The sequence below is a fragment of the Eleutherodactylus coqui genome, chromosome 10, assembly GCF_035609145.1.
Source record: "Eleutherodactylus coqui strain aEleCoq1 chromosome 10, aEleCoq1.hap1, whole genome shotgun sequence".
NCBI classification, from domain to species: domain Eukaryota; kingdom Metazoa; phylum Chordata; class Amphibia; order Anura; family Eleutherodactylidae; genus Eleutherodactylus; species Eleutherodactylus coqui.
This window is the reverse complement of record NC_089846.1, coordinates 37,123,076-37,411,433: the sequence shown is the minus strand read 5'-3', so window position 1 is coordinate 37,411,433 and position 288,358 is coordinate 37,123,076. Positions and strand designations below refer to the sequence as shown.

At 43.1% G+C, this 288,358-nt stretch overlaps 5 protein-coding genes across 5 annotated transcripts; 2 read left to right on the top strand and 3 right to left on the bottom strand.

Moving 5' to 3' along the window:
- Positions 1-17,035: 17,035 nt before the first annotated feature.
- On the bottom strand, positions 17,036-26,820 carry NDUFA8 (NADH:ubiquinone oxidoreductase subunit A8). The gene is made up of 4 exons (XM_066580824.1): positions 26,693-26,820; positions 22,084-22,247; positions 21,033-21,198; positions 17,036-17,260 (listed from the first exon to the last, which is right to left on the bottom strand). The coding sequence occupies exons 1-4, from the start codon at positions 26,741-26,743 to the stop codon at positions 17,123-17,125; spliced, it is 519 nt and encodes a 172-aa protein (XP_066436921.1). The 5' UTR covers positions 26,744-26,820; the 3' UTR covers positions 17,036-17,122.
- A 47-nt stretch (positions 26,821-26,867) lies between these two features.
- MORN5 (MORN repeat containing 5) lies at positions 26,868-60,727 on the top strand. The gene is made up of 5 exons (XM_066580825.1): positions 26,868-27,118; positions 30,917-31,064; positions 31,931-32,042; positions 33,861-33,992; positions 60,463-60,727. Exons 1-5 carry the CDS (start codon positions 27,072-27,074, stop codon positions 60,540-60,542), a joined length of 519 nt encoding a protein of 172 aa, XP_066436922.1. The 5' UTR covers positions 26,868-27,071; the 3' UTR covers positions 60,543-60,727.
- Positions 60,728-83,621: 22,894 nt separating this feature from the next.
- Positions 83,622-219,207, bottom strand: LHX6 (LIM homeobox 6). Its single transcript, XM_066579781.1, has 10 exons — positions 219,035-219,207; positions 218,330-218,401; positions 170,319-170,501; positions 155,860-155,981; positions 104,122-104,342; positions 101,531-101,631; positions 101,357-101,452; positions 97,232-97,406; positions 95,795-95,898; positions 83,622-83,997 (listed from the first exon to the last, which is right to left on the bottom strand). Exons 1-10 carry the CDS (start codon positions 219,110-219,112, stop codon positions 83,977-83,979), a joined length of 1,173 nt encoding a protein of 390 aa, XP_066435878.1. The 5' UTR covers positions 219,113-219,207; the 3' UTR covers positions 83,622-83,976.
- Positions 219,208-238,997: 19,790 nt separating this feature from the next.
- On the bottom strand, positions 238,998-265,987 carry RBM18 (RNA binding motif protein 18). The gene is made up of 6 exons (XM_066580823.1): positions 265,884-265,987; positions 252,318-252,451; positions 251,884-252,010; positions 250,333-250,419; positions 248,197-248,282; positions 238,998-242,368 (listed from the first exon to the last, which is right to left on the bottom strand). Exons 2-6 carry the CDS (start codon positions 252,428-252,430, stop codon positions 242,209-242,211), a joined length of 573 nt encoding a protein of 190 aa, XP_066436920.1. The 5' UTR covers positions 252,431-252,451; positions 265,884-265,987; the 3' UTR covers positions 238,998-242,208.
- On the top strand, positions 265,976-279,871 carry MRRF (mitochondrial ribosome recycling factor). Its single transcript, XM_066580822.1, has 7 exons — positions 265,976-266,025; positions 270,019-270,191; positions 271,405-271,554; positions 274,618-274,736; positions 276,767-276,858; positions 277,118-277,277; positions 279,320-279,871. Exons 2-7 carry the CDS (start codon positions 270,038-270,040, stop codon positions 279,416-279,418), a joined length of 774 nt encoding a protein of 257 aa, XP_066436919.1. The 5' UTR covers positions 265,976-266,025; positions 270,019-270,037; the 3' UTR covers positions 279,419-279,871.
- The last annotated feature ends 8,487 nt before the right edge of the window (positions 279,872-288,358 follow it).

Here is a 288,358-nt window from a genome sequence, read left to right as displayed (position 1 = left end):
TTATAAAATCGCCGGACGCATGCGCATGCGCAAATCGCGCGAAAAAACGCCCGTCTGACTGAGCCCTTATAACCGAGAAACAAAATTCGTGTTACAAAATCATGTATATCCAGAGTGTGCACAAACATCTATGAGCAGGAAATAAAGATCAGCTGGTCAGTTCTGTGTAATAAATAAAATAATAAATATCTCAGAATAAATAAATACATTTATCAATGAGCAAAAAATAAAATATATATACACTGCTATGAATTTTTTCAAGGGCGGAACCAGATGGATGGGTTGTAATTCGTGCCCAGGGACAATTCTGTATTACCAGATCTGTAAGGCACTTACAGGGTGTGAAATAAATAAATCAATTGCTAAATAAATTCATTGATTGATAAATGAATGTCTGAGGTGTTTTTTGTATAATGCATGCATAAGTAAATACATAAATGATGTTTTCCGTTTTAAACGGCTTCTAGTGCCTCATTTTTTTAAGCGCATTTAGCAGAAAGTTTTGAGTTTGTCTTTTTGAGTCTATCTGAGATATCAGCTGGGATTTCATCAAATCATAGATTGTTAGAGTTGGAAGGGACCTCCAGGGTCATCGGGTCCAACCCCTGCTCAATGCATGATTCACTAAATCATCCCAGGCAGATGTCTGTCCAGCCTTTGTTTGAAGACTTCAATTGAAAGAGAACACATCACCTCCAGTGGTAACCTGTTCCACTCTGAGATCACCCTCACTGTCAGGAAGTTTTTTCTAATATCTAATTTGTGTCTCCTCTCTTTCAGTTTCATCCCATTGCTTCTAGTCTTTCCTTGTGCAGATGAGAATAGGGCTGATCCCTCTGCACTGTGACAGCCCTTCAGATGTTTGTAGACAGCTATTAAGTCTCCTCTCAGCCACCCCTTTTGCAAGCTAAACATTCCCAGATCCTTTAACCGTTCCTCATAGGACATGATTTGCAGACCGCTCACCATCCTGGTAACTCTTCTCTGAACTTGCTCCAGTTTGTCTATGTCTTTTTTTTAAAGGTGAAGATGAGGTCTAAGGAAGAGTAAAGGGGGATAATTACCACACGTGATCTAGACTCTATGCTTCTCTTAATACATCCCAGAATTGTGTTTGCCTTTTTTGCTGCTGCATCACACTGTTGACTCATGTTCAGTCTATGATATATCAGTATACCCAAGTCTTTTTCACATGTGCTGCTGCTTAGCTCAATTCCTCCCATTCTGTATCTGCTTTTTTCATTTTTCTTGCTCAGACGTAGCACTTTACTTTTCTCCTTGTTTAATACCATTCTGTGAGTCGCTCCCCACTGTTCAAGCTTTTCTAGATCTTTTTGAATCCTCTCTCTCTTCTCTAGTGTTAGCTATCCCATCTATCTTTGTGTCATTTGCAAATTTGATCAGTTTCCACTCAATTTGTTGCAGTGCCAATACAGAGAAAGGATCAAAGTTGCAATTGTGTTTCAGTGACAAATTTCAAAGAAACCCTGTTTGCAGACGCTGTGGATGGTGTTTAATCTGTGTTCATTGATTCTACACCTTAAGTTTTGTGCAGTGCATCCTATATATTGAACTTGACAGGAGCATTGTAGCATATAAATCACAAAATCAGAAGATCGATTAATGAAAGACTTTACCTTGAACTTTTCATTTGTGGTGTAGCTACCGTGTTTCCCCGAAAATAAGACAGTGTCTTATATTAATTTTTGTTCAAAAAGGTTTAACTTTTTTTACATGTATAGCTGCCTGGACACTATTTAAATTGATTTTTTAAATTAACTGTTAGCAGGGTTTAATTTTGGAGTGGGGCATATATTTCAAGCATCCTCAAAAAGCCTGAAAAATCATTTTGCATCCTCAAAACTTTTGGAAAATCATGCTATGTCTTATTTTCAGGGGATGTCTTATTTTCAGGGAAACAGGGTATTAAAGTATTAGTGGATCTATTTGCAATACTTGAAGAACGCTTGCAATTCTTTCTATTACATTTAAAACAACCCCCTATATTCATGAACAGTTACTTAGAGAATCCTATTGGGTGTCCTTTTTTACTTTAATAAATACTGGTCAAATGAGGCTGTGTGGATATTTTTTTTGTTTAAGTCTTACTTTAATGATATTACTTTTAAAAGACAATTTCTTGTGCAGTTTTGCCAAAGTCTTTTAAACTTCTGTTATCTGTAGATTTGAAGAATGTTTTAGTACTGATTTTACTGCCTTCGTGGTCTAGCACAAGATGCAAGTATTTAATACTTTCAGTGAAGCTCTTTCCAGGGAAATATAAATTAAAATTATTCTGGTTTAGGTATATAGTAAAAGCCTTAAAATTTTCACTGGAACCCTTCCATATAAAAATCAGATCATCAATATAGCGTTTATATAGCTTAACCTTCTTCCGCCATTTGTGATTCAACATAATATACTTTTTCTTGAATTTATCAACACAAGTTGGTGAAGATTAGGGTGAACCTCACTCCCTTTGCGGTCCCCCTGGTTTCTTTAAAAAGTGTAGACTTAAAAGCAAAATAATTATTTTAAATACAATAGATGCCATCTAAAGTTTCTTCTGTGCGACTGCTATTGAAAAATCTAATTCTAAAATTGACACGATACTGCTTATTTCTAGATCTCGTGAAATGTTAGAGTAGAGGGAAGTAATATCTAGTGTGGCCCAACTATATGTGGGTAGCCAATATCATCTGTCAGGATATTGAGTAATGATGGAGTGTCTTTTAGATAGGATACATAATTAATCACATACCTTACAAGGAGAATATCGATATATTGGGATAGATTGCTGGGTATTGAGTTAATTAAAAATATAATAGGTCTCTTGGTTGGATTATTGAGATGTTTTTGGATTTTTGGCAGGTGATAAAAAAAATTGGTAGTCATGGATGGTCAACAATTATGAAATCTCTCTCTTTTATGTTGATAACTTGGTTGTTGAATGCATCTTGAACCAGATAAATAAGATCTGTGTTTGTCTCTTCTGTTGTGTCTGTGGAAATAGGAATATAATATGCAGTATCTGAGAGGATTCTCATTGCTTCTTTTACATAAGTAGAGCGGTCCTTTATCAGCTTTATGAATGACTATATTATCATTTTTCATTAGAGCCTTCAGAGCCTAATATCTCTGTCTTTTAAGATTTTACTTCTGTTGTTGGTCTGTTAATTTCTCTGCCCTCTGTGGTAACTAGTGTAGAGAAAGCCTCAATGAAATATGGTGGATGGAGTAGAATGAGGATTTTGGTCTTAGTCTTGTATGAAAAGGAAGTGTGGAACATGATTGGTTCTAGTGATCCCCCTTCTCAGTTGTTCACAAGATGGTTGGTGGGTTTAATCTTTCTATATTCTCTTCAATAGTGAAAGACCTTTTTAATGTTAATTTTCTAATAAAATTAATATTGTCAAAAACAATTCAAATGTATTAAAATTTTCATTTGGGCAAAACAAGGGGCCTTTACTTAGCAGGTTGTGTTCTGCTTCTGAAAAAGTGTGATCCGCTAAATTAAAAAATGTTATTTTGTTGTCTTATTTCTTTTTGGGATCACTTTCTTCTCTCTCTTTTTGTCTTTCTTTTACATGTAACTGCCTATTTTGTCCTATGGGGTTGAAAAACTTTGTGATTGGAGTAGTTTTGGGGCATGCTTTTGTTTGCTGTGTTGAATTGGGGGTGAATGATGTGGGAACTTCTATGAGAGAATGGTTGGACGTGGACAGATAAGATGGGAGTATTACAGAAGTTTCTTGTCTGCCCAAGTTATTTGGGCTATATTTTTGGCTGTATTATGGACTGAGAAGTGAGTCCTTCAACGTGGATGTTCTTCAGTGAGTGGATACGTTTAGTATTGATTCTCCTAATCTTGGTATATGTAAATACTGCGCATAGTGGTTGGAGTTGATCCCACGAACTGAAGGAAAAACAGTAGGAAGTAATAATAAAGAGGGTGCTGTGGATGCTTTCTCAAGCAGTAGCTCAAACAAAATCTCACCGCCATTTTTCTGTGAGCCAGACAGTAGTTGTAGCTAAATATCAGGAGTGGTCATCAAGGTTAAGGAAGGTTCCAAGATATCTGTGGTTTGAGGGGTGAGGGAATTCTTGGGATCTTTCTCCTTAGAGTTAGAATCTTTATCATAGTTTATGTATTTGGGGGGGGGGGGGGGGAGGTTGCAGCATCTGTCTGAGACTAAAAGATTGAGGTTTCGGTCTGGCCCCTAATCTGGAGAAGAGGCAGGGAGAATCTTCTTGCGTATAAGATAAGGAAATGGGAAAGAGAACTAATGTAGTTGTCGGGGGTTGTTTGTTGGACTAGTAGAGAAAATGGTCGGTGGTGCATAGGGTCTTAGGATTTCATTTGTTCCCTGGGCAGGGTCAGTTTTAGGTTAATTTCAGTTGCCTTTAGAGGCAGACAATGATTTTGCCAATTTTAAAGTCATTGCTATCTCTCTGTAGTTTATATAGCTTTTTTAAATGAAGGGTCTCTTTCTTAATGTTGAGTATCCTATACAGCAGGATTCTATCGCATCTGACGAATATGGTGGGTACTAAATGTAAAAATGTTTCCAGGCAATACAAATACAATGGCTTAGAGTAGTTTTGAATTCTTTACATTTGACATTGAAAAGTGATGACAAGTCTTTACTACATTTATGGAGTATATCATCGCACTGTTCAATAAAAGAGTCATCATTAAATCTTGGGGTAAACTGTAATCGCAAACCTCCTGGTACAATATTTTCGTCCAGTGAAAAATATTGGTCCAGGTCCTATTCAATTTCTTCAATCAGTGGGTATTCTAATTCAAAGAAAAGTTTGCAGAACGCTTGATCTTCTATGTGTTCCGTATCCTGTTGTTGTGGAGTCTACAGGAGATCTCTTGGTGAAATATTAAAAGGCGCTCTCTTTCTTGTAGTCTGTTAACACAATAGTCCATCTCTGGTCCTTGAGAATGTTTTCGTGGTGGTAGGCGGTTGCTCTAACACTGAAGCTCAGACCTTCCAGAGGAGGTGATCCAAGATTATCGGATCTTAAAAGTAGGTTTCGCAGAAGAAATAGTAAAAAGTGGAATTGGTGGTTAAAAGTTGGGTGTAAGGCGAAACCTTTTAGAGAAGCACAAACACATGCAAGTATTAGATAAACTTCTCTGTTTTATTATATCCAGGATACATAGACGCATTTCGGGGCTGAACTGTTTCTTCTACAGTATTTGCTGAGGACATACTTTATAAAGAATTGTGGCAAGAGCACAAATGGGAGTTTTTTTCTTTTTTACAAATATAAGAAATTGAGTGCGGTTTTCATAAATTACATGAAAATTGAATAAATAGAGAGGAAATTTTATAAGAAAGAATAAAGAACACAAAACAAGTCCTCTAGGGTAACATTGCACAGTAATGGAACACTTGTGCTAGGTTTCACCACAGTTTATAGCCAATCACTGGGGGTACCTGCAGCTGGAGGCCCTGTGATCAGGTTATCTTCAGGGGACACTTTTAACAAAAAGGGATTTACACAAATATTGAGATAGCACTGGGAACATAGTTTGCACAGATAGATGTTGATTTAAAGTGACCCTCCAATCTCAGGGCAAAATTTTTTCCAAGGACCAGAGGGTGAGTTATATTACCTGGTGCCAACCCTTTAGCTGTTCCAATGCCAGTCTGCCTGTTCCTGGGTCCCCTACGTCCTACTAAGTTACAGCGCTGCTGTTACTACTCAATGCACACAGTGTATCTAGAGTTGACACTCAGCCAGTAATTACATTTAGAGGCTGTTACTGTGAGGTGGCAGCTCTACTGCTCTTTCTGTAGAACATCTGGTTATTAGGACAGTATCTCTGTATCTGGACAATGCGCTCTCTCTGCAAAGCATCAGCTCCTTCCCCGCTCAACTCTGGCAGACTGTTCTTTGAGAGCAAGAGCGGGAGGGATTAGGAGTAAATGTTCTGGTAGAAAGTGACAGTATTGATTTCAACAAAAAAGATGGGTGTCAATACATGGTGGAAGTGCTGGTGATTTTCTATGCCAAAAACTGTTGACGGGTCCTCTTTAATGGTTGTCATAGGAGCTGTATACACAAAACGGTAGGTTATTTTTCATTACTACCAGTGGTGGGCTGATTAGTGGGCAGAAAGGCATGAGCACCCTGGGCCAAGCCTCCAGCCAGTGTTTAGGGCTGCCCAGCCCCCCGACTTCTACAATTCCAGCTACTAGAACAGCCTTACAGCATCTTCATTACACAATCACACATACAAGAATAACCTATCTCCCACAACATAACCTTGCTTCTCCATTCCTCCGAGTACAGGACATTCCTTTGTAAAATGCGCTATTAATATGTTTGTCTGAAGAAATATAGTTCCTGGTTCGGGTGCTGTATTTATGTACTGAGCTTAATTCTGGTTCTGCATTGACGTAATTAGCTTGATTCTAGTGCTGTATTTATGTTATGAGATTGGCTCTGGTGCTGTATCTATGTTATGAGCTTCGTTCTGGTTTTGTATATATCAGCTTGATTCTGGTGTATATTTGTACTGTTCTTGGTTGTGGTACTGTATTTATGTACTGAGATTAGTACTAGTACTCTGCTTATGTCCTGAGCTTGGTTCTGGTGCTGTATTTATGGTAACAACATAGTTCTGTGACTGTATTTATGTTAAATAGATGTTAAGGATGGAAGAACATTGTGTACCTGGCTGTGCACAGCCAGACCTCATCCATCCATGGCAGCCAATGCCTGAACAGCTTCACCAGTCATTTGTATGGGCATGGTATGGCTGGGTGTGGCCAGCTGCGGCATGTGTTTCCACCTATACAGTGGGCCACTACTCATGGACCAGTACTGTGTAGTTGCTTCCCCTCTCAGGCTAAAGTATGCCAGCAAGTCCCTGAGCACTGCTGCTTGGAAAATTGTTTTATTGTTTAACTTAGTTGCATTGGAGCAAAAAAGTCAACATACCCTTAAAAGAGAGGTAAATGTGTTCTGACTTTCTAATGTCTGCTCTATTAAAATGTTGGACAGATAGTAAGTGTGAGATCCCTAATAAGAATGTGAAGCATCTTGGAGTTTATCATGTCATCTGTCCTCAGTGTGTTCTACACATCTAATAAATACAGACTTCCCAGGAATGTATAATGTGTTTCTCTTCTGCTAATCTGATCACCAAAGCTGCCAGATCTTTATTACTTCTATCTCTCTGAACAATGAGCCTCCTCTCGTTTCACTTTAAACTTCTAACAATCTATTGTATTTCTTTCCTGCGTCCAAACGTGCTTCCTGCATGGAGCGTTCAACAGGTGATGACCCCAATTTCCTCTGTTTAGCCTCATGTGCGGCTGCCACGAGCCCCGACACCACACCCGGGCATACTCTGAGAGCTATTGACCTGTAGCCTGTCTCTTGTGGCTTACGTATGGATACTATTGCAGTTCAAGACTCCTATGAACAGATGAACTTTTACTTGTACTCCTTGTACATTTACATGGAGATAGAAGACATCAAAGCACAAATGAATATAAAACATATACATACTAAGGGTGCAAAATAATAAAAAACAATCTGTACATACACTAATAAAACACAGATCGTAAAGGCAGATTATTCCGAGCTGTAATCAGAACCAGAAGTGTCCCAAATAGTCTAACTAATGGCTAATAAATGAACTCATATAATGGAGCACATATAGCTGAAGACTCAGGCTAGCCCGGAGTCAATGGCAAAAAATCCAACAAAGAGATGCCGGCTCCATAAAAAAAGGAATCTTCTTTATTGCAAATGTATTAAGGTATTAGTGTATCTTGATGCCACCGAAAGCTAAGGGTTTGACAGGAGGAACGCCCCTCTCACACCCCTAGCTCCCGATTGGGTCAAGACGTCAAGGACCTGCAAGGAGGTAAACTGCAGTAAAGCGGGAAACGGCGTTGGAAGGGAACAGCCATCTGTGTATGTTAGCCGGCAGTCTGCTGCAGCACTGCTAACGCAGGTCACCGTCTTTTCCGCCGCCCTCCTCGTGATGGTGGCTGGGGACGGTTCCCCCGCCGATGCCGCTCTACTCATCAGCATCAGCAGCTAATCATTTTCAGGGGGCGTTACCCCCTGTCAATCTGGACTCCATGAGGACTTCCTGGTGGCGACAAGATACACTAATACCATGTATTAAAACCACATATAGTGTAAAAAGTAGCATCCAAGACTATGTCCATGCTACGCGTTTCAAAGCCCACAGCTGTGATCAAGAAGCCAGAGGGCTTTGAAATGCGTTGCATTGACATAGTCTTTCACGGTACTGTTTACTCTACGTGGTTTTAATACATTTGCAATATAGAGGATTCTTTTTTTTTTTTTACAGAGCAGCCATCTCTTTACTGTGTTAAATAATGGTTAACCAGGCCCAGTGGTATAAATATCAGAGTCTCATATCCTTCCCCAAATGCATTTTGCTTTCTTGAATAGGTCTTTGATTTGAAGTGGTTGTAAACTTTTACCAAGTAGCCATTATGTTGCTGAGCACTCCGAATGCGAAGAATTTAAAATGCAATTTAGCTACTTTGTCTGTGAGCAGATATTTCAGGGACCACCGTAGACCAAGCGTGTCTGTTTACATATGCTCATCATTGCGGCGGGTCTACGGACATACGTAACGCATACAACTCTATTCCTGTGATAGTTCAAGGTTAGCTTTGAGCAGATAAGTGAAATGATAAGTTTTGCGATGGCAGCAGTTGCATGTATATTTGGGTCCGAAGTATTTAAACAGTGACACACTTTTTTTTAATTTAGCCTCTGTACACGACTACAATCAAAGCCATCAATATGTAATTGAAGTGTAGACCCGCAGCTTTAATACAAGGGAGTTATCAAAAATATTTTATTAACCATTTATAAATTACAGATATTTTTTATCTTGTCCCTCTATTTTCACAGTCACAAAAGTAGTTGGACAAACTAAAGTAAACATAGGGATTATTTTTTAATATCTGGATGTAAATACTGTGTATTCAGGGACCGCCTGAAAGGGACCTCCAGGGTCATTGGGTTCAACCCCCTGCTCAATGCAAGATCACTAAATCATCCCAGAGAGATATTTGTCCAGCCTTTGTTTGAATACTTCCATTGAAGAAGAACTCACCACCTTCCATGGTAACCTGTTCCACCCATTGATCACCCTCACTGTCTAATATATAATCTATGTCTCCTCCCTTTCAGTTTCATCCCATTGCTTCTAGTTTTTTCTTGTACAAATGAGAATAGGGCTGATCCCTCTGCACTGTGACAGCCCCTCAGATATTTGTATACAGCTATTTAAGGCCCATTTACACGCAACGATTATTGCTCATATGAATTTTGAGCATAATCATTGTGTGTAAATGCCACGATTGTGCACTTTTCATCCGAACAATGATTTTTAGGTGAGTTTAAAATCCATACTGTTGTCTCCATGGAAGCTGAAGATTACATTGTAATTTTTTCAGCAGCCTGATTTGCAGTGTCCACCTGCTGGTCACTGCAAACAGCTCCAGGAGGCTCATTTACACGTAAATAAAGCTAACAAAGTGTTAATGGACATTAGTTCAATATCACAGTATTCTGCGACAATGAGTGTGGACATTAAATGTTTTGTTACTTATTTAGCATATTATAACAGGCCCCCTGCGCGGGGAATTTGTTAAAGCTTTTTAGTCTGTGAAAAAATGCAAACAGTTCAATTAAATATTTTGAAACAAAAAGCCATCAGATTGTTTTTGTGCATGTTTTATGTCATTATCCACCCATACGATGTAGTGCCATCTTCATTTTTGCAACATTTGACTGAATCTGAGCCGAAAGTTTCTCTTCAGAACTCATCCTGCTCCATTAGCACCATACGTGCCATAATATAACCTCCACCATGAGTGACAGATGAGGTGGTCAGCTTCCAATCACAAGGCCTTCCTTTCATGCTTTTACTGTTCTCTTGCCATCATTCTTGGTTTTATCTGTTCCTAGAATCTTGCTCCAGAACTGAGGGGTTTTTACATGTTTTCTAGTAAAGTTTTATAAGCCTTTTTATGGTTGCGTTACCAGTGGCTCGCTTCTTGAGATAAACCCTCAGTATTTACATTTGTGAAGGTGTCTCTTGATTGGAGACTATTACAGTGATATATCTACCTCCCCGGTTTGGCTAAATGTTGTGAAGGGATTTTTAGCGATTTTTGGGGAGGCTTGATATATAAGCCCTACCCCAAAAATAAGCCCTAGATAGACTTCATGGAGGAAAAAAAAAAGGAATACATTACCTAGCAGGTGTGGTCCGGGTCCCTCCCGCTGCTCTCTGAAGTTCCGCCATGCTTCTTGCACTTCTCGGCCGCTGACAGATCACTTCCTAGTTCCGGGATTCAATCAGAGACATCGCTTCCTGGAGGCGAGATTTATGTATGCCGTAACCAGGAAGTGATCGGTCTGCGGCCGAGGAGTGCAAGAAGTGTAGCAGAGCTATAGAGAGCAGCGAGAGGGACCCGAACCACGCCTGCTAGGTAAGTAAAATAAGACATTCTACGAAAATAAGACCTAGTGCCTATTTAGGGGGAAAATATAAGAAAGGGTCTTATTTTTGGGGAAACACAGTAGATACAGATTTTCAGAAATTTCATATACTGACTGTAAAATGCACAGAAAAAGTAGTCTCTGCGCTCTGTCCGGAAGGGCAACACAAAAATTCCAAGAATAGGTATATTAAAATACCATATTTTATTGCAGCGCATTTCGGCGTACTACCACTACAGTCATATACTGACTGTGCAATCCGTGGGCTAAATAGAAATACAATATATACCTTTATACTAATAGGACTGCATGCTCGTTGTTGAAAAAATACCTCATCTATATTATACATTTACAGTTTATGCGATTCTAACGAAGGTAGCGCCGTCACTGCTTGTCGGTCTCAACGGCATCATGGCATGGTGGCCACGATGCAGGACACTGATTAACACACATTGTGCGGGGACTGCTATCGACCTGGATGCTGCATACTGGTATGCTACCTGACAGTCATACCTGTGAGAGAGGGTTTGGGGTGTGGTTCCTTATCTGTGCCATCAGCAGGGTTGGAGGGCTTTATATTCCTACCTCTCTTTCTCCCTTGCTGTTTATTTCAGTTCAGTTGGAGGAGGTTGCAACATCTATCCAGTGTGTAAACGTTCCGCATTCAGTTAAGTGCTGGTTTTCTTTCCTTTTGTTAGTCTTTATAGTTTCTTTGTAGTTTTTAGTTCATCTCTCCAGATGCCTTAACAGCGATAGTTAGGTCCTAGGTGAAAACCATGGGGCCGTCCTTACCAGGACGCCTACCCCGTGTAAGGGACTGGTTTCTCCATCTAATTTTGCCTGGAGTGGTGTAGTCTGTTTCAGCATAGTATTGTGTGTGCTTTTTGCATTTCAGTGTGAACGTCGCCCTGTGTCCATGCTGGGCGTGGTGCCCCTGTGTTTTGCAGCATGTAAATGTGCTTGTCACATCCGCACGTGCCCTGCAGTAATTTCCGTGTGGTTATTTTGCTGCCATAGGAGGTTTAGATTTTATTAAACTATTTTAACCCTTTATTATTAATGGAGTAATAATTTATCAAGACACTTAAGAGATCCAGCCTCTTGTCTTGTAAAAAAAAATCATACAATTTAGTTGACTTTTGCACTCTCCCAGGCCTTTTGGTGTTGCTGAGCTCTCCAGTGCTTTTCTTGTTTTTAAGAATGTACCAAATTGCTAATTTGCCCACTGCTAAAGTTTCTTCTATCTCTCTGATAGATTTGTATTTTTCAATCCTAATGAGTGGCTGCCTTCACTTGTACCTCTTTGGACCACATACAGTCTTGAGAGTTCCCTGAACAGCTACCAAATAGAAATGTAATACTTGGAATCAACTCCAGACCTTTCATCTCCTTAATTTATGAAATGAGAGAACAGACCATGCTGGACCATGAGACTGCTTATCATCAGACCCAGAGAATTATCACCTATCTTATGGATAGGCAAGTTAATTTCATAGGACAACCCCTTTAAAGGGGTTGTCCCGCGCCGAAACGGGTTTGTTTTTTTTTCAATAGCCCCCCCATTCGGCACGAGACAAACCCGATGCAGGGGTTAAAAAAGAAAACCGGATAGTGCTTACCTGAATCCCCGCGCTCCGGTGACTTCTTACTTACCTGGTGAAGATGGCCGCCGGGATCTTCACCCTCGGTGGACTGCAGGTCTTCTGTGCGGTCCATTGCCGATTCCAGCCTCCTGATTGGCTGGAATCGGCACGTGACGGGGCGGAGCTACGAGGAGCCGCTCTCCGGCACGAGCGGCCCCATTCAGAAAAGAAGAAGACCGGACTGCGCAAGCGCGTCTAATCCGGCGATTAGACGCTGAAAATTAGACGGCATCATGGAGACGAGGACGCTAGCAACGGAGCAGGTAAGTGAATAACTTCTGTATGGCTCATAATTAATGCACAATGTACATTACAAAGTGCATTAATATGGCCATACAGAAGTGTATACCCCCACTTTGTTTCGCGGGACAACCCCTTTAAGTGCTCCGATGTGCACTGTTACCTATGGGACCTTATATAGACACGTGTGCCTTTCCAAATCATATCCAATCAACTGAATTTACCACAAGTGATCTCAGGTTGTAGAAACATCTGAAAGATGATCAGTGGAAACAGGAAGCACTTGAGCTCAACTTCAAGCATTGTGCCAAAAGTCTAAATATGTATGTAAATGGGACACTTGCTTTTTCTACAAATTTTATCAACACACCAAAACTCATCTGAGAGTCTCGCCTGTGTAAATAAGCCCTAAGGCAGACTAAAAAAAGACACATGCCCATCCAATTCAGCCTATTATCCTGTAGTGTTGATCCAATGATGAGCCGCACGAGGTAGAAGCCATGAGGCGAAAAAAAAAAAAAATTCCAGACCCCGAATTTGGCAGTCAGATTAAATCCCCAGATCACCAACCTTTGATGCCCCCGTGAGTTACTTGGTAACTAGTTATGCAGAGCAGTGGATAACATAGTTTAGTGATAATACGGACGGGGAAAATTCTATATGCAAGACATTTAGATGCCATTCGTAGTGGACGGTGCAGCACATGTGCAGCTGAAAAAGTTAAAGGAAACAAAAAAAGTATAGAACTTTTACAGTAGACCCCATGGGAAGGGCTTAGATTTTTCTCCCATATCATGCGAATGGCCATATGAAATAGCCCATGCACAAGTGTAGTCATTGATCCTTTTATCATCCTGTGCTCTAGTCAACTGAAGCGTTCTGTCAGAGTGATGTTGGAAGGTAACCTAATACACGTGACCGGCTCCCTGCGGTCCACTCTACCATTTTTTTTAAAATATCTACATATAGATTAAAAGCCTACTAAATTTATCATGCAAATCCAAATGACATCATGTTTAAGATGATGACAACAAGTTTCCCTGCGAGCAGAGCTGGGGAGTCGGTACAAAGAGCATCTGAAAGCACTTACTTTCTATAACCCAGATGTGTAACTGTTCCCGCTGTCAGCGGGTTTATTGATGCATGAGGTTGGTCTACAAGAGCAGGGAACACCAAGTCAGACCAATCCTTCTCTAATTGCAGCTCCCAGACTGTTTGACAATGATTCTCTGTCCGTAGGATATGTGTTAGTGTTATTCTCATTAATTCTCTGCCTGAAAAGTCCTGTTTTTTATTATGTTTTTACAATCTACAATTTCATTCACAATCAATCTTGATTACCAAAACTAATTTGCCAGTAACTCAATAGTTAACAGAAAGGAATGGTTAATTAAAGCTGCTGTTAATTATCTCTCTGCCACATAAGGGCACGGCCACACGTAGTGATGCAGCCGACAACCCCATTGATGATGGGGGTTCGTGCGGATAAGTCTTTTAGGCAAAGCCATTAACAGCTAGTGAAGACTTAAGCCATCAGCTGGATGGACCCACATCACTGGCAAGGGTTGTCGGCCGCATCACTGCCACAATCTAGCTGCATGGCATGGTAGCCGTGCAGCAACCGCCAAGTGGAATTATACCCAAAGGGTGGACAATATTGCTAGACTTCAAATTAGTTAGACAGTTTAAACAAGTCCCTAAGCACCATTGAAAGGGGGTTTTGCAGGCAGCACGGCTATCGGTGCTGGGCTACACAGGGGTTGGAGTGGAAGCGCTGCTCCAACCACTTAGCAGTGGCCAGCGCTCCTAATTGCAGATGCAGGTCTCAGTGAGTCCTACAGTATATTAAAGGGGTTGCTGGTTAACGGACAACATTGTCCCTTTACGAACTGTGTTAAAACAAAAAGACCAGTACCGTGTTTCCCCGAAAAGACGACCAGGTCTGGAATTTTTGCCCCAGAAGTGGCGCCAAGGCTTATTTTCGGGGAAAGTCTTATTTAACTCATGCAGCATGGTCCGTACAGGTGCTTCACGCTGCTTTCTAGAGCTTTAGAGGCCGTTCCTGCAATCCTTGGCCGCCAATACAAGTTCACTTCCTGGTTACAGGATTCATAAATCCCACCTCCACAAAGCGATAGTTGTGATTGGTTCTTTGAGTGCTACATTGATTGGCTGAGCCGGCCAATTGCAAACAATGGGTGATGCGAGGACACGCCACGATTTCTTTCCCGCATAGTGGCATGATGCAGGGAGAGGGAGGAGAGAAAGAAATCAAATAAATCGCTCATGGGTTCAAATTAGTGCGAGATATGTGTGTCTTGCAATGTACAAATCTCACACAATGTGTGAAGACATCCTCAGGGTATTGTTCAGATGGGAGAATTCACCATGTAATTTTCTTTGCGAATTCCGCCTCTAAAATCCACGTCGTCATCTCCGGTTTGAGGAGTGGATCCACACACGGATTTAGCCCTGTCAATGGGATTCTACACATGGATTTTGACCACTGACTGAGCTAAATCCGCACCAAAAACCCTGGCAGAAAACTGCAAATTTTGACAAGTTTTATAGTGACAGTATACATGAAAAAAATTCTGCAACAAATTCCACCATCTGAACTTACCCTTAGAAAGCTTGTGACAGTCATACTGACATGTCAGAAGTTTTGACCAATGCCGGGGTTCAAGTGCTAAGACCCCTACCGATTGCTGAAACAAAGAGCCAGAAGTGTTCAGCTGTGCACGGTGACTGGTAAATGGTGTATAAACTCATAGGACTTTCTATTGGGCTATGCAATTGTCCGAGCAAAGCTGAAACCAACACAACAGGCACTTCACTCAGATGAGCACTTCTGTCCCTTTGTTTTATCAATTGGTAGGAGTCTCAACACCTAGCCCCCCACCCCCAAATAAAAGCTTCCAACATATCACAATGGCATGTATTGAAGTTATCAAAAGTTTAGGGTCTTTTTCGTTAGCAGAGTAATGGGTCATTGTCTCAGTATATCTAAGACCCCATTTACACTGACAGATGATCGCTCAAACGACAGTTGGAGTGACAGTTTTGAGTGATCATCTTTGCATACCTTATAGAAGCTAAGTAGCTACTATATAGCTATGCAGGAAGAGCGGGACACTGCCACAGACGCTAATAGAGCAATACAGCTGTTTTGCATAAGCAAACAGCTGTATTGTTCTGCTCGCTTACAGCCGTGCCCTGCTGTGAATTCACAGCAGGACATAGGCACAGAGACTCTTATCAGCGCAGTCGGCTGTGATAACAGCAGCCTGCGCTGATAACAGCTGATCGCTCAATTCAAGAAAACTTGAAGTGAGCTAGGAACGACTCGTGCATTTAGACACAACAAGAATCGCTCAAAAATCGCTCAAAGCCGTCTTTTGAGCAATTGACATGTCTAAATGGGCCTTTAGATACCATGGGGCACATTTATTAAATGTGTTACACCAAGTTACTGCCGTAGAAAAGTTGCACATTTTGTCGCACATCATCTTTTATGCAAAATTTGTTGGTTTTTTTGCAATTTGACACTGGTCGGGCCATTTTTCTTGTTAAAAAGTAGGCAGGGCATTGTGTTAGGGGGCATGGCTACTTAGGTCTCAGCAGATTTATACTAGAAACTGGCATTAATTGTAGCTGATATCTAGTTAGCTCATAGGCCCCCCTCCAGCAGCAAGATATTTAACACATTACAGCTAAAATTTTAGGTTATGTTCACATTACATTCTTATATTTAGAGTGTACGCCAGGAAAGCTCCCAAGGTTGGCACCAAACATGTTCATAAAGGTCCATTAGTCAGATGGAGGCTAGAAGTGCCCTTTGGCCTCCGTCTGGCCAGTATATTTTAGTGTACTAATGTTGGTATATTATATGGCATCCGTCCCTGACCTATGGTAAACGTATGAGTCTTCAAGCTCATAGGTCGAGAGGAAACAGGGAATGCACCGGCTGCTGGCAAGAAGACCGGGAAGGCCAGGTGTGATGCACAGACATATACCAGGAAATGCACAGTGACTGGAGACACCAATGCCCACAGACAAGCCCTGTCCCCAGAGACTCTTCAGTCTAGCATCTTGACCCCAGTGATAGAGAGGTGTCTTCTCTACCGGTTTCCATTCAATGACCAGCCCCTTCCACTATATGTCCTTGCTTTTGACTTCTCTCATCTACCTTTAATGCCACAGTTTGGAAGTTCTGATGTCCCCAAACAGAGCAGAGGGACAGCTCCCCCACCCACCAATTAATCTTGATGCCCTGTTTATCACTGCCCAGAAAATCTGTAGTACGCCCATATTTAGCTAGCCACACCAGAGGCAGGGTGTAATAGGAAAATGCTGATGGCACACTGCACTGCAATTGCAGTGCATTATACAAGCGATCACATAGTAAAGTCCCCTAGTGGGACTAAAAGAAAAACGAGAAAAAAAAAAAAGTGTGTTATTATACAATTTGAAAGCTGTAAAAATAAACCATTGTCCATTTAGATACAGAAGTTTGGATCCAAGTAGCGAGGTAGAAGACGAGTCTAAAAAAAAAGCTGCAGAGGGCATTTTCTTTTCTTCCTGCCAGACCTGAGTACAGCAATACAAACAGCAGCACAAAAAAATAGGTTTCATTATTTTATTCTGTTCCCAAATAGATACTAAAACATGGACATAAGACCGGGACTGGATAGACATTAGGAGGGGCACATCTACCAGTTCCAAAAGAAGAGCTTGCTGCCATATTTGGATGGTTTTAATTCTCCATCAATGGGAGGGTTTGGTTCCGGTCTTGGCCTTGAGTGAAAGACATTTTCTGGGAGAGGTCGGTCAGTTTTCACTTTTGTCACCTGAAGTGGAAGAGAATAGAAGTGAGAAATAGAGTTTAAACACCCAACATGGACATTCGATGAAAGGTTAAAGAAAACTCATCATGGGAAGAATATCAGTGGTGCTGGCTGCATGGCTCAGAAGCTGTGGCCCCGCTGACTGGGGGAGGAGAAGGGAAGCCATCTTGCCAGTGGGGAAGCAGTTGCAAAGCCATGCCGATTCAATTCCATCCCATGGCAAGTCCTCGTTAATATGTTTGACTACTACAGAATAGAATTTTATTAAAATGAGAAAATAATGAGGAGTAGTAGAAATAAACTGCAAATAAGGAATCTAAAACCAAAGAACATTACCAGATTATCAATAAAGTAGAGGTTAAACAGCAAACTAAAGGTCAGTCAATACTTGACCAGGACATCATCAATATACAATAGCTGGCGGCGAGGGCTGCAGGCTGCTCCCAAACATTGCTGCGGTATGTTTCTGCATGCACTTGCAGCTTAACAAAGCACCGCAGTCGCCCTGGATGGACGGATACTAGAAACCTTAAGAGCCAATTAGACTTTCTCGGTGGCTGGGCAATAAGACCTTCATACACCGCTATAGAAAATACCACAAGTTTAGGTGCCAATTACAAATTTCTGCTCTTGCAGTGTAAATATGACAGGAGGTCCACATCTAAAGAGGTTCTGGATGAGTTTCTTAGCACAGCTTCAGTTTTAGGGCTCTTTCACCAGGGAGTATGGATATTTAAGTCCAATAATACGCTGCATATTCAGACCGAAATATGCCGATTCCTTGCGCATTTCTGCCCATCGGCAGTTTTTTTGTTTTTGGGAGTGTAGAAAAAAAAACAACAAAAAACACAAAATCCCATTGATTTTGTGCATTAATATGCAGTGAGAACACAGGTTTCCTGTGCATTTATACACTATTTTGGTGCAATCGATTGCTGAGCTGTTATTGGCTGCAGCCCCTGTGAGGTCACGAAAAAAACTGGGCGGGACTGCAGCTGCCAGAGATCGGATCATCGCAGGACGCAGTGGGGAAAGGCGGGTATATGACAGTTTGTTACACGAGTGCATGGAGAAGAGGTTTCCAGATATGGTACAACTTGAGCAACCCCTTTAATACACCTTCCCTATATACCCAGAACTAGTTATTAGTATTATTTATAGTGCTAGTGTTTCTGGTGGCACAATGGCCACTTATAATATAGTAAAGGACTTCATCAAATGTAGCTCACTGAAGGGTCCTATGATGACTGCTGGAGTTGGTCAAAATATTGAAGGACCTGCGATGACATCACCGTCATGTGATCAGGGGGCAGAGCATGTAACTCACTCACTCACTCACGGACGGACAAGTGGTCATTAGTACTTTGATGGCGGGACAGTGCCCCACTTCTGCTGAGGAGACACCAGGGCCAGAAGAGACAATGGCAGTCGCTGACTATCTAGTGAACAAGAGCCACAGTAAAGGAAACAAGTCTCAGCCTCTAAATACATTTGGAAAGACCACTGAACCGATGTCCACACTGACTAAGTGGCTACTAATCTGCCTGGAAATACTTGTCGGTCTCCTTTTTCCTGTCCGTGGGCTTCACAGGGCTAAAATGACACACACAAAAAAAAATTGTAGATGTGTATGCCAAGCATAAGGAGCAGGAAAATAAGATTATCCACCCGCCATAGAACATCCCGATGAAGCCGGACCAGATGAGATGTAATGAGCTTTATATGGCATCATTAGCTTTATCTACTCAATAAATGTTCAATGTTTAAGCTTCGGATGTCATTTATTATAAATTTGATATTTACTGACTTCTTTCTTTTAGTCCTGTGAAATGTATGTAACTGCACTGAGCTACATATTGAGATGATGACACTAAAGGAGTTGCCCAGCTGTAAACTATTGATGGTCTAGCATCAGTCAGTAGACTGTCGGGGGTCCGTCGCCCAGAACCCTAACAGATCAGCTGTTGTCTGATTCAATGCGCTCGTGTACTGAGACGATTTTTGCAGGAAGCAGACAGCTCCGTTTCCACGGCAGTGGCCAGGGTTGGTATTGCAGGCCAATTCTCATTCATTTTAATGCATTGATTCCTTTTTTATGCATGAATACATTGATGGTACCATTCCCAAATACAAAAAGTTTGATACTTTTAAAAAAGAATATCGTATAGTAGCTATTGTGACCTGCCGCCAGATATTTAATTATAAATAAACAGTGGCAAGCTGGGGTGCGGGTTTTTGCAAAGCACGAGCGGAGTGTGTACTAATACTGAATTTTCATAGTAGCATACAACCCACAGGGAAGTATTAAAATTTCATGACTTGCTTTAATTACTAACACTGGCACTCAATAGAATGCCAGTTTCCATGCGTTCTGTAGACAACTCAGTATTAGTGCATATCTTCTGCTGACTGCTACCAGTACACAGGGTGCAGGGAAATGGGACCATGCTAAGCAACAGTACTCAAATAGTCACAGCCAAATCAGCAAGTGTGTGCCTACCACTGACTAGCTGTGACGTGCAGTACATGGCCACGCTGTACATATACGTATATAGCATTGCCTTTGCCATCACCAGCTATTAAAAAAAAAGAAAAAAACTGTCCAGGTGCACCCTTGTAGTGTATATGTATACACAAATGCGTAATTATACAGGGTGTACATGGAGCCTGAGTAATTAGCTCCTCTTTATGACCTTACAGTAATTTGGTACCCATTTGCTGGCTAAACATCATAAAGTAAAAAATGTATTCCAGTCGCGGTCGCATCAGTCTCAGCCGGCCTCCTGGCAGCTGATCATCCTGTGGCCAATCCCTGGCGTTGGCATTTGTACTGCTGAGGTCAGTGATTGGCTGCAGTGGTCAAATGCTTAGATCATGTGATTGTGCTTCCAGAAAGTGAACAAAGACCCACGTGATGGTGACAGGAGCGGCCAAGGGGAGTCAGAGAGGTGGGGAAAGTAAATCAGCGGAAGTAATAATGGAAGCAAATGCTTGCTTCGGTCTCTCAATGACTTAAATGTAAAGGAAAAAATAGAAACTCTGTTAGGTTATGTTATTTTTACTGTAAAAATAGCACTGCAGACCGCGCTACTAATGGAACTGATGCAAATGAAAGACAAAAGTGAAATTTAAAAAAAAAACAGAAAAAAAATAAATAAAAATCAACAGGAATGCCAGAGGCAGATGTGACTGGGCCTTAGGTCCACAGCTGAGGCGGAATATCGCTATTTAAATCCCGTGAGCGGAGAGTCGCTGTGATTCTCCGCTCGTGGATGCCGACGCTGTGCTTTGCATAGTAATCCTATGAAAAGCTTTACAGAGCGTAATCCGTGGGCGCAGCCTTAAGCTGTAGCGGTCCTGCAGGAGAGAATACAAGAATGGGGAGGAAGGCAAACACAGAGCAGGCTCTCTGTGAAGCCCATACAGTAGACAGTTAGGAACTATCGACACTTGTATCAGAAGCAACAGCACAGCCAGCCATGTAAAGGAATTGCACAGAGTTTGCATCAACCCAGTAGTAGGAAATTATTTTTGAAGATCATTTGCAAAATTGATTAATTTTGCACTTTTAAAGGAATGGTAAAATGAATATTTTAAAGTTCTACACAACTATTAATTCAGACGCACTGATACATGTCCTGTCTACAGTAACAATAGTTCTTCAGCACCGTTTCTATAACTAAAACCTGAAGGAATGATGAACACTGACCAGCACACGATTTATTCTATGAGCGGAGATGTACCTTACTCTTCAGACAGACTCACAAGTTCTCACCTTAGACAATTCTCCTAGGTCTGGCCTCGTCCAACCAAGCTGGTCAAGGACACAATTGTCAAATGCCTGCTGCTTTTCGCGACAGTGACGGAGTTCCAATAAGCCAGTGTAGTCAAGACAAGTCCAATATTCAGTAAAAGATTCGGCACAATGACCTTTAATTTTCCTGGGAAAAAAGGAAGTACATTATTAAAGGCCCCTTCAGACGGTATATTTGGGTCATGCGCTCTCCATGTATTCCATGGAAAGCACACAGACCCATTACAGCCAATTAGGCTATTCCCACAGCCGTTCTTTCTGTCCTGTGCAAACTCCACTTTGTTTCTCAGGCACAACTCGCATACAGCTCTCTGAATACAACCCAAGCACGAGATCAAAAAACATTTTAATTCTACCCAAACAAATATACAGAAACTTCCCCTAATATTCAAGGTTATTGAGTCTTTTGAAGCTCACTTTTAATTCAGCTTTGCTGTGTAGACTGGGAGCTGAGGGTCAGGGATTAAACGGCAACTGCACATGCATGACCAACTTTTCAAGCTGCCAGTCTCCATATATTTCTGAGCACAGCAGATCACATACCACCTAGGCTCGTGACTGTTGTGGCCATCACTTGCTTCAGCAGTCACAAATCTAGACGGCATGTGATCAGCTGGGCCTAAAAATATGCAGGAATCGGCGTGGCAAGTTGGAAGCCTGAAAAACTTTGGGGTGACTAGTAGGAATACAGAAGAAATTAGCTAAAAATAAGTAAAAACAGAAAATAAAAAAATTCACCATATCAAAGACACATCAGTTGGTGACGTAGCCCCTCTCAATGGCTGACAAGCAGCAGAACAGACACCGGTGAGAGTGGCGGAGGAGACGGGACGTGCTCCCCTCATGAATGAACCAAAGACAAAAGTCTGCTGTATTCTTTATTAGTCAAACATCATATATCATGCATACATTTGTTGTCCCATCCGAGTTACAGTAGCGTGAAGCTCTCCGGTGGTGTCCTTGTATACAACGATAGATCTGCAGTAACATCCCACTTCTGCCAGAGCCTTACCTGAAGAAGTCCAGGGCGCACTCATTCACTTTTTTGCCTTCGTTCAGACATTTTCTTGGGTCTTTCTCTTCCCAGCGACACAACATGAATTCTTTGTTCGGCTTGTCACATTGGGACCCATAGTGGTGGGCTGCAGCCTTCAGCACCGCGGAGCTTACCTTCACCTAGATGGATTTAGCACAGAGAGAGCACATTAAATTCTGTTCTTGGTGAGACAATACCGACATACATAATAAAAATAATAATCTTTATACAGCGCCAGAAAATTCCACAACATGGGAAGTAATCACAATTGCTCTTGAGATGAAGATCTATGGCAGCCATGTGCTCGCTCCATCTACAACAGAGGCTGGCGAATCCCAGCAGAATGACGCAAATTAAATGGAGTCGGTTGATGCTCCAGTATTTATGACCACAAGAAGAGAATTGCAGACGACTGCACAAATAAAATATAAATACACACGCACGCACGCACGCACACACGCACACAAAGCAAGCACCTACAAGTTGTCCTTTAGCTACCAAACTCAGCATGCAGTTCCATCTCAGGCAGATATACAAATGATTAGAGTTGTGTAGTGATTAGATGAACGGTCTTGTTACTTGAGGCCCTAAAAGTGGTTCCACCCCATAGCCTATTAAAGGGCTCTCAGAGGCTACCTGGGCCGTTCTGCCCAGACTGTTAGGAGGTGTTGGGGCCAGTGGATGTGTGAGGGCACACAAGGTGACCGGGCTCAGGATGCCCCTTACAAACCACCACCTACGAGCAGCTCCAACTGTTTCATTGTCCACCATCCAGTGACCGGTGGCGCCATCATTACAGCTTCATGTGTCTAACTGAAACATTTCCAGGCACTTAGTTAAAGGACACTTGGTTTCATGACGCCCATTACATGTACTGCCTTTGACACCCATCGTCGGCCCCCTTTGCAGTGGTGTCGTCAGTGACAAGTCCAGGTTTAATTTGGGCACAGATGACGGGTGTGTTCGTGTGTAGAGACCTCAATCCTGTCTTCGCTGGGGGGCCATCACATACAACAGTCGGTCCCCCCTAGTAGCGGTATGAGGGACAATGACAGCTCAGCGAAATGTTCAGGACATCCTGCAGCCACATGTGTTCCCCTCATGAAACAACAGGGTACTAGAGCCTCCATGCCCCCATATCACATCTTGTATCTAAGCTAGAGGCGATACAACAGGGTACTAGAGCCTCTATGATCATCTGTATCACATCTTGTATCTAAGCTAGAGGCAGTACAACAGGGTACTAGAGCCTCCATGCCCACCCGTATCACATCTTGTATCTAAGCTAGAGGCGATACAACAGGGTACTAGAGCCTCCATGCCCACTAGTATCACATCTTGTATCCAAGCTAGAGGCAGTACAACAGGGTACTAGAGCCTCCATGATCATCTGTATCACATCTTGTATCTAAGCTAGAGGCAGTACAACAGGGTACTAGAGCCTCCATGCCCGCCCGTATCACATCTTGTATCTAAGCTAGAGGGGGTACAACAGGGTACTAGAACCTCCATGATCAACTGTATCACATCTTGTATCTAAGCTAGAGGCGGTACAACAGGGTACTAGAGCCTCCATGCCCGCCCGTATCACATCTTGTATCTAAGCTAGAGGCGGTACAACAGGGTACTAGAACCTCCATGATCATCTGTATCACATCTTGTATCTAAGCTAGAGGCAGTACAACAGGGTACTAGAGCCTCCATGCCCGCCCGTATCACATCTTGTATCTAAGCTAGAGGCGGTACAACAGGATACTAGAACCTCCATGATCATCTGTATCACATCTTGTATCTAAGCTAGAGGCGGTACAACAGGGTACTGGAGCCTCCATGCCCGCCCGTATCACATCTTGTATCTAAGCTAGAGGCGGTAGAACAGGGTACTGGAGCCTCCATGCCCGCCCGTATCACATCTTGTATCTAAGCTGGAGGCAGTACAACAGGGTACTAGAGCCTCCATGCCCACCCGTATCACATCTTGTATCTAAGCTAGAGGCGGTACAACAGGGTACTGGAGCCTCCATGCCCACCCGTATCACATCTTGTATCTAAGCTAGAGGCGGTACAACAGGGTACTAGAGCCTCCCTTCAAGGTGTTCAGCTTCCCACAATGAATTCTCCTCTTGCTCTGATATGTAATCCCTTATACCAACATTACAATCACACAGAGAGTTTCATTGGATTCCGACGTCTAGGGGAGGGATTGTTTCTGACAAGGAGTGTATATGTATTTAACAGAAACCCCAACAGACCTCATTAAACGTCATTCATATCAGAGTTCAGAAATACCATGGCCAATTTCCATCAAAATCATGTCTAATGTAGCACGGCACGGAGGACTACTTTGTGACCTCGCTATATACTTGCTGCTCTTTGCCTTCTACGCCAAGACGCCAGTGTGAACGAGCCCTGACACGGGTGGGAACAAGTGGGAAAGCAAGGAACATTCTGAAGCCCTGTAGCTCCACGGATGACAACTGGGAGGAGCTGGTCTAATGTGGTCTACTATCCTTTAGGGTACATTCACACACAGCAGAACACCGCGGAAAATCTGCATCAAAATCCATGCCATCGGTGCGACCTGCCATGTAGATCCGCAGCCCATATCTCCCCATCAATTGAAGGGATGACGTCTGCTGAGAATTTGCATCCAAATCCACAACAACTGATGCACAATTTGATGCAGATTTTCCACTGCTGAAAATCCGCACCTCTTCTGCTGCGTGTAAACGGACCCCCAAGGTTTCCCTTGGATACTGCTGTCGGGCCTTTGTAATAACATGGCATCCATAGGACGCCCCAGCAGGCCATTATCGGCCAACCCACCCACATACAGCGTTGTCATTAAACAGAGCTCTACTATATTAATGAGTTTATTAAATTAATGTTTAGAGCTCATTTGGAACCGCATCCATCTCCACTACACCTTAAAGGGGTTTTCCATGCAGATACCATTTATGACCTACCTTCAGCATAGCTCATCAATAGTTGATCGGCCGGGATCCCAAGTCGCGGACCCCAGCCAATCAGCTAATCAGGCGTCCACACACTATGGAGCAGAATCAGTTGGCTCGGACCCCTGTGTAGTGGCCGGTGCTGGTAACTGTAGGCGCAACCATTATTGATTTTAATGAGAGCTGCACCTGCAATTACCAGCGCCAGCCACTACACAGGGGTTCGAACCAACTGATTCCGCTCCAACCGATCAGCTGGGGTCCCAAGGATAGGTCATAATAGTATTGGTATGGAAAACCCCTTTAATGGGAATGAGTTGTAATGCCAGACGCACACAGTCCACTGCAATGATTGGCGCAGTTTCTGGAAACCCTTTAAAAAGGTTGTACCAAAATCATGTTTTATCGCCTATCCATGGGAGCAGCCGAGAGTGCTCTGTGCAGCTCCATTCATTTACAAGCACCCGGCTCCATTCAAGCTCCTCCTTGCTGTGGAGTCACTGTGAGGAGGGAGAGAAATGGGAACCCCGTTCTTGGGATCAGTGGGGGTCTTAGTGCCGAGATTCCTCTGATTACTAATTTACCACCTATCCACAGCATAGAACATGATTCCGGGAATGCCCCGACTTGGGCGCCTGCACACGGGCGGGACGGACCCTGCAAGCGGAATCCCGCAGTGGAGATCGACCTGGTACCCGTCCGGTGATCCCTGCGTATCTGTCCGGCGTCGTCTTCTCTGTACTGCGGATGTGCCGACCTGCGCTTCGTCACGCATGCGCAGTGCAGAGGATGCTTCGCCATCACTATGGCGATGATGCGGCTCCCGCGGCAATTCTGCAATGATTGCAGAATGGCCGTGGGATGGGCGACTTCCACTGACGTCAGTGGAAGCCGTCTGTGCGAGAGCCCGCACAAATAAATACTCCTCTCCATCAGAGCCGGGGGTCAGCCTGCCTGGTGCCACGGAGAAAAGCTCTTTTACTAAAATCTGACTCTTTTCGCCTAATTTTAATACAGCGCAGGAAAACTTCATAAAGGATTGTAAAGGTACCGGGGGGGCCAGATAACAGTATACACACACGATATGGCAATCTCATCACAAACAGTATGAGGCCGGTCTCACACAACCGGATTCTAATTTCAGATTCCGTGCGCATATGATCCGCGGATCAATCTAATGCGCTGAATTACACGGCTCCGCTCACATTAGCGTGTTGGAATTGCGTAACCCGCTTGCAGAAAATAGAACGCAAAATGATCTAGTTTACAGCGGATGTTCGCAAGACAGAGCCCATTGTTCTCTATGGTCTGGATATACCTGCAGCCCATGAGAAATTACATGGTCATCTCCAAAAAAAAAAGCATACTGCACATGTCCGCCTGCGTGAAAACTGCCTTACTTGCCCCTAGAAACCAATCACAGCTCAGCTCTCATTTTGTATCCTGCTCTGGTACAATGAAAGCTGCGCTGTGATTGGTTGCTATTGATAGTATCCTAAATCTGCCACTGTGTCTGCAGGACAAGGCTTGAAACAGGTGGGATATCAGTAAATGTCCCAGCTGCAGACATAGTAAGCAGGAGCCCTAAACACCCCCGCACTGCACAGACCTCACATACACAGTCTATCTACCTCCTTCACTGACAGCTCCTCCGCCGTGGGCAGCTCCACGGTCCCCGGCATGGCTGCTTCTGTCCCCGGAAGGTCAGCCTACTGCGCATGCGCGGTACCTTTCCCTCACGGTCGCATGCAGAATGACGTCATCGCGTCTTACGGTTCTTTTAGAACGGAAGCGTGACGCCGGTACACCCCGGTGATATTCCGACTCAGTAATGTCTTGCTCACATGAACGTGTTGCAGCCGTACGAGCTCGGCCAGTGAGCCGCATGTTGTGAATGAAAGGTTCTCGTGTAAACCCGTTTCTAATTGGGCTGCTGCAGTCACGTGATGAGCGGTCGTCATGGCGATGCTTCATATACTGTTGTCATAGGAACTGCCGACTAGTGGAGTAATGGAGTACACAGGCAGCCGATATAATGGGGAGCACCAGAATGGAAGGTATGGGCATACGGGGAGAAAATGAGGAATATGCAGTAAGGCAGAGTTAGGAAACTGAAAGAAAAACGGTGTTGCTCATGGCAACCAATCAGAGAGCAGCTTGCATTCCTCAAGAGTATTAGAAGAAATGAAAGCTGCTCTGTGATTGGTTGCTATGGAGCGCGCCATGGACTCCCTATCTGCAGCAGATAAGTGCCTTAGTGTATATCGTGCAGATTTTTAAGGCTGGACACTATGCGCACGCAAAATTTGTGCGCACGATATGCAGTGAATAGAACCCATTGATTTCAGTTTAATGTGTTTGCATGAGTATATTTTGTGCACGTATCTCGGTTGCGCAAAAAAAAAAAAGCAGCATGTCCTATTGTTGTGCAATTTGCGCAAGAGCATAGCACATATTAAACTAATGTAACGTAATTGACCCTTGAAATCAATGGGACCATGCTGAGGGTTTTTTGCGTGTACAAATATGTACATGTGCGCGCAAAAAACACAGTAAGATATGCACGCAAGTGCGCGAAAATGCAACGGCCGTTGCACAAATACGCGTGTAAATGCTCTTATGCCGTGTGAAGCCAGCATTACACGTGCAGATTAGAAATCCACATGGAGGGGTAGGGGGGTGACACATTCCTAGGTGATGCACAATCCATATGGGGTTTTCTGCACGCGAATTAGCGCCATTGAATGAAGCGGTTCTACAACTACAGAAACAAAAATCCACATAAACGTGTAGATTTTTACCGCTGTTTTCTATGAAATTCACATTGCATGGCATAATATAGTATGTAAGACTGAAAAAAAGACATATGTCCGTCCAGTTCAGCCTATTATCCCCCAGTGTTGATCCAGAGGAAGGCAAAAAACCCCAATGAGGTAGAAGCCAATTTTCCCCATGTAAAGGGAAAAATTCCTTCCTGACTCCAATCTGGAATCAGAATAATCCCCGGATCACCGACCATTCTCAAGTTATCAGTGACTATAACATGAAATATTGTATCGCTCAAATAAGACATGCAGGCCCCTCTTATCGAATTTGCCATCACCACGTCCTCAAGCAAAGAGCTCAACAGTCTCACTGCTCTTACAGTAAAGAACCCCCTTTTGTGTCGGTGTAGAAACCTTCTCTCCTCTAGACGTAGACGCACCCCCTTGTTAGGCCTCCAGTCCACGGGGAAAATCAGCCCCACTACGGATTCTCCATGGAGAATCCACAGCGGGTCCCCCCTGCCCCGCGGACATGAGGGCTGAAAATAAGAATATACTCACCTGCTGCGGGCCGTGCGTGTCTTCCCTTCTTCGCGGCCGAATCCTCTTTCATCCGCCGGGCTGAAGAAAGAAGTTTCCAGCCGCGAAGGAAGGAAGACCCGCATCGCCCGGAGCAGGTGAGTTTAATTCAGGCGCGGGTCTCCTGCGGATCCGGATGGCTTCCATAGGGTTCAATAGAAGCCTGCGGGAGACCCGCACCTAAATGGAGCATGGTCCGGATTTTTTCCTGCACGCGGGACCCGCGCCTGACGGGATAAATGACATCCGCAGGTATTTAACTACCTGCGGGTGTCTAATGCATCCCTATGGGGCGCGGATCCGCGTGCAGGAAAAACGTTGCGGATTTAAAATGTTAATTGTACCGTGGACATGAGGCCTAAGGGCTCCTGTACACAGGCAGATATTTGCCGTGGAATCCGCAGTCGGCGTCTACACCATGAATCCGCAGCAAATACCGCCCGTTACTTCCTATTGAGATCCGCTGCTTCCTGCACACGAGTGGAAATCAATTGCAATTTCCGCTCGTGGAGGAAAAATCGCAGCATGTTCCATTCTGATGTTTTTCTCTGCAGATTCCATGCCATCGCCTAGGGGGGGGGGGGGGGGGGGGATCTGTATTGCGCATGTGCAGGAGCCCTTAGAGCCCTTACAGTCCTTCGATTTTTGCAACGTGGATCTTAACCGTTTCCCTTGTAGCCGTTCTTTTTTTTGTTTTCAGTTTTTTTCTCACTTTCAAAACATCGTAATTTGAGGGCTTGTTTTTTGTAGGACCAGTTGTATTTTTAAATATTTCTAAGTGGGGTGAAATGGAAAAAAAAACACAACTTCGCCATGTTTGTTGTTTGGGTTTGGTTGTTTTTGTGGCATTCAAGGCGCACTAAAAATGATTATCTTCAGGGCTTCTACCCACTAGCGGTTTTTTAACGTTGCGGTATCAACGCTTTTTTTAATGCAAACGTCACTTGGGACTTTCTAATGTTAAAATCGCATCGCACAAAAATCGCTGGAGAACAAACTTGCGATTTTTGTGGGATGCGATTTTAACATTAGAAAGTCCCAGTGACGCTTGGATAAAAAAAACGCAGCAATATCGCATCGTTAAAAAAAATCGCCAGCGTGTAGGAGCCCTCAGGCAGTACAATTACGGTTATACAGCTTTTTATGTTGTGCTGCTCTAAAAAATTAAATTCTGCTTAAAATTGCTTTCTGTCACAATTTTTAGACAGGGGTGTCAAACTCCTTTAGGCCGCTTTCACACGGGCAACAAAATCGCACAATTTTCTCGCAATGCGACAGCGCTACAAATCGCATGTATGTGAAGCCCATGTTCTCCAATGGGTTTATTTACAGTATCGATGTTTTGTAGGCTGCTACATTGTAAAAGAAAAAAAAAAAATCGCACCATCCTCTATACAACCGCGATTTGCGATGTTTTGTAGCCCATGTTTCCCTATGGAGCCTTACTTTGTGTTGTATTGCACAAAAACGCGGTTTTCTGCGGTGCAATGCAATTTCTACAGTAGGAAGTCGTACTGTTTGAGCCCCTACCTGCAGCCAGGGCTTATTTTTGGGGTACGGCTTATATTTCAACCCCCTCCCCCCCAAATCCCGGCACAAGAGCGCTACAAAGTCATGCAACTTGGTACTTTGAGAAAACGCAGCGATATCACATAGAACACAGATGCGATAACATTGCGATTTTCTTGCAGCGATATCGCTGTTGCCCGTGTGCAAGAGGCCTTAAACTGAGGGCCACATCAGTCTAAGGTGTATTTGTGCCATACCCATAGAATAGAACCCACTGATTTCGATGGGCTCATTCACTTGTGCGTATGTTGCGTGCACAGGTTGTGCAAAAAAATACACAGCATGCTCTATTTTCCTGTGCAGGAGAAGAACTCATGTAAGTCAGCGTATGCGCACGTAAATACGCTCGAGTGACACGGGCCCTAAGGTTGTCTTCAAAGGGATGATTGTAATTCTATAGTATATGCTCATTCACATGAGCATATTTGCGCAACATACTCTTTTTGGCCACCTCTAGCTTGGATACAAGATGTGATACAGGCAGGCATGGAGGCTCTAGTACCCTGTTGTACCACCTCTAGCTTGGATACAAGATGTGATACGGACAGGCATCACACAAGTGGAAGAAGAGGCCACTACACACAAGGAGCCTCTAAGAGCCTTTTATAGGCCAAGGGGGGAACCACTTTAAGGGCCTCCGGTAAGAATAACCGTTCATCTAATCACCACAACTCTCATCATCTGCATATCTGCCTGAGATGTTTTCCAGTAAAACAACTTTTTTTCGGCAAAGAGTGTATTTAAATATTGATATTTAGATAGAGAATTTCCCATCCGTCCCGTAAGACATCTGAACTGTTTGATAAATTTGGCGCGCGTCACTTGCGAGTTTTCCCGAGCCTCTTCTTCCAGTTATGAATCCCTATGACACATGTTCTGCATAGTGTTTGTTATAGTGGGACGTGGGAAGGGAGAAGAGATCATATTTGTTGTGTCTTGTAGGCTGGAGGGTAAAGGAGAATACATCCTGCCCACAGAAACCTGTTACCAGGGAGAGATGAAGGACGGCATGTTTCACGGACAAGGAACCCTCTTCTTTCCAAACGGGAGTAAATATGAAGCTCGGTGGGATTCTGGCATTGCTCTTGAGGTAAAACAAAAAAATGGGTCTATTTTCTGTATATGATAAAGTTGGGCTTGTTTACACGGGGAGATGTGCAGGTGACAATGAGGATATTTGGTGCCAGATGAAAGATGCGATTACCTGGCGATCGAGTATTTTCATTGGTCATTGAGTAATTTGTGGCACATTCTGAAACCAAAAACTGCCTATTAATAGAAAAAGCCCAATATATAATATCCCTAACTACAGTATAAACTTTATTGAACTTCATTAAAATCACATCTCCCTCTCCAGTCAACGTGTCCTACCACAGGGGGCGCTGTGTTTGTTTTAAGTGCAGTAACCCTCTGTAGTTAGTTATCGGTATCTGTCTGCAGCAGGGCTTCATAAATCACCAATACACATATTGTCCATTACTAGTGTGGTGCAGGGCGTTAGGGTGGTTTCACATCTGCGTCAGAACCTCCATTCACGGATTCCATTGCAAATCCGGCACAAAATACCGGAAGAAATTGCGCTGCATCCAGCACTTTTTCTTCTGGTAAGATGCCGGGCAGCAGAGCAGAAAGTGAACGAACCCCATTATAGTCAATGGCGTCTATTTGGCGCTGTTCGCTTCTGTCATAAGATGTAACCTTTCAGCCACGGGGATTCCCCTTTCCTGCTCCCTGAACGGAGCAGAAAAGCGGAAACCCCGCCGTAGATGTGAAACCACCCATCCAAAATCTAGGTACTATGACCACTATTAGTCCTATGGTGTGACACTTTTCATGGACCTGATATTTGGGGCAGACGGACATTCCTATGAGCGTTCTTGCTTTATTATCCTGCCATGTGAAGCCTCTTCACAAATACTTTCTGGTAATTCTTTCTATCCGTTTGATATTTCATAGGGAAAATATACCTTTGCAGATGGACTTCAGTATGAAAAGGAGAAATGGCGCTACTGCGACGGCTACGACAGAAGATTTTACACTGAGATTTGTAATGGTCTGAAGCCTGCAGGTACCGATCTCACTGCTTCTAAATCCTTAGGCGGTGTTACACACAGGGGCGTAACTATAGAGGATGCAGGGGATGCGGTTGCACCCGGGCCCAGGAGCCTTAGGGGGCCCATAAGGCCTCTCTTCTCCATATAGAGAACCCAGTACTATGAGTAAAGCATTATAGTTGGGGGCCCTGTTACAGGTTTTGCATTGGGGCCCCGAATCTTCAAGTTACGCCTCTGGGTACGCGGGAGTGTGGGGTGGAGGCCTGAGGCGGAGGGGGGCCCGAGCTGAACCTTTGCACCCGGGCCCCTGAGCCTTTAGGTATGCCCCTGGTTACACGGGCGTATTTGCGCGCACAATGCGCAGAGAATAGAAGCCATTGGTTTCAATGGGTTTGTTCACTCGCATAGATTTTTCCTGTGCATTTCGGTTGCAAAAAAAAGCAAAACTCCAGCATGCTCTATTTTCCTGCGCATTTGCACAGAAACTGTCCCCATAGAAGTCAATGGGGATGCGCAAATACACACAAAACACACTAGGAGATACATGAAACACTGCGTAATTGCGCAGGAAAAAGAACACATCCAGAGATCATTAAACTAATTAGCTTTTTTTTTTTTACTTGCGCGCAAATGCCCTTGTGCTCGGAAAATGTACAGTAAAATACGCCGATGCACATGCAAAAAAGTATAGTTCATTCCACAAGTAAGCTGCGCTCATGCATGCGCGCAAATATGTATATGCTTGTGTGACGCTGGGCTTATGCCGGGCTCACATGGGCGGAATCCGCAATTTGCGTCTGCATAGAGGATCCGCTGCAAAACACGGGCATTGAAAAGCATGTACTTACGCTTTTTCGCTCACACTTGCGGATACGAATTGCGTATTCTGCGAGCAGAGCAAAAATCGCAGCATGTTCTTTATTGCTGCGGATTTTGTGCAGACAGCCTCCATTTAAGTCAATAGAGGCCGCCCAACACGCAGTGATTGGTTTGGTAGTGGCATCGTCTTTCCCCCAGAAAGAGCACCCAAAAGGGTTGTGGAGACACCTAGAAGGTGAGTGAGGAAACTTATAAGGCCATGCAAGCTACTTTGGGTAATTTATGCAAATAAGGGAGATGGAACTAATACCACTGCAGCGCCACCTACTGGATGGCAACATTCCTTTAAATCAAAAGGAATTTTTACCATAACTAGTCTTAACAATGACTGGGAAGAGAAAACCAAGTCAGAAAACCATACAAACTGTTATTTTGGGGTGTTGGCCCCTCATCAGTGTGCAGTAGGTTTCTGGTTTAGCTGGTGAGAGTCCTGTGACGTGGGGCAGGAAGGGTGTCGTTTCTCCTTAAGGAGAGCATCCAGAAGTTGTGTGGAGACTCCTAGGAGTTGAGTGGGTTGGGAGGGGGCATCGTCTCTCCCCAAGGAGAGCACCCAGGAGGGGTGTGTGGACACCTAGAAGGTAAGTGAGGAGATTTATAAGGCCATGCAGGCTCCTCTGCTCACGACATCCCTTTTGACACTGTAGGCAGTAATGCCATAGGCAGCGACTGACTGTCTTGGTCACGTGGAGCTGAACAACAAGGCATAGTGCTGCGATAACATTATGAAGTAGTTGTGGATCTCACTGACCGGCGACACAAGTGCTGAGGTTAAAATAACTATTAACTGCTATTTAGCAATGAAAACCCCAAAACGTTAATCCATAGTGCTGTTCTTACTGTTACCAGTTGTGCAGCCATGACAGAAACCTTATAGAACCCACTGTAAGCCCAGGAGTCCATTGTGAGTCTACAATAAAGCTAAAGATGATTTGTCTTTATGTGTTTATCTTTAGGTCGCTCACAACTTACAAACTTAGATCCCCCTCGAGAAATCCCAGAAGGCTGTTATGATTGTGGGGATGGATTCTACGACCCAGTCAGCAGAGTTGTGAATGACTACCAGAACCGATTCCTGAGAAATGCCGGTAAATAATTAACATTTTCTTTATAGCCATTTGTGTACTTTTCTTATTATAAGGTCCCCTGCACACGGGCGGAAATTCCGCGGCGGGATTTCCCGCAGAATTTACGCCCGTGGAAGTTGCCATAGGATTGCGTTCGAAAACGCAATCCTAGGCAGACGCGTGGAAAACAAATCGCGGCATGCTCTATTTCTGTGCTGGGTTCGCACAGAAATGTCACTCGCCGGCTCCGATCTGCGCATGCGCTGGCTGGCCGGCAGCCGGCACATCAAAGAGCCGGACCCACGGAAGAGGGAAGTACAGCGCTGGTCCCTGCAGGTGCTCGGGTCCCGCTGTGAGAATTCTCACAGCGGAATCCAACCCGGCCGTCTGCAGGCGGCCTAAGGGTGAGTTCATACATTGCAGAATGTTGGCTATATAACGCGAGCCCAAATTCCACAGCCATGTACAGTACAATGTATCTCACAAACCCCATTCAGTTATAATCCACAGCGAAACATAGTCTTGCTGTGCATTTTCAAATTCGCAAGATGGTCTGTTTTTTTGTGGAAGTGCCACGGATCTTTACTGCAGAATTCATTCATTGCAATGCAGTGAGTGAGTTCCACGGTGAAAATCCGCACCAAAATCTGTATCAAAATCCACATGTGGATTTTGGAGTGTATTTAGGATGGTTTCACACTTGCACTGGGGATTCCACTCTGCAAGAAAGGGGAATCCTCGAGGCTGAATGGGTCCGTCTTTGCTCGAAACCGAACGGCATCTGGTGGATGCCATTGACTATAATGCGGTCCGCCCATGCATGCAGCACTTTTTCTTCCGGTATTTGCAGCCGGATCTGCTGATTGGTTCGCAGATGTGAAACCACCCTTACTTCACAATGCGTGATCGTACAGTAAGTGTTCTCCAGCATGCCCTCAAGAGGACAGATTTCAGGGCCCAAGCAACTTTATGCAAGAATATGTAAAGTAAAAATGTCCCTCCTGTATGGTTGAAAATGTTTCCAGACTTCTAAGATGACAATTCTAATTTATGTATCAATTTATAGTAAAAAACAGCAACTTTTTATGGCCATTTGTTGCTGAAATTAAATAGCTAACGCCTTGATGCCCAACCTTTGGCCAAGAGTCCTTATGTGGGATGGCAAGTTCATTTAATACAGCTTCCTTTCCCATGTAATGATCAGAGATGAGCGTTATGTACAAGTATCTATACATAGATTATTTTATATTTCTTTGTTCTGTGCTCTCGTTATGTGGATGTTGCTAAAATATAAGAACATATCTTGGAAGGTCCATTTTGGAAAGTTTAGTTTTGCCCGTTGAGTCCAAAACCCACATCACTTGATCACAGCAGCCAATCACTTCTGCACGATGTGATTTCATTACGGATGGGACATCCCACCTGCAGACCAATGTTGGCTGTCATGCTCATGTGATCACATGAACGTCATGTTATCTCCTATAGCAGTTAAACAAGAAGAATGTGGATCAGCGGGTCTGAACGACCTAGGACTGTCATTGAGGTAAGTGCCTTTTAGTCTTTCCTTCCGCAGTGACGCTCCTGGCCAATTGTTGTGCTAGGATTGTCCTTGCAGATTGTGTTGCCAGTAGCGCCACTGTGCAGGAGGAATCATGAACGGACCTTGGTCCCTTCATTTTGTGAATAGCAGGGGGTTACAGATATCGGACCACCCAAGTGATCAGAATGTTATACAATATCTTAGCAATATGTTAAGAAAAAATTCAGTTGCGTGAAGATACACGGTACAAACATAACTCAATATATTCCAATTTTACAAAAAAAGGAAAACAAAAAAATGGAACAGGTAACCTGCATGAACTGAATAGATATGAAGCCCAAACTCTCAGAAACAAAATGGTCATTGAAAAGAAAGTTAGCATTGCAGAGTGGAGCGGTAATGCTTGGATGTTGTCCATTTTCCTTTTCGATACATGTGAAGAATAGTTCCCCTGATTGGAGGTAAGGGCAGTGATGGTAGCACTGAACAGTTTTATCTAGAAGGTCAATCTGCTGATGACTTTTCTGGCAAAGTGACACATGTAACAGAAAAAACAAAAACTCCACATAGCTTCGGCCGAATGTTTCATCAGTCATAGTATTAATGGTTGAGAGGAGAAGGAGAAACTTTAGAAAATGTTACATGATATCTTGGCTAAGGTTTGTGAAAGGTTATTGATAAGACTGATAAATTGAAAAAGCTTCTATAATCTGATGAGAAAATTTTCGATTTTGGCTATAATGGTGGTTTCACACAGAGTAATTTTTGGAAAAACACCACTGCAATTTTTAATGCAGTTGCTGAGCCAAAAGCAGAAGTGGATTCAGCAAAAGGAGCGGTAAATATGTTCCTTTAGGTTTTGCTACATTCTTGTTAATACACTTCGGCTTTCACTAAAAAAAACTACCTAAAAAATTACGCTGCTTTTTAAAAAAACGTTGTTCGTGCGTGTGTGAAACCTTTCTAGGAAACCCTGAAGAAAAATATCTCATCAAGCATCTTGCTGTATGCATTCTTCAGTGTAGCATGACCTGTTAGACTTGTAGAAGGCTGAATAAATGCAGCAAAAAAGACTTGGAAAAATATGTATTTCTCTCAAGGGCCATAAAGCTTACAGGGGTTTTACCTCGATAAGGACCAAGCTTTAATCCTGATCAACAGTAAATATATGGTGTGGGATTAAAGCTCCTGCCACTGCAATGTAGCAGAAGCAGGTCTGGTCCTCGGCTTTTAGCCATAGCTGAGGCCCCGGAGGAGAAGGCAAAAGCAGTTTCTAACCACTTCTGCCTTCTCTCTTGCTGACTACATAGCGCTCAATGAGCGTTATGTAGTGAATACAGAAAGTAGAGCCGCAGATCACATGATCACCTGGTGCTTCATACCGCAGCAGAGCTGCAGCTTCATAGTAGACCCTGATCAGCACTGCCAGTGACTACTATTACAAAAGGGGATGTTTTCCCTGTAGCTGGGGTTGTTATGAATACCCCAGCTACAGTTGAATAGTCTGAACTAAAAAACCCCCAATGTGAATAGGGGTGTAACTAAAGGCTCAGGGACCTGGGTGCAAAAGTTCAGCTGGCACCTCTTCACCCACCATCTGTACCCATACCCAGAGGTGTAACGTGAAGATCCAGGGCCCCAATGCAAAATCTGTAACAGGGCCCCCCAACTATAATGCTTTATTCATACTACTAGGCTCCTTATATGGAGAAGATAGGCCTTGTGGGCCCCCTCAGGGTCCTGGGCCCAGGGTGCAACCAGATCCCTTGCATCCCTATAGTTACACCCCTAAATGTGAAGGACCCCCAGAGATCTTTTATGATGTCATGCCTACATGAAGCATATGCACGACTCCCCCAAGATGATTGTATTTTGTAGGAAAGTCTACAGCCCCTTCCTGTTTCATGTGGAAACAATCCCGAGGATTTCGTACCCAGACATGCTACTTGTATGGCTTCTGCCACAGCTGGAACAGGAAATCCCAGGTTTCACCTTCTAACATGATGGAGCACCCCCCTTCGTTTTCATAATAGAGTCAGACGTGAACTCAATAGGCGACTACCAAACAGATGGATTGGCCATGCAAGTGGTGACGGTAGTAAACTTCTTCCTTGGCTTCCGCGTTCCCCCAGACCTTGTGATTTATTTCTCTGGGGAGTGTTAGAGTCTACATGCCCCCCTTACCACCCATCATGCATGATCTGCAGCATCCCAGAAGTTGTTACATCCGTCAGTCATGATACTCTATAATGTGTACGGCAGGAACTTGACTGCAGGCTGGATGTGTGTCAAGTGACAAAGGGGGCTCATATTGGTTACCTCTGATGTGGAAACATTTTTGATGTCGTACAACAAAACCTTTTGAGTTTTTGTTTCCATTGATATCATATTTCTTTATCTGAGTGTCATTAAACATGAGTTATGAGTGTTTCAAATCAGGAAGATCATTTGTAATAACCCAGTGTATACCTAGGGGACAGTTACATCATGAATAATAAAAAGAATTCACAGGAGCAGCCCTTTAAAAAGGACCTGTCACTAGATGGAATCTGCATGGCTCTGCAGCAGCAGCCCCATGGACTCTACTTCCATTTTTTTCTTCATTACTCCCCTTCCTTCGCCCAGATGACTGGAGCGGTTAAGTGGGTGAGTCCCACCACTCACTCTCAATGGGTGATGTCAGACTGTCAATCAAGGCCGACGCCTCCCATTCCAAGTGAGTAGTGGGGAACGCCCACTTGACACATTCACAGCACCAGGAGTCAACCTGGAAAGATCCTATCTGGGCAAAGGGTGAGTATGAAAAAAAAAGACTCATGTGATCTGTAGGGCTGCGGCTGTAGAGCCTTATAGCCAGCCCGCTGGCAGTTGTATCCATATGGCTATGGGGACATTCCTATATATAGTGATCTCTACATGAGCAGGTTCTTCCTTACTTCTGCTAGCACAAGGAAACATTACCCAATTCAGTCACACTCAAGGGTTCTATTGCTATCAGAATTCCTGTAATAAGTACTGGGGGTAAATAGTTATACATGTAATGAACGCTGATCAGTTTGTAGAGATTTGTTTCCACTTTGGCACTAAAAAGTCTTTTACTTCTCTCTTGATCACTGTCAAAAACACCTAATAAAATCCACTGTGACTCAATGTTGTTACACAATAAAGAATGAAAAAAGTTCAAGGGGAAAGGGGGGGGGGTTAATACTTTTTATAGTCACCGTATATGCTAAAACACAAGACTGTCTTAAGAGGGTAGTTCAGACTGAATGTAATTGCAGGCCGACTTGCCATAATTATTAAAGTGAACCTGGTTTCTGCTGGAAACCTTCTTTAGACCCTCTCCTGATACTGTTCTCATCTTAGCTGGAAAATGTTTCTGCGAACAGTCACTGCACCGCAGGCAGCACTTACCGATCTCTAAGGACTGATTCAAGAGCGTGTTATATATAACTTGTCAAAGCCAAGACAAATTCGCGGTGATGGGGAGCAAACATTAACCCAACAGCTTTCTTGTGTTGCGTAGCAGAAAGTCCTCTCTTTCTGGATTCCCCTGTTAACATGCCATACAAGTCACTTAAAGTATCCACTAGGCCACTTAATTATCCATATTGTTATATATTGCTTCTTATGGTCTATATTACACTGAACATATGTTTCCATTTTAAGCAAATTAATGACTGCCATTTATATTTTTACTAACCGATCTTTAGTATTATGACTAAAAATGGACGTATGTGAACATAAAGATTGGCTGTTGGTCAGTCAGAAAGATATTCAGTAAAGGAAACATCATCCAACAATCATACATCTAAGTTATTGTGCTATGAAATATATACTAGTGATCCCCCAAGTTACAATGGCCTCAGGATACAATGGGGCAGATTTACTAATACAGTCTAATAGACAGTGCAAACTTAGACTAGACAATCTTGAAATGCACCAGATTTATCCCAGTGGCTCTGCTAAATGATAAATCTGGTTTAGGCCGTATTTACATGGGTGAGTTTTATGCACGAGCTTCGCCTTCAATGTGTTTATTAACATGAACGATTTTTTTGGGACGGACTAATGGTCCAAGATAGAAAGGTCATAGCATGTCTTATTTTAGGATGTATCTGTTCAGGAATCGCCCATTAGTTGCTGTGGGAGGCAAAAAAATTGCAACTCACTCGCAATTTTTTTTCTCTCATAGCAACTAATGATCATGTTTGCCAACGACACAAAGCTGGGAGGGATGGCTAACACTGCAGAAGAGAGAAAGGATTCAAAAAGATCTGGACAAACTTGAACAGTTGGCGGCAATTAACAGAATGGTTTGTAACAAGGAGAAATGCAAAGTACTATATCTGGGCAAGAAAAATGCAAAAAGCACATACAGAATGGGAGGAATTGGGCTACACAGCAGCACATGTGAGAAAGACTTGGGTATACTAATAGATCATAGACTGAACATGAGTCAACAGTGTGATGCAGCAGCAAATAAGGCAAACACAATTCTGGGATGTATTAAGAGAAGCATAGAGTCTAGATCACGTGAGGTAATTAACCACTGCTCTTCCTTAGTCAGATCTCATCTGGAATACTGTGTCCAGTTCTGGGCACCTCAATTTAAAACAGACATAGACAAACTGGAGCAAGTTCAGAAAAGAGTTACCAAGATGGTGAGCGGTCTGCAAATCATGTCCTATGAGGAACGGTTAAAGGATCTGGGAATGTTTAGCTTGCAAGAAAGAAGGCTGAGCGGAGACTTAATAGCTGTCTACAAATATCCAAAGGCTGTCACAGTGCAGAGGGATCAGCCCTATTCTCATTTGTGCAAGGAAAGACTAGAAGCAATGGGATGAAACTGTTAAGGCCCATTTACACATAATGATTATCGCTCAAACGACCAAAAATGAGCAATAATTGTTACATGTATACGTGGGCATCGTACACTTTTCGTTTGAACAATGATTTTAAGGTGAACTTAAAATCTATATTTCAGCTACTGGGAGATAAAGCATGCTGTTATCTTCATGAGAGCTGGCAGATAACATTGTAATCTGCCATCACCCAGGAGCAAAACAATGCAGCTGTGTGCACAGCTCAGCGTGTGATTAATCACATGCTTGGATCTGCAAACAGCTCCTGGAGGTCCTTTTCCATGCAAATGAAGATGTCCACTAGGTAATTCTAATTTCAAAATTCACGCCCACAGGAATGCATTGGACACCCGCTGGTAAGTAAATACCTAGGGATGTCATTTTTCCCTGCCGCGCGGATCGCACATGCGGGAAATCACCCGCAGCATGCTCCATTTTCTGCGGGTTTCCCGCATGGACGGCTCCCACAGTCTTCCATTGAAGCCTATGGAAGCCGTCCGTATCCGCGGCACACCTGCAGCTAAATTTCTGCTCTCCAGCGTGGGAGAGCAGGAGTTAAAAACAAAAAAGAGTGCATGGCGCATGCGCGCGGTGCGCTGCCGGCGAGCCGAGCATATCCGCTGGGCCGAAGAAAGAGATCCGGGCATGCCGGAGGGCAGATCCGCAGTGTCCAGACAGGTAAGTAAATTTTATTTTTCAGGCGTCATGTCTGCGGGAAAGGAGGGACCCACTGCGGGATTCTGCATGGAGAATCCACGCGGGCACGAATTTCCCAGTGGACATGAGGCCTAGATCTTCCAGGGCCTTAAGGGAGGAGTCACAGATTAGATATTAGAAAAAACTTTCTGACAATGAAAGTGATCAATGAGTGAAACAGGTTGTCACAGAAGGTGGTGAGTTTTCATGAAAATCGTGCATTCACTGGAGCAGTGTGTTGCTTAAAAATGCAACGTCGGCCCTATTGAAAACATTAGGAGAAGATCGCGATCTCCTGTGACAGCCGTGGCGGGGATGAAGGAAACCACTGCAGGGATGCGAGGCTGTTTCCATGTGAAAACACCTGACATCCAGGGGTTTTCAGAAGGATGGCGAGGGCGATATCGATCAGTGAATCACGGCCCGATATCACTCTCGCCAATGTGAAGGACCCCAAATAAATGTCCAGTGGGGCTTCAGGATTTCCCTATAGCAAGGAGAGAATAGGGCGGGGCTATGGGAGATTAACCCATAACCCCGCTCTCTTTCTCCTTTCTATGGGTTAATCTCCCATAGCCCCGCTCTCTCTCTCCCTGCTATGGGAATCACCACAGGATTTCCCTATAGCAGAGAAAGAGGGGGCGGGGCGAGGCTACAGGGCATTCCTGGGGGATATCCCCATAGTGCAGAGAGAGGGCAGGGCTATGAGTGAGTGTGGGACTAAAGGGTGGATCCTTCTAGCCCCACCCCTCTCCTTGCTATAGAGAAATCCCTTGGGGAACTCCATGCTGGGGAGAGGTGGAGGGAGTCCCTACTGCCCCCCTGCTGCTGGCGAATTGCCAGGCAGCAGGGTTGGAGGAATTCCCCGCTGCTTACAGCGAGTCATTTAAAAACTTGCTGCCCAGAAGCGCATTTTAAATGTCCTGCTGTAAACTCCTGTTAGTCCCTGCAGGGATTAATAGAACCCCCGGGAAGATGAACTGAACCCTCCAGGCTTTCCCTCATCCCCGTGGGGACTAACAGGCGTTTACAGCGGGACATTTAAAATGTACTTCTGGGTAAAGGGGCGCCGCTGTTGTTCGGCAGAAATCCTCCTAATGACTTCTAATCTTCTTTTCGGATCTAAACTCCTGCTCCTATAGAAGTCTAATGGAAACTCCTGTGCAGCACGCACCATAGATAGGTCAGCTCCTATCTTTTCACGCAGCACGGACCTTAGATGCAGTCATTGTAGCCACACATGTCCTATCTTTTAAAGGTGCAAGTTTTTGGCGCATCTAAAGTTCCTCCATCTGAACACGTCTATATGAAACCATAGATGCGATTTTTTTTTTTTTTTTTTTTTTCTGTGCTAAAACTACGCTCGTGTGAACATGGGCTTAAGGCTAGCGTATGAAACATCAGTCTTCTAGTAAATTTGCCACTTTGTGAGATTTTTGAGCTTGCAGGATAGATCATCGCTAGTGCTGAAAATAAAAACTGACAGTGTCAGTACACCGTACAGGCTATCCTTCTGCCCTGCCTGACACCCCGTCCTATAACTTTGTCTCAATCGTTTTAGTTGGCGAACATCCCAAAAAGTTTGGTATGCAGAAAATATTATATCAACAGAGATAAGCTGTATGCTTTCCAAAAACACAGGAACCTGTAATGATTAACAATATGGTGGGAACACCCACCCATCCCATGTTCTCGCATAGGCTTTGAACTTGTTGTTATAACTTTTGTTTAGAAGATATCCTGTCTGTGACAGAATCACTGCTTAACTAAACACTAGTCATATGACAGCGTCATTGTAAACAGGGATCAATGCTTCCTCGATGCGAAAAATGGTTTCACAGATTATAATTAACATCAGAGTTTTAAAAAAATCACATAATGTCATGTAAGGCAGCCGGCGTGGACCTTCTATGCCACTAACTGATACTCCTGAGGACTTCTCTAAGGTCCTTGGTCTTTACCCTTTAACCCCCCCCCTTTTTTTTAGAAGGATCTGACCTTCACTGCAAGGAACCTTCAGGTTACTTCCCCATGAGTAGTCTCAGTTCAGTGGCAGCTGACCGAACGGATCAAATGTACTGAAGCGTGGCACCGAAGAAACAGCCAAGGACGTAGTCAGTATAACAGGATGAGGTCAGGACAGTCAAAGTTCATGCAATGCAATTATTATTCTGACTATAGAAAAGAATAAGGCCGAGGTCAGGAAGGGCAGAGTTTAGGAAAGCTGGGTACACCGGCAAGGGTCAGAATTGAGCATCAAGAAGAATACCGGTACATCTTTACAGAATCATTAGGAACCCTTAAAGGGGTTTTTCCGATAATTACATACATTGATGGCAGTGGGGTGATGAGGCACACATAAAACAACAACACTAATACTCACTTCCTCGCTGCTTACAGCTTTCCAGCCACCAGCTCTAGTCCTTCGAGCTTCTATTTAAACCAGCTGCAGCGGTGACATGAGTTGTTGACTCACATGACTATTGCAGCCAATAGAAGGCCAGACGGGGCAGTCAGTGACGTCTCGTAAACCTGCCTGGGGCTTCTGCATTAGAAGCCAACATGAGAGGCTTATGGGACGTCACCAGGCCTTTTGACCAGGTGACCACCTATCAGATGGTGTGTGGTTGGCCCGCCAAATCGGTGAGTATATTTCTTTTATATGGTTGTGGGCAGGGGAAGCCCAGCTCGGAAAATCCCTTTTAATAACCCAGGAAGTATCTGGATTGGCTGGGGACAGAAAGCTGGGTTGAGCGTATGTGCACCCTACGGGTTCGTGCAGGGGCGGGAGGGATGATGAGCCGCAGAACAGATGGGGACACTGGTGACAGCCGATGAAGAGGGTAAGTTAGAGTAAAGCTGGCCACGGCCGGCGGTATTACATATAAGACACAGTAAAGGGAGAGATTCTGCTGTAAGTCTTATTTATACTAACAATTAAATTCAGGAAATGACTATATTGTCTTGGGGACAATTTTAACCGTTTTTATAAATGTGTAGGAAAGATATTGACACCTCCCACACTCTCTGTACTACAAGATGCAGAATCTCTGACTGTGCACCATAAAATACAATGTCTCCACTTTCCATCATGAAATGCACCCCCTTAAAGGGATCTCCCACTACCCAAAAGTGCTTCACAGCAACTCTGTACTTCCTGGTTGTTGCTGACCAGGACATGTGATTGCTGCAGCCAATCACTGGCCACAAGAGTGAGCTTCTTTGCTAGTGATTGGCTGCAGCAGTCACATGTCCCTGTTAGTGCATTTTTTATGGATAACAAAAATGAAGAAAAACAATATTTTTTTTATGCAAAGAAAACAAAATAGACCATAAAGATACTAAGCAATACCTGTCTACAGTTCACAATACAATTATCCTAAACACATTTAAGACGTTGTACCACATTAAATATTTATCACCTATCCATAGGGTGTACTGATCTTGCAGTGAGGAGGAGAGGGGGATATGCGACCCTTGTTCTCAAGATCAGTGGGGTCTCAGTGATGCGACCCCTGTCAATCAGACTTTTAAAGTCAATTACAGGACAACCCGTTTAACAGTACTTACTGTTCACTATGAGGGCATTTTCACATATAGCAAACCTACTCCGTATTTTCTACTGTGGATTTGCTTGCGGAATATATGCTGCATGTTGCAGTATCAGCAAAACGGATAGGATTTATAGAAGTCTCGTTCACGTGCTGCATGAAAATCTGCAGGGCAAATTGACCAGCAGTGCAAATTTCAAATATGCGGCATATCAGTTTATGCTGCAGAGAGGTTGCAGGTTTGTTGAGGATTTTCCCCATTAAGTTCAATAGGGAAGTTAAAGAGCCTTTGTCACCTACTGTTAGCCCTATAAGCTAAGCTTATGGGCTGAAAGTAGGTGACCCGCTAAGTCCGAAGATGATTAACCTTCCCCATTGTTTCCCCGTGTGAGCGCTAAAAGCCGCCGCTCAATGAATTGAGAGGAACTAAGTAGTCCGACCATTATAAAATTACAACAGGTGGACTTTCAGCACTTACACGGGGGAACAGCAGAGGAGGTAAGTATGACCCATCCTTGGACTCAGCGGGTCACCTACTTTGCACCCATAAACTTAGATTATAGGTAGAGATGAGCGAGTATACTCGCTAAAGGCAATTGCTCGATCGAGCATTGCCTTTAGCGAGTACCTGTTCGCTCAAGACGAAAGGTTCGGGTGCCGGAGCGGGGGAGCGGTGAGTAGCGGCAGTCAGCAGGAGGGAGCGCGGGGGAGAGAGAGATCTCCCCTCCGTTTCGCCTGCTCTCCCCCGCAGCTCCCTGCCCGCCGCCGGCACCCGAACCTTTTGTTTCAAGCGGGCAGGTACTCGCTAAAGGCAATGCTCGATCGAGCAATTGCCTTTAGCGAGTATACTCGCTCATCTCTAATTATAGGCCTAAACATAGGTGACAGATTTCCTTTAAAATCTATAACAAATCTAAATTGTTGCAGATTTTGCTTCTGATTGCGCAAAAACACATAACAAAACTTGTAAAATGGTAAAAAAAAATCACACATTGCGCCATATTTACCATTGTTTCATATGCCAGATTCGCTAAAGTATGCGTCAGTGTCAGGTGCTACGTTCGGGGTCTCTGGACAGAACTGAACAGCGCCAGACGGACCTATTGACTATAATGGGGTCCACCCGCTTTACGCCCAGCTGCCAATATGTTGGATGGAAGAAAAAGCGCTGCATGCAGTCCTTTTTCCTCCAGGATTTTCAGCCAGATCGGTTACAGAACCGCCGGGCATAAGTTTCAGCTGTAGTTTATGACAGTTTGTGGTATTAATTATAGTAAATCTGATGGAGCGCATGCCTCCACACCCCCTAATATTAGGCCCTGCCCACTCTTTGAAAAACAGGCGAGATCGGAATAAACAATCTGAAAGTTGAAATTTTTGTCCACTTGCAACAAAATTGTAACTGGTGTAAGATATTTAATACATACTGTATGTCCCATGATAATTACCCTCTGGATCTGCTCCCCAATTCCCTGAAGATACTTGCCTGCTCCCCTGCCGGTCTCTGCAACCTGGCCTGGCACATTGTGTTAAACCAGCTCTTGTACAAAATCCCAAAGCTCTCTTACTATCATCTTGCATTGTAGGAGTGCTTCACTTGTGAGTACACTGCATGTAATTGCTCTCATGTACTGGAGAGTTCTTCAGCCAGAACTATGACTCTTAGACACATTCGATGCTTTCTCTGAGCCTTTCCTTTACTTCTCTTTATATGAAGACTTTGTATCCTGGACAATGCTGCATATGGAGCCTGTACTTAGCGCTACAGTTGACTATTAATTAGAAAGGGAGTATCCTATTAATTTGCTGTAACATATTCAATGCATTCATTTCTACAAGGAAAGACTAGAAGCAATGGGATGAACCTGTATAGGAGGAGACACAGATTAGATATTAGCAAAAAACTTTCTAACAGTGAGGGTGATCAATGAGTGGAACAGGTTACAACGTGAGGTGGTGAGTTCTCCTTCAATGGAAGTATTCAAACAAAGGCTGGACAGACATCTGTCTGGGATGATTTAGTGATCCTGCACTGAGCAGGGGGTTGGACCCGATGACCCTGGAGGTCCCTTCCAACTCTACCATTCTATGATTCACTCTTGAAATACTATAAGTACGAAAGAAAATCGTTAAAGTCCTTGTCACACAGCAGGTCTGCCACTGACAGATTTGACTTTAGGCTACTCCTGAAGGTTGAACTTCTCCCAGGTAGGAGGTCCACCCAGGCTAGAAATTGTTTGAGTTTAGTGTCCTATGGAATTCTATAACAGACCCAAAACTAGGCAAGACCCAGGAACATGAAAATGGCCATCAAGGGAGTGTTGTTGGGAGTGGGTGTTAATTATATCTATCCTTGAATGAGTTTTGCACGGAATCAAACACTTTGTTGTCAGATGAAAACACACCATAAAGTAACAATACTACTAAGCATTTGGTACATTGATCAAATTAGGATAAGTAGAGTAGTAATAAAACTGAGGGTCCCTGGAGAGGGATGGCACAAGGCCATGAAGTTACGGAAGAGTAAAAAGAAAAAAAACATGCCGTAGGCAAAGAGAAATAAGGAAAGGGTCTGGAATGACAGGGAACCCATCCAGAAGGACTTGTGTAGGGTGGGCAGGAAGGAGCAGGAAAGCTCCAAGGCTGCAGGCCAGCCCACTAAGGCATCTAAAGCAGATGGTAGGAAACATTCAGGAAGTCCTCTGTCGCAGTGTCTTAACAAGACAGGTTTAGCAGAAGTTGTGTGGGGGTCTGGGAGTGTCGCTTTAGGATGTCTATCACAGCAGAGTTCACATGCAGCTTGTTTTTACAGAACAGTTTAAATGGTGGGTGGTGTCAAAGATCACATCGAAGACAATTCAGTCTGAAAACAAACAATATTCTTCTTTCCTACTACCTGTGCCCAAACCCCAGTCCCTAGATGTAGATTAACTTTTATAGGATTTTGTTAATTGAGCCAAATGATGTCAATGCAAGCAATGCTATCAGCACCTCCTGTATTATGTATGGAGGACGTATTCAAAAAAAGCAGACTAAGTACAATGCCAGGTGTAATATTAATACCATGTGGCTCCATCTCATCCGTGAAATGGGAATGTCGCCATTTGAGTCACCCTTGACAAGATACCGCCCCAAAAATAGTTTGATCCTGAAGTAGCCTCTCATTGATGATTCTGCTTTATCATTTATCTTATTTACCACAGTATTTTTTTGTCATTTTGTGTATAAATATGTTACTTCTCTGATTTTATGTTAAGCAGGACCTGTTATGCCAGCAGGGCTGGCTGCATAGCTTAATCTGCTGATTTTAACAATGTTTGCCATTTGTTTATACTCGCCACCGTTCTACCACAGTGGCTCTACTTAGAATCGTCTCCTGATGCTGTGAATGTGTCAAGTGGGCGGTCCCTACCACTCACTGTCAATGAGTGACATCAGACTTAAAGGGGTTGTCTGACTGCCCAAAGTGAATTTTTTTCCCAATAATGCCCTGTAGAGTTAAAAGCATCATACACTACAGCTTTACACATAAAAATCGATATTCTGCTAACCTTTTTATCCCTTATCTTCTCCTTGTAAAGCTGACCTGAAGAATTTTTCAAAGATGGCGCTGCCTGGGTAGTTCCCATGATCCACTGCTTCTTCCTCCTCAGTGTGCGCCTACCGATGACGCCGGTCACATGACTGGAAGACTGGCATCATTATGGAAGACGTAGGCTGTGACAGCCCGATATAGCTCTCTCCGTTCCATGTTTCACTGCTTTCAATGGAGCTGGCAGCCGCCCAGCCCCATTCAAAGCAATGGGAGAGCAGTGCGATCTCCTGCTACTGCTCTGACAGCTGTAGCAGGAGATTCCTTCATCTCCCCGGCATGTCCCCTCATCACTGGACACTGGGGCAATGATGTGATAGTGCTGTCACAGTATCCAGTGATGAGGGGACATGCTGGGGAGATGAAGGAATTTCCTGCTACAGCTGTCAAAGCAGAAGCAGGAGATTGCGATCTCTAGCATTACTTTCAATGGCAGAGGATCGCGATCCTCTGCCATTGAAAGTAATTAAAAGTGAAAGTAACACAAAACATGCTCCCACACACATGCCCCCCCACTGTGCCCTCCCACAGTGCTCCTGCCACAGTGCCCCTCCACAATGCTCACCCCACAGTGCACTCCCAACAGTGCCCCCCAGAGTGCTCCCCCTCCAGTGCCCCTCCACAGTGCCCACACACAGTGCCCCCCCCCCACAGTGCTCCCCCTCAAGTGCCCCTCCACAGTGCTCTGCCTTCACATTGCCCAAACACAGTGCCCCCCCATAGTGCCCCTCCACAGTGCTCCCCCCCATAGTGCTCCTCCACAGTGTTCCCACCCACAGTGCCCTCCTCCCACAGTGCTCCCCCCCACAGTACCCCTCCACAACTACACTGACAGCACCCCCCCATGCCTCCCCCTCACAAGTACAGTGACACCTATATATAGATAACACAGGACCCACCATTCACTATAGACACAGCCCACCTCCTCCCCTCCCTGCACAGACAGGATTACACTGTGTGTAATAAATTACTGTGACAGCCCCCGCCCACCCCCCAGCGTGACAAATTACTGTCACAGCCCCCCTCCCACGCCACGTGACAAATTACTGTGACAACACCCCCCCCCCCCCCATCCTCTTTCCCTGGCGACAAGTCTACGCCCAGCACCCAACGGTAACAAGTCTATGTGACAGCACCCCACAGCGACAAGTCTATATGATAGCACCCCACAGCGACAAGTCTATCTGACAGCAATCCACAGCGACAAGTCTATGTGACAGCACCGCACAGTGACAAGTCTATTTGACAGCACCCCAACCCCTGTCGACAAGTCTATGTGTCAGCACGCGCAACCCCGGCAACAAGTCTATGTGATAGCACCCCTACCCCTGCTTTCACACCAGTCCGCACCAGTGACCACATATGTAAATAATGTAGGAAAAATTGTAGAGAACGATGAGGGTTCTAAGGGAATTAAGTAATGTGATACACAGATCTTTCATATATTTAAGGGCTCTTTAGTGACAGGGTCGGTTCCACTGGATTGGCACAGAGCCAATATGGTGCCAATATTCAAAAGGGGGTTAAAAGCGAACCTGGAAACTACAGGTCAGTAAGGGAGGTGCAGCCAGCAGTAGAAAAACAATACTCCCCTCCTGCTGCTGTGATGCTTCCTCGCCATGTACTCCCAATTCTCCAGTCAAACCAATAGAAGGCCTGACAGGGACGCACTGCTTACGTCCCGTAAACCTGCCAGGGGCTTCTACTTTAGGACTCACATGACAGGTTTACAGGATGTCACTGGGCCTTCTGGCGTCATGACATCACGACATCCAGAAATGCTGCAGAAAAGTTCTGTGCCGCAGTGAGTATATTTATTTTATGTAGTTTGGGGACAAAAATATATAAAATAAATAACTTTGAAAAAACCTTTAACCCCTTAAGAAAATGGCCTATTTTGGCCATAAGGACGCATTGATTTTTGGGGGATTTTCATCTCCACTTTTGAAAAGCCATAACTTTTTTATTTTTCTATCGACATGGACATATATTTTATTTTTTTGCAGCGTCAATCATATAGCATAGATGAAACAGGAATTTTTTCTCTGCGGGTCAGTACAAATATGACAATACCAAAAATATAATTTTTTGGGTTTTTTCCACTTTTGCACAATAAAAACCCCTTTTTTAAAATTTTAATATTTTTTACATTGCTACATTCAAAGTCCCATAACTTTTTTTTTTATTTCATGGTCGGAGCTCTGTAAGGGCTTGTTTTTTGCATGACGAGCTGGGTATTAGTGTACCTTGACGCCACCAGAAGCTAGGGGTTTGACAGGGGGAAGGCCCCTTACACCCCCAGCTCCCGATAGGGTCAAGGCACAAAGGTCTTTGAAGGTCCTAAAGTCGGTGAATGTGAGCTGTATGATGTGGAATGTCAGTGAACAGACCTGCATAGCTACAGCCCTGTGTCCCTGTTCCGCCGCTGTGGTGTCCCAGCTGTCTTTCTCGTGCACATGAAGGGGTCAGCAGGCTGTAACCAACATTCCCCCAGCACAGTTGGGTCCCTGATGTGGGCTGGCAGCTCTTCTGCCGCTGCTGCAGTATGGCTGCGAACGCTGTAAGATAGTGTCCCCCGTTGCTCTACGCTCCCTGCTGTCCTGATCCAGTGTTCTGGGGAAGCATGGAGTGTATGGCACCGCCGCTGCCACCTCCGTGCTGCTGTATGTGTGCAGTGCCAGTGTGAGTTACGGGCGGGCCAGCGGTGTGTCCTCCCTGCTGCCCTGCAAACGGTCACACATACCTGGGGGAGGGGAATGGAGCTGAATGTGCGCCGCTGCCTGCAAACTGCCTTCACAACACAGTCTCTTCAGTGACTATTGGTGAAGGCACTCACCGCTGCAGAAGTCAGTGGGGTGCCGCCTTCGGCTCCGGCGCGGGGGAAAGGCTGCCCGGCAACCAGCACAGGTGCTGGCCGCCGTCCTCTACTACACCACTTCGTGTTCCACCATTACATTAGTGGCCTTCCAGGACCTTCAAGCAACACAGATCTGCAGCCAATCGGGTTGAGGGGGCGTAACCTCCTGTCAATTTTGACTCCACCAGGATTTCCTGGTGGCATCAAGATATACTAATACCGACAAGCTGTAGTTTTTATTTGTACCATTTTAGGGTACATGCGCTTTTTTTTATCAATTTTATTGCGCTTTTTGTGCGGTAAAACGAGCAAAATAAGCATTTGGCCTCCGTTGTTTTTACGTTTTTTGCTATGTAGGATAAATAGTGTGTTCACTGTATAGTACAGGCCATTATTGACACAATGATACAAAATATGTTGGGTTTTTCTTAAATTGTTATTTTTCTTTATACAAATAGGAAAAAAAGCAAAAAAGGAGTTTTTTAGTTATTTTTTTTTAATGTTTTTTTACACCATTTGTTTTTGTTTTTTTACACTCTTTATGTGCCTGAAGGGGACCTGATCCATAGCAGCTCTGATCACTGTGATTAAGCATTGCAGGACTTATGTACTGCAAAGCCTTATTGCTTGCAATAGCGATCACTCGCAAAGGCAAGCCAGGATGCTTGTAACCGGCATCCTAATGCCATGGCAACCCATCACCTATCTGTGATTACATCGCAGGGGTCCGATGACAGCACATAGGGAGCTCCCTCCCTCTGTGAACCCTTTACATGCCGTGATCTACATAGATCACGGCATGTAAGAGATTAACAGCGGAAGTCGCTGTCCTTATGCACCCCCACTGTTGCAGTGGGAGGCTGGCTATCAGTAACAGCCAGCTCTTGCTGCCGGATGGTGCGGGGTCTCTCCTGATCTCACGCTCTCCACAGGGCGTAAGTGTACGTCCTGTTGCGTTAAGTGTCCCACAACCAGGATGTACACTTGCGCCCTGTGGTGTTAAAGGGTTAAACACCCATTGGCAGCCAATGCACCGTCCACTGTTGGTGGTAATGCCTTCTATAATGTATTCCTGGTATATACATAACACTAATACAACTTGCGATGAATAAGAGCTGTCGCTTGAAACACATTTTTAGACATTTTTAGCCCTATGTATGGTTTTTATTGTTGTCTTGCAGAATAAAGCTTTTTCATGTAATTCTTAACATAGTAACATAGTATGTTAGGCTGAAAAAAGACATATGTCCATCCAGTTTAGCCTATTACCCTCCAATGTTGATCCAGAGGAAGGCAAAAAAAAACAATGAGGCAGAAGCCATTTTCCTAATTTAAGAGCAAAAAATTCCTTCCCGACTCCAGACAGAAACAGAATAATCCCTGGATCACGACCCTTCTGTAGTAATCAGTGACTATAACGTTATATTGTTACACTCAAGAAAGGTGTCCAGGCCTCTCTTGTACTCTTAGTGAGTTTGCCATTGCGATGCCCTCAGGCAGAGAGTTCCTTAGTCTTACTGATCCTAAAAGTATAGCCCCTTTAATACACTCTTTGACAAAGAAAATCAAGCACCTAGAATGAGTTGTCATTCTTCTGCAAAACGCAGCATGCAGTTCCATCTCAGGCAGATATGCAAATGATTAGACTTGTGGTGTGATTAGATGAACGGTCTTGTCACCTGAGGCCCTAAAAGAGGGTCCAACATTGGCCTGTAAACAGGCTCAGAGGGTACTTGTGTGTAGTGACTTATTCTTCCGCTTGTGTAGAACTTGTTGACCATTAGATGTGCCTCTACCATTCAATTGATGAGATATCACCCAGTTAAGTTTGAGAGGAGCGCATTATTGGAATGCAAGAAGCTGGATGGTCATATCGATGAATTGTCAGCCACCTTGGCCGTTCTGACCATACTGTTAGGAGGTGTTGGGACCAGGGCTCAGGACGCCCTTAACAGACCACCAGTAGAGAGGATCATCCAATAAGTACGAGCACCTCTGTTAGGTTCTGCTCCTAAGACCTGTAGTTCTATGGATTTCAAGGCGCACACTCACAGGTGTGGGATATTTGAGCTGGCTGGGTGTGAAGTTCTCCAGCCAGCTAATCACCACAGGTCTGCTGCACATAAATGTCAGCCTCTCTGGCTAGAGGGTACTGATTTCCTCATTCCCCTCCCAGTACTCTTGTGTTTGCATTTATGCATGTTGCTCTGTAAGTGTGAATAGTGACGTGTTCTGTGGGTCTGTGCAGGTGGCTGGACATGTGGTGTAAACAGTCCTGTTCCATGTGGTATGCATTCCTTTGTGTGTTGGTGTGAACTGTGTCCTGTTCTGCTTGGATCGTTTTTCATCTAGGGCAAGCCAGGTCCTTAGGTTCCAGTGTAGGGCCGTTTCAATTGGAACGATTGCCTGCAGAAAGGACTCATGGGGTACTTGTCTTGTTAGAGTAGGGGCCCACGAGACAACGAGGACCCTTGTTGTGGGCTTAAGTATATTGGCCAAAATACGAACCAATACCTCGGAACACCTACAGTATATACGTCTGTTTATGCATGCATGTATGTTAGGTGAATGTTTTGGGTGTTTATCAGTCATTGTGTAATGTCTGCTCGCAAGTCCCATTTGCAGTTCACGTAAGAAGGAAGAAGGAACATGACAGTTTTGTTGTCCTCCATCCAGAGACAGGTGGCACCATCATTGTAGGCCCCGGTGTCTTTCAGAACCATTTCTAGGCGCTTGGCTGAAGGACATTTGGTCTCATGGCGCCCTTTACATGTACTGCCTTTGACACCCAGCTCTGCCTCCATTTGTAGTGGTATCGTGCACCATGAAACTGAACTGCTACAGAGAGGAACGGGGTTGCCTTCAGTAACAAATCCAGGTTTAGTTTGGGCACTGACGCCGGCTCTGTTTGTGTCTGAAGACCTCGGGGTGAGTGCCTCAATCCTGCCTTTGTTATGGAGCGGCACACTGTGACCACTTCTAATGTGATGGTCTGGGGGGCCATCACATTCATCAGTCAGTCACCCCTAGTAGTGGTATGAGGGACAATGACAGCTCAGTGATATGTTCAGGACATCCTACAGCCACATATATTGTTTCTCATGGCAGGGCTTCCAAGAGGCATTTTCCAGTAGGATAATGCTCGGCTGCATACAGCAAGGGTGTCACAGGAGCCTTCACAACATTGCCACACTTACGTGGTCTGCCCAGTTGCCAAATTTATCACCGATAGAACATGCCAATTTTTACAGCCTATGTGTTTGTACGATCTAGAGGCTCAGTTGCAAATGTGGAACGATACTCCACAGGATACCATACAGAACCTGTATGCGTCCATGTCCGTATCACATCTTGCATCCAAGCTACAGGCGGTCCAACAGGGTACTAGAGCCTCCATGCCCACCCGTCTAACATCTTGTAGCCAAGCTAGAGGCAGTACAACAGGGTACTAGAGCCTCCACACCCGCCTGTATCACATCTTATATCCAAACTAGAGGCGGTCCAACAGGGTACTAGAGCCTCCACACCCGCCTGTATCACATCTTATATCCAAACTAGAGGCGGTCCAACAGGGTACTAGAGCCTCCATGCCCGCCCATATTACATCATGTAGCCAAGGTAGAGGCGGTACAACAGGGTACTAGAGCCTCCATGCCTGCCCGTATCACATCTTGTATCCAAGCTAGAGGCGGTACAACAGGGTATCAGAGCCTCCATGCCCACCCTTATCACATCTTGTATCCAAACTAGAGGCGGTCCAACAGGGTACTAGAGCCTCCACACCCGCCTGTATCACATCTTATATCCAAACTAGAGGCGGTCCAACAGGGTACTAGAGCCTCCATGCCTGCCCATATTACATCATGTAGCCAAGGTAGAGGCGGTACAACAGGGTACTAGAGCCTCCATGCCTGCCCGTATCACATCTTGTATCCAAGCTAGAGGCGGTACAACAGGGTATCAGAGCCTCCATGCCCACCCTTATCACATCTTGTATCCAAGCTAGAGGCGGTACAACAGGGTACTAGAGCCTCCATACCCGCCCGTATCACATCTTGTATCCAAGCTAGAGGCGGTACAGTAGATTTTCCACAATAAATTCTCCTTTTGCTCTAATATTGTAATCTCTTATATCAATGTTACAATCACACAGAGAAAGTTAAATTTGATTCCGACAACTTCTAGGGTAGGGATTATTTTTTACAATGACTGTATAATAGAGAACGGGTAATATCTGTCTTTACCGCTGTCACTCTGTTGTGTAGCCGACGGATATAGATCCGTAATATAGTCACATAGCTACTATGTGACCATACTGTACTTCCATCTGATTTCACATGCTTGCACTAAGAATACTTACACATTAGTAATAGGGACTTGCCAGGACCCGTGTGTGCCATCCTATTGAGTCTACGCACATACCATGTTCCCACCTAAGTATATCAACATTCAGTGCTAATTTCCGCAGTCATTTCCATGTACGGTCTGGATGTTTTAATTCTAGCACATGCTTCCATAGAGCTACTCTAATACCTCGGTGACATCTCTGATTCGCAGCTCCGATGACAGCACGCGACATCTCAGGTGCTTTCTTGGATTTTTATAAGTATTTGTTCCCTTTGTAGCAAGACAGCAGCTGTACGGCGCCGACGTCTACCACAGATAGAAATTAAATCTCAAAATGTTGCAAGAACCGTCGCTGTCCTCATATTAACATATTCAAAGTAGCCGCTATTGGAAGAGTTGCAATTATTAGTCTTGCGTTTGCCGGCGCTAATCAATACCTAGGTATAATTGCGTCTTAAAGATGGATGCATAGTCCTGATGCTTGAGGCCTCGCAGGCAGGAGTGCCGGTGCTCACAGGCAGCTGCAGTAAGAGGCACATACATTTGTGATTCAAATTGTTGGCTGCACAGCCAGGTAGTGTGAAAAGGATAGTCAAGTGGCTGTTAAGTCCATTGCCGCCAATTACTGACAATCAGGGAGGGGCTTTAAGGCTTGTTCAGTATAATAAGCCCAGTTTGTCTTGTTTCATGGGTTACTGCTGAAGAGGTTGCAGCTGCACAGATTCAAATAGCCCCAGAACTGCTGTAATTACCAGGCAATCGGCCCTTTAAGTGTGCAAAGTCTATATACAGACAGGAACTGTTTAAGTTCGGGCCGACGTATGACTTACAACGCGTCTGCTAAATCGTGCTCGCTGTGGCATTTTATTCTGTGTTTTTCATTTACTGTTTATCGTACTGATAGAAAATGTATCGTTCCTGTGTTTTATTATTATGTTCTTGTATTGTGTTATGTTAGCATCTTTAGGTTGCTGTAGAATCGTCTGATACGCAAGGGTGACACATGACAGTCCAAGAGCTGAAACACATTAGCGCGTGCGCAAATACGCTCGCCACTATGGGGCGTATTTGCTCATGAACCAGTGAGGTTTTTTTTAAGACTATTCAAACTCTATTGAATGCAAGTTTTTGGGGAAAAAAAGCAGGAAGATCGATGTTTTCTCGCACATAGAAAAACTACATGTGAGGAAGATGGGGCAAGTCCTATCTTTTCTCACTTGTAGTAATAACGCGCGAGAATCCCGCTAGTTAAAACAAAACCATTGAAATCAATGGTTTAGTTGTGGCCGTGATTTTCATGGCCATAAAAAGCTCAAAAATTGCGTCCATCTGAAGAAGCCCCCAGTGTGGCTCCACATATGTGTCGCAGATTCCGTCCAGGGGTTCCGTCACAGATCCAGCTGAAGATACTAAACAGCTGGGCGGAAATAAGGCTGACCCCATTATAGTCAATGAGGTCTGCCCGTTGCTGTTCGGTTCCATCCATAGACGGAGACGTTCGCCCATGGGGGTTCCTCTTTCCTGCTTCCTGAACGGATCAGGGAAACAGAATCCCCAGCACAAATGTGAAAGCACCCTTTGGGCTCCTTCACACGACTCTGTTGGTACAGCGTATTCTTCGCGCCAAATACGCTGTACCAATCTGCCGTAAGCTCCCATGTTGCTGATCTCACATATTGCACGAAATACGTCTGCGATAAAGATCGCAGCATGTTCTATCTTGGCGTGTATTACGCACGCATTGACTGTCACATGTGGATGGCGCGCAACAAATTACACTCATATTTAGCCAGCCGGAGGGTGGATTCACGCTAGCATTACATCTTTTTTTTTTTTTTTTCTCCTTTCGTCTCTCTGTTCCACTTTTGGAGGATAGAAACGGAATTAAAATGGACTTAAACGAATCCGGTGGGCAGCGCTATTTGTTCTGTTTAAAAAATGTAAACCTGACGGACCGGAAGCAAATGGGAAGCTTACTGTTTGCTGTCTGCTTTTTAAAAACCCATTGAAATCCATGGTGGTAGAAACGCATCCATGTAAGTCAGTTTTAATTCTGTCTCTATACTCCAAGAATGGAACAGAGAGACGGGAAGCCAAAATGGAGATTAAGGCTGGTTTCCAACAAACGTATAAAAACATGTCCGGAATACGGATCTCTATTACCGACGTGCTTCAAAGGACGTTACTATTTCATCAATTTTTCATCTGTATTTTTATTATTTTCTGTTGGGCAAATTCAGGTCAGTACAGAGAAAGTGCGCAGAAAATAGATCGTGCTGCGTTCTCCGAAAAGGGCCGTTAGAAATACAGCTATGTGATTGGCCCTATAGTTTTACATTAGCTCCGTATTATGGTCCCCTCAACACGGACCTAGGGGCTTCATGTGGTGGAGTGTTAGGGCAGTAGTATGCAGTCCTGAGCTCGCGCTCACGATCTGGAGATTGTGGGTTCAATCCCCGCATGGTTCAGGTAGCCGGTTCAAGGTTGACTCAGCCTTCCATCCTTCTGAGGTCGGTAAAATAAGTACCCAGCTTGTTGGGGGATAAAGATGGGGAATGGCCATGGCAAACCACGGCGCAGAAACAGTCTGCAAGAAAACGTCAGTCATGTCAGGGGACTTTACCTAATATGGAGCAAAAATGCGTTGGCATGAGTCCACTCTTACTGGTCTTTCACCTAGAAGACAAGGTAAACAGATGAGACTATGTAAGTTGCATACACAGTAATATACAAAGTAAACACTGAATGGCCTCTTTATTAGGCCAGCTTCAGACAGCCTCTTTACTGGGCCAGCCTTAATTAATGGCCTCTTCATTAGGCCAGCTTTACTAACCCAATCTCAGAACATCATAGGTCCAAACCCTGCAGCTGGGCCAGGACATAATTCTGTATTACAGACACAGAAATGTGGCCATAATACACTTGTCTGAAGCCGGCTTTACAGACACCAATCTAGTAGCATGCTGGACCTCCTTAGGTCTTCAGAGTTGCATCAGTTCCTCTTGGCATAGATTCCATTAGGTGTTGTACTCTCCATGCAGACAGAAAGCGTCTTGTAGTTGCTGCATATTAGATAAAGGTACTGAGATGTTCTGACCAGTTGACAGAAAGGGGTCATCAATTCATGCTGTTAGAGTCAAATTCTGACCTTCCCATCAGCACGGAGCAACAGAAATCTGGATTCATTTGACCAGGAATCAATTTTTGTGGTCTTTTGCCCACTGGAGTCTTGCCTTTCTGTTCCTCTTAGCAATGGCACTGGAACTGGTTGGCTGCTGTTATAACCCATTTGTACAGGTTGTACATTAGGACACGTTAGAGCATCAACATTGTATTTGGCTTGACTTGTACAATGCTTGGGCATCAGACAGATTCCTAACATCCTCCTCTGACCCCTTTCAGCGATGAATTGTTTATGTCCACAGATTTCCCTTCTCTGTATACTCTTCATGCTATTGCATGAGAAAACATGACAAGGTTGGCAGTTTTTGAAATCCTGACCTCCGGCTTGTTCAACACCAATAACCAGACCTTGTTTGAAGTCAATCACATTGCTCTATTTTCCCTATCTAATGTAGATTCATGTTGAAACTGGTCCACAGAAAACTTCAGTGATTTTATGCTGCACTCCAGGGTCACATATCTAATTTACCTATTGGGAAGCTCCAATCATGAGAGAGCTGGTGTCTCTAATAAAGTGACCATTCAGTGTATATATTGCATAGTACAACAGTTGTAACACAGAAGGGCGGCTTTTAGGAATACAGAATTTGAAAGTTGTCTTCTCTAAACTGTCACAAAATGAGTGCAGACATAGGAATGCATTAGCACAAGGCTAGCAATAGCCTGTCCAGTACACCGTGTCAGTGCCAGCCAAAGTGTCTATATGGCAGAACAAGGAACAGTGCCTGTCAAAGGTCAGGCATAACAATGACCGCCACAATGCCTCTACAGCACCACCTATTGGAAGGCAGCATTCTTGCAAGTCAATCCCGACCCTTTAAAGGGGTTCTGACATGAATAATGTTTTTATGCTTTAGCAGCCATTGTTCCCTGGTCTGCCTAATGGACCCAGGGAACCCACGATTTAATGGCTGCCAAAACATAAAAACCTCATACTTACCTTGTCTCCTGTTGTTGTTGACATCGGGGGGGTCATCTCCCAGCAGGCGCTGCTCTTCCTCTTCTTCCTCCACGAGCCGCGCTGCTCCGGGATCGCGTGCATGCGCAGTGGAGAGGTGCCCTCTCACAGGAGTCAGGACGGGCCGCGTCTCCACTGCGCACGTGCAGAATCTCCGAGTTCAGCCAGGACAGACGGGCCGCCCACAGCAAGCACTGCTTGTGACGTGCTTGCTGTGGGCGGCCCGTCCATTCACCTCTGAAGTGGCTGACGGACGGAGCAGAACAGGAAGCGGTCATTTTGACTGCTCCTGCTCTGCTTCTACAAGCCACAGAAAAAGATGCCGGCTGGAGGGGACATGTCTGGCGATCGGTCCTAGCCAGGCAAGGTGAGTAAAATATTTTTTTTTTTTAATGTCAGACCCTTTAACAAGCCTTGTAACAATGACTGGGAATTATGAGCCAAAGCCAGAATCTTCACTAAAAGGAAAAGATAGCCATGCACAGACAGACTGCTTTGGGGTGATTGCCCTTTATCAGTGTACAGTAGGTTTATGGCTTGGCTAGTGGGGTTTGGGAAGAGTATAGATTCTCCTTAGGGACAGCACCCATAAGTCATGAGGAGACTTATAAGGCCATCCATGCTCCTCTGTGAAATATGCAAATAGGAAGATGGGATAATGCCTCTACAGCGCCACCTATTGGATGGCAGCACAAGACAATGTCAGACCTTTTAACAATGACTGGGAATATGCCAAAGCCAGAGTCTTCTCCAGAAGGAAAAGATAAACCATACAGACTGTTCCAGGGTGATTGTACCTGTGCATCGTTACCTTTTCCTCCTGCTTACCTTCAGTGCTACTTAACCTACATATGTGTTACTTATGTATTTATTTATAAGTTGTTTCTTTCTTGTCTCTCCAGATGAGGATGAACATGAATGGATCATTCAGACGTGTCGGAAGGGATGGGATGAGATTACAGGATACAAGCCTAAGCACTAGACTGGCTGCCAGATGTGGGACATCTCCCCTGTTCATCAGGGTTCATATAAGCACAAGCTATAATCCCAGATACTGAGAGACCTTTCTCTCTCACGTCCTCAAATAAATTTATAAATCAATTGAAAATGTTATAACGTGTGACTAGTTTCATAGTAAGAAATGTCAGTAAATGGAAGATAAAAAGATCTTTTTTATGCTTTTAAACCTTAAATTGGACACCCTCAAGAGCAAGTTATCCATAAAATGGGAGATAACGTGCTGATCAGTGGGGGTCTGATCGCTGGGATTCTCACCGATCCTTAAAGGGAATCTGGCAGCTTGAAGATGCTGTCCATACTACAGCCATGGTGTTATAGAGTGGGAGGAGCTGAGCAGATTGATATATAGTTTTATGGGGAAAGATTCAGTAGAAGTAGTGTGTATTTCATTCTGAACAGAACAGTCCAATGGGTGGTCCTATCAGTGAGTGACAGCTATCTATGTATGACTGTCAGTCACTGATAGCTCCGCCCATTGGACTGTTCAGCTCAGAGGGAGCAAGGTTTAAACGAATAAAATATAAGTTATACTGATACTTTCTTTATAAAACTATATATCAATCTGCTCAGCTCCTCCTGCTCTATAACATGATGCCTGCAGCATGGACAGAATGTTTGAGCTGACAGATTCACTTTAAAGTGAAGCATCAGTATGTCTTGAAGTGTGGGCAGCGACAGTTACGCTTGTGCCCCGCTGCTCCATTTATTTCAGTGGGACCAGTGTTGATAGCCGAGTTCAAGGACTTGTCAATCTCCTCCGGTCACAATGAAATAAATGTAGAGGCGTTGTGCATGTGTGACCATCGCTGCCTATATTTCAGGGCGCGTCAGAGGCCCAATGTTCAGGATTGGTGGGATTCCCAGTGGTTGGTCTCACACAAGTTAGCAAATTATCACTAATCTAAGTGTATGCAAAGACAGTTTTACTTGGCATTAGCCCTTTCCAATCAACTGTCTGACGGCTGAAGACATTATGATTGAAGGCTGTACAGCTCCGATGTCGGCAGGGTATTCTTACTGTATATTACTGGCCGCTCTGTTGTCGGGGGCCTCTCCAGCATGTCCCATACCGCAGTACTAGCTCTAGCCAGTAGATGGTGCCATTGGAAAATGGCAGAAAGAGAAAGCACCCTAGGAAACCCTGAACCCAAAATTGGATTGCAAAGGGTTAATACAGCGACATTTTTGCTTCTATATTGCTGCTGCAACACCTTGGAATTCCATGCCTTTACTTATCCAAGATCGTCATAGGGTTCTATGGCCAAAAAAAACAGCTTACACTGTGTTAGTAAAGTCTAGCCAATGGAGGGGACTTCTCAAAAAGATGGTTTATGGAGAGATTTTGCTTAACAACGTGTCTCGAAAGAGTGGAAACATGAAAACTGTTTGTCAGATGATGATCTAATGTTAGGCCATGTCACCAAAACGTCAGCCATTTCGAATGCCCCCATCTTGGATTCAACTCTCATTTTTCCAATGGGAAGGTAGGTGTATGATATATCAGACTAGCAGAGTCTTTCATGAGAAAGACAATGGTGTGCTTCATTGTAACTAGAGATGAGCGAATCTACTCGGTTCGGGTGTTTTTGAACTCCAGCACCGCTTTTTCCGAGTAACTCACTACTCGGACGAAAAGATTCGGGGAGCGCCGGAGGTGAGCGGGGGGTTACAGAGGGGAGTGGGAGGGGGGGGGGGGGAGAGAGAGAGAGCTCCACCACGCCGCCCCCCGAATCTTTTCGTCCGAGTAGTGAGTAACTCGGAAAAAGCGGTGCTGGAGTTCAAAAACACCCGAACTGAGTACGCTCGCTCATCTCTAATTGTAACATAACTTTATTCATTGTCATGTTAACACTGTGACTTTTTTTAATTAGAGGCAATGTGAATGATGGTGTTATCTGAAGCAGAAAATGTTGAGGTTGTCCCTATGTCCGGTGAACAAAGCTCACCTATCGTCACAGCAGAATTTAATCAACGTCCCCAAACCAGGCCTCCCATTACCAACCATACAGTTGCAAATTGTTTTCCAGATTCTGTCGCTGATAAGCCAAAATCTGGGACACTAAAAACTGCTACTGATGAAGCATCAGCAACCACTGTTCGGGCCTCATTCAGCAAGAGCCCACAACGTAGCACTCATCGTCTGTCTCTAGAATGTGGGGTTAGTCGTGCCTCCATACAGCAAACTTTGTCTTTGCATAAATGGCATCCTTACAAATTGCAGCTGCTGCAACGCCTGAAGGAGGACGATCGCCACATGTTCTGCCTGAGATAATGCCATCATTCACATTGCTTATAATGAAAAAAAGTCAGTGTTAACATGACAACAAATAAAGTTATGGTTCAATGAAGCACACCATTGATTTTCTGGTAAAGTTCTCTGTCAGTTTGATACATCACACATCTACCTTCCCATTGGAAAAACTAGTTGAATCCAAGATGGCAAAATTCAAAATGGCTGTCATATTGGTGATGTGGCCTTTCTGGTTTCCCCCGCAGCTTGTATGCAAAATTGGATCACTGTCTGCCAAACCGTTTTCGTTCTATATTGGTGTTTCCACACTCTTGAGACATCCTGTATATTACAAAGCACTGGCATGTCATGTATGAGCTCAGTAACATACATTCACATTAGTACAGAACCCATTGAAACGGGTTGTTAGATGCTATAGAGTGGGTCTATCTGGAAAACTATTAGCCAAAGTGGAGAGCCACTGCAAGGACTGCCTTTAGCGTTGCTCCCCATTAATTGTTTAGTTGCCCAGTAATAAATGCTGATCACTTGGGATTTTAGCAGCCAGACCCGTGGTAATAAAATTAGTGAGGGCAACCGAGTTAAACAGCTTCTTGGAAAACTATAAAGTTTATTGGAGATCAGTATTACATAGCTTGATTCAATAAACTTTATTTATAATGTTCCAGAAAACCCCTTTATTTGATTGTTATAGAAATTGTAATTTTTAGCTATTTGCCCGCCAGTGTCTATAATTTTTGCGTAAAGTGTTTAATGCCAACGAGGAAAAGCTTCTGCCTTTAATTACTTGTGTACATTGGGTATCATGCTTGCTTATATTCTCTAAAGTGTAAAAACAATGTTAGCACTCAAGTGGAGCCCAAGGGGATTTGCAGTGAAAAACTGAGCGCGCAAGAGGTTCTGACCTGCTGTAACTTAAAACCGTTCTTTAATTTCGTCGCAGTACACATCCTTAGAAAGGAAGAACCTCACTTGACCTTCTGTAGACTGACCTTGAGCCTTCTCAATTAGCCATGGCTGATTTTAATAATTTGGTCATTTGGAAATAAAACTTTTCAAATTGCAGCATCATTTTTTCATTTAGCGTTGCCCGGCCTCGGATGTGGTTTGGTCTGTTCATTTGTACTCCAAATCAATCAAAGAGAGCCTTGAAGCGAACCTGTCATGTCCCCACACTACCAAAAACGAAGTCATGGTGCTGTTAGGGGGGGCGACAGCGAGGCACCTCAGTTCTTTGGTTTCTGCTGCTTTTATTTTTTGATGTTAGATTTTTTTTCATTCTATTGTTTGTAGATGACGATGAGAGCGGCCATCTTCCCTGAACTGCTGTAAATACCATTCAGAGTTATGCTTTACAGCAGCCACATTGACCACAGGAAGTTTTGTAGATTACAGGTAATCCATTGACTTTTATGGGAGACAGTTATGGGCATGATCTTTGCAGAGATCATTGTGCAGGGAGGAACGCAGGTGAGCTGTGACATCATCTGTTATGATAGATCTGTGTTATCTATCTATATCTATCTATATATATAGATATAGTGAAAACCCTCGCTGACTGATTCACTGACAGACTCATTGACTGACTCACTCACTGACTGACTACTAATTCTCTAACTTCCCACTGTCAAGAACAAACATGAAATTTTGCAGGAGCATTCTTTAGGTCCTAAATAGGAATAGTAAAGGGGTCACAACTCGATTATTCAATGCTAAGTACAAAAGTAAGTGCACCCCTATGGGATGTAACTTCCCTGTGTTGTACAAGCGTGAAATCTGGCACAACAATCTAACTGACCTCTGTGTGCATGCACTAAGGAGAATCTACTCCACTCCATGTGTATATACTGAGAATAATATAACTGACCTCTATGTTCATTTCCTAAAAAGACTGTAAAGTACACAAGGAAGCAGCCATGGACTGCAGGGATGGAGCATGCCTTTAAGGCTAAGAAAGGGCTGCAACCTCCAGTCTGGGGTAAATTTTAATAAAAAGGGTGTTACCTTTTAGGGTAAAAAGTGAGGTGGCACATTCTGCAGAGGCACATTGGTACATGCAGTCTGAGGAGAATCTAACACTCCTCTATGTGTATACATATTTTATTCCTCGGTTCCTCTAAAGTACCCATGAGTCAATGAAAATTTTCAGTGCGAACAACAGGTGTACCAAATTAATTCGGGCGAGGCCAGGTATATCAGCAAGTATATATATAGGTGTCACCTTTCATTGCAATCCTGCATGTGATGATAATGAGATGACTGCTGAAAAGTTTTCTCTACAGAATAATGGAGTGTCAGACTATTATTAGGCTCAGTGATCAGTGTGAAAACTGCAGGTTGTTAGGATTTTTTTCCTAATAATGAAAAAAAATCACCAAAAATTCTTACCATGTTTAACATAAAAACTTTATTTGAACAATCGGTCATTTTTAGATGACACATTTCCTTTAAAGAGAATCTGTCGTGTTAAACATGCAGTCTGATCTGCAGGCAGCGTATTATAGAACAGGAGGAACTAAGCACGTTGAGCTCTTTTGGAAAAGATTTGGTATAATTTGTATTCATTTAGAAACCCAATTCCAAAAAATGTTAGTATGCTGTGTAAGTAAATAAAAATTTTAAAAAAGAATAAAATTATTTGCAAATCTCATATAACCATATTTTATTCACAGTAGCACATGGAACATCTCAGGTGATAATAACACATTTTTCCCATTTCATTAAAAAAAATTAACTCATTTGGAAATTGATGGCAGCAACACAACTCAAAAAAGTTGGGACAGGGTTAACAGATGGCTGGAAAATCAGTACTAATGAAAAACAGTTGGAGGGTCAATTTTCTACTAAGTCACTCGACTTATATTATGTAAGAAAGGCAGTCTCTCACAGAAGCAGAGTCAGAGGTTCACCAATCTATGACAAATTGTGTCTAAAAATTGGGTAACAATTTCAGAAAAATGTTCCTGAGCATAAAATTGCCAAGACTTTGAATATCCCACCATCCACCCTACATAATATCATCAAAAGATTCAGAGAATCTAGAGAAATTCATGTACACAAGGGACAAGGCTGAGAGTCAATATAGGTTGCTTGAGATCTACAAGCCCTCAGGCGTCACTGCATTAAAATCAGGCGTGATTCTGTAATGTAAATCACTGTATGGACTCAGGAATACTTCCAAAAATCATTGTCTAGGAACAGTTCACTGTGTAATCCGCAAATGCAAGCTAAAGCTGTATCATGCAAAGAAGAAGCCATATATCAACATAATTCAAAAACGCCGGCATCTTCTCTGGTCAAAGCTCGTTTAAAATAGACTGAGGCTAAATGAAAAACTGTTCTGTGGTCAGATGAATCAAAATTTGAAACTCTTTTGGAAACCACAGATGCCATCTCCTACAGACTCAAACGGAGAGGGATCATCCATCTTGTTATCATCGGACAGTTGAAAAGCCTGCCTCTCTGATGGTATGAGGTTGCATTAGAGCCTATGGCATGGGCAGCTTACACATCTTAAAAGCCACTATCAATGCAGGGCAGTATATAGAGGTTTTAGAACAACATATGCTCCCATACAGACAACATCTCTTTCATATTTCATCAAGACAATGCTAAACCACATACTACATTCATCACAACTGCATGGCTTCACAGAAGAAAAGTCTGGGTGCTGAACCGGCCGTCTGCAGATCTTTCACCAATAGAAATCATTTGGCACATTATGAAGCAGAAAATCCGGCAAAGACGACCCAGGACTGTTGAGCAACTAGAATCCTACATCAGACAAGAATGGGACAACATTCCTCTCCCAAAACTCTAGCAATTGGTCTCCTTTCCAGACATTTATAGACCGTTGTACAAAGAAGAGGGAATGCTACACAATGGTAGACATGGCCCTTTGCCCCACTTTTTTGAGATCTGTTGCTGTCATCAATTTCTAAATGAGTTATTTTTTTTTAATGAAATAGAAAAATGTCTGACTTTCACCTTCTGATATGTTCTATACATTTATTTACATTTTACACAGCATCCCAACGTTTTTGGAATTGGGGTTGTGCATGCCTGCTTGTTCTGAGCCTACCGATTCAGCCACTATACTGCTTATTGTCTGACCATTGTCTATGTGTAATGCATCCCTCACTCTCCACCTCCCCACACCTTGCACATCTCCAGCACCTTTACCTTCTGTATCACCCCATTATCTGTAATATGTAAGCTCATTGGAGCAGGACCCTCACCCCTACTGTTTCCCTCAATTGATTACTATGTAACCGTGGTTTTTGTATTTTTGTACTTTTTTTCATTCTGTGTCCCCTTGTTTTGTAAACGCTGCAGAATATGTTGGCGCTATATAAATAAAGATTATTATAATTATTGGAGGTTTTAGCCGTGATTGAGAGCTTTTTCTACTTACACAGTAATACACAGCTGTCAATCACTGATAGGACCGCCCACTGGACCTCTAAGCGCAGAATGAACAGGGATGTAAATTAATAACATTCTCAATAAAGTTTTTCCCACAAAGCTATATGTCAATCTGCTCAGCTCCTTCTTCTCTATAACATACTGCCTGCAGATCAGATTGCTTGTATAAGCTGACAGGTTCCCTTTGAGAGTGCACTGTAAGGCCTTAGTCACACGGGCACATCGGCACCCGTACACCGGCGCCCATGCGCCCGTCTGACTGTCAGTGAGAAGACGGACGTACCTGCAGACGGCCGTCTCTCTGAAGCGCTGGAGGAAAGAACACATGACCGGCAATGGAGCCGGTCACATGTTCTTTCCTCCAGCGCTGCAGAGAGACGGCCGTCTGCAGGTACGTCCGTCTTCTCACTGACAGTCAGACGGGCGCATCGGCGCCGGTGTACGGGTGCCGATGCGCCCGTGTGACTAAGGCCTAAGTGTGAACCAGTGCTATTAGCTAGTGCGGGGCTCCCCTAATTCCTTTAGCAGGTTAGTAACATAGTATGTAAGGCTGAAAAAAGACATATGTCCATTCAGTTCAGCCTATTACCCCCAATGTTGATCCAGAAGATGGTAAAAAAAAGCAATGAGGTAGAAGCCAATTTTCCCCATTCAAGAGAAAAAAAATCCTTCCCGACTCCAATTTGGCAATCGGAATAATCCCCGGATCACCGACCCTTCTGAAGCTATTAATGATTATAACTTACAATATTGTATTGCTCAAGAAAGGCATTCAGGCCCCTTTTAAACTCTTTTATCAAATTTGCTATCACCACGTCCTCAGGCAGAGTTCCATAGTCTTACTGCTTTTACAGTAAGGAACCCCCTTCTATATCGGTGTAGAAAACCTTCTTTCCTCTCGACGTAGATAGCGGCCCCTTGTTACAGTCATAGTCCTGGGTATAAATACATGATGGGAGAGATCTCAGTATTGTCTCCTGATTTATTATACATAGTTATTAGGTCGCCCGTCAATCGTCTTTTATCTAAACTAAGGCCGCCTGCAGACGAGCGGGTCGGATCCGGCGGCGAGGATTCTCGCTGCGGGATCCGACCTGAGCACCTGCAGGGACGAGCGCGTACTCACCCGCGCCCAGCGGCCCCGGCTCTTTTTTCATGTGCCGACTGCTGGGCAGCCGGCACATGCGCAGACCGGAGCCGGCGGCTGGGTGAGTGACGTTTCTGTGCGGAGCTCTGCGAGCCCCGCACAGAAATAGGACATGCCGCGGTTTGTTTGCTGCGCGAGATTTCGCTCGGCCAAACCGCGGCCGTCTGCATGGGATTGCGTTTGTTAACGCAATCCTATGCAGGCTTTGAGCGGCGGAAATCCCGCGGGAAATCCCGCCACTGGATTTCCGCCCGTGTGCAGGCGGCCTAAAAAATCCCAATTTCGATAACCTCTCTGAGTATTGTAGTCCACCCATTCCATTTATTACTTTGGTTGCCCACCTTTGTACCCGCTCAAGCTCAGATATGTCCTTCTTGAGTACCAGTGCCCAAATCTGTACACAATATTCTATGAGTGACTTCTAAAGAGGAAGAACAATGTTCTCGTCATGTGTCCCTAGGATGGAGGTGAAAAGCCACATAGTCATGAATGAAGTAGACATGATAGTTGACCAATAGGTTCAGGTAACTTACTGCATCTGCTGTCACTATTACAGAAGCATTGGGGCATCTGAAAATGCTAACAATTTCCATCACCGTTATCTGTATATACCTGTCCCTGTATGTACCTGTTCCTGATCCTCTAGTTCAGTGTTGGCGAACCTATGGCACGCACGCCAGCAGCTGCTCACCATGGCAGTGAATACCGTCCAGGGTGCTGAAGTGCCCCTGCTGATATTCACTCAGTGACGCTGATCCCAGGCACACACTGTGACGTCAGTGTGCACCTGGTATCCTTCTCGCCCTCCCCTGACATCTCCTCTTTGGTTCTGCGAGAGCAAGGGGGAGGAGGCATCTGGCAGCACACACTGACATCACAGTGTGCACCTGGGATCAGCGCCAGCAGGAGCGCCGAGCAGAGGAGCAGCAGCGCTTCGACGAGGAGGAGGGGGTAAGTATATTGGTCTCAGGGGGGCACTATTACTACTGGGGCTGATTAGTAATAGTGTCCCCTATATCGGCCCCAGTAGTAGTTGCATTACTACTTGGGCCACTGTGGGGTGTCACTATTACTACTGGGGCCGCTGTGGGGTGTCACTATTACTACTAGGGCCGCTGTGGAGTGTCACTATTACTATTAGGGCCGCTATGGGGGGTCATTAATATTACTGGGGCCGCTGTGGAGGGGTCACCATTATTACTGGGACCACTATGGGGGGGGGCACTATTACCACTGGGCTCGCTGTGGGGGGTCACTATTACCACTACTTGTTTCTCCAATAACAACCTGTAATTCAGTTAAGTGCCAGCACTTCCATCCAAGGTAACTTTATTTAATACACAAATAGGACATTTTACAATGCACAACATTCAAAGTATATATAACAAAACAGACATTTTCTTTAAAAAAGTGCTTACACATTGCTCTTTATAAATAAATAGTACATTTGGAGTATTTTATGTTGCCTAAGATGTTAACCAACAGATGTCCGACCTCAACACACAATAATGGAACAACTCATCGGAGAATGCTTTGGTGATGACCTGCATGGGAATAGTCCTTATCCTCTATCACCTTCATCTTGAACTGGTTTAGTTCTAGGTTATGATCGACAGTACATTGCCTGTAAGAAATGATAATTTGCCCATGTTTGCAGTACATTAGTGTAGAGAAAAAGATATAACACCGTTCATGGTATAATGGATTTGTCTAGAGATGCAGTAACTGTTAAACTCGGACTGTCAAGTCAATTATGCCAATGCCAACTCAAAAGGTACTTGCTGCTTATTGTCATGGTAAGTGGATGGTTTGCTAATTTACTTTATTGCATATTGTATATTTACAGACAAAGGAAGAATGACATAACTAAGAATTAATGATTATTTTCTACTCCGTTTTTTGTTATAACAATCTAGGGAACAGTGAAGAAAGCTTACCATAGTATGCAGTCTGCCAAGTAATGGCCTAGAGTAGCCATTATGGGAAATACTTGGCTACGTACTTCTGCTGATGGTGCCCACTAGAGATGAGCGAGTATACTCGCTAAGGCACATTACTCGAGCGAGTAGTGCCTTAGCTGAGTATCTTCCCGCTCGTCTCTAAAGATTCGGGGGCCGGCGCCGGTAACAGGTGAGTTGCGGCGGGGAGAGGGGGGGAAAGAGGGAGAGAGAGATCTCCCCTCCGTTCCTCCCCACTCTCCCCCACCGCTCCCCGCCGGCCCCCGAATCTTTAGAGACGAGCGGGGAGATACTCGGCTAAGGCACTACTCGCTCGAGTAATGTGCCTTAGCGAGTATACTCGCTCATCTCTAGTGCCCACACATATTATATACTATATTCAGTTATGGGGTAATCATATTTTTGAAATGCCTGTACATGGTTAAAATAAAATCCATTAAAACAACCCTCCAGTCCCAAGACAAACCAAGATGTCCACCCGCTTTTCTGACTACCTGAGGCATCGGCGGTCTAAGACGCTAAACGCTGCTCTGATAGACCAGCACTGCTCATGTTTGAGTGGATGATCTTGAAATGATGGTTACTCAGAATGAGTTCACTAAGCGTTTCGGTGTACACTGAACCTTTCCATCTCTGGGTTCCATCTGAACTGCCGAAAATAGTATTCAATCAGAACCCCGAAATAGAACCATTGACTTTCATTAGTGAAACAGAGACCAATGATGCAATCTTTGACCAGCTTTACGTCCATTTCCATTATTTTTCATACAATGTAAAAAGCTTGGTACGGTGTTAGCCAGTAGAGCAAAATGTAATTGTTCCCAGCAAGAGAAAACAAGTAATCTTGTAGATATGATACCTTTTTAATGGTTAACAAAAATACATGATGTTATAGTGAGCTTTCAAGGTTCGAAAGCTCGCATTAACACCATGTATTTTTGTTAGCCATAAAAAGGTATCATATCTACAAGATTACTTGTTTTCTCTTACTGGGAACAGTCACATTGTTTTTGGAGGACAGCATAGCGTTCCCACCTCACCAGATACGAAGTGTTATAAGTTATGATGCACTAAACAAGTTATGAGCAGCACATGATGAAGATTTGTTTTCAGCCTGGAGTTGGAAACAAAAATATTTCCATTCACTGGCAGAAATAGTGAAATGGGTGCGGCACTGAAGTACAAAGAATATTAGAAAGTTTTAGAACTTTTCATCGCACAATAATTAAACTTGATTTACATAAAACCTTAGGTTGGTTTCACACACAGCTTATATTTTGCAAATCAGCCTCAGTTTTTGATGCTGTTTTTTGAGCCAAAGCCACAAGTCAATGTAGCGGGAAGAAGAAGTATGTCCTTCCTTTCCCTTTTCCATTTCTTCTGAGTCCACTTCTGGCTTTGGCTTAAAAAAACTGCACCAAAAACTAACAATTTTTTTCCAAAAAAAGCTATGTGAAGCCACCATTAAATTGCTATGAGGACTTTAGCTTATAGTGATCAGTTTATCCTTTAAGTAATGCATCACTTATCCACATGATAGGGAATAACTTTCTGATCAGTGTGGGGCTGACCTCTAGGACTCCCACCGATCCATTTCAAGTTGAGTTCAAGTGGTCAACTATCTCAAGCAGTCCCAGTGAAGTGAATTGGAACACTAGTGTGTATGTATGTCCGCTGCTCCGTTAATTCAGGAGCACTCTAAGCAACCATTCTCAAGATTGACGCGAGTCCCAGAGATCAGACTCCCACCAATTAGTAAGTTATGCCCTATCCTGCGGACAGTAGATAACTTACCTACTTTACTCCTTTAAGTGCTAAACTTTTGCATGGGCATTTCAACTTTCTGTTATACTGCAGCTCTGAAAGCCATTGTCCTCCTGTGTTTTCCCATATCCTATCTCAGGATCATCCGTAGCGGGATGTGTCATTTTCTACACTACGCCCCTCTTGTGATACTCATTGGGTAAACAAAAAATGAAATGATCAGCAGTTGAAATCTGACTTCACTGAATCGCACATTCTTGCCGGTAGGATACCAACACTAAGTTGTACAAAGTCTTAATACTGCGCTCAAAGAAGTCTTTGGGCCCTACTGTACCTCTGTTGGAAAGTTGTGCATTAGTGATGAGCGAGCATACTCGCTAAGGGCAATTGCTCAAGCGAGCATTGCCCTTAGCAAGTACCTGCCCGCTCGAGACAAAAGGTTCGGGAGCCGGCAGCGGGCAGGGAGCTGAAGGGGAGAGCGGGGAGGAACGGAGGGGAGATCTCTCTCTCCCTCTCTCCCCCCGCTCCCCCCTGCTGACTGCCGCTACTCACCGCTCCCCCGCGCCAGCACCTGAACCTTCTGTCTCGAGCTGGCAGGTACTCGCTAAGGGCAATGCTCGCTCGAGCAATTGCCCTTAGCGAGTATGCTCGCTCATCTCTATTGTGCATATTCCATCATATTACTAAGGTATTCTCCTCAAGTGCCATTGTTTTTTGAGAAAAAAATCTTAGTAATATAATGCCATACTGAGGCTCCTTACCAGAGTGATTCTGGCTTCTTGATATGGAGCTGCAGCTACTCCGTGAACCTCTGTACCGGCTCAGCGCACACCACGTTGCTAGCGCATTAAGACTTAGGCCTAGCTTAAAATATTGATTACGCTTCAGTAATAATTGGGCAGTTTTGCAAAAAGGGATCCTAAAAAATTGCCTAATTCCCGGTAAGCAGGTGCATACTTCGCTGGGTGTCTCATAATCAATGACTTGTATTTGCACACCTGAAAATCTTGGCAGTGAAAGAGTGCTCATAGATGAGGTTGTAAAGTGTCTGATTCTCATTACAATCAACTCCGCATTTACATAATTATTCCACCTTTTCTGTACAAGTATGACATAATTATGCAGAGTTTGTAGCTAATTACTCGTCGCTATTTCTCAGCTGATCACTGGTTTATTTGTAGAGCTTGTATATCATGAAGTAGATCGGCTAAATGTCAAAGAACCCAGTCGAAATTTCCCTGCCTATTCAAAGGCATCTTTGTACGGCCTAGAACTCCATAAGACATCCCTTAACAGAGGGAGTCCATTATGAAGGATATTTGAAAAGAGGCCTCTTAGCATCGACTGTGTTTATATTTAGCCATCAGTCTAAAAGCAGCTTTAGTAATATATATCCTTTAGGAGGTTGAATGGTGGTTAAATGTAATTTTTTTTATATATATTTGCTAAGTAATTGGCAAATCTTCTCGGCACGCTCAGCCAAGTGACAGAGGTGTATATATTACAGGGATGAATACAACTGTTTATAGCAGCCAGTGTTAGCACGCAGAGGAAATGACTTTATTTTCAACAGCCAGTGTTAAATTGACTTGGTAGAAAGCTTTACTTATGCAAAATCTCATAAGATCACCGTATACTCACAGCTTCAGAATGGAACCTCGAGGCCGCGTATGATGTATACTTTTTAGAACTGTTTTAATCAATCATGTAAACAGGGGCGTAAGTAAAGGCTCAGGGGCCCTGATGCAAAAGGTGAGCTGGGGCCCCCCCTCTATCTGTATCTGTACCCGTACCCATACCTAAACCATGCTGCACAGAGACATAACTTGAAGCTTCTGGGCCCCAATGCAAAACCTGTAACAGGGCCCCCAACTATAATGCTTTATTCATAGTACTGGACTCCCTATATGGTGAAGAGAGGCCTTATGGGCCCCCTAAGGCTCCTGGGCCCGGGTGCAACCGCATCCCCTATAGTTACGCCCCTGCATGTAAATATTAGACCAGATCCTCTCAAACCTTGATCCAACCAAGCCACACACTTTTGGTTCGCCGTCCTAAGAAGCCTATATGGCTTGATGTCACTTTCTTACAGATTACTTGCCTGTTGGTAATTCCTTTAAGATCCATGAAATTCAGATCATTCATGGTTAGTTATGGTTTGATAGTTCAGATTAATGTAACCCTTTCCAATCCACTGTCTGACGTCTAAAGAGATTATGATTTAGGGCTGTACAGCTCCGATGTTGGAAGACGTCTGTCGGGGTTCTCTTACTGTATATTGCCAGCCTCTCTGCTGTTGGAGCCTATCCAACGTGTCACCTCATGCAGTACTAGTTTTAGCCAGCTATAGCGCCATTGTATAAGGGCAGAAAAAGAGTAAGCCCCCTAGGAAAACCAGGATACAAATTGGATTGTAAAGGGTTAAGGGGATTGTTTAGCTTTAAAGTATTGATGGCCTGTCCTAAAGATAGGTCAGTAATAGTAGATCGTGGGGAGTTAGGCCTTATTAACACAAACTTTTTATTGTGGCTGTTTGAAGCATTGGATTCCGATGCATTCATTCAGATGGCCGATTTTACAGCACATAAAATTGGCCGGATGGAAGAGATAACACATACCCTGCGGATTCCGACCGGCCCGCTTTTACACGCAGGTGGAAAAGATGGCCCTTGCTCTATCTTTTAGCCGCGATCAGCTCCCATAGAAGCCTATGGGATCTGCCAGCAAGGGGAGGGGGAGGAACTTTAGCAGCAGCTAGTGCTGCTATACTACTTTCCCCTCCCTTTGCCGGAAGCTCCCAAAGGCTTTTATGGGAGCTTCCATTGCCACAATCAGCCGCAAAAGGAGGCGAAGTGAGGAGAAGACAGCTTAGCATCGCTAAACTCTCTCCCCGCTGCCGACGGAATTCCGGGCTGTGGCGTATATACACCTCACCCAGCCATGTGAATGGGTGAGATTTAAGTGCGACTTGGTCATGGCTTTCTCTCGTTCATGCAATGCGGGCGGGCAAAAATCGCAACACCCCTGTGATTAAAGTCTTAGGGTATTTTTACATGGGGCAACCTGTAGGACGACCTGCAGTTTCCGGATAGTTCACCCCAGAGATGATTGTTCCTGTGCTTTTGCTGGAGTGAATGGAGGCTGAGCAAGCCAGGGGTCATTCCAGCCAAGACACCTTCATTCACAGTAAACAGGCAGTTGTTCATAAATGATTGAGTGCCTGTTTATATGGGCCGATCCGTTGTTCAGTTTTATGCATGCATGCACTGAACAATAAACGAGAAGCGAACAAATTCTCATTTGGCGTTTGGACGATGCATGCATTTAAACTAAACTACAGTCGCTCAAATACCCGATGGATGCAGGAATCGGAACGATTTATCAGAAATGTGAAAGGACTCTGAGACCAACCAGCTGTTTGCTGGGTCGCTGTGCTCATGTACGGAGCTTATTTCTGCAGGAAGCAGACAGATCCGTTCCCCACTGCAGTGGCCAGGCTTGGTACAGGCAAAGTTCCCATTGAAGTGAATGGGTAATTTGCCTGTAATACCAAGCAAGGCCACTGCAGTGGGAATAGAGCTATCTGCTTCCTTCAGTGACCCTTTGCCTATCCACTATTGATGGCCTATTAATAGTTAAAAGCTGGACAGCCCCTTTAAATATAGTAAGGCCTTCTTAGTTACAAGGTACTGGAATGGTCATGAATTGTTGGGTGACACTTCCATTTTAGGGTTTCTTGCTGTACGATTCTTCTAGGGATTTTATAAATAAATGATTAGCAGACCAAAGAAAAGGATACAACTCTTGCTGGTGCTGCTTGAAAATTTCCCAGAGGGATGAAGAACATCAGATGGTAACATAGAACGCAACGATTTCATTACAAAATTACTTCATTTGTTTGGGAAATCTTGAAGCAATGCCAGCAAGAGTTTTTCCTCCTTGCCTTGGGCTGCATACATTTATGGTTTGACAGTGACTATCTGAGCGGATCACTGCCACAGAAGACAATGGCTTGAAGCTCTCACGTCCGAGTGACCACCAAGCATGGTCAAGAGTTGTGACCAGCGGAGAGCACATCCACTCATACTCCGTGCTTTTATTTATATGGTACGTATTGGTTTTGGAATTGTCTATGCCTAATTAGCGCCTTGGCGTTATTGTCAGCCTAAATACACTGTTGGGATGCATGTGTCTATTCAACCAGCAGCTGGAATTACAGCATCTAGTCTACATTTTGCCACCAGTGCTCTCCATCTTTGGGTAGAGGAACCTCCTACAGAGGACTCTTAATATTAGGTGTGACCAGTTCTAATTCTTTTTGCTAGGAAGTGTGGCTAAGGGTTCTTTCATAGGAGCATATGGGTTTTTACGTTTTCTCACCGGCGCTGTAAAATCGCGTGAACGGACTTTTTTCCACAGGGTAATTAGTGTTTTCTCGCCCAGTCTTCAATAGGAAGACTAGAAAAATCTCATTGTACTCCCATAAAAACTGTATCTACATGCGAGTGTGATGTGATTTTTTTTTTTGCTGCTATAGGAAATAATGGGCAATTCTGAAATGAAGTCACCCAAAAATAGCACATGCAGCAATTTTTTTAAAAATTCTCAGTCTAAGTGAAAAAACACATTGAAAGTAATGCGTACTTTTCATGCGCAATATCTGACCGTATCGCAATCGTTCAGATATCACATGTGAAAATCGCCCGTGTGAATGAACCCTCATTGTATGTAGTCTTAGATGAAGTGCATTAACACAAGCATAACACACTTCTGCCTTATCTGTATATCACATCTTCAGCCATAAGACTACAGGTGGAACAGGACATTTCGCCTGTGCCAGGTAAGAGAATGCAGCATGTAAATGGGAACAACTGGTGAGCTGGGCCCTATGACAGAAGGATAACTTTCAGTCTCCAATGCACAGTACCTCAGGGGCCATTCCCCAGATCATCCTGGATATAGAACCTTTGTGAAGTTAGGCTTGCCAGTAGAGATGAGTGAGTATACTCGCTAAGGCACATTACTCGAGCGAGTAGTGCCTTAGCCGAGTATCTCCCCGCTCGTCTCTAAACAGCGGGGGGGGGGGGGGGGGGGAGTGAGAGATCTCCCCTCCGTTCCTCCCCGCTCTCCCCCGCCGGCCCCCGAATCTTTAGAGACGAGCGGGGAGATACTCGGCTAAGGCACTACTCGCTCAAGTAATGTGCCTTAGCGAGTATACTCGCTCATCTCTACTTGCCAGTCAACTACTGCATAAGTCAATAGCAATCTGTTCCACAACCAATTAGCTATATTTCAAGCCAAGACCTGTTGAATAGATCCATACAGACCCTCTCTGTAATCCTATTTCTAAAGGTTCATAGCTCTAAAGGTTTATCATTAATAATTACTATTTCGATTTCTAATTTCTCGAAAAATTAAGGCAGCACTTAAAGGGAACCTGTCACATGGAAAATACAGTCCAGTCTGTGGGCATCATGTTATAGAGCAGGAGGATCTGAGCAGATTCATATCTAGTTTTATAGTGAAAAGATGTAGTAAAACTTGTAAATTATTAATTAAAATCTTTGCTCATTCTTAGCTGAACAGTCCAATGGGCGGTCCTAGTAGTGATTGACAGCTATTTCTGTATGCACAGTAATATATTGAAAGCTATGAATCAATGATAGGACCCCCAATTCTGTTATTCTGTGGTGAATGCCAATCATGCTGCATGGTGCTGGGCTGTAAGCACAAGCCCCATTACAGGATGTCAGGCCTTCATGCTACCCTTATGGAGTCCATTTCTGATAGTTTGGTCATAAGTATGCAGACCAGTAGCCCGCTGCAGGCTCTGGCAGTGCTCCTCTGGTTCCTCCTTACAAAAAGGAGTAGCTACCAGTGCCAATGCTGGGTTTTGCCTTTCTACAGTCCTGTCCTGCTCTCCATCATTGAATGGCTGTGATTGGTTAACCCAGCACTGGCTTTCATTGTCTGACCAGGTGCTGAGTTAACCAATCAGAGGATTAGCTTGCTGGAGGCGGGGCATTCAAGCCCCGCATTCAGAAAGAAATGCTTTGTTAGCATGGTGGAGGGTGCAACAGCCTGCAGAAGTGCCGCACACCATCGTGAGGATGAAACGCCGGCAATAGGTAAGTATAAGACCCCCCGCCCTGAGCCACAGCTTGCAAGTTTTTTGACTTGCAAGCAGGCTCATAACCCAAGTTTTTATTCGTAAATCAGAGCAAAAATTCGGGAGAGAGCCTGCTCGCAAGTCAAAAAACTGGCAAGCTGAGGCGCTCGCATCCCGAGGTACCACTGTATTTGCATTGCGGAGTCCAGAAGGGGGTTTCCAGTACAGAAAAAAAGACAGATGCAAGCAGATGCCAGTTGGGTACAGGGTTGGATTCCGCTGCGGGCCCCCATATGCGGAATCCGACCCGTATGTGTGCAGTCGGACTTAGATAGCGCCTTGGAAGGACATTGTTGGGATGCATGTGTCTATTCATCCAGCTGCTGGAATTACAGCATCTAGTTTACATTTTCCCACCAGCTCTCTCCATCTTTGGATAGAGGAACCCCCCGGAGCAGGTGAAATTGATACACAATCACTTCTGCTTTCTAACTGAACAGATTGATATCTCTAAACTTTAAATGACTTGAGGTTATACTGGATGCTTAAGTGCTCCCTTAATTTTTTGAGTAGTGTATCATGCAAATTTTAAGCAACTGTATCACTGCCTCAATCAGACCCCTCAATCTTTTTCTTGACAAACCTTAGATGATCATAAAAGTCTACGGTAATGAAAGACAGATCAGTAGAAGCATGATAGTTAGGATGCTACATCCATAGAACATACATTTAAAGGGAGTCTATCAGCTGGAACATGCTATCTAAACTGCAGGCAGCATGTTATAGAGCAGAAGGAGCTGAGCAGATGGATATTTAGTTTTAAGGGGAAAGATTCAGTATAACCTTATGCTTATTCTGAGCTGAACAGTCCAGTGGGCGGTCCTATCAGTGATTGACAGCTACCCCTGTATATACAGTCATACACAGACAGCTGTCACTCACTGATAGCTCCGCCCACTGGACTGTTCAGCTTAGAATAAGCAGAGCTATGAATGCAAGTTATACTGAATGTTTCCCCATAAAACTATCTATCCATCTGCTCAGCTCCTCCGACTCTATAACATGATGCCTGCAGTTTGGACAACATGTTCAAACTAACAGATTCCCTTTAAATATGGGCACAATATGTCCGTTTGTATGTATGTGTCCCACAAACACCTCTGTCAGTTGCGACAAATGTTCTCCTAAGGATTCTATAAAAGTACAGGAATCTTAATGTTCCCTGAAATTGTGAGATAATGACCATGAGATTTAAGAAAATTATCCTACAAAAGCTGATTTCATTAGGATGTGAAAATGTTGGACTTTTACAAAGTATTTTTATGTGTTCTTATTACAAAGACAATGAAACATGTTTACAGCGCCCCTCCATTCTCTGCAGACAAAGAAAGAGAGTTCTTATTTTAGATTGGAAAGTTATAGCTTTTCTCCCAAAAACAATTATATAAGAAGTATTCTATTAAGACTACATTGTATTGTGGTGTTAAGTAAACCAGAGCCACTTTTTGTCTCATTAGTGTGAAAAGAAAGTGAAATGACGGAGAATTGTTATAAAAGGCCAATTTAAGGATAGTAGTAAAGAAAACTTCTGTGTTAAAGAGTAACTACACTTTTTTAAGAGTGCAAAATAGGTCATTCTAAAGCATTTTTGCAATAGGTTTTATTTGCCTGTTCTGTACATTTTTTGCACAAATCCCCTATTCAGCTATGGTGAAGATAGGGCTGAGAAATCATAATTGACCTAACTGCATAGCAGAAGAGGGCGATCCAGCTGTGCCTGATCTGTTTTCTCTAGTAGTACCTTTATGATCTTTTATAGATACTACAATCCTGAAATGTTGACAGTGACACACTTCTTATGTGGTATGCAGATGGACGGTTCACCTCCCGCTTTAGTCTGGGCGCTTTCCGCTTTCTGTCATGTGAACATACCCAATGGAGTCTTGATTGCCGTCAGGCAGCCAGAGAGGTTTTGCATGTCACACACATTTGGGGTTCCGGGGGTTGTGTGTGACATCATTCATGATACGCCCAGCCACAAGTGCACTTGCTCATGACTGGGCACGTCATGAATGATGTCACACACATGACCAGATGGGAAAGGCGCCAATCAACATACAGTAAAGTTCTAAGAAAAGAAGCTCCAGAACGGTTATTTCTTGTAGAATACAATTATTTACCAAAACAGATATGTCCAAAATGCTGACCGACCCTCTTTAAGAGAATCTGTCATCACTTTTGAGCCCCATAAACTACATTATGGTGCTCAAAGTTGAGGCAACTGTGAGTGCGGAGACCTGTGTTTCATACTCACTTGGTATCCAGTTCCTGCACATTGTCCCCACAAACTTGGCCCGAGCACACCGTGTGACTCCTTTTAAATATCTCTGCTCATGTGCTCTTTCATTGATCTCTATGGACTAGTGCGTGCACAAAGCTGTCTGAAAAGACAGCTGTGTGTGTGAGTGCCAACTTTTTGGGAACACATAGCAGGAATAGGGTATCCGGTGAGAAGAAAACACAACTTCTTCCCATGTCCCCTGACTTTTTAGCCCCACAACATAGTTTATGAGGCTCAAAGTTATGGCAGGTTCCCTTTAAAAGGGTTGTCACACTTTTAGCTGTTATGCTGCAGGAAGCAGACAGCTCCATACATGGTACAGTGGCCCAAGTTGGTACTGCAGTTCCATTCACTTCAGTAGTGCTCAGCCTGCAGTACCAACTCAGGCAGCTGTCTACTTCCTGCAACAAAATAGCTAGAAGTGGGGCAACCCTTTTAATGGCTGCACAGATCTTTCCATAGTGATTTGTATTCTGGGATGTGACAGAATTATACCAAGTAATAGTGCATTGATATATGAAAAACTTTCCCCTGCAGTACAGCATAGGGCATTGCATGATACAAGCTCATCTTATCAGTCAGTAGTTATGTCTGTCAACTAGCTGTTGATTTGTTACAGTAGGAACATGGAAAATTGTGAATACTGCTCTGAGATATAAAGCATGCTATCGCTTAAAGGGGATGTCCAAGGTTTCCAAAAAGGTGTTCATCCCCAGGAATTGTCATAGCATTAGATAAAGACAACCCTTGGCTATTTAATAAGCCACCCCTTCCATTGCTGCTGCTAACCCCAATCAAGCTTTGTTGACTTGTTTGCAGCGATGATGTCCCTATACCCCATGTCACCACTGCAGCCATTCAGTGGTTTCAGCAGTATTCCATACAATACCTCTTTTTTTAGCTTATTTTCTTATTTTATCATGATTCTTAACAATAAGCAACTTTTTGAATATCTTGGAAACCCCCTTAAACACCAAAACCAAATAAGAAATGCAATGTATTTATAATGTGGCTGTTATGGATATCTGTGTTTCCCAATCTACAGTCTTCACGACCCTCAACAGGACATGTTTTCAGGATATCCTATAGTAAGAAGACCTGTGGCAATGTCTGAGACACCAACGACAATCATATCACCTATGTAATACTAAGGAAATCCTGAAAACATGACTTTTTGGGGTTCTTGAGCACTGGTGTAACTATAGGGGAAGCAGGGTATGCGGTTGCACCCAGGCCCAGGAGCCTTTGGGGGTCCATAAAGCCTCTCTTCTGCCTATAGGGAGCCCAGTGCTATGAATAAAACATTATAGTTGGGGGTCCTGTCACAGGTTTTGCATTGGGGCCCAGGAGCTTCAAGTTACGCCTCTGTTCTTGAGGACTGAAGTTGGGAAACATTGATGTAGATTATATCCATTGTTATACAATAAAAAGGGGGTTTTACTAAGATTACAAGCTATCCTCTATCCACAGGATAGTAGATAACTTGCCGATCGTGGGGGGTGTCTTGCTAAACTTCAGAATGGTGGTCCCATGTCAGAGTATATAGATGGAGGTTGTCTGCTGAGTTTCAGTGTACAAGTGTTAGCATCTTTGTTTATCAGTGATGGTGAAATTACAAGTACCCTTGAAGAGATGAAGAATTTTACCATTGGGTGCTATAGATTTGCATGTTGGCAGCACTAGTCTGGTAGTATGGTTTTTTATCAGATATGGGCAGAATTACAAATGTGCAAAGCAAACCAACGTAAAATCAAACAGGCTATGAACGACCCAACAGCCCCAATTTTACAAAATGAGTTCATTGACAATAGTATGCATATAAGACAATGTGTGCTTTTAAAACGTGCTTTGGGCTAAATTTTACACAAAAAATAAGTACTAAATTGAGTGGGATAAACACGGTTTTATGGCTTTTCTTGAAACTGTAGACTCTATTGTTGTAAGAGCTGGTCAACAGTGTGAAAACCCACCGGGTCCTTCTCTCATCACAACTGGACATTACACCAGAATAATTGAAGTGGGACCAAACTAATAAAAACTGTATAAAGTTGCAATTCTTATCATTGAAAGTTCCATATAGACAATAGGCAGCATTGAAATGTATATCGGTTGGATATTTCAAATTAGAGTCCTTATAGCGGGACAATTCACCTGACAATCACCCCAACGATGATTCCTCCTGTGCTTCCACACAGGACCGGTAATCATTCAGTGAATGAAGACGGAGATCTCTTCCGTCCGCCTTCATTCAGGCAGGCGGACGGAAGAGATCTCCGCCTGCCTCCATTCACCCTACATGGGTCGCCATTCATAGATGAATGGTTGTGTGTTTACACAGGCCGAACATCGTTTGATTTTTATACCTGACGAATGATAATTAGTTTGCTTATCATTCATTGTTCAGTCGTTGTCGCAGATCTTCACCCCTACAATGATGTGGAGCATACAGATCAAAATGCCTCTCTTCCCAATATGGCGCAGAGTTTTTAACCCAGGACAAAAAGTTTTTTTCCCCTCTCCACACTCAATCTTTGACTCTTGGGCAAATTTACCACCACCATGTTTACTAACAAAGCAGTTCTTCCGTAGAGGGGAGGCTTGCAAAAGTTCTTACCAGCCAATAGCAAAGAGGATGGAACCATTTGGGCTGGGCTCCCTCTCCCCAATGGCCCTCTAGAACCGTCTACCAAAAATACACCAGGTGAGCAAGATGAGGAGTCAATACAGTTATACTCACACTCATTCAGAGGTAATACTTCAGAATTTGCTCCACAATATATCAACTATCCAAACAATAGTTAGTGGTAAAGAAATGGGAAGAGAAGCAGAGTGCCATGAATAGAGGAATACAAATTTTGAGAAGATAGAAATAATATGAAGTAGATCTGGATGCTTTTCACTGTACCGGCAACAACCCAAAACCAAAATGCTGTGGTCTGGTCATTGGGCTTTACTGTCTCCATATGAAACCAACCACTTTATCATATGTACTATTCAGGTTGGTTCAACTGTGGTCAGCTGTCTTCTCCTGCATCTTTATCAGGCCAAGTTACTGAGGTCTCCTCCTGTTGGTGGTAATCGGTCTTCAACCCAAATGCAATGGATGACAAATTCAGTCTGAGAACGGGTAGCATTCATTTGTAAGTGTGTTATAATTTAATACCAATATCAAACTTTTTCACCAAGATTATCATAATCCTTATCTGCTTATCCCAGGAGGCAAAGTCCATGCTCATTCCAAGGAAAATGAAAGTCTCAGATGTGTATTAGCCACTTTCCTCAAAAATAAAAGTCAAAGGGAACTCAACGTCCTCTGTGCTGGGTGCCCATCTCAACTGAGTCCTTCACGACCCTGGCTGCTTAAAGGGCTTCATGGTGTTCCCAATGGTAGGAGATGATGTTCAATATTGAAAAAGGATTACCTGCCATAATAAATGATATAGTTAGAGACTACAAATGTATTTTCAAGCCTATCTCATTTTTTACAAAATGGGGGAGATTTATCAAAATAGTGGGGTCAGAAACGCTATCTTTTCTCCTTAGGGAGAGCACCTAGACGGTGAGTGAGGAGACTCAAATGGCCATGCACGCTCCTCTGGGTAATATGCAAACAAGGGAGATGGAATAAAACCTCCACAGTGCCACCTATTGGAAGGCAGCATTCCTTCAAGCCAAAGTCAGACTCTTTATACAAGCCTTGTAACAATGACTGAGAATCAAAAGGAATGCTGCCTTCCAATAGGTGGCACTGTGGAGGTTTTTTATTCCATCTCCCTAATTATCAAAATAGTGGAACAGAAAGATTGAGCCCTTGCCCACATCTACCAATTCGATTGCAGCTCTCATTGCTCAGACAGCCCTTGGCACATGAAAGAAGCAATTTGATTGGTTGCATTAGACAACAGCTCCAATTTTACTTTGCATCAGTTATGTCAGATTTCCTCCACTATCTTTCTTAAGTATCAGTATTCAAATAGCAGTAAATCTGATATGACTAGAGATGAGCGAGCACCAAAATGCTCGAGTGCTCGTTACTCGAGTCGAACTTCCCGCGATGCTCGAGGGTTCGTTTCGAGTAACGAACCCCATTAAAGTCAATGGGCGACTCGAGCATTTTTGTATATCGCCGATGCTCGCTGAGGTTCTCATTTGTGAAAATCTGGGAAATTCACGAAAGTGATGGGAACGACACAGAAACGGATAGGGCAGGCGAGGGGCTACATGTTGGGCTGCATCTCAAGTTCCCAGGTCCCACTATTAAGCCACAATAGCGGCAAGAGTGCCCCCCCGCACTGTCAGCATAAAGATCGTTCACAGCTGTAACAGCTGTGGCAGAGAAGAATGATGTTAGCCCATTGAATTCAATGGAGCCGGCAATACAGCCGGCTCCATTGAAAGCAATGGGCTGCCGGCGAGCGCGGGATGAATTTTCGGGAAGGGCTTAAAATTATAAGTAGAGATGAGCGAACACCAAAATGTTCGGGTGTTCGTTATTCGTAACGAACTTCCCGTGATGCTCGAGGGTTCGTTTCGAACAACGAACCCCATTGAAGTCAATGGGCGACCAGAACATTTTTGTATTTTGCCGATGCTCGCTAAGGTTTTCATGTGTGAAAATCTGGGCAATTCAGGAAAGTGATGGGAATGACACAGTGACGGATAGGGCAGGCGAGGGGCTACATGTTGGGCTGCATCCTAAGTTCACAGGTCCCACTATTAAGCCACAATAGCGGCAAGAGTGGGCCCCCCCCCCCCTCCCAACAACTTTTACTTCTGAAAAGCGCTCATTAGCATGGCATACCTTTGCTAAGCACCACACTACCTCCAACAAAGCACAATCACTGCCTGCATGACACTCCACTGCCACTTCTCCTGAGTTACATGCTGCCCAACCGCACCCCCTCCCCCCCACAGCGCACACCAAAGTGTCCCTGCGCAGCCTTCAGCTGCCCTCATGCCACACCACGCTCATGTCTATTTAGAATTGCGTCTGCCATGACGAGGGACCGCAGGCATACACTGCAGAGGTTGGCACGGCTAGGCAGCGACCCTCTTTAAAAGTGGCGGAGCGATAGCCCACAATGCTGTACAGAAGCAATGAGAAATAGAATCCTGTGCCACCGCCATCTGGAGCTGCACACGTGGGCATAGCAATGGGGAACCTATGTGCCACACACTATTCATTCTGTCAAGGTGTCTGCATGCCCCAGTCAGACCGGGCTTTTTAATTCATAGACACAGGCAGGTACAACTCCCTATTGTGAAGTCCCTGTCGACCCACAGCATGGGTGGCTCCCTGGAACCCACCGGCGGTACACAAAAATATCCCATTGCATTGCCCAACACAGCTGAGGTAGTAATGTCGTGCGTAATACAGGTGGGCTTCGGCCCACACTGCATGCCCCAGTCAGACTGGGATTCTTTACAAGTGGACACATGTAGGTTTAACTCCCTGTGGACCCACTGCCTGGGTGGGTGCCAGGAAGCCACCGGCGGTACATAGAAATATCCCATTGCATTGCCCAACACAGCTGAGGTAGTAATGTCGTGCGTAATACAGGTGTGCTTCGGCCCACACTGCATGCCCCAGTCAGACTGGGATTCTTTACAAGTGGACACATGTAGGTTTAACTCCCTGTGGACCCACTGCCTGGGTGGGTGCCAGGAAGCCACCGGCGGTACATAGAAATATCCCATTGCATTGCCCAACACAGCTGAGGTAGTAATGTCGTGCGTAATACAGGTGGGCTTCGGCCCACACTGCATGCCCCGGTCAGACGGGTTCTTTAGAAGTGTACAGATGTATTAAAAACTCAGTGTGCACCTACAGCATGGGTGGCTCCCTGGAACCCACCGGCGGTACACAAAAATATCCCATTGCATTGCCCAACACAGCTGAGGTAACGTCAGCTGTAATGCAGGTGGGCTAAAAATTAATTTGATTACACTGTAGGCGAGGGCCCACACAAATTGCTGTATCAACAGTACTAATGTACATCCCAAAAATTGGCCATGGCCAGCCAAGAGGGCAGGTGAAACCCATTAATCGCTTTGGTTAATGTGGCTTAAGTGGTAACTAGGCCTGGAGGCAGCCCAGTGTAACGAAAAATTGGTTCAAGTTAAAGTTCCAATGCTTTTAAGCGCATTGAAACTTATAAAAATTGTTCTGAAAAATTATTTGAGTGAGCCTTGTGGCCCTAAGAAAAATTGCCCGTTCAGCGTGATTACGTGAGGTTTCAGGAGGTGGAGCAGGAGGAGGAGGAGGAGGAATATTAGACACAGATTGATGAAGCAGAAATGTCCCCGTTTTGGATGGTGAGAGAGAACGTAGCTTCCATCCGCGGGTGCAGCCTACGTATTGCTTACGTATCGCTGCTGTCCGCTGGTGGAGAACAGAAGTCTGGGGAAATCCAGCCTTTGTTCATCTTGATGAGTGTTAGCCTGTCGGCACTGTCGGTTGACAAGCGGCTACGCTTATCTGTGATGATTCCCCCAGCCGCACTAAACACCCTCTCCGACAACACGCTAGCCGCAGGACAAGCAAGCACCTCAAGGGCATACAGGGCTAGTTCAGGCCACGTGTCCAGCTTCGACACCCAGTAGTTGTAGGGGGCAGAGGCGTCACCAAGGATGGTCGTGCGATCCGCTACGTACTCCCTCACCATCCTTTTGCAGTGCTCCCGCCGACTCAGCCGTGACTGGGGAGCGGTGACACAGTCTTGGTGGGGAGCCATAAAGCTGGCCAGGCCCTTAAAGACTGTTGCACTGCCTGGGATGTACATGCTGCTCGATCTACGCACATCCCCTGCAACATGGCCCTCGGAACTGCGCCTTCTGCCACTAGCGCTGTCGGCTGGGAATTTTACCATCAGCTTGTCCGCAAGGGTCCTGTGGTATAGCAACACTCTCGAACCCCTTTCCTCTTCGGGAATCAGAGTGGGCAGGTTCTCCTTATACCGTGGATCGAGCAGTGTGTACACCCAGTAATCCGTCGTGGCCAGAATGCGTGCAACGCGAGGGTCACGAGAAAGGCATCCTAACATGAAGTCAGCCATGTGTGCCAGGGTACCTGTACGCAACACATGGCTGTCTTCACTAGGAAGATCACTTTCAGGATCCTCCTCCTCCTCCTCCTCCTCCTCAGGCCATACACGCTGAAAGGATGACAGGCAATCAGCCGGTGTACCGTCAGCAGCGGGCCAAGCTGTCTCTTCCCCCTCCTCCTCATCCTCCTCATGCTCCTCCTCCTCCTCCTGTACGCGCTGAGAAATAGACAGGAGGGTGCCCTGACTATCCAGCGGCATACTGTCTTCCCCCGCCCCCGTTTCCGAGCGCAAAGCAGCTGCCTTTATGGTTTGCAGGGAATTTCTCAAGATGCATAGCAGAGGAATGGTGACGCTAATGATTGTAGCATCGCCGCTCACCACCTGGGTAGACTCCTCAAAATTACCAAGGACATGGCAGATGTCTGCCAACCAGGCCCACTCTTCTGAAAGGAATTGAGGAGGCTGACTCCCACTGCGCCGCCCATGTTGGAGTTGGTATTCGACTATAGCTCTCCGTTGTTCATAGAGCCTGGCCAACATGTGGAGCGTAGAGTTCCACCGTGTGGGCACGTCGCACAGCAGTCGGTGCACTGGCAGCTTAAAGTGATGTTGCAGGGTGCGCAGGGTGGCAGCGTCCGTGTGGGACTTGCGGAAATGTGCGCAGAGCCGGCGCGCCTTTACGAGCAGGTCTGACAAGCGTGGGTAGCTTTTCAGAAACCGCTGAACCACCAAATTAAAGACGTGGGCCAGGCATGGCACGTGCGTGAGGCTGCCAAGCTGCAGAGCCGCCACCAGGTTACGGCCGTTGTCACACACGACCATGCCCGGTTGGAGGCTCAGCGGCGCAAGCCAGCGGTCGGTCTGCTGTGTCAGACCCTGCAGCAGTTCGTGGGCCGTGTGCCTCTTATCGCCTAAGCTGAGTAGTTTCAGCACGGCCTGCTGACGCTTGCCCACCGCTGTGCTGCCACACCGCGCGACACCGACTGCTGGCGACATGCTGCTGCTAACACATCTTGATTGTGAGACAGAGGAGGAGGAGGAGGAGGAGGGTGCTTTAGTGGAGGAAGCATACACCTCCGCAGATACCAGCACCGAGCTGGGGCCCGCAATTCTGGGGGTGGGTAGGACGTGAGCGGTCCCAGGCTCTGACTCTGTCCCAGCCTCCACTAAATTCACCCAATGTGCCGTCAGGGAGATGTAGTGGCCCTGCCCGCCTGTGCTTGTCCACGTGTCCGTAGTTAAGTGGACCGTGGCAGTAACCGCGTTGGTGAGGGCGCGCACAATGTTGCGGGAGACGTGGTCGTGCAGGGCTGGGACGGCACATCGGGAAAAGTAGTGGCGACTGGGAACTGAGTAGCGCGGGGCCGCCGCCTCCATGATACTTTTGAAGGACTCCGTTTCCACAACCCTATACGGCAGCATCTCAAGGCTGATGAATTTTGCGATGCGGACGGTTAACGTTTGAGCGTGCGGGTGCGTGGCGGCGTACTTGCGCTTGCGCTCGAACACTTGCGCAAGCGACGGCTGAACGGTGCGCTGAACTACACTGCTGGATGGGGCCGAGGACAGCGGAGATGAGGGTGTGGGTGCAGGCCATGAGGCGGTAGTGCCTGTGTCCTGAGAGGGGGGTTGCATCTCAGTGGCAGGTTGGGGCACAGGGGGAGAGGCAGGGGTGCAAACCGGAGACGGTGAACGGCCTTTGTCCCACCTTGCGGGGTGCTTGGCCATCATATGTCTGCGCATGGTGGTGGTGGTGAGGCTGTTGGTGTTGGCTCCCCGGCTGAGCTTTGCGCGACAAAGGTTGCACACCACTGTTCGTCGGTCGTCAGGCGTCTCTGTGAAAAACTGCCAGACCTTAGAGCACCTCGGCCTACGCAGGGTGGCATGGCGCGAGGGGGCGCTTTGGGAAACACTTGGTGGATTATTCGGTCTGGCCCTGCCTCTACCCCTGGCCACCGCACTGCCTCTTGCAACCTGCCCTGCTGATGCCCTTGACTCCCCCTCTGAAGACCTGTCCTCCTGAGTAAGCGTTGCACACCAGGTGGGGTCAGTCACCTCATCGTCCTGCTGCTCTTCCTCCGAATCCTCTGTGCGCTGCTCCCTGGGACTTACTGCCCTTACTACTACCTCACTGCAAGACAACTGTGTCTGATCGTCATCGTCCTCCTCACCCACAGAAAGTTGTTGAGACAGTTGGCGGAAGTCCCCAGCCTCTTCCCCCGGACCCCGGGAACTTTCGAATGGTTGGGCATCAGTGACGATAAACTCCTCTGGTGGGAGAGGAACCGCTGCTGCCCAATCTAAGCAGGGGCCCGAGAACAGTTCCTGGGAGTGTTCCCGCTCCTGAGCAGGTGTCATTGTAGTGGACTGAGGAGGCTGGGAGGAAGGAGGAGCAGCAGACAGAGGATTCGGATTGGCAGCAGTGGACGGCGCAGAACTGCGGGTAGACGATAGGTTGCTCGAAGCACTTTCTGCCATCCAGGACAGGACCTGCTCACACTGCTCATTTTCTAATAACCGTCTCCCGCGTGGACCCATTAATTGGGCGATGAATGTGGGGACGCCAGAAACGTGCCTCTCTCCTAATCGCGCAGCAGACAGCTGCGACACACCTGGATCAGGAGCTTGGCCTGTGCCCACACCCTCACTTGGCCCTCCGCGTCCTCGGCCACGTCCACGTCCACGTCCTCTAGGCTTACCCCTACCCCTCAGCATGCTGTATTACCAGTGATTAGATTTCCCAGGCAGGAAATAAATTGGCGCAAGACTGCAGGCCAAATATAATTTTTGCCCTTTTTGGAAAACGAAAGGCCCCACTGCCTCTAGTGAATGAATTATCTAAGTTTAATAACTGTGCTGTGTCCCTGCTTATGTGTCACAGAACGTGAGGGTAGCAGAGTTATTATAACTCTTGGAGAGCAGGTATTTTTTTTCCCAATTAAGGAAAGCAAATGGCGAACCCAGCAGTAAAGCGTAGCTGGCTGCGTATGATTTAGCAATGTTTTTCACGCAGCTCACACGTCTACACAGGCGTAAGGATGGACACAGGCTGGACAAATAGATTTGTTTTCAGTTTTTTCCCACCAACAGGCAGCACTGCGTATATTCAATGAACCTGCGAAGTTTAATAACTGCGCTGTGTCCCTGCTTATGTGTCACAGAACGTGAGGGTAGCAGAGTTATTATAACTCTTGGAGAGCAGGTATTTTTTTTTCCCAATTAAGGAAAGCAAATGGCGAACCCAGCAGTAAAGCGTAGCTGGCTGCGTATGATTTAGCAATGTTTTTCACGCAGCTCACACGTCTACACAGGCGTAAGGACGGACACAGGCTGGACAAATAGATTTGTTTTCAGTTTTTTCCCACCAACAGGCAGCACTGCGTATATTCTATGAATAATAACTGTGTTGTGGCCCTGCCTATACAATTCTTTCCCTGCAGTATCAATGGAGGGTGCAATGCTCTGCAGAGGCGATTTTGAGAAGCCCAAAAAAAATGCAGCACAGCCAACAGCAGCCTGGACAGTACTGCACACGGATAAATATGGCCCTAGAAAGGACCGTTGAGGTTCTTGAAGGCTACACTCACTCCTAACACTCTCCCTGCCTATGCAGCACTTCTGTCCCTAATGCCAGGTGCAACGGTCTGCAGAGGCGATTTTGAGAAAAAAAAAAAAATCCCACTGCTAACAGCAGCCAACACACAGCTATCAGTGGCCCTAATAAGGACCTTTGGGGGGTCTTGAAGCCTACACTAACTACCAATTCTTTCCCTACAGCAGCTCCGGTATAAACAGCACTGTCCCTCATCTAACTCACACCGCATCTGAGGCGAGCCGCGGGAGGGGCCGACTTTTATATTAGGCGAACACCTGATCTCGCCAGCCACTCACAGCAGGGGGGTGGTATAGGGCTTAAACGTTGCAGGGGGAAGTTGTAATGCCTTCCCTGTCTTTCAATTGGCCAGAAAAGCGCGCTAACGTCTCAGGGAAGGAAGTGAAAGTAACCAGAACACCGCATGGTGTTCGTCACGAATAACGAACATCCCGAACACCCTAATATTCGCACGAATATCAAGCTCGGACGAACGCGTTCGCTCATCTCTAATTATAAGCCCTTACCTGAAAATCATCCAGAAATGTGTAAAAATAAAAAAAAATGTATACTCACCTTTCCGCTGCAGCCGGAGTTCAGCCGCGTCTGGCCGGCAGTTCTCCTGAACTGCTCTGAGTAGTATTCAGCAGCCGGGGATTTAAAATCCCCGCCTGCTGAATGAGCTGCCTCTGATTGGTCACAGCCTGACCAATCAGAGGCAGCTTGAGTGAGAGCTGCCTCTGATTGGTCCCTGCGCTGAGCCAATCAGAGGCAGCACTCACCCATTCATGAATGGGTATGAGTGAGAGCTGCCTCTGATTGGTGAGGCTGTGACCAATCAGAGGCAGCTCATTCAGCAGGCGGGGATTTTAAATCCCCGGCTGCTGAATACTATTCAGAGCAGTTCAGGAGAACTGCCGGCCAGACGCGGCTGAACTCCGGCTGCAGAGGAAAGGTGAGTATACATTTTTTTTTATTTTTACATATTTCTGGATGATTTTCAGGTAAGGGCTTATATTTTTAAGCCCTTCCCGAAAATTCATCCCGCGCTCACCGGCAGCCCATTGCTTTCAATGGATCCGGCTGTATTGCCGGCTCCATTGAATTCAATGGGCTAACATCGTTCTTCTCTGCCACAGCTGTTACAGAGGAGAACGATTTTTATGCTGACAGTGCGGGGGAGGGGGGTCTCACTCCCGCGCTCGCCGGCAGCCCATTGCTTTCAATGGAGCCGGCTGTATTGCCAGCTCCATTGAATTCAATGGGCTAACATCGTTCTTCTCTGCCACAGCTGTTACAGCTATGGCAGAGGAGAACGATCTTTATCTTTATGCTGACATATTTTTTTTTACACATTTTAGGATGATTTTCAGGTAAGGGCTTATATTTTTAAGCCCTTCCCGAAAATTCATCCTGAGATCGCTGGCAGCCCATTGCTTTCAATGGAGCCGGCTGTATTGCCGGCTCCATTGAATTCAATGGTCAGTGCTCGTTTAATCGAGACTAGTACCGTGTGGTGCTCGTTTCGAGTAACGAGCATCTCAAGCACCCTAATACTCGGACGAGTATCAAGCTCGGACGAGTATGCTCGCTCATCTCTAGATATGACCCATTCATTATATCCCTGGCACATAGCTTCATGATGTCTTCTCATTCTATACTTTCATTTTTCCAGCTTCCGGAGTGGTGACCTACAGTTAATTAAGGCAGCATAGAATAAGCCTTTCATATATAGGTGCCCATACACCATCAACAGGTCTCGGCTGAACGCTCGTTTGGCTGACAGGTATGACTCCTATGTATGCATGAATACTCAGTTTGGCTGAGCATTCATGTATTTTCCATGGGCAGAGGGTGGTAAGCCACAGCTCTGATGGGGACTTATCTCCAGGGAGAACAAAAGGATAAGGTGTTGAAATTCAAGGTGCACAATCCTTCATTCCTCTAACATCATCTGTTGGGGGAGAGTTGGAAAGCCCCTATCATCACATACCAAGACAACTTTTCCTTAACAAGTATGAGGCCTTATGTTTATAGCAGATAGAACCTTCTATGGCCATTTAGGATGTGTAGCTGCATGAACTCAAAAGGTGGTCACTGAGACATTCCTAATGTAGCCAACAGAATACACTAAAAATGCTTCAACGGTAGGTAATACTGACTACGCTGTGTGTATACTGATAGAACACATAAACACACCGCTCTCAACCGGGTCCTAAATGCAAATGGCTTATCTCCAATTTTACGCAAAGGCAAAATTGATTACTACTATCATATCAGAGTACAGAGTCTTGAGGGAGACTCTAAACATTTTTAGATGTGAATGTGAAACAGATGGAGACTGGAAACAAGACAGACTTAGGGCGTTTTCACATTAGCGTTTTGTCGATCCATCGTGGGAACGGCAAAACAGAAAGCAAACGTTTCCAAGCCCATAGACATATATTGAAGTGGAACATCTTCAGTTTTAATCCGTTTATGCATTTTCCATCTCCGTTCTGTTTTGGGTTTTTTTGCACTGGACTGGGGAGGAGGGGGGTACTATTGGTTCCCCCTTAACCAGCAAGGCAGCAGTGTTCATGACTGAGCTACCACACCTTGTAACACTGGAGTTCTATGTTCATGTGTGACAATGGACAACATATGAATGTAGGATGTATGTTCTCACTGCGTTTATTCTTCTAAAAGTATGGCGGCTCAGTCATTGGCACTGATGATGTGCAGTGCTGACGTTGTAGGTTCAAATCTGACCAACGGTAATGGCCATATTGGTTTTTTATGTTCTCTGTGTTTAGTCTCTGGCAATGAAAAAACAAGTATGGTAGTCTTAGGCCGGCTTCACACTGGTGATAGGCTTTCTTGCGATGCAAGAGTGAGTGAAAATGCATGATAATGAAACCAATGATTTTCAATAGTTTCATTTTCATTTGCGATGTCTTCACTCAACACTCGCAGCACTAAGAAAAATCTGTGCTATCGCCCATTGTTCTCAATGGGGCTGGCGGCAGCAGTGCCAGCCCCATTGAAAACATAGGCAGTACATTGCGCTCGCCTGACACAGCTGCTATCCCATTGTTTTCAATGGGGCCGGCACTGCTGCCACCCCATTGAAAGCAATGGGATGAAGGCATGCCCTGAAGCAATGATTTTCGGGGAAGGGCTTGAAAAAAATGTTTTGCTCACCTAGAAGAGCAGTCCGGCTCTTCTCTCCATTCTCGGCAGTTGTCTTCTGGAGGCCAGGGATTAAAAAATCCCTGCCTCCGGAAAGCATTGCCTCTGATTGGCTGAGTGTTGTGACCTATCAGAGGCAGCGTCCAGCTGTCATTAATTAACAGCTGAGCGCTGCCTGTAATTGGTCACAGCACTCAGCCAATCACAGGCAGCGCTTTCTGGAGGCAGGGATTTTTCAATCCCCGGCTTCCAGAAGACAGAAGACGACTGCCGGGACAGAGAAAAGAGCCGGACTGCCCTTCTAGGTGAGTAAAATTTTTTTTTTTTTACTTTTTTTTACAGCTTGGGATGATTATCAGGGAAGGACTTATATTTCAAGCCCTTCCCAGAAAATCATTGCTCTAGGGCATGCCTTAATCCCATTGCTTCCAATGGGGTGGCAGCAGCGCTGGCCCCATTGAAAGCAATGGGATAGCATCGCCGGACCTTTGCCACAGCTGTCACAGCTGTGGCAGAGGATTCCTTCAGCCCCGCGAGCATTAAGGAATCCCCTGCCGTAGTTGTCTCAGCTGTGTTAGGGGAGCGTGATGTACTCCCTATGTTTTCAATGGGGCTGGAGATGCTGTCGCCGGCCCCATTGAAAGCAATGGGCGATAGCGCTGTTTATTCTTAGTGCTGCGAGGGTTGAGTGAAGACATCGCAAATGAGAATGAAACCATTGAAAATCATTGGTTTCATTATCATGCGTTTTCACTCACTCTCGAATCGCAAGAAAGCCTATCGCTAGTGTGAAGACAGCCTTAGAGTACTGGAGTTGTAGGTTCAAACCTGACCAAGGGTGATGGTTGTATAGGGCTGTGTTGAAATAGAAGGTGTTGAGGCTCAGTGGTTAGCACTCCTTCCTTACAGAGCTGGAGTCATAGATTCAATTCTGGCCAAGGGTGATGGCAGTATGGAGTTTTTCAAAATCTATGTTGTCCTTGATGAAATTTGAACCTACGACCCCAGCATTATAAGGCAACAGAGCTAACCAGTGAGCACATTCATTGAAGAACCACCATCTCCACCTCCCTGAAAAACAGATGTAAGCGGAAAGATTTACAGATGCTTCCATTTCACTTCTCATATCCATTTTTAATAAAACTGGATCAGTTGAAAAAATGCTAGTGTGAACATAGCCTCATGGAGAACTGTGCCAGTAGAAGACATTTTGGTGGCATGGCTTAACAGGTTTCTCCCTTCCCCCAAAGCTTGTATGTTAAATTTTATCACTATCTTCCAAAGCATTTTCATTCTATATGGGTATTTCCACACTTTTGAAACACCTTATAGATTCCATCTTCAGTATAAGAGGCTAAAACTTGGTTGCGACATCCAATATAATACCTCATCATGAGCAGCGAGTCTTACCTTGTCTCCTCTGTTAGACAGTGTTGCTTCCATGTCACTTTTGAGATGCACTGGAGGAGCAGCATAAGGGAGTCTGCAGTGCACCTGCCCACACTGTACCTGACCTGTAAGAAGGGAGAGACATCCTATAATACACTATCACCATAGATGATTCGGTAACCGTGAGATAAGTGAAGGAGTTAAGTACACAGTTATATGTACATACTGTCACTGTTATCAGATCATTTACCCGGAAAGGACACCAGAGTGGTTGTGTCTGAGCCTGCCATATTATAAAAGTTGTCATTTTCTTGAGGAAAGGGATAACATAATATACCCGAAATGTATCAAGCTGCTTATATGAGCCGTACACATGTATATTGGATTGCCTAATAAACCTGGATATTGGAGAGTTTTCTGCATCTAGTGCTTCCATATGATTGGTTTCCCATTGGGAATTCCTTTTGCCTTCTTGGATATTGAGGGGAGTTAGCCATTTCTGTTCCTCTAATGGGCTCCTCACTCATTTAAGTGAGTATTGGACTTATATGGTGATATTTTCACTCTGTTTTTTTTTGTATTTAATACTGTTGCAAAAGTTGTCCTTTAGATATGTATCTATATCACCAGAGACTTAATCAGTGAAAACGTCCCCTGTGATCACAGGAGGTAACTGAACTGTGATCACTATCACTGTGGTATCTGACCATTATATGATGACTACATTATTTAGAGTAATACTGGAGCTGAGTGACTGTATCTGAGCCTGCCATGTTATAAAAGTTATCTAATAGAATATATATTTGGAGGGGGCAGGGGTATGGGAGGGGCCTAATTCTGAGCTTTGCTATGGGGATCCATAAGTTCTATGCCTCTGATCTGATCTCTGCACCAGCAAATAAATTAAGTTCTCCGCCTGTGAATCCATCAGCAAAATGCAAGCTGTCATTTTCAAGATGTGGCGAACCTATGACATAAACCTACTACATACACAACTACTGGAGAAATATCTATGCATGCCTCGGAGCATTAACCCTTTCCAATCCACTGTCTGACCTCTGAAGACTTTATGATTTAAGGCTGTACAGCTCTGATGTTGGAAGACGTCCGTCGGGGTTCTCTTACTGTATATTGCCCGCCTCTCTGCTGTCGGAGCCTATCCAACGTGTCACCTCATGCAGTACTGGCTTTAGCCAGCAGATAGTGCCGTTGTATAATGGCAGAAAAAGAGTAAGCCCCCCCCTAGGAAAACCAGGATACAAATTGGATTGGAAAGGGTTAATAGCTTATACAGCCTTACATCCACCATCTTTACTTAGGTAAGTGGATGGAAGTTTTCATTATGCTTAGATCTGAAGAAACACAATATCTAATAGATGAGCAGTGAAGTGTATTCATTCATCTGTTCCTCATTCAGGTACAATACTACTGCAGAAATGGAAGACAGGTGTCACTTACTTTCTATATATCCATGTAATGTCACCATTCTGGCTCTTTCTGGACTGCTGAAGGGGGAGAAGTGAATGTCATCTGAAAGTGAAGAGGTGAGACGGGTTGGTGTAGGGCCGGGTGGAGGCACTGTATGCTGAGGCGTGTGTTTTTTATGTCGTGCTCGGCAGTTCTGAAACCAAACCTGGGGATTTTAAATTGTTTTACAAAAAATCAGCAAATACATATTGTATCAGTTATGGATGATACAAAGTATGGAAACAATAAGTACCGGTGTGAAACTGCTTGGGACGGTGGGAACATTGAAAAGGATACGCTATATTGACGATTAACTTGGATATGCTTCTTCCTATCTATTTACAGGACTGTGCAGAAGTTTTAGGCAAGTGTGGAAAAATTGCTGTCAAGTAAAAACTACAGATGAGCGAGTATACTCGCTAAGGCACATTATTCGAGCGAGTAGTGCCTTAGCCGAGTATCTCCCCGCTCGTTTCTAAAGATTCGGGGGGCGGGGAGCGACGGGGGAGAGCTGGGAGGAACGGAGGGGAGATCTCTCTCTCCCTCTCTCCCCCCCGCTCCCCGCCGCAACTCACCTGTCACCCGCTTCGGCCCCTGAATCTTTAGAGACGAGCGGGGAGATACTCGGCTAAGGCACTACTCGCTCGAGTAATGTGCCTTAGCGAGTATACTCGCTCATCCCTAGTAAGAACGCTTTCAAAAACATAAGTGTTGTTTATTTTTGTCAATTAACAAAATGCAAAGTGAGTGAACAAAAAACAAATCTAATGAAATCAATATTTGGTGTGACCTCCCTTTGCCTTCGAAACAGCATCAATTCTTCTCGGTATACTTGCACACAGTTTTTGAAGGAAAGGCAGGGAGGTTGTTCCAAAAATGTTGGAGAACTAAGCACAGATCTTCTGTGAATTTTGGCTAGCTCAAATTCTTCTGCATATTCATGTAATCCCAGACAGACTGGATGATGATATCAGAGCTGTGTGGGGGCTGCATCATCACTTCCAGGACTCCTTGTTCTTCTTTATGCTGAAGATAGTTCTTAATTACATTGGCTTGATGTTCTAGGTTGTTGTTCTGCTGCAGAATAAGTTTGGAGCCAATCAGACGCCTCCCTGATGCTACTGCATGATGGATAAGTATCTGCATTTAGTTTTTAGCATTGAGGACACCATTAATATTGTGCCGCTCTTGTGGCAGACAAATATTTCGAATATTGATTCATCAGTCCGGAGCACCTGGACCTTGTTTCTACGTTAATCCCTTAAGGACATGGCCTATTTTGGCGTTGAGGACCAAACGATTTTTGGTATTTTTTCATCTACATTTTTCAAAAGCCATAACTTTTTTATTTTTCTGTCGATGCGGACGTATAAGGGCTTGTTTTTTGTGTGGTGAACTGTAGTTTTTTTATTGGTACCATTTTTGGGTACATAGACTATATCGTAAAACTTTTATTGTTTTTTTTATGATCTAAGGGAGAAAAAACGCATCAATTCTGCCATAGATTTTTTTTTTAAAGCGTTAATTATGCAGCATAAATTATACAACACATTTTTTTCTGCTGGTCAGTATGGTTACAACGATACCAAAATTCTTACATTTTTTTAGGTTTTTCCACTTTTCCACAATAAAAACCCTTTTCTTGGAAATTATAATTTTTTTCTAAACTTACTGCATTCAAAGTTCTATAACTTTTTTATTTTTCCATGGACAACGCTCTGTGAGGGCTTATTTTTTGCGAGACGAGCTGTAGTTTTTATTGGTACCATTTTGGGGTACACGCTTTTACCTCAGCATTTTACCTCAGTTTTTAGCATTTTTTAAAACGATTTTTGCCGTGCAGGAAAATAAGCGTGTTCAGTGTATTGTACGCGTCGCTACGGACGCGTCGATACCAAATATGTGGGATTTTTAATTTTTTGACTTTTTTATGCTAATATGAGAAAAAGCATAAAAAAGGGGGGTTTTTTTACATTTTTTTACATTTTTATTTTTTGTACTTTATTTTGCTCATATTTTTATACCATTTGTGTCCCACTGAGGGACTTTTACTGCAGCACTGCTGATCGCTGCGATAAGGCATGGCAGGACTTCTCTCCTGCCATGCCTTATCGCTTATTACAGCGATCTTAGGCAATGGCAGTACAGGACGCCGTTATCTGGAGTCCTGTTGCCATAGCAACCAGCCGGGCTCTCGCAATGTTATCACGAGAGCCGGCTGGAGTCACAGAGGGAGGGCGCAAGGGGTTAACAGCGGGGGAGCACATCTCCGATACCCCCCGCTGTCGCAGCGGGAGGCCGGCTACTAGTGACAGCCGGCTCCTGCTGTGGGATAGCGCGAGATCTGCTATGATCTCGCGCTATCCCCATGACGTAAGGGTATGTCATTTTGAGGGAAGTACCCCGCTCTCATGACGTACCCTTACGTCATGGGGCGGGAAGGGGTTAAAGGTAGGCTCTTCCATGAAGACATCTTCTGGCCAAATGTCTCCAAACAATAGATGAGTGTACTCCGGTCTCACTGGTTTCTGCCAATTTTGAGCTGATGTCTCTGCTGGTCATCTTCTAATTTCTGAGGGAAGTAGGCATGATGTGTGTTTCATCTGCTGCTCTGTTTCCTTGGCAGACCACTGCATCTACGGTCCTCAACATTGCCCATTTCTTTGTGCTTCATTGAAAGAGTTTGAACAACACATCTTGAAACCAAAGTCTGCTTTGAAATCTTTACCCAGGAGCAGAGGCGAAACTTGAACCTCGTGGGCCCCAATGCAAAATATATAACAGGGCCCTCAATTTTAATGCTTTGTTCATAGTACTGGACTCCCTATATGGAGAAGAGAGGCCTTATGGCCCCCTAAGGCTCCTGGGCCCGGGTGCAACCGCATGCCCTGCATCCCCTATAGTTACGCCCTTGCCTGGGAGAGACTTTGCTGATGCAGTATAACTACCTTGTGTCTTGTTGCTGTGTTTAGTGTTGCTTTGGTGTATGACCTGTGATATGAAACTGTTTTCCACAACCTCACCTTTATAGCAGATTTTGGCTGTTCCTCCCCTAGTTTTAAGCCTCCTACACAGCTGTTTGTGTTTCTGTAATGACTGTGTTTCAACCTACATATAAAAATGATGATCATTATCACCTGTTTAGTATAACTGGTTAATCATACGTCTGACTGTAATCTTACAAAATCCCTGACTTTGTGCTGGTGTACCTACAAGAATTGATGCTGTTTTGAAGGTAAAAGGTGGCCACACCAAACATTAATGTGATTTAGATTTCTCTTTTGCCTGATCACTTTGAATTTTGTTAAAACTGACAAAAAATAAACTATTAACACTTCTAGTATTGGAAGCATTCTTACTTTGTAGCATTTTTTTCACACCTGCCTAAAACTTTTGCACAGTACTGTAGCTATCGGCACATCGATTAGTGGCAGTCAAAAACTCTCATTGTTTCTTTTACATTGCGTCACAGAGGATTACATCCCATAAATAATCATAATTTAAAGTGATTGCCTCACTAGCAGACACTTTTTTAACGGAAGCTGGCTTGGCAATCGGCTGATAGCCTGGGCCTTGGTTTCTTGGCTCTGTTTGGCCATACCATTACATAGCAAAGGGAATATTATATACATGCACCCCCATTAGGTCCATTTAGGATAACCCATCTTGAAATCTGGGATTCTCCTCTATGTACAAGAAGGACAGCCGTTCTGACGATCTTTGAACAAGGTCGTCCATTCATTTGTTATAATCTGTAATCTTACATTCTATCTTAGGATAAGCCATCAATTTATGATCAGTAGGGGTTTAACCCTTCTGCTCATACTAGTGTTGGAGCCCAATGAAGAGCTGTGGTCCCTTCCCTGCAGTATCTGCCATAGCGACATCCATATGAATGTAGCTACTACTGCATCTCAACCCATTCCAGCGAGTAGGCCGGAGTTGAAGCACCAGAAACCACCACATTAGTTTGCTCACTGCCCCTTCGTTTTGCTGATTGCTGGCCGTCCTGGGAGTCAATCTCCTGCCAATCATACATGAACGGCTATCTTAGGGGAGACCTCTTAAAACTATCATCATTTTAATAAATCGCAGTACATGTCTCATAATACTAACCTGGATAACTCTTCTGCTTAGTCCTGTCATATCTGCAAGTTTCTGAAGTGTTTGGGCATCAGGATTATTATCCTGAGCAAACTGTGCCTGCATCACCTATAGCAGAGAGAACGTTAATGGCAGTCTCATATGTGGCTTGATAGTCTACAAGACCTCCATCAGCCAATCTCATACCTGGAGCTGCTCTGCTGTGAAAGATGTCCGTGCTCGTTTTGCTGGTTTGGGCTGACTATCTTGTTCTGATGGTACTGCTCCCTCCAACGTTAGACCATTGCCTGGAAAAAAAAGTATAGATTCTTCACATCTTATTGTGCAGTGATTCATCTTGTTTTTGAGACCTCCAGTGACATTATAAGGGTTGATTCATGGTGCAGTTCTCATAGTATTGCACAAATGTCCTAATGTAGCGATGATATCTGGTAGCTTAAAAGGATTCTCTGGTTTCAACTACTCCTTTAGAAGACTCCTATCTGATAAATCGGGGTCTCCTGTTCAGAACCACCTACTGTTAGCCAAATAATACAGTAGTTGGGCAACGGTGGCTGAAGGGCAGATTGGTGGACTGGGGATCTGCTGTATATAATCTTTATGAGCACTTAGAGACTTGATGACTATCGGTGTATGCTCCTCTACAAATTCTATCAAGATTAGACATTTGTATCTGGTTTTTTTTTCAACTTCACACAACCCTTTTTATCCAAGAGGGCACAATTTTACTTAATTATATCACCCCCCCTGGACCAGCAGCTTCAAGTTCAAAAGATCAAGCATAGGCTAGGTGCACAGTGGCTGTAACTAAGAGTTGCACCCAAGTTTTGCATTGGACATCACGTGGACACTAGTATTGCATGCATTGATATGTCCTATTTCTCATCCATAAAATAGACAAGAATAGGATTTACCATGCTTTTTTTTCATCCGTCCATGTATATAGGCTATAATGGCGCCATGTGCTGCCAGTGGAATTATGCAGGCAGCATATAAATGGGTATGTTGAATGATTAAATGGTTGCCTTGGTGAAGACTGAATTATGCCAAAATTTGCACCAAATTTCAGCAATATAAAACTGAGCATGCTCTGTGCAAACATTTGAGGGAGGTGATGTCAGCACTATATAAGATGTGGGAGCTGTGTCACAGCCAGGACAAGGTGCAGGAACTTTAATGTGAGGAGTAGTGCTGTGTGGCACAGGAGGAAGCTGGTAGGAGGGCAATCAGTATGACAAGCTTAGCAGATGAGCTGCCCTGAGAACAGGGGGTCATTAGACTGAGAACCAGAAGGTGTCTTAAACTATGCAGGAGCTAATCCAGAGGTGCCACAGATTACAAGTATGCTGTCACCCTGGGTACGACAGTCTGTGAGAAAGGGAGAGCGAGGTTCAGTGCTGTGTCTTCACTTCAGCTGCAAGAGGATATTGGGTCCACCAGCCAGATACCTGGAAATTGTGGTCATGGAACGCTTCCAACTTGAGGTTAATCTGAGCTGGTTGATGCTAGTACTTCCACGTGACTTACGTAAGTGAGGCCGGCCTCAAAGAAAGCTGAAAGTGTAAACAGTAATAATGACTTGTAAATTAGCCAGCAGGTATGCTGCGCCGTAGTGAGGATTTGAACACTACGGTAGTAACATGGGCAGTACAGATTTATCCAGAGTTCGACCAGCTGGGAGTGAATTATTATTGGACTGACCAGGGTGGAGCCTGGACACTTATTTACAAGTAGAGTTTAGGTAAACTATTTCCAGATAGAGAGCACTGCAGAAGAATATTCCTTGATCATCAGAATGTGTTCAGCAATCTGTGGTTTGATGTTCTACTAAACTGTGTTAGAATTCACGTTGCATTATTCATATTGTATGCTAATAGTGTCCTGATTATTCTATATAAAGCATGAAGCAGCATTATTTTGTATTGCGCATATAGTTCTAGTTCTAGGCCTTAGCGAGCCATAGTTAGGATTGAGAGATGATACCGTAAAAGCTGATTTCTTTTCTTGACATCATAGGGCTGTTCATTTTTAGTTATTTGGACTAAGAATAAAAACTGGCTATTTTTGTAACTCTGTCTGCTGCATCATATCCTAAAAGCTATGTTGCGCACCATCACCCATGACACGGCCTCAAAATATACTAGTGTGCTGGAGGCCTTACATTCATGTATGTGGACTCGGGCAGCATTTACCTGCTTTGGAGACATATAGCTTCCTTCAGGGAGTACAGGGTACTGGGGAAGCCCCATTTATTTACTTTGTATATAGTAATTAATGCAATATCTACAAAGCTTGTACTAAATTGTAATCACACATCTGATGGGTCATGTACAGAAGAGCCGGTATACCAAAAAAAGTTTTCAAGTTTTCATTTGCCAACAGTATTGGGAATGGGAGGGCTATGGTGATATGTTCTCCTACTGCTGTTAGCTTCCATTAGGTTAATTACTAAAAACATTCCGTCATGCACATAGCTGGTTGCCATGACTAATAGCTTAGTCATAGCATTCATGAAGAACACACAAAAGAAGGAAGTTAACAAATAGTGCAACATACAGTATAAAGAACATCTTGAATTACAGAACAAATACAGTATTACACTACTCAATACGTGGGTCAGGAAGGGTATTGTTCTTTCTTAAGGAGCTAGAAGGTCTGATAATGACTTACAGAAATGCTGCTGCCTTCCAATAGGTGGCGCTGCAGAGGTATTGTTCCATCTTCCCATTTGCACTAGTTAATACAGTACAAACCTGAAGTCGGTGGTGACAACTTACCATTTTCAGCCGCCCTTTTCAGGTTTTCTATCATGGTGTCATAATGGATTCTGCATAAAACCTTCTCCTCCACAAGTCCGAACTCTTCTCCTGTAGACAGTTGCCTCTTACAGGAGTAGCATGCAAAGCACGCTAAGTGATATGCATTCCCCCGAGCTCTTCTCACCCAGTCGCTGGCATAGATCTGTCTGCCACATCGAGCACACTTGGTTCCAAACCGGCTGGAAAGCAGAGAGAGAATTGTGAAATTGATACCCATGTGCTGCACTAATCCGCTGTACATGAAAAAATATAAGCTTTATATACTAACAGCCAGGGGCGTAACTATAGAGGATGCAGGGGATGCGGTTGCACCTGGGCCCAGGAGCCTTGAGGGGCCCATAAGGCTTTTCTTCTCCATATAGGGAACCCAGTACTATGAGTAAAGCATTATAGTTGGGGGCCCTGTTACAAGTTTTGCATCGGGGCACGGGAGCTTCAAGTTACCCCTCTGCTAACAGCAGTAGCAAAATTACACTAAAGAATATACACAATTATAGATATACAGTGAAAAACGGACGTCAATCCTGATAATATGGAAATTATCCCTGTGACCCCGGAGTGCAGCATAAAATCATGTGACAAGTTTTCCGTGTATCATTTTCAGTGTAAATCCACATCAGATGGGAAAATCCAGCTATCCGAGTAACTTTGGCCAAGACCTTGTCATTGGTGCTAGACTAGCCGGAGCCGGGATTTCACTGCCAACCTTGTGGGGTTTTCCTGCACAATGGTCTTCTCAGTATACTGTTGTTGTTAGCCGTTTAGTCGTTCACAACCCTTGGCGACCCAAAAGGCTCCCTCCCTCCATGTTTTTCGGTTTTGCACGGCTTCTTTCTGTTGTGTGATATCCATGCCAGTATCAGCTTTGACCGTATCAGCCATCGTCTCTTTTGGTGGCCAAGTCTTCTTTTGCCACTGATCTGTCCAAGCATTATAGATTTTTCTAGCGACTCTGCTTGCATTACATGGCCAAAATCCGTGAGCCTGAGTCTGGTCATCTTGTCTTCCGTGAGTCTGGTCATCTTCCCCTCCAGTGATATATTGGATCTTATATGATTCAGGACTTCTCTGTATGTTACTCTCGCCGTCCAGGGCTTACACAGCAGCTTTCACCAGCACCACACCTTAAACGGATCAAACAGTCCAGCTTTCACATGGATGCATGCTATGGGGAAAACAGTGGTTTGCACTATCCTGCATTTAGTTGCTATACTGATATCCCTACTTTTTCAGATTTTGCTTATGTTTAGCATCGCGCTTCACCCCAATGCTATTCCACATTTTTTCTCTAGCATAGATTCTCCAGCCTGGTCAATTTTTGAGCCAAGGAAGTCTTGCACGCATTATATGACCTCATTGTCAATTTTGTTTTGATTTGGCCATTTTTTCCAGTTGTCCTAATTTTAGTCTTCTTTAAATTCAGGTAGAGGCCCATTTTTTCACTTTCAGTTTTAATCTTACATATCCGCTGCTTCAGACCTGCTTCTGTTTCTGCAAGCAGAGTTGTGTCATCTGCATAATGGAGATTGTTGATGTTTCTTCCTACTATTTTCACCCTGATTTCCAATTCGTCTAGGTCCATTTACGGGTATACTAGGAATGGTGTAATCAAGGAGAAGCATCCAGCAAAAATGGATCCTGTGAACGTAATACTGCCTGGGTCTATATTTAAAAACTGCCAACCTTGTGGGGTTTTCTTGTGCAGTAGTGTGAAGAATATACCGAGAAGGGTGTGATTGAGGAAAAACATCTAGCAAAATGGAATCCTGCAGATATAAACAGCTCAACGAGAGGGATAAGGAGAAGATGTCAAGAATTGTTCTGATGAAAAGGCTGGTGAGGGGAAAAAGAGCTGGATGGCTTGGTATATGGGAATCCAACCGTACACATATGACCTCCGCTATATATTTTTTTTTTTCCTACTTTAGAATTGACCACTGAGAATTTTATCAAAGTAACTAATATACTGTAGGTGGATATCCCTTCCTAAACTTCTATACTTCTTTAGAGCTCTTCCAGTGTATGTCCCTGGGCACATTCTAAAGATGCTTCAACAAATGTCTCTCCAGTTTGTTTTGAAGTACTCTATCCCATGTGCTCCACCTTATATAAGCACAGACTGAAAGGAGGCCTTGGCATCCCAAAATACTGGAAGGATTTTCAATTGTCCCAGATAGCCCAATTAGCTCTTCTTCGTGCAACCCCCTAATGTTCCTCTTTGGCTTTCTTTAGAGGCCCTTGAGATCTCCCCCTCACTATAAATTCTGTTCTGTGAACTCGTCGGTACGTAGGCCCACTATTACTAACCTCTAGAGATGAGCGAACGTACTCGGTAAGGGCGATTTCACAATCGAGCACCGCGATTTTCGAGTACTTCACTACTCGGGTGAAAAGTACTCGGGTGCGCTGTGGGGCGGGGGGTTGCAGAGGGGAGTGGGGGGTAGCAGCAGGGAACAGGGGGGAGCCCTCTCTCTCTTCCTCTCCCCCCCACTCCCCGCTGCAACCCCCCGCTCACCCACACTGCACCCGAGTACTTTTCACCCGAGTAGTGAAGTACTCGAAAATCGCGGTGCTCGATTGCAAAATCGCCCTTAATGAGTACATTCACTCATCTCTACTAACCTCCTTACAAAATATTCCCTTAAGGCTTGGAACTCAGATAAATATTCTTGAGGCTTAATTTCCCCCTACCTATCTTTACTACTACCGGTATTCTTGAGAGGAGCCATCTATTTGCCCCTGGTAAAGACTCTTCCCAATCATTTAGAACTCAGAGGCATAGGGGCCTTACCAAGCTATACCATTTGTTTTCTCTGGAAGGTATCTCCTCCTTTTCTACCTTTCAAGGGAAATATGGTCTACACTCTTCTGAACTTTTTCGATATTTGCAACTTAAACATTTTGTACCTCCTTTCCTTAGAATTACTAACTCCCCTCTGATCCTAACTCCCTTCGAGATACATTGCTTTAAATAGGCACACTCAAGAGGCCTTATGCCTCAAATTAGTTTAGTCCACTCCTCCAACCATACCCAACTGTCTTATGTCTCTAGATGGGAGGCAGATTTATGCTCCACCCGTATTGATGAAGACTGGTCCCAAATATGGGAATCGACTAATAAGAGCTCCCGTAATATATAATTATGTTAAAGACCTAATTTAAAGTACTACTTCGTTGGTACTTGGTTCCTACCAGAATAGCTCATGGAGTGCCTGGTTACACTTCAAACTGCTTCCATGGTTGTCAAACGCCGGGAGATATGGCCTTGTCTTTGCATGCTAAGGCTCTAGATTAGAGTTTACTCACTGATTTACTCTGCAAAAAGGTTGTAATATATGGAATCACCCATGGGAAGCCCTTCTGGACAAGCGTATTGCTAATATTTCTTCAGACTCTCAGCAATTGAGCTCCCTTTTACTAGATACCAAGCAGGGTTTGTATATGTAACGGTGTCACCACCTGGTAATAGATGAAGCAACGGTAGCGGGGAGATGGACACAGGTAAGAGCTTTCACTACTTCATTATTAATTAGGCTATTACAAACCTATCAATCATAGGTTTGTAACTGTCTAATCAGCTGGGTAGTTGAATACAATATACACCTGAACCCTATCTATCCGAGAACTGGATGGGGTCGTAATATGGACCCTGATATGTGGTCATCTACAAAATGCAAGCTATAGCAATGGCTACAGACTTTCAGAGCTGTGGTTGTGGGCAGCATAATCTGAGCTTGTTCACAGCAAAAACAGAAGAGTCATTTGCGGCTGATCCCACATTTGTAACGGAGATAAAAATGGAAGGCAAACACTGAGAGCCTGTACTTCATATGACACAATCCAAAAGTAAGCACATACTTAAGAAGCCCGCTCATTTATTTTAGTGGACATTTAAATTACACTTAATGGTCTTATGTTTGTTTAGTTTTGTAATTTTATGTTGGAGCAATAAGTGGAGGTTTTATTTCCAGACATCAGAAAAATATTAAAATACTTTATTCTTTAATTCATTTTCTGACCACTTTTTCTAATTCGACTCATGATTAGGTTTTGTTAGACGGACCAAACTCTTTAATGAATTAATTCCCTAATGAAATTGTACCAGATTTTTATTAATGTCAGATTCCTCTTAGGTTTTACCCATCAGTTATAGTGAAGCACATAGAATCCCATATTACAGAGCCAGTAGGGTACTTCCATATGTTGCAATGCCTGTAGGGAAGAAAGCCTCCATAATTCGGCAGGCCACCATTTTTGTTTTACAGATTCATATGGAGTCCAACAGAAAAAAAAACCTTCTGTATGCAATTTAAGGAATACGGTCCCATTAAGGTTTATGGCTATAAAAGTTTGGCTTTCTACAATTTGAAAGTTGTATGAAACAGTCATATATTTGGGTTTGGGGAAGCCTTAAAGGGTTTTTTCAGGCTATTTTCATTGATTACCTAGCCTCAGGACCTTGGATTAGTACCTCTCCAGATCTGTGGTCTTGCATAACCAGACCACGGGCAGCCATAGGCAGTGGCAATACGCTGCAAGATAATTGGTGAAAGGGGCCCCTGCAGCAATTTTCAGAGGGCAGGGTCAGGAACGGTTGAAAATACACATAGATATAAAATCATCTCATAAATTAAAGAGGCTGGTATATTATACCATATATTGTACCCCATATTCTTGTAATCTCCCTTTATAAAAAGCAATGCTTCAATATACAGAGGCAGGGTTCAAAAATTTGGGGGACCCACTGTTTTCCTAAGAATGTGTAGGCCATGATTGGTTCCATGCAGTATAGGCCATAGTGTCATAAATGAACCATAGTTTTTTGGGGGGCAGTGATATTGCTCTGATTTTACTCTGACTTTTCTATATTGTGAAACGTCTATTTAAGTTAAATCCTACACATCAAAGGGGTTTTCTGGGAATAAACTTTGAAGGTCTATTCTTGGATGTGGATCTGTTGTGCCTCTAAACGGATTTGACTTAGGGCTGGAGCTGAGGGCTGCACCTGAAGATCCCTGATTTTCATTCTTTAACCCAACCAATTAGGATCTGGTATTTACTCTGGAGAACCCCAGACCATTTCCCCCCAAATAGTCTTGGTTACTAGACAGCTGATGCAACTTTGTCAGGAATTGCACAATCCGGTAATGGAGAGTTACCCCATGCGAACAGCCTAGAGCGATAGAGTGGAAAGTTACAGATGGAATGGATCCAGCAGCCATGAAAAGAAACTGCACACAGGGGCCCCAAACTGAATTTTTGCACCACAGTCCATGAGCCTTACGCTACTTCCCCGGTCTTAGAGTAGGGCCACAAAGCAGCAAGGTCACATTACAGCCAAGAACTGTGCAAAGATATTGATCAGCACAGTTTCAAATTGATTATCAAATGGCTGCACAATTTTGTACATAGACAGTGGCTTCACCTGCAAGACCGCGCAGCCAATAGCAATCAATTTATAAACTGTTCAGCATATTTTTCAGCTTGTAACAAGGCTACCCAGAAGTCACCCTGTGGGGTCTTATCCTCAGATGTCCAGATCCGGACTCCACATTGTAGGAAAAATAATTCTTAAAAAGCTATGTTATATTAATTCATTAATTGGTCGGGGAGTGCCAAACCTTGACTTTGGCCCGGGGTGCAGGAGAACCTAGCTACCCCACTGGTGGTACTGGTGCATATAGACAGAGACGTAGTTGAGGAACAGAACATAGGTCGGGACTGGAGGATATCTTGCATGGTTGAGAAGCAGGCCAAGTGTCTTGGCAGGCAGCAGACAGAAGAATTGTGGTGAATGAGCAAGCTGAAGTTAGGAGAGAAGACTGTAAAAGCCAAGTAGGACAAGGACAGAACAAAAAGCAGGAAATTAGGCAGGAACGCTATAGCATCTTCATCCAGTAGAACACTACTTGTGTGTGTGTTTTGCACAGCATCAGCACAAGTGTGACCAGAAAGACTAGTATTGATATAGCGGCAGCCCCGGCATGTGAAAAGTGGTAGAAGCGGCCATCAACCTCATACTGGGGCATGACCAGGAGGCTGCACTGTGTGGCCAGGGACTAAGAGTGGTGCACACCACATGTGCGACCAGATCCATGTGAAATTTGTGACTTTTTACTGCTTTGTGCATCTCATTTTTCAAAAGCAGTGAAGAAAAAGGGGTGGGGTTTGAGCAGAATTAAATTTTTAGGCAGATTTATGAATTGTGATTTTTTTTAAAGTCGCTAAATTTGGTGCAATTTTATTTCAGGGAAGCGGTGGCTTAAAATGTTTACTCCACTTCATCCAGCAACCCAAACTGATGATACTAGTGACAAAGTTATCACACACCTTGAACTTTTGGAAAATTTGTCGCAAACGGTGACAATATTGGGACAGGGTTGTACCAAGATACACTTTGATAACCTATACATAGGATAGGTAACAAAAGTCTGATTGGTGGGTGTCTGCTGAGACCTCCACTGATCTTGAGGCCTGGGGTTCCTCTTTTCTTGTCACTGAGGCAATGCTTCTCCCACGATGCCATGCATGTGCAGTCGCTGCTCCATTCATTTCAGTGGGGTTGACGGAAATAACCAAGAACTTGTACTCCAGTATCTCTGGTTGTCCCTATATGGAGGATCCTAAGCAATTGGTCCCGTCAGCCATTATGACAGAGCCTCTGTTTGTGTATTCCGGTTCTGACCCTTGTTTGTATTCCTTGTGATTTTGATTTTTGCGCTCCCTGACCTCAACACTGTATTTAGGACTTCATTACTGCCTGCTGCTGCCTGCCTTAACCTTCTACCTAGATGTCATTGTTGCACTTGTGCCGGCAGTCATGACCATAGCTAATACTTTGGATACACATTAGCTCACACCATCAGGTACTGTGCCTTGGCCTAGTGCAGTATCAGCAGCCACACTACCTGGACTATCTTTGAGAATAACGGCTTGGAGACCCTAAAGCGAGGACCTGTTGGAGGGGTCAAGAGTGAAAACCAGGGTTCCCCAAGTGCTGCCTCCTTAAATAGCTCTAAGTCAAACTGTTGTGTGAATCCATATCCGTCTGAATTTTCCAACAAGATGCCCTGTATGCTAATTACTTGCAGATGTCCAATGAGCAGCAGATCTCTAGGACTCATCCTGGCTCTCTTCTTTCAAACACCAGACCTTGCCTATTGCTGAGGACGTCAATCGATAGGCAAGGGTGGGGTTTGGGAGTAATGACAGAAGAGAGCCAGGATCAGTCTGAGTGAGCGGCCCGCCTATCAGGCATCTGCAGGTAATTAGTATATAATGCAATGATGAAAAATTAGGATACCCACAGAATGGTAGTAGCATAAAGGTTTGATTCCACTGCTCTTATTAGCGGCCACTTAGCATTAGGTCAATTTATGAAGATCCATTCTTCTTCCTACAGACTTCCATTAAAAACCTCTTGGGTCTCCGTGTGTGAAGGTTTGAATGTGATTATGCCCCAAAGGAACTTTATTGCTGTTCCTTTGCCCCGTACCTGCGCCGGGGGCGGCCTTTGCCAAATCACAGGTTGTATTTACTAACCGGTAACTTCACAGAACACTTTCATTTTTATAGAAGGAATTTTGCAACAACAACAAATATAGTTTATCTCATTAAACATACACAAAATCTGTAATATCCGTGTTTATTTTTTTCTTAATTTAGCATTAATTGTTTTAATGTAAATTAGATTTTTTTCCCCCCACTGAATCAAGTTCTTAAGAATGTTTGACAGCTGTTGAGTAGAGGAACACCAGTTCAGGCCCGTTCTTTCAGCTCAGCAGCTACCCTGCCTCAGTAAAAAAAGACTGGTCGGTTTTCTAGCTGGCTGCAAATTAGATAATCAAGAGCCATTGTTTTCGAGCAGAAAAAGACGTGGGATAATTAAGACGAAAATTATTCTTCATGGGAAACAAAAATGTAAAAAAAAACATTCAGCTTCATATGCAGATTACAGCTGAACATTATTAAATGAGGCTGTACTCTTATCATATGGAGTCCCCATACGGGATGTTATATTATATGACTAGCATGGTATTGATACTGATTTCAAATACCAAAAAGGTTAAAAAGTTGGGTATAAGGCGCAACCTAAGAACATATAAGAGTACACAAGAGTGTATTCACTTAACTTCTCCATTTATTGTATAACTAGCATATATACACGTTTCAAGGATGCCAAGACTCTTCCTCAGTATCTGCTGTTATATTATATGACTAGCATGGTATTGATACTGATTTCAAATACCAAAAAGGTTAAAAAGTTGAGTATAAGGCGCAACCTGAGAACATATAAGAGTACACAAGAGTGTATTCGCTTAACTTCTCCATTTATCATATAACTAGCATATGTACACGTTTCAAGGATGCCAAGACTCTTTCTCAGTATCTGCTGGAGGCGAGCGTCAATGGCAGAGAGTAGTACTCTGAAGTCATGCCTGCAGAGGAATTTAAATTATACTTTTAACTCAAATTAATTATCATTACATTCTATATTCACCTAAATAAACTACAGATTTTAAGTATACAGTCAGGAGGATCTCCTCTATTATAACTGTGTGACAGGAGCTGTGCGATCATCATCAGTCACGGTGTTTGCATCCCTCTCTGGTAGTTTATGTGGTACATTCCGTGTAATAGCATCACACAGACTGAGAAACTGACTAGAATCTGAACACATAAACCCAAGCAAAGCTGAGCTGATCAGAAATGAGATCACATGAGCATTTATGTAAAAAGAGGCCAGGAGTTTCAGACAGAAAGCAATAACTAACCAAGGTACCACTAGTCCACTTATATATACTGGGGGGGGCTGGCCACATAATGAATGGGAAAAAATAATCACCGGAGTGGCCCAGAGTAGGCTAGCGTCTTGCTTTCCATGTGCATTTTGCCCAACAAACCTGAAGGAAAACAGATTTTTACAGTGTATTTTAATTTTTTCAAGGGCATTGAACTACTGTCATCACATATATCTGGGCCCCACACAGGCAAACAGTAAAGGCCCCTGAACTCCGTAATATGGAACATAAATATGCCCATGTGAATGAGCCCTTACTATGTATGTGAAAAGCACAAATCACACCATATACTAGACTGCTACATCTCACATTTGATCACAGCAACCATGTTATAGGAGTTTTCCCATCTAAGATCTTTTTGCCATGATTTGCTGTAAATGTCTGATCTTTGGGGGTCTGACTACTGGGCCCCCCCACTGATCCCATGAACTATCTCCAGTTCAAATGCTCACAGTAATTGTTGAACAGACCCGCATGGAGGCACGCACGCTGTGATATATATGCCCTCTTGTGAGAAATATTCCACTCAAGCCAGCAGGCACTGGAGTAATTACTAGTTATTACGTTTTGCGCAGATGAATTGAACATTTAAAATAGTTACTTCATGTTGATGTAGGAAATGAGCTAAGAATGAAAAAGCAGTGAAAACAGTGGATGACCATTCATTATATATATGTGTGTGTAAGAGTGCCACTCACATACATAGGTGGAATTTGTATAGTGTTGGCCATTGGTATTTATTGGACAGTATTACTGGTTCTAGTCATATAGACTAATAAACCTTTCTATTCACAAATATGTGGAATGGATCTCATACAAGTAAAGCTAATTGTCACACCTGCCCAGGTCTGTCAATGTAACGGTGGCGAAATCTAGGGAGGTAGATACCAGGACAGACTGGGCGATATGTACACAGGAAACTTATAGTAGCTAGAGAAAAGAGAATGGCATTCTAACAAGGGTGAATAACCAAATATAATGCGTAACAACTCCCCTTGAACAACTCTGACTGGACTCACTTCTAAGCAGAGCACCCACCCAGAAAAGGGCGATCCCACTGCTTGAAAGAAGCAAGGTCCAATGTCAGAGAGAAACAAGGCAGATTTCCAGGGAAGCAAACTAACCGAAGATAAAGTGCAAAACTAACGACACACCACACCCCAAACACACTAGAGTTCAAGAACTATTAAAACACCTAACTTGCAGCACAATACATGACCAGTATACACGAGTATAACCAGCACATATATGATCTCAAAGTTGGTTTATAAACCCCACCAAATCCCCTAATAGGTTGGCTGTAATAACGGGCAGATCAGCCAACTTATCAAACAACTACACAACTGAGGAGATGTTTCTCCCACAGTGTGGCAAACACAATGATTCTGCACCTACGCCAGTCAGATCACATGGTCAAGCGGTGACACTATGATGTTACTCTGGACCTATGTTGACACCTAGACAGTGCTTGAAGAGCCATGACGCTAATGTCAAGAATTGAGACAGAATGTTTATGGAGGTACTCAGAATTGGACATATGCATGGCACAGGGGTAGTTTATCTGTAACATATGATGTCTTTAGCAACTAGCCAGAGATGTAAATTAACATCATGATGGGTGTGTATGAAGAAAGAAGAGGGAGAGAGTCCAGACAAGTTAGGGGGATGAAGCGCCCATTGGACGTTTTTAAAAGAAAATGTCCATAATGCGCAGGAAGCACAGAAATGAAGATATTTCGGGATTAGACTCTATGGACCAAAATAAAGGTACAACTAGTTTCATCCGTAAATCCCACATTTTATAGTAGATTACTTGGGAATACTAGATTGAGGTGACATACTTCCTTTAAGATTTTTTTTAACCTATTTAGTATTAGGATGCATTGACAAATGGCTTAATTGTATGTCACGGACATATATGCAGCAAAGTCTTACCTGTGGATTTTGATGTGGATTTGCTACAGATTAGTGTGGATTCACAATTAGCAACGTGTGAAATATGCAGCAAGTCCACAGCATGTAGGTCACGCGGATTTTGTTGCAGATGTATTGATGGCATAAAATGACTCCATGTGTGAATTTACTTTTATTAAAGGGAACCTTGAAAAAACCCTTGAATTAAAGAACAGCAAGCTGTGACACAAGACATGATACACTGACAACATAAAAAGGAACTCATTGGCTTACTATGGCATCTGTGTCTTCTGTATTCTGTTGTATATACATTGTATCAAGCTGTAACCACAGATAATGAAAACAAAAACAAAGTTGGAAAAATGTAGTTTTATAGCTTAACTGCCCTACAAATTCTATGGAGAGATTTAAGCCCTCCCTGGAGATTGGGAACATAATAGGCGCTCCCAATCTATGTTTTATAAATATTAAAGGGGATGGAAAATGTTTCCAGAACTTTCCATCTGATAATATAGAAAAACGCCCAATAGGAAGCGACCAATTATACTAAAATTTCCAACACAAACCATCAGAAAGAGTCATTTCTAAGTCTGCAAAACCAAGGACAAATGTGGAATGACTGTAAATATTCACAGACTAGTTATCTAATGCCTTTACCGAAAAACTGCAATGTCAGAATGCAATTCCTGCAAGGATTATTTTCCACGTATTTCACTGCTGTATTCTCATTTTGCTGTACTATATAGATGTGTTTTTAAAGGGGTTGTGCCACGATGGCATCCCCTACTCATATGCCCTATCGGGGCATATGGATGCCATAGAACAGGATATTTTCTATGTCATCTAAGCAGCGCATGTATACATGCCAGTGCCATATAAATGGTAATGATATGCAGAAAGAGGTTACCCAAATTAATTCAGAGGAGCCACCATTTATCACATACAAAGGAATGCACCATTTTTTGCCTAATTTATTTGCTGTCGTTGGGTGGTCGGGGATTTGCACAAGCGCTAATTTGTAAAAGTCCCTCTTTTTCCATACTTTATGATGTTTTAAAATCTGATTTACAATAAATTTATTGCATTATAAAGTATTGCAAAAAGGGTTTTTTTTATGAATAAGCGCATGCACAAATCACAGACCACCCAACCACAGCAAATAAATTAGGTACAACATGGTGCATGCATGCTTTCTATTTCTGCAATTTTACAATATCGCCATCTGCTGGCTAGAGCCAGTACTGCAGTATGTGACATGCCGGAGAGGCACCCTACCATAGAGTGGCCAGTAATATACAGTAAGAATACCCTGCCGGGTGTCTTCCGACATCGGAGCTGTACAGGCTTTAATCAGAATGTCTTTAGACGTCAGACAGTGGATAGGAAAGGGTTAATGAACAAGGAAAAAAAGGGACTATAGAACAAAAAATCCATAATAGGTATGAAGGCAAAATCCATGACATATAAACATAAAGAAAGAAAGACCTGGACTTGCACAAAAAAGCAAAAGGGAAAATATTACAGAATCTTTGATAATTCTTAAATCTAAAACATATATTTCTTTAACATGTGCAAATTTTATTAAAGCCCCTCCAAAAGTCCAATTTCATAAGAATATCCATTTTCAGTAAAAAGGTGGCTGAACAGGTTGTCCAGACAAACAACGACCCTTGAGCCAATTCTCTACCTCTTTGTTTGTTATCCATGCAGTTTATCTGTGGAGGGGGTCCTGGGTGTGTTCTCGCTACCCAATAGCAGAAAGGATGGTGCAATGACTGCTGGGACCGTGTCTCTCCAAGTGCCCCATAGCAGTCACATGGTTTGCCTGTATCTCATGTCCACCCTTGCCAGCAGGCATCTGCCACCAAGGAGGGTTACTTTTTTGACCTTCTTCTCTTTACTTTTTGAAAGCATAAAAAATCTGCTAGTGCAGTGTGTGTTTAAACAAGCTGTAAGTTACCACCAGGAACCATCCGTTTACCCATACATACATGTTGCCGTGACATTAACATTGACTTAAAAACTACTTTACAGGGACCTAAGAGTATTATACAAGGCTTCAGTGAGTCTTAGACAGTATTATACACTGGTTTTAAAGGTTTTGGTGAAGTTCAGGTTCGGTTAGAACAAATTTGTTCTGAACTGAACTTTTTGCCCAAAGTTGGTGAACCGACGGAACCAAACTTCTAAAAAGTTCACTTATCACTACTACAGGCAGTCAACTGATCACCCTGAGCCCAACACTCTCAAGGGGGTTGTTTATCTTCACCCAATACTTTTAACTTCTTATAACAGAAAAAGCTATGCCAAATCTACTAAAGTGCCAGCCACAACAACACCTCTTAGGTAATATTCATATTGGCCATATGTGAGTTGCACCCAAAAAACTTGAGTGCAATTGGTAGAGGACAGCACATGGACACCCTTCTGTATGCTATCTGATATTCATGAACCTTGCACATTGCATGTACTATTCTTATCAGTAAAAGCGGATGAGAATAGGACATATAGAGGTTTTTTTAGACATCCATGGGAGAAACTCTAAAAATCATATTTGCTTTCTCAGCTGCTGCTTGACATAGAGTACAGCTACTTAGCTTATTGCAACCAGAATACTCCAATCCTTTTCTTGTTCTGTTGTCCCAGTGCTATGCCATTTAATGCATATGTAGTACTACACTATGATTACTAAGGCCTAGGACCATCACTTTACACTTATCAACATTAAAATTCATCTGCCTTATTCTTTTTTTTCTTTTCTCCTCCTTTTTTATATCTCCCAGTATATATATATATATATATATATATATATATATATATATATATATATATATATATATATATATATATATAAAATATATCTAAAGATCACAAAGATTAAATAAACATCTGAGTACCACCCCTTAGTAATCATTAGTCCGCAAAAACTCTACTCTAAATAATATATCATTACCATTAATCATATATATATCAATACCTTAACTTACTTGCCTTGGTGTTCAGTTTGGCTCCCACAAGCCACTTCGGTACACAATAACCAATGTGGTTCTTGTCGGGGTCCCACTGGACACCAGCAGCGCCTGATTCCTTTATAAACCAGCACATTACTTCATGCTAAGTAAACGAAAGATAAAAGAAAGAGAGAGAGAGAGAAAGAAAAACCCCAAAAAACAAACAAAAAAAAGAAACAAAAAACAAAAAGTCTCCGGTCATCCGGACCACCTCATGCATTACTGCTTCTTTATTTGTTTACCCCCACCTCTCTTGCTTCCCCCCTAGTCTTTCCTGTGTGTCCTCTCTTATGATTGCACTGCCCCATCAACGAGCCACATATCACAACTTGAAGACCAACAGAATCTCCCCCAAACTCCCATGTTTCTTTGTATACCAACCACTTAACTTCATCCTTGGCCCTTAATTCCTTCATATAATTAATCTCGTCCATGGCCAACTGCCATATTCTTGCCCATACTGCCAGCTTATATGGGTTTTTGTGTGTAGCATTTTACAGTCACACTGAGTTTTTAAGTAATTTACAAAGTTTTGCGCGATCAGTAAAAATTGATACTTTATGTTTAATCCCATCCACAAGGATATTAATAAAGAGATTAAAAAGAATTATGCCTACCACAGATCCTTATGCTACCCCACTGCTGAGTTTAGCCCATTCTGAGTATGTACCATTTGCGATGACTCTTTGTTTCCCATCTCTCAACCAACAGTTACGTTTTTCATAGGCAGCAACTGCTCAAACCGTTTAGCTTTATTGACCGCCTGAATTTATGAAGCTATTTAGAGATGTTCGTAAGTGACATAATATTATAACCAAGATCATTCTGTATTTTACCTCTGGCATTGACCTAAATGTGTCCTTGAAGATTGTCACTTGTCTCATTAATAGTCTTCACATAAAAATAAATCTGAACCTATTTCTGGCATAGCTATTCTGGGGCTTATAAATTAGCCCGGAAGACTAGAATTGGAAGAACCAGAGGGAGAGAATTAAGCTGGTCTGTGAATGGTAGGAAGATTCTAGAAATTGATAAGCTCCTGTATGAAATGTAGACCTCACTTGCTATAATATTCCAATAAATGGGGCCTTCCCTATATAAACTATAAGTAAATGCATTTAATTACTGCTTAGCATATGAGGATAATCTAATAAATTGGGATTCATCAATCAATATGCAGAACAGGTCAAACATAGTAACAGCAAACATCACATTACTCCATATGATATGAATACTATGGGCCAAATGCCACCAAATACATGGACTATAAGTAGTTATAGTCCTGTCAAGTATCGTACATTCTTAGTATCCTATTTAGGCCACTGAAAAGCCCTCTGATTACAAACGAGAGGGTCCCAAGTGAGCTGGCATATGTAATCGGAAAGAGGCAACATACTGGTAACACTACTAACATCGCACTTCATATTAATAGCATAACCAGCCACATGGTTGGTTGGCCAAGTTCACACAAGTAATGCTAATAGGATAATGGACCTCTAGCTTTAGCACAAAGTACATTATCTCCTATACACATGATAGGTGATAAATTGTATGATCAATGGGGACCCCATCAATTAGAAACCCATCACTGAAAAATAAGTCTGGATTCACGGTCGTGCAAAGATAAAGAACAGGGGACTCGGGATTTTAGTTCAAGTGACTAAGGAAGTCCAAGTGGTGTGGGGTCTTAGTAATCATACATGTAACATCAATTCTGTGGATAGATGTACTTTTTAACAATTAAAACAAAAATACTACATTTTATGAAGGAAGACAATCAGTGAGTGGTCATCATACAACATATAGATCTGAGAAGATATTCATCTCTATGTACTTTTTTTGCAGTAAGGTTAGCTATTTTCAAACCAATACCATTAGTCAAGGGCGAAAACAACATAGAGGCAGACCATGCAAGTACTATGGGTCCCTTGAAGAGACGGAGTCCAGACCAAGTTGGCTAATTCCTTTATCTTAATGGATGTATAAGGGACGTAACCCCAAAGGGTTAATGCTGTCTCTGAAAGCGCTGGAGGGCTGGCGATGTCTAGGGTGTATTGGGCTTCATGATGAAGCACCAAGATGACAAAAAGACAATTTTGAACTGCAACACAGAAAAAGCAGAGACTGTGAGAGAGTGCAGAGAGCTGGGTGGAACTCTGTTAAGGAGCCCCGAGAGAGAGAGTGGTAGCAGTAGACAACTACTGGGCTGAACTGAGGAAGAAGCCTGAAGTGCAACTGTGGTGCTGCTGAGATTGCTGCCAAGTGAGACTGGGCAGGAGATGCTGTAAAAGTGCAATGATCTGCAGAGGCACTGAGTGTAGCAGCATCTGAGAGTGGCACAATAATCTGCAGGAAAACTGACTGGAACATGCCATGACCACTGCACTGAGAGACCTGGTGTGACTGCGCCTAAAGGCAGCCGTATCATGACCTCAACCCAACGAGACATCTGGACTGTAATAAGAATCTGAAGGACGATGTGGTAGGGTCGTGCCTCCTATCCCAGACAAGCCTGGGCCCGTGGTAGTGACAACTCCCATACAACGCAGCTGAAAGTAGGGTCGGCCTCCAACAAATAGCTGTGCACACCACTAGGGACTGAATACTTAGCAGGCCTGATGCGAGTTAGTACAGCAACTTAGGTGAGCTCCGCATTATTTAATCAACTTTTACAAGTTGGGCTCGAGCAGTCAGGAGTGGACTAGCAGCATGACTAGTAGCATGAGTCAAACTTGGAGTTTATGCAAACTGTATTCCTAAATTACAAAATCCACGAGAAACAAAGCGCTATTCTTTTAGAGATGAACTGAGGGGAATGTTGTGCGATTCTGTTACACTACGTAGATCTATGGACTACCTCATTGATACAGGTTTACCTGTTTTATTTCGAACTCTGTATAAAGCATTGTTGATCCTAGGATTTAGCTGGCGTAGTTAAGGTTTTCTTACTTGTCATTACTCTATTATTCTTTTGCATTTATTTGTTTGTAAATAAATATTGCCTATTTTTGTAACTCCATCTGCTGTATCGTATCCTGAAACTACATTGCAATACCACCACCTGCGATAGATGGTGAGAACCTGTACATGGATCATGCCTCTACCGGGCCTGTACACAAGGTGTAGTGAAATAACCCAAGGATTATGGAAATGAGTTTGGCAGAAATAAACTCATGGCCCAGGAGGTTAAGGGTGTGGTGGTAGTGTTAACAAAAAGCAAAACGACCCATCATCTAACCTTTGCTATGGAACCTCATTGTATCTATGGAACTCCCTGACCCAAAAGTTTTTACCATTTAATCCCCTTTCAGGGGATATGGTCTTTATGCCAAGGAAGCCCCCAGGTCATCTCTTAGGAGTAGCCTCAGTGCAGTGACAGTTAAACATTGGCAGGTCAAAGGCATCAATGTGTGGTACCCAACGGACAGACAAGCATGTAGTCAGTATAAGAGTCAGAGTTAATCTAATACAGAGAATCAGGTTAGAGAACAGGGCGAGTGGCAATCGAGCAAAATGTAGTCAGAAAACAGGTCAAGTTCTGGACAGGCAAAAATCAGAAAAGTTGGGTTTAAAGTCAAGAGTCAAAATTGAGAATCAAGCAGATACTGGAACCCCTTCACTCAAATCATTCGGAACCTTATTGCTTGGGCAGCCTCCAGTGGGCGAGAGCACCTGGGGGGCATCTGGATAGACAGGGGACAGGAAAACAGGGTGTGCATGCTAGGCATTTAAGAGGCAGACGGGGCATGTGCATGTGCCCTATGGGTAAAGAAGATAGCTGGAAGTGTAGGGCGGTGTCTGCTGCACAGAAGATACAGGTAATGTCTACGGCCATGACTGTTGGTAGGTAAAGTTGAGGAGAGGCCATAACACCCATCCCTTATAGCGTGAAACAAACTAAAGGTTGTTACATTATAATTTATTCTGACCTTATTTAATGGTTTCTATTTTTTATTCTTTTGTTCTTCCTAAAAATGTATCAGCATTCGATGTGTTTGAAACATTTTTAGCGACCACACAAACATAAATGGTAGCGTGTAAAATAACTAAATGAGTTCTCCAAATTATGCAGAAGCGGAAAAAAACGAAGCGCTGGGCATGCTCACAGAGCTATTTTTAAGATGGAAAGTAAGGACAATTACTAAAAAATTTACTTTGAATACAAATATTTCCTATGCCATTGAGATGTATTTTGGCCAAATGCATTTGATAGAACAAAAGCCTAAATAATGTAAAATGAAAAGCATATAGAAATAACTGCCTTTGCATAGAGGCTGAGGATGTTGGACAGATGCAGGCTAAATACTAAGCTAAACCATTGACTGTTTATTCTCACAGTAACTGTGATGAATGAGTAATTGTTTACAGGATATTATCGTATGTACAAAGTAAGAACTTTCTTTGTCTTTAGGGATGTACATCCTACAATATATGGATTCTAATTTCTATTGTCACAGGGAGAGGTCAGGCAATGCAAGATTCAGGATACAATGCAGCAGATGGAGTAACCATAGTGTACAATATTTATTTAAGAACACGAAAATAAAAGTGAATAATGGAATTGTAGCGAATAAACCATTCAACTTACTTTCAATTCTCTAGACACAATGTGCTATCAACTATAATGCAGTAATACCTTCTATGTGATATTGTTAACACCTTACTACTATCAATACAGTCCCATAGATATACAGATTCTGAAATATGCTCGTAAAATATCTTTTATCTAAGGCTCATACAAAACCCAAGGTGAGCTGTGAATAAAGTGCATTTAGCTTTTCCCTGTACAAAAATATGTCAGTCTGTGGATAGGGGTTCAAAACTTATCAAAACTTGTCAACAGTCTGGCCTCCTCAGTGGAGGCTATGGCCCCTGATGCAGGCTTGCTGGCTAAATTTTTCTAATCCTAATGGTGTGCACACCTAATGTCCTAGTTGAGGTCACCCTTACTTACGGTTTGATGCGAGGCCAGCCTCACTTACAGTTTGATGCGTGTGAGTCGCTACTTCTATCAATTGAAGTGATCCTGCAGCACTGTCTGGGCTCAGAAGCACTACTCTCTGCTCTTCTCAGCATCTCTCTACTGGTGTCTGTTAACTGTACTCCTCTCTGTCCTAAGCAGTACCATCTCCAGGTCCTCCAGTTTTTGTCTTGGCTCTCTGCCTTCCTTACAGTCCCTGCATAGCCTTCTCCATCTACTACACAGCAAAAATTGTCTTTTATATCAGAGAGTAGTGAGCATGCTCAGTTTCATCATGCCAAATTTTAGTTCATCTCTCCAGTCAGTTTCTATGGCTAACCTTGAGTCCGTTACACTAAGAGGAAGACATTACAATCCATTATACCTAATTTTAACACAGAGCCTTGGGAGCACATGGAGTCCCTAAGACTCAATCCTACTGAGCTGTAGATATTCCATATGCTGCCATGTTGTATCTTTGTACAACACAGTATTACTGATGAATGTTGACAGGGGAGTAGCTGTAAGTGTTGCAGAGGAGCTGTCACACCGATGCCCTGGTGCCTAAGAGGGCTCAAAGGCCCTGCTACATTTAAGGAAACAGTAATATAAATGGTACATGGTAGGTGAGGGCTCTATGATAGATTTTGCACTGGGGCCCATGTGATTTACCTCTCTGCACATTGACTAGTTGATATACCTCCACAGAGATGCTGAAGATATTAGGGTAGCCCATGAATCTTAAAAGGGGAAGTGAGATATTTAAAGGTTCACAATAACTACTGATAACTATCTTAACATATTTATTTACCAATGGTATACACAACATAAGAGAGTCCCTGGAGAGAGAGGTTTTGGACCAGAATCCCCTAGCCAAAGGAACTTTTAAAAAAAAACAAAAAAAACAAGGGTGGGTTAGAAATTGGTTCATAGGCAAAGGAAAAAAGCAGTAGGCCCTGGGTGGAACAACATTGGATCATATCTGGAGGTCCTTTTTGATCTTTGTTATAGGATCCCCTCTCTTCCATGTATGCCACTTTTCTTAGCTCTTACTTGGCAAAAGTAAAATAGAAAAATGTGTCAAAAATTTATAGAAAAACGTGTACATCAGAAACATAAAATGCTTGGCCTAGAGCAAAGCACTTGTAGTATTTGGAGCCATTTTGGTTTATTGGTGTATGGTAGCAAATGCTCACATAAATCCAAGATTGAGTGTCAACTAAGTAGTTGTAGGAGAGCACTGGTGGTAGTATGGAGGAGATGCCTCATAGTATGCTAGTAGAGGTAGCACGGATTGTGGAGATTGGCGGGACACCAATAATAGGTCTGGGAAATGTTGTTATAATCGTGCTCTAACGATGCATGCAATGTTAGACTCCAACCAGCGCTGTCCATTATGCAAAGAGAGCTGTATAGCTAAACTCACAGAGTAATGTAAATTAGAGATGACATAATCCTCCACAACACCACCTATTGGAAGGTAGCTACCCTATACATCAATATCTGACCTTTCAACAGGCCTTCCCTGCAACATAGTAACAAAGTGTTTAAGGCTGAAAAAAGACATATGTCCGTCTAGTTCAGCTTATTACCCTCCCATGTTGATCCAGAGGAAGGCAAAAATCCCATGAGGTAGAAGCTAATTTTCTTCATTTTAGAGGAAGAAATTCCTTCCCGACTCCAATCTAACAATCAGAATAATCCCTGGATCCCCGACCCTTCTGAAGTAATTAGTGACTATAACATGTAACACTGAGTACAGCATGCGATACTGTTACACTCAACAAAGTCATCCAGCCCCCTCTTAAACTCTTTTAGTGAGTTTGCCATCATCACATCCTCAGGTAGAGAGTTCTATAGTTTCACTGCTCTTACAGTAAAGAACCCCCTTCTATGTTGTGTAGAAACCTTCTTTCCTCTAGACGCTGAGGATGCCCCCTTGTTACAGTCACAGTCCTGAGTATAAATAGATGATAGTAGAGATCTCTGCATTGACCCCTAATATATCCATAGTTATTAGGTTGCCCATTAGCTGTTTTTTTTCTAAACTAAATAACCCCAATTTTGATAACCTCTCTGGGGAATTGCAGTCCACCCACTCCATTTATTACTTTAGTTGCCTGCCTTTGAACCCACTTAAGTTCTGATATGTCCTTCTTCAGTACCGCTGTCCAAAACTGTAGACAATATTCCATGTGTGGTCTAACCAGTGACTTGTAAGGAGAAAGAAAAATGTTCTCATCATGCGCCCCTAAACCTATTTTATGCACCCCATTATCCTATTTGCCTTGGTAGCAGCTGCCTGACACTGGTTGCTCCAGTTAGGCTTACAGTTAATCATGTTAGTATTTCCCAATGGTCTCCCATGTCGTGTCTAATGGTGACATGTATTTCTTCTGCCTATGTGCATAACTTACACTTATCAATGTTAAAACTCTTTTGACACTTTCTACCCAAGCCTCCAGCTTATCCTGATCCATTTGTAACCATATACTGTCCTCTAGTGTGTTAATTACATTGCATAGTTTTGTATCATCTGTAAATACTGTTATGTTACTGTATAATCTTTCTACCAGGTCATTAATAAATATATAAAAAAGAATAGGGCCCAATATTGCCCCCTGAGGTGACCCAATCAGAAGATGAACCATCTCACTCTCCCCCGCTCCCCCGCGGCCCTACCGAATCTTCAGGGACAAGCCAGCAGTTACTCGAAAAGGCAATGCTCTCGAGTAAATCGCCTTTCCGAGTATGCTCACTCATCTCTACTGGTGACATTTAATTGAGAGTTTACTTTATCACTCTGCATTTCACCTGATATTTCATTTTCTTGAGTAAATTCACTGGCGAAAAAACTGTTTAGCAGATTTGCTTTCTCCTCATCCCCCTCTACAATTTTTCCCTCATTACTTTTTAAAGAGCCAACGCTTTCCACGTTTGCTGCTTTTTTTTGCTTTTTACATAATTTATTTTTTCCTTATAGCTTTTTTAATACTTCTTCATTGCCTTCTTGTTTTAGTAGTTTAAACGTTTTCCTTTTGTTGTTTATTGCCCCTTTTACATCTTTATTGAGCCACATTGTTTTCTCCTATTCCTAACCCTTTTATTCCTGTAAGATGGTTTTGAAAATTTCCCATCTATTGTCTATACTCTTATTTCTAAGGATGTTGTCCCAGTCAACAGGGATAATGGCATCTCTAAGCTGATTGAACTTTGACTTCCTAAAGTTTAGTATTTTTGTAGCTCCCGATAAAACTCCCTATTGAAAGACAAGTGGTAATTTATTATATTATGGTCAATATTTCGCACGTGTACTCTGACTTACACCCCTTTTATTCTGTCAGGTTTATTGGTTAATATTAAGTCCAAAATGGACGTCCCTGTAGTTGGGCCCTGTACAAGTTGGGAAAGCTAATTATCTGTAGTTATTGACAGAAACTTGTTTCCTTCGTGAGAACATTTTTTTCATTTCAAGCGTATCCCTATTTACTGTTCTCCCAGTTCTAACTGTATTAAGCCCTTCCACTGCTACACCTCCATTTTCATTACTTAGTCTTAGATCCCTGTTTATCTTCCCCTTTATCACCCTGGTTGCCTTTTCCCATCCCTAATTTAAACACTCTTGCAACCTTCTAGCCATCTTCTCCCCCAGCACAAATGCACCCTTCCCACTGAGATGCATCCCATCCCTATGGTAGAACCTGTAGCCAACAGAAAAGTTGGCCCAGTTCTCCAAGAACCGAAATCCCTCCTTACTGCATCAACATTTGAGACACTTACCTCCATAGTACACCACTCTCTTTATGGTATGGTACAGGTAGTATTTCAGAAAATATTACTTTGGAGGTGTTTGCCCTAAGCTTACATCTTAGGTCCCTGAAATCATTTTTAAGGACCTTCCACTCACCTCTAACTTGTCATTGGTGCCAATGTGCACCATGACTGCTGGGTCCTCACCATCCCCTCACAGTAATCTGTCAACCTGATCCCCGATGTGTCGAACTCGAGTGCCAGGAAGACAATCCACTGTTTAATTATCCCAACATGTGAGCCAAACCAGAATATTCATACACATACAGCTATTTGGGGGTTCTTGCCACTCAACAGTGCACAGTAGGATTTTGATTGCCTAGGTGAGAAGCCAACATAATGATTATTGTTTCTCCCTGTGGAGAGCACCATAGGGGTGTAGGGAGTCCTAAATAGGCCATGCAATGCTCCCTGGAATAAAGCTTTTCAGATCAGTAATGGAAAAATTCCTCCGTAGCACAATCCATTGGGAAGTAGCTAACTTATGAGTCAATATGAGACATTTTAATCAATGTGAGTCTGGAAGGGCCTCTTACTTAACCAACGAGAACTCTACTGTACGCTGACGAGTAGCAAGAACCCCCAAAACAGCTTGTATATGAGTACTCTGGTTTGGCTTATATCCCTAGTCATGTTGCAAGAACTTTTAAAAGATCAGATACTGACTTAGAGGGTAGCTATCTTTCAATAGGTAGTGCTGTGGGGGAATTATTCCATCACCAATTTGCATGGCTTTTTTCCAGGGTTCATTGCATGGCCTATATAAGATAAGACTCCCCACACCCTTGTGGTAGTCTCCACAGAAAAAAAAAATTAAAGTGACCCTCTGGTTTTGGGACAAAATTCTATCCCGATACAGGAGAGGAGGAGGTATATTATCTGCACTTGGTAGTCTCACTGTCCAAAGCACTGTGGAGGATTAGGTAGTCTGAAGATTATGTTGGCTATCTTGGATGGCCAAAAACGGGACGTGAAACTGGTAGATCAGAGGAATGGCAGATAACAACTACAGGTAACATGCCCCCCACCCTGGCGGGGCCTGGGACAGAATATTGTCCTGAAATTGGAGCACTGCTTTAACATAGGTTATTTTCCAAGCTACAATAAAGCTATACAGCTTTCTTTGTATATTGGACGAGTAGAGGTATGAGTAGAGTTCACCATAAACCAATGGAGACATAATAGGAGGTAATGTAGAAGTACTAATCATGTTGATGGGTGATTCATGCTGCTGCCTTGACTTATTAGGTGTTTAATGAAAAGTAAAACATCTTATTGAAAGAACAGTACACAGCTAGAACCAATTACTTAGCATGAGTTTATGTTAAAATGTAACCCAAGTATTTATGAAAGAATGTGAAATGCTAACTTAAAGTGAAGTTTTATTTTCTTTCTTATCTCATCAAATTATAATACTTGAAAAATGAGCCAAAAGCGAAGCAATAATCTTATAATTACTAACATTTTCACAGTGCTTTTGCTGCTAACTCCCTGTATCCTTGACTATCAAGCACACTATAGTCTCATCCTTAAGTGGTTGCTGCATGACATTATACAATATGCTTTCAATTCATAGTAATCTTCTTCAGTAAATATTAAAATATAAAATGACATGTTATATGCAAACTTGGAGGAAAACATTAATAGAGGTTGTCTGATTGAGAGTTACTCTCTCGCTCTAGAATAGCCAGCAGATTACACATTACATGGACAGTGCAATGCCACCTTTGTCCTGTGGTGGCACTGCAGGGAAATTAGACACTCAGTGTTGAATTCACCCACAGATTGCTGGGATCAGTTTATTGTTACCAAAACTTTTCTGATAGCTTTTTAAATCTAAAACAACCCCTTTAAAGATTAAAACAAAGGAACAATCGGCTCAAAGAAGCACAACTAACCTCTTATAGTAAGGAATCGTATTAGTAGCAGCTTGGGGGGGGGGGGGTAAAATAAGATAATTGGTACATTTTTTCTAAAATGAAATACTTTCAGAGTGATCGTCTCTTCTATACACATTTGTGATGGTGAGGAGGAACCTGGATTTTCGTCTGATTATGAAGATGATGCGTAAGGCAAGTTTGTTTCAACCAAGATGTCAATTTCTTCATGAGCCTTGTGAATCAGAAAGTTTTCAAAAAACATTACATCTGATTAACAAGAGTGCCAGAAGGGAAATTTTCCAATCTGTGACAATGATCATGACCCACATTAACCTCTTCTTGATGACCCAATAGGTTAGGATGTACTTGGGTTTTTCTGCCCACTCCCTAGTTAATCAGATCACTACGGGTGACATAAAAAGTCTATTTCTTTTGCAGGGAATTTAGCTATCTGGGAACCACTATTCTAAGACTTTAGGACTGTCCGTAATAGTAGCCACTTGAAAATTATGCAATGCAGAGTTTATAGCAACATCTAAGGAATTTCAATCGCACAACTGAATGTATTTTTTCTAACATTTGACTAGGGTTTTCAATTGTATGTTAAAAGTAGCAAAAACATAAAAAGTAGACTTATTCCTCAGAAAAAAACTATCATTATTAAAAGAGATCACTTCTGTCAGGGTTGTCTCTAATATTACAACCCCTTTATCAGCTATGTTTGCAAAATTATCAACTACCTCTAATCTGACAGGCTATACCCTGGTCTTATTCTTCCTCTGCCTTGTATAGGTGTTCGGAAGTGTTACACCAGGCATTTTCTATGCAGTACCTTTGGTATTATAGGCTATGTACAGCTTTGCAATACCTTTTTTAATCAATGTGTTTTTGGGAATGAAGACATTTTGAAATAGTTTTTCAATAAACATTTCTTTCCCACGAGTGTATATCGTCTGTTGTTTTCACGGCCAGCCGATATACGCTACCATCTGGGGCGTAAAAGCTTGTGAACGGACGCACAAGTATAACGTTTGTGCACCCATTCACATGGCATAGACCCCTCCCTCCCCATGCAGGCTTACCTCTGCTCTCCTGCCCGCTCGTTCTTTGCAATGGAAGGGGGTGGGGTGGGGGCGGAGATAAGCGCCGCCCTATTCCGTCTTCTCCCATTGTTGGATGCAGACAAGGAATGGGGAGGGGTGGGGCTTGGCTAGCTCCGCCCCTTGCCTGCATCCAGCAATGGGAGGAGGCGGGGTGGGTAGTGCTTAGCTCCACCCCCTACATCTCAGAAATTGGATTCCAATGCATCAGATCACAGCTTATATCAGCCGACGATATACGCTCGTGGGAATAAAGCCTTATGATTGTATTGCCTTCTTAAAGCTCTGCAGGCAGAAGGACTGAAATCTTAGCAAATTCTGACAGTCAGAGTAACTTGACAGCATCTTACCTAGCCTGCTTAACTGTCTTTCTGCTAAATTAATACAGAGTGTTGTATGACAGTGCCGAGGGATGGTGGAGGAGAGCAGAAGGACAGAGAGCAGAACAGAAAAAGCTACTATTACAGAGGGCTGTAATTCACTGTGAATTTTCCGCTCTTATCAGCTGTGAGGGAAAAGGTCCAGCAGCTACTCAGAGACAGGATGGAGAGATACTGTGCAGCATTAAGTGGGTGTGGTTATACTACACAGCCTCTGAAAGAGGAGAGGGGAGGGGGAGCTGTTCTTGTGCATGTTCATGAGAATGACCAGCTGATCAGTGCTGTGAACCTTGAATGTGGGATAGCATGCAAACCAAATATCAAGCTTTATAAATGCATGAGAAAGTAAATTCAATGCAAAATCACATAAAGGCATCATTTGTTTTCTGCAGGAAATTATCAAGATATGTGTGCATTGATTTTTTATGCACAATAGGTTTCCATGGCCATTAATAATTGATATAACCTTTATTTAATTAACTACCTTCATGTAACATTGTATCATATTTAAACAGTTACATGAAGATAGTAAATTAAATACAGGTAATAATAATTAATACTAAAAGTACTTGTATACAAAATGTCTGGTCTATCAGAGGTGTAACACTTCTGGATATGTATATAAGGCAGAAGAAGAATAAGGCTGGACTATACCCTGCCAGATTAGAGGTAGTTGGCAATTTTGCCAACATACCGTAGTTAAGGTGGTTTTTTTCATAGAGACAACCCCTGCAGGAAGCCATGGGAAGCTAAGTCATTTTTCTTAGGGCCATTCAGATGAAGAACTGTCTCATAGAATACTGTGTTTTTCCCATTGAAGCTAGAAAAACCTATATGGAATTCTAAAGTTTAAAAAAATCCCCCATCCTGAAAACCATGTAATATCTACCCATTGCAGTAATTTGCACGAGCAACAAAAATGGAGGAAAATTGTTGAATATACCATGTATACCAGTGGCATAGCTATAGGTGCTGCAGTTGCAACCAGACCTACACCAAGGGGCTGTATTACTTTGAATGAGTACAGAGGGACTCTATCACTATGGGGGAGCTCTGAACGTGGCATTGGGATAGCAGTAGGAAGGGAACATTTTTGCATAGATGAATTGTGGCTAAAAGAAGTCTTCATGGTGGTCTGGGCCCAGAGAAAGAAGAAAAAGTAAAGTAAATGACACCAATAAGAGAAGCTCGTCTGTAATCTCTGGAAGTCACTGCACTGTAATCTATATCACTTCCTATAACCAGTGTCTGACTATTATTTGATGACTGCATTATTTAGAGCCATGCTACCATACATTACATAGGCATGACCTTTAGGGATTTAGCGCTCAATACAATACAAAATAAATTTGCTAAGGGTGAAAAATGCCCAAATATCACTACCCTTGTAATAAAAGTAAAATATAAACCTTTATTAGAAAGCCATTTAATCCAAGTCAACAGCATTGGACACCATAAGTTGTGTCCTTGAGGTGGTATGACCCAGAGCTGCAGACCAAGCATCACACCATTAATCATAAGTGTAGCCAGGGTAGCCTAATTAAAACTACAATAGCCTCCCAGACATGTTTCGCCACCTCCGTATATAGCCCCAATCCCCTGATGATGCTACGGAGGTTCCAATAATATTTTATGATGCAGCAGAAAGCTCTAGGTGGGCCGCAGCCGGCCGGCAGCTGTGGGAAGTCGTTAGGGGGGGCCTAGGCTGAACTTGTGTGCAGAGGCTCATGAGCCTTTAGCTACGCCCCTGATATAAACCATGCAAATCCATACATAGATATAATCAATAAGTGATTCCGTTTTTTAGAAATACATTAAAATTCTAAACTTTGAAGGAAAAACACATGACGTTGTGAATTTTACAGCACACAACCCTGAAACAGATCTCTTTAATCATTCTCATGTCCAAGCCCCCATACTATACATAGAGGCTGAGAAAAAGTTCATTCTCTCTGGGTTTTGTGGGCTTGAGTTGTTTTAGGATCTTTCTTTCATCCCCCTTTTGTTTATTTGCTCTACAATTGCAGAAGAAAGTTTCATTCCCATGTGTTATTTGCAGCGCAGCATGCTATTTTCCCAGGAATTACAGGACACATGAGTAGAATGGTGAAAATCGTGTAGGTCATGATTTTATTTTTTTTTTTGCTTCTTTCAAACAAGAAAAAGAAAAGTTGTAGAGAAGATATTTATATTTATTGGGACCATATTGTACTTATTGTTAACCCTTTCAGACAAAATTACATACATGTCAGTCAACGTGACCGCACAAGCACCGTGACTGCGCAGTAACATTTAAAGAATTTATGGAACTTAAATGTTACCCTATAAGTAGCCGAAAATGAGAACAAATTTAGAACTTGTCCTGTAAGAGAACACGGTCTTAAATAGCTACATAGTTGTATAATAAGAAAGTTACGGTTGACAAAATGCGAAAGGCAAAGCCAAAAAGTTCCCTTGTTCCTTAACCTCTTGATGCCTTGCCTGCTGCAGTCAGTTCCCTTCATTGTCATTTTTCATCCACGGTTTTCAAAAGTCATAACTCTTTCATTTTTTCATTGACATAGCGGTATGAGGGCTTATCTTTTTGGGAGAAGTGTTATATTTATTGACGGTTTTATTTAATGTTATACATAATGTATTGAAAGGCTTTAAAAAAATGTAAGTGGTGTGGAATAGGGAAAAAACCCCACAAGTGGGCCTTTCTTTTTACGGTTTTGTTTTTACAGCATTCATGGTGCGATAAAAATGACATGTTAACCGTATTTGGCAGTTCAGTATGATTAGTGTGATACCAAAATTTATATTGTTTTTGTTATGGTTTACTCCTTGGTTCAGGTAGCCTGCTCAAGGTTGACTCGGCCTTCCGAGATCGGTAAAATGAGTACCCAGCTTGCTGGGGGGTGACAGATGACTGGGGAAGACAATGGCAAACCACCCCACAAAAGCAGTCTGCCAAGAATATCATGATGTGACATCACCCTAGGGGTCAGTCGTGACTCGGTGCTTACACCAGGGGACTTTACCTTTCCTTACTACTTTCACAAAATAAAAAAAATAATTTTTCTTTAAACAAAAATTTGCTTTGTCTCTGTATTCTCAGAACCATAACTGTCTCAAGAGGTTCTCCAGTTATTACATTGACCCTTTAGTGCTCTTGTGCTAAAATAAGAGGAGCAGTACTTATCTGTTCCCTGCTATTGTGTTGTAGAGCCGCAGTCCCGCTGTAGTCCTGGTATTTATTCTGTCAGATGATATCATTGGAATTCAGATGACCTCTGCAGCCAATCAGAGGCTGCAGGGTCACCACTTGTTCTCCTGGCACCAGCACTTACATCCCTAGCGCCATGATGCCAGGTGTTCGGTAACATTACACTGCAGCCTCTGATTGGCTGCAGCAGTCAGCTGACTTCCGGTGACATCAGCAGCAACAAACACCAGGACTACAGCGGGGCTGCAAGGCTGTATCGCCGCAGCAGGGAACAGGTAGAATCATAGAATGGTAGAGTTGGAAGGGACCTCCAGGGTCATCGAGTCAAACCCCTGCTCAATGCAGGATCACTAAATCATCCCAGACAGATGTCTGTCCAGCCTCTGTTTGAACACTTCCATTGAAGGAGATCTCACTACCTGCTGTGGCAATCTGTTCCACTCATTGGTCACCTTCACTGTTAAAAAGTTTTTCCTGATAACTAATCTACGCATATCAGTAGCTACTAAGGCATTAAACCCTCCACATTCTGGATTCCTACCTGACTCAGAAGAGCTGTGTGGTAACAGAGTCCTCAGACATGGTGCCAATGCACATACTGTATGGTTCTCTACATCCAGCTCCTTCAACCACATGTGGTGATTCACAAGCTTATCTCTAATGCAGCCTTCAGATTCTCTCATTGCACTCCATGAAGCAGCTATATATGCCAGATGAATTGGCGTCACTTGATATCTCTCTTCAATTCTGTCCTAGGCATCCTTTCCCCATAATAATACCCAGATTCCAGCAGCAGAACATCTTGTGGCACCTTCTTCCCTCTTGGCATTCTGCAGCTCTAGCCTCAGGTGCATTGCCCCAGTGGATTTTAAACCAATGATACTTCCTCTCTACTCTGTCTACAGAACCCCCTCTATAGCAGCTACTCCATAACGTGAAGTTAGGGAGGCATGCACAGTCACTACTCTTTCATAAGATGTCAAACATGTAGCATAGAGGGTTGATCTCCTGGAAGGAGACCAAAAAGGCCAGATTTGTTATCCATCGTCTTCAAAATATATCCCAAGTGGCTGTGATAAGCAACCTTCAATGCCATGTATATACCAAGAAACTGTGAAATTGACCTTACAATATCTTAGACAATCCAACTGCTAACCCTATCAAAATGGATAGAGCTCTTGGTCAATGGACAAAATATGTTGTATTACAGACATTGCATGCTAAGTCTACTAGATTTTGTTGGAACCCAAAAAGACATTGGATCCTCAACCTAAACCCTAACTTTACTCTAATCCTCCCATCTCCATCATATAGTCTCATAAACCACTTTATTGGCATACTGTACCACAAATAGACTGTGGTTAATGCTGGTGCACCCCTGTTTTTGATAAGGAATCCTGTGCTTAATAGGTCTCCTCACAAACTGTTAAGTCCAACGAGCCTTCCACCCTAAAATCCACACTAACCCCTTTTCCCTATACTTCCCTCCTAACCTCAGCTTTTGTTACACCTTGGCATCCACCTGCCACTTTCCGTTTTCGCAACGTTGTTTTATCAAAATATTTGATCTCCTTTTATACCCTGAGAGATAAAGTCTCTATACAAATAACCAACTCCTATGGATTTTAGAAAATAAGAAAAAAAAAGGCATGGGTTTGCTGAATTTCCTGACCTATTCTCTTTAAGCACATTTTTTTACAAGGTCCAACCCCAAAGGATCTTACCTACTAAATTAATAATCTCTTAAAAAGTAGAATTTTAGGTCCATCTTATAAATGCTCATATGATTTAATTGGAGTTAGGCAGAGAAATGTCACCATCACTGCGAATCTCAGGGGCGTAACTATAGAGGATGCAGGGGATGCGGTGGCACCCGGGCCCAGGAGTCTTAGGTGGCCCATAAGGCCTCTCTTCTCCATATAGGGAGCCCAGTACTATAAATAAAGAACTATAGCAGGGGGCCCTGTTACAGATTTTGCATCGGGGCCCAGAAGCTCCAAGTTACGCCTCTGGCTCCGATTGTTGGTATGGTCCAGGGCAGCTAAGAGTTCCTTATGCTCCAATTATAAAGAAAATGATTACAAGCTTCTTTTAGCCTGCACTACATGCCAGCACTTCTCCACCATAGGCTTAGCTATCCTTTTATAGACCCATGCTCAGGGGTACCCCAAGTCTTTTTGCTGCGAAATAGCAAACCCCATTGTGTACTAATGAACAACCACTCACATGACCAACCTAAGAAAGGAGAGTGGCTACCCAGTGCTACACTTGCCTGTAGATAAAGCATATAAAGGGTGCCAGGCCAGACGTGCACAACTCAATGACTATCCAAAGTCCACAGATAAAGAAGGCTGAAGCATAACAAAGAGCAATCCACATTTGCAATGACACCCCGGGCTCCCCTATACCAATATGAAAAAGAATCACAGTAAAAAAGAGAAAATTGCAAAATCAAGTAGCATCAAGTCCCAAAAACTGCAAGAAGCATCAAGTCAAAATCCTACTTTTTTCATCCATCCGATATGCTAATACATTGCCTCGAGTCAAAGAGGTGGCGCCACCATTGCTCTGAGTCAATAGGTCCCATGGGAACACCAGTCTCCTCTGCCTCTTGCCACCACCCCCTTAGTGAATATGTCAGCACTTGTAGCGCCAAGATGTCAAGAACACTCCGCGTGCCTCTCCTGTCTAGTCTTCCGTTGCATGCGCCACATAGCAAGGTGTAAACCCCTCGACTTCACTGGTGCACCGCACATGCGCTGGAAGACAAGACAGGAGAGGCGCATGCGCAAGGTTTCAGTGCTACAAGTGCTGACACATTCACAAAGGGATGGCGGCAAGAGGCAGAGGACGCTTTGACTCAAGGTGGGGCATTAGCATATCAGGCACGCTGGCTATATAGTACGATTTTCACTTGATGCTACTTGCATTTTTACAGTACAAACACGTTTGTAACGCTATTCAGATGCTGTTTAACAACGCGGCGGCAGCTCAGTTACTTGTTTCTTGGTGGCAGGTTGCTTTTTAATAAAATACAGATTAAAAGAAACAGAGAAGGAAAATTTGGACAGGTGCCCAGGACAGACAAATATCCAACCTAACATGAGTTTTCAGTCATTTTTAGTGATTTATTTAGAATTTTACATAATTTTGTGCATAATTATTTGCCCCAGCAGCAAGTACCTGACATCCCTCCTTTTATCAAACCTTGCTGTAATAACAATCAAAATTTCATCCACTGATTTTCTGCTGGGCTTGTGCTAATATACAACAGTCAATCTTAGCAAGCAGATCTGCAACGTAAAACCTGGAAGGAAAAGTAGCAGTATCCCTAAACCTCCTATTAGACAGTAGGCAGATTTCAGACTACCTGAGACCCATGCAGCTAAGTATAAATAGCTAAGCACTATCTGTAATTGGCTGAGCTCTCATCCAATAGCTAAGCAGTAGCTCTTATTGGCTGCGCGTTTGGCCAATCAACACAGCCCTTTCAGGAGGCGGGGATTTTTAAATCCACGCCTGCTGCAATTGCTGGATAGCAGTGTCGGTGAGCCAGCCGGAGGACGCATGTCAGCGGTGAGTACTTTTTAAAAAACTTTTTTAACCACTTATTGATGATTTTTCAGGGAAGGGCTTATATTTCAAGCCCTTCCCCAAAAATCATACTGTAGGGTTTGCCAAAAAACACTGCTTTCAATGGGACCGGCAGCAGTGGCGATCCCATTGAAAGCAATGGAATAGCATGCTGCACTTCTGCCACAGCTGTCGCAGCTGTGACAGCTGTGGCAGAAGTCCGCGATATTCTCCATATCTTTTCAATGGGGCTAGCGCTGCTGCCACTGGCCCCATTAAAAAGACTGGCGATATCCCGGCGTCATCCCGTTTTTTTTCTCGCACTGCGAGGCATGAGTTTTCACTTGCTCTCGCAGCGCAGTGGAGAAAAAAACGCCAGTGGGTGTCCGCCCTAATAGTTTAATTTTAAAGTAACCCGAAAAGTAGAACTTAACTTTAAGGGTGTTTTTATTGAGCTTGTAGGAAAAGGTTAATTACTTTTTTTCCTCTTATTATGTGCTGCACTTTCTCGTTTCAGATACATTTTCTAGCTCTGATTGAATGGATTCATTAAGGAAGGAAGTATAAGTCATTGAGGCAGACGTGCTGGTACAAGAGGTCAGGCAAGAAAAATAGGGAAGTCAGCGTAGGCACAATAGGGACGCAAAATATTTCCCTCGTCTCCATATATGAGTAATCGTACATATAATCCTACGTAACAAGGACTGTTCGCAGTTCATCCTGATACTTGGGGGATAGTATATTCCTTATACACCGTATATTCTGCTTCTATCTTCTGGAGCTTTCATTCTGTTTGAGAACATGAAATGTCATCTGTAATCCATCAATTCATCTTGAACAGATACTCTATCACTTCCCTGCCCTTTCCTATTCACTTCAGCAGAACTTGGCAGGCGGACCCTTTTTTCCCCTACTTTATAGAAACTATTTGGTTAAAGCATATTTGGTATAGTTAGCGCTTAGCATGGGTCAGATTAAGGCCTACTTCATACGGCAGTCCATATCAGTGTTGGGGTGGCTGTGGATAAGTCGTGGGGATGAATTGCAGATGAGTAAGATGAGCCCTGGCAGCATGTGGGCAACGCAACGGGTGTGCATTACCTATAGGAATACATAAGTATTCCATCTTTCTTTGCACCTATATATTACAATATGCTGAGATCCCATCAGGAAATACCCTTCCTTTTATAGCTTGTTCTTTGGTTTCAGTGTACAATAAGGACTAGTATGACTCTGCCCTTATTTAGAAATGACCAGAGTAGTTTCCACTATGCCAAGAAAAGGCACAATAACACTGCAAGTTATCACAGAAAACAGGAAATGTACACAATTGGGTATTGATAGATACTGTAAATTTACCTAGACCGAATCCTATTCATAGTATACATGATTACACTATATTGTAATACATACAATACAATGTATATGTAGGCTACATGAAGAATCCCCCTTCTTTTACGCAAGGAATAGTGTAGGGCTCATGGAATCACTTATGCTTAGAAAGTAAGAGTATATGGTCATGTGTACAAACAGCAAATATATATATATATGGAAGCCGCCATGACAGGCAATATTTGTGGCTGCAGGATGTCCTGAACATACCGCTGAGCTGCCATTGTCCCTCGTACCACTACTAGGGGTGACTAACTGTAGTATGTGATGGCCACCAGACCATCACACCAGCAGTGGGGACAGTGTGCCACTTAACACTGGATTGAGGCGCTCAGCCCGAGGTCTCCAGACACAAACACAATCATCATCAGGGCCCAAACTAAACCTGGACTCGTCACTGAAGACAACCTGCTTCCATTCTGTAGCAGTCCAGTTTTGTCATTCATGACACCACTGTGAACAAAGGGGGGGGGGTGTCAAAGTCACTACACATAATGGGCACCATGAGGCCAAATGTCCTTCAACCAACCACTTGAAAATGTTGGATGCGTTAAAGGATGGTATGGTGAACGGGCCCCTGGGGGCTCTGGAACATAGATTTCAATTTTGTCTTGTGTCCCATTTAAGAGCTAAAGAGTAAAACCCAATTACTAAGTTGAAGAGTAGCCTGTGAGAAGCAGAAATCCGCTTTCTGCATCTCTCTTAATTCCCGTGGGACCTCTGCTATGACTGAAGTCAGGAAAGTGTACTCATAGTGCTGAATCAGTCTTTTTGATCATATCCTGTATATATTTACAGTTTTTAATTATATTGTATGAAATAAAAGCCGTTGCAAAAAGAATTTTAAAAGGGGATGTCAAAACGAAAGAGCATCTGTCCATATAATCTGTATGGGCATATAGACTTTGTAGAGGAGGATTCCCCAGGTTTAGAAAAACATGGCTACTTTTTTCAAAAAAAACTATCGACAGGTTACATGTGATGTTAGAGCTCGACCCAATTCTGTTCAATCAAACTGGCACTACAACCTATGGACAGCTGTGGCACTTTGAGAAGAAAGCAGACATGTTTTTCTAATACTGCACAATCCCTTTACTACTGGTGTAACCACTCAATGATGGGAGCCATGATGCCCGGAGTCTCACATATGGCTGCTGTGGTGAGCAGTATAAAACGTCATTACTGGAGCCCAGGACCCAAGATGGCATCGCACCCTCTGTTGGCAGTGTGCTCCAGGGAAAGTGGAGAGCTGGTCCTTCTATGTCCAATTCTCATCGAGGGCCAAATAAAATCATGTGGTGGGTCGGATTCGGCCTGTGGGCCTTGAGTTTGCCACATGTATCTTACACTAATGATGCATACTAATGCACAGTGTGCATCGGGTAGTAACAGAAGCACTTCGGCCATCTTTGTGTGTTGCGAACCGGATGGCCACTTTAACGGGGCTAACACAAAAGCTCCCTTTAGTCTGTTCCAGCATGGCAATAGTAACATAATATGTTAGGCTGAAGGGAGATAATGACCATCTAGTTCGGCCTGTTTTCACCCGCTCTCTCCCTTGTTGATTCAGAGGAAGGCAAAAAAAAAACAATGAGGCAGAAGCCAATTAGCCCATTTGAGGTAAAAAATTCCTTCCGAACTCCATAATAGGAGTCAGAATAATCCCTGGATTAACCTTTGATAGTTCCTACCTAAATGTAAGACCCGGATCAACAACCCCACTGGTCACCTAATGTCTATATCCTGTAATATCATAACACTCTAGAAAGGTATCTAGTCCCCTCTTAAACTCCTCTATGGATTTTGCCATCACCACATCCTCAGGCAGAGGACAGTTCCACAGTCCCACTGCTGTTACAGTAAAGAACCAGATGGTCACTTTAACGGGCTTAGCATAATAGTTCCCTGCAGTCTGTTCTAGCAAGAAGGGCTCCTTCACATGGGCGCACACTTTATGCATATGTAAAATTTACGCACACAATACGCAGATAATAGAACCCATTGATTTCACTGGGTTCGCTCTCATTTCCCTTTTATACGCATGCATTTCTCTCATCCGCAGAAAAATAGGACCTGCTCCAAGGGTCCCTAGAGATATATATGGGAGGTTCACAAATGTTCGCTCAATGTGTGCACAGATGCGTAATACCCTGCGCAATTCCATGAAAAAAAGAACACATCTGGACCTGATTAGGATAAATAGCCATTTAAATCATCTGCTGTGCGCAAATGAAGATGCCCTGTGTGCGCAAGCAGTACATTAAAATACACTGATATGCACACAAAAAAGCCTCGTACATACCACAAATACATTGTGCATATGCCCATATTGCCATGTATGTTGTACAAGGTGTTCCAAGTTGGGATGTCTGCGTGTAATGTATGCCAACTGCAGGAGTAACTGTGTGACATCTCGTTGTGCCCAGATAGCGGCCTGTTAGGTCTAAACCCACCAACGCGTTTTGGAGAGCTTCGTCATTTAAAACTATTTTTTTTACACTTGTGCAGACAGGAAGGCGCGTGCGTATTATATATATATATATTTATTTATTCACGTATTTATGATATTTATTTTACCTCCATAGCCTTTTCAGCCTGGACACTAGTAATGTATAGGCTATACTCCTGATCCCGTATGTCACTTCCACTAGTAATGTACGGCTCAGGCAGGTCACCGGTGGAGGGTCAGCCTCACTTCCTGACATTAGTTGGTTTTCTTTGTGCAAACAATTAAAAGACGTGAAAAGACCACAAGCTGTTAGTGTTTAAGTGGACATTTAATTGAGCGATCAAACTCAGCGCAGACGCCGTGCAGCGAAATCAGCACCTTCAATGCACAGAAGAAAACCCCTCTGAATGCAACAACTATTATTACACCGAACTCCCTCAAGGAAAGTCAAGGTTTTACCAAGAACTATCACCATTTATAGTATCTGACGGCAAATCGGAGAGTAAGATCACCTCTTGGCCAGCATCATACCTTGAAGGTATAGTGAAGGCAGACTGTATAGGCTCTGGAGGCACTCAGATCTACAGTATATGTGTTCATAAGCCCTCCTGCTGTACTTCAAGGGGTTGTTTAGTCTTGATAAAACTTATTGATAGTACAATAAAAAGTTGTGTTTCAATCCTTCATCACTTTCAAGACCAGCTTGCTGCCAGTGAATAAGAACGTTCTTATATCCAGAGGCTGAAAACCAATTCTGACCAAGCCCATATCACACAGGCGCAGGGCTTGTAAGGGTGGATTCATGCAAGTCCGGTGACCCAAAGCCACCCTGAAGGAGACTGCTAAAAGCCAGAAGCTGCATCACTTTGCCCTCTCAAGTGCTCCATAGGCTCAAGTGATCTGGCATACCCAGATGAAACTATGCTGAATGTATGTGAACCCACCATGACATTGCTCCCAAACTCTCTCTTGTTATGCACTTGGAAAGCAAGCAGAGATCTTAAAAAAGGTGAGGAACTGAAATGCAAAGTATGTCAGAAAGTTGCAGAGATACAAGAGCCACTCAATATATATGATAGCATAAGGCTGGGACCACACAGGGGCTGATTTGCTGCGGAATGTCCGCTGCAGATCAGCCATGTAAAGCCTGCCTCCAAAACTCTACCATTTCGTGCGGATTTTGAAGCGATTTTTATTGCACATCTCTGTGCGAAATTCATCTCCTCATTGAGAAGAGGGGAATTTTGCATCAGAAACGATGATAAAATTGACATGCTGCTAATTAAATTTCGGGCCGCATGTCAATTTGCGCACAGGTTTTATGTGGATTATTTCCACAGCTTGTGGACGAAATTTTCAAACTCTCATCCATTTTGCTGCTACTGTAAATTCTGCGGCAAATCCGCCCCATCTGGACCCCAAAGGTGCTAAAACAACTACTAAGCAGGTAGGTAAAGGAAAAGTCACGAATGACTCTTAGGGTGATGTCACATCTTCTTGGCAGACTGTTTTTGCAAGGTGGTTTGCCATTGCCTTCCCCATTCATCTTTTACCCCTCCAGCAAGCTGAGTACTCATTTTACCAACCTTGGAAGGCTGAGTCAACGTTGAGTCGGCTACCTGAACCACACAAGGATTGAACCCGCAACCTTCAGGTCGTGAGCGAGAGCTTAGGACTGCATTTCTGCTGACTTAAATCTGTGCCACACAAGGCTCAACTAAGCAGGATCCCCCTCTAAAACTAAGACCTTTTTTAAATATTATAAAAATCTCTGACCCAAACTAAATAACAATATGAAAGAATAGATATAAGCTAAGGATCATCAGGAATAGCACTGCACATGAATAAATATATATATATATTTATTCTCCAGTCGTAGGGTACTAATATATGATATAATACAGATTGTGTATATAAATAAACCGGGCCACTAAAGTGGTATTTATGAACTGCCAGATTGTAACACAGACATCCACGAATCCTATTAAAGGGGTTGTCCCGAGGCAGCAAGTGGGTCTATACACTTCTGCATGGCCATAATAATGCACTTTGTAATGTACATTGTGCATTAATTATGAGCCATACAGAAGTTATAAAAAGTTTTATACTTACCTGCTCCGTTGCTGGCGTCCTCGTCTCCATGGTGCCGACTAATTTTTGCCCTCCGATGGCCAAATTAGCCGCGCTTGCGCAGTCCGGGTCTTCTCCTCTTCTCTATGGGGCTCCGTGTAGCTCCGTGTAGCTCCGCCCCGTCACGTGCCGATTCCAGCCAATCAGGAGGCTGGAATCGGCAATGGACCGCACAGAAGCCCTGCGGTCCATGAAGACAGAGGATCCCGGCGGCCATCTTCAGCAGGTGAGTATGAAGACGCCGGACCGCCGGGATTCAGGTAAGCGCTGTGCGGGTGGTTTTTTTAACCCCTGCATCGGGGTTGTCTCGCGCCGAACGGGGGGGGGGTTTAAAAAAAACAAAACCCGTTTCGGCGCGGGACATCTCCTTTAATTCTCATCAAAATTCTAGAAAAGTCACCAATAGTAGTTGGGATAATTGGACATAAGCTCACCCTACAGTGCCCATAATGGCAGGGTAATCGCCCTGAAAAGGTGACCCCCACAGTCCTGAAGACTCACCCTTACTGACAACCTATAAATCCCCTCTAGTCATATGCATTTCCAATCAATGATGTCCAATCAAAGCATACAATGCATTTCTCCCTTTAAAGATGAAAGGGTTCATCAGGAAATATAACCTATAGCTCAAAAAAAAGTTGCACCAGATAAAAACATGCAGCATATCCACAGACATACTGATATCAGGACGAGTCTCATATAACACTTGTGTCTGGTCACTTATTTTTTGCCTGAATTTGAGAGAAAAGATGTCAAAGTTTTTTACTTTGTGCACTTGTTGAGCATGCATAGCTAAATAGCAATTAAGGGACTCTTTGGACAAGCCTTATAACAATGACTGGGAATTGAAAGCCAAGCCAAAATCCATACACAGACAACTGTTTTGGGGTGTTTTCCCCTCATCAGTGTTCAGTGGGATTCTAGGTTAGCTAGCGAGAGGCCTGTGATGTGAGTCAGAAACACTATCTTTCTCCTTAGGACAGCACCTAGAAGGTGTGTGTGAGGAGGCTTATGAGGCCATTCATGCTCCTGTGGGTAATATGCAAATTAGGGAGATGAAACAATACCTCTGCAGCACCACCTATTGGAAGGCAGCATTCCTACAAATCAATGTTAGACTCTTTATACAAGCCTCGTAACAATGACTGGGAATTGAAAGTATAGCGTGACATTCACACAGAATGTATTTTTCTGCTGCGGATATGACCCCAGTGAATCCAATGCAAATCTGATTGTGCTGCATGTAGATCTGGATGTAGATTTGCTTTGGATTTTGAAGGGTAACATTATAGAATATCTTCAGATTTGTCAGTGGATTCTCCGGCGCCAAATCTGTGACAAAAGGAGCATTAGGAGCGTCTTTACCCTTATGGCTACTTCAACTGCATGCTGTCCAGGGAGACATCACAACTGATGGCACTGGACAAAAAACTGACCCCATAGGGGTATAAAAATGCCAGAGGGATAAGAGACTTGCATGCCGAACATGTGTAAACGGGCATTCGTTTCTCAGCCAGAGAATATAAAAGTAACTTTACTGGTTCTATCATTTGGGCTGTAAGAAGTGATGTTCTTATTTTCCTTGGTTTGACTGTCTGCCAAGCGTTGTGCCTGTGTTTACTGTAGAACTATATATGTATACATTTAGCATCAACAGAATAAGAAGCGCGTTGAAAATTCTTGGCAAAAAAACCCATAACCAAAACAAAATGTTATAGCTGCAACGTATAAGGAATCTGGATGTGATGACATAAATACACAACACAATAACCCGGCTCATTGTTCTAGCAGACACAATATAAACTGTTACAGATAAGAATGAACAGACAACTGTGTTGGCATTGGGGATAAGCTGGAGGGGTGAAAACCATGGGTCATGGATGTTCTCAGAACTGGTGCCTCACTTTACCACCTACGGGATGAAGCATGTGCTCCGCTCCAGGTTACACTTTAGTACTACAGCATTCAAAGCACCATAGTTCCAAATTTTAGCAACATGAAAAACTTCCTTATCTAGATTTTCTTCTAACCAAGGCTAAGACTCATATTCCTACCCTGGCTCTCTGTGCTCAGCTGCTTCTGTCAATACCATCAAACTACTAACGACCACTTGTCCGTGAGTATGTGTGTGGGTGCTTCTCATGCTCCGCCCCTGATCACATAATGGTGACGTCATTGCAGGTCCTACAGCGTATATAAAACACAGAGCCTGCCTGACAGAAGAAGAACAAAGTTGGGGCTCTTGGAACGGCAGGACAAAAATAACAAAATCAAAATACAACTAAACTGTTATTATCTCAGATACAACTTAGCGGTCCGGACAGGAGACACCGACCTACTGCCACCACAGAGATCCAGTGGGCTGAAGGACCTACAGTGACGTTAGTGCTGTGGGAGGAGCCATTCTGGAGTTTGGTAGAAAGTATTGTATACTGGATAAGTACCAACCAAAAGAGCCACCTACAGAGCCGGACAGCAGCTACCAGGACCTGTGATGATGTCACCATCATGTGATCACCTGCATGGTTTGAGTCAGGGATTACATGACCAGGGGCTGATCCCTGTATGCTGAAGGGATCAGGATGTAGAAGAGGTGTGTGTGTGTGATGTCTGGGAATCAGGATGGATGTGAATATAGCAGCGCTGTGTGTGTGATGTGTGGGAATGAGATGGATGTAGTAGAGCTGTGTGTGATGTGTGGGAATTAGAATGGATGTAGTAGAGCTGTGTGTGTGTGATGTGGGGGAATTGGGATGGATGTAGTAGAGCTGTGTGTGTAATGTCCGGGCATCAGGATGGATGCAGTAGAGCTGTGTGTGTAATGTGTGGGAATTAGGATGGATGTACCAGAGCTCTGTGTGGGATGTCTCAGAATCAGGAAGGATGTAGCAGAGCTGTGTGTGTGATGTCTCAGAATAAGGATGGATGAAGGATGTAGCACGTAGCAGAGCTTTGTGACGCATTGTGCCACCAGAAACACTGGTACCATAACTTCCTAATAATTACTGATTAAGACTCATTCCACCTCCATTTACTTGAACGGCTATCACTCTTGTGTAAGCAAGGGAGCAATAGTCAGGTGGCAGTCCATGGGACGGCTGTCGTCCTGTGTAATGGGACCTTGACTTTCCCAAATCAGTCACTATTTTTCACCAGTGCATAGCACAAGGAAGAGAAATGCAAAATTAAAAGATAAGCCTAGCAAGAAGGATGAGTTTGTTATAGTATCACTTATAGTACCCAGAGGGCGTGTGGCACCAGATGGTCAGGAGGGGTAACATCACTACTTAGGGAGAGCACCAAGAAGGTGAGTGAGGAGACTTATAAGACCATGCTTAATGCTCCTCTGGATAATATGCAAATAAGGAAGATGGAACAATACCTCTGCAGCGCCATCTATACAGTTCTGTAGAGCAATGATTGGGAATTGAAAACCAGATGGTGTCACACTAGTATCCATATAAGCCTTAAATAATGATCAATGGCAGCAGACAGAAATCCCGGAGTGCCACCAGCGTGAACCCCAACAGAGAAGAAAAAGTATAGAGTACAAAAAGCAATCAGAGGGATACACTTTATGTACTGTCTGAGGAAGGAGGCACTAGCCTGAGAGACCTCAAAACATGTTGCTTTGTGGCTTTTGAAATAAATCCTGGGACATTCATTCCTACATGACTTGGGTCTTCCTTCAACAATAGGGGGGTGATGACCTGCTTTTCCCATCCTTTAGATGTAGAATTTTATTGGGAATTTTGGAGTTATTTATGCAACAATCTTGTTTGAGTGCTACCCTCACAATGCTTTTTGTAGAGTACACCCCAAGCCAAAACTGTAAGACCCATGACTACTTGTCCTTCTTGATCTGCAGGAGAAAACACGTCTAACACTCTACTTCTGTCTGCACACAACGATACCTTATTAGAAACTCAACCACCCGCTATAAACGCACATCCCCTTCCTATATACCTCCCTCCTAACTTCCCCCCCTCTTCACTCGTCTTGCTATAGGGTCTCCTATACAAGCATACAGAGGCCATCAGCCTGTAATACATAACATAACATAACTTTATAACATAACGTTGCTTACGGTACAATTGCCTTACACTTTGCTCCTACCGCGGATTTCAGACTCGGACGATTGGGTGACCGAGGAGTTGATAGATGATAAATGCTTCTGGCAGTATAATTGCTATGGATACGTCCATAGATATGTATTTTTCAAAGTAAAGAAAAAAAACATTTTTTAGGCATTGCATTGATCTGAGGACTATAATTTAGTAATGTCTTTGTGTGGGTTTAATGAACTGGGAACACAAAGACCTGTGATTTCGACAGGAAACCTCTCATCTCTCTTTGACCACACGTGGCTACACTACAGCCCTGGGTACTGATTAGTGAATTGCCCTACACCAGCAGTAGGTTACAATAAGCATCTCTAACCCTAAACATCGGCACACATGCCAGCAGGATATGGTTACACGCTCTCCTTGATTGAAGCGGATTCATTTCCATTGCTAACAAAAGCATTTGTGTGTTGTGTTGCTCATCACCGACATCTGGGAGCGCGGCCTGATTTCAGGAAAATTCCTTCATTTTATTTTATGTCAATTGTTTCAATATGTTGCAATTTCTTTGAGTAAGATTTAGGGGGGATAATTATTTATTCGGATTTGTGTTTCTATCTAATCATAAATCTTGGTTCGCATTTATTACATAGGAGCTTCTAAATGTATAAAAGTAGAATATATCACAAATATTCAACTATTACTACAGACCCCTTGTAAGTAGTGGAGGAGCCCCCGCTAAAGAGAACAAATGGCTGCAGCCATTCTGAAGTCCCACCACTCTATGACGCGGGCAGGAAGAGCTCTACCCTTTGAGAGATGACAGTGTTGGCATGGCCGGTGCGACACTGGTCCTAAAAATCCAATACCGGTAGGAAAGTGCATGCCTTCCCCGATGATGTGGCCAGTGCATAGGCTCCAGTATGTAGACCATAAAAACAACACCCCCACCAACCTCAAAGATGGCGGACATGCGTTTTTTTTCCATTTCCCTTCACATAGAATTTTTTAAACGTTTTCAGTATATTATATGGTACATTAAATAGTACCATTGAAAAATATAACATCATTCAAAATACATGCCCTCAGACATCTACGTCGATAGATAAATAAAAGGGGTATAATTTTTTGAAAGTGAAAAAAAAAAAGACTGTGTGCTTAAGGGGTTAAGCATGTGACAACTGCAGCCAATCACTGGCTTCAGCAGTACTGAGACTTGGTGACTGGCCACAGCAGTCACATTCTTAGATGGGCACATGATGCTCCACCTGAAAGTGAGTGTAGACCGTGGGGATCTGTGCCTCGGTGGCACACTAGGAGTACGTATGTCTAGGTTTATTATTTTTTTAAGTGGCCCTACAGGGAGCTGATGGCTTCCTGAGCTGCAATACTATTCAATGGTATCAGCGTCCAGAGGATACGGATGCAGTTGAGTGGTACCTGTCAGGGGCCGGTGACAGATGCACTGCTTACCCTAAGATTAAAGTGACCCTGGTTAAGTGCTATGTGCCCTTCTGAGGAAAAGAGTAAATAGTGCAAAAAAGAAGGACAGCCAAGAAGGCATCTGGTGAATCCCACAAACATATAGCTAATATACCAAACAGAAAGCTCTCTAAGGATAGCATAGAGAATTACAAACAGTATCAGGTAGCCTTGTTGACTAGTAAAAAACATTCAGCCATCTATGCACTAAACATGGGCTCTACCGGAGAGGCAGCATGAGGATTATCCATCAAGTTCCCCGAATTCTCTCAAATGACAGTGTTTAAACATTCAAAGGAAGTAATTCACCAACCAAATCTGGAATACTGTGTCCAGTTCTGGGCACCCCACTTTAAAAAAGACATAGACAAACTGGAGCAAGTTCAGAGAAGAGTTACCAAGATGGTGAGCGGTCTGCAAATCATGTCCTATGAGGAACGGTTAAAGGATCTGGGAATGTTTAGCTTGCAGAAGAGAAGGCTGAGAGGAGACTTAATAGCTGTCTACAGATATCTGAAGGGCTGTCACACTGCAGAGGGATCAGCCCTATTCTCATCTGCACAAGGAAAGACTAAAAGTAATGAGATGAAACTGAAAGGGAGAAGACACAGATTAGATATTAGAAAAAAAACTTTGTGACAGTGAGGGTGATCAATGAGTGGAATAGCTTGCCGCGGGAGGTGGTGAGTTCTCCTTCAATAGGAGTCTTCAAACAAAGGCTGGACAGACATCTGTCTGGGATGATTTAGTGAATCCTGCACTGAGCAGGGGGTTGGACCCGATGACCCTGGAGGTCCCTTCCAACTCTACCATTCTATGATTCTATGACCTCAGAAATTTACACTGAATGGAAGCAAAAAGTTTTGCTTTCCATAGCGGCGAGCGTATTAGCACATGCACCCCTGTGTTTTTGCTCAAAGAGCAACAGGCGTCGACCGATGTAAAGCTGCGGTGGTCACATGGGTGGACAGCCTATGTACCAGCAACAGCGCTTGTTAACCCAAAGACTGGAATACTGGTGAATGTTGGTGGGGAGCAGCGGGCAGCAGGAGGTGAGTATTTTGTTTTCTGGGGGGAAGGTTGTATACAATGTGTCCTTCCCCCCTACTGCACCAATGTCAGAGGTTTTCTCCGCTCTCTATATTCAGAACACATGTATGCTTGGCTGACCCAGGGGTGGAAGTGTATGCGGGTGTTGGACGAGATAGCTGTTAGCTGAATTAGCACTTGACAGACAGCTATGCAATGCGTATGGCCAACCTTAAAGGAGCTCTGTCTAGAGATGAGCGAGTATAGTCTCTAAGGCTAACTACTCAAGCGAGTAGTGCTTTAGCCGAGTATCCTCCCGCTCGTCTCTTAAGATTCAGGGGCCGGCGGGGGGCGGGGAGCAGTGGGGGAGAACAGGGAGGAACGGAGGGGAGATCTCTTTCTCCCTCTCTCCCCCCCCCCCCCCCCCCCGCTTCCCCCTGCTCACCGCCGCAACTCACCTGTCACCCGCGCCGGCAGCCGTATCTTTACAGACGAGCTGGAGGATACTCGGCTAAGGCACTACTTGCTCGAGTAGTTAGTCTTAGTGAGTATACTCACTCATCTCTAGTTCTGTCATTAAAGAAAAACAATTCTATACTTACCTATTTCTTCCCCGTCAGTTTGCTTACTGCATCTTCTCCCTGCCAATCTTCTCTTAGCTCCTGCAGACTCCCGGGTCACCTCACCATTCTTTGCAGTCTCCTTCCTGCAGGGCAAAGTACCCAGTCACTAGTGACGTAGTGTTCACAGCCTAGCAGGGAGTGCCAAGCTATTGCAGAGATTGCACATGTGCATTGTATCTCAGCAATAGTAAATGAACTCGCTGCGAGACAGTTTACATGCGCAATCTCAGCAATAGCTTGGCATTCCTTCCAAGGGAGTGAGATAACCTACACTGACCTGCCGGAAGAATAATGCAGAGAATGGGCGATCCAGCTTGTGGTGAGGTGACCCGGGGGACTGGAGAAGATCAGCACGAAGAAGATGCTTGAAGGTGGCTGCTTGGGGAGGAATAGGCAAGTATTGATTTTTTTTTTTTTTAAATGATGAAACCCCTTTAATCCTGATTTATATCACCAGCATTTTACTGGCAACTTTGTTGCTGCTGTGTAAGCTGTTTTTGACTCTTCCAAAAGCTACACTGAATGGCCACTTTACAAGAGAAACCGCCCCTTCACGATTAGAGCTTTATGGAAATTAGACACATGACCCTGGAGTGCAGCATAACATCAAGTGAGCGAGTTTTCCATAGATCTGTTTCAGTGTGAATCCACATTAGAATGGGAAAATTGAGCAATCTGAGTAACTTCCAACGAGGCCTGGTCATCGGTGCTGGACTGGCCGGGGCTTTAAAAACTGTCAACCTATTTCAGTTTTCTGGTGCAATGATGTGGAGAGTATACCGAGAATGGTGTGATCAAGGAGAATAACCCATCGAAAGGGGACCCTGTGAACATAAACTACTCATCGATGAAAGTTGTCAGAGGAGAATGTCAAGAATCATTCTGATGAACAGGTGGCGCACAATACTGGTGCTTCAACTAAACTGTTCAAATGCACATTGTTCCTAAGCATTGCTGTTTAAGAGAAATAGGAAAGCAAGACTCCAGTGGGCAAAAGAGCGCAAAAACGGAATCACTGAGCACTACAAAAACATTGCCTGGTCAGATGAGTCCAGATTTCTGTTGCACCATACTAATGGGAGGTCAAAATTTGGCACAAAGAGCATGAATTGATAAACCCGTCCTGTCAGTTCTTTAGAACATGTCAGCACCTCCATCTAATTTGCAGCAACTACAAGAAGCTTCCTGTCCTCATGAACCAATATTCCTGTCGAACAATATCATCATCTAGTGGAAACTATACCACAATGTTATAGTAACAATATATGTATTCTATTGTATACATATCTTGTCATATGTTTCCCACATCAGCCTATGCAATGTAGCCTATGTAGATAGATAGATAGATAGATAGATAGATAGATAGATAGATAGATAGATAGATTGGTATACCTTCTAAGTAAATAATAGCATCTACATCGTTAACTTGTTCAATATTATACGCTCGTATATGCAAGCAAGATGCTGGCACATACTCCCACACATCTTTCCCAGGCTTAGGTATGTCCTGAGATAGCATTTTCTGACCCCTCCAATCGGGGAGAAGCTACTAGAACAATGAACACAGAATAAGACTATTCTAGTTTTGTTTCCCAGAAATCATATATTTAGTAGTAACACACACCTTAAGGCGTTAGCATATGTCATTCATTACAAACTAAGCCAATCATGAGTTCTTATAATTTCAGGGGGTATGTACTTCTACTGCTGTGTCATTTGGGGTATATGTGTATTGTGATGTTATTCATAAACCAGAAGCGTACTGATGATTGATGGGCATTGTGTCACTGTCAGTTACTTTGCATGCATGCACCTCTCATTATAATTAATTTGGAGCAGTACAGTAAAGTTAGAAGGGATATGATTTATTCCCCTAACAACAACAAACTGCTGCAGTTCTGAAGGCCAAAGGAGGTGCAATGTGCTACCAAACAAGTGTCTCTGATTAAGTTGACCATTCAGTGTATAACGTCCCACTGTGTCACGGTCACAAATCACAATTGAGTTTATAGAAACACATTAAAAACAATAAACTTGGAGGTGATCATAAGTATACAGTGAAGCTTCTGCTTTTCATTGTGAAATAGATGATATTATATTAAAGGTTACATACATAGAGAGTAAAGTTGTATATTACCTTAATTATGAAGAACACCTAGATTCAAAACATTTCCTGACCTCATCTTCAGACTTGCATACTTAATTAAAAGGATAAACATAAATGTCCCTGCCCCTATGTCACAACTGATTGTCTGATTTGCCTCCAATATGGAAGTTTCTAGTGGAATCTGCGTGAGAGAAACCCTTCCAGGTATGACTGGAGTCTCAACTATAACAGCACAAGGCTTATCAGGCTGATGGTAGACTTTGGCATCACAGCGAGACAACCAATGTCTGCTGAGTTTTTCTTGGATAATATGTTCCAGATGTCAGCAGTGAAACAATTAAACTAGTTCTGGAGGTATTCTTGTTATGCATTGTACTATTAAACAGTGTTTTAGCTTTTATGGCCACTAAAAGGATGACAAAATGTTCATTTAGACTTTACTTGCATCCATCCCAACTGAATTTTTTGTAACTGGCTTAAAGGGATTGTCCAAAAGGCTTGGTAATAAAAGCCTGGAAAAGTAAGTGATACTAATGACAAACAGCTGGAGGGTCAATTTTCTACTAAGTCACAACTGTGCATAAGTAGAGAATGATAGAGAGGCCGAGTCTCTCAGAACCAAAAATGGTCAGAGGTTTACCAATCTCTGAAAAACTGCATTAATGTAAAATTGTGAAGACTTTAAATATCTCATCTACACTACATAATATCAAAAGATTCAGAGAATCTGGAGAAATTCATGTGCACCAATGGTCAATACTGGATGCTTGAGATCTGTGGGCCCTCAGGTGTCAATGCATTAAAAACAGGCATGATTCTGTAATGCCAATCACTGCAGCGGCTCAGTAATACTTCCAGGAATCATTGTCTATGAACACAGTTCGTTGTGCAATCCACAAATGCAAATTAAAGCTATATCATGCAAAGCAGAACTCATATATCAACATAATCCAGAAACACCAGTGTCTTCTTTGGGCCAAAGCTTATTTAAAATGTACTGAGGCAAAGTATAAATCTGTTGTGTGGTTGGATGGATCTAAATTTCAAATTCCTTTTGGAAACCATGGACGCTGTGTCCTGCAGACTCAAGAGGGAAAGGACCATCCAGCTTGTTATCAGCGCACAATTCAAAAGCCTGCCTCTCTGGTGGTATGGGATTGCATTAATGCCAATGGCATGGGCAGTTTACATATTTTGAAAGGCACTATCAATGCTGAGCAATATATAGAGGTTTTAGAATATACGCTCCTATCTAGACAACGTCTCTTTCCGGAAAGGTCTTGCACATTTCATCAAGACAATGCTAAACCACATACCGCATCCACTATAACAGCATGGCTTTTTTAGAAGAAGAGTCTGGGTGCTGAACTGTCCGCTTGCAGTCCAGACCTTCCACCAATAGAAAACATTTGGCGCACTATGAAACGAAAAATCCAGCAGACAATCAAGGACTGTTGAGCTGCTAGAATCTACATCAGACAAGAATGGGACAACATTCCTCTCCCAAAACTCCAGTAATTGATCTCCTCACTTCTCAAACATTTATAGACTATTGTAAAAAGAGGAGGGGATGCTACACAATGGTAGACATGGCCCTGACCCAACTTTTGTGAGATGTGTTACTGCCATCAATGAGTTATTTTTTAATGAAATGGACAAATGTCTCACTTTCACCTTCTGATAGGTGTTCTATGCCCTATTGTGAATAAAATATGGTTAGATGAGTTTTCCAAATAATTTCATTCTTTACTTTTATTGCATATTACACAGCATCCATGTTTTTTGAATTGGTGTTATTACCAACATTGATCCAGGCGGTATACAGTGATTTTTACGCATTGTATGAAAATTAGCTTTAAATGTGTTTCTCAAGGTCTAGAAAGAAGGGTCTGCTTTTTTTCTGGAAACGTGGCTGTCTCTGGTATTGCAGCTCATGTCCATTCATGTGAATGGTTTCTGCAAACACAGCAAACCTTTTATTCTAGTCCTGGACAAAATCCTTTGAGTGGCCGACAATTGTTTGCTGAGCCTGCTGGCAGTGCATATAGAGCCAGAAGCAGATAGCGCTGTTAGCATTGCAATGGACTGGATTGGTACTGCAGGCACAGCTCCAATTGAATTTAATAGGAATTGTATCTGCAGAACCAACTCATGCTGCTACAATACAGACAACGCTATCTGCACTGACAGCAGGCCCACTGAATAGCTGATTAGCAGGGATGACAAGTGGCGGAACCCCACAGATAAACTATTGATGACCAATCCTGAAGACAGACAAGAAGAGACCACATATATAAGTGGCGCACATCCAATTATGAAAAAGTATACAAATAGTTTTACTCAATTGCAAAAGACACAAAACATGTAGGCAAGACAAAAAGAGTAAAACATTTAACCAAAATGGGACAATCTGAAACCCCAGCAATAATGGGAAATGAAAAGATAACACAATCAAGTCCCAATATGGATAGGATGGTATAATAAATTAGTCAAAAATAAAACATTACATTGTATAGACATCAATTATGCAAAAACAGAGCTGAAAGCAATATAAAACGCTGAGCATAAAGGATAAGCCAAGGTGAGATTAGGGAAATATAGATTATCCAAAAATACATCCATCCACAGGGCTGTGGTAGAGGAAAGGAAAGCCCCCAAACGTATCGCTACACCATGGGTACCTTCGTCAGGAATAGGTCACTGTATTACCCTTTAGGGCAATACAGTCAAAAAGACGGATCCAGCGATATATCTCAATACTGGTGTCTTATATATATTGATATAATATATAGCGTACTGGAATAGGAGGGTATGGCGCACGGGCCTCTGTGAACCCCGGAACATGGATTTCAATTTTGTAAAACCCAATTGCAAAGTTGAAGAGTAGCATGTGAGAAGCAGAAATCCACGTTTCATGTCTCTCTAAGCCCTGTGGGACGGCTGCTATTACTGAAGTAAGGAAAAGTGTTCTCGAAGTGGCCTTCTTCTGCCGCGATACATGCATGGAGCCATCGTTGGACCTGTGTTCATTCCAGGGACAATTTGAAGCAGATTTGTACCTGAATCTCCTGCAGACGACGGTGGATGACTTTCTAAATGATCTGCCGCTATCGTAGCAGAAGGAGACCACTTCGAGTATACATTCCTTACTTCAGTCAAAGCAGCGGTCCAGAAGATTTAGAAGGAAGCGAAAGCAGATTTCTGCTTCTCACATGGTATTCTTCAACTTTACAATTGGGGTTTATTCTCTATCTCTTACAGGGGCCACATCATAAAATTGAAATCCATGTTCCGGGGCCCCCAGAGGTTTGTGTGCCATATCATTGTGTAGAGCATCCATGCCTTTCTATGCAAGTACACTATTGGTATTTCAATATGGGACACCTAGTACTGAGATATAGTTCTTGATCAGTCTTTTTGATCACACCCTGTATAAGAAGACACAACTGCATAACCAACACAACTGAAAAATCCTATTACAAGCTAACTGGAGTCTACAAAAAGCATGTAAAAAACTATAATACACAACACCATTAGGAACAGTTAACTCCATATATGAATAATGTTCAGAAGAATAATAACATTGGACTTTTATTTCAGTCCTATTTTCTTCATGGAGATCTCATTTATATCTGCCATTCCCATTGACATCCTACAGTAGATCTTACGAAAACCATAAAATAAAGCAACTAAAACAAGTTCCCAATAATATCAAATACTATGTAAACCTAATCTCAATTCTCACACATTAGTTCCTACGGCTAACAGTAACCCAGATATTACCTGAAATAATCCATTTTACAGAATATCTCCTTGTTTTTGATATAGCAGCTGTTGTGTTGCCTCAAAGACGTCCGACATACTGAGCACTCGAGACATCTGACGTGCCATATTAAGTTATTCACCTGGAAGGAGAAGGGACAATAATCAGAATCACAGAATGGAAATCAGTATTTCCAGAAATTAACATTTCTACTTAGCCGGACTTCATTTCTCACTGAAACTCAATAAAATAGATTTTTGCACAGAACTTACCATAAAAGTTATCTTACAATGTAGCACCTTATTAGAAAAAAATATACTAAAAGACCCAATGTCTTCGATTTTTGAAATCCTATAAGGGCGCTTTTACACGGGCCGAATTATTGGCCCAATCTAACGAGCGCCTCTCTAGTTTCAGAGGAATATAATAAATCCTTATAATTTAATGGAATTATATTGAGTTGCTATACTATAATTGCGATATTTTCATATGTCCATATCTTTAAAGTCATGTTATACATCACTTACTCGTAAGTTTTTAATTGTGCTAGTCATTTGACCATTTCTTTGTAATCAGATTGGTTCTTTTTTTTTTTTATTGAGGTTTTCCCCCATACACCAGTAGGCTATGATTAAGAATTCTTATGAGGTCTGAAATGTGTTAGCAGTGCCTGTTGATGTGTGCCGGATCTCCAATAAATTCCAAGTAGAAAAGTCCAGCCTTTGGTCCAGTGAAAAACATAAAACCAAAAAGTTTTATTCCATAAGTTTAAAAAATTGTAAAATCAGGAAATCCTTTTTAGTCTACTAGTTTCAAGCCACACATAGTTCTTACTTCATACCAGGAGTGCGAACTCTGTGTGGCTTGAAACGAGTAAAGAAACCAGGATGTCATGATTTTACCATTTTTTAAACCTATGAAATAAAGCTTTTGTTTTATATTTTTCACTGGAACAAGTGCTGGAGTTTTCTACTTTGAATTCAGTGCTATTACCCTCTCTTCTAGAACCACCCTATTTTCAGAGACCTTCAGAGTTCTGAATGATTGGAGTGGAATCAAGTCTAGTAAGCAGTTCTCTTGTGCCTGAACTGCTGGATTTGCAGTGCACTTGTCCGTAACGGCTTGAATTTTTGATTTCCTCCATCTCCTCTGTAATTCCAGTATGGCCCTAAACCTCAATGTGTCTGTGAGCAGTGATTGATGAGATCGATTGTGTTCTTTCTTCTTAAACCGGTTTCAAACACGGCATTTTGGTAATTTTGCCTTGCGATTTTATGGTATTTTTGTGTGCAAATGTTTTGGCCAAAAAACATAGCCAGATGTTATAATCTACAGTGAAATACCTTGGATGGCCACTTTACTACAGACACCAATCTAATAGCTTGTTGGACCAGCTTTGACCTTCAGAATATTGGCCCATGTGGACAGGATAGTTTCTTACATATTCAGTAAATTAGATGGAGGTACTGACATGATCTGAACAACTAACAGGAAGAATTCATGGATTCATGCTACTTGTGCCAAATTCTGACCCTCTCATCAGCACGGTGCAACAGAAGTCTGGATTCAGATTATGGTTTTCCACTGCTCAGTGATACAATTTTTGCGCTGTTTTGCACACTTGAGTATTGCCTTTATGCTTTACTTATACACCAATGACACTGGAACTGGTCGTCTGCAGTTATAGCCATCTGTGCTAAGGAAAGACAAATTGTGCATTTGGACAAATTAGTTGGAGCACCAGCATTGTACTTAGATATAATTTCCTTGATTGTGCGCCGCTTGTTCTTCAATATGATTCTTGACATTCTCCTCTGACCCCTTTTGTCAATAAGTTGTTTACATCCACAGGATTCCCTTTTCGCTGGATGTTTTTCCTAGATCACACCATCCTCTACTCTCCACATTGCTGCACAAGAAAACCTCACAAGGTTGGCAATAAATCCTGGCCCTGCCTAGTCTAGCACCAATGACTAGGTCTTGTTGGAAGTCATTCAGCTGCGGGCTTTACCCCTTCTAGTGTGGATTCATACTGAAACTGATCTATGGAAATCACACTAATTAGATTGGATGCTGCACTCTGGGATCATGCATCTGATTTCCATATAGTAAAGCTCCATTTGGGAAATGGCCTGTCTCTCCAACAAAGTGTCTCTAATATAGTGTATTAGACGCACAAATGTATAAAGCATTTTGGTGGCATTTTTGGGGTCAGCGTTTTGTAAATTTTTTTTCATAGGCTTCTTTAAAGGACTTGAAAAACTCATGAATGTAACAGAATAAAAACTAAGTGTGATTGCTCTTAGTTAGCGAAACCAAGTAATCTTGTAGATATGATACCCTTTAATCGTGTAAAATAAAAATTGTCACTGAAAATGCTTGTAAAAAAACGCTATGAAAAACACTTGAAATTCATGGAGTTTTTACAATGACTTAAAAATACTGAAAAAAAGTTTGTGTTAAGGAGACCTAAATAGATTTAATGAGAGGGGGGAGTTGGATGTTCAGACGTATCACCTCTTAGGCGAAACAGAATCCCGAATGCAAGTGTGAAACCACCATTACAAAAGCAAAGTCAGTCTCCAGACTAAGCCACTGGCTCAGCTTTGCTAAAGGTTTGATCAAACAGACCCCAGGAATTACATCAGGGATATGCTACCTAAGGGACCTTTCACATAGAATGAAATTACGGCGCAGGATGCAGCAAAATCCACAGCTGCGGAATTCCAAACCAAAATCCGCAGGTCTAACTGAGTTTTGATGCAGAGTTTACTTGTTGTGTGCCATGCAGCCTCTTCCATCCTGTGTGAAAGCTCCCTTACAGTGACATAGAAACATAGTATGCAAGGCTGAAAAGAGTCAAATGTTCATCCAGTTAAGCCTGTTTGCACCCCTCGTTGTTGATCCAGAGGAGGGCAAAAGAAACAGAAGCCAAGTTACCTATTTTGGTGGGAAAATCCCATCCTGACTCCATAATGGCAGTCAGAAGAATCCCTGGATCACCATTTGAAAGTTCCTACCTGACTCCAAGACCTGAATCAACAACCCTTTTGGTTATTTAATGTCTATATCCTGCAATGTCGTAGCGCTCCAGAAAGACATCAAGTCCACTCTTAAACTCCTCTATGGATTTTGCTATCACCACGCTCTCGGGCAGAGAGTTCCAAGGACTCACTGCTTTTTCAGTAAGGAACCCCCTTCTGTGTTGGTGATGAAACTTTCGTTCCTCTAGACGTAGAGGATGCCCTCTTGTAACCGTCGCAGTCCTGGGTATAAGCAGATCATCGGAGAGATCCTTGTATTGTCCCCTAATGTATTTATACATAGTTATTTGGTCGCCCCTTAACAGTCTTTTTTCCAGGGTGAATAATCCCAATTTTGATAGCCTCTCTGGGTATTCCAGTCCTCCCATTCCGTTTATTAATTTAGTTGCCCGTCTTTGAACCCCCTCAAGCACTGCAATGTCTTTCCTGAATACTGGTGTCCAGAACCTATACCCCCTTTAATGCACCCCAAAACTTTATTTCCCTTTGCAGCAGCTAACTGGCATTGATTGCTCCAGTGATTTGATTACTTTTCATACTACATAGACTGCAGGCAGTCACAACCCACCTCCAATTCCCGCAGCATCTCCGACGCCAAAAGCCCGGTGATATACTAAATGAACATATGAGACAGAATTACATTTTAAGTGCGTGGTGGTCGGCCACAGCTTTAATTTAAAACCATGTTAAACAAAACAACTTTGCAAGAAGCTGTATTAACCAAAAGGGAAGCAGGGAAGCTATATGCCCCGCCGGCCTCCCGACGTGCTAGTCCGCCTTCCCAACTGCTCAACACCTCGCTCTGTGATAATAACTGCCAGCTGTGACTTCACATAACAAACAATTGAAATACAAAGCAGATGAAGAAGAAATGAGAAAAGTAGAACATTATTTTTTTAGACAATTTTTTTAAAATATACTCATTGTCAAAAAAAATCCCTCCCCTTGAAGGAGTTGTCGGAATTGAACAAAACTTTATAAGTGTGATTGTAACTTTAATATAATTAAGTGACTACAATATCAGAGCAAAAGGATAGTTTATTGGGGAAAACTGACCCCTTGACGGGAGGCTCTAGTACCCTGTTGTACAGGCTCTAGCTTGGATACAAGATGTGATATGGGCAGGCATGGAGGCTCTAGTACCCTGTTGTACCGCCTCTAGCTTGGATACAAGATGTGATACGGCGGGCATGGAGGCTCTAGTACCTTGTTGTACCGCCTCTAGCTTCGATACAAGATGTGATACGGACGGGTAGGGAGGCTCTAGTACCCTGTTGTACCACCTCTAGCTTGGATACAAGATATGATACGGGAAGACATGGAGGCTCTAGTACCCTGTTGTACTGCCTCTAGCTTGGATACAAGATGTGATACAGGCAGGCATTGGGGCACTAGTATCTTGTCGTACTGCCTCTAGCTTGGATACAAGATGTGATACGGGGGCATGAAGGCTCTAGTACCCTGTTGTACCACCTCTAGCTTGGATACAAGATGTAATATCAGCATGCATGAAGGCTCTAGTACCCTGTTGTACTGCCTCTAGCTTGGATACAAGATGTGATACAGACGACATGGAGGCTCTAGTACCCTGTTGTACTGCCTCTAGCATGGATACAAGATGTGATATCAGCATGCATGGAGGCTTTAGTACCCTGTTGTACCGCCTCTAGCTTGGATACAAGATGGGATATCAGCATGCATGAAGGCTCTAGTACCCTGTTATACTCCCTCTATCTTGGATACAAGATGTGATACAGGCGACATGGAGGCTCTAGTACCCTGTTGTACTGTCTCTAGCATGGATACAAGATGTGATATCAGCATGCATGGAGGCTCTTGTACCCTGTTGTACCACCTCTAGCTTGGATGTAAGATGTGATATGGGCTGGCCTTAAGATCGTGCAAACTCGTAGGCTGTAGAAGTTGGCATCCTAGATGGTCCCATACATGTTCTATTGGTGAAAAAATCTGGTGACCGGGCAGCCACGGAAGTGAGATAATGTTGTGAATGTATCCCTGTGACACCCTTGTGTGTGCGTCCGATCATTGTTTTGCTAGAAAATGCCTCTTGGAAGCCCCGCCATGAAAGGGAACACATGTGTCTGCAGGATGTCCTGAACATATCACTGAGCTGTTATTGTCCCTCATACCACTACTGCCATATATGATGGCCCCCCCAGACCATCACACCAGCTGTGGGGCCAGTGTGCCCCTCCACAGCAAAGGCAGGATTGAGGCACTCACGCCTAGGTCTGCAGGCACGAACATGCCTATCGTCACTGCCCAAATTAAACCTGGATTTGTTGCTGAAGACAACCTGGTTCCACTCCATAGGAGTCCAGTTATGTTATTCACAACAAAACTGCAAACAGAAGCATCAGTGGGTGTCTCTCAAAGGCAGCACATGTAATTGGTGCCATAAGATCAAATGTCCTTCAGCCAAGCATCTGGAAATGGTTCCGAAAGAAAGAGGGGCCTGTATCAATGGTGCAACCTGTCTCTGGATGGTGGACAATGAAATGGTTGAAGCTGCTTGTACTTGTCAGACGATCAAACAATCCTCTCTACTGATGGTCTGTCGAAGGTGTCCTGAGCCTGATCGCCTTGTGTGCCCTCACACATCCACTAATTCCATCACTTTCTAACAGTCTGGTCAGGATGGCTCAGGTGGCAGCCAATTCATGGATACGATCATCCAGCTTCTCGAATTCCAATAATCCACCCACTGTCAAATCCATTATTTTGGGTGAAATCTCTTCTCTGCGTCATAGAGGCGTCTAGTAGTCAACAAGTTCTATGCAAGCTGAAAAAGAGGTCCACTACACAGATGTAGCCTCTGAGAACCTTTATATAGGCCAAGGGAAGAGCCAATTTTAGGGGCTCAGGTGTCAAAACCGTTCATCTAATCACTCCACAATTTAAACATTTGCTTATCTGTCTGAGATGTAACTGAAAGCAGGGTTTTGAAGCAAAATGCCAAATCTTTCTAGGTGCTTGATTTTTTTTGACAAAGAGTATATATTGAGATAGAAGAAGAGGTTAAGAACCACTTCCATCATCTGGGTCCATGATTTTTTCAGTCCTAAGAATGGACTCCAACAAGTGGTTTCATATGTATAATGTGGATTCATTTCTATTGTTGTGAAGTAGGACACAACAACTATGTTATTTCATAGGAACTAGACATTTGTTATTTTACGCCATTGGAATTCCTATGTGAGAATGGTCAGCTTTAATAGCAGTTTTCATGAAATGCATACTAGCTGTTGGCCACCAGTTCACATAAAGGACACTATCGAGCCAGCTTTGCTATATGGGAACGTTGTGGTTGTAAGTATAGACTTGACACATTTGAGTGTGTTTACATTAACTAGCCACATCTGTCAGAACTCGTATGTATTCATTATACATATACGCTATGCAAACATGGCCAGTGTTGATCCAACACATTGTCACGGGACAGCTCTATCTGAGTGCTAATCTAAGGGGGTCATCCTTTGAAATGAATAGAGATGAAAGGAAGATTTGCTTGCAATGGAGAAAAATCTATAATTCTATCAGCCACTATGAGAAATCTGTGATACAAATTTACGAAAAACAATGTCAGTGAAGGAATCCATAGCCTTTAGACATTTGTTGTTGAGGTCGTTTTTTTTTGGCAACAATACAACTGTTGAAGTAATCACCTAATTATTTATAGAAGATGCATCAGAGAAGAGAATTATGAAAAACACGCAAGTGATTTTTCCAAGCTCTTCTGTTTTATTGTTGCAATGCAAGAGGTTATATAGTGTAACAAACCCCAGAAAGTCAATAAATCAACAATTCCTATATGCCTATAGCATGTGTAATACTTCTCTCTTAGTAAAATATTACAAAGCTTAATTACAACAAAGCTGCATGCTTAGCGTCTGAGACCTTGTTAGTAAAGCTAGAATGCATGTCTTTTGCACATGTACTTCTTGCTATGCACACGGTACTACTGCATAAAATATAATTTAATACTTTCATGCAACAAAATGCAACCTGTCATACAAATGATAATATTGATATATGACTTTCAAAAATGAAGTTACACATAGAATTTTCCAATCTATATTGGCAGAATGACAGCTCAAACCTAACTTGTTTTTACATCCGAGCCCATTTGTCTTCCCCCTAAAACTCATACCTATCATTCAGATAGATATTGAGGCAATTTAAAAAGTTCCTCATTTTCACAGCTTGTACCCATTTTTCTAGTTTCAAGCAAATATCTATCATATCTATACATGGAATACAGTAGTACTAAAAGATTCTGTGAACAAGGGCCATTATGATCCAAAGTGTTCACAGTGCTTTTCCTGAACCTCTAATGGATATTTTAAATATGCAACAATAAAGAATATTTTTATATGGATGTGCTGGGATCCAGACTTCTTCTATTCCAGTGGTGCACAACATTTTCTGGTCTGAGGGCCACATTGACAAAGTGAAACACTTCCAAGGGCGGCAAGGGTATTCCCATCTGAGACATATATGATACTAGCTGATATACCCGGCTTCGCCCGAGTTAATTTGGTACTGGTGTTTATCTGGTGTTTACACGGAAAATCTTATGAAGTCATCTTTAATTTAGAGAGATCGGGAAAAAAATATGTTCAGCATTTTGCATGGTTCTTTGCGTTACCCAGGAAACACCACGTGGAGGCAACCCTGTGACGTTTTCTTTATATAAAATGACATCAGGAAGTGAGAGAATTAGATTCCGTATGTAAAATTTGGACGCTAATTCTTTTGCGCTTAGAATTGAATAATTGAGTTGGGACCCATTAACTTTTCATATTTATGACATAATCAATGCCAGTGCCAAATCTCTAGTTTCTATGACACCAAGAAGTGAGAGAATTAGATTCCGTACGTAAAATTTGGACGCTAATACTTTTGCGCTTAGAATTAAATAATCAAGTTGGGACCCATTAACTTTTCCAATTTAAGACATAATAAATGCCCATGGCAAATCTCAAGTTTCTATTACACCAAGAAGTGAGAGAATTAGATTCCGTACATAAAATTTGGACGCTAATTCTTTTGCGCATAGAATTGAATAATCGAGTTGGGACCCAATAACCTTTCCTATTTATGACATAATCAATGCTCGTGCAAAATTTCACGTTACTATGACACCGGGAAGTGAGAGAATTAGATTCCGTATGTAAAATTTGGACACTAATTCTTTTGCGCTTAGAACTGAGTAATCGAGTTGGGACCCATTAGCTTTTCCTATTTATGACATAATCAATGCCCGTACCAAATTTCACGTTTCTATGACACGGGAAAGTGAGAGAATTAGATTCCGTACGTAAAATTTGGATGCTAATTCTTTTGCACTTAGAATTCAATAATCGAGTTGGGACCCATTAGCTTTTCCTATTTATGACATAATCAATGCCTGCTCCAAATTTTTTACGTTTCTATGACACGGGAAAGTGAGAGAATTACATTCCATACATAAAATTTGGATGCTAATTCTTTTGCGCATAGAATTGAATAATCGAGTTGGGACCCATTAGCTTTTCATATTTATGACATAATCAATGCCTGTGCCAAATTTCACGTTTCTATGACACGAGAAAGGGAGAGAATTACATTCCGTACGTAAAATTTGGACGCTAATTCTTTTGCGCTTAGAATTGAATAATTGAGTTGGGACCCATTAACTTTTCCTATTTATGACATAATCAATGCTCGTGCCAAATTTCATGCTTCTATGACACGGAAAGTGAGAGAGTTAGATTCCGTACGTAAAATTCCAACGCTAATTCTTTTGTGCTAGAATTGAATAATCGAGTAGGAATGCTTTACTTTTCCTATTTTGGACATAGTCTATGCTCTTACCAAATTTCATGTTTCTACGATATCGGGAAGTTGGAGAATTCGTGGCGAGTCAGTCAGTGAATCAGTGAGTGAGTGAGTCAGTGAGGGCTTTCGTCTTTATATATATAGATATCCTAAGTATATGCCATAATAAATCAAAGTGCATTCTACTTTCAGGACTCCCACTTATTAGAAGAATGATGGTCACAATAAGCATCTAGAGAAGAGGAGACAATGCATGTGGCTCTCTCCATTGTAAATGATGGATGTTGAGGTAATGGGCTGGCATTTCATAAGTTCTATAAATTACAATGGAGAGAGCTGCATGTATATACAATGCTCCTGACTCATAAACTGATTTCTGGAGTGCCAAACGGGTGAAGAGACTTTATACTCCTGATACATAAGAGACCCAGACATGACTACACAATGCACCCTTAGTACTTGTCCTAATATATAGGGTGCCCTCTTAGTACTTGCCCTAGTATATAGGGACCCAGACATAACTACAGAGGGCACCCTTAGTGCTTGTCCTAATATATAGGGGACCCAGACATGCCTACACAATGCACCCTTAGTACGTGTCCTAATGTATAGGTATATATGTATAACGGCTGGATACAGAAGACAAGCGGGGACGCTCTGCTTGTCTTCTGCATTATCTGCTGGCAGCGCAAGGTGATCGCTCATCTTGAGCGATCATCTTGCGCTGTACATGACACAACGATGATTGCTCAAAAGTCGCTTGAGCGACATCTTTTGAGCGATTATCGTTGTGTCTAAATGGGGCTTAAGACATGATAGATAAGGTAAAATTAGATAAGACAAGATAAAGTATGATAGATAAGATAGGATAAGATAAGATGGGAAAGGATAAGATAGCATAGATAGATCCAAAATGATTCCTGTTGTCCTGCTGTGTCTCATGCCTGTGAGGAGTTCATTGTTGGAGAACCCTTGTAACAAAAGACATACATAAACATAATAATGAGAAAAATAAAAGCATCACTTATAATAAACATTTTAATAATAGGTCTGTACATAATAAAGTTAAAGTGGTGATGAAAGAAAAGGCCTTATCTTCTCTCAAATCAGAGTATGTGGGTACTGGTCTGCTAATTCTTAAAGGAGTATTCTCTTCTCAGTCTATCATTGCTGAGATTGGAATAGCTATCCTAATGCCGTGGCCACCGATAACAGGATTACAGAAACAGCCAAACTGTCTCTTCTCTTTCCTGTTTTCATAACTCCCATAGAAGTAAATTGGAGTTACGGAAACAGGGTAGCACAGTGAGCTAGGCCATTTCCATAACTTCTAAGCTGCAGAAACAGTGTAGCTGGTTGCAATATTGTTTCTTGCACCTCCATTTACATCTATGGGAGTTATAGAAACCATGTAGAACAGCGGAAATAGTGGATGCTGAAGTGACCAGTGACTGCGGAGGTAAGCTGGAATGGTGGATATGCTATGAATACCACCTTAAAGGTGTTATCTATTAGGACAAAAATGCAATAAACCATCTGGTGTACAGATATGTTAATATACAATATAGTTGGTACTTGTAGATTCTACAAAGAATTGCAAATTACAAAAAGTGCCTATACAATAAATAGGATGTAAAATAATTTATCAGCATTTGTAAGCAGAGATCACTTATTGCCCTAAAATAAAAGTGAACTAGAAAACAGCAAACTATGTCCATATGGGTTATATGACCAGTGATGGAAAATAAACTCTACTCGTATTGAAAGAACATATCCCTTTTAAGTGACTGCGAGCCACCAAGAGGGGTTGGAGGTCACCTGTCATTTCATCAAGCCTGCTTCACCCTCCCTCTCTTTCCTCTTTTGCAGCAATTATCAGAGAACGTACTAACATGAGTCATATGTGTTGTGAGAATGTCCAAAATGTTTTTGATTTTGTTTTAAAGAATGATCAAAAGTAGACAAAAGAGAAAAAATATCTACAATAGCTGAGTAATTGTAGGACTCTCTGTAGGTCCCTTAGGAGACGTCTTTTACAATTCTTATTTTAAGGGAAGATGTCTCCTAATATATGCTTATTTAAAGGAACACTGAGAGCCCTTTTACATACAATGATTATCGCTCAAAAGTCACTCAAAAGCCATCTTTTGAGTGATAATCGTTGTGTGTAAATGTGTGCCCACCGTGCACTTAACGTGCACTTTTCGTCCATCTCTGACTTTAGCTCAGCATGAAATCCATCCTCCCTGATAAGAGAGGCTGCACGCTAAGTTCTTCGCAGGCAGCGCTGATAACATTCTTTAACAGCTACTGTCCCGCTGGAGAACAATAGCGATGTGTTTAGAGATCAGACCACCCGCTGTTCTCTAAATACAGGCAAATGAAGCTAGTTAGCTACTAAAGGGATGATTAACCCATTAGCTGTTAGTTTCTGATGAATTTTGAGCAATCATCTGTGTATATAAATGATAAAAGTAATCTTGCCCCCCCTATTTATCAGTCTGCAGAATTTGCCTGTCAGAAGGCTGTATTCACAAAACGACTAGGTCCTTTAAGGGGAATCTGTCACCTACTTTTAAGTGACCCGCTTAGTTCCAGGATGTAAGTGTTATAATTACCTTCCTCGTCGTTCCCTTAGTGTCACAGCTGAAAGCCATTGCTCAGTGCATTGAGCGGTGTGCTAGGGAGTCTGCACGTTAAAAATGTATAATGGGTGGATGAAGTCTTCATTAGCAGAAGAAAAAGGAAAGTGGATGTCACCAAACAGAAGAGACGCCAACTGTGATCACTGGAGGTAACTGCACTGTAATCACTATTACTGTGTAGAACTGAAATCTGACTTTTCAGTGATTGCATTATTTAGAGGTACCATATACTACCATACGTAGAGTTGACCCACTGTACTCGTATATCTAACCCCGCCGTGCTATAAAAGTTGTCTTATGGAATATATGGGTTCTGTGTATGCCCTAAGCCCTGGGAGGGGAGCACAAAATTTTAAGCATCTCAATGGGACTTGGCCAAACCCATGTAAAAGGCTGGTGGGCCCTGAGAATAATTTTCTCAGATGGGTGTAAGGAAACCCAGTCTGACAATGCAAGAGCCCTGCTGCTAAAAGTATATAGAAGCAGTATAATTGGAAAATAGTAGCAGTGGAAGATCCTATAATACAGTCAGAAGGCGGTAGCTGGATAGGCAGGACTGGTAGGTCCACCACTGTACTTTCAGCACGTTCAACTCCAGGGGCAACAAAAAGATCGGGCATGGAAATTCAACACATCAAATTCTGTTTTTGAAAGTCAGGTGGCCCCATAGGCACGTGAGAGTCGTCCGGTCTTGCAAAAATTGGCGAGCTCAGAAGGCTAATGTTTAATATGTATGGGGGCCTTTAGACTGACTGAATGAACTCTCATCTTCCATCACACGGCAGTGTGTGTATCTTAAATCCTCCTCGCTTGTCTCCTTCTTTCTGGTGCCAGGGTGAAGGACAAAAGGAAGCAGCATTGAAGATACACACACTGCCGCACAGCATTAAACCTCATGCACAATACTGTGTGCCGATTAGTCTACAACACTGACTAATCAGTATACTACTGTACATTACATTGAATACCCCCTTGGAATCATTCCAACATTAATGTTTCTAGGGTAGAATTCCATGTGATTGAATGATTTTAGGTTTAGAGAATGCTGCAAAATTGGAGCCCCAGGATGCCCAAAATGTTTCTGCAACTTGCATTTCACTATATTTTGTGAATATGTGAATTACCCTTTTGCATCTCTGAAATACACTCATTGACAAAAAATATAATGCATCCAGATGGAAATGTCAAATTGTTGCAAAACTCTACATAACATTAAGTTGTGGCCTGATTTAACTCTGGGTCTTGCCACCAGAAACCATAAAAGTGTTTTCCTTGTTGACCTATAAAAAGACTCTCAAAGGCTACATTTATGTAGCGGACCTGTGATTGAGAGATTGTTGACCACTAGACATGCCTCTACAACACACTCGAAGACAATTTTCCAAGTTAACAGACTTTGTGAGGAGCGCATCGTTGGAATTAGAGAAGCACAATGGTCATTTCAACGAATTGCCCACCATCTAGGTCATTCTGACTAAGCTGTTAGGAGATGGTGGTAGAAGTGGTTACTTAAGAGCACACATACATGGTGAACAGGCTACGCACAGCCCAGAAAAACCACCAGTAGAGAAGATCGTTTGACAAGTCAGGGCAGATCCAACCACCAGTAGGGAAGATCCACTGACAAGTAAGGGCAGATCCCATAGTTTCATTGTCCACCATCTGGACACAGGTGGCACATTCATTGCAGACCCGTGTCTCTGCCCCGATGATTTTCAGATGTTTAGCATAAAAACATTTGGTGTCACGGCGCCCATTACATGTCCTGCCATTAACACCCCAACACCATCGCCTTTGTTTGCAGTGGTGTCATGAATGAAAAAGCTGGACTGCTACAGACTGGCACCATATAGTCTTTAGCAACGACTCCAGGTTCTGTTTGGGAGCCGACGACAGTCATGTTCGAGTATGGCTGGCCTCGTGATGAGAGCTTCAATCCTGCCTTTGCTGAGGAGGGACCTATTGTCCTAACTGCTGGTGTGATGATCCAGGAGCCCATCACATATGACAGTCGGTCACTTATAGTAGTGATGCGAGGGACACTTAACAGCTCAGTGATATGTGCCAGAAATCCTGCAGCCACATGTGTTGCCTCTCATGGCAGGGCTTCCAACAGCCAACTTTCAGCAGGATTATGCTCACCTATGCCTGCTTTCCACACTTCCTTGGCTTGTCCGGTCAGCAAGTTTATCACCCATTGGGCATTTACGGGACCCACTAGGATGCCAGCTTTGGCAACCTATGAGTGTGCAGGATCTATAGACCCAGTTGCAACATCTGTGGGCAAAAGTGCCAGAGGATACCATACAGAGCCTGTACGCCTCCGTACCTGACCATCTCTCATCATGTATCTAGGCTAGAGGCAGCCCAACAGGGTACCAGAGCCTTCTTGGTGCATTACTTTTTTTGTCGATGAATCTAACTTTAAACGCTATATTTTTCTTTGTGAGGCTCTATTTGACTGTTCACCAAAGGCAGCAGAAAGCTTAGCCGCACCTCTGGGAGCAATGTGTCTCCAAAGCTCTGCCTTGGTTTGGAGATATACTGATTTAATGCTCAGTGCTGCGAAGGAACAAGGTTTAAAGAGGTTTTCTAGGACTTAACCTAGTCTGAGAATGGGTCATCAATAATTACCAATAGTTGATCAGTGGGGGTCCACTGCTTCGGACCCCTAGCAATCAGACGATATTGGACTAGCTGTCAGTTGGGACAGAGCCAGAAGCTGACAGCTCCATTCCCATGGCAGCAGCCTGGGTTGGTAATGGCATGCACGACTCCCATTGATTTCATTGAATAGGTCATCAATAGTAAAGTCCTAGAAAACCCCTTTAACCCTGTAAACCCCTTCCTTTTTTCCAAACATTTATGAATACTTCACACGTAATGCAGGTTACTATGTACTTTCTGTTTTAGGATCATTGGCTCAGTATAACATTATTATTTCAGTACCTTGAGCAGATATCTGTCTAGGATCTCCAAGCCGCAACTGGAGCAGATGTTCTTTCCGTCTGAAGGTACAGAAGAGGATGAAGAAGACGGTGGTGAGCACACAGATGGAGTTGAAGGAGGGCTTGGGGAAGAGTGGTCTTCTTTATCCAAAGTACATGGGAGATTTTCGTCATCTGACTGTGACTGAGGAAAGAAATTTTAATTATCAATATGATCATACTAATGTCCAGAATATAACTGCTTGTGCTTCTATAAAACTAGTTGATACAATTATTTCAGGTGCATTTACACTTTGTTGCTGCTTTATTCCCCTATTTGGTCCTACTATATCTGCGCTTTTGTGCGATGCCAGATTTTTTGACTGTTCCTAAAGTAAAGGACAGCCTTCCTTTTTGATTTCCACTTGTCTATGCCCCACTGACTCTATCCCCATTTTTACAAACTCACCTGTCTCCATCTGGATGGACTCTACTTAGGTCAGCACCCGCAACTGTCAATATGTTAAGTGGGCAGTTCCCACCACTCATTCTCAATGGGTGATTTGGACTTGATTGAGGCAAACCACAGGGTCATTAACAACTTACAGCTACAGAACCTGCATCGCTGATGGGATTGTCTGCTGCATCACTGTTGCAACCTATCCACGTGTTTCCCTGCAATTTCCCACCAAGTGCTTCTCCATTTCAAATTCCCCTCCCCTTTTTTTGCAGTCCACCAATCAATTTCAAACAGCGGTACTCCTATACCTTACCTGCCTCTCCCCTCCCGCCAAAACTGCAATTTACATCAACGCTACAACTTTTCTAGTTATCAGCGCCAAAATAACTTTTCCTATGATACACCGTCAGGGACGGTAAGGCCATCATTTTACATTTCTTTTTACTCGATCTATTGCAACTCATAACATTTTCAGATTTATATTTTCAAACACCCAGAAATCTAGTTTATTTTTCTTCTGATTTCGAGATTGTAAATACAGAACTTGAGATGTTCCAGTTCCTAAACAGACATTGGGTTACAATTAGAGATGAGCGCGCACGCTCGGTAAAGGCAGATACTCGAGCGAGCATCGCTCTTCTCGAGTATCTGCATACTCGTCCGAGCGAATGCGTGGGGGTGGCGGGGGTGAGCGGGGGGGGAGAGAGAGATCTCTCTCACTTTCCCCCTTGCCGCACCCCCACCCCACCTGCATTTGCTCGGACGAGTAGGCAGATACTCGAGAAGAGCGATGCTCGCTTGAGTATCTGCCTTTACCGAGCGTGCTCGCTCATCTCTAATTACAATGCTTGCATTTTTTTAATGCACTTTTTGAATCATTTTTAGAGATGATTTTAAGACTGTTTGTAATACCACCAACTATCAACAATAATTGGCTGCTTAAAAATACGAAACAACTCTGGGTAACTTTATACTGCTATTATTTTTAGGAAGCATTTATGCCATGCATTAGGCTATATAGTCACAAAGCATAGACTTCCCAGCTTTTTATTCTTATATCTAAATAGACAATTGGTCACATGACGAGAATTGTACAAAGCTTACTATTTTATATTGTTTATTAGTAGAGATGAGCGAGCCTACTCAGCCACGCCCCTTTTTCGCCCGAGCACCGCGATTTTCGAGTACTTCCGTACTCGGGCGAAAAGATTCGGGGGGCGCCGTGGGTGAGTGGGGGGTTGAGGGAGAGAGAGAGGGCTCCCCCCTGTTCCCCACTGCTACCCCCGGCTCCGCCACGCCTCCCCCCGCCCCCCCCGCCCCCCGGCGCCCCCCGAATCTTTTCACCCGAGTACTGAAGTACTCGAAAATCGCGGTGCTCGATCAAGTAAATACTCGAAACGAGTAGATTCGCTCATCTCTATTTATTAGTTATTTAATCATAATTAACTTGCATTCTTAATTCTTTTATACGAGCTATTCAACTAATTCTGTATATTATTGAATTATAGATGTATCTACTTTTATTTTATTTTATTTTTTGTCATTCCCTTTTCTTATACTTCACTATTTTCTACTTTATACCTGGATTTTGTTTTACCTTCCACCTATTATTCCCTATCCCATTATGGTTTTAAATGTTTTCATGTAGTGTATCCCCAGCAAGTACTGAGGAAGAGGTTCATATACCTCGAACCGCGTTTACAAGCTGGTTCTTATCAATAAACTAGGATTTTTCTTAATATCTCAATATATATTACAGTTATCTTTGCCTGGAGGTCGCGCTATATTCACCCCTACAAAAGAAAGTTTCCTCCTTCCTTGTCTGCGATTTTATACGTTTACCAATTCGTAGTGTGGGCTGCACCTTCCTAAAAAGATGTCATCTTAGCCCTGTGAACAAGCTCCAGGCTCCTTGTTTTATACCATTCTACACCGGAGTTGCTGCACTTCATCTTTTTCTCCTATTTCTACATTTGTTTTAGGAGAAGGCAGCTGGATAGAGCACAATGCTTGTGTCACAGGGGCTGAAAGTTCAAGAAATGATGCAGACGAAGGACTTACAAAACGACATATTTATGCAGTAACAAGGAACATCAGGATAAATGTAATAATGGCAGAAGTAGTTACACAGTTACCGTGCAATTATCTGCTGCTAGCTACAGTTAACTAACTCTTAGAACTTCCAACACATTAGACACAATATAAAAGTATAACCAATAACCAAGAAAACTATTAATGAAAAATATGCAAAAGACACCCAGTTCCTTATAAGACGTTTAGCACTGTTAGTTTCAAAATCTAACACCCGTTTTACTTCGAGATTGATATTGATAACACTCAATAATGTTGCTGGATAATGGAAGGTAATGATGATCAATGTCCCAAATCGGTCTTCTAGAAGAGTCTGTCATGGAATACTCAGGCAAAGCTCCTTTTACATGACACAATCCCGCAACCAGGTTCAGGTGTCCGTTATTCAGAATAAACGTAATGCCGTATTATTAGGTCTTCCTACTGTAGGCCTGCCAACGTATTGTCCCTAGCAGTGTGGACAACTAACAGTTTTACTATGGCCTTACTTACAACTTGTTGCCAATGTACTTCTCAATGTCCTCCTTGGTCTTGATCTGTAGCTCTACAGCTCACTTTTACTGGCAGGAATTTCCTCTGTACGGTGCCCTTCTGCCTTCTCCAAACAGCCCATTTCTCATTCAAGGGTTAATTTTTCCTGTTGCATTTTCTTCTCTGGCAGCAGCAGCTCCTCTGCAGATCATTGCATCCTTTCAGCAGCATTTCGGCTCACTGAGAAGTTCCTTCACACTGGCGATCGCGATATTGCCTCAAGAAAGTTGCGACATAATCATAGCTTGGTTCAGGTAATATTGGAGCGTCAGCGGTGTTTTGTGTTCACATTGCTCCCGCCTGCGATTTTCTCGTGCGATAAAATCGTGTGATTTTTTTGCGCAAAAGTCAATAGGAGTTTCTAATGTTAAAAAACGCATCAGCTCGCATGAAAATCACAAGTTCATGTGTTGCGATAAAAGGGAGGCTCCATGGGAAACATGAGCTAGAATTGAAATTCGCAAAACGCAGAAAGATAGGACATGCTGCAATTTTTTTTCTTTCACACCACATCACATGAGTGAAAACCTCGCAAATGGGAGTGAAACCATTGAAAATCATTGGTTTCATAATTCTGTGTTTTCACTCACTCTTGCATTGCATGATTTTATTGCAAGTTTGAAAGCAGCCTTACACAGTCCCGCCACTCTGTCTCTGATGCGGCAGAAGTTCCTTTTATAGTACTGACATTTCACTAGAAAGTTCCCAGGGAGCATGCTCAGTTCTGCTTTGAGCGGCCATCTTGGTGCTCCATTATGAAGTCCAGTACACCCTCTAGGACAGCCTCTTATACATGCCCCAGTTTAATGACTTGTCAAGAGTGTTATGTCTGATCACAGAGAACAGAAACTCTGATAGTATATCTGTACTTTCTTCAACTAGAGCCAGACAATTGCAGAGAGACCCCTGCACCCCCATTCTGGCCCTGGCTGAATTGAATTTTTGGCCCTCTAACTGAAGGAGTCACAATTACACGCCTCATACTGTGGCAAGCTGACCACAATCAGTCTCGTTAATTAATTACCTTTGATAAATTATGCTCCTCATCTCAGATTACAAATACCCATGTGGCCCTATTGCCTCTTTGTGTGACCCTCAACAAGGAGAGACAGCCAAAGCACACAATGTATCTGTCCTATGTTCTATTTCGCTGTATGTTCAGTAGTGCCTGAAGCATTTTGGATAGCGCTACATCATGACATCTGTATCCTGCATCATCGCTTCTACATCATAGACAGTATGCGTTGGGTCAGCCTTAACATCCCTGCCAATGATACAATAAAGTGGACCACGCACTTGTGATAGCTGTGGGCCCAGAGCGTGTTCAGCCAAAAGCTATTTCTTCTGTCTCCATAATAAACATGTATGTTCTGCTCACCGGAGCGTGCAATGTTTATTTCTGGCGTTGGCTTATCTTCCACATGGAAAAAAGATCAGGCGTATCTTGTTGAAATCTATCATGGCAAATCCCTTATTTAGCAGCTTCATCACATTTAATGGCAAGGATGGCGTAGTATGCAGCTCTATTCTTACCGTCAAAGTTGTAGATGTCATGGGTCAACTGCGTCCATTGGTGGTCACTCATAGTCAATCTAGCAATCCAAAACGTATGGATTAATTCTGCCTAGCATATAACCATAAAATGGGCAGTACCCCGGTGGTCTGTCTATTCTGTCTTGCTTTTCTTATCAGCATATGGTTACCACATGGTGCCAAGAAATTCAGTGCCTGGTGTAAGAATTGTTGTACAGAACCCCATACTTCCCTATTTTCCTGGGAGACTCCCTGAAAAAGAGGAGAATTCCTTGACTCCCAGAAAAGACAACAAATCTTGCAAGCCCCCTACTCCCCTCCCCAGTCCTGCCTAGTACTGTAGTTGAATGTCCAGTCAGAGGACACTGCTCCATGTAGACAGTGAGGCAGTGCATATTAGAGTTCTGCAGCTCCCCAGTAGGTGGCCTTGATGTGCCTTACATGTACAGTGCATGTCCGGTGTCAGTGTATGGAGTGGCTCAGGGGCTGAGGCTGCTCCATACACATCTTTGACAGCCAACACATGCCCACAACAGCCTTCATCAGAGATAACACCGATTGTGGCTGTTAACCCTTTAAATGCAGCTGTCAATACTGATATTGGCATTTAAATATCCTGATCGGGACTCTGATGTCCCAAATGATTTCACCGTGATGAGATCACAGGGTGCCAACCAAGAGTCTTGGCTGCTGGGGGCTTTCCGAATGACTCCAGGGCTGCCATAAAGGAATCCTTATTAAGATGTGCCGAGCACAGTATAATGCAATACTATCATGCTGCATTGTACTATGAGCGATCAAACAATTGCAAGTTCAAGTCCCCTTGGAGAACATAAAAATAATTTTTTTTTAAGTTATAAAAAAAAAAATATTAAATTCAAGAAAAAAAAAACTTCACAGTCATCGCATCAAAAAAAATTTATTTGGCATCTGTGAAAGTCTAAATTACTAAAATATCACATTAATAATCTCGCATGGTGCACAACATCATAAAAAATATGCAGTGCCAGAAATGCACTTTTTTTGGTTACCTTAAGAAAAAAAATTTCATAAAAAGGATCAAAAAGTTGTATGCAATCCAAAAGGATATCAATAAAAACTATTAGTCATCCCGCAAAAAAAATGAGCCCTCACACAATTGGAAAAACTGGAAAAGTAAAAAAAGTTATGGGGATCAAAATATGACAACAGAAAGAATGTTGTTTTTCTTGAAACAGCCTCTATAAATTTGGTATTGCCTTAATCGTGCTGAATAAAGAGAACATGTCATTTTTCACTGCCCCATGAAACCTGTAAAAACTCCGCCCAAAATGGTGCAATTGTTTTTTTTATTCATTTCACCATTTTTCAATACATTACATGGTATGTTAAATGATACCACTGAAAAATACAACTCGTCCCACAAAAAAAAGCCCCCAATGTATGCTTTTTTTGGAAAAGTAGGAAGGAAAGAATAAAAAAAAAATAAAGACTGAAGCTGAGTAAATCTCCCTTAAGTCCCGATTTTCAAAAGTCGGCAAGTATGCACTACACCGATTAAGCTCTTTGTACTCACTGAACCAGCAAGGAATGCTGGAAGATTTGAGCTCTGAAGCCAACAGAACTTTAAATGCAGTTCTGCATAATAACACTAATTGTAATAATACGAGCTGTAGCTGCAGATTAGTAACAGAAAAGCAGAGCAATGTACTTAATCAACTGTTTGTGCTGCTCAGTTCTATAAGTAACATACTGTTAAGGGTGTACACATGTTATGTCACGAGCGTATCGTACATACTAAGTATCATTTTTTTGTAAATGATTACAAAACAAAATTGTTCATAATAAGCACAAAACACAAGAGTTGGAGGAAACTCTAATATCTACAGAGCCAAGTGAAATAAACAAGAATGACATGCGGCAAGGACTGGAGTTTGCTAAAAAAAAAAAACAGCTGTTTTTCTCTCTTCCTGTATCTGTTTTTTACTTCGCCCATTTTCTGTCCCGAGGAAATGTTAAAGGGGCTTTCTGAGCAAATTCTATTGATGACCTATCCTCAGGATAGGTCATCAATAGTTAATCACTGAGGACCCACCACTTGAAATCCCCGGCAATTAGGCTGATTGTCCAGCCCGCTGTCAGTGCAGTGGGACCGGAGTTCATCATCGGTGTTAGAGGCCTTCACTCTTATTGAAATCAGTGGGAGCGCTGCCTCCCTTTACACTTCCGCGTCCAACCCCGGTGTCGAAGGCCAAAGTGCCAAAAGTGTAATAGGAGGCTTCAGCTCCTATTAATTTCAATGAGAGTGAAGGCTCAGTTCCTACTGATTTCAATGAAAGTGAAGACTTCTATGACAGTACCACCTCCGACCCTGATGACAACATCTGTCTCTGCAGCACTGAAAGTGGTCCGGACAATCAGATGATCACTGGGGATGCTGAGTGGTGGAAATTGGGCTGAGGTCAGGACAGCTAGATTTTGTGGAGTACGTTAAGTCAGGCAGGAGGCCAAAGCTGAGGGCAATCAGGCAAAGCGTAGTCAGAAAATATGTGCATATTCAAATCAGTTCTTCATGCACCAACTTGTTGGTGGGCTTGTGCTTATACTTAGCAGCTAATCCAAATAGGAAGAGCTGCAATGTAATACACAAGGAGCATTAGCAGCAGCCTGACTCAAGATAATAACAAGAAATGGATCTCAAGTTGTACTCATTGACAAAAAAAAATACACCAAGAAGTAGTCGTTAGAATCTAATGAAACTTTACAAGCTTGAATGTAATGATGATATATGTAAGTGATTACAATACTAGAGCAAAAGGATAACTTTATTGGAAAAAATTGTACAATACAAAGGAGGCTCTACTACTGTGCTGGGCCACCTTTGGCCTGGATACATGATAAGATACGGGTGGGCATGGAAGCATACAGGCTCTGTATGATATTCTGCAGCACAGTTACCCACAGATCTTGCAACTGGGCCTCTAGATCCTGCACACTTGTAGGCTGCCGAAGCTGGCATCCCAGCAGATCCAATGGATAATCAATTGGCAATAAACTGGGCAGGCTATAGAAGTGTGGCAACCTGGCGGAGGCATTCCTAAAAACCCTTGTTGTGTATGGCCGAGCCTTATCCTGTTAAAAAATGCCTCTTGAAAGCTGCCATGAGAGGAACACATGTGGCTGCAGGATGTCCTGAACATATCGCTGAGCTGTCATTGTCCCTCGTACCACTACTAGGGGTGACCTACTGTTTTATGCGATGACCCTCTAGACCATCACACCAGCAGAGGGCAGTGTGCCACTCTACAGCAAAGGTAGCATTGAGGTTCCGGAGCACAGGGACTTTTTGCATCGATTGTACTCTATACTTTTACTATACGGCCCTGCTTGGGCTGTATCCCGATGATGACTCTCCAGAGATCTGGATCAGGAACCTAGGGTGGTTGAAAGGCTATCGAGGATATCGGGTGCCAGTGGATTCTCAGACCTGAGAATTCCACTGAGCACCGGGTGAGTACTTGCCATTACTCATTATTTCCACCTGTATCTACTTGATGATGCGGCGCTGATATATATATATTTTTCCAAAGGTAGGATTGAGGCGCTCACCCTTTTAGGTCTCCAGACTCGAAGACGACTGTCATCAGCTCCTAAACTAAACCTAGATTTATTACTAAAGACAATATGCTTCCAGTCCATAGCAGTCCAGGTTTCTCGTGGACAACATCACTGCAAACGAAGGCGATGGTGTTGGAGTGTTAATATCAGGACATGTAATGGGTGCTGTGACACCAAATTTCCTTCTGCTAAGCATATGGAAATGGTCTGGGCAGAGACAGGGTTCTGTAATAAAGATGCCACCTGTATGTGGATGGTGGACAGCAAAACTGTTGGTTCTGTTTTTGCTGGTCAACAGATAAAACGATCCTATCTACTGGCAGTCTGTCTGGGCCATCCTGAGTCTGTTCACCTAGCGTGTCCTCACTGCTCCCAACACCTCCTACCATCGTAGCCAGAACAGCCTAAATGGCGGGCAATTTGTTGAAACAACCACCCTGCTTCTCTTATTCCAATAATGTGCCCCCTCTCAAAGTCTATTAACTGGGCAAAATGTCATTGCATGTGTCTTGGAGGCGTCTAGTGGTCAACGATCTCTCAACAAGAGGTCCACTACAATCCTGCTTAACTACTGTACATTTCTTAGCACTAATAGAACAGGGGTAAAAAAAAAAGTCGGTTAACATCCAACACTAAAAAAAATAGCCAAATAATGGGTGCTTTACCAGTTAGTCCTGTTCATGGGTCATGTCTGGAATTACATCTCCACTCCATTTACTTGAATGGCACTGAGCTGCAATACCAATCCCAATAACTGGGCAAGGAAGGGCCAGTTGCGGAATGAAAAGCAGAATCTTCTATCTAATTCCTGACATCCCCTGAGTTCATAATGCATAACATAAGAACGTGAGATGTTTTGGCTGTTCATTCCTAATTTACGGACGGCTCAGAACGATGAGGGTGAAGAAGTCAGAGCTTTTTTTGTATGTTTAACATTAGAAAACGTTGTTTATTGTCACATTATAGAAGTAATGTGCAAATGGCGCACACATGTGGAGGAGGAAAGGCGCAGACCCTCAGGGCAACACACGAAGCTATTATCAGTGACAGGCTTTCAGGATCTCATTGCAGTGATTGACACTCCGGTTACCTAAATGTGACAAACATAAGTACTTAGATAATCTTATGGCTAAATACAATGTGAATATATAATCACAAATAGTCGTCGACTGATAAATATTTGCTTTTATTATTATCAGCTATGAGAAATTACCAAAACTAATTACATGCATATTTTATTACTCACACGACTGCCATGTTGTGTAGAATAACATCAGATATCACAACCAGTTCTTATATAGTCTTAGGGCCGAAACAGATGGGCATGTGTTTGTCCCATAGTGCGGCCATGATAATCACGTACGCATAACAGGACAAAACGAAACCATTGATTTCAATGCTTTCATTTTCCCTAGTGGGATTCTCACCCGTTAATAGCATAGGTGAGAAAAGTTAGGGCAGGATCTATCTTTTCTGCATGTACTTAATACTACATGTGGCAAAGATAGGGTAGGACCTATCCTCCCGACGTTTTTTCAAACTCCTGAGCTATGGCGTGAACACATCCTAACTTCAGTATACCGAAATATACTTTACTGCTAGAGATGAGCAAGCGTACTCGGTTCGGGTGTTTTTGCACTCGAGCACCGCTTTTTCAGAGTAACTAACTACTCGGACAAAAGGTTCAAGGGGCGCCGGGGGGCGGGGGGCGTCGTGGTGGAGCGGGGGGTAGCAGTGGGGAACAGGGGGGAGCTCCCTCTTTCTCTCCCGCCCCCCCCCCCCCACTCCTCTCTGCAACCCCCCACTCACCCCCAGTGCCCCCCGAATCTTTTAGTCCGAGTAGTCAGTTACTCGGAAAAAGTGGTGCTCGCGTGCAAAAACACCCGAACCGAGTACGCTCGCTCATCTCTATTTACTGCTTAAACTCAAGTCTGAGGTACCCTATAGGTCCATATATGGCTGCTTTCACACTGTGTTAGGGACAGTTCAGGGTTTCTGTCTCTCTGCTCCATTTTTTAGAAAGGAGAAACTGAAATAAAATGGGAAAAAAATGGGTCAGTTTTTCTCCCCAATGGGGATTCAAGAATACTGAAAGGCTTCCGTTCGCTTTCATTCCGTAAGGTTTTTGTTTTTTGAACAGACAAATAATACTGCAGACTGCGCCATTTTCCCAATTAAAAAAACAGAAAACTAAACTTTTTTTTGTTTGTTTTTTGTTTTTCGAACCCCCAATTAAATCAATGGCAAAAAAACGGGTCAGTTTCTTTCCTCCAAAAACGGAGCAGAGTGATGGAAACCCTGAACTGGCCCTAACGTAGGTGTGATACGGCCATACTTGTGTTGCCGTATTGTGCCTCCGCCACCTGGAATGCGACAGAGAATGCAGTATTTTTTTTCGCCAGGATTCTGTTTGCATCTTCATAAAATCAGAGATACAGAAAAGTACAGTATGGGTCGACATGACAGCCATGTATATGTGTCATTAGTCTCATTCTTGATAGTACTGGATGGAAAACTGTGCGCAGTTCAGAAGAGAACCGGTCACCACTTTCTCAAGTATCTTCTCTGTATTGCAGGGGATGAAAAATCAATCAATTCTAATGCCCTCTTTTTCCCTATTGAGCCCATATACTGTACCTCACAAATAGGTATCAAAGCTAGCCCACAGCACATGCAAAGAAGAGTCATCTGGTCAAGAAGAGTCATCTGGTCAAGAAAAATCATGCTTATCCATGCGCTGCCGAGCTAACCATTCCCTCTGTCTCCTAATAGACAGGGTTTCCTATGCATCAGAAGTAAATGGGTCTGATTAGTACAAGAGGGGGCATTAGAAGTAATTCATCCCCTGTCAACTACTGAAGTTAGCTTTGGTGTTGAGATGGTGGGTTCCCTTTAAGGGGATCTGCGAGCAGGTTCCATGAACAGTGACATTTACACCAATGCTGTTTTGCAAGGCACTAAATTACAATGAGGCACAGCCACACTTCTATGGACATCACTATGACAGATACGGTAGTGAAAGGGCTCCACTTCTCCTATGTTCTGTTGATCAATAGGACTTCTGAGGTTGGGAACCCCACAGAGCATAAATACATGGACTATCTAAAGAACGGGCCATCAATCTTATATCCAGGAAAGCTTCTTTAACTCAAAGCTTATCAATAGTGGACTAAATTCCGCTATATAGCAATGCTGTTTAACCCTTTCCCGACACACATACAGCTATATACAGTATGTCTTAACTGCACCTACCGCATGCAGTTAGGACGAACATAGATGTCCGCTGTATATGCAGCAGGTTCAGAAGACGAGCCAGTCCCATAAACAGTGGGTGTCAGCTGTCTTTGACTGCCGACACCCACCTGCAACAGTCACTATCCGAGATAACTCAGATCACAGCTGTTACCCCTTTAATTGTTGTCACCTCTGACAGCAGCATTTAAATGTCCTTAATGGCTGTATTGCTGTAAGATCATCGGGGTTTCTGTCCTAATGTCATGGCAGCCTGGGGCTTTCTGAAGGCCCCCAGGGCTGCCATGATTGTTTGCCTATTCAAACTTGCCTATGGCATGTCTTTAATAGGCAGCCTGTAATATAGTACAATGCAATATCATAGTTTTGCATTATACTGTACAAGCAATTAAACAATCCCTGTGGGAATTGAAAACAAAAATAGCTAAAAACAAGACTTTTTAATCATTGCAAAAAACTAAAAAAAAATTAAAAGTACAAAAAAAAACTTCTCAGTTGTCACATCAAAAAAAAACGTAAAAATTGTTTCTGTAAAGGTCCACTTTATTTTTAAAAAATCATATAATTATTCCTGTATGTTAAACACCGTCATAAAAAACTGAAATGCCAAAATTGTGCTGTTTTGGTCACCCTGCCTCCATGAAAAAATTGAATAAAAAGGAATAAAAAAAGTTGCCTGAACCCCAAAATGGTACCAGTAAAAACAAGCCCTCACATTGCCCTATCAATGAAAAAAAATAAAAAAATCTATTATTTTTTTTTATGGGAACGCCAGAACTGCAGAATGTCACCTGGATACAGGAGCATCAATAACCCTTGGTCATAAAAGAGTTAATAGGCTGCTATGCCTAGTAGTTTATGTAGAGTAGCCCCCCAAGAACAATTTTCCATGGTTTTGTAATCATCTCAAAGTAATTGCAGATTTCTGCTGTGACTGTAAACTGCAGGATCTCACATAGGTGCAAAATGCTAATGAGAGCATTGCATATAAATCACTGACTGCCTCAATTCACCTATCAACTTCTGTAGTACCTTGGGCTACTTACTTTGATTGCTCCCCGCTAGTCATTTACTTGTCAATCATCCAAAATTACACATCGTACGAAATCTTTAGAGTTTTAACGTAATTTAAAGAAATAAAACCTGTTCAAGCATTTTACTAAATTAGATATATATATTAATATTTATATGTATGTTCAATGGGTCAAGAGGGGTGCCGTCTCTCCTTAAGGAGAGCATCCAAAAAGTGTGTGGAGACACCTAGGGGGCGACAGGGGATGGCATCGTTCTCCCCAAGGAGAGCACCCAGAAGGGGTGTGAGAAGACACCTGAAAAGTGAGTGAGGAGACTTATAAAGCCATGCACGCTCCTCTTGATAATTTATGCAATTTATGGTAATTTATTCTTCTTCCTTATTTGCATATGTATGTTCAATATAGATTGCGAATGAAAAGATTGGGCATGTTGATATTAAAGTGTATGATCCTTCTTTTTCAAATCTGCCATTAGGGGAGAGTCAAGACATCTTCATAGACATTAAATAGTTGGCCAGTGCCATCGAAATCAGAAGGTCTAGATCAATGTTCCCCAACTCCAGTCCTCAGGGACCGCCAACAGGTCATGTTTTCAGGATTTTCCCAGTGTTGCACAGGTGATGTAATTATTGTCGGTGCCTCAGACATTGCCACAGGTGTTCTTACCATAGGAGATCCTGAAAACATGACCTGTTGGTGGTCCCTGAGGACTGGAGTTGGGGACCCCTGGTCTAAATGATATTGATCTACTGTGAACAGCCAACTTAAATGGGTTTAATGTGCAAATACCAGTGAGCAAAAAAGTTTTTTCTACTACTATTTTGTTACATCTTTTTTTTTTTTATTTAATTTTTATGTCCATGTAGGGGACTTGAACCAGAAAAGCTATGATAATCACTAGCTAGAACTCTATGATAATGTTAGATACAATATCGATCGCGGATCATGACAGGCCTGGACACCATTGTCTGGTTGCATTGGCCTTCCGCGAACCTTTTATGTGTCATGATCTATATTGATCGAGGCATGTAAGGGGTTAACAGCGGGGATCGGCGTTCTCACCAATCTCCGCAGTTGCAGTCACAACTGGCTCCTGCTGAGCTCCTTGCTATCCACAAGACATAAGTATATGACCTGTTGCGTCAAGCACCATGCATCCAAGATGAAAACTTACGTTTTCGTGGCATTAAGCGCTTAAATTTGTGCTCCCCGTGTGTTTACAGAACATCGAACGCTGAGGTCTGCGATTGGTTGAAGAAGTTTGGGACATTTCATTTACAGACTGCCTCTGCAATTTCTAAACAGACCTGGCACCAAATATGGAAGTGCAGTGCTGGGCATGCAGGAGGCAGGAGAGGAGAGTATAGGATCACTTACTATGTTTTGACTTAGAGAACACTAATAACATCTTGGACATCCCCTTTAACTATTTCTACAGAATATACCTGTATGTAAACTACTAACTGATACTCAAAACTTGCAGAGGACATTGCATGATCTATTCTTGCCCATGAAAACAAATGCTCATCTGTATAGCCTTGCAGTCTATAATGGGGACGTGTGCGGTCCGTGGAATACACAGAAAGCATATGGCCTGAAATTACAGCCATGTGAATTGGCCTTTAACCCTTTCCAATCCAATTTGTATCCTGGTTTTCCTAGGGGCATTACTCTTTTTCTGCTGTTATACAATGGCGCTATCTGCTGGCTAAAGCCAGTACTGCATGAGGTGACACGTTGGATAGGCTCCGACAGCAGAGAGGCTGGTAATATACAGTAAGAGAACCCCAACGGACGTCTTCCAACATCGGAGCTATACAGCCTTAAATCATAATGTCTTCAGAGATCAGACAGTAGATTGGAAAGGGTTAAAGAGGTTGTCTGAGGGGTTTTTCTTCTTGTAAAATTCTTGGTTCCACTGCCTAAAAATATTGAAAGATCCTATACTCACCCCTCCACAGCTTCAGCACCACACCCTCAGGTCTTTTCTCTGCTGGTGGGTTTACAGGCTGCAGTCGCCCTGTGTATCCGATGAGACAGGCTGCTGCAGCCAGTCACAGAACTTGATGTTTGAGTGCCGGACTCTGTGATTGGCTGCAGCACCAGTGGCATCCCTTCAACAGGTCGACTGCAGCCTGTCAACACAGATTTGTAGCTGAAAATGGAGCTGTGGAGTTACTGGGGGAGAGGGGATAATACAATCCTTTATTAATTTTAGGCATGGGGAAGGCTCGTTCATATCGTTAGGTCTCCATTAGAGTTTTCTGTCTTCATTTCTGGAACTGAGAAATGGCATTGAAATCAATGGGGCTATTTAGACAAGTGATGCTCCATGTGTAGAAGAAATCCCAACACGTCCTATACTTTTCCTTTTTCACAGACGAGAACAGCATGCGGGGTCCAAGCAGGTCACACAGCATACGGATGAGTTTACCGGATGCTGTCCATTGCAAGTTGCAACCAAGAGTGTTGAGCACAACTTGCAAACAACCATCTGAATGCAGCCTAAGAAGCAGCTGTAGAAATCAAGTCCAGCAGGTTTGGATTTTTTTGCACTCGTTGGGTCACAGTTGCACCAACTTGCAAGTCAACCGCATTTACTTAAATTAGGTTACGATGTAATAGGACAGTCCTGTAATCTTTGGCCGTGTCACTATGGAGCTTTAGCCTAAGATTGCCTTTATACACAGTTGAGTCACATTATTAGGACCACCTCCTACTTTCAACGTTGGCAGGATGTAGCCCATGAAGGAAGTGACGTGTCAGGAGCTGGCTTGGTGGGTATATAAGGTGTCCGATAGGCTGTCTGCTCACATATCACTCGTTGTTATGAATAAAAGGGGCGATTAATCAGAGTTGCAAAAAGGGATGATCATTGGCTTTCGGGGGCCAAGGGTGGCAGTATTTCACTAACAGCACAGTTTGTGAGCTGTTCGTGTGCTGCTGTGGTGAAATAGTGTATCGGAGGTTGACAAAAGGCACCATTGGGAATAATAACAGACATGGAAACTGCGGAGCTCCATGTGCCATTGATGTTAGAGGTCAACATCAGCTATGAAGGTACGTGAGGTCTGTTACACTTTCTGCCCTTCTACAATGAATTACCGGTCTAAACTATCATAGCTTCTGTAACTAAATGGTCTTAGAAAAGAATCTTAAAATGTAGCCACAACAGGATTTTGAGACAAAAAATGCTAACCACATATCATAACGCACAACAGTGGGTGCCATTTTGAAGTGCCCTTGAAAGCCCAAATTTGTGCTGTTACTGGGGACAGAAGCCGTTGATTCTGTGTTATGAACCCCCAGGCTTGTAAAGTTTCATGACAGATTTTTGATTAGAGAATAGAGATGAGCGAGTATACTCGCTAAGGCACATTACTCGAGTGAGTAGTGCCTTAGCCGAGTATCTCCCCGCTCGTCTCTCAAGATTCGGGGGCCGGCGCGGGTGACAGGTGAGTTGCAGTGGGGAGCAGGGGAGAGTGGGGGGAAGAGAGGGAGTGAGAGATCTTCCCTTCGTTCCTCCCCGCTCTTCCCCGCCGCTTCCCGCCCCCCAAATCTTTAGAGACGAGCGGGGAGATACTCGGCTAAGGCACTACTCGCTCGAGTAATGTGCCTTAGCGAGTACACTCACTCATCTCTATTAGAGAACATTCCCTCAAGGAATATTTACCAGCAGTCCAATTTTTATTTGAACTGGGCAACAAATTTTGCAAGAGGTTTCTTCAAATTTGTATCAAAATGGGCATTTGTGGGTATTTTCTGGAGGAAAGAGGACAAGGCTAAGGGCTCGATCACATCAGCATTTTGCTTTCTGCATTTAAGGGATCCATTTTTTAATGAAACCAATAGCAAAACAACATTAAAGCAGAATCAAACAAAAAAGGAGTTTCCATTTCTTTAATGTATCCAGTAGACAGAGTTGTTCAAAAAAGGACAACTTCTATCAGTCTTTTCTTTTGCTTTCTTCCATTAACATCCATCTTTAACAGATGAGTTTTGCCTTCTTTTGCTTTCTTCCTTTCTGCGCATGCTTATTTTAAAAAGTATCCGTTAAACGTACAACAAAATACAGAACCCATCAGAAAACTTTGTCAGTTCCATCACCTATTGACTAGAATGTAAAAAAAAAAAAAAAACATCCATTTGCTTTCCATTTTTTTTTAGCCTGCGCTATTTTTTGCCATTATAAAATTGTAAATCATCCAGAATGGAACCGAACTGAGCAGAACTGAAATTAAAAAAAAATCCCACTGAAATGAATGGGAAGTACAACTAAACCGTTTTTCCCATTTTGGTGCTCCTCTGACGGAACAGCAAAATGGAAAATGGAAACACTGATGTGAACGAGCCCTTTAAAATGTCCTGAGATTTGGTATTCAGATGTTGGTAAGAATCCATAAAGGCATGTATAGCATAGAGATAACCCATGAGGTTGTTATCAGGTCCCTGGAGATAGAAGGCCCAGTCAAGAATGGTCCCATCACCTTCATCGCTAAGTGTTGGAAACTTGTGAAGGACTACCTTCTCCATAAGCACAGCAATGCATGCAAATCAGAAAGTGGGGGATTGGCACATCGGTTATAGAAAGGGGATAGGGAGTTCCAAAAATCATCAGGCACTTCTGTGCTGGGTGGCATTACCCAGCTCATAAGGGAGGCATTGGATGGATGGGGGATTGGTAGTGTAGCCCATGCCTAGGGCATCATTAAATAGGCTGTAATTATTGCCTGTAGATTGTTTACTAATTAGTCTTTCTCTGTACAAATAAGAACACTCTGGATTGGCAAAAAAAAGTGTAACAGGAGGCAATTAAATGAATCCTTGTCCATCCCACAACTATTATGCTGAATTTAAGGAACTGAGGGTGAGAGTGCATTTGTACGAGGGGTGGGTTAACATTCTCCTACATTAAAATTCCCATTGGATACTTGTTGGAAATTGCTGATGATGTTCTGTTAATTTTGTGATTATGCCTTTAAGATGTTTCATGTGTTTGGCACTTGTCAGGTTATATAGCGGTGGGGCCTACGGCCTAGTAGTATTCGAGAGCAGCACAGATAGAGTACGGAGCTACTGAAAGAATGCCCATGGCATAACAGTTTGAGCAACTCTACTTCCGCAGAATGTATCCCTAGGGGGCTAGATAGGCAGATAAGCAAAGCTACCAGAGAAAGAAAATACTAAACCAAATCGCAGTAAGTTTGTTGCTAATCCCTACTGCGGTGCTTCAGACCTAACTCATGGTGAAGCAGTTTTGGGATCCTACTAATTCCTAAGTTATACTCTGTGGTTCAATGTCAAAAGACATTTAGCACAGAACAAAACAAATCAATTAAGGATATCTGAAAAATTCCTACATTAAAACATAACTTTTAATATGCATGATAAAACACAATAAATTTAAAGATGTACAATTAACCCTTTCCAATCCACTGTCTGACCTCTGAAGACATTATGATTTAAGGCTGTACAGCTCCGATATTGGAAGACGTCTGTCAGGGTTCTCTTACTGTATATTGCCAGCCTCTCTGCTGTCGGAGCCTATCCAACATGTCACCTCATGCAGTACTGGCTTTAGCCAGCATATAGCGCCGTTGTATAACGGTAGAAAAAGAGTAAGCTCCCTAGGAAAACCAGGATACAAATTAGATTGGAAAGGGTTAATAATATCACTAAATGTCAAAACTGGACCATATAACCAATTAATGAATATATTGCAACATAAACTACTAAATAGTAGACCCATTCAAACAGATGCAGAAGGCAAGATATAAAAACAAACAAATTTTTTTAAGGCGAACCAGTGGGGATTGAGGGTCGGCCACCAATAGGTGGAGTCGCCCTTGTCAGGGAGGGTGTCCTGCCTGTAGGCAATGAGATGCATGTTGAAATTAGAAAGAAGGCACCAGATCCTGTGATCCCCACTAGCTGACCTTTACGCTAGTGGATTGATGAGGCTGAACCATGAGTAACAGCATAATCCACTGAATGTTGGTATACCGATTTCCATATTGATTGTATCTGAGTCTGTTTAGCAGTTTATGTTGTGATATATTCATTAATTGGTTATATGGTCCAGTTCTGACATTTGGTGATATTATTAATTGTACGCCTTTTATATTTGACATTGGGTTTTAATATGAATATTGTGAATGTGCTCTAAACTAACTTTTTATAAGCTTTTGACATGTCATAGGAAATTGTCAGAAGTTTTGATCGGTGGGGGTCCATGTGCTGAGACCTCTACCAATCGCTAAAATGAACGGGCTAAAGCGCTCCCATTAGTGCTGTGCCCATTTGGCTGTCGTTGGTCAAGCGGTCTACAGAATCCATAGACTTTCTATGGAGCCTGTACACAGCTCGAAATGCAGCTGAAATGTAACAGCATTCAGATGAGAAGTTTATATAAAGTTTTGTAACATTTTAAAATCACAGTTTTAAATACTACTACTGTATTCTAAATAGCACTAGCCTACTCCTACTGTAGCCACGCCCTTTTCTGTAAGCCACACCCCTAGAAACGCCACTCTTATTTCTTGCTGTGACACGCTGCCCGTGTATCACCCTGTGAAGGGCTCTTCTAGGTTGACATCTCTGACATCTGTATCACACAAGTAAAAGATGTCAAGCTGTATGAAAACACAATACATTTCCTGTACAATTACACTGCAACCAAGTATATTGTGAGAAGCTGGGAAGAATTAGGTCACTGGTATACACTGGTTTCCATTAATAACTGGGCCCAATATCACATGGATATTACAGTATGAAACCATATGTGTTTGAAATACTACGAAAGACAAATCTACGAGCATGTGAAAGTGATAAAGGCAAAATGAGTAGAGATGAGCGAACGTGTCCGTAACGGACACATCCGCACCCGGACACCGGCTTTAGCGAACACTGGAGTGTTCGCGCGTAAGTGTCCGGGTGCCGCCGGGGGGCGGGGAGATGCGCGGCGGCGCGGGCGGCAGTAGCGGGGAACAGGGGGGAGCCCTCTCTCTCTCCCTCTCCCCCCCGCTCCCCGCCGCACCCCCCCGCGCTGCCACGGCGGCCCCCGAACTTTTTCGCCCGAACACCGAGGTGTTCGCAAAGTTCGGTGTTCGGGCGAAAAAGGGGCGGGGCCGAACGTGTTCGCTCATCTCTAAAAATGAGTCCACACATCACTTCTGCAACCTAAGCCCGCATATGCTTTCAAGTTGTACGGGGCCTCCATAGCAATTAAGGCTATTTTGTACCTCCATTCAATTTTGATTTCATACAAAAGCACATGAAGTCTTTATCTATCAGATTATACATGAATCTGATGGAAAACAACACTGCATCCATCAGATGAAGCATAATGTAACCATTGTAACCCCGTAATATTGAGCCATTAAGAGGCACACAATGTCTCCCATGCAACTCCATAGCACAGATGTGCAAAGACTTTGAGTGCTGCCATACAGACACTTGTACACAACTCTGCCATGTGCAGAAGCCTAATGTGTACAGTATGTAATGTGGTCCTTCTTAAAAAGAGCTTTCCAGGCAGAAACTGTTGATAATCCTCAGGATAGGTCAACAATATTTAATTGTCGAGGACCCACCGCAAGGCACCCCCAGCAACTAGTTAATTGCCCAGCCCACTGTCAGTGCAGCAAGCTGGACGTGGAGCGGAAGTGGGCCAGCTGGCTTCAGTCTTCTGTCTATTACACTTCCCACTGTCGGAGGCAGAAATGCTTGAAGTGTAGCATAGCACCTTCCGCTCCCATTGATTTCAATGGGGGTGAAACCATCTAGGCTACTTCTGCTCTTGTCTCTTATGATGCAAGTCCAGCTTGCTGCACTGACAGTGGGCCGGGGATTAGAGTAGCGGATCCCCAGTGATTAACTATTGGTGGATAGGTCATGAATAGTTTTTCCCCAGAAAAGGCCTTTAGCAAAGTCAGTATATTTAAGTCTTCTGTAGCCTGTTTTGGTTCAAAGTGACCCTTTGTCTTCTAATTTGGTGTAAAGAAAAGGCTAGAGAGGAGCATATAATAATAATAATAATAAAGTGATAGATGAAGAAGAACTATAATAAAAATGACTGCACTAAAAATAATACAGTAAAAGCAGAAGAGTCCCAGAAATCAAGGGCTATTTCCGAAATCACAAATACAGTTACATCTACTACAGTCTCAGATTTATTCAATCTCTTCATGACAAGCATCTTTAGCACTTAGTTGAGCACCTCTTTCGGTCGTGACCTGCTGCAAGCATGATACATAGCCAGACAGCAGCTTCTGATAGCGTTCCTGAGGAATCTTAGCCCATTCCTCATGAGCAATGACTTCCAGTTCACTACTATGCTTGTGCTGCAAATGCCTTCAAATCCCTCCAAAGATTTTCTATGGGGTTTAAGCCAAGTGACTGTAATGGCCACTCCAGAATCTTCCAGGACTTCTTAAGAAACCAAGCCTTAATGGACTTGAAGTATACTTGTGGTCACTTTTCTGTTGGAAGGCCCAATGATGTCCAAGCTTCAGGCATTACGCATTGTCCTACAATTTTCTGGTACTTGCCCTCTGCAAGCTGCAGGTTTCCAGTGTCCGAAGCAAAGTAGTCCCAGAACATCACTGAGTCACTGCCTATGCATACAGAAGCATCTGCCAGTCAGCATCTGGAAGGAGGAGGAGGAGGGCAGGGGGAGCGTGCATATATGAATACATATGAGCTTCATTGGACTCATCTCCAGTCCAGCCCTGCAAAATTTCAAAAAATAAGATTTGCAAAATGACTAAGCAGATCTGTATAATTGACAGGCTACTAAAATCAGTGCGTCTGTCATTAGAAGCTGGAGGAGCTAAGCGGGTCAAAAGTTGATGCGTATGTGATGCAACAGAGCGCATGTAGTGGATCAGCAGATCAACAGAAGGGAAGACGGTGGTTCTATTTACCGATTCTTGAGCGACAAGGCCGTGCAGTAAAGACAGCCCGGCTACAGAACAAGCAGACCTCATCTAGGAGCCTGAGTGAGATGGATGTATTCCTTCCCTTTTGCAGCCTGAGCAGTGACCATAGAGAAACTCCTGAAAGTAGCAACTCAGTGACTAGCCGAGGATCCTTGGCTGCAGACCCTTTTGCTAAGTTGTTGCTGTTAAGCTGTAAGAAATGTTCAGTAAGAAGTCTTCAGTTAAAGCACCTACCACCAAGGTACAGCTATTTCCAAACCTAGTCCAGTTCACCCCGTCCACAACCTGTGGTAAGACCTCAATTACAGCACTACACTTTGAATTCTTGTAGGCTTGGACAAAATCACCCAATTGGCTTTAAAGGCGTTTTCCCACTACCTAAGACTATTTCACAGTCCCTCATTACGTCTTGGTTGCTGCTGACCAGGACATGTGACTGCTGCAGCCAATCACTGGCCAAGGCAGTGACCTTCTATAGGCAGTGATTGGCTGCAGCAGTCACATGTCTTGGTCAGCAGCAACCAGGAAGTACACAGTGGTCGCGAAGCAATTTTAGATAATGGGAAACCCTTTTAAGGTAATCCTATTTCCATCAAAATTACTACTAGGGGTCTCCAGTATCACATATCATCAGGGGGTTATTTGCAAGCTCTACGCTCCTTCACTGCTTGATAATAGGAGTCATTTTGCCACTTTTAGCACTAGTACAAAACTTAGGATGTCTAAGAGGAGCAGGATCCAAATAGGGTTAGGCATCATGTTCAAGAAAGGGAACTCGAGTCCCTGAAAGGCATTGTTTGTACCTTATTGGAGTTTGAATAAATGATCCCTAACCCTATTTGGATCCTTCACTTCTTGGACATCCTAAGTATCGTACTAGGGCTATTCTTACCCATCTGAGACGGACTTCGCAACCCACCCAGAGAGACAATCAACTACAGCAATGGTTCCTACGGGTGTAACTCTGATTTGTACCAGTGTTATGCCTATAGCATAGCCATATCCGGTGAAAATCCACGATTTTGATTTGATTCTGTTAGGACGTACTCACCCTATGTAGCGCTATTTTTTCTCTTATTTTATGAGTCATTTGGATTGCATTTTGGCACTTTGAGGACTAACAAACATTTTACAGTTTGTCACAAATACAGAAGCAAAACATAGACAGCAGGGTTCATGCCGACCACAAGAAGACCCCCACCTAATTCAGTCATTGTGAATCTAGAGTAAATTCATCAATTATATAATTATATCAAGTAGCAATTATAACGGTTTGCTGGTAATTAGCTTTGTATTTTAAGTCGACGTGAATCATTTCACACATTTTTATTCTCTTCAAATTCATATACTTAGAAATAATAAAAATAATAAAATAAAAAATAATAAAAATAATAAAATAAAAAATAATAAAAATACTAAAATAAAAAATAATAAATAACTAACAAACAGAAAATAAAATATACAGAAGAATGATGAAGAACACAAAAATATCAAATAAAAAAAGTTAATAAAATAAAAATAAATAAATTTAAAAAAAAATGAAATAAAAAGAAAACAAACATCATAAAAGTATTTCTTTACAGTTAAGCAATGAGACCGATATTCATTACAGGCAAATAGAGAAAAATAGAACAAAGTTGCCACGAATAAATAGTGCAGGATATTTCGATATTTTCGGAGTGTTTCATTCTTGTTTCTTTTCTATGAGCATTTTGTGTAGAAAGTATCAAATTCCAGCTTTTAGACATCATCATGGAAGATGTGAGCAAATTTAAGTTGATAAGTTGCTGAAGCAATGAATACGGTTAATAGCCCATTGGTAACTGCAGATGGAGTTGAAGGGATACAGGGTGAGCCAAAACTAATTCCCATTCTTAAACTGTCAGTATCAACACCACCTGCAAGCACTCATACGTGGCTCCTGCTGGTAACCCGCATTAATAACAATTGGACCGTTTTACATTTTCAAGTTGCATTGAATGCAGTTAGACCACTAGAATGGCATGATATTATGAATAGCGAATATCATCTGGAAGAAGAAGCTCTAATACCAATTTTATAACCTTGACCATTTACAGCCTGGGACATAATTACACAATTATGTGTAAAAGGCAGAATAAACAAATGTCTCTTTAATATTAATCCCGTAATTCTGTATTAAATTCCATTTATGAAAGTTCTCTAGTTCTGGCTCTGAAATAATATTCATTTAGAAGAGGATTTGTCATGGAAACAGACCTGTTTAAAGCAGGGTATTTCTGATGAGGACTCACACCCCAAAGGCCTTAGGCACACGGCCATATTTAGGGCTCTTTCACACAAGCATCGTTTTCATGCTGAGTAGGTGCGTCAAAAAAATGCATCTAAAAGAACCTATGGTTTCCTATGGGCGTGTTCAGATGAACGATTTTTTGACGCGCCCAAAAAAAAAATCACCCGTGAAAGGTAAGACTATCCTATGACGGCACAGCGCCAGCAGCTCCCATAGGTTCTTATGGGAGCCAGATGGAAAAGGGAGGGGGCAGTGGGGGAGGGATGGGGAGCAGCATACTCGCTAATGTAGTAGCCGCGAGTAGCTGCTATTTATTCACCTGATCTAACAATCAGATAGCAGTGCTGAGTATAAGGGCTCTTTCACACGAGCATATATCGGACGGACGTGAAAACGCTACGATTTTAGGAGTAAAAACTCGTGAACGGGTGCAAAAATTTAACATTTGTGTGCCTGTTTAGATGGCATGGGCCCCGGCGCATTTACGCCGAGGCTACCATGCTGTTGAGCCTTTCCCTTCCCTCTCCCTCGCTGGCTTACCTCCTCTCTCCTCCTCTCCTCCTGATTGCAATGGAAGGGGGCAGGGCGGAGCTAAGCACCGCCCATCCCGCCTCCTCCAATTTGTGGCTGCAGACAAGGGGTGGAGAGGTGGTGGGAGCTTAGCCGCTTGCCGCCCCTTGTCCGCAGCCAGCAATGGGAGGAGGCAGGATGGGCCAGCCCTTAGCTCCACCCCATCCCCTCCCATTGCAATCAGCTAGCGGGGAGGAGAGAAAAGGGAAGGGAGTTTAGCAGTCACACTGCTAAACTTCCTCCAACCTCTCTTCTCCGGCCGTTGTCATTGGGTCCCATAGGAGCCCATGCAGCGGCCGACATATTCCGGCCCAAAAGATAGTTCCCGGACTATCTTTTGGGCCCAATGTAAAACCGCCTGGCGCTATATTGGCCGGCCGGGCTCTTTTACGTCGCGGAAATATGGCCATGTGATCTGATGCATTGGTATCCAATGCATCAGATCACAGCGTATATCGGCCGACCCTGAAAATGGCGGGCCGATGTACGCTCATGTGAAAGAACCCTTAAAACGATGCTTATGTGAAAGAGCCAGAAGGGCTTGAAGACACAACCGTGATTTCAGACCATTTTGCGAGTTTGAAAATCATGGCCATAAAACGTGACGAAGCAAATCCTTTGATTTCAATAGATTCTTTCTCACAAACATGTTCTCATGTGCAAATCCTGTGCACTAGAAAAGATAGACCTTGCCATATCGTTCTCGGTCTATGGCAACTTAAAAAAAGCAGGGATTGCAATCAGTAGGACAGGGAGCATGTTATCAGGTGGAGAGTGAGGCATGCTATACACATAGACAATGGCCAGACATAAGCCATATAGTGGCTGAATCGGTATGACTACAGGGAATGGTTGATTGCGGCTAGCAGGGATTGCAGTCAGTAGCACAGGGAGTACAGAGGGGTTTAGTTTAGGTGATGAGGTATGCCTCCCTGAAGAGGGGCATGCTTATGATAGCCCAGATAGCTCAGTAATTACCCGGATGGCTTTTGGTAGCACATTCCAGAGGACTGGTGCTGCTCTGGAGAAGTCTTGAAGGCAGGAATAAGAGGTTCAAATTAAAGGGGCACTTAATCTGATTTCGTTAGTGGAGAGGAGTGCCCGGGGTGGGTGGTGGATTGAGATGAGGGAGGCAATGTAGAGCGACGCGGTGCTGTTGAGAGCTTTGTGGATGAGGGTGGGGAGTTGAATTGAATTCTGTATTTGAGGGGCAGCCAAAGCAGTGACTGGCACAGGGCAGAGGCGTCCAATTAGCAGCTGGACAGGAAGATGAGCCTGGCTGCCGTATGGATTGAAGAGGGGAAAGTCTGGCACAGGAGAGGCCGATTAGCAGCGAGTTGCAATAATAGAGCCGAGAGTGGATGGAGGCAACAGTGTGCATAAAATTAGGTGTCCATGGTGAAAAAGGGGCGGATTCTTATGATATTTCTGAGGTGCAGGTGACATGCTTGGGTGAGATCCCCCATCTATCAGCTGTGCCTGGCTAATTTTATCCCAACTGATGTCATTTTGATGTACTTTTGCACCAGTCTAGCTGGACAAAAAATGTGGCATGCAACACTTTTCTGTCTGTCACGGAACGGCATCCATCATCAGAACTGATGCGCCAGATATCTGCCTTGAGCTGTCCTATAGGAAAATTATTCGATCAATTCTTTACTTTTGGTGCTGCATTACAATGGCGAAATTTATTAAGACTGGTATTTCAAATGCCAGTCTTAACCCCTTAAGGACCAGGTTGTTTTGTACCTTAAGGACTAGACACTTTTTAGGGATTTTACCCATGTGGCGGTTTTACTGCTCCATTTTTTTTCCTTTAGCTACCAAAATAATTTTTGCTGCGTTTTTTTTCCGTGACATATAGGACTATTTTTTAATATCTTTTTTCACTGACTTTTTTTTCCGTTTTTTAGTTTTATTGGGGGTAAAATGCTTTAAAAAAAATGATTTTTTTAACATTTATAGTTTAAAAAAAAAAAATTTTTATATTTACACTAAAATAAAGTATGGGAATGGGTTCCTCTATTTATTTCGGATGTTTTGATATATAGTATGTATGGTTTTGGTTTAAAGGGCACATACGGCGACATTTTTTGTTGGTGTCTGCTTTGTGTTATTCTCTTTCTTTTGTATGTATTGTTGTTTTATTCTGTTATTTTATTTTACTTATTTATGTAATTGTGTATTTTACTATCTATGTCCCCCATGACGTCAGGTAAGACCTCTGGGGGACATTCACTTTTTTTTTTTTTTTAACTTTATTTGACTTTTTTCCCACTATAGCTAGGGCGTCCATAGGATCCCCAGTTACAGGGGAAAGCAACCCCTGTGCTGACATTAGTCACCTGCAGAGCTGCCAGGGTCTAGTCTGACCCTCCAGCTCTGCAGTAGCAGGGAATCCCAGGAGGTCACATGACCCCCCCCCCCTCCCTTCCCCCCCCCCCCCCCCCCCCCAGGCTCCTGTAGTGAAAGTACTTCTTACTTTCACTTTCCCCATATGGTGCTCATTGAGCACTGTATATCAGGGAAGCAGAAGGCAGAAAGGGTTAAAAACCCCTCCTGCTTTCTGCTCCGGGTTATCAGCTGTCACTAACAGCTGATAACTAGAGATGAGCCAACCTACTCAGCCACACCCCTTTTTCGCCCGAGCGCCGCGATTTTCAAGTACTTCCGTACTCGGGCGAAAAGATTCGGGGGGGCGCCGTGGGTGAGTGGGGGGTTGCATCGGGGAGTGGGGGGGAGAGGGAGAGATTGCTCCCCCCTGTTCCCTGCTGCTACCCTCCGCTCCGCCACGCCTCCCCCGCCCCCCCGGCGCCCCCCAAATCTTTTCACCCGACTATGGAAGTACTCGAAAATCGCGGTGCTCGATCGAGTAATTACTCAAAACGAGTAGGTTCGCTCATCTCTACTGATAACCCGTTCCTGCCTCTGACTGATTGCAGAGTCAGGAGACTTAGAGCACCGCCGTATTTTTACTATCGGCGGTCCTCTAAGCCCACAACCAGCCGCCGTATATATACAGTGGCTGGTCCTAAATGGGTTAATATAATCCCCACGGGTGCAGATGGCACCTTATGTAGGAAAGGAGAATGCCTCTTCATACATTAGGTGCCACTTGGGTTGCCCACGCACCACATAGAAATCTACGCCAGCTATGAGATGGAGTAGATTTCTGTTACAATTTTCATCAGTTTCTGGTGAAAATTAAACTTGACAGGCCAGGCAATATGCCGACTCAACATGCCATGCCCACTTTTTAAAAAGTGGTGTAAGAATATGTAAATTGGTTTTTTTTTGCATAGGCGAGGTTTGTGCCAACAATTGTGCCTTTTGCGTCCGTTTCGCCTTCATAAATTCCTCCATTGTCTCTAGGAGAGAACTCTATAATATTGCACAGATGGCAGCATACACAGATGGCAGATGCATGAGCATACTCTATATAGAGCAAGGGGGCCACGTTACTGCCTCTACAATTCAGAAGAAAGATGTTATGGCGCTGGTGTTATAGAGTGGTATGTTGGACCTCCCTAAGGTCAGTCAGTTGAACACATTATGCTTGTGTTACTATGATTTGTGATAGAGGTCCTAATTTAAAGGGAACATGCAATGTTGGCAATTTTTACATTCATTGATTAGATTTTAGTACACAAATGATAAATAAGGTGTTTTTATGAAATGTTGTAGCTATTTAATTTTTTTTTTTACAAAACCTTCCCTGGGGGTAGCCATATCGGAAGCCCTCACTTCCTGTATTTCCTGTACAATCAGTAAAGCTGGGTGTATGCACTTAATGGCATTTGACGGCTGATATGAAATGTAATTGATTTTTTATAGCCTTTAGGAAGTGAAAGAATATATTGGCTGCCCCAGAGACCAGGGTACATGTATACAGAGCCTTATCTGTGTATATAGTGTTACTATCTAGACTTATCTAGATCTGTCATTAAAGGAGTTTTCCAAGACCTTTACCAGTGGCATAGCTACAGGGTTCACAGCAGCTGGAATTGCAACTGGGCCACAAAGTGTGTGTGGGGGGGGGGGGGGGGGTGCGGGTGCTGGGATCCCTCTTGGTACAATAGCAGGCAAGATTGTAGTTACTGAGCTGCTGTATCTGAGATGAGAAAGAAGGGGCCACACTGAACTTTTGCACCAGGGCCCATGAGCTATTTACGACCTATTCTGAGAATAAGTCATTATTAGTAAAAGTCTCGGACAACCAATTTAGCTTGTTTGCCCTCTAATGAAAATGAGATGACTCTTCTCATCCTGTCCCTGGTTATACAGCAAAGCTGACAAGTGAGCTATAGTGAAAGGGAAGCAGTTTATGGTGTGTGATTTAGTGACCAGAGTGGAAAATTGAATATTTCAAGAGTTTTTTTAAGTGAACAATCAAATAAAAAAACGCCAGCAAAAAGTTTTCAAAAATATTTAAAGAAAAACTGTTTTATTTAAGTCATTTTTTGGCGATACATTTCTTCATTACAGGTAAAATTATTCTACAATTCGCACTGTAGCGTACGACTTGATTTTCCTGCTGCATAGTTCCACTCCAAGAACCTGCATGTCTGCGTGGGGATTTTAATGCAGAATTTCTGACAGAATGTAAGCAATTGTCATTTCCACATCAAAATCAGTACGGAGGCGGCAGAATTTGGTGCTGAATTTACCGCCTCTTGCAGTGCGTAAGACGAGCTAATTCTGCCAGTGTGAGATCACCCTTAGGGCTCAGTCACACGGGCGCATCGGCACCCGTACACTGGCGCCGATGCGCCCGCGTGACTGACAGAAGACGGCCGTACTTGAAGACGGACGTCTCTCTCCAGCGCTGATCATAGAACACATGACCGGCAATGGAGCCGGTCACATGTGCTTCCTCCCGGCGCTGCAGAGAGACGGCCGTCTTCAGGTACGTCTGTCTGCTGGCTGCAGTAACACCCGGCCTTAGGCCTAATTCACATGACTGTATGTGTTTTTAAACGCAGTCGATCATGGTTAAAAATTAAAGAAGTCTATCGGAACTACCAGCGTATCTCGACAAACGATAGGGCAAGACCTATCTTTGGACGCTGAATTTAAAATCAGTCACCTTTTTGGTCACCGACGTGCTTCTTTTGCCGGCGCGATTTTTTTACGCGACTAAAAAATGGCTCATCTAAATGAATGTGATGGAAACCAATGCTTCAAAGATGGTCGCGATTTTTTGACATGCCTACAATAGCTGTGTATATACGGTCATGTGAATAAGGCCTTAAAAAGGACTGTCTCCAAGAACGATTCTATTTGAACAGCTAGCAAAGCCCCAAAAACTATATTTGTAGCTGCAGTATCACCTTAATCTGTTTTTTTTTTTCTGTATCGTGCCTCCATACTATCTACAGATCATGTAACAATTTGGGTAAATGTACGTCAAAAAGTATATTCTGCGATTTATTAGCTGTATCAAACCAATATGGCCGCCTTCAGAGCTCCGTGGTGGTGGCCACACAGCTCTTCTAAGTAGCAAGTCCGTATGTTTCCACAGTAATATGGCTTTGATGGATGCATTGCACAGATACTGTATATAGAATGCTGATGGAATGTTTTCATTACCATGCTACAAGTCTTTTAACCCTTTAAAGACCAGAGTATTTCAGTTTTAAAGAACCAGACATTTTTAGCTATTTTACCCATGTGGTGGTTTTATGGCGCTATTTTATTCTTTCCGGGTCTAACTAAATTATTTTTGCTGCGTTTTTTTCTCTTTATCACATATAGGGCTATTTTTAATGTCTTTTCACAGAATTTTTTTCCTGTTATTTTATGAGGGTAATATGTACAAAGTTTGAAAAAAAAAGATTTTTTAAATTTATAGTTATTGATTTTGAAAATTGCTATTTATGTTAAAATAAAACACAGGAACGGGTTTGCTATTTTGTGTTGGTCATTTTAATATGTAATTTATACAATCTCAGATTACAGGGCGGATATGGTAACGGTTTTGGTTGGTATTGGCAATGGGTTGTTTTCTTTTTTTAATATATTTTAATTTTATTCTGTAATTTTGTTCTGCTTATTTTCGGAACTTTTTAACAGCTATGTCCCCCATGACGTCATATAAGACCTCTAGGAGACATTTACTACTGTCACTACCAGTAGTCACTGTGTAAGCTGGTCAGGGGTCTGCTAAGTGATTGAGTGTTATGTGGCCTACTAGACAGAGACAGTTTTTAATCACCTCTGTCATCTCCTTTGGGTCCTCGGCTGTCTATGACAGCTGAAGACCCGACCTGCTTCTGTGCGATTGCAGAAGCTTAAATTCCATGCTGCAGTAGAAATGTGTCAGCAGCAAAAACAATGTATTACCCTATTTAGGGTCAGACCTTCATGCAGTCGCCAGAGGGAAGCTTCAAACCAATGCCTCCAATAGTAGATTAGGCCATGTAAGAAAGGACTGGCAGCATATCAGGATGCAGTAAAACCAAAGGTTTTTATTCTCCCATCACCAATTCTCTCATTTTTGGTGATGGGAGAATAAAAACCTTTGGTTTTACTGCATCCTGATTTGCTGCCAGTCCTTTCTTACATGGCTTAAATTCCATGCCGGGATTAAAGCCCAGGACAAAGCGCCATAATTTTACGGCATTTGGTTTGTATAAGTTGTATAAGTTTATGGATTCTGAATCTAATACATGGTGGGCGATCTCCTAGTAGGAAGACCGAAGGAGACTTTGGTATTGGAACTACGAACATGTGGTTTAGTAGGCTACAAACCTGTGTCCACAGCCTGTCCACTACTGGTCAGGACCACCAGGTGTGGAGCATGCTCCCCGTTTGGTGTCAACCACGAAAACATAGCGGGACGTTGATGGAAATAGGCGGTGTACCCTTTATGAAACCAAGTACATTCTATGTAGAATCTTAATTGAGGTTTCCATAAGGGAGATCTGAAGGCTACCTTTAGATATCGTTGTGCGGCAATGTTGCCATCTTTCTGGTGTCATCTCCATCCCCAAGGCTTCCTCCCATTTTCTCATGAAAGGAAATTTCTCTTCATTATTGGGTTGGTTTAGCATACTGTAAATATAAGAGAGCACACCTCTCTGGGAGGTGTCATTGGCGCATACATTTTGGAAAGGGGTTAGTTTGGAGAGTAAGGAGGGCAGGGGTAAGGAGTGAATAAATGAAACACTTGGTTGATCCGTAGAAACTCCAGTATGGGGGGTTTGAATATGGCATAGAATTGTTGTATTGTGCAGAGTTTAGACCTATCGAAGAAATTACGTAGTGTGATTAGCTGATTTTGTCTCCACCATGTAAAACTGGAAAGGTCCATACTCGGTGGGAACTGTGGGATAGGGATTATAGGGAGCATTGGGGAGATTTTAGAGGAGAGGCTATACTTTAACCTGGTACTTCTCCACAGCAGGAGAGAGTAATATGAGAGAGGACTCATCTAGAACATAGAGTGTGGATTTATGCATCTTTTTTCCACTTCGACCTAAAGCGGGTTACTTGTCATACCTAGACAGATTGTGAATTGGGCTTGTCGCGCTGATTTGTAATATTTGATTAAGTTGGGTACCAAGAGGTATAGTTCTGGTGCGTTTGTTGGCCCAAATAAAATTTAAAACTATGAGCTGGAAATTGCGAAGAGTGGATTGAGGGACCGGTATTGGTAAGCATCTAGTCCTTTTTTAAATGCTGACACAGTATCTGTCATCACTCCCTCTTGGAGTAGAGCATTCCATAGCATGACTATCCATACTGTATAGAACAAGAATCCCTTCTCATATAGATGTCTAAATCGCCTTTCCTCAACCTGTAATAAATGCCCCCTCGTCCTTGGAGAACATAATCCAGTTGTTCTTTCTTTGTACTGACCACATATATATGTATACCTTTATGGCATTTCTTTTCCAAGCCCAATTCTTATTGTCTCTCATTGAAAGAGAGCTCTCCCATCCCAATTAATAATGTTGTCGTCCACCTTTGAATCTTCATATGTCCTTAGAATGTGAAGCCCAAATCTGAATCCCATACTCTACAAGATGGGCATTGGTTTATTACTGTAGGCTATGACCTATTTTGTGTTTGTTTCCCCTAATTTGTAAAGCACTGCAGAATATGTTGGCGCTATATAAATAAAGATTATCATCTTACATTGCAATCATAGGTTTTAATCTCTATTTATGCATTTTAAAAATCTTGCTTTTGCAGCTGCTGCTTGACATTGAGTACCATCGCTTAGCTTTTCGTAACCAAAATACCAAAATGTGAAGATGGAACAATCACTCTGCAGCGCCACCTATTAGAAGGTAGACATTCCTGCAATTCAATGTCAGGCCTTTTATCAAGCCTCATAACAATGATAAGGAATATAAGGCAAAGCCAGAGCACATAGTGAGGAGACATGTATACGGCCCTCCATGGTTCTCTGAGAAATGTATGCAAATGGGAAGATGGAGCAAAGTCTCTACAGCACCACCTATTGGTGGGCAGCATTCCTGCAAGTTAGGCAGGATTCACATAAACAGATTTGCGCAACTTTTGCGCATGCAGCATTCGCGCACACATTATGCTATGTATAGAACCCATGCATTTCAATGGGTTCATTCACATAGCCGTATTTTGTGTGCACATTTCATTTGCACAAAAAAATGCAGCATTCTCTACTTTCCTGCGCATTTGCTCATAAAAATAGCACATATTGTACTAATTAGCTTTATTGCCCATTTCAAAGAATATGAGCATGATTATGTTTTTTTTTTGTGCACGCAAATGCATACGATTTGCGCACACGAAAGTACAGTAAAACACATATGTGTGCATGCAAATATGCAACGCCCATTGCGCATATACCCGGTGCAAATGCACGTGTAAATATGCTTACGCAAATATAACAACGGCCTCGGGGCTCTCTTAGACAAGCGTATGCGTTTTTACCTTCGCACATCCGCAACGTAAATTCGCATGAATGGACAATTTTCCACGATGAGGTCCCAAGCTTAATTATCGCTATTAGCGAAAAAATACGTCACACCCCAAATCCTCAGAATGATTTCAAAAGCCTAAATAGAGGCACCTGTTAGCTTTTCGCAGTATTGGACGCTGCTAAACTGCCTCACCCTCTCTTTTTTTTCCAGCTCCCATGGGATTCACTGGGAGCCGCCGCCATATATCGGGCAAAAGATAGAACCATAAGTATATTTTTACCCACTTAATCGCCAGCGCAAATTTTGTTCTCGTATGTTCCATTTTTTTTTACGCACCGCATATTCACCCATGTGATAGAATGCATTGGAAACCAATGCCTCAGATGGTCGCGTATATTGGCCGGGCATGAAAATGCGGCCGATATATGCTTGTGGGAATAAAGCCTAAATGTTAGACCTTTTAACAAGCCTTACAACAATTATTAGAATATAAGTCAAAGCCAGAATCTTCTCCAGAAGGAAAAGATAACCATGAACAGACAGACTGCTTTGGGGTCTTTGCCCCTCCTCAGTGTCAGTAGGTTGCTGGCTTAGCTAGGTGAGGCATTGTTCCATCTTTCCATTTGCATACATTTTCCATAGGACCATGCATGGCCTTAAAAATCTCCTCAGTAGGTATTCTCCCTAAGGAGACACCCTGCCGTTCCTAGCCTACATCACAGGCCTCCCACCCAGCCAGCCAGCAATCTACTGCACACTGATGGGGAAGGGGAAGCAGAAGGAAAAGTCCTAGACACGTCTGTCTGTAAATGGTTATCTTTTCCTTTTGGAGAAGACTCTGGCTTTGGCTTATATTCCCAGTAATTATTACAAGGCTTGTTAAAAGGTCTGACATAGACTTGCAGGCATGCTACCTTCTAATAGGTGGCGTTGTAGAGGCACTCTTCCATCTTTGACCATGCAAGGTCGTATAAGTCTCCTCACTAGGTGCTCTTCCTAGGGAGAAACCATACCCTTTCCAATCAGCATACCCATGTCATTCTTGTGCTCTGTCACTCCCAGTTGTATTCCATTTATGCAGTAATACAATTACTGCAGTCTATGGTATATGACCACCTTGTTTTGGAAGAATAGGAGTCAGTAAACCCCTATTCCAAATCCTGGAGGTGTTACATGTTGACTTTCCTTCTTACCAGTCAAAAAAATCTAATGTATTCACTGGTAAGTTCCTTATAACATTTTCACTTGTGTCTGTATATACAGGGGGTGGACAGAAATACGGAAACACTGTACGAAATGCATGCCCTAAAATCGCTCTCTACATTACTTATTGAAATATGATTTATAATCCCATGTAACTTAAGTGAAGGTAATATTACACAGATGCTGCCGGGGCAGATATGAATATCTACCCAAGCAACAAAGTTTCATTGGTCAGGGGTTTGAGCCAATCAGCTGCTGTTTCCAGCTGGTTCCCAAAACCACCCAGAGCAGGGCAAGAGGTGAAGTAAGCACAAATTTGGCAGGAAATCTCTCAATCAAGCAGGGAGGGGGGGGGTCAAAAGGGCAGCTCAGTGCTAATATTTATAATCTAATGCTTTTCGTACAGTGTTTCCATATTTTTGTCCACCCCTGTATGTCTATCTGTGTCACTACTTTCTATATAATTCTGCAACACAAGAAAGCTGTAAAGTTTGAAAATAAAATTCCATCAGATTCTTCCATGCAAAAGAAGAGGGGGAATGTGATAAAGTGATCATCTGTCCTTTTCTTTTAGTATCATTATCTCAACCACTAGCGGTAGTAGTATAATCATTACTATTGTGTTCGACACCAAAATATTAGCAAAGGGTGTAATTAGAACTCATTCCTTCCCATAAGTTCATACCAATTGCAACTTGTGGGAGGATCTTGTGTCTTCCAAGAGAAGAAGTCATTTCGATGTAGACAGTACCCTGGCTGGAAATAAGCCAAAGTCCTATGGCTGCCTGATAGTAACCCGAAGCGCTGTGACTCTGCTGAGCCTTCATTTCCTGATTAGATCTTGGACACTAATATAATTAATGACTGTTAATGATAATTTAATAAAATATAAAACATATAATATATCAGCATTATTATACACTGCTTCCCTTTCTGGATAATCTAACATTGACTCAAGGTAGATTTTTGGGCAGGGGGAAGATAGCATTAGATAATGATATACTCCGATTTCCCCTTGATTGCTATATTGTCATACAAATTATTTTAACTACATCCGATCTTCCCATTTTTTCAACAGCTACGTCTCATTTTAATTTAACCGAGTAATGAGGGTTTATAGAGGAAATCGAAATGTGCAGCAAGATCACTCAGAATCCCCAGCCCCTCCGCATTCACACATCTTTTTATGTCTTACTGATCCTTATAGTTCTATATAGGGAACAATGAAAAAAAAGTCTCCAGGCACTCAATTGCAAAGCGCAAAAATCCTACAATATGTTAACTAAATGGAGAAGCATAGATCATAGGTCATCCATGTTTCCATTAATTAGGCTGGAATCCAAAAGAAAGTGTGTCGCTTGTTTAAGGGCTAAGGTGGGCAAACTTCATGAAAGCAGTAATTGCTCTGTTCATATACCCTATGGCCATTACATGTGGTGGGACTGTTCTAAACAACGTATGTCCAAGATGTATGTAACGGTCTGCCTATATAATTGCTTCTGTCTGCCATTGACCCCATTACTGTGGGATACATGCTTCTTGTATATGCCGTTGTATTGATAAACTCAGCCTAATCTATTCCATTTTCTAAGTTGAGGCAAAGGTATAAAGATATATACTGGACAAATGCATGGCTAGTAAAAGTCTATAGACATGTTAGACATATATACAGTATTGAGCAAAAGTTTTAGGCAAACATAGAAGGCGTCTGATTGACTCCAAATTTATTCTGCAGCAGGATAATGACCCCAAACATCCAGCCAATGTCACTTAGAACTGTCTACAGTGTAAAGAAGAACAAGGAGTCCTGGAAGTGATGATATGGCCTCCACGCAGCCCAGATCTCATCATCATCCAGTCTGTCGGGGATTACATGAAGAGACAGAAGGATTTGAGCGAGCCGACATCCACAGAAGATCTGGGCTTAGTTCAAGATGTTTGAAAAAACTACCCTACCGAGTTCCTTCATAGATTGTGTGCAAGTGTACCTTGAAGAACTGATGCTGTTGTGAAGTCAAAGGGTCGTCACACCAAATATTGATTTGATTTAGACTTCTATTTTATTACTTCACTTTACTTTTTGTTAATTGACCAAAAAACTGTTAACACGTCTATTTTTGAAAGCATCCTTACTTTGCAGCATTTTTTCCACACCTGCCCAAAACCTAAGCACAGCGCTGAATGTCAGAATAGTCTGACTATACACTGAGCTCATACCCCCCTAGTGAGCTAAACCATAAGAAAGTCTGAAAACATAAGAAAAGTAACTGCAAGATCACCATATCTATCACAGCCAAGTGTCCTTAACGCTATTCATCCTTCCATAGTAACGACATTTCATTTTTACTTTTAAGTATTCCAGCAGTAAATCCAGAGTATTATAAAACGAGCTAAAAATAATTCCAGAATTTGCTTAAATTTAAAGGGAAAAATTTAGATTTTTTTCAAATTACTTGACTCATGCGATTTACATTAGTAGATGCCCCTCATTTGTTGATCATCGTTTTTTTTAAAAAACATTTAAATTTGCATTCGGGAGAGAAATTAGAACATTTTAATTTCTTTGAGGAACACTTTAACATCTCTTGATGCAGAAAGACTGTAAATGGGGTTAATGTATGGAGCAGTTATCTCGGTACGGCCCTCCTTTATGGGGAAATGACTAAATTCCATTTTTAACAAATGTAATTGATTTAAAATTGGAAGAAGACAGAAGTTTTTTTATAACTGCTGTACTATTGTATTACAATGTATTTAGTATAAAGTATATCATTATTCTTATTACTGTTTTGCATAATGTATCATCGTTCACTTTATTATTACTATTACTATTATTTATTATATTATTATTTATTATATTATTACTATTATTATTATTATTACTATTATTTATTATATTATTACTATTATTGTTATTATGACTATTATTTATTATATTATTATTATTTATTATATTATTATTACTATTATTTATTATATTATTCCTATTATTATTATTACTATTATTTATTATATTATTACTATTCTTGTTATTATTACTATTTGCCAATCATTCCTTTAAAGTATTATAAGATATAATCTTTCAAGTCACTTTAATGTCAACTTCAGTCTTTAAAGAATAAAAAAAAGTAATGGGCTGCCAGACTGACACATCGTAAAATACGCCTAATCTGGATATCATACAATACCAATAGCTATAAATATAGGAATATGCAAGAAACACACAGCTACAACGTCTAGATGGAAAAAGCAAGTAAAACTAGAATGTCTATGTCATATTGTACAAATACTGCCAATACACATATCATGTAGCACCAGATAGTTTACAGTATATAGATCACAATGTTTCATAGCTGTTTAAGGATATATTCACACATGGCAGATTTGCTGCAGAAATCTCTGAGACGGTCCCATTCATATGGATAAGGTTTACAGAAACCCCTGCGCAGGCTACAGAAAGAACCCCATTCAAATGCATGGAACAGATTTTCAGTCGCAGGTTCTTTATTCTAGAAGTCTAGTACTTGTGAACAAGTTTCATCTCTTGAGATGTTAAACACGGGATTATCTCTCTATAGGCCGCTCATAGCAATACATTTGAAATAGATTCTTAAATGTCATATTATGGGAATGTAATAAGGTGAGAGCAAAGCTCAGAGGAGTAGAGATTGATCTAATTAGACTTCTATATATGATCAGAGCCAGTAATGGTAACATTGACTATAATACAATATCTTAGGCCATTATTATATACAGGACTGAGCAAAGGTTTTAGGCAGGTGTTGAAAAAATGCCGCAAACTAAGAATTTTTTCAAAATAGACTCCAAATATATTCTGCCGCAGGACAACAACCCCAAACATCCAGCCAATGTCATTAAGAACTATCTGCAACATATAGAGCCCTGGTCTCAATATCATCCAGTCTGTCTGGGATTACATGAAGAAACAGAAGGATCTGACAAGCCGAAATCCACAGAAGATCTGTAGCTAGTTCTCCAAGATGCTTGGAACAACCTCTCTGCCGAGTTCCTTCAACAACTGTGTGCAAGTGTACCGAGAAGAATTGATGCTGTTGTGAAGGCAAAAGGCGGTCACACTAAATAGTGATTTGATTCCGATTTCTCTTTTGTTTATTCACATTGCATTTTGTTAATTGGCAAAAATAAACTATTAACACTTCTATATTTGAAACCATTCTTACTTTGTAGCATTTTTTCCACACCTGCCTAAAACTTTTACAGAATACATTATAATATTTTTTTCCTGTAAGAGCATTCAGGTATTGGGGGAATTTGGGTTTTGACTACTCCACTGAAACTTAATTGGCATACCCCAACGATTCAATGATCCTTTAAATTACATGTATGGATGGATAGATAGATAGATAGATAGATAGATAGATAGATAGATAGATAGATAGATAGATAGATAGATAGATAGATAGATAGATAGATAGATAGATAGATAGATAGATAGATATAGGATAGATATGAGATATAGATAGATAGATAGATAGATAGATAGATAGATAGATAGATAGATAGATAGATAGATATGAGATATAGATAAATAAATAGATAGATAGATATGAGATATAGATAAATAAATAGATAGATAGATAGATAGATAGATATGAGAGAGATAGATAGATACGAGATATAGATAGATAGATATGAGAGAGATAGATAGATATGAGAGATAGATAGATAGATATGAGATAGATAGATAGATAGGTAGATAGATAGATAGATAGATAGATTTGAGATAGATATACAGTATTTACGTATTTTTACTATCAATGAAAGCTATGCAAATAGCAAAGTCATCATTAGAAGAAATGTAATCCGTTTTGTTACAAAATCTAGTTTTTCACTTTTTCAATGTATCTTTTGCAATTTTTGCATATAGAGAATAAAATTTGAAATTTAAATATTACCGCTAATTTGCATCTAAACATATTAGAGCAAAAAGGCCGATGATGTGTATAGGTAGGCAGAGGATATATAGTATATCATTTCTGCAATATATAGATGTATGAATTCAGCCATGCAGTATAAAAATAAATCTGATTATAAATACACCCTTAGATTGTATCCACGCACAATCCCCTCTGACTTTGCATGAAGGTGATTATCAAATAGCGCACATCACTACTGAAAATATGGCATGTAGCAATGATTATCCTTATTAGAATTAGCTGATACATCATTTTCAAATTTTAGCCTTTGAACTACTTCTTCAGATCCCTCTGCATTCTCAGAAGCACTGGTCTATGGCTTGTATATCTTCGATAAGTGACAATATGTTACTTCTATCCGAGAAGAAATCTATACTCCCCTACAGAATACAGTCCTCAGCGTTCACTAACCGGCAGCGCACCGGCTTACAACAATTATTTATGTCTACGTGTTGCAATTGTGACAGCTGTGTAAGTGGCCAGATGTTATCTGCGTTCTCTTAACAATCGAACATACACACATATGCCGTGTATACAACGGCGGGCCGGAAGGGCTATTGGGCAAGTAACAGGGTTATGTAGCTGTAATATGTGTGCATCTATAGCCAAACACTGCAGTGTAGGTGAATGTATCCGAAATGTAATATCAGTCCACAATATCATAAGTATATATGCAAAATCGTAAGTCTAATTGTATATTCAATTGGCGGGGGGGTTTTTTTAGATCAATTTTTTTGTGCGACTTTCATGCGATTTATATGTGTTTGCGCAATTGTTCCGCATGATTTACATCTATTTTGCATTCAAATTTATGCGTGTAAAAAAATGCACACTTCCGGAATCTGCACACTTTTTTTAAGGTTACCATGGTTACGTGCGATAAAAAGGGATCGCAATCGCATCCAACTGGTGCAATCCCTTTGCATTATATACACCCATAGACTTGAATGGGCAATTTTCATCTGAAAATCGCAACAAAACGCTGTGATTTTTTTCTTAAACTGGTTAAAATAAATAAATAAAAATCGCACGTGTGACTAGAATCATTGCAAATAATATGCTTTATTTCCATCTGATTTACATCCGACTTTCACAGACGGAATATCATTTGTGTGAATATACCCTGAAGCCGCTTTCAGAGAAGCAGATTTTTGCTCCGCATTATGTCTGTGTTGAGAGGACTATAATACGAAGCTAATGTAAATCTATAGGGTTTTTAAAAAATGCAGCGCAATTTATTTCTTGCGTATTTGCATACCTCCATATATGCATATGAAAATACGGAGGCAAATATGGAGGAAAACCTGATGACATACAGATGGAATGTCTTCTGAGACAAGTCCATAATATGTTATATGCTGAAACCAGTCTAATAAGTAGCAGAAAGAGTAACATATGTATCCTTAATGCTGGAAACTGTGGAGCTTTTATATATGTAAGAAGCAACAGAAACAAAGATTCCGTATTTCCCTTCCTAATTAACCCTTCGTATCGTCACTCTCGATAATGTACAAATACCCAGAACACAAAGTGACCGCATATAGTGATAGAATGGTTCCTAATAAACTTATTGACTGCAACTTTAATATAAAATTATACCCCTTCCCATTTTACCGCTTACTCAATAAAATATTATTATGAAAATGGAAAGACATGATGAAGAAGGGAAGTTGGGGAGGAATGAGAATAGCAGAGGCCTCCCTGAAGTTGCCAGGTGAAGTAATTGTTTAGGACGTGGCAATAGCTATTCCCGACAAAACAACCCATAGCAAGGATCCTTCCTTGCCAGACATATGATATTACCATGTTGTTCCCGATTTTAACTCTTTCCATCGTGTCTGATGCATGAAATGATTTGCATTAGAGATGTTAGTATGTTGCACTTTGTGAACCCTATGAGAAAAGGGATCCTGGCTACATTGATAAAAGTATTGGAATCTGAGAATAATAACATGTAGCCAGTTGTTAGAGTGAATCAGGCCGGTGTTGGGTCATATATGTCCAAAGTCACGTGTGCAGGTCATTGATACAAATGGGGATAAGGAAAGAAAGGGGTAAATAGGAGACTGTGGACTGGAGTGCAGAAAGTGGATAGATAACCTGTCGCTATAGACGTATGGACACATCATATGTTATAGCTTTAGCTACTACTTACTACGTCACTGAATGGAAAAACTGGCTTTGGGATGAAGTATTAAATACCCGATTTAACTAAATGAGAAGTTGGATCTTCAAGACCCACATATGATAATCAATGAAGATCATTAATGATAATTATTGGGTCTATGCAGCCCTCCCAACTGGATAGTATTGGCTAAGATCCTCTCTTGGCAAGGCTTGGTGCACGCTGTTGTCTTTTTGTGGTCGTTTTTGTAATTTATGTGTGAACTAGCTGGACAAGTGATATGATATTAGGTTTTAAACATTTCTCACTGAGTTTAAGGACTCCTTCACAAGGGTATTTTTGCGTGTACGAAATTTATGCACGCAATACGCAGTGAATGGGTTTGCAAACATTTCCTGATTTGGCGCTGCTCTATCGTTCTATGCATTTGCACACCAAAGGTCCCCATAGAAGTCTCTTGGAGGTGAGCAATGCGCAACGGGATGCGCAATATACTGTGCAATCCCAAAGAAAGAACTCATCTAGAACTCATTAAGCTAAATAGCCATTTAAATCGGGGTGTTTTATTCTGCCGCGCACAAATGAACATGCCCTGAATGTGCAAAATGTACTGTAAAATACACTGATACGTACGCAAAAAAGCCACATACATAGTGCAAATCCGTTGTGCTGAGACATAAGCTAAAACACACATGCCCATGTGAAGGAGCTTTAATTTAAAATCTGTTTTGAGGACCCTTATTCCGAACTGACCCAAATTATAGTCTTACATCAGTTTACATCACCTAAAAAGGTATTTTAAAAAATTCTAGTGTTAATAAGGCTTAAATGTAACAAAAATAGGAGAGGATGATATATGAGACAAAGCCAAGTGGTGCACAGCTATGTAGCTGAATACAGGGGTGCAGCTATTAGGGGTGTAGAGGTAGCAGTCATATCTAGGCCCTGGTGCCTGGGAAAGCTCAAAAGGGTCCTTTCCCACAGTTCAGAATTATACCCCAACATGCAGCTGAAGACATGCAGATTTGGATGCGGAATTAAAAATGGCTTAAAACCTGCCTGCAATTCCACATCAAAACCCTCCGTTAGACCTGCAGATTTTGGTGTGGAATTCTGCAGCTGCGAATTTGACTGCACCCTGCAATGTAATCCCGCCCTGTGTGAAAGGTCCCAGATGCACTTAAAGGGACCTGTCACACGGGGCAGAATATTCTGCAAAAGTGTTGCGGAATGTGTCATCCTGCGGAACATTCAGCAGCAAAATCTGCATTGCTCATGTACGAATTTTGGTGCAGAAAAGAAAATAGTAAAACAGTGCCAGCAATTCCACATCAAAATCCGCTGTTAGCAGTACAGATTTTGGTGCGGAATTCGGGGATGGCATATTCTACAATGCTGTTGCGGAATATTCCATCCCATGTGACAGGTCCCAAAGACGCAGCTTACTCTGCTACTGCGTATTTCTCCTCTAAATGTATACATTTTGATGCGGCATTTTCTAGGTGCATCTTGTAGAAATATTCCGCAGGTGTGATAGGTCCTATATAGGTTTTGCACTGGGGCGTTTAGTTACCCCTAGCCTGAATACCTATGCTCCTCCAAAGAGCAGCACTAGCTACAGAACACCCATCACTTAATAAATGCACACGTCAAATCAGTAACAACTTGACCCTAAAGATGCTGACATTAAGCTCTACAATAGATCCAGTGCATCCGCTGCTCATGGACTTGGACTGGGATGTAGCAGAGGAAGTAAAGATCACAGGGGTTATCTCTACAAGAAGAGCACCAGCACTGGGTGTGATAATACTCCGACTGGAAGATATCACATAGCACCACAACAATGAACAGTCCAAGGACATAATAAACAGCAATACAAAAAAGGATTAAGCTAAAGTTCTTCCTGTGCAACAACAATGCAGACACCTTCTTTACACTTGGTTGTGTATGACAGCTCCACTAACAATATGGTAATGAGCCTCACAGGGATTTACCATCCACAATCCATCAGATACTGTGTGTTAATCATTCTCCATCACACTTGATACATTTCCCCCTGTTTGTATGTGATTATTTTGTTACCAGTTATTATTGATACATTATTGTTTGATCATCATTACATCTGTGAGCAGCTCAATACATCCATTGAGTATTTAGGCTATATACACTATACTATTTACAAACACCTAAACAAGTGTAACCATTCTCCAGGAGAATAGTAAGGCTGTGCTCACATCTTGCTGATTTACTGCAGATTTGCAGCAGATTGTACCCCATTCATTTGACTTCAATTGAAATGGTGAAATCAGCTGCAGATCTGCACCAAAATGTGCAGCAAATCAGCTAAATATGAGCAAACTCTAAATGTACATTGCTTGAAACATCAACAGTTGGGAGAATAGAAAACCATAATAGAAAAATAATATCTGCACAAAGTAATTATATGATGGTCATAAATCATTATACATTTACACTGACTGCACTGTGCATGCATTTTGATTATGGATTATGTAGGTTGTGTCTGTATTCTGATATATACATTATGGATTATACATAATATGTCATCTATAAATGTTATGGTTAACATATAGGGTTCAAATCTATAGATTGTAGGGATTATTTGTGGGGTTTTGATGCATAGACTTTGTGCATTATATTTTATGTGTGATTTGTAGATTAGATGGGTTACATGTGATGTGTTTATGTATCGAGGTTATGGATTATTTGTGGTATTTTGATCTATACAGCACATGTAATGCATATTGTAGGTTTTATTTGTGCAGTGTGTGCACTACATGTATTATTCTGTTCTGTGAACTGTATGGATCATATAGTTTTTTGTGATCTATAGTGTATGTTTTATATATTTGAGTTGCTACATGTAGTGCCCAGATCTATAGACTGCACTACTGATGAGATATTGTGAGCCGACTGCAATGTAATCTATAACAGTGCAAAAGAGTGAGTGTGTATATTATATCATGTCCCTGATTTACAGTGTATGTACTGCATGCTGATTTCTGATCTACAGAGTATAATACATAGAGATATTATATAGATGATATATAGATACTGTAGATATATAATACATAGATGATAGAAAGAACAAAATGAAGTTAGAAACCGATATGCAGTGCATACATACATGCATATGTATATATGTGTATCTAGCTATCTATTATATATGACTGTTTGGGCCATATATTATTATCTAGGTGATATCTACAGATTATATGTTGTGTTCCAAGCTATAGATTATATGGGATACGACTGGTTCAAGCGTTTTTCATGTAGAATCAGTCAGTGAACCCTATTCATTCCTATGATAGATGACAGAGTGCATCTGTTTACATCAATCATCAGTTGAGTCTTGTATTTTTATATTAGCCAATATTTGTTTTTTTGTGCATTATTTATAGCATTCAGATCAATATGTGAAACAACTGATCTAAACTGATGTCAATTTGTCCTCAGTTTTTCAATACATTCGGTTGTAGAGCAATACAAATAAAGTGTGAACGTGCCCTTATATGTTGTTTCAGGTATGTAGATAATGCCGATGCTGTTTCTTGTACTATAATCTATATTCCAATCCAATTTATGGATTACATATTGTTGTTGATTAATGGTTTGCATGGACTTAATACCCATTCTGGAATATATGGATTATTTAATATAGTCCGATGTGTAAAATAGATTATATATTTATATATATATATATATATATATATATATATATATATATATATATATATATATATATATATACACACACACACACACATATATATATATATATATATATATATATATATTAGTTTTCTCCTCGATAAAATACATGCACTATATATTATACACCGATCTATAAAGCAGTAAAGATTATGTTTTATATCCTAATCTACAGATTATTTAAGTTATATAGTGTATTCTGATCAATAAATAATATGTAATTATATATTATTTTATAGATTACATGGATAATGTAATGTATTTTTATACATGGGGTACATATTGTATTCAGCACTCTATATATTTTATGTATTATACAGGGTTTTTGTTCTTACGGTTGCATGCATGATCTGTTTTGTATTCTTTTCTGATCTATAGATTATATATTGTAACTATAAAATATAAGGCATAGGCATTGGTTATGGCTATAGATAGTAAGGATTTCATATTATACAGTGATCTATAGATTATACATTTTAGTATGGTCTACAAAATATACAGAATATATATTTTTCTGATATATATATATATATATATATATATATATATATATATATACACACTATGAATTATTGTTTATGGATTGTTTTATATATAACAATATATGGAGATATTTATGTATATATAAAGCAATCGATACATATGGTTTAGGAATTGTTTATTTCTTTCATGACCTATACACTATACATATCATGCATCGATAATGAATACTGCTAGAAATTAATGTCAGTTACTAAATATCATGTCCAGCATATTATTTGACATATTTTGCGTGGTGCAGGACCACTACTATGCCTTCTGAACTGATCTACATACTTGCATAGATTATGTTATGTATTCTATATGGGTATTATTTAGTTACTGTTCTATAATTTACACAAATTGTGTGTTATATTCTGTATTATAAATTATAGGGATGGTGTAAATTAAACAGTGTATGATAAACAGTTGATAAGTCAATTGGTTTGCTATGACATTGACTCCAGGATTAAGAGTTTGGGTTGTAAATGCGTACTCTGTGCAATGTTGATTTATTACCTCTACATAAAGAAGAAGAAGAAACAATAATAAATGAATTTAATAAGCATATATTGTTTACTCATAATTAGGGTTCGCTTGCAATTTTCACCAACTCAAACTGGACTGAAAAAGGACCATGTTAGCACTAGTAACACTATATCTAATAATAGGTATGACAGATCAGGAATCTGTGAACGAGATTTTACTTGCATGACTACAACAGTTTTGAGAACATAGGAAAAGCTTTCACCAATGGACGGGCTAAAACTCAGGACTGTAATAACTTTATTGCAGCTCTGCCTTTGGGGTACACATGATGCGACAAAATGTAACATCCTCGTGTGAATGTGGGGTCACGGATTTTATGTTCTGAGATACAGAATTTAGAAATAATACTGTGTGTCCTCCCTGTAAAACATATTTAGAACAATCTGCAAGCCCTCAGCGCTTATCATACACATAGGATAGCTGGAGAGGAAATCCAGATCTGCAGGGCTATAGTGCTAATTATAAAGAGATGGAATCCATTATAAATCCCCATCTGGAAAATACCAAAACACAAATAAATAGTAACATTAACCCTCTCCTGATAGCTGGGATTCTTGTTTCTGTTAATATGCTGATCGCCTGCTGGACATTACGCATTATTATATTATTATGCGTGTGATCTGTGAAATTATATATATATATATATATATATATATATATATATATATATATATATTTCCACAGTGAATTCCCCAAACCAGACTGGGATATAAATAGTTATCATTATTATTACTATCGTCAGAAGAGGCACTACTGTGCATATAGTATATGCGGATGAAATTCTTCAAAGGCTTACATCATATAGTTACAGCCGACCATCTATCTATCTATCTATCTATCTATCTATCTATCTATCTATCTATCTATCTATCTATCTATCTATCTCATATCTATCTATCTCATATCTATCTATCTATCTATCTATCTAATATGTATATTTGTAAACGCTTTTTTCTTTTATCCATGTTACCAAGAACTACAGACCGTTAGATTATCTGTATTTCAATTTATGGCGGATATTCAGATGAGGATTCTTCACATTAGCGAACGGATTTTGAGTCATTCTTCAGATTATAGTCACAGCTGCACTCACAACCACATTTATTTCATGTATTTTGTTCTATCTACCTACCTATCTATCATCGCCTATGTATTATCTATCTGTCTGTAAACCTGTAAACAGTAACAGAGATATAACTACACGTTTCCTCCTGTGTTTAGTTCGCGATGCAGTTGTATTGAAGTGTTGTAAATGAATACCTGCAAAGTACACTACACTTCAAGGCAATAGTTTTTATGAATGCGACGATGTGTGAACATTACAATGTCACATAAAATAAAACTCGGTGTCATCTACTTTAGGAGAGTTGGTACTTTTGCATCGCATGAAAATGTGCATGTGAGTATCATAAGAAAACAGAACTTCGCAGACAAATCAGGGAGTGCAAAATTGATGTTTATAGATATACAGAAGAAAGAAAGTGAATGATAGATAGATAGATAATAGGATTAAAGTAATAGTAATCATATCGTCTATTTTATGTCTATATTTATCTACACAACTATTGCTATTAGTATTTATATGAAAAGAGGTAGCAAGAGATGAAACCGAAGATAGATAGATAGATAGATAGATAGATAGATAGATAGATAGATAGATAGATAGATAGATAGATAGATAGATACAGGCCACCTGCCCTGCACCCATCTATCACTAATACGTGTGACCCAGCTCCCCAGATGTGTTAGGTCTCCTTACCATGATGTGAGGACTCTTGGTGTCCAGACCTGGAGCTGCTCCCCTGGGGGTTTGCTTATGGTGGGACATCACCTTCCACGAGATATTGCTAAGAAGCCCCCTCAGTGTGAAGTTGGTTTAGATGCCACCAAGTTCCCCTTTATATTCCCTGCAGCCCATACACAGCAGCTCCAAACAACAAATAAGAACTTTCCAGGAGGCATTTAAACCATTTCCAACAAAAGATGTGTCTCTTTAATGAAGCAATTTGAATCTAGATTGATTTTTTTGCTGCACTTAACCCATGCCTCTTGAGGTAATCGTTTCGTTCCCATGTAATCCAAGGCAGAGGAGAAAAAAACCCCACAAACTACCTGCAATTAGAAATTGCACAAAATGCCCAGGATAAGAGGCAGCAAGTGTCAATTTCAGCTGTCAATCAGGCAATCCATCAGGCCACCCAAAGAACTGCAAATTTCATTTCTTTTAATGGTTGTAATTAAAAATCGATTTTTTTCCCTTTATGCACAAAAAGATACATTTGCTTAAATGATCTGGACTTTTGTAACAATAAACCTGGTGCCCGGCTTAACTCAGTCAATGAAATAGTATATGAGCAAAACCTACAATTGCCGCACAGTCCGCAAATTCTACTTTTACATGAAAGCAATAGCTACAATATCATACAATGATCCAGTCCATGTAGGACTATGGACTCAGTCTCACCTTTCCTGCCGAGTCTCCTTCAGGATCCAGGTTGTTCCCCTCGGATTGAGGGGTGACATTTTCATTTTTCCAGTACATGGAGAGAAGGAAATAGTATCAGCAATGATATTGTGTCCAAAGGTGATAAAATCCTCCCAGTGTTCAGGATCTGGGGCAGAAATGATGCAAGATTATAAACCTCATGTCCAAAACTGAGGTGTCTGCTCACAAGAAGAGGAGATGTGGCTGCAAGTGGGAAGTTAAGACGATTCTTCCTTGCACTTTCCTGTTGGATAGAGCTGAGAGGCAGGAAGGGAAGGAACATTACAGACTGGGAGGGAGGTCTGAGAAGTGGCCAAGATCAGCAGCAATGAGGTCCACCTTCCAGAGGAGAAGACCCAAGAGAACCTGCCAGACATTAATCCACAGGTGATGTGAAGCTCTCAGCTATAAGCACTAGGCTTGTCTGTCTTTAGACTTTATAGCACACATGTGACTTGAGGTTTCTTCTCCAGATCTTGAAGCTCTGCTTCATTCAGCTCTGATTCCTGGACTTCAGTGCCCTCAGCAGCATTTCTTGGACTCTCTAGCCTGTGTAGTAGTAGCAGGTTATTAGTAGGTTCTGGAGGAGTTTGCCACTATTAAATCACTTACAGACCTTCCGCTCCATATAGAGGACACTACATAGGGACACCTGATCCATTCATCATAATGATGTAGACTTGACTTTAACTCCTCTCCTCCCCTTGATTTATTCCCACATGATCCCCTTAAGTGCTTCATGTACTGAATCTATCCCATCCCTGAGATATTACTCTGGGCATCCGCTTTATCTTTCTGTCTTTTTTATGTTATTATTAGTCATATATATATATATATATATATATATATATATATATATATATATGGCAAATTTTACCTTGATTGTGATAGCATGGTGCAGAAAGTCATCTTATCTTAACCCATTAAATAGCTAGTGCTCTCTTAACACAACTAAGCCCATTGTACAGCAATTCAAGGTGTAAATGAACAACACTTATAGAACAGCACTCCATGATATCACATTGTATTAAGAGGCTATGTGTATGTATGTATATATATATATATATATATATATATATTATAGTGAGGCTTACCATTCTGGAACACACTAGTTCAACTGGTGTGATAATGAGCAAATTGACTTCTAATGTGTGAAAGTATTAATTGGGAGGAAAGCTGCATTTTTTGGGTGGAGGAGATGTTTTCGGTGCCCATTTTGAACTCCAGCCATATTGAATTCAGCTTTTTCAAATAGGAAGGGGGTCATGTGATATAAGTCTTGGCTAGAATGTACTAGATACCATATTCGCATCTATGCTTAAGGAGAACAGTGAGTTCCACGTTACTTTAAACAGGATGGTGCACCTTCGCACTTAGCTGTGGCTGTACACAGATGACTGTATGTGCAATTCCCTGAACCGTGGATTGGGAGTAGATTGGGTCTGGTAAAATAGCTGCCAAGTTTGCCAGACTAAACCTTAAACTAAAGGCCCTTTTAGACGGAAAGATTAGTGTTCAAAAAATCATTCAAATGAATGAAAGTGAATGATAATTATTGTCTAAAAGCAGCCAACTACCAAACGTCGAACACTTATATTGTTCACTTTTCGTTCATCGTTCATTATATGCCGGCATAAAAATCATCGCTGGCTCATTCACTTATCGTTTAGGTTACATACCGCTCGTTCATTCCCTCTTATTCACTTATACAGCGAATGTAACATAAACGATAAGTGAATGAGCGATTTCACGTTTGAACGAGCCAACAATGTATCTGCCTGTATAAATAGGCTGCACGAGCAAACAAACTATCTATGACACTGTTCACCCGTTACAACAATAATTTAGCTTAATTAAGAGGACAGTTAGGCCACTTTCACATGGCCAAAAAATTTGCGCAAGATTTGTGGGTTGGGAAACGCACAAATCTGGCACAAATATGAGCCCTCTTCTTTTGAATACGGTCATATACATGAGTGATTTTTTTTCCCGCATCATATCGTGGTGCTTGAAAAAATCGTGGCATGTCCTTTCTTTGGGTGTTCGCTCGGAACGCGTCGCCCATTGTTTTCAATGGGGCTTATAAAAACATTGCACAGTGTGATGGGAGGCTTCCAATTGAAAACAATGGGAATATTGCACTCGCCAATGTGAAATTAACCTCTTAGTGCTTATAGTCCAGGTAATATGGATTTCAGGAGACTTTTTTCATCCCCCCCCCCCCCCCCATTCTAGCAGTCCCTCTCTCCAAAGTCAGCGCACACATGAGTCTTTTCAGAAGGCTGTGCGCATGCATTCCCACTTATCTCTATAAGCGCCATAACTTAGTTAATGGTGTTCATGGTTGATGCAGATTCCCTGTAAAATGGGACTCCCTTTATGTTGTAGTTGCTTTGATGTAATAAAACTATAGTTTGTGGATGACCCCAGCGGGATACAGTTTGATTGGCTGATGGTTCTTGTGGGGTTTTTTTAAGGGTGGTTTGACACACAGATTTTTTTTTCCAGGTTTTCATGCAAGTTTTTTTTTTTATTTTTTTTAGCGAAAGATAGAAGTGAACAAATAGAATGGAAAGCATAAAAGAAGATCTTATACTTCTCCTTCCTGCTGGATCCACTTCTGGTCTTGCCTCAAAAACTGCAAGAAAAATCTGTGTGTGATCCTCCCCTAAAATGATTTACTTAGTGACATGTGACGGCATAGGCCGCAAGCAGCGGTAAATTCCACAGCGAAATTTTCAGGCTACCTGCAGATTTCGATGCAGAATTGAATTTGGCTTAAAACCTGCCTGCAATTCTGCATCAAAATCTGCAGTTATACCTATGCATTTTGGTGTGGAATTGGCTGCGTCCCGCGGCGTAATTCCATCCCGTGTGAAAAGTCCCTCATATATCTTCCTACTAACCTACTGATTTTTAATCACGACTATTTGCAATGCTGTTTCATTTGTTATTTTAGAAACATTGTAGCAATACCGAGTTGGGTTGAAGATATTTCTGTACTATTTTAAGAGTATTTGCAACCAAAAATAAAATTTTAATCTGTTTTGGTGAATATACATTCTTTTTTTTTTAGTTTGTATGTGTGTTATTGTCTCTCTGGTTTGACAGGAAGCTAAAATCATATGGAATGTATTAAAGGAACCACGTACTAATAAACGTAGTTCAGTCTTTATCCTTACAAGACTTCAATCAGTTGTAAATACCACAATACAAGATCCTGGCAAGATAGTGCAGAATCTTGTCTGAGTCTTCCTGGCTACCTCACTTCTATGGTGCAATCATGGATCGGAGGTCCTGAAATAAGCATAAAAGTACAGATTTCATGAGATTTCAATGTGCTGGTCATTTTGGTTTTAGGCGCCAGCATGAGCACTTCCCTGAGGGTGTATGTATGGATTGGTTGGCTGGAGAGTGTGTGTCTCAGCCAGTCGGCCAATCAGCATCTGTCTGTACATATTTATTTTGGCTCCTCCTCGTCGAAGACGCCAGTTATACTTCTAGCTTGAAGGTGTTTCTGGTCAAGCTGGCGACTCCTGTCCTGTTCGACTGTCAGATAAATTCATATTGTTATCTGTATATTCTGGGCTGTTTTGACTTCTTTATCCTAACTATTGTATTTCATCTAGTAATTCCATGCTTGTTTGCACCCATACCATATCTTGAGTTATCATATATATCAAACATCATCCCTGTTTTCCAACTAGGAAGAGTCAGGGTTTTCTCAGGTTTCTGATATGGGTTCGCCCTTATCAGGGTGAGTGTTCCACTAGTAGTAGTCTAGGGTCACATTAGTAGTTTGGGGTCAGATTTCCCATTCCCTGAAATTTTTTGTTTTGTTTTTCATATTTTTGTTCTCTGTGTTAATAAATTGTATGCATATCTGTCCTCTAAAGGACAATAAATTACGTCTATTCCAGACAAAGCGTTTTACACCCACCTTGGACGAAACAGATTTATTTTCCATAACCTTTCTGACTGGTATATGTAAGGACTTTCTCTATCTTTATTACTTTTCTGTTCATTTTCTTTAAAGGGAACCTGCCATATCCTATGAGTGCTATAAACTAAATTTATGGGCTCCTAGGACAGGTGCCACAGAGTTTGGGAGTTGACTTTTTATACTTGCCTGGTTGTCAATTGCTTTACTGTCATTCCTGCTTTCAATGCGCACACATACACACTGTTCTTGTTCTCTATGTGTGAAGAAGCACCAAAAGCAGGGAAGAGTCTGTCAATCTACCAAAGCAGCAGTTTTACAGACTGTTGGTGAAAAAATGGGGAGCCAGGTAAGTATAAAAAGTACACCCTCGGACTTTGCAACACTTTCCCATGAGCCCAAAAATTTAGTTTATAGTGCTCATAGGCCATGACAGATTCCCTTTAATCTTCATTTTGTATGAATTTTGGTTGACATTTTGGGGCTTCGGAACAAGTTTTCCATAGAACTGTGGTTTTAATATACAATATTTTCAACATACAACAATCATCCTGGAAGCAATTAAAGAGACCCTCCAGTTTCAGGCCACAATCTTGTGCCAGGGCTGGAGGGTGAAGGTGTAAAATACCTGTATTTTATCTTTATTTTCTGACCGCTTGAATCCACTGGTTCGGTGCTCTATTTTTGCGTGGCCATGATGGCCATTGCCATTTTCCAGTAATATAATAGATGCTGTGAAGTGCTCTGTAATTGGCCAGCGCTAATCATGTGAGCAGTGCTGGCCAGTTCACAGAGCGGCTACAATGCATACCAATCCACTATAGATACTTTGGTAGTCTAAAGATGGTGGTGGCCATCTTGACTATCTAAAAAATTCAACAGGAGGAATGAAGGGCTAGGCGGAGGAGATAAAGTACTGGTAAGATACCCCTCTACCCTCCAGTTCGGAGACTGAATCCCCCCCCCCCAAAAAAAAATATACCGTGACTTTAACCCTTTCCAATCCACTATCTGACCTCTGAAGACATTATGATTAAAAGCTGTACAGCTCCGATGTTTGAAGACGTCCGTCAGGGTTCTCTTACTGTATATTGCCAGCCTCTCTGCTGTCAGAGCCTATCCAATGTGTCACCTCGTGCAGTACTGGCTTTAGCCAGCATATAGTGCCGTTGTGTAATGGCAGAAAAAGAGTAAGCCCCTAGGAAAACCAGGATACAAATTGGATTGGAAAGGGTTAAAGGGGATTTCGGGACCTTTTTGATTTTTTGTATTGATGACTGCAATGTCAATATAGATGAGCATTGGGGACCTACTGTTTGGATCCCCGCCAATCAACTGATTCCCGAGCCACTGTCACTGTGGTTAGCGCAGGAAGCAGAAAGGGCTGAACATAGCGCAGCAAGTCGGGTTTGGTATTGTAGGTGCAGCTCCCATTGAATACCCCTTTAATATTGTATGCCGAGGGAGCCCTGAATTTACAATTCTTTTTTCGTGCATTATATTGTATGTAATGCACTCAAAATGGTCACATTTCTGTTACACTCAAACTACGTAGGAAATGAATTAATCTTGACATAAGCCAAAAAGGCATGTTGATTTTTGGATTCAACCACAAAGAGTTAAAATAAGATAAAAATTTTAAAAAGCCAAAAGCCATACATCACAGTTTATTATATTTACTGCATTTTCACAAGAGATGAGCGGTGCGAATTACAGGCGCACAAGCTAGACTGTGTCCTGTATGTGTATATACTAAACTATTCTGATTAAATTCCGGTCTTCTTCCAGAATGCATTATGTAATATCCAGTCCTGACAGGACAATGTTTCATAAATGAGAATATTGCATGCTGGTCTGTAATCTGGCATGGTATATTCGGGCCCCTTTGGTAATATGATAATTCCATGCAGATCCTGCAGGCTCCAACATAAAGGACATACATTCAGTAACTTGATATGATGAAGTCTCGCAAATGATGTTAGTTTTTTATTCATTGTGACAACTTAATTGTGCTGCGAACCAGAATCAGATGAAAGCCCTTTTCACAAATAAGATCAAGTTCAGATCATGATCAAGAAAAGTTGCTAACTCTGTTTAAATTAAGAACATAATTTTGTCCCTAGATTGGAAACTGGCGTTCAGTATTGCAGATGTCAGAGGAAAAAACTCAAAAAAAAAAAAAATGTGGACTGAAAACCTGAACTGGAACGTCTTCATTTATTTTTGGGGTGTTGAAATCCTGTTGATAGAAGACAACAAGGTAGCCTGTAAGGCGGGCTTCACATGGGCGCAATATGCAGAGAAAAGAACCCATTGATTTCAATGGGTTAGTTCATATTTCTGTATTTTACATGCGCATTTCGGTTGCCCCCCCCAAAAAACAGCATGCGTTACAGAGGAAAGCAACCCCTGTAGTGACATTAGTCACTGGCAGAGCTGGCCAGGGTCTAGTATGACCCTTCAGCTCTGCTGTAGCAGGGAACCCCGGCGGTCACATGACCCCCCGACTCTCGCAGTGGAAGACACCCTTCCATTTTAACTTTCTAGTACACAGTGCTCATTGAGCGCTGTGTACTTGGGAAAGGAAAAGGCAGAGAGGGTTAAAAAAAACCCTCCTGCCTTCTCCTCTGGGTTATCAGCTATCACTAACAGCTGAGAACCCGTCCTGCCTCTAATTGATTGCAGAGCCAGAAGGCTTAAAGTGCCGCCGTAATTTTACTATCATCGGGGTTTTAAGCTCAGGACCAGGTGCCGTATACTTACCGTGCCTGGTCCTTAAGACTAATAAGCTATTTTAATTGGTCCATCTTTGTTCGAACATGCCTTGTGGGTGCAAAAAGTACAATAAAATATGCTGATGCACGTGCAAAAAAAAAGCATCTTGCATTCCACAAATACGCAGCGCTCAGACGCACGCAAATATGCTCGTGTGAAGGGGGGCCTAAGGCCGGGATCCCATATATCATATTTTTTTCTCTGAAGTTGTTGTAGAAGCTGATGCTAGAATTGATCCCATAGTTTTCTATAGGGGTCGTTTATGACATCTAGCACATCAGTTTTGATGGTGAATGCCTCCCTGTGTTTGGACAAAAAAACACTGCATGTAGCGGTGGATGCCGAACCAATACAGAAAATGCACCAAAATGACTCAGTTGTGTCCGGCATTAAGACCACTGGCCAAAAACAAGCGATAAATGGAGACCCAGGCACAGATGATTGAACATAAATAGGGATGCCTCATCTGAACAACCACTATTGGGGCAGATGGACATCATAGTGGGGATACTCCATTGTTGACCCCCTCTATGAGCCTCAGCGGAGAGCTTCTAACAAGTAGCTGCTCAAACTCTTGTAGACCTTGTCTATTTAAACAGCTGTATACATTTCCTTGTAGCTGCCAGTACATTTTGCTCAGCTGTATAGTCCAAATGTGATGTGAGCCTTATGTACAGTCAGTTGTTATAGTAGCATGAATTTACGTGCACAAATACATACGTACCATAGAGGCAAACCATGCAGCTGCTATCGGGCCCTCGGAGAGTGGGGGTCCAGAGATGTTTGTCCCACCATCTTCTCTACTGGCTGGCTAGAACCAGTGCAGGACTCCCGTCTCAAGAGGAAGTGAATTGCTCAAAAACAAAGGGGTTGGAAAATGTTTTAAAGGTCAAGGAAAGAGATTGGAGAGGAAAACAAATACCAGATCCTTCAGTTCGGTATATAATTGATAGACTGGTACAAAGGTAGGGTCATGTTGTGCTGCTGGGACATGTTGTTCTATGGGTTTCCATGAGCACACTTTCATAGGTGTGGGATCATTGAGCTGGCTGGGTGCATATTGCTCCGGTCAGACAATCACCCCCGGTCTGCTGCATATAAATGCCAGTCCCTCTTGTTTGAGGGTGTTGGTCATTTATTCCTTTTGCTATTTTCCTCATTCCCTCATAGAACCCGGGTTTTTGGGGTGATGCGTGTTATGCCGCGGCGTTGCATGCTTGCATGAGGTTCTGGGTGGGATTCCATTTGTTGCTGTGAACAGTGATGTTTTCAGTGTCTATGTAGGTGACCAGACACTTGGGGTGATCAGCTCCTTGTTCAGGGTGTTTGTTCCTTGTCCGTTTGTGTGCATGAACTGTGTCGTGTTCAGCATATATGCTGTATACCAATTAGAGCGAGCCAGGCCTCTAGGTCCTAGTGTGGGGCTGTCCCTATTGGGAGAATTGCCCCGCTTGTAGGCAAGACTTCTGGGGTTTAAGTTGTCTTGTTAGAGTTGGGACTCATGAGATAACGAGGGCCCTTGTTGGGGGCTCGTGAGCTTAAAGGGGTTGTCCCGCGCCAAAACGTTTTTTTTTTTTTCAACCCCCCCCGTTCGGCGCGAGACAACCCCGATGCAGGGGTTAAAAAAGAACACCGGAGAGTGCTTACCTGAATCCCCGCGCTCCGGTGACTTCTTACTTACCTGATGAAGATGGCCGCCGGGATCTTCTCACTCGGTGGACCGCAGGTCTTCTGTGCGGTCCATTGCCGATTCCAGCCTCCTGATTGGCTGGAATCGGCACGTGACGGGGCGGAGCTACACGGAGCTACACGGAGCCCCATTCAGAAAAGAAGAAGACCCGGACTGCGCAAGCGCGGCTAATTTGGCCAATAGACGGCGAAAATTAGTCGGCTCCATGGAAACGAGGACGCTAGCAACGGAGCAGGTAAGTGAAAAACTTCTTATAACTTCTGTATGGCTCATAATTAATGCACAATGTACATTACAAAGTGCATTAATATGGCCATACAGAAGTGTATAGACCCACTTGCTGCCGCGGGACAACCCCTTTAAGTATCTTGGCCAATATACGAACTAATGAGTTATACGTACTTTAGCTATTCCACCTGCTTATGCCTGATGGTATTCTAGGTAAGTGTTTTAATGATTGTAGGTCATTATTGAAAGTCTGCGCACAAGTTCCGCTTGTAGTTCAGTTAGGTGTGGTGGTTGGAGATGTGTCAAGTCCTACTGGAGTTAGCTGTGCATCCTTCAGTTAAGTTGAGCTTTATTTCCCTCCTTATTGGTTATTCATTCTGTGGTTCAGTACTCTCCCTTGCCTCCTGTTAGGGTCAGTTAGCAGGCCAAGAGGCGTTCAGCAGGTCCGCACTTGTCAGAGCAGTCAATCTGCTTTTAGATAGAAACCTTTCACTGTTAGGAGCAGGGTCAGTTTTCCCCTTCTATTTTGTGTTTTTCCTTTCTTGAATAGGGGTTTTACTGCAGCATTGCATTTCCCACTTGTCCGGTATTGACACAGTCTTGCTTCTGTCCCGTGCGAGATGTGCATTGCCTCCAGGTTGAATGTGGCAGGGAGAGAGGGCACTGCCTGTGAGGACTTACAATCTACAGTAGAAAGAGCAAGGAGACAGCACAATCATGGCCAAAAGTTTTGAGACTGACATAGATTTTGGTTTTCACAAAGTTTGCTGCTACAGTGCTTTTAGATCTTTTAGTTAGATGTTTCTATGGTTATTGAAGTACAATTATCAGCATTTCATAAGTTCCTAAACTTTTATTGACAAATATATCAAGTTTAGGTAAAGACTCAGTATTTAGGCTGGGTTCACACGGAGTGGAATTGCCACGGATTTGCTGTGGAATTTCTGTGCGGAAATTCCGCAGAATTTCCGCTTAGGCGGCAAAATCGCTGACAAGCGTAGTTTGTCATTGCGTTTATTGTTGCGTATTATGTGCGGGTTTTCTGCACTGATTTTTCGCAGGTTATGAAATCCAGAGCACGTTTACAGTATTTCCAGCGTTTTCAGCCACAGTTTTTGCTACTTACATTGAGGCCTATGGACAAAAAAAAGCGCTGCAGAAACATCCAAAGAATTGACATGCTGCGTCTTCAAAAACTGCAACGCAACAACGTTTCTGCAATGTGGCAGAGCGGAAAAATTCTGCACTGTGAGAACAGCTTTTTGCCAAAACACATTGACTTTGGCTTACAGCAGTTTGTCCGTCCTGCAGATCTGCAACAGCAAAACGCAGCAAATCCGTGGCAATTCCGCCCCGTGTGAACCCAGCCTTACAGTGAAGACCCTTATTTTTCAGGACTTCTGCAACTCGCCCTGGCATGCTGGATGTCAGCAATTGGGGCAAATCTTGACTGATAGTTCTTGGGGTTTAACACAATTTCTGTATTTCTGTTTGCCCATCCGCTTTTTGAGGATTAATCACAGGTTCTCAATGGGACTGAGATCTGGGGAGTTTCCTTGCCAAAATTTCAATGTTTTATTTGCTTAGTTATCACTTTTGCCTATGCTGGAAAAAAGCATTGTTCATCACCTAATTGCTTCTGGATAGTTAGGAAAAGTTGCTCTTGGAAGAAGTTCAGATACCATTCTTTATTCATGGCAGTGCACTTGTGAATGAGCCCGCTGCCTGGAATGAAAAGCTACTCGACACATGAATGGTCTCAAGATGCTTTACTGTTGGCATGACACAGGACTTATGGTAGCGATCTCCTTTTCTTCTAATCATTTTTCCAGATGTCCCAAACAATCTGAAGGGGGCTTCATCAGAAAATATACTGTACAGGGATTGGTCTACAAAGGACTGGGGAAAAGCTATTTTAAGTTATTTAAGTAGTAAACCATCACATCCGAATTTGTTCTGTCCCCACTTCTTTTGCGGTTTATGGGTTGGAACTTCACCAGCTTTTGGAAGATGTTGGATGAAGAGGTCTGGATTGTGGTTGGTATTTCAGTTCATCCCCAGAATCTTAGCTGGAGTTTAGATCAGAAGTTTTGCAGGCCACTCAACTTTTGTGGAACTTACATGTGACCATTGTTCTTAATACTAGAAATGTGCAAATCTGGAAACACACAATTCTTTATATTGTCATTACATGCTGCAGCCCAATGCTCTTCAAACAGGGAGGTGCCCAATTGTTGATGAGACACATTTGACAGGGATCCTCATATACGGATCGCCCGTGCTCTGTAGGTCACTCTCTGGCTGAGCAATCTCATTTTGTGCATATTTCAATGTTACATAGAGTTCAGGAGACAGATGGTTACAATGCCCATACGTATAGCTATAGTGTGTTACAAGGTCAATACCGGTGTGGCAAAACCGCACACGTTTACAGTGAATTGCTATTGTTTTGCAATGTGGTCTATAGCTGTGTGACTTGTACAGTTGAAGCCAATAGTTTTAAAATACTTCATCTGTACAAGTCATGTGGAAAAACCAGCATCATGAAACAGCCGGGATTCGTTGTGATACCAGACCCCATGGCATTCTACCATTAAAGGGGTTCTGTCTTTAAGAAAAAACATCTATACTTACTTATTCCTCCCCGTCAGTCTACTTACCGCATCTTCTCCTGTCTCTTGCAGTCCCAGGGGTCACCTCCAGCTGGCTGATTATTCTGCTCCTGTGACATTATGTACATTCACAGGCAGTCTTCCTCCTGCCCACCAATGTACGCTATGGCAATAGTTCACAGCCTAGCACGGAGTGCCGAGCTATTGCAGAAACTGCACATGCCCACTGTCTCTGCAATAGATCCGCTTTCCTTCCTAGCCAGTGAACGCTATGTCACAGGGACATGACCTTGACTGAGCTGCCGCAAGAAGAATGCAAGGAATGCAGGCTTCATAAATAGCCGGCTGGCTGACCCGGGGGACTGGAAAAGATCAGCAAAGAGAAGATGCCATAAGGAGTCTGCCTGGGGAGGAATAGGTGAGTATAGAATTTTTTTTAATGACAAAACCCTTTAAGTGTATGGGCACTCCAAGATAAATTGAGCAATATGTTATTTTGGCTTTGACTTAGACGACTAGTGAGGTGGAGGCATCGCCATGTCCTGGCCATTGAGACCTCAGCAAAAATGTTCTACTGTAACATTATAATTTTTCTTTCCTGGAACTAAGGGACCATAAACATTACAACTGACACTATACATTTGGGTGTATCAGATTCCTTAAAAAATACTGGGAAAAATAGCACAGCATGCAGCACAATTTTTACCGTAAAATGTCGGACGCGACAACAGAAATCCAACAAACCCCATTATAATCAAGGGAGTCTGTCAGGCGCCATTAGTGTCAAGCATGTGATAGATCTGACTCTGTTGTCATTTACATTGTTCAGAAGTAGGATGGTAGGGATAACAGTGATGTGAACACAACCTAAGATGTCCTTCTAGAATTTATCAAACCCGAATTTTCTTGTCAGATTGCCAAAAGGTAAAAAAACAAATTCATCACCAGCAGAGACATTTCCAGAATTCAGAGATGATGAGCTTTACATCACTGCAGCTGACGCTTGGCATTGTGTATGTTGAGCGCAGGCTTGTGTGAGTTTGCAGGAGAATCTGCCACATAGTTAGCTGACTTGCAGTTGCTTCCAATTGCAGTTCGGCACTTAATAGTGAGTGCTACTTTTACATGGAACGAGATTCTTTATTAACTTTATTCTCTCCCCTTTGTGTTCATTATCCCTCTGCAACTAAGGTCCAATGTCCATGGGCGGGTTTGATTTGTGGGAGATCCACAAATCAAGCCGCCCATAGAAATGCATGGGAGTCGGCAAATGGATTAGAACATGCGGATTTGATTTGCGGACCTTTTGGTCCAGAAAACAAATTTCAGCACGCTCCATTTTTTTGCGGATCCCACACGGGCGCCTTCCATTGAAGTCAATGGAAGCTGTCCGATCCGCGGTTGTGAGGACCATGCACTCTCTACAGTACAGCGAACGTGGAAGTGGAGGGATCCGCGCCGACGCCGCTGCCGAGGAAATGCAGGTAAGCAGGGCTCACTGGCCGCGGCAGTGCTGGATTCTGTGCGGGATTTCCTGCATGAAATACGCACGTGCCGTGGACATGAGGCCTAAATGGTGATTGCATATAGATGTCTCACCTGCTAAATAACCGTTAACTGAATTAGCTCTACCAGAGCAGAATTGTGATGGATGGTCATTTTCTTGAGCCATTCCCTGGAGTTTCTGATCAACATGGCGCTCTCATCCACAGAACTTGCTTACGGGAAGTTTTTTCTTTTTCCCAAACTTCTATGGACACTTTAAGAGACCGTGGTGCATTAAAATCCCGGGAGAGGCATCTACTACCTACAATCATTCCATGAAAGGAAGTGGGGAAGGGGGAGGGGGGCTCCAACATCATATATTTCCCCATTTTGTGCTTTGTCTTAACACCACCACCAGAAGTGCTTTAATCCCATCTGCATCACTGTTTGGATCTCCTGGCATATCTTTTTTAGTAAATATGTTTGCACCTATTCTTATAACTCCAAGCTGTGTTGTTCTATTAATATAGAAATTGAAAATAGGAAGATGGAACAATGCCTTTACAGCGCCACCTATTGGAAGGCAGCATCCCTGCAAGTCAATGTTAGACCTTTTAACATGCCTTGTAACAATAACTCTGGAGGCGCATGGATGGCCTTATAAGTCTCCTCCCATCTTTTAGGTGCTCTTCCTAAGGAGCTACGATACGATACCCTTCCTGACCCACATTCATAGACCTCTCACTAGCTAAGACAGAAACCTACTGCACACTGATGAAGAACAATCAACCCAAAATAGACTTTCTGTGAATGGTTATTTTTCCCTTCTGGAGAAGATTCTGGTTTTGGCACATAATTCCCAGTCATTGTTACAAGGCTTGTTAAAAAGTCTGACATTGTCTTACAGGAATGCTGCCTTCCAATAGGTGGCACTGTAGAGGCATTGTTCCATCATCTCATTTGCATATTTCCCAGAGAAGCATGGTGCTCTCCCTAAGGAGAAACGATACTCTTCCCGACCCACTATATAAATTGGGTGTCAGTATTACCCTTGTCAATGGAACACAGTCTTATAATCTCCCAGATATTTCAGGGTCACTGTCACTGCAGGAGGTAAGCAATGCTTTTGAGCAAGGGTTTAATAAATGTACAGTATTACACATTTCAGGATTGAACTCACTCTTCTAAAGGCGTTAGGTCCATCTGGAAATACACAGTACATTTAGTACTACAGCTTGGTGGATATTTATAATGCTATTCCCTATAGGACACTAGTTAAGAATTCCCTGATAACGGACCCTTCCTATACAGATCTGCAGCAGTGTTCTGCATGAACTTTGCACAATTCCAGAAGGTGAGGAGTATCCGAATGGGCGTTTTTCCTGATATGTTCATTTGTCAAACATATCGCACCACCAAGCGCCAGTTGTGATTCGTCTCTACAGTTTAATGATGTACAATCAGTGCTGACTGTGCCAGATTGTGTATATCAGGAAGGGTATACTAGGCAGAGCACCTGGGAAGTATGAGGAGACTTACAGGGCCACGCATGCTCCTCTGGGAAATGTATGGAAAAGGAAAGATGGACTAATATCTCTACAACGCCACCTATTAGAAGGCAGCATTCTTGCAAGTCAATGTCAGACCATTTAACCCCTTAAGGACGGGGCTTTTTAAAAATGTTTTTTTCTTTTTTTTTAACCATATTCGGTTTTTCCTCACCACAAAAAAAAAATCATAACATATTTATCCATTAATATAGCTGCCTGAGGGGTTGTTTTTTTTTGGAGGGCGATTTGTATTTTTCAATGGTACGATTTAATGTACCGTATAATGTACTGGAAAACAAAAAAAAAATTTAAACTGGACTGAAATGGAAAAAAAATGGGTTATTGCAATTGCGATGATACCAGATTTATAGTTTCTTCTACTTTACTGCTTTTAAAATTAAAAATATTTTTTGAAAAAATAAAAAATTATTTTTTGCCACAGACTCCTGACTGCCAGAACTTTTTTGATTTTTCTGTCGACATAGCTGAGTGAAAGCTATTTTTTTGCGGGACGTCCTGTAGTTTCTATTAATACTACCTTTAAGTAGATACGACTTTTTGATTGTTTTTTGTATTCATTTTTTTCTGAGTGACAAAAAAAAGCGCAATTCTGGTGTTGTGCTTGTTGTCTGACAATGTTCACCATGCAGAACAGATAATACGTTACTTTTATAGAAGGTACTTTTACGGATGCAGCCATACTAAATATCTTTTTTTTATTTTTATTATATATATGGGAATGGGAAGGGGGTATTATTTTAAAGAAATTTAAAATGTAAGTTATTTTTATATATTTTTTTAGTCCCTATAGGTAACATAGTATGTTAGGCTGAATAAGGACAATGTCCATCTAGTTCAGCCTGTTTCCACTCCCCCCTTGTTGGTCCAGAGGAAGGAAACCCCCCCCCCCCCCAAAAAACGAGCTAATTTAGCTCATTTGGAGGAACAAAAATTCCTTCCCGACTCCATAATGGCAGCCAGAGTAATCCCTGGATCAACATTTGAGATCATCAACCCCACCGGTCACCTAATGTCTATATCCTGTAATATCATAGCGCTCTCAAAATGCATCTAGTCCCCTCTTAAACTCCTCTATGGCTTTTGCCATCACCACATCCTCAGGCTGAGAGTTCCACAGTCTCACTGCTCTTACAGTAAAGAACCCCCTTCTGTGTTGGTGATGAAATCTGCTTTCCTCTAAATGTAGAGGATGCCCTCTTGTTACCGTCATAGTCCTGGGTATAAACAGATCATGGGAGAGATCCTTGTATTGTCCCCTAATGTATTTATACAGAGTTATTTGGTCGCCCCTTAGCTGTCTTTTTTCCAGGGTAAATAATCCCATTTTTGATAGCCTCTCTGGGTATTCTAGTCCTTCCATTCCGTTTAGTAAGTTGAAACCGTTTGATTCCTCATAATAGTATTATGCAATACCATAGCATTACATTAGACCGCCTTCTGACAGGCGGTCTATAATGCCACACCACAGGCATGGCTTGATATGCAATCTGCAATGGCAGCCCTGGGGGAGTTAAGAAAGCCCCGGGCCACCGAGATAACAAACGGCACTCCACGATCTCATAGCGGGGGGCGTATGGGATGCCTGAACTATGAATGAGGCATTTAAAGGGTGAACAGCCATGATCAGCGTCAGAGCCGATTGAGGCTGTTGCGGGCAGCACTCGCATTGTATGGATACCGCTCCATACAAACCCTGAACCTCTATAACATAACTGTACACCCTGGAAGAATTACCAGCCTTGTAACAATGAGTTGGAATATAAGCCAAAGACAGTCTTCTCCAGAAGGAAAAGGTAACCATGTACAAACTGTTTTGGGATTTTTACCCCTCATCACTATGTAATAGGTTACTGGTTTGGCTGGGTGAGAGGCCTGTGCTGTGGGTAAGCAAGGGTACAGTTTCTCTTTGGGGAGAGCACCTAGAAGTTGTGAGGAGACTTCTAACTATACCCTTTCTGGCCTTATAAGTCTCCTCACACCTTTCGAGATGCTCTCTTTAAGGAGAAACATTACCTCTCCCGACCTACATCACAGACCTCCCACCCAGTAGCACAAACCCCGAAACAGTCCATCTGTACATGGTTTAACTTCTCCTTCTGGAGAAGACTCTGGCTTTACCTTATATTTTCAGGGATTGTTACAAGGCCAGTTGAAAAGTCTGACATTGACTTGCAGGAATGCTGTCTTCCAATAGGTGGCGCTACAAAGACATTGTTCCATCTTCACATTTGCATAGATTGTATATAGATACATCCTATCAATAAGGTCAAAGGTACATGGCTGCAATTAGAATTGCACCCAAGAAACTCGGGTGCAACTCACATTGGACAGCACACACATACCTGTCCATATGCTATCCAATATTCATGGACATTGCACATTTGCAGACATGCTATATATTTTTATTAACCTGAACTATATAACCAAAAATTGTGTGTAAATAGCCTCATGGGTTATAATGGGGCCATGTACTGTCTGGGGAATATACAGGGACAGTACACGGCCCAAAATTACAGCCTTATGCCTAAGAGGAATGGTAATGTCCAGTTGTCAATATATTTATAGATTTCCAGGAGGGGCAACAGAGGGACAGCACAACACTGAATTCTAAAAAATGACCCAGAAATATTATTTTATGGGAGCATTTACTATAACAGACTTGGCAGGAGAGCTGGCAGGTCCTCTTTTAACCCCTCCAGTGGCAGGTTTAGGTAGTCTTCAGCACATTTCAACACTGATTTTTAGGAGATTTTCTGGGCGCTCCACTAAAGGGGCTAATAAACTGATTAGAATTTAATTTTACAGTTTGGTCTCTTTTGGCCCCCAGGTATTTCCCATTTTCCTTTTGATATTTTAGATGAGCGTATGACAACTATGAAACATTTTCCGGTCTCCTGGATTTTTTGACAGTGGGTCTCAAAAATGACTTAAACATAAAAGAAAACACCAGAAAATACAAAAGAAAAAAAATTTATTTAGTATAGTTGCAAACGGAATAAAATCACAATACAACCATCACTGACAGACATCTTACTAAAATATACAGGTATATTATTTGTACCCAATTACAGGTTTTCTAGGTACAACACCTCAGTGCTATAGCAACTATGTCACTTATTAGGGTAATCTATAAGGAGTATCACTGGCAACTAGCTAATGAAAAATACGAAAAAATGACAGAAGCATCAACCGGGTTACCGATTCTTCATTCTCAGCATTAGATGAAAGCTGAACAGCAAAGTAACACAAAATATGTAACTATATAGCAAAAATAATAATACGCATTAGCTAAAAAGTGCTTCAAGAGGTATTCCCATCTGAGACTATCATACCAGTTCCAGAAGTGGGACCCACTTCTATCTCTAGTTCTGGCCCCGCTGAATGCAGTGGCTGGGGGTCAATGGTAGTTAGAGAGACAGCACAGCGACCTACATGGTTTCCGCAGCTCCCAGTTATAAAGACAGTGTAGCTACGCCATTTCCATAACTTGCATTTACGGAAACAGTTTTCTGAAGCCCACTTAGATATTACCGTATGTCAAGACCACTGCATTCAGGACCCGAGAACTAAGGATACGTGCGGGTCCCAGAGGCTGGACCCACATCTATCAGGCTTTTAATGTATACACTGTGGAGAAGCCATGAAAGTCTCAGATGGGAACAACTGAACTGTCTTATCTAACATTACTGAAGTAGGCCGCTCTCAGATGAGCGTATTTTTTGCTCCGTATTGTCTCCACCGCAAGGGCGAAGTCAGAAGAGCCATTTAATTAATGGCTGAGCGCAGCCTGTGATTGGCTGAGCACTGTGACCTATCACAAGCAGCGCTCAGCTGTCATTCAATGAATGGCTGAGCGCTGCCTGTGATTGGCTGAGCGTTCAGCCAATCAGACACAGCCCTTTCAGGAGGCGGGGATTTTTAAATCCGCGGCAGAAGAAGCTGCTGCAGAAGAGTGTCGGGGAAGCCAGCGACAAAATGCGCCAGAGCACAGACAGCGGCGGAGAGGTGATGATTTTGTTTTTTTTACAGCAGCTAAGGATGGTTTTTAAGGGAAGGGCTTATATTTCAAACCCTTCCCCGAAAATCACTGCGGGGGTTGCCTGCATCCCATTGCTTTCTATGGGGCAGGCTGCAGTAGCACCGGCCCCATTGAAAGTAATGGGCACAGAGCTTCAGTCATGCGCATTTTAAACATGCGTGGAGTGGGTTTTTATTGCGCACATAGGTGCACAAAAAGAACACTCGTCTGACTGAGCCCTAATATCATAATACAGAGATAATGTAAGTCTATTTAACTATTCACATGGTCATATTAATCATGGCCGTTTTTTTTAATGCAGCCTGACCCATTTTTCCCGTAATTAGCCTACGTATTTGAATTCTCTTCTATTGGGTAACTACTGATTAGTATTTACCCTGTGAAACAAAATATACGGAGGCAAACACCGATGAAATAGTGATTATATACAGTTGTAAAGTTATCCAAAATACGAATATGCGTTAGAGACATGTTATGGTATGCTCACATGAAAGTGGCCTTAGGCTGTGTTCACACGGTGCATTGTAAGCCCTCAGGCACGGAACACTCCATATGTTGCATCCATAAAGCACCATATAGAATGCTTCTGTAATACAGCGAGCAATGGAGCGACGTGTGCATTTCATCCACTTTCACTTGAAGAAAAACCCTCATAGAACTGGCCCAAAACATGTGCTAGGTGCCATGTGATATGCATGAGCACAATGCACCAACTGTTCTGTGTGCAACCAGATGACGCACCATTGTGAACAAGTCTTTTTCTAAATATTGTTCATAATAAGGGCAAAAGCTTCAATTTTTCAAGCGCAGTATTCGATATCTGTCGCAGGTCTCTTGCAAAATGCGACGGTTCTCAGTGAGAGAGACCAAGTAATCTTGTAGATATGATACCTTTTAATGGCTAACAAAAATACATGACGTTATAGCGAGCTTTCAAACCTACTTAGGGTTCTTCTTCAGGCTTAATAAGATGTGTGTATATATATTTATTTATTTTTATTTATTTATTGAGGTCCATTTACACTAAAAGATAATGGCTCAAACGACAGTTTGAGTGACAGTTTTGAGCGATCATCTTTGCATAACTCCAAGTAGCTGATTAGCTGCTTAAGAGTTAATACAGGCAGAGCAGGACACTGCCACGATAGCTCTGAGAACAAAGCAGCTGTTTTGTATATGCAAACAGCTGCGTTGTTCTAAGAGCTTTCAGCTAGTGTCCCGCTGAGAACTGCCAGCAGTATACCAGCTGAAAGAATACTATCACCGCCGTCCACTGAGAAAATCAGTGTGCGGCGCTGATAAGAATCATCAGTGATTTCTAGCTTGCCAGAAATCACTGATGAACAAATAGTGCACGAAAAGTGCACGATGGCCGTGCGTTTAGAACCAACAATTATCGCTCAAAAGACGATAAATAGGGATGAGCGAGCCTGCTCGGATAAGGCAGTTACTCAAGCGAGCCTCGCTGTTCTCAAGTAACTGCATTCTTGTCCAAGCAGGCTCGGGGGGAGAGAGAGATATCTCCCCCCCCCCCACCTCCCCGAGCCTGCTCAGACAAGAATGCAGTTACTCGAGAAGAGCGAGGCTCGCTGGAGTAACTGCCTTATCCTAGCGTGCTTGCTCATCTCTAGTGATTAATTTGCACTTAAAACAATAGCAGCAGAACAGAATGAGGAGAGGAGTAAATACTTAATTAGTCCACTGATGAGGGATGCAAAAGTTTTATGGTCTCTAAATTGGTGCTAGGGGGTCACCAGGCCTGTGTGTTATCTCTGCTATAGATTTCTCATATTCTCCACTGTAGCATGAAGCCTCTTGAGATGTTGATGCCTCTGTTGAGAGTGTCAAAGATAGTTCTAAACTTGTACTCCCATGTTTTCTATGTTATGTCCATGTCTAGAAAAATGCTCTTCCACAGGTAATTTGTTTTTCCTTTCTTTAATTGTGAGATCTCGTCCTCGCTTTAACTTTTTGTCTGGTTTCTCCAACATAAAGACCCCCATTTACTGCATGGGATCAGGTACACAACATTGGTTAGCCATTAAAAGCTATCATATCTACAAGATTACTTGGTTTCTCTTTCTGAGAACGTCACATTTTGCTCTACTTGCTAAAATGATACGAAATTGTTTGCCTTTTACTAATGGAGGTCTCTTGCAGACTTCCTAATTTAACATTATTGGGGAAAACTAAGGCATTGCACTTATCTTCTGCTTACTTTCCACAACAAACCATGACATGGTTGACCGATTCTGCCCAGTGTGGACACAGCCTGACGCCCCATTCAGACAAGTATTTTGAAGCCAAAACCACAAATGGAACCTACAGAGAAAAAGTATAATGGAAAGTTTTGTATCTTTTACGTATTTTAGACCTTCCCTTAGTTTTAGCTTAAAAATACTGTAGTGAGAAATTGACCTTCGAGATATTTTCCTATGATGAAAAACAAAATTCAGCAAATGATACATTTTGTGCGCCCCCAATGCTGGCCCTACAGATGGTGAGACTACTTTCCATCATCCGAACCCTGCAAGGCCCTGGCTCTCTCTTTTTTATCGGCAGGTTGAAAAATTCCCTATCCATTTTTATGCTCAAAAATGTTTATTTAAGCGGACCTGCCAGATCTTCTGATATGACTGCCTTAGAAAACACCCATGAAATAACAATTCTATATTGTGCCATTTCCTCAGTCATCCCTCCTGGAAATATATGAATAAACTGACAACGCCGCCTAACCATTTGCCTTATCAATATGGTGTGCTTGTCAAGCCCAGCACTGATTAGACAGTGGGGGTGTGGGTAAGGGTATGCCCCAGTGAAAAGAGGAATGCTAGCAAGCTGTCAATGTATACATTTCCAGGAGGAATAACAGAGGAACAACAATGCAGAGTTCCAAGAACAATTATTTAGAATTGTAATTTTATGGGAATTGCAAATAATCTGATCGGTCCGATCTTTTGGTGTCTCCCCGATGGTCTCCTAAATATTGGACGGTGTGTGCGTCCAATAAGGCATCAAGCTTTCACCTTTACAAGATCTTTATTTAGCGTAGTGCAAAACAGTCCAATCTACGACATTCAAGTGTAGTATCCTAATACTGTACAAAGAAACTGGAGGAACTGGTAAAAATAATAAGTTATATAGTGTTTTACAGTACTGTGTTTGGGCGACAGAAGGGGGTCTGTTCTGCAGTGCAAGGCAAATCATATACAGAGATTTCAATGTACAGTAATTACAATCAACAGAAAATACAAGAAATTGGATGCAAACATACAGGGTGGTCAGCAGGCCCTGCCAGCCACCATGCTGCACCCAGATAGCAGTTTATGTATGGAGATGTGTCCACAGAATGGCTACATGGATGTACACAGGTAAACAGCGCCAAGCCTCGGGTAAACTGCAAGCCTCACAGTTCTGGAGACCAATTGGAATCGGCATTAAAGTTTCAGCACTTTGTAGTTCAGTGCGCAGTTTAGGAGCACTCCGGGCAAAACAGTCACTGTGCAAACCCTAAGGGCCTTTCACACAGGACAGGTGATGAAAATCAACGTGCTCAATGCTTCTCCCCTACAACCTTCCCCGATATAATCTCTCAGAGAAAATTGGGGAGCCCCCATACACATAGGTGATTGGGCTGCCGTGTCAGCAGGTTTAGACACCTGGAACATTTTCAGGGGGTTGTGTATGGCACAGTGATTCACTATTGTCCTATAAATCCTGGTGTCATGCATCGCTTCTTTCTTCCCTGTATTGGCATAACACACTGAGTAAGTATTGCTCGGAGTGCTCCTTTAAAGCAGTTTTTCTCCGGGAAGCACCAGCTCCATACATTGTGCAGTGGCCTTGATTGGTACTGCAGGCTGTAAGTGAATGGGACTCAACCTGCCCACTACGCAATATACGGAGCGGTCCATTTCCTGCAGCAGAACAGCTAGAAGTGGGACGATCCCTTTAAAGAGCATCTGTGGGTTCTAATAAGATTCTGCGTCTTCTACAGGCCCATAGATTCCTTCTGAACATGTAAACTCTTTCATTGTGCCTTAAGGGCCTTTCTGTAAGCCACTTAGACCTTCTAGGGGTGCATATCTTTTTACCATTCACCCATCTGATGGGCCAATAAAAGATACCCTTAAATCCGGAATCAAATCATGTCGGATGCTCTTTAATGGTCTATTCACCTGTAACGTGTAGCCATGCGAAGGCAACGTAAAAGACTTCTTAAAAATGGCTAAAATATGTGTCAGTACCTGTTTGCAATTGTTCTAAAACGCTACTTTTTCTTCCGCAATATTCTAGATGCGTCATGCACTGTTTCCTTACATCGAAATTGCTCCTATGATCACACATTTATGGCTTGTAGACTTATTGAGGACACAGATATGTACGCAAAACCATTGGATTTCTGTCCCAGTTTGTAGCCATTCGCAGGTTTTCTAAGAATCCTCCAGGATTGTCCATTCCTATAAGGCTCTGTTCACACTTGTGTCATTGGCTTCTGTTTGTAATGCCGCCATGACCGTTCCAAAATCCCCGATGGAAACGGAGGTGTGAACAGAGCAGAACACATCTTGTACCTTATGAATAAAATAAAAGCACACACAACAGATATACATAAAAGAAACACATGTACAAAGAATGAAAACCACCAACCAACCATCCATCCCATCCCAGCTCTGCTCTCCACTCCGGATAATTCAAGTCTGCAAGGAAAAGGTTTCATGAGGTCTGTGTTATTAGAATTAATATTACTATACATTGTGAAGATGTGCTCAGAGTCTGTGGGGCTCCTTAGGAATCTTGGGGAATGGTGATGTCATCTCTTAGTCTTCCATGAACTTCTGGAATAGGGTGTACTCCTTTTCTTCTCCGAAGCCTTAAAATAAGAGTAGGACGGCTGCCCAGGTAAGTCATGGTCTGGATTCTCCGCCATCATCTTCAGTTTTGCTTCGATGGCTTTAATCTTCGCACTGACGCTGCACAGAGGACAGAAAATAAGACTTGCAGTTTAGCAAAAAGCAGGTTCCAAATAGAAGAGAACATGACTGCAGATCGGACTACACACAGGCTCTGTTTGCAGTATGTAACCTTGAAGACACGCAGCTCTGCATGGGAGCTGTGTAGACAAAACGGTACAATATTTTTAGGGCTATTTGCAAAGTTGCTTTTTTTTAATTTATTTATTTATTTTAGATTAACTGGAGCAATGAAATAATGGTTGCAGAAGCGGACACGACGGCAGCAGATATTTAAAGGAAGTCTGCTGGAGCATTACCAAAAAATGGTTCTTTTATACAGAATGTGCCTCGGAATGCTCGCCTGCCAATCAGGCCGTGCAAAGGGATTAAGAGCAGCTGATGAATGAGCAAACACTTGTTCGTCAGATGGTCAGCTCGTTCATGCGAATGCCTGTGTGCACAGGGAGATATACAGCTGGCCTATGGGAAGAAATAATCAGATTAGTGATCTTCATCCCTAGAAGTTAATTTTTGGAATGTGTAAAATAATTAAATGAAATGGGCATTGATTGACAGGCATGTAGATCGGCGCTCGTCGCTTCGGGTCTGTGTAAAAGCACCATAATGCTATCGTAAGATGTGCGATTCACAGCTTAAAAGGGAACCTGTCACCTGCCTAAAGCACCATAAACTAAGTTATGGTGTGGTTAGGCGGGTGCTGTATTATTTTATACTCACCGCAGTGCCCGTCGGACGACAATTTCACTCTTCAGTCCCGTCAAGATTGTGTGCGCTGTGCAGACTTTAACGGAGGGTGCAGCAGGATCCAGGGACCTGTCACCTGCCCTAATAGAACCATGACTTAGTTCATGGTGCAATAGGCAAGTGACAGGTTCCAATTAAAGTAACTCTACCTTTTTTTTTTGTTCCATGCAGCTTCCATTCACAAAACATCTTCCTTTTCTGCTCTTCCGGTAAACCAACGGGTTATCTCTTAAACTCATCCCCACCTACTTCACCAAAAACATGCGCTTACTGCCGTTGACTAAGGTCTCCACCTAGGTCACGCATGCCAGATACACTGTGCCTGCATTGCATTTCGGCACATGCGTGTGACGTCACTGAGGAGGAGATGAAAATAAGTCACTGCGTATGTGCGAAATGCTGAAGTGTGGTACATGTACAGCGTATCGGGAACACACGGCGTCTGCAGCTGCCTAAGCTTGAGATGTCAATCAGCAGCAGGAAGGCGTGTTTGGCAGATGAACTACCCATCAGAAGGTTTATTAGTAGTGATGAGCGAGCATACTCGCTAAGAGCAATTGCTCGATCGAGCATTTCCCTTAGCGGGTACCTGCCTGCTCGAGAGAAAAGGTTCGGCTGCCGGTGGCGGGCAGGGAGTGGCGGAGGGGAGATCTCTCTCTCCCTCTCTTCCCCCCGCTCCCTCCTGCTCATGGCCGCAACTCACCTCTCACCCGCGCCGGCACCCGAACCTTCTCTGCCGAGCGGGGAGATACTCGCTAAGGACAATGTTCGCTCGAGCAATTGTCCTTAGCGAGTATACTCGCTCATCTCTATTTAATAGGAATGACCAGATCATGCAGGAACCACGGAAAAGATGAGATTCTGTGAGTGGAAGCGGTGTGGAACAAAAAACAAAAGGTAGTTTAGTAATTTAAGCAGCGAGTTGTACATATTCTGATAGAATTACTTGGTGATGCTAAAATTACATGACAGACTTGCTTTAAAGGCTACGAACACCTTTGGGGGTATTTTTTTCACTTAACCCTTTCCACTCCAATTTCTCTGCCCCCCGCACACACCCTAGCTCTTATTTATTTTGGGTAGGAAAGTGCAGGATTCCTTAGAATTACTCAACAAAAACACATAACAATGTGCTGTCATGGTGATTTTATTAGCAGTTTTTGTTTAAATTAAACATGAATGTTTCACATTGGGAAGATCATTTGTAATAATCCTGTAAATATATGTATATTGATATTATTTGTATAACAAGACTCTATTTATTTCTAATTTCTCTAATGCTACCTATCTCTGTATTACAGTGCCATACAGGCATCCTATAACTGCACATTTTTAACACTATGCAGGACAGCTCTCCGATGTTGGAGGCTGTGCTGCACATGTATGTTATAGATGGAGCGCTGTCTTGCATAATGTAACATACATATGCAGCACAGCGTTCGACATTGGAGAGCTGTCCTGCATACTGTAATATACATATACAGCACAGCGTTCGACATCGGAGAGCTGTCCTGCATAGTGTTAAAAAAACACGTGTCGGATCTCGCCCGACATCAGAGCTATGCAGGGACATCTGAATGTCGGATGAGGTCTGACACTGGATTAAAAAGGGTTAAACATGCTTAATTTGGGCAGACAATCATTTTTTGAAATAGGATTGCATGAAACATTTTGCACAGTTTGTCTTCTGCAGCTTCTACATATCACCGTATATAGACACCGCAGTCTAAGTCTCAATAGGTGGAGTTCCGTTGGTGAAGCTGGACTGATGGATTAGTTTCCCTCTGCTCTTTCTTGAACATTATTAGCTAATTTATGAATACAAAGTTTTTTAGTGTTGTGGTCATAAATTAGGAGGAGGAGACAATCAGCCCCGAGTCCAGTCCACTGAGTGACCTCCCACTGATACTTAAGTCTTAAGTTTCCAGATAGAGTAATAAGGAGAAGCTGCAGAAGATAAGTGGTGCAAAATGTTTAAAGCAATCCTATCGAAAAATTGATTGGCAGCCGAAAATACAGGCATTTAAGTAATAAGAGATGCCTCCCAATGCTGTTCATACAGCCTCTACATTCAGTGTAGGAATAGGAATGTGAATGGAGAACAGTAGGTCTTAAAACAAACCAATTCTGGAAAGATGAAGGACATGAGAGAGTAGCAGTGTGTTCATATTCTTCTTGCTGCCAAAGTCCAATAAGAGTACATTTTTCAGGCTACGGGACTTACCGCCGTGACACAGAGCGCAGAACGAGCGGACGGAGGGACAACATGATATTCACGTTTTATCCTTGATTGTTCAACGTCTGACCTTTGTATTCTAGACCTACAGTTCATTGCTGCTCCCAAGAGTAAATCAGCTTCCTGTTAAAGCAACAGCGCTCAAATCAGTGCTCAATCAATCAGTTTAACCTTTCGTGGCCCAGCCTGCTGCCTCGGGCAAGTAGACTACATTTGGCCTTCCATTTCCTGAGCACTCAGAATGACACAGGTTGTTTGATCAGTGCTTCGCCCATGTGCCTGACAGGATCCGCAGAAAGACTGAAGCACTTGTTTGTTTAAGGACCTCCCGCTAATTGAAACGCTTCTCTATACTCTTGTCTTAGTAATTAATGTACAGACTAAAAGGATGCCATACTAATTATTCTTCATTGTGTATCGGTATAGCCAAGACTAAGCATTTGTTGTCCCCCGGACGCCGTCCGTCACTGTGTATGTGTCACAACAAATGGATATACACATTTATATAGCACATACTTATTCCGCGGCACTGTACAATACTCGATAACCCCATTGGGGCTTACGCTTCACCTATACGTGTTTTTTTCCTCTGGAGTGTTGGGGGTAACCCCGAGTACCTGAAGGCAACCCGCATAGATATGAGGAGAACATACCAACTCATGTAGATGGTGAAATGTGAACCCATGACCCCAGCTTGCAAAAGCAACAGTGCCAACCACTGAGACACGTGCATCTATAATGGACAAATAGTGCAACTTTGCAAATAGTCTTGATTAAACATATCCTGCGTTTTCGTACACAGCTCTTATACAGAGCCATGGGTCTCCATGGCTACAGACTGTAAACAAACCTTCTGTAAGCTCATCCTACAATCATGTGTTAAGGCCCATTTACACATAACTGTTATCACTCAGAATTCGTTCAAACGACCGATAATCGTTACATATAAACACGGGCATCGGGCACTTTTCGTTTGAACGCTGATTTATAAAGTGAACTTAAAATCCATTCTTCAGCTACTGGAGATAAAGCAAACACATTTATCTCTCAGTAGACCCCAAGCTGTTATCTCGGCGAGGAGTCAGCAAATAACATTGTAACCTGCTGGCAGCCGCAACAAGAACAATGCAGCTGTGTGCACAGCTGGGCATGTGATTAATCACGAGCTGAGCTCTGCAAACAGCTCCTAGGGGCTCTTTTACATGCAAATGAAGATGATCAAGTGTTAATGGACATTAACACTTTATGCAAAAAGATCACAATCTTTCAGTCGTTTGCGTGTAAAGGGGCCTTTAGTGACCAACTATTGTTGCTAATCTAGGTGTGAGTGGGGGCAACATAGGTTCTCACAATACATTATCTGTAAATTAGATTTCTACAGCCACAACATTAAATAATTCCTTTAAAATTATATTCGTTTATCAGCTTTATGTTGCCCGAACTACAGGCAGCACGGACCCTGGGACAGGGATGCTTATTGCCCCCATGGGTCTCTTACAGTTTGAGTTGAAGCGGAGCTGAGAGTCACGGGGGCGGGCAGCACCAGCCTCTCCCCGCTATCTGCATGACGATTAAAAGCTCTCTTCCTGCTTGCGTATAAGGAGAGGGCTGTCACTCTGCATGCAGTGGGCAAGGAGAAGACAACGTGGCTCAGAGCTCAGCTCAGAGTCAAACCTCAAAGTGTATTTATTCTCAAATGCTGCAGGATTGCAGAAAAAAAAACACCCACAGAGGCAACAAACGTCCTTGTCCCAGATTCATGCTGCCTGTTCAGGGGGCATGTACATGATGACAGAATCCCTTTAATTAAAGGGGTTTTCTTCAGGATAGGTTACCGTCAATCAGCTGTTGGTAAAGGTCAGTGACACTGATTTGTCAGATGGCCTAAAAGCATTCAAGTGAATGAGATTGCAATACCAGACACAGCCACTACAGAAGTGCTGTGCTGGTATGCAGTGAAGAGGTCACTCGAGCTCCGTAACCTCTTCAAGCAGCTAACTGTCGGGATACAGTCCCAAGCGGCAAATCCCACCAATTGGATATTGATGACCTATCCTGAACAATAAAGTTTTACTTGTTTTTTTTGTAAATAATGTAGAATGAAAAGTAATACATCTTTCTAATATATGGTGCTTTGTGTTTCAGTTCTTCATCATGTTCACGATGTGTTTGCTGTCTGTGAACAGAAACATTATTACTTATAATTGGCCACTAAAAACCCATTCAGACAAAACACTCCTCGCAGATGAGAGTTTACTACAGTTGTATCCAATGTAGTCAATCCTCTGCAAACTTAACCTTTTCCAATCCACTGTCTGACATCTGAAGACATTCTGATTAAAGGCAGTTCTGATGTCGGAAGATGTCCGGCAGGGTATTCTTACTGTATATTGCCGGTCGCTTTGTTGTTGGGGGGGCCTCTCCTGCATGTCCCATAGTGCAGTACTGGCTCAAGCCAGCAGATGGTGCCATTGTATAATGGCAGAAAGAAAAAGCCCCCTAGGGAACCCTGAATCCAAAATTGGATTGCAAAGGGTTAATACAAAAACAGCACAAATATCTCTTCCACCCTTTTAAAATGTTACTATGTATCAGGGTGAACAAAATGTATGACTGCAGGCTGTTTAGTTCACACGGATTCTCTGTACTGGAAACAACTGGAAAAGCTTCAGCATTTGGCCTGCAAGGGTCTTCAGGCTTGTGAATAAACACATATGTTTCCATTCACTAAAAGCAAGGAGAATGCCTGTGCTTACAATACAATGCCTATGGCATCACCGTCAAGATGGCCAACGATAGATAAGACACATGGATGGATATGCTACATGCAAACACAAGAAGTCACCTTAGTGTGGACTGAGTTGGTTCTGTGCTTGAAGATGGTTCCAGACTGATTGGCAAGACTTTCTCACTCTTATAGTTATCGTATCTCTGGAAAACAAGAAGGCAAATGGGTTATAATTACCGAAGTTGGGTGACATCACAATGCTTAGAGTGGCCTTACACATTAGAGGACTGTTGGCCAAACGCTTGATTAGCCATCTCACCCAGCACCCACTTGTATGCTTTACTGAGCTCGCATGTGTTCTGGATGTACAGAAGGGGAAGACTGCTGTCCGAGAACAAAATGATCAGACACTTGGTGTTGGGGAAGAGTTGGGATACAAGCACATATATTAGATGACTAGCCGGTCTCATCAAAATCGGCACACCAGGACGATATAAATCTAATGTCTATAGCCAGCCTTAACGTCATAGTGCTCTTTTAAAGGGGTGTTTTCCGGCAATACACAGAGATAGCCCATCGTCAGGACGGGCCTACAGTGTGTGATAGGTGCTAGTCTGACTCCTGGACCCCCACCAATTAGCAGAGTGAAGGGATAGGGTGCTCACTAGAGATGAGCGAGTGTACTCACTAAGGCACATTACTCTCCGCTCGTCTCTAAAGATTCGGGGGGCGGCGGGAGCGGCGGGGGAGAGCGGGGAGGAACGGAGGGGAGATCTCTCCCTCCCTCTCTCCGCCACAACTCACCTGTCACCTGCGCCGGCCCCCGAATCTTTAGAGATGAGCGGAGAGTAATGTGCCTTAGTGAGTACACTCGCTCATCTCTAGTGCTCCCCGTAGGCCTAGAGCCGGTGCCTGCTAACGCAGCTCAAACACAGAGTCAATTAACATCTACTTATTACCTGCTCTTAGGAAAAAATAATACATTAGTTTTACTAAACAATACTGCGCTAACGTAAGAGCCATGTCCAACTGAAGCAGTCAACTGACTGAAAACGGCGATGCATTCGCCATCAGTTTTAAGTGACAGGCAGCCCATCCTATCCTACCTCTAACCCACTAATGACATAGACTACTTTACTATTTAAGGACCGGGCAATTTTTTTTTTTCCATCTTCACTTTATTTTTTGTCGACACAGCCGTATGTTGGTCTGTTTGATGCATGGCACTCTGCAGTTTTTATTGGTACCATTTGGGGTACATATAATGTATTGCATAACTTATGAATTTTTCGAGGAACAGAGTAAAAAAAAACAAAAAAAAAACAGCAATTCTGTCTTTTTTTGTTTTTAATGCTTCACCATGTGGTGTAGATGACATGATAACTTTTTTCTGTAAGTCATTACAGCGATACCAAAGTCATATTATAGTCATTTAAAGTCATCTATCACATATAGAACCGTAACTTTATTGATGGAGCTGTGTAAGGGCTTGCTTTTTGTATGAGGAGCTGTAGGTTTTATCGGTACCGTTGTGAGGTACAAACAACTTTGGAGAGGTGAAATGAACAAAAACGGCATTCTGGCTTTGTTTTTACTTACTTTTATTTTACAGTGTTGGATAAAACATGCATTTAATTTACATGCACATCAGGTCACTACAGATGCGGTTATAACAAATAGGTATATTACTTTACTAAATTTAAAAAAAGCACGTCGGAAGAGTCCGTTTTATATTCTATTTCTATTCTTTTTTCACAATTTTAATATTTTTTTTTTAGGTATTTCTATGTCAGCCTATGTTTGATCCGATAATACACTGCAATACTTCTGTACTGCAGTGCAGTAATGCTTTTCTTTTAAAACAAATGCCATGGCACACCTGGCAGCCACTGTTAGGCCTCTGGTAGCAATTTATTGGCCCTCTGCGGTTGGATGGCAGAGGGCGGATGATGTCACAGAGGCAGCTACCTCCCTTTGTTATCCACTTACATACTACAGCTTGTAAGGGGTTAACGACGAGAATCCAAGTTCTTTCTGATCCCTGCCACTGCAGCGGAATTCAGGTTGTCCCTTACAGCCTGCTTCTGCTGCAGATAGTGCAGGCTCATTTCCTGAGCCCACGCCATCTATACTTTATGTTGTAAATGTACTACATTTTAAGCGAACTCACTCCCGCTTATGACAAGGGAATGGGTTTAAAGCCAAATGAATGGTAAATATTAGATTGACTTTGGTTGTACTTAGGGATGTTACCTTAATTTGTGCATGTGCCCATCTCACGACCAATTTCTTGGACAGGGCCATCTTTCCATTGAGGCATTGAATAGCCTTTTCTGCCTCCTGTTAAAAAAAAATCAGTTGATCACATTCACATACTGCAGAAAGCAAATGCCATGTCACAATCAGGGGGCATGTATGGCGAGTTTCTGGACTTTAACCTACGTGCAATGACAGGTGGCACTGTCCGTCATCGTGTCAGCCTGATAAGCTGAAATAGTCACATAACACAATTAAAATCCGCAGCGTAAATCCACGGTAACCATAGAAATTTCTGATTGAAATTAGTGCTGTATCTATAAAGAGTACCTAACTTTTTAGAATAAGCTGCCATGTGTGTAATAACACTATTTCTGGTCATTATAGGGCCGTTCTCACACGACCGGATCTGCGATAGTCACCCACCCGGGGGATCCGCGGTATTTCGCATGCATTCAGAAAATAGAACATTCACTATGTCCGCTCGCATGTGAGCGGACAGCGATTGCGATTTCCGCTTGTTCTATTTTTTTTTTTTTTTATTTCAATTGTCTGACTAAGGTGGTAGGTTCTTGGAGCCAGCAGGGGTCTTAGGGCTCCACCGTACTGTCATAATGATCCTGTGTAACAAGGACCCGTTCTGCTTGGGCATAATATGATAAATGGCGCACATTACAAAGAATATATTAATCCATGCGACTTATTCTTTGTTCCAATGGCTGCTACACTAAGGATCTACTCAGGGAGGGATACATGCTAAGACAGAGACCTGTGCCCTAAAATGCCACCCTTGTATTGTTGTTATACAACTGAGAAAGAAGAATTTATTTGTATTTGGGGTAAATCGATTTGGTTAAACGCGCCATCTCATTATGTCGACCATCTTTTTTTTAATTGAAGTCGTTAGCTCTGACTTCAGAACCCTTGGTGATGACTGGGGGAAGCAACAGCTGTCATACATTTCTTCTGCAGTCAACCATGGCCACTAAATGGAGAACTCTCAAAAGGGGTGTCTGGGATTAGAAAGAAGGTCCTACTTTTTACTCCCAGAAACAGCTCCACCATTGTTCATGGACTGTGCCTGAAATCGCATGGCATTATGGGAAATATCATGCATTTGCATTACCTGGTATGCGGATTGATTTAAAATGGTTTCTGGGACTCCAATACTTTAGGATAGGTCATCAATATCTGATCGGTACGGACCAGCTCCTCTTGACCCCCGCTGATCAGCTGCTTGAAGAGACCATGGCACCTCCTCTTAGGCCGCTGACATCACATTAATTCATCACGTGAACAGCTCAGACTCATTCAAGCAAATGTGATGGAGTTGCTATACCAGGCACTGCCAGTAGAAAATGTACAGTGCTGTGCCGAACGCCGTGGCCTCTTCAAACAACTCATCAGTGGAGTTCCCAAGTGGCATACCCCAACCGATCAAACATTGATGCCCTATCCCATCGGAGTCCTGGAAAATCCTTTTTAACATTTTCAGAAATCAATGTTAGATATGTATTTTGCTGTGAGGAACTCTTAGGATAAACTTACCAGTTTTGTCTCAAAATTCACAAAACAGTAACCCCGAGGTTGCCCTTCCAGTGGCCCAGATTTGTGAAACAGGAAATCAAATTGCTTGACTTTGCCAAACTTCTGTAGTAATTTTAACAAATGATACCTAAAGGAATATATCAATTTTGCGTTAACATAAACCTAAAGGGAGAAAGGGGGAAAAAAAGCAAAAAGTAACTGCAGACATATTACAGAGAAGCTCTAGTTACATCAGTGGTCAAAGGAAACAGGGAAGACAAAAGACACGTTGGCTGGACACCATCAAGAAGGACACAGGATGGACATCAGGCAACTGAAAGCAGCCGTAGAGAATGGAGAAGACCGGCCTACAGAGTATCCAAGAGGCGGACATGGCTGAGCGGATAGAACTGGAATGTAGTTACATATCTGATAATACCAAAGTCCCCACTTACTCAGTGATTTTAGGGTCCAGATTCCCAATCCATAGCCGATGTCCATCCTGAAGTGACCCCTCGGACAGGATTGATGCGTTCTCCAGAGGCAATGATTTTAATTCTTCCTCCATCGAGGTGTCCTAGAAGCAACGCTAAGAACAGAACCAGATGAAGATGATTACCACCAGGTCTGTTCACACGCGGCGGACTGACTACAAACATTTCACAATGGTCTCAATGATCAGAATGGGGCTTGCAGAAATCCATGTGATTGCCACCAAAACAACCCTATTTATGACAAAGGAACTGATTTTTAGTCGCAGGAGACCGATATTTCAAAGGTCCAATTTATCGGCAATATTTCTAAGGTTCACCCTATGAAAGATTTGGCACGATCATGTATGTTATTCATATGGGTCAGGAACGGTACCTTTTTGCCTTAGGGAGAGCACCTAGAAGGTGAGTGAGGGGACTTATAAGGCCATTCATGCTTCTCTGGGAAATATGCAAATAAGGGAGATGGAACAATACCTCTGCAGCGCCACCTATTGGAAGGCAATCTTCCGTCTCCCTTATTTGCATGTTATTCATATGTGATTCTCCTCAACATTTTCACCTGATGAGCCAATGCCTTCCTTCCTTTCCTAGATATATTTTGGTACATCTACAGCCCTTTTGAAGTTACCGCAGAAGGCACCATCAATTAGATATGTAGGGGCTCATCAGGTGGGACACCACAAATCTAAGGCCCAAGCCTCAGAGACCAGGGACGGACCAAGTATTAGACGTGTGAACGGTCAGCTCCATGTTGGATTTTTCCAACGTGTATCCAACTTTATCTCGGGGAGTACACCGAGACTGAGCATCTTCCACATGCAATATGTCAGTTCTTTTTTTCCGCACTGCGGATTCCAGAATAATCTGTGCAGAAAAATGTGTGTCACATGAACAGCGTGGATTTTCATAGCATTCAATAGCGATTGGAGGGGACCGCCTGGCAGCCATCACTGGCGACGGGAGGGAGGGGGCCGCCTGGCAGCCATCACTGGCGACGGGAGGGAGGGGGGCGCCTGGCAGCCATCACTGGCGACGGGAGGGAGGGGGGCGCCTGGCAGCCATCACTGGCGACGGGAGGGAGGGAGGGGGGCGCCTGGCAGCCATCACTGGCGACGGGAGGGAGGGAGGGGGGCGCCTGGCAGCCATCACTGGCGACGGGAGGGAGGGAGGGGGGCGCCTGGCAGCCATCACTGGCGACGGGAGGGAGGGAGGGGGGCGCCTGGCAGCCATCACTGGCGACGGGAGGGAGGGAGGGGGGCGCCTGGCAGCCATCACTGGCGACGGGAGGGAGGGAGGGGGGCGCCTGGCAGCCATCACTGGCGACGGGAGGGAGGGAGGGGGGCGCCTGGCAGCCATCACTGGCGACGGGAGGGAGGGAGGGGGGCGCCTGGCAGCCATCACTGGCGACGGGAGGGAGGGAGGGGGGCGCCTGGCAGCCATCACTGGCGACGGGAGGGAGGGAGGGGGGCGCCTGGCAGCCATCACTGGCGACGGGAGGGAGGGAGGGGGGCGCCTGGCAGCCATCCCTGGCGACGGGAGGGAGGGGGGCGCCTGGCAGCCATCCCTGGCGACGGGAGGGAGGGAGGGGGGCGCCTGGCAGCCATCCCTGGCGACGGGAGGGAGGGAGGGGGGCGCCTGGCAGCCATCCCTGGCGACGGGAGGGAGGGGGGCGCCTGGCAGCCATCCCTGGCGACGGGAGGGAGGGGGGCGCCTGGCAGCCATCCCTGGCGACGGGAGGGAGGGGGGCGCCTGGCAGCCATCCCTGGCGACGGGAGGGAGGGGGGCGCCTGGCAGCCATCCCTGGCGACGGGAGGGAGGGGGGCGCCTGGCAACCATCCCTGGCGACGGGAGGGAGGGGGGCGCCTGGCAACCATCCCTGGCGACGGGAGGGAGGGGGGCGCCTGGCAGCCATCCCTGGCGACGGGAGGGAGTGGGCCGCCTGGCAGCCATCCCTGGCGACGGGGGGAGTGGGCCGCCTGGCAGCCATCCCTGGCGACGGGGGGAGTGGGCCGCCTGGCAGCCATCCCTGGCGACGGGGGGAGTGGGCCGCCTGGCAGCCATCCCTGGCGACGGGGGGAGTGGGCCGCCTGGCAGCCATCACTGGCGACGGGGGGAGTGGGCCGCCTGGCAGCCATCACTGGCGACGGGGGGAGTGGGCCGCCTGGCAGCCATCACTGGCGACGGGGGGAGTGGGCCGCCTGGCAGCCATCACTGGCGACGGGGGGAGTGGGCCGCCTGGCAGCCATCACTGGCGACGGGGGGAGTGGGCCGCCTGGCAGCCATCACTGGCGACGGGGGGAGTGGGCCGCCTGGCAGCCATCACTGGCGACGGGGGGAGTGGGCCGCCATGGCAGCCATCACTGGCGACGGGGGGAGTGGGCCGCCTGGCAGCCATCACTGGCGATGGGGGGAGTGGGCCGCCTGGCAGCCATCACTGGCGACGGGGGGGAGTGGGCCGCCTGGTAGCCATCACTGGCGACAGGGGGAGTGGGCCGCCTGGCAGCCATCACTGGCGACGGGGGGAGTGGACCGCCTGGCAGCCATCACTGGCGACGGGGGGAGTGGACCGCCTGGCAGCCATCACTGGCGACGGGGGGAGTGGACCGCCTGGCAGCCATCACTGGCGACGGGGGAAGTGGACCGCCTGGCAGCCATCACTGGCAACGGGGGGAATGGGCCGCCTGACAGGGATGTGGGAGGTTTCAGTGCAGTAAACACTGCAACAAAAACCATGTGCGTTTTGGGGTTTTTTTTCTGCAGAGGTGGCCGAACCACGAATGATTTTTGCTTATCTGGTTGTTGTTGTGTTTTATAGCACGTCTAACCTGCCAAGTGTGAATGCACTATTAGCCTGCGTTCGTATGGAGTGGATCTGCCACGGATATACTTTGCAAGGAAAATGCACGCCGTCATTTAAAGTGGCAGCAATGTGTATCAGAGTTTCATATTCTCATCCACTCGCTACAGAAAAAAATCCACCTCATGGGCTCTTGCACACGGGCGGATTTGATTTGCAGAATCCAGGGCCGGCGGCTGCCCCCGGATTTCGCAGAAAATACTGCCCTTAGCCTCCTATGGAGATCCGCTGCTTCGAGCACACAAGCGAAAATTTCCACTTGTAGCAGAAAAATCGCAGCATGCTCCATTCTGTGCGGTTTTCCAGGAAATAGTCGTTCTGTGAATGGAGGCGGTACGGGCCAAAGACCGCTCTGGCTGCCCGCCTCCCTTCACAGTAAACAGGCAGTCGCTGAAAGATTGAGTGACTCCTGTTTACACGGCCCGACAGTTGCTGGGCTTTTAGGTGAGCTAAAAACTAAGCGACTCTGACCAATAAGCGATTTGACATTCAGCGCCCCATAGGCGGCCGCTTGTACATAGGACGACTATCACCCGAATCCACTATTTCCAGTGATCATCGCCCCATGTAAAGTTACTCTTAGGAAGATCACTGGGAGATCTGCAGGAAAGTTCTAAATCTCCTTTGTGCAACAGTTGGCTCGGGGCGGCCGACTCCAGGATACGGGAAGGAGATGTCTCTATTAAACTGATGAGTTGACACACAACTAACAAGAGCTCTCGTACAGAGTTACAGGGCACCAGGCACAATTACATCAGATTTGGTGTAAGATTTCCATTTTTCGGTCTGGTATAGATCAGTGTCTTTCTGTGAATCTCGCTCTTAGATTAGCTGCGATTCCTGAGAGACTGAGGATCACAGCCAAGTATCGGCCGGTGAGACAAAGCATTCATCTCCAATCAATACAAAGAAATCACTGCTCAACTTCATGGAGGAACCCCAAAGTACGGGGGAAGATCCGGCGGAGGTATCATCAGGACACTGGAACGTGGGCAACAGTAACTCAGCGCAGGCGAACAAAGAAGCATCAGAATACTTACACAGCAGGCGAAAAGGGAGACAAAGGCCCAAAGACCGGACTCCGCAGCAAATACTGCCCATTGATGTGCGATGGAAAATCAATTTTCCGAGCAGAAATCAAACACGATTTTCCGCTTGCGGATGGAAAATCGCAACATGTCCTATTCCAGCGCGGACGCCTTCCACTAAAGTCAATGGAAGACGTATGAACGGCGGCCCTTCCACAATGACATTATGGAAGGGTCGCGGATTCCGCGTCATCGCCTAGCGACGGCACGGCATTTTTCTGCATTCCGCATGTGCGCCGTCCGGAACATCCGCAATACAGAAAAGATGACAGCGGACAAGTAAGCAGGGTCACCGGCTGAGCACAGGCCCGGATTCCGCTATGGGGTCCCGCATGCGGAATCCGACCCAGCTGTGTCTTTCGGCTTCACATGTTATAGTATAGCAAACCCGGAACTCGCTCTGTAACGTACATTCTCCATATACAACGAGCTACACCACACTTTATTAGCCTTTTTTTTCTACTAGTTAATTAGAATTTCCACAAACATTGAATAGCTGCTTTTGGACAGTATTTTCAGAGGGATAATACATGTGGGCCTGGTAGTACCTCTACGTGTAAGGGCTCAGATCTAGTGTTTTGGAGGCTGATGTTGCAGGTGAGCTTCTACATTTCAGGTTGAGTAAGGTGATGGGTCCAGATGATGCCCACCCCAAAGTTCTTAAAGAACTCCAATCTGTGTTTGCTGCACCTCTAACGGATTTGTGTAACCAGTCCCTGCTAACAGGCAATGTTCCCAATAACTGGAGAATGGCCAATGTTGTACTCATCCGCGAGAAGGGTAGTAGAGAAGAAGCCGGGAACTACAGGCCAGTTACTTTACCATCAGTAGTAGTTAGGGTAAAATCGTACAAGAAAATCACGCAAGTTTTTTACGTTGCGAGACGCACAAAAATACAATCCGTTATTTGCAATGTGTATATTCAGGGGGGAGATTTTTCACTTGCGGCGATGCTGCGAGGCGGAGAAAGACGCAGCATGTTCTACTTCCATATGAGTCTCGAATGACACTAGAACATGCAGATATGTGGTCTCCCGCACATTGCACGGATAGCGTGCCAACATGCCGTGGGATTCGCTTTTGCCAGTGTGGATGCACCCTTGGGGCTTTTACCCACTAGCGTTTTTTTTAACACTGATATCGCTGCATTTTTTTTCAATGGGACTTTCTATTGTTTAAATCGCATCACACAAAAATCACAAAAGCACAAACTTGCGATTTTTGCGTGATGCGATTTTAACACTAGAAAGTCCCATTGAAAAAAAATGCAGCGATATCAGTGTTAAAAAAAACGCTAGTGGGTAAAAGCCCTAAAAGTAATGGAAACTCGACTGAAAAAGGAGGACATTTGACCACTTAAAAACGAACAACCATTTGGACCCTAAACAGCCCGGCTTTACTGAGGGCGGGTCACGCCAAACTAATCTGACAGAGAAGTGCTGGGTGAAGGTCTCCGATACAGTTCCACATAGGGAGCTTAAAGATAAGTTATTGAAAATTGGACTTATTCCTTTGATAGTCCGATGGATTTGTAGTAGGTTATAAGATGGATATCAGAGTGTATACTGAACTGGCAGTTACAAGTGGTGACCACAAGGGTCTCTCCCGCTACTATTCTTTTTAGTATGTTCTTAAGGCCGCCCTCACACAGGGCGTTTTTGTACAGCGTTTAGCGCTGCATCTTCAGCCCTGCGCTGCGCTAAACGCTGTACAAAGCCCCCATTCATTTCAATAGGGCTGCTCACACAAGTGAGCATCAAAACGCTGCGCTTTGACAGCGATGCAAGTTTTATCTTTGGCCATTTTCAGCCCTGCGTCAGCCATTGAAATAAATGGGCAGCGTTTTCAACGCTGCTGATATTGCAGCACAACTTGCTACCACGTTTTTGACAGCGCTAAATGCAAGTGCTAGCTACACTACCTAAAAAACAAAAAAATCAATACCGTTCGGGTCCCTGCCCCTGAACTCCGGAGCTCTGGGCAGGCTGCCGGGCACTTGTCAAGCCGACAGAGCATCTATTGCTAGTGACAGGGTTTGAAGACCCCGCCTCCAGCAAGAGATTGCTCTGATTGGATCATCAAGTTCTGGCTCAGCCAATCAGAGGCAGCGCTCGATGAACCAATCGAGCGCTGGCTGTGATTGGCTGAGCCCATGAGCTCAGCCAATCAGAGCAACCTCTTGCTGGAGGCGGGGTCTTCAAACCTAGTCACTAGCAAAAGATGCTCTGTCAGCGATGACAAGTGCCTGGAAGCCTGCCTGGAGCTCTGGAAAGCAGCGTGAGGGACCCGCACGCCGCCAGCTAGGTGAGTATTCTTTTGGAGTTTTTTTTGTAGCTTCGATGGCTGCGTTTTCAGCTCTTCTGAAGACACAGCCAAAACGTTGTCAAAAATGCATGACAATGCTGTGTTTCTGTAAACGCCCATGTGAGGGAGGCCTAAGTGACATAGAAGAAGGTTTAACGCTCTGTGTTTGCTGATGACACACAAGTGTGCAGTAGGGTTGATACTCCTGGTGGTGTCTTGAACACGGAGAAAGATTTAGTCTTACTGGATACAATGGAAACTGCAGTTTAATGTTTCCAAATGGAAAATAATACACTTGGGGAGAAGAAATCCTGGGACTGAGTATCATATCAGCTGTTCTGAGTTATCCAGGACTTCAGAAGAGGATTTAGGGGTTGTGATGTCTGACAGCCTTAAAATGAGTCTGCAGTTTGGTCAAAGAAAGCAAGCACCATGTTTTCCCAAAAATAAAAACCTGTCTCATTAATTTTTGTCCCAAAAGAGGAACTATTTTACTTACTTAGCAGGCTCAGTCCAGGTACTCCTGCTGCTCTCCAGAGCTCCGCTGCGTGTCCTGCAGTCCTCGACTGCCCACAGAAGATCACTTCCTGGTTACAAGATTCATAAATCCCACCTCCAGGAAGCGCTGGCTCTGATTGCTTCCCGAGCTCTGCTCAGCCAATCAATGCAGCGCTCAAGCAAATCACAGCCGTTGCATTGTAGAGGCGGGATTTATCAATTAGCTCAGCCCCTGCATTGATTGGCCAATTGCTAAATCCCGCCTCCACAATGCGATGGTTGTGATTGGCTGAGCAGCAGTTGAAGAACCAATCAATGTAGCGCTGGATGAACCAATCACAGCCATCACTTTCTGGAGGTGGTATTTATGAATCTCATAACCAGGAAGTGATCTGTGGGTAACCGAGGACACGCTGTGAAACTCTGGAGAGCCAGCAGGAGGACCTGGACCGAGTCTGCTAGGTAATATATTCCTTTTTTAAATGTAATGCAGCTAGGGCTCATTTCTTGGGGTAGGTCTTATTTAGGGGGAATCGGTAGGAAGCTCAACTGCATAGCTAGAGGGCCAACAGTAGAAAGTGGGAGAGTGTGACTTTTCTCTATAGAGCTCTGGTGAGACCACATCTGGAAATACTGTGTTCACTTCTGGAGATGTTACCTACAGAAAGACTATTACAACAGGACAGACAAAGGGAGAGCCTTTATATATGTTACAGGAGGAGAGAAGGGAGAGGAAGACATGATGGAGACCTTTATATATGTTACAGGAGAGAAGAGAGAGGAGGGACATGATGGAAACCTTTATATATATTACAGGAGGAGAGAAGGGAGAGGAGGACATGATGGAGACCTTTATATATGTTACAGGAGAGAAGAGAGAGGAGGGACATGATGGAAACCTTTATATATATTACAGGAGGAGAGAAGGGAGAGGGGGACATGATGGAAACCTTTATATATGTTATAGGAGGAGAGAAGGGAGAGGAGGGACATGATGGAAACCTTTATATATGTTATAGGAGGAAAGAAGGGAGAGGAGGGACATGATGGAAACCTTTATATATATTACAGGAGGAGAGAAGGGAGAGGGGGGATATGATGGAAACCTTTATATATGTGGGGGAGGAGAGAAGGGAGAGGAGGGACATGATGGAAACCTTTATATATGTTACAGGAGGAGAGAAGGGAGAGGGGGACATGATGGAAACCTTTATATCTGTTACAGGAGGAGAGAAAGGAGAGGGGGGACATGATGGAAACCTTTATATATGTGGGGGAGGAGAGAAGGGAGAGGGGGACATGATGGAAACCGTTATATGTGTTACAGGAGGACAGAAGGGATAGGGTGACATGATGGAAACCTTTATATATGTTACAGAAGGAGGGAAGGAAGGGGGGGGCATGATGGAAACCTTTATATATGTTACAGGAGGAGGGAAGGAAGGGGGGGACATGATGGAAACCTTTATATGTGTTACAGGAGGAGAGAAGAAAGAGGAGGACATGATGGAAACCTTTATATATATATTACAGAAGGAGAGAAGGGAGAGGGGAGACATGATGGAAACCTTTATATATGTTACAGGAGGAGGGAAGGAAGGGGGGGGACATGATGGAAACCGTTATATGTGTTACAGGAGGAGAGAAGGGAGAGGGGAGACATGATGGAAACCTTTATATATGTTACAGGAGGACAGAAGGGAGAGGGGGACATGATGGAAATCTTTATATATGTTACAGAAGGAGGGAAGGAAGGGGGGCACATGATGGAAACCTTTATATATATATTACAGACGGAGAGAAGGGAGAGGGGAGACATGATGGAAACCTTTATATATGTTATAGGAGGAAAGAAGGGAGAGGAGGGACATGATGGAAACCTTTATATATGTTACAAGAGGAATCAAGGGAGAGGAGGACATGATGGAAACCTTTATATATGTTACAGGAGGAGAGAAGGGAGAGGGGGACATGATGGAAAGCTTTATATATGATAAAGGAGGAGAGAAGGGAGAGGGGGAACATGATGGAAACCTTTATATATGTTACAGGAGGAGAGAAGGGAGAGGGAAGACGTGATGGGAACCTTTATATATGTTACAGAAGGAGAGAAGGGAGAGGGGGACATGATGGAAACCTTTATATATGTTACAGGAGGAGAGAAGGGAGAGGAGGACATGATGGAAACCTTTATATCTGTTACAGAAGGAGAGAAGGGAGAGGGGGACATGATGGGAACCTTTATATATGTACAGAAGGAGAGAAGGGAGAGGAGGGACATGATGGAAACCTTTATATATGTTACAGGAGGAGAGAAGGGAGAGGGGGGACATGATGGAAACCTTTATATATGTTACAGGAGGAGAGAAGGGAGAGGGGGACATGATGGGAACCTTTATATATATGTTACAGGAGGAGAGAAGGGAGAGGGGGACATGATGGAAACCTTTATATCTGTTACAGGAGGAGAGAAAGGAGAGGAGGACATGATGGAAACCTTTATATATGTGGGGGAGGAGAGAAGGGAGAGGGGGACATGATGGAAACCTTTATATATGTGGGGGAGGAGAGAAGGGAGAGGGGGACATGATGGAAACCTTTATATATGTGGGGGAGGAGAGAAGGGAGAGGGGGACATGATGGAAACCTTTATATATGTGGGGGAGGAGAGAAGGGAGAGGGGGACATGATGGAAACCTTTATATATGTTACAGGAGGAGGGAAGGGAGAGAGGGGGACATGATGGAAACCTTTATATATGTGGGGGAGGACAGAAGGGAGAGGGGGACATGATGGAAACCTTTATATATGTTACAGGAGGACAGAAGGGAGAGGGGGACATGATGGAAATCTTTATATATGTTACAGAAGGAGGGAAGGAAGGGGGGCACATGAGGGAAACCTTTATATATGTTACAGGAGGAGGGAAGGAAGGGGGGCACATGATGGAAACCTTTATATATATATTACAGACGGAGAGAAGGGAGAGGGGAGACATGATGGAAACCTTTATATATGTTACAGGAGGAGAGAAAGGAGAAGAGGCCATGATGGAAACCTTTATATATGTTACAAGAGGAAACAAGGGAGAGGAGGACATGATGGAAACCTTTATATATGTTACAGGAGGAGAGAGGGGAGAGGGGGACATGATGGAAAGCTTTATATATATGATACAGGAGGAGAGAAGGGAGAGGGGAGACGTGATGGAAACCTTTATATATGGTAAAGGAGGAGAGAAGAAAGAGGGGAGACATGATGGAAACCTTTATATATGTACAGAAGGAGAGAAGGGAGAGGAGGACATGATGGAAACCTTTCTATATGTTACAGGAGGAGAGAAGGGAGAGGGGGCCATGATGGAAACCTTTATATATGATACAGGAGGAGAGAAGGGAGAGAGGGGACATGATGGTGACCTTTCTATATGTTACAGGAGGAGAGAAGGGAGAGGGGGCCATGATGGAAACCTTTATATATGATACAGGAGGAGAGAAGGGAGAGAGGGGACATGATGGAAACCTTTATATATGTACGGAAGGAGAGAAGGGAGAGGAGGACATGATGGAAACCTTTATATATGGTAAAGGAGGAGAGAAGGAAGAGGAGGACATGATGGAAACCTTTATATATGATACAGGAGGAGAGAAGGGAGAGGGGGGACATGACGGAAACCTGTATACATATTAAAGGTATAAATAAGATTCAGGAAGGAAGTTTATTTATTAAGAAGCTAAAACACTAGAACAAGGAGGCACAATCTGAGATTATTTGGGGGAAAATCAGAAGCAACGTCAGGAAATATTTATTGAAAGAGTTTAAAATGTTTACAACAAACTTCCAGCAGATGTGGTTGGAAAAACAATAAATGAGACCGGTTTTACATCTGCATTGGGATCTCCCGTTAGAGGCTCCGTCACTGACGTGGCTGAAAATACTAGAAGAAAAAGTGCTACCTGTAAGCTCTCTGTGCTCCCGGAACGGAGCAGGAAAGCAGAATCCGCAATGCAAGTGTGAAACCATCCTGCCTGTAAGCTGGCTGGGATAAGCAGAGATGCGTTCAGATAAACGCCGCTCGAAACCACAGCATTTTATGGCAATTTCAAGTCTCGTTTTTGAACACGTTTCTACGCTTGACAGTGCTTCTTAATGCACCCCATCATTGCGATGGCTGATGAGGTGCGTTAGAAAATGCAGAAAAATAGAACAGACAGCAAATGAAAATCACAGCGGTAGAAAGGCAATGTACGAGTGCGGGTTCTACGAGGCCCCATTGAAATACATAGGAGCATTGCATTGCTAACTGCGGTAAAAAGTAGCCGGTGTGAGAGATGACAGTAGGACATTTCTAATGGTACGTTCCTGTGGGACTGAGCTCGATTCTGCTGAAAATCCGCAGTGGCAAAAGCCACACCAAATGCAGAGCAAAGGGTGAACCCATAGCAAACCACTGACATGCTGCAGGTCAATTCAGGCTATTTTCACACGGGCGAGTGGGGCTTCCGCCCAGGAAAATCCAACAGACATCGTACTTGTAAACCTGCAGTTTTTTTTGCGATTATGATGCATTTTGCATGAAAACACATCACATTGCACGCACGGGAAAAAAGCATATTTGAATACTTATAATGAAAAAAAAACAAAAACCACATCACACTATGGCAGGCAGGTTTGCTGCTATTTTTCAGACATCCATAGGAAATAATGGATGATTCTTGAACAGAATTGCCCAAAAATAGAGCATAATGTGATTTTTCAATCTTGCTACACGCAAAAAAAACAAAAACAAAAACAAAAAAAAGTCTCATGTAAATTAACAATTAACCCATTGGAAATTCTGGCTTCTTTTCACGTTGTGTTCGTTAAGATTTGTTCAGCCCTGGCCTATATATACTTCCATAGCTCCCATATTATACATACAGGACTCACCATAGAAATGTACATTATGCTTTGACTTCATGGTTGTGACTTAAAGGGTAAATAAACTTTTTACAAACTTTTGACATGTCAGAAGTTTTGGCTGGTGGGGGTCCAGGTGCTGAGGATATGTTCACACGTACTGAATTCGCAGCATCGTTTTAACTGTGGATTTTGGCAAGAATCCGCTGCAGATTTCCCATTTTCCAATTGAAGGGGTGAAGCCTGCTGGGGATCGGCGTCACAATGGTAAAAATTTAAGCTGCAGAAAGTCCGCCCCAATTTCGCAGTGTGTGTACTCGCCCTAAGGCCAGCTTCACGGCAGTGTACTACGGGTGTATTTACAGTGTCTCAACCTGACCGTGGAGCTGACCGGGGTCTATGATGCTCTGACCAGCAGTCGGGCCAAAGACACTACTCCATATTATGGGGGCGAAGACTGCCCTTTGTCCGTATTCACACCCTGCGGTTACACTGAAGTGAAGGGGATTGTTGAAGAATCCTATTCATCCTCAGCGCAGCTGAACTCCATGCGGTTTGCGGGGAAGGATGCAGATTTTTAAAGGGACCCGTAACTGTAGACACTTATGCCAAAAACGTGTGATAAGTTGGAGCCCCTCATGTAGGACCCTCACTGCCATAAATGAGGACAAAACCATCCGTATAGACTTCATTCACACTATGGTCATCTCCAAGCACTGGCGGTTAGAGCCGTGGGATTCTGAACCGCGGCCGCATCGTACATGTCCAAATGAGACCTAAACCTTTTTTCCCATAAGGCGGTTGACACGCTGCTGGATTTTGGCGTCTGTAGAATATGGAGGTGCGTCCTGGCCTGACCGCGGGTCTCCTGACCCGAACGCCATAACAATATATGATGCCCGGACTTTGAGTCTGGAGACCCGCGGTCTGGCCAGGACGCACTCTTGTATTCTACAGGCGCAGAACGGGGGCCAAAATCCGTCAGTCTGTCACCGCGCCACAAGGTAAGTTCTCGCGGAACGTGTTTTCCGCTGTAAAATCCGTATACACATAGCTATGGATTTCACTTGCTCATTTGCAGGGGTGAAATCTGCAGCACAAATTGGCGCGCTGCAGACCCAACATCCGCTCCCCGGTCAGTTTACACTGAGTTTTTCGGCAGCATGGATGAAATTACTTGCATATTTACGCCGTGTGTGCTCCTACGGCAGGGGGCAGATGTCTCCTCCGCGCTCTGCGTGCCAACAGGATCTGCTGGGCACTGTAGGAACTATTCCTTTAAGATGTGGAGGTTATAATACGGGCGGCTCGTCATCCATGCTGAACACGTTCCGTACGCATACAGAAAAATACTTTAACCCCTTTAAAGGGTATTCCTGGCTATTTTTTTTTTTGGATGACCTATCGTCATTATCGGTCACCAATAATAGATCGGCAGGGATCGGCTTCCGCCCGTACTGTGTATTTTGGCGGAGCAGCTGATCGGTCGGGGTCCTGCACCCCACTATCCGAGGGCAGGTCATCAATAAAAACTGCCTGGAAAAGCCCTTTAATTGGGGGTATCAGCTGTCACCAGTAATGGGAAGATGTTGTCACCCTCTGGCGCCTCCTACTGGTGACTACAGCAGAACTGCAGGTTATTATTGCATCCCCATGAGCTGTCATCACCTGATATAACATCACACTTATCACGGCCTTGTGCCTCACTGACGGCGGTTTCTATATGTTACTTGTCCATTTCCCCCAAACCAGACCAATGCGGTACCGTCCTGCCGGGGCACCCGCTTATCCGGGGCCGCCTTCGGCTTCTCCCCCTCCCCCTATATAGGAGCCATCCATACAGTATTACACAGTATAGCCCATCTAGCGGCCTATAGTTACCCGGAAACGTCCGCTCCGTTCCAGCCTCCCGAACATCCTACAGCCGAGCACCTCTGACGTCAGCAGGCGGCGACGCGACTCGCTGCCGTCGCGCTGGGGTGACGTCACGGCTCCAGTGTAGAGCCCTGAGGAGGTGAGAGAGGTGAGTACAGAGGGGCAGCGTGGAGGACCGAGCTGGAGGACTGCCCCCCAGGACAGGACTCTGCCTCCAGGGCATTAGCTCTGTACATACAAACTAGTACAAACTCCACTGAGCCTTATTTAGTGGCTGTTCACATGGGCGTTTTAATACAAAAATGCATGTTTTTGTTCACCATAAATGGTGATTCCTAGTTCAAAAATGCAACCTTTTGACTACTTTTCACCTCCTTTAACCCTTTCCAATCCACTGTCTGACATCTGAAGACATTGTGATTTAAGGCTGTACAGCTCCAATGTTGGAAAACATCCGTCGGGGTTCTCTTACTGTATATTGCCAGCCTCTCTGCTGTCGGAGCCTATCCAATGTGTCACCTCATGCAGTACTGGCTTTAGCCAGCAGATAGCGCCATTGTATAACGGCAGAAAAAGAGTAAACCCCCTAGGAAAACCAGGATATAAATTGGATTGGAAAGAGTTAAGTTCCTGTAGGGGTTTTTTTCTTTTCTTGTGGGATAGAAACATTTAGCGCGCCGCGCTTTTTTTTGGCCCTACAAAAAAAAGTATAGTAACACATATTTTTCGTTCGCACTGGCACTTTCATGTACGTTTCAAGTATGTCAGAGACATACATGGGGATAAAAAGTGTAAAAAGCCGTGCGTTTTAAGCGTATGTTTGCATTTGGAAAATATGCGGTGTTCGCTTATTTTTCCCTTGAACACAAAAAACATACGATAAACGTACAGCGATACGGTTTACATTGACTGTATTATTAAAAAATACACATTTTCATAGTTTTTTTTTTTTTTTCTCTTTGTGTTTTGTGGGACAGAAGAGCACAGGTGCCTACGCATTTTAATCCCCCCCCCCCCCACCTCCAAAAAAAACCCTGCACAGAGACGTATGACTTGCTAAACATGTCTGTGGGTCCGTTAAACGCAATGTTTTCATCTGTAAAAACGTGTGCATTTCATGGAAGACCATGCGGCCGTGTGAGCAGGCCCTTAAAGGGGAGTGCAAGGCTTTATTTAACCCTTTCCAATCCACTGTCTGACCTCTGAAGACATTATGATTTAAGGCTGTACAGCTCTGATGTTGGGAGACGTCCGTCGGGGTTCTCTTACTGTATATTGCCAGCCTCTCTGCTGTCGGCGCCTATCCAACGTGTCACCTCATGCAGTACTGGCTTTAGCCAGCTTATAGTGCCGTTGTATAACGGCAGAAAAAGAGTAAGCCCCCTAGGTAAACCAGGATACAAATTGGATTGGAAAGGGTTAAAAGATATTTATTTTTAATTTTTTCAACTGATGACGAACAGTTTAATTATTTATTTATTTTTTAAACAATCTCTTTTTTTATTGAATTCACAGTGAAAAGAAATCAGGACTGACAGATTATCAATAGATGATTGGCCCCGCTGCTCAGATCCCCACCAATCAGCTGATTTCTGAGGTCGCAGTCAGTGCAGGCAGCAGAAAGGCTGATCGTAGCGCAGTTCATATTGTAATACCAATCTAGGCCCCTATGATGACAGCGGCCCCAGGAATCAGCTGACCCGTCTGTCATCAATCGGAAAATTTTCCCAGAATACCCCTTTAAGAAAAAAGTTTACACCGCAAAATATGTACTTTTTAATGGAAAAACAGGCAAACTTATGGCTATCCGTTTAACCCTTTCCAATCTCTTACCGAAATTTATTTTAATGAGACTGCCAAAAATACACAGGCGCTTGCTGCTCAGCTGTCTCTGCAGTGCCATCGAAAATGAATGGAGCGGGAGCGCACTTGTGTCACTTTTGCTTCTTTCATTCTCCTCCTCAGTGCAGGAGACACAGGGCCCCCGTTCCTGGGATCCGTGGAGGTCTCAGCTGTTAGACCCCCACTGATCCGCACATTATCCCCTACTTGAATATACAGTCGCTCCCACACACATAATATAGGGTCACAAGCGGTACCCCTTCTCGCAGACCCCCACGTGGGCTTGTCTCGCTTCCTCTGCTCCATGAGCGTGCTGCTTCCATTATCCTGGGGAGCGCTGAGACGTTCCAGGACATCCCTTCTGCTGTTTCATCTTCTAATCGCAGCTTTAGGCCACTCTCGCACAAGCGCTGTTTTACCGCGTATAATGCGCAGCACTAAAGCTCCGTGTATTTCAATGAGGCCTCTCATACTAGCGTTTTTGCGTTGCCTATTTCACTTGCGCAAAATCTTACTTAGCGGGTTCTAAATGCGTGTATTTTACGCATTAAATCAGCAATTGAAATGAATGAGGTGCATGAAAAACATAGTAAATGCGCAATTGTATGCGTAATGCTGCGTTTTACATGCAGGCTATTATACCACCGGGAGAGGGAAAAAAAAGTGTGACAGTATCAGCCTGCTTGCCTGCGTTGTTACTGCGCAAAAAACCCCACTAAAAACACAAAAATGCAGCTTAGAGCATAGTAAAACGCAGCATCTTTACATCCACTTGTGTGAGAGTAGCCTTCAGGTCTGGCAGTGGGCCATCAAGCAAACATGTCTGACGGGCCCCGAAGAAAAAGCACTTCTATTCAGGCGGCAGAACAAGTTGCAGATGGCGACATTGAAAAACTGCCGCCATCGCCAAATTGTAGGCACATTGGCGATTATTTTGGTCACCTTCTGGAGCTCTGCCATATGGGACGAGTGATCATGAGACAGGACTCTTGCCCCAAGAGCTTGCAATCTAAACCTAATCTCATGACTTATGACTATGAAATCGTGCACATTGCTATAATTCAACATGTAATTTCCGGGACGCCTGGTGAACATAACATTGTCATCCCTTCATCTTATATGTTGGATCATTTCAGTTAAAACGGATTTTCTAGAACTTGAGCACAACTCTCATCAGACGGCGCATGGAGCCCCGTCTGTGTGCTCTGCAGTGCAAGGAGTGACATCTGCAGCAGAGTCCTGTGCGGACTGACAGCGAAAATGGTACGCTACGTGTAAAGCACTCTAAGGCTGGGTTCACACGGGGCGGATTTGCTGTGGTTTGCCATTGCATATCCGCACTGCAACTGCAGTGCAACTGTGTTTGGCCAAAAAGCCGTTCTCACAGGGTGGAATTTTTCTGCGCTACGGAAATGCAGTTGCGACGTAGTTTTAGAATATGCAGCATATCAATTCTTTTGTATTTTCCGCAGCGCTTTTTTGACCATTGCCTCCATGGATGCAACAAAATCCGTACTTAAATACGCTGCAAAAGTAAAAAAAGCGTTGCAAAAACAACCCTTGCGGATTTTCCGAGCCGAAAAAAGTGGCCAAAATATGCAATAAAATCCACAAGCGAAAAAGAACCTTTTGAAGCGGTTTTGCCGCAGAAGCGGTTCTTCTGCGGCAAATCCACCCTGCGTGAACCTAGCCTAAGGTGTCTCTTATATGCTGCAGATTTGCATGCAAAAGCTAGAAGTGGTTAAAGAGCCACGGAAACTATAAAGGCCGGACGTCTCCTTGCTGCTCGATCTTATTCTGACTGTCTCAAAAATTGCAGTGGTATTTTCCCCAAAACACACTATGTGTGAAACCACCCGATGGGTACTGGGTGGACCTTGACATCGAATCTTGTGTGGATTTACTGCAGATTTAACCCTTTCATTCAATGGCATTAAATCCGCATGGAAAGTCTTCAGCATGAATTCATATGCTGCTTATTTCAAATCCTCACCGCAGGTCAATTTACGCTGCTAATCTTCTAAAATCCCATCCGCAGTGCTTGTACCCGTGTCAGAATCTGCAAGTCTTGTATGCGGGTTTTGGTGCAGATTCATGGCGGATTTCACCCCCTCGCTTGAAAAGGTGAAAATCCATCCACAGTTTAAAGAGCCTCTTGTCAGGACTTGATGCTCAAAGGGGAGAGAATGAGGAGTGCGAGGATCTCTGGTCACCCGCTCCCCGTTCTTGCACCCTGTCCCCACACTCTGTGCGCATGCAGCTGTAAATGAGGCTGAAGTTCCACTTTTCCGGTCTGCAGGTGAAGCTTTGATCCAGCCATGGCATTAAAGTGTGTCGGACGACTCTGTCCTGTAATGCAGCAGCTGAGGCGTACCGCCACACCGTGCTTATGGAAGACCTCGCTGGTTGTCCTGCAGCAGGATCATCACACCACTCTTCTTAGCAGACATCTTGCTACAAAAAGCAGTAAAGGTATTTCATGTCATTATTTTCGGATTATCTATGTATTTGTCCCCTACAGCTGACATAGAAAGCTTTTATCTGTTTTGTATGTGACTTGCCATTTACTATGCAAATTACCACGGCAGAGTGTTTTTTTTTCCCATAATCCTATAAAAGTTGGTTAGCCCTATTGTGACCAAGGGTCATTGATGCTCTTGTATCCAGGTCACATTCTGTAGTTCCTAATGCAAACCAAATTTTGGGGGGGGAGCTCAAGGGCCCACTGGGGTTAAATTGTAGCCAATCCCACCACAGCCTTTACCATGAGCTGAAACCCACGGTTGAGTCCCCTTAAAAAGTAGCTTTTATTGATATGTAATATATAGTGGCAATGAGTTAAAAAGATCAGAGTCTCAATGTAGTGTGAGCGACTGTAATACAATAGAGAAACAGCATCCTGCCGGGCTGATTCTGCACAAATATCAGGGTCACGACTAACACTTGCTGCACATGGTGCGGCTACCCTGCAGCTGTATACTGCTATGTGCTAAAGATGTAGCAAGTGATTAGATCCCTGCATGTGTGATAAATGCTGCCAGATCGACTAAGTCTGACATAAGCATAGCAGGATAGACTACATGAGGCTCTGTGCTAAAAGACCAGCTCCCCCAACGTGTTTCACCAGAACTCTGGCGTCTTCAGGGGTATAGGAGCTCCTGCGCTGTGATTGGTTGCTATAGGGCAACACAGATTTTCTTTAAAATCTCAATCCATGTTAATGTGACTTTGGTTCAAGTTTTAATCCCAGGCAACGCGGGGTATCCCTGCTAGCTTAATAATGGCATATAGCTGCCCTTACGTGTCTGCCTGTTTTGGGGAGGCACAGCTTACGATGTGCACCCCCTTTCCCTCCGCTCCGCCGCACTTCATAATCACATACGTGCATCAACGACATGTGCCCATTTATGTAGGCGTAGCTTATGATGTGCACCTCCTTCCCCTCCGCCTCTCTGCACAGCGCCTGCTCATCACCACATAAATCTGTCTTGTCGCGCTCCCTAGAGCCTATGTCCTTCCTCGTGATGCAAGCTATCTTTCTGCCAAATGTCATCAAAATCGCTTCATCCATTTAGCCGTGAAAAGGTAACGGAGTTACTTTTGCATTTCTGATATTAGTATGGATGTTCCTCTTTTGCATATTCGACATGTTTGACGTTTGTGTACTCTATTGCTTCGACTTTAGGTAAGACTAAAGGACAAGCCCGAGTAAATCTAAATACTGATTTAGTCAAAGACATTATCGACTTGAAAGATGTCGAAGGAGATATGAGAAATGTACTTGACAGTCTTAAGGAAGACTTCAACAAAAACCTGTCAATCCGAACATCTCCAGGTGAGTGAAGATCGTCATCCAAACTACAATATATACCTATCTGCAGGCTGCTCCCTGCCCATAACATTTAACCCCTTGAGTGGCACGCCCGGAAATTTTCCGGGACGAGCTCCACTGTTCATAGCGATACAGCTAAGGAAGATTTCCGGGCTATGTATCACTATGGGAGCTGCAGAGCACAATGCCACAAGCTGTGACAGTGTGCTCTGCCTGCACAGACCTACAGAGAACAAAGCAAGGGCTTTGAAAAACCAGCAGAAGATATTGCAGATATGTCGGCTATCTCCTGCACTGGTTTGTTTACAGGTTGCCATAGAAACCATCGGCTTGTCAGAAGCAAGCCGATGGTCTCTGTGGCAGGGAGAGCTGGTTGTTAGCTGTCAGAGGACAGCTAGGTACTAGCTCTTACAGCAGAGATCAGAGAAAACCTCCGATCTCTGCAGTGTTAACCCTTTACATGCTGCAGTCTATGTGACTGCAGCATGTAAAGGGCTGTGACTGCAGCATGTAAAGGGCTGTCACCATCGGACCCCCGGAATGTGATCAGGGGTCCTTATGGGTCCCTGTGGAAGTCCCCTAAAGGGACAAAAAAATAAAATATAAAAAAAAAAAAAAAAGGAAAACATTATAAAAAAAATAATAAAAACACTTGTCTCCCTTTACTTTGTAAAAAAATCAAAAATACAATCACACATGTGGTATCCATGCGTCGTAATGACCCAGAGAAGGAAGTTAATACATTATTTAACCCCTTAATGACATGGCCCCTTTTTTTCTTTTTTCCCCATTTTTTTTCCTCCCCCCTGTTTAAAAAATCACAACTTGTCCCGCAAAAAACAAGCCCTTATATGGCCATGTCAATGGAAAAATGAAAAAGTTATGGCTCTTGAGACGCAACTGCAAAATTAGTTGAAATTCAATGATTAGACCATTTTAAAAAACCTGCCCTGGTGGGCACGACATGGTGGTAGGAAACCCGCCACTCAAGGGGTTAATGTAGATTCAAAAGGCAGAAAAACTCACTTAATGCGCTCCATCCAACTATATCAACAAATGGAAATCTTACTTGATGTGGGGTGCCTGGACTCCTGGCACCCCAATATCCAAAGGAGCAGGGAAATTCCAGCATCAAGCATCTTGAAAAAGACTTACAAAAAGCCGAAACGCGTTGCGACATTTACTCATTTGCCTTTGTGTGTGTAATAAATTGTTTTATGAAGAAAACCCCTGCATCGTTGGAATTTCCCTGCTCCTTTGGATATTGGGGTGCCAGGAGTCCAGGCACCCCACATCAAGTAAGATTTCCATTTGTTGATATAGTTGGATGGAGCGCATTAAGTGAGTTTTTCTGCCTTTTGAATCTACATTTCTCTCCTCCTTGACATCATTGTTTCGGAGTCGCTCGCTGCTGCTCTCCCCTAGGGGATGTCTTAGGACCACCAACGTATCCAACCTTAAATGATTTGAAAAGCCTTAGTGGACCCATGAACTGACCGGTTTCCTCTTCATTGGACCGGTTCAGTTGCGGTGAGTTTTCTTTCCACATTGTTTCTGCCCCTAAATTCTTTGTACACCATTGGAGCGCCGCTTCTGATCCATTGTTTATACTCAAGGGGTTAAGGTAGTTCAGGGAGGGTATCAGCTCTCCTTAGGGAGAGCACCTAGATGGTGTGAGGAAACTTATAAGGCCATCCATGCTCCTCTGGGAAATATGCAAATAGGAAGATCAAACAATACCTCTGCAGCGCCACCTATTGGAAGGCAGCATCCCTGCAAGTCAATATCAGACATTTTAGACAAGCCTTTATATTATTGACTGGGAGTTGAAAGCCAGGCCAGAATCCATACACAGATAGCTGTTTTGGGGTGATTGCCCCTCATCAGTGTGCAATAGGATTCTGGCTTGGCTAGTGAGAGGCCTAATAGATGTGGGCCAGGAAGGGTATCGTCTCTCGATTAAGGAGAGCACCTACCTTTATGGTAGTTTAACACACAAAGCTGTAGTTTTTTATGTTTTTTTCGTTTGTTTGTTTTCTGTATTTTTTCAGCCACGAGTTCCCATTTATTTGAATCCACTTTGGGTGTTGGTTCAAAAAACTGCAGCTTGAAATAAAAAGTTCTGTGCATGAAACCACTTTCAGGCCGGTTGCTACACGGGTAGATTTGCACTGCGGAATCCTGCAGAGCGGCCGTCCGCCTCCGGGTTCGGCAGCAAATATCGCCCACATCATGCTATGGAAAAGTGATACTTCCTGCTTATGAGCAGAAACCAAATGCGGTTTCTGATCGTGGAGGACAAATCGCAGCAGGCTCCATTGTTGCGTGCTACTTGCTTGTTGGGTAGCGGCGGTCAATCAGAGCAGCAGGTAATGCTTTCTACAACCGATGCACCACCAGTACTTAATGCGTATTGAGTAGCATAATAGCCGCAGCCATGTTGGAAGAATTAAAAGAGGCCCCTGGAGGAAACCGATCAGTGTCCAAGCCAGAAGAAAGGAAGGCGAGACCACCTGCTGGGGTTAAACCATACAGTAGACTTGGATCTGACAACGCTTGAGTGTAAGTTGTGGTTTTTAACCCTGAAATTGCACCTCCCTTGTAGCCTACAGTGATGAAAACAATAAGGTCCGTGGCCATAGTGCCGAATTGGTACACTTACCTAGTAAGACAGTTTATGCAAAGCAGATATTGCTGGGAGATAGAAGAAGACGAAACAATTCAGCAACTAGCAGAGTATTTAATTCTAGACCTGGTAGATAAAGCAGAACAGGGAGTGAACGGCTCGGGGTAAATGGCGAGTTCTTAGACAGGTGGAAAGACCTCTGCATCACCATGATGTCTGGCAGATCAACAATAGGGTGGTATCTTTCACTGTATGGCAGTATTATTTGCTCACTGGGGCAGTGATAATACTCCATACTGAAGACCACCCATGATTATTGGTGAAACCCATATTTGGCCTTACACAAGTTATGGGATATCAGATTCTCTGTCAGCCTCTGAAGGTTTTATGGCGTCACGCCTGTCTGACCATGTTGGCTAACGTCAATCATTTATTTTTAGGTGCATTTGATCACATAATTGTAAAAACAAAGGATGGAAAATTCCAATTAAGTCATTTAGGACAAATCACCCTGAAGTCTCCGCGGCTATTTGTAATCAATATGGCAAGTTTTCCTGAGGTAAGTCATGCGGTGATTGCAGCTCGAAGCCCATTGTAATGTACTACTCACTCATCATGTATGAACCAAAGTGGACTTAAGGCTATGACAATTTTGGTCACAGTGTCACACTAATGAATGTCAGCGGGGTTGTGTTGTGACCTACAATGACTGGTCCTTATAAAAAAAAATCCAAAATATGGATTTCTGGTTGCACACATGACTTTGCCATCATAGACAGCAATGCCAATGGCTTGCTATTTGGCAATTTTTTAAAACGCTGTAAATCGGTTGTGTGACAGTAAGTTACAGAAAAGTGTTGGTCTTGCAACTTTTTCTGGGACTTGATTTCATGTGATCAAAGTCCTAGCCTTAAACCTTACACAGCCGTCAGTCTTAAGAATGGAGCTCAGTAGCATTGGAGATGAAACAGAGAAGCAGTTTAAGGCTGCATTCCAACGAACGTATATCGGCTCGGTTTTTACGCCGAGCCGATATATGTCATCCTTATCTGCAGGGGGGGGGGAGATGGAAGAGCCAGGAGCAGGAACTGAGCTCCCGCCCCCTCTGCCTCCTCTCCGCCCCTCTGCACTATTTGCAATGGGGAGAGGCGGGGATGGGGGTGTGGCTAATTCTTGGACCTCAGCCTCGCCCCGCCCCCTTTCATTGCAAATAGTGCAGAGGGGCGGAGAGGAGGCAGAGAAGGGGCGGGAGCTCAGTTCCTGCTCCTGGCTCTTCCATAATCCCCCCCCCCCCTTCCTGCAGATGAGGACGACGTATATCGGCTCGGCGTGAAAACCGAGCCGATATACGTTCGTGTGAATGCAGCCTAAACTTGTGATGAGACAGGAGGTGGTTTTAAGGGTCATTTAAGACTCTTGTTACACAATGCAGTGTATATCTTAGTGATTGCATAGGAGATGTGCCCGTACAATAACCATGGGAGTCCCGCATTGGCATACAGATAACGCCAACATTTAGACTCTCAGATGCCACTGTCAACGCTGACTCTGGAATATAAGTGGTTTATAAAGGGAGTCGTCTCCTTCCGTTACCCCATTGCCCCCCAGCAATGCAAAGGCAGCGTCAGTGGGCTGCTATGACAGCTGGGGGCATATCAATAGCCCAAAAGTCTGCCATCTCACTACACCCATTAGCACCCCTACAGAAAGAAAATGTTTCAATACATGTATATCTACCCCCAAAAATGGTGCCATTGAAAAATGCCATCCCACGAAAAACATAAAGGGGATGATCTCCTGATATAATGTTCTCAGTGCTTCCTGTTCGGCAGTTTTACAGCTCTGCTCACTTAGCGCATGGCTGTGACCAGCGACGGTCTTCCGGGGGTCTGCGGTAGTCTGAAATCCACTTCCTGTCGCATAGTTCAAGCTTTTGTTGTCTTGCCTCCCAGTTTCTTGCATCTTAGGCCGGCTTCACTCAAACGGATTTCTGCTGCGGAATCCGCGGTTGGCTTCCGCACAGAGGATCCGCAGCAAATACCATGTATTGAAAGGTATGCAAAAATCGCTTTTTCCTTCACACTCACGGAGACTAATTACATATTCCGCCAGCAGAGGAAAAATTTGCAGCATGCTGTATTTTGCTGCAGACGGCCTCCATTGAAGCCAATGGAAGCCGTCCGACCCTTAGCCCTTCCGCAATTCACATTGCGGATGGGCTGTAGGTATCCACATCATCTTCTGGCAGCGGCGTGGGAAATACAAATATAAAAAAAAGTCTGTACTGTACATGACCGACGGCGAGTGTCCACAGGTATCCACAATATAGAAAAAGCAGGTACGCGGGGTCGCCGGTCAGGGTCTCAGCCAGATTCCGCTGCGGGAACCTGCATGCAGAATTTGACTCTGCCATGTGCAGCCGGTCTTAGGGGTTTGAAAACCGTCCAGGATTATGTGCTGTTCACCTTGTAAGTGTATCAGACACTCTGTAGTAGAGTCCTGCACCTTGCAAACGGGGATACTTTATCTTACAGGGTGACAGAGGATAAATGTCCTTATGTTTCTAATTGCTTTGCTTGTGTTATGTAGTGTGCTAATGCCGTTATGGATGCTATAAGAGAAAGTCAGATGAACCTGAATCCAGAACTACAAGGGACATTAATCCATGTACCAGTGCCTATGTGAGTAAGTTATACAATATAGTTCACAAACCGCACATAAATGATGTCACGTTCACAGCAATGTGATGTCATGATGTGCAGCTTGTAGACAAAACCGGGAACGCCCATGTTTCTGTCGACCATTGACAACTTTTCAAGCTAATGTGAATTGCCTGAAACATTTGGTTGTCGGAATATGAGTGGCAGCGTCTCCCTTCCAATGTATCCTGTGTGATTGGTCTGATGATCGTTCTTATACCTGCATATTTCGTTTCTTAAGGATAAGTCGAGAGCATCGGGAGAATTTGGCAAAATTGGCCAAACAGCTGACAAACAAAGCAAAGGATTCTTTACGAAAGGTCCGCTCCGGCGCCCTACAGGAGGTCAAGAAATTCAAGGCTTCAGTTTCGGAAGACACAATTAAATTGATAGAAAAACAGGTAATACAATAATAACTTTCCTTTTTCTTTTGTGTTATACTTAAAGAGAACCTGTCACTTCCCTAAAGCACTATAAGCGAAGTTATTACGGGAGGTGACGGAGCCAGAGGATATATTTTTTATACTCGCCCACTCCCTGGTTCTCGCATCCTCACCTGCTGAAGATCGCGCACCACTCAGAAGTCATAGACTTGATTGGAAGAGCGCACACAGGGCGGTCTAAAAAAAGTCAGATTTCTGTGCACCATGCACTCTTCACCAGATAACAGTGCAGGAACAGCGGAGGGAGCAGGTGAGTTTAAAAAAAAAACAAACTCTGACTCACTGTCCCCTCCCCTAACAGCACCATAACTTAGTTTATGGTGTTTTAGCGAGGTGACAAGTTTCCTTTAAAGTTAATATCCACTTTTTAAAAATCCTATATTCTGCGCTGCTTAATGCAAATACTATTGATGACCTACCATCAGGATAGGTCAGCAATAGTTGATTGGCTGGAGTCTGCGGCTCAGAATCCCCGCTGTCAGTGCCACAATACATAGGGGTCGGAGTGTAAGCAGTTGGCTGCGACACGTGTCATGGCCAGCTCTCATAACTGCAGGTGCAGCTCTCATTAAAATCAGTGACAGCCACTGCACAGGGGTTAAAGCAGCAGCTTTCGCTCCAACCCCCAAGTATTGTGGAGCTGACAGCGGGTGCCCGATAAACTATTCGGCTGGAGTTCTAATTGCTGGACCCCAGCCAACTAACTATTGATGACCTGTCCTGAGGATATGTCATTAAAAATATCTGCACAAAAAAACCCCATAATTAAACTACTAATGACAACCTGTCTGTCCGTGCATAAGTGAGTGGGTTTGTGAGGGACTTGCATGCTCCACCCCTGATCACATGACGCTGACATCATCACAGGTTTTGTACACACACTGCTACTGTCCGGCTAGGTGTTCGTTAGTATTCGCAGTGGGTTTGTAGTCCGCCCGTAATCTACACAATGATGCAGGACCTTTGATGACATCACCGTCGTGATCAGGGGCGGAGCATGTAAGTCATTCACTCGGGATGAACTTCACCGTCATATGATCAGGGGCAGAGGATGACAGTGACGTCATCACAGGTCCTTCATCTCCAGTGCTGTGCTGCTTCTGATCCCGTGTGTGTGTGTCACATTGTGCCACATTGTGCCACCAGAAACGCCGGTACTATAATTTCCTAATAATTACTAGTATGTTTTTCTGGCATTCAAAGCTCCATTTTTGTGATACGGCGCTCTAAATCCACTGCTCAGACAATGGGGGAATTCGCAAAGGCATTTGAACCAGAATTGCGGTTCATATTGCCCTTAGTTTGGGCCGCATGAACCTGATGACAGAATCTCTTTAATATGTTATTTTACTCCAGGGACACTTTTCTAAGACCAGCATAGAAAACGCCACTCTTAAATAAATGTACCCCATAATGTTGATGACCTATTTGTTGCTAGCACTAGGGGGCTTAGGAGTTTAATGAATAAAGTTTTTTTGTTATTATTGAATTCAATGTATAACAGTATGCAGAAAGCTCCCTCTAGTGGCAGCTGCAAGCAGTCGGCATTTCCTCACCAGGTTTGGCCAGCATGAACACAGAACCGATTTGCCCATTTGGCCCATGTATGCTTTGTTGTGAAACTCTTACGCCTTTCAGAAAAATATGTACTTAGAAGTTTGACTCTTTTCAGTCAACAGGGCTTGCTGCGTCATCAAGACTGCCAGCTCTCTCCCTATACACAAGCATGGGGAGCAGCTCTCACTCTTGATGCTGCAGCCATGAAGAGACTAGGGCGGCTTGCCCCTTCGACTCGACAGCTCATCTCCGAGTCAAACTTCTACATATGTTGTTTTTTTTTTTTCTTCCTCGCCAGGTTTGGCCTGTTTAGATAAAAAAAAACTGGTGTTCGGCGGAAGACATATACCTTTAAGGAGGAATTATGTCTTAGATGCAGTCTTCCTCGTAATACTTATACCATAGCATTATTCCGAATTACTGAATTACTCCATTCATTGCAGATCCAGCAGATGGTTGATGATCTATCGGCTGAAATGGACAAACAACTAGCATCAAAGACAAAGGAGCTTTTGGAGCCGGACCGCTCTGCGCAAAAATGAACTGCGGTGAATTGGAGAGACATGAACCCGTCCCCTGCGCTGCCGCGATACATCATGTACACAGAATGGTGAACTGACAGCAAATCTGAAAATGGGAAAAAATGAACTGTCATTGCAGATGAAGAATATTACAGACCCAGCCTGGAGTCCGAACCACATGCTCTGCACCTCCTGGCAGTTTGCTGCGGCTCTGCTCGTGCTGCTGTTAGAGGCTGGGTGTGTATAGCACTATTCCTCCTGTCCAATGACAGAAACTGCAGCGGAACCCAACGTGCCCCATTGTAAGTGAATGAGGTCTGCCGGGCACTGGTGTCATTCATCGTACAGCAGTGTTGTGGATTCTGCAGTATACGGTAGCTGCAACCGCGGTGCGAACCGAGCCGCACTCCGCTACCGTGCAGCAGTTTCTTTATACTCAATATTGTATCAAATAATAAAGTTTGTTTAACTAAATATCTCCTGTTGTTAGTGGGCCTTCATTCTGGTCAAGGCGGCACTCTTCCTTAAAAGAAATGTCTATGACCGTTGGAGGAGTCCATACTCTGCAGAGATTCAGCCAGTGATGAAAGGTAAATTATATTCATAGCCAAATCATAAAATCCCACAATTCCATGCAATATTACACACACTTTTGAATTTACAGATTCGGGAAGTAGATTGGATGGACTGACTTATGGATGGATGGACGGATTCAGGGATGCATGGACTAAGTGCCCTTTTACACAGAATGATTAGGAATTTAATGAATGAAGTTTTTTTTATTATTGAATTCAATGTATAACAGTATGCAGAAAGCTCCCTCTAGTGGCAGATGCAAGTAGTCAATAATTCCTCACCAGGTTTGGGCAGCATGAACCCAGGACAGATATGCCCATTAGGCGTATGTATGTTTTATTTGAAAATACTGATTTATTTCAGAAAAAACATACTTAGAAGTTTGACTCTTGAGTCGAAGGGTCTTGCTGCCGGATTCTCCCCGCAGTCTTCGTATACACAAGACAATCGTTCAGTGTAAACGCTGCCAGCGACCGAATGACAAATGATAATTTGTTTGCTTATCATTTCATTCATTTATGAACAACTGCCTGCTTTACTGTGATTGGAGTCGGGTGGGCGGCAGCGATGTCTGACCCACTCCACCTCCGTTTACTGAGGATCATCGCACTTGTGCGAAAGCACAGGAGCACTTAAGTACCCAAAAAGTCCCTGATTCATGGATATGTGGGTTTGTGGATGAATGGTTTTCTGGATGGACGGGCAGACAATCTCATGGATGGATGGATTCATGGATGAGTATATTTGTGAGTGGATGAATGGATAGATTCGTGGATGGATAGGTTTGTGAATAAGTGGTTTTATGATGGACAGACAGACAATCTCATGGATAGATGAGTGTGTTTGTGGGTGAATGGATGGATGGGTTTGTAGATGAGTGGTTTTATGGATGGACAGGCAGACAATCTCATGGATGGATGAGTGTATTTGTGGGTGAGTGGATGGATGGGTTTGTGGATGAATGCTTTTATGGACAGACGGTCTTGTGGATGGGTGGACTCAGCGATGGATGAATTTGTGGATGATTGCGGTTCATGGGTGGATGGTCTCATACTGGATTCATGACGTGCGTGTGTGTGCGTGTGCGTGTGTGTGTGTGTGGCATATTCCAGAGTGTGTCCTCTCTTCTTCCCGTATTACTCACTGCCATGGATAGTAGTCACTAGATGGTTCTGGGGCTGCAGTTATTCCAGTGTTGTTGCCTGCACTAGAGTGGAAATCAAAATAATGAATAACATGACACCGGCGTGAAGCTGTAGCATAAACCTGTTATTATGGGAAAAATGCCAGACATACACACACATATATATATATACTCAGAGCTCTCTGTGAAAAAAACGTTACTGACTCTAAGGACGCCAGAGAACAGGACACTTTGGGGCAGAGTTACTAATTCTGTCTAAGGGCCCATTTACACAGGCGAGAAGTTCGCACGAGTTTTGTACGATGCAAGACACGCACACAACTAGCACAAATATGAAACCTGTTCTTTTTCATTGAGTCTATTTCATATGAGCAATTTGTCTCTCACAGCGAAGCTGTGAGCAAAAAAAATTAAGAATCACACATTCTATTTTTGGATGTTCCCTCATAAGGAATTGCCATTATTTCCTATAGGATTTCTTTTTTAAATCACATTCGTGTGCCATTGAAGGCTATGGAAAGCACTTGTGATCTTTTCACGCACTTGAAAGACATGCGTGGAAATCACAATTTCATAGAAGTGATGCTTTTTTTTTTTACTGCAAAAACGTCTAGCATGCAAGTTTGTAAGTGCGATATCGGTCCCAGTATCTAGTCTGATATCGCACTCGCCCGTGTGAATGTAGCCTAACAATTAGACAATAGAAACTCAGACAGGCAATAGTTTACACACACTGTGATATGTGGTTTTTTTTTTTTGTTTTTTTTTTTTAATTGTTTAGATTATTTATGGGGAAAGGATTTTCTTTAAGTTTTAATATTTTTTTTTTTTTTTTTTAACAGTTAAAAAACTTTATGAATGTTTATTTTTTTTTTACATTTTTATTTAGTCCCCACATGGGACTTGAACTTATGATCAAATGATTGCTTGTACTAGACACTGTAATACTTCAGTATTATTCTGATCGCAGCAGCTATCAGAAACAGTTAGCAGCCACCAAGTATGGAGCGGACTCCTCTCGAGCTTGCTCCATACACCCTTCATGATCACATGATGCATATTTACATTATGCAGTCGTGAAGTGGTTAATCAAAACTGTCTCATTTGTTTGCAGCAAACTCATTGATTAGGAATTTTATGCAAAATCCAAAAAAGGAACACAACATGTGCTGCATGAACCTGGGGTCAGCCAAACCACAAAGACTCTGTGGGGAGAATTTATCAAGGGACTCACTGAGGCCTGTGAAATCGCCTGGCGTAAAGGAAAAAAAGTCACAGGTTCAGCCAGGCAGCAAAGTTGGGGATGGATTAGAGGGGCACAAAGGTGTTGGATATGGGGGGGGGCACAGAGATGGATGCTGCTGTAGTTTGGGAATTAGGGCATGATGCAATATTTTGAAAAATAGGACTGCACCGTTTCCTATCTTGTGTTTGCGCACGCGGTCCCATGTGTCCAGATTACTGTGACTTTTCCATTCAAATGTGCGGACAGAAAACATGCAGTGGAATACAGAAGCAGCAAACGGATAGAATTTACAGAAATCTCATCCACACCCTGCAGGAAAAAACAGCAATAGATGGATTTCCCATAGCACATCCATCCCATGGGCTCTGATAACACACATACTGGACACAAATGTGCCGGACTTCTTAGGAATACCAAACCAGTACCCATTGTAGTGGATCACAGTACTGGTGTAACTATAGGGGATGAGGTTGCACCCGGGCCCAGGAGCCTTAGGGGGCCCATAAGGCCTCTCTTCTCCATATAGGGAGCCCAGTACTATGAATAAAGCATTATAGTTGGGGGCCCCGTTCCAGCTTTTGCATTGGGGCCCAGGAGCTTCAAGTTATACCTCTGCTTTAAGGGGTTAAGAGATGTTGGGGGGGCCCCAAAATAAACTTTTGCACCTGGGCCCTTGAGCCTTTAGCTACGCCCTTGCTTCACCCCCATCAATTCTATAACAGTCTGCTGTTCTATATGTCCTACTGCCCTCTTAGCTTCTCATCTCTTTTACCCTCACTAGCTCTACTCCCTAATATTGTAGTACCTGACATTTACTGTACTTTGAGGAATCACAAGGTGGATTCTTCCTATTATAAGAGCTATCACTGAATCTATGTTCTAGGTTATTTGTTTCCCCTATTTAATGGAAGGAGTGTTGTAGTTCCCCCATCGGTGGGACATACTCGTTTGCCACCCAAGGAAGACGTTCAAAAATGTTTTTTTCCCCTATACTGATAGCCACAGTCACCTCAATGGCAGCAGCCGCAGTGCCTCCTACTAATGCCAACCGTAATATCCCTAGCAGTTTTAATTACAATGCTCCCAAGAAAGCTAGGGTGCAGAATACAGTTGCTTGAAAATGGAAGTAAACCCTTTGGAATTACCTGTACTTTTGCCCTGATTACTAATAAAATATGGTCTGAGAGGATGAACTGTCATCGCCTTCGTTATTAAGTGACAGGAGGCTCTAATCCTGATCAGTAATTGTGATAGGTACAGGGCTGTGGAGTTGGAGTCACAGAGTTGGAGTCACAGTCGGAGTCAGAGTCCCATTTTGGTGGAGTCAGTAGAAGTGTACCGACTCCAACTCATAAATATATATATTATGATGGTATAATTAATTCAATGCAGAATTTGTTGCATATTTTCTTTCATAGGAATTTAGGAAAGTTTTCTCTTAACGGCCAAGTAAGATTTTCGACTCACAGCTGAATCAGACCCTGTGCCCCAGTGGTGACCCCCACGTACCTGTCAATTGTCTTCCTCTCTGTGTTACGGTTGTGCCGGCTGGCGTGCCCCCGCACATGTGCAGTGCAGAGAATGATGCCCCATTGCACCTGCGGTGACGTAAATTCATGGCGATGTGCAACGGGACAGACGGCTTACTTTGACTGCAATGGAAGCCATCCGTGCAAGCCCCACACTAGAACAGGACATACTGCGATTTTTGTTTTTTTTTCCCTTGCAAGCGGAAAATCACAGTTGATTTCTGCTCGTGGGCATGGAAAAGCCTTCTGCATTGCATGTCTATGGGCAGTATTTGCTGCGGAAACCGGAGGTGAACGCCCGTTCCAGATCCCCCAGTGCAAATACGCCCGTGTGGATTGACCCTAATGTTAAAGAACATGAGTTTTATATGAAGGAGTCAGAGTTTGGCTTAACAACTCCGTAGCCCTAGGTAGGTGTTTATGTGTTGTGACATACCCTCCGTGAAGAGCCTCCATTGGACAGTCCATGGGATTTTTTCCTGCAGTGTAGATGTTCTTCATATAAAGAGATGAACAATACATACCACTGTTTTTGTGTTATTAGTTTAGTTATAGTACGTTGTGTTATTCTAGAATTGTGTCTTAGATATCAATCAGACCACATTTTATTAGTAATCAATGCAGATATCCAGGTTATTCCAAAGGGTTCACTTACTTTTTTTCTTGTTATGCTCCTATATAGTGTTTTGTCATTGACGATTACTTGAAAGACTGGTTTCGTTGATGGAACCAAAGTGATGCCTAATACTAGATACACCGGGAAAAACAGTAGTGTCACCCAAAACTGCACCAAAAATGAGAAGAGACAAGTGAAATTACGGCTTATCAACATCATTTATGGCGGACATGCTTCCCGTTCACTTGCTAACAGATACAATTCCAGCATTTAGTTACGACGTGGATTAGTAAGAATAGTAGCTGCCAACCAAAAACGACTTTCATGTCCGCTGAGTCATGGGCCAACGATTACAGGGAATCCAGGCTGCCAGCGGGATACCGGAACATGAAAAATGAGAATGAAGTATCGTACAACAATCAGCGCAGAGATATCAGCGAAACGTGAAGCCAAAACATAAAACCTCGTCCAGTCCTGCCGGCCTCACATCCCATCGCAACTCATTCCCATCAAACTATTTATGGCTCTTCTGTGTACAAAATGTAGACATTTATATTAAAATATTCCAGGGCCTGAGAGAAGCCAAATAACAGATTTACACCCCAGATGGCTGTAGTGTTTAACCAATTCCTGGCCAAGCACTGGAAAAAAAATATACTAATATAATATGGATATTGCATAATATCAGGAAATCGGCAGCACACTGTAATGCTCTGACCTCCTGGCCACTGCAGGAGAAATGTGCTATGTCATGGTGCCGGTGCAGGAGAATGGACTATTGGGTCATACGAGGTGACATTCAGTTCTGGCTAATGAACAAGGGTTAAAGGGAATGTGTCCACAGAAAATGGCCCTTTTATAGTTCAAGTTTTTATGTTAAGGCCCGACCACAATGGCATTGTCACGTATGTTATACGGAGGCAAAGAATATGCATGAACAACGCATACATTTTAAGTATACATTTACGTTCTTTAACTATAAGTGCGATATACCGTATGTTTTAACCCTTTGTAATCCAATTTTGGATTCAGAGTTTCCTAGGGAACTTTCTCTTTCTGCCATTTTACAAGGGCACCATCTGCTGGCTAGAGCCAGTACTGCGGCATGGGACATGAAGGAGAGGCCCCTGACAACATAGCGTCCAGTAATATACAGTAAGAATACCCTGTCAAACGTCTTCTGACATCAGAGCTGTACAGCCTTCAATAAGAATGTCTTCAGACATCAGACAGTGGATTGGAAAGGGTTAATATGCCTTGATCCGTTTTTGACATGAAAAACGTATACGTTTGGACTGTAAACTTAATTAAATGTCAACTAAGTGTTGCAATTCAATATAGGAAAAGTTGGGAATTCTGGGTCTTTTGTGACAGGGTGTGTGCTGAGACCTCAAAAAAATGTATGCATGCAAATGCGAACCCATACGTTTCCATACATTTCCCATTAACTACAATGTAAAAAAAAATCCTCTGTATGTTTGTATTTGCGTTCATTGTGGGACAGAAATAGTAGATTATGCTTTTCGATCCCACAAAAAGAACGCTCAAAAAGGTTTACACGGCTAAACCTAGTCAAACGTATGTATTGTTTGCCTACGTTTAACCCAATATAGCCTACAGTCCATGTTTTCATCTATTTTTTTCCAGAAAAAAATTGTGCATTTCATGGATGACCATGTAACATTGTGGACTGGCCCTTAAACAAACATTTGAAACCCTCATAACTCACGTTTAATTGACTCTCAGATACATAAATTTGATATTAATGGAAACAGAAACTCAAAATGTCTTGTTGCACAGCATCAAAAAAGTTTCCACATCAGAGGTGTGCAATATGAGCCCCCTTTTGTCACTCAACACACATTGAGCCTGTAGTCAAGATCCTGCTGTACATGTTGTAGAGCATCATGATTAACTGATGCAACAACTTCAGGGATGCGTCCTCGCAGATCATGTGTGGTGGGCGGTAAGGGGGGCATGTAGACTCTAAAGGCCCATTTACATGCAACAATTATCAATAATAATAATAATAATCTTTATTTGTATAGCGCCAACTTATTCCGCAGCGCTTTCAGGCATGGATAAATGCAAAACAATACAACAATTACAATGTGAGGTACATTGGGTTAGATACAAATGGGTTAGGGGTGGTACAGGAGGTGCAGGGGTGGGGAACACAGGCAATAGGAAATTTCATGTACAGATCATTTATTAGAAGGCAAACAGGGTGGGGCACCATAGGGAGGGGCGAGGGACTAGGTCAGGAGATTTGGTATGCTTCCCTGAAGAGGTGCGTTTTTAAGGCACGTCTGAAATATCGTGCATCGGGAATTGTCCGGATGCCTTGGGGTAGAGCGTTCCAGAGGATGGGTGCTGCTCTGGTGAAGTCCTGTATGCGAGCATGAGAGGTTCGTACTACAGGGGCGTTTAGTCTGAGGGTGTTAGCCGATCGGAGTGAGCGCGCTGGGTGGTGTACTGACAATAGGGAGGCGATGTATGGTGGCGCAGCGCCATGCAGAGCTTTGTGAGTGAGGTAGAGGAGTTTAAATTTAGTTCTGCAGTGGATGGGCAGCCAATGCAGCGACTGGCATAATGCAGAGGCGTCTGAATAACGACTGGATAGAAAAATGAGTCTAGCTGCTGCATTTAGTATGGATTGGAGCGGAGCGAGTCTAGTGCGAGGGAGGCCAATGAGTAGCGAGTTGCAGTAGTCAAGCCGGGAGTGGATGAGCGCAACCTTGAGCGTCTTTAGCGTGTCCGTGGTTAGGAACGGACGTATTTTAGCAATATTTCTGAGGTGCATGTGGCATGTTTGGGCCAGAGATTGGATATGGGGGGCAAAGGAGAGGTCAGAGTCCAGTGTGACCCCAAGGCATCGGGCATGCCGTCGGGGGGTTATGATGGTGCCAGACACTGGAATGGAGATGTTGAGGGGAGGTCGGTTAGAAGGTGAAAAGACAAGGAGGTCAGTTTTAGAGAGGTTTAGTTTGAGAAAAAGGGAGGACATAGTGTTAGAGACAGCGGACAGACAGTCGGTGATATTTTGGAGGAATGGTCCAGAGGTCTCACGAGAGGAGGTGTATAGTTGGGTGTCGTCAGCATAGAGATGGTATTGGAGGCCGAATCTGTGGATGGTTTGTCCAATTGGGGCAGTATAGATAGAGAAAAGAAGGGGACCAAGGACCGAGCCCTGGGGTACCCCGACAGCGAGAGGAAGTGGAGCAGAGATAGAACCAGCAAAGGAAACACTGAAAGAGCGGTCAGAGAGGTAGGAGGAGAACCAGGAGAGAGCAGTATCCTTTAGACCAATAGAGTGGAGCATAGTGAGAAGGAGATTATGGTCGACAGTGTCAAATGCAGCAGACAGGTCAAGGAGGATTAGTAGAGAGTAATCACCTCTCGACTTTGCAGTCATCAGGTCATTTGTTACTTTTGTAAGGGCAGTTTCGGTCGAGTGTAGAGAGCGGAAGCCAGACTGGAGGGGGTCGAGGAGTGAGTTGTCAGAGAGAAAGCGAGTAAGCCGGGAGTAGACCAGGCGTTCCAGTAATTTGGAGATAAAGGGGAGGTTTGAGACGGGTCGGTAGTTAGCAGCATTAGTCGGGTCCAGGGTTGGTTTTTTAAGCAGAGGGGATATAATGGACTGTTTGAATGAGGAGGGAAAAGTGCCAGAGGTTAGGGAGAGGTTGCAGATTGTGGTAAGGTGAGTAATGAGAGCTGGGGAAAGGGAGCGGAGGAGGTGAGAGGGGAGAGGGTCGCTGGCGCAGGTGGTAGGGCGGGCAGCGGAAAGGAGCCTGGAGACTTCTTCCTCTGTCGTTGGTTCTAGCGTAGATAGTGAGTAGGTGCTGGGTGC

Bases quoted from the DNA above. Each gene is read 5' to 3' on its own strand.
- NDUFA8 (XM_066580824.1), bottom strand. From the start codon at position 26,743: ATGCCGGGGACCGTGGAGCTGCCCACGGCGGAGGAGCTGTCAGTGAAG. The intron at 22,248-26,692 runs GTAGATAGACTG...AAATCCATCTAG, and splicing joins AGGAGCTGTCAGTGAAGGAG to GTGAAGGTAAGCTCCGCGGT. The intron at 21,199-22,083 runs GTAAGGCTCTGG...CTTTTTTCCCAG, and splicing joins TGCGCCCTGGACTTCTTCAG to GAAAATTAAAGGTCATTGTG.
- MORN5 (XM_066580825.1), top strand. From the start codon at position 27,072: ATGGAGTACACAGGCAGCCGATATAATGGGGAGCACCAGAATGGAAG. The intron at 27,119-30,916 runs GTATGGGCATAC...TGTGTCTTGTAG, and splicing joins GGGGAGCACCAGAATGGAAG to GCTGGAGGGTAAAGGAGAAT. The intron at 32,043-33,860 runs GTACCGATCTCA...GTTTATCTTTAG, and splicing joins TAATGGTCTGAAGCCTGCAG to GTCGCTCACAACTTACAAAC.
- LHX6 (XM_066579781.1), bottom strand. From the start codon at position 219,112: ATGTACTGGAAAAATGAAAATGTCACCCCTCAATCCGAGGGGAACAAC. The intron at 97,407-101,356 runs GTTAGTATTATG...TAAAATCCCCAG, and splicing joins TAAGCAGAAGAGTTATCCAG to GTTTGGTTTCAGAACTGCCG. The intron at 95,899-97,231 runs GTAAGTGACACC...CCCTTCTTACAG, and splicing joins ATTACATGGATATATAGAAA to GTCAGGTACAGTGTGGGCAG.
- RBM18 (XM_066580823.1), bottom strand. From the start codon at position 252,430: ATGGAGGAAGAATTAAAATCATTGCCTCTGGAGAACGCATCAATCCTG. The intron at 252,011-252,317 runs GTAAGTGGGGAC...ATATTCCTTTAG, and splicing joins CTGGACCCTAAAATCACTGA to GTATCATTTGTTAAAATTAC. The intron at 242,369-248,196 runs GTGACTTCTTGT...TCCTCTGTGCAG, and splicing joins CCAACTCAGTCCACACTAAG to CGTCAGTGCGAAGATTAAAG.
- MRRF (XM_066580822.1), top strand. From the start codon at position 270,038: ATGGCATTAAAGTGTGTCGGACGACTCTGTCCTGTAATGCAGCAGCTG. The intron at 271,555-274,617 runs GTGAGTGAAGAT...ATTTATTTTTAG, and splicing joins GTCAATCCGAACATCTCCAG to GTGCATTTGATCACATAATT. The intron at 274,737-276,766 runs GTAAGTCATGCG...TGTGTTATGTAG, and splicing joins ATATGGCAAGTTTTCCTGAG to TGTGCTAATGCCGTTATGGA.